Source organism: Sander vitreus, chromosome 11 (genome assembly GCF_031162955.1).
Source record: "Sander vitreus isolate 19-12246 chromosome 11, sanVit1, whole genome shotgun sequence".
Taxonomy (NCBI): Eukaryota; Metazoa; Chordata; class Actinopteri; order Perciformes; family Percidae; genus Sander; species Sander vitreus.
In genome coordinates, this window is record NC_135865.1 from 7721312 (window position 1) to 7985758 (window position 264447).

General features: G+C 40.2%; 6 protein-coding genes across 9 annotated transcripts; 3 read left to right on the forward strand and 3 right to left on the reverse strand.

The window, feature by feature from the left end:
- Positions 1–11880: 11880 nt before the first annotated feature.
- Positions 11881–23830, forward strand: map3k19 (mitogen-activated protein kinase kinase kinase 19). The gene is made up of 12 exons (XM_078262870.1): positions 11881–12126; positions 13073–13133; positions 14144–14231; positions 14871–14996; positions 15289–15443; positions 16149–16183; positions 16342–18564; positions 19426–19530; positions 20341–20579; positions 20680–20932; positions 22133–22341; positions 22543–23830. Exons 1-12 carry the CDS (start codon positions 11956–11958, stop codon positions 22673–22675), a joined length of 3798 nt encoding a protein of 1265 aa, XP_078118996.1. The 5' UTR covers positions 11881–11955; the 3' UTR covers positions 22676–23830.
- A 637-nt stretch (positions 23831–24467) lies between these two features.
- ccnt2a (cyclin T2a) lies at positions 24468–33210 on the reverse strand. 3 transcript variants are annotated; one of them, XM_078263274.1, is made up of 10 exons: positions 33026–33210; positions 32249–32330; positions 32003–32131; positions 31627–31687; positions 31001–31063; positions 30431–30476; positions 27907–28070; positions 27611–27681; positions 25366–26626; positions 24468–25204 (listed from the first exon to the last, which is right to left on the reverse strand). In XM_078263274.1, exons 1-10 carry the CDS (start codon positions 33181–33183, stop codon positions 25131–25133), a joined length of 2109 nt encoding a protein of 702 aa, XP_078119400.1. In that variant the 5' UTR covers positions 33184–33210; the 3' UTR covers positions 24468–25130. The 3 variants fall into 3 exon arrangements, 2 of the variants coding, with proteins under 2 accessions (XP_078119400.1, XP_078119399.1); XM_078263273.1 differs by having other exon boundaries at positions 24468–26626; XR_013502730.1 differs by lacking the exons at positions 24468–25204; positions 25366–26626; positions 27611–27681 and having other exon boundaries at positions 27980–28070; positions 30040–30476.
- A 5518-nt stretch (positions 33211–38728) lies between these two features.
- Positions 38729–44326, reverse strand: acmsd (aminocarboxymuconate semialdehyde decarboxylase). The gene is made up of 10 exons (XM_078262973.1): positions 44270–44326; positions 42805–42849; positions 41886–41982; positions 41744–41793; positions 41189–41425; positions 40936–41029; positions 40382–40477; positions 40030–40202; positions 39110–39208; positions 38729–38791 (listed from the first exon to the last, which is right to left on the reverse strand). Exons 1-10 carry the CDS (start codon positions 44324–44326, stop codon positions 38729–38731), a joined length of 1011 nt encoding a protein of 336 aa, XP_078119099.1.
- A 6044-nt stretch (positions 44327–50370) lies between these two features.
- Positions 50371–124330, forward strand: tmem163a (transmembrane protein 163a). Of its 2 annotated transcripts, none has more exons than XM_078263275.1 (8): positions 50371–50895; positions 57800–57919; positions 101334–101377; positions 102729–102820; positions 106237–106333; positions 115568–115679; positions 119771–119912; positions 120145–124330. In XM_078263275.1, the coding sequence occupies exons 1-8, from the start codon at positions 50694–50696 to the stop codon at positions 120203–120205; spliced, it is 870 nt and encodes a 289-aa protein (XP_078119401.1). In that variant the 5' UTR covers positions 50371–50693; the 3' UTR covers positions 120206–124330. The 2 variants fall into 2 exon arrangements, with proteins under 2 accessions (XP_078119401.1, XP_078119402.1); XM_078263276.1 differs by lacking the exon at positions 50371–50895 and adding an exon at positions 56836–56919.
- A 1697-nt stretch (positions 124331–126027) lies between these two features.
- Positions 126028–155482, reverse strand: LOC144526077 (alpha-1,6-mannosylglycoprotein 6-beta-N-acetylglucosaminyltransferase A-like). Its single transcript, XM_078263277.1, has 20 exons — positions 155425–155482; positions 154163–154293; positions 153905–153995; positions 153296–153361; positions 152825–153040; positions 151498–151713; positions 147880–147956; positions 147575–147664; positions 147353–147409; positions 143229–143405; positions 142367–142536; positions 142030–142158; positions 140640–140773; positions 132875–133008; positions 131908–132051; positions 129943–130089; positions 129602–129715; positions 129411–129485; positions 129172–129329; positions 126028–127206 (listed from the first exon to the last, which is right to left on the reverse strand). The coding sequence occupies exons 2-20, from the start codon at positions 154253–154255 to the stop codon at positions 127005–127007; spliced, it is 2490 nt and encodes an 829-aa protein (XP_078119403.1). The 5' UTR covers positions 154256–154293; positions 155425–155482; the 3' UTR covers positions 126028–127004.
- A 9275-nt stretch (positions 155483–164757) lies between these two features.
- LOC144525806 (polycystin-1-like protein 2) lies at positions 164758–216594 on the forward strand. The gene is made up of 44 exons (XM_078262871.1): positions 164758–165076; positions 168773–168931; positions 169031–169219; positions 172081–172191; positions 173480–173627; positions 175863–176092; positions 176222–176412; positions 178289–178505; positions 178705–178835; positions 178989–179139; positions 179861–180047; positions 180195–180324; positions 180426–180570; positions 181151–181816; positions 181954–182078; positions 182187–182369; positions 183435–183572; positions 183862–184008; positions 184549–184673; positions 186504–186624; positions 188745–188876; positions 191999–192109; positions 192430–192544; positions 192668–192858; positions 192935–193165; positions 193274–193375; positions 196723–196901; positions 197317–197463; positions 198111–198310; positions 198592–198818; positions 199124–199331; positions 200819–201065; positions 202592–202832; positions 203039–203135; positions 203241–203375; positions 203862–204047; positions 205906–206236; positions 206484–206617; positions 206880–207007; positions 208018–208178; positions 208646–208856; positions 209261–209362; positions 209505–209636; positions 215713–216594. The coding sequence occupies exons 1-44, from the start codon at positions 164758–164760 to the stop codon at positions 215917–215919; spliced, it is 7968 nt and encodes a 2655-aa protein (XP_078118997.1). The 3' UTR covers positions 215920–216594.
- Positions 216595–264447: the final 47853 nt, after the last annotated feature.

A 264447-nucleotide genomic window follows, 5' to 3' on the forward strand; every position in this document is an offset into this window, starting at 1 on the left:
AGGAATTCGGAGCGCGCTTTTGAAGTGTGCAGGGCTGGAAATTGTGCTGCGCTGTGCGCAACGGGACGCACCAGCCTGGGACCGGTGGAGCGGAGAGACTGTGTGATGGTTCACTGCTTCTGTCTGCGACGACACGGCTGTGGGTGAGCGGCGGGGATACGGGACAGACCCAAACAGAGCAATTACAGCGCGGGGAGGGGAAGTGAGGGGGATTTGGATGAGGGAGGAGGCACCGGACTCCTAATGGTACTTTTCCATTGGTTAATCGGATACGTACCCGCGGTCAAAGCAGCCTATGACAACAACTTAATAAATACACAAACTTAATACATAAATAAACAAGCAAACAAGCAAAAGTAATTGACTATAGCCTAAACTAAACGTAGGCTATTACCGGAAATTGTCAGACACCATCTGAAATAGAATAAGCTACATGTCTATCACCTTTCTAGAGAGAGACCACACAGACTTTAAATTGTAGGTTGTGGATTATTTTGGAATTACTAAAAGGCATTTAAAAAAAACTGCATTTGTTGTGTGATTACTGATTAGTGGACATGTAGAAAAGTTGTCCACCTGTGGTGTGGATCTGAAGACAGGTGCAATGGTTTAGGATTGGATTCAGAGTTACCCAACACTGCCATCTAGTGGTCATGTGGAGCGTTACAGCACAAGTTCACATACATCTCTACACGTTTTTTATACAAGCCCTAGCCCTCATATAGTCATTATAAAACAAAACACCTAATTACTGGTAAAAAAACAAAAAAAAACAAAGGCTGACGTGTACGAGCCTGAGTGTAGCTTGTAGGGGACCACAGATCTAGAACGAGCTTGATGAAAACTTGAAATTGTTGCATTCTGTCTCCATCTTCAAGAAAAGTCTAAAGGAAAAAATGCTTCTGACATAATGATAGTTGAAAATTCTTTAGTTATGTTTGTACTGGTATCGTCTGTATTCTGTGGTATTTGTCTGTGTTGAGTCTATTGTGAATGGACTTTTTAGTGTCTGTATATTCTCTGGTGTATGTTTATAGTTATTATCGGGCCCCTTTTGAAAAGCTTTTAGTAGCTTATTTGGGGTTCCCTCATTTCACGCGGCCTACATATGATCATTGTACCTTCTGAAATTGTGTTTTAATGATACAATGATGACGTGTGAATAAACCAAGTTAGAACCCAACTTTTTCCAACTTTAATTAAATAATTGTATCGTCTTTAGACAATTTCTCAGTCCGATTTTCCTTCTTTAGTGTAGTAAAACAGGAGAGGTTAAAAAGATGAGTGGTCTTGGCTCACCACATCACACTAAATATATTTAACAGTTCAAAGTGGTTTAAACTTCAGCAGAAATCAATAAACCAAATTCCTCCTGTGACGCACTCTACTGTCTGCCCAGTATGACCCACAGCGATGATGAGAGGGAACACATCAATAGAATAGTATAACACGTCACTGCAGCAAACCAATAGTTTATGTTTGGATCCACATTGCACATGTATTATTCTGATGATTCATACTTGATTCTGTTTTCATTTAGAATCCACGGCTAAACTCGTAAAATCCAGTTTCTCTTCTATACATCCTTATATGTTGTTGAGAAATCCACTTTTTCCGTCTGTCTGACAGCATCACATACTGTGTATTGCAGTGTACCCCCCCCCTTAGTTTATTTGCTTAGTTTTGTTCAATCCCTGGATGCCTATGGGTTCATGCTTTTTAATCCCAGGCCGAGTTAGCCTAATATTGCTGTTTGACATAACTTCAGACTACACATGCCTGTCCTCGGGCATGTATTAGTTTCTGACTCTGGGAAAGTGGGAAAAAAAACGTAAAATCCCCCAAACTACCGTGAACAATCTCTTTAACCAAATCACACACGTTTGGGCTATTCTATGTAATCGTTTTTTTGATAACTAATGTAATAACGTATGTTCTATTTTTTCAATTCCATTCACTAAGCCTCCCTGAAACTGTTTGTAGCCCCCTGGGGAGGCCCAAACCACTGTTGTATTGTGTATCAGCTTTTTCCAACTTTACGCTCAAACTACATGATCTTTACTCTGCATGAACCATGAACATGAAACAAAGTCAAAAGTTATCAAAGTTATGTTCAAAGTTCACACATGCATGAAAAAAATGTATATCACAATTTAATTATAGCTACAGTACAGAAATGTATAGTAAATACATGTTTTGTGTCTCTATTTTGCTGCAGTTTGCTTTGAACCCAGTGTGAAAAGGCACATTCATCTGTATTAAAAGGCCTAAACATGACTCATCTACGTGGGATGATAGGAACTAAACCTTTGTTGTTGTTCTCTGCCAAATACCTTTGTGTGCCTTCGTGATGTTACATGAGAGCAACAGAAGAAGCTTCCAACAACGACTCAGAAAATGAAATGGCTGAATGGAAAAAGGCAGCCTGAGGCAGGTCCTGACGGAGGGTCATATCACGGGTAAGAAGAACGGAATAGAGGATTACACAGAGGCAACAAAAGTACCAGTGGCTGACTTTACAAATAAGGCAACAGGTGCAACTCAGAGAAGTCAGTGCCACTAGAAATGTCTCGACAGGTCCAGAAAAAGGATAGCACAGAACAAATACCTGTCCAGACCAAGACCAAGCACATCGTCCCCATCCAGTGGTCCAGTCGGGACAAAATAGAAACATGTTATGGAAAAAAAACATCACCGAACAAGGTGGATAATTTTAGTAAGGCAAAGAAGAAGATGGCATAAAGAAGAAACTTGAAGAAAATAATAAATGTATGTATTATTTCTGTTGAACAGAGGGTGGGAGGGATAAAGAAAGCAGGAACGGAAGACCCCAACAAATTCTAGGCTGTAAATCTCACTCTCATCTCAAACCAAAATGCTTTTGAGGCAGAATGCAGAACAATTTAAGAGATGAAGCAGAGAGGTTAGTAAAGCACTTCTTACAAGTACAAATTATTCAAGAAGGACATGAAGCAAAAACATGAAGTGAAAACTGATGTAAAGTCAAGGAGGAAAGCTTAGGACTGTGACTCAAAAACAGGAGATGAAATGGTAAACCGTATGACAATTTGAAGTAAAAGTTGTAAAGAACAAGATCAGAATCTACCATCAGGGTTGAGTGATCACACAATGATGTCAATGACTGTCTACCCCATTAGTATTCTATTATCAAGAGGACATCAAGAGCTAATTACAAGAAAAAACTACATCTGGAGACAAATGTGTTTATCTTTAACGAAGGATTAAGGAGCACTTTAATAAAAAGGCTGAAATCAACATGTCTACATTGCCAAAAAGTATGATTATACTGCAATGTGAAGCATTGGAGCATTACACTACATCACAGCTATGGTACAGTTCACACTGGACCACACTGTAGGCTAACTGTACATACATCTTTTAACCCACAGAGGTCAGTACAGCAATGGGTTTTTTTGTCCATGCAAGTGTGGATTTACTCTTTAAACTTCCCTAATGTCTATGAGGAGCTGTGACCATCTGGAAGTATAGTATTACTGAATGGTATTATATCAATTTGCTGCATATGACTGATGTAAGTATGAAACACAACTTTGATATATTTTATTACATGATGATTATAGTTTTTGTGTTCTGTTCAAGATCCCCTGTAGGTTTAATTCAAGCGATGATGTTGGTGTACATCATTAATGGTTCATCACATTATTTTGTTCATGAAGTTCCAGTAAATCTGGGAATTAGCATGAAAAAGTATTTTGTTCCTTTAGAAATCAGTTATGTTTACATGTGCAAAGATTACAAGCAAGCAACGGTATATCAAGTCTAGCTCCATCAAGTTCACTCCACAGTTGACTAAATGATACTTAAAAAAAAAAAATGTTGTCTAACATTAATTTTGCAGGTCTCACTCGGTCTAAAGGTGTCAGGCAGCAAACAGCCTGCTGGCATTTAAACTAAGTCTGTCAGCCTGACCATCTCCAAGGCAACCAAATGTAAACGTACAGCAGGAGGCGTACGGGGAAAAGAAGAAGAAAGGAGAGGAAACAATAGAGTGGAGAGTCTGTTGAAAAGGATCAAAAGGTTTGCTCGTCAAATGTCCACAGAGGGTCCGAGAAGACATATGGCTAGATGAGCTCATGAAGGAATGTGAAGAACGGGAGCTAAAAGAACAACATGACATCACTACAGTAAGTAAACAGTTGTTCATTTCAACATTGTATTCCAAATCATGGTTGTTAGTCTTATTTTAAAGCTGCTGAAAAAAAAATCCTTCATATCTTCTAAAAGACACTTCTGTAATATATCTATAGGGTATAATTGTTTGTATATCAGACATTTCGGCCATCTTGACTGTTGCTCTGTTAGTGTTGTCAAACATTAAACCACAGGGGTAGTCATGTCTCTATTGTGCACACACACACACACACACACACACACACACACACACACACACACACACAGTTACATACACATTTCAGTTATATATATATACCATATTTATTTATATATTTATTCATAAATGCTAAAGAACAATGTTACTCTGAAGTTTGTGAAGTTCATGCAGCACCTGTATCACTTGACACATCACACACACATGCACGAATGCACGCACGCACACACACGCACACACACACACATTGTCATTGGTGGCTCATTTAAAGCATACTGATGTTTATCATGGTGACTTACCAGCAGTGATAATGGGAAGAAATAATTCCTATCACGCCCTCTGTGCTGCCTCTGCTGGGAATAAAGGATCATTAGAGACTTACAGCCCAAGGCAAACATCCCAGTGATGATCACACAAACATACAGACTAGCTAAGACACTGAGCTGATAGAACCACATCGATGCAGGGTTTATAACTATTTATTTCCTGAGTCATTTTGTTCTCTTGTTTGTCTTTTTCCATAACAACAAAAAAAGGTCAAGTGGTGTCTGGCCTCATGCTTAGACTCGGCTCTTCTGTCCGACTGCATTCACACAGATCCGACTGAGATCCTGTGAACTATGGAGAGAAGCGAGAAGAGACGAGAGATAAGGAGTGTTAATGAGATGCTGAAAAGAGAGAAAGAGGAGGAAAATGAAGAAGTCCTGGTTGTGAGCCATGGACAAGAGGTGGAGGGCCGGGAGGATTTGGAGGTCTCCGACTCTGAAGATGAGGAGGAGGAAGGATCCACTCCCCTTATCGTTGCCTGTCACAAAGGCATGCCTGAGGTAAATTGTGTAAATGTGTGTGTGTGTGTGTGTGTGTGTGTGTGTGTGTGTGTGTGTGTGTGTGTGTGTGTGTGTGTGTGAGAGAGAGCGTCTGGTGTTGTGTAATTATGGTTTAGCTTTGGTCACCTATCACTTAGCAGATCTAATATCAGTCCATTGTTCAGTAGTAAACAGGGGTGATTCCAGGATTTTTTAAGTGGGGTGGCACAGGTGGGACCAATTGTAATTCAGCTAAATAGGACATCACATTCATTAGTAATTTCACTTGTTTTCATTTTAAACTAATTGTACATACGAATACAATACACCTTTTCTATACTACAGGCTCAGTCTGCCACTTTTTAAAAAAACAATTCCAGTGCTGGTTCCATGGTATCAGAATTTTGGATAGTCATCATAGAAACAGTAATTGGTCATGTGACAAGGGCTGGGAAAATTGGCAGAACAGGCAGGCAAGTGACAGTGCTCTGATGGATTGGGGAGGGGCACCATGGGGGCCAATCATATTTCAGGTGGGGGGTGGGGGGCTTCTAGCAGGTAAATTCCGACAGGTGAGCATGTGTCTGTGAGACAGGTTGTATTTTTCCTATCAATAACGTAATGTTTTTAATGTTCCACATCACCTGCCTCTTGCTGTTTATATAGCTCCTCTGCACCCTCTCGGGGGGGGGGCATGTTCCAAACAAGCATATGACTTACCGGTAACACAGGGGAGACACAATCCCCCCACTGATGTCCTGTGAAATGAGATGAGTCACATGTTGATGTTTCTTTTGCAGCAGAGTGTTTTGTGAGAGTCAAACAAAAATAAGAGAGTTGAGAACTGAAACCAAGTTTGCTCTTTGTATTTATTGTACTACTTTATTGTCTTTTCACAAGTAAAAAATACAGTTGGTTTATATACACTTCTGAGTGCAAGGTGTACCCATTCTTAGTAAACATGACTCAGCACTCCTAGCAGACAATCTAAAATATATAGAAATAGAAAATATCTGTTGGGCCCATTTCGGCTGACGTCTTCCCCTCAGCACACTATCTCCCCCAAGGTAAAGTTCCTGTTTTATCTCTAACTGCCTGAAGAACAGAATGTTTTTCAGTGAACCTTATACATTTGTTTGGTCACATTCATTTCAGCATGACAGAATCAACTTCAAAAGAGACAAAAAAAAACAAAAGGTCACATTTAAATGTAATTTTCCCATTACACACATTTACTGTAATTACAGCTGATTTTACTGAGAATTTACCAATGTACAAAGCCTTGTTTGTATCAACAAGGAGAAGGTATGTAGCTTCACAAAATCAGCTATTTCCATCTACAGATGTACATGTGATAAACGTGTACTAATCCTGTTTGTGTCATTCATCGTTTTACCTGCTGGTGTTGTAACTGTAACAGGTGGTACAGCGGCTGCTGGGGGCCGGGGCTGATGTCACCTTATGTAATTGCAGCCAGCAGACAGCACTCCACATTAGCCCTCCTGAGCTCCAGGGGAAAGTGTTGGGGTGGATGTTGAGGCCTCATCTGCCTCCCCAGGCACAGCTGCTGCAGGCTGCCTGGCAGGGAGACCTGCACTCTTTACAGCACCTGCTGGTAAGACTCCCACGCAGCTACAGAGTGAGTGGTAGAGGATGTCCCTGATGAGCAAAGGGAACAACTAAGTTTCCATATAACAAAAACACAACTGGGTATTAATGTCTCATGATGTCACTGTGCAACTTTGTGTAACTAAAGGAAAGTTACACAAAGTTGAAGAGAAATAGCATCAGGTGCTTTTCGTTCAAATAATAAGTGTAATCTAAACAGCAGGCATGTGAATAATGTGTATTGTGTGTTTTCTATCTGGCCTCCAACTGTATTTAATGCTGTAGCACACAGATCTTTTAGGTGTTTAAAAGATACATTAAATGATTAAAATGATGTTTTAAAGCTATAGTGCGCAACTATTTTATATGAATGAACGTCAAGCCATCACCAAATGAGTTGATACAAAGCTAATTAAGACTATCAGCTCCACAAAACTCTCTCTGTATTTCTTACTATGGCTGTGTTTACAAAATGGTGTAGTCCATTTCACTATTTTACACTTTCGTCAACATTGCGAGATTTGTGCTGCATTCATGTGATGTCGGTAAAATGAGTTCCAGAAAAATGAGTTCCAGACTGGGAAAATTCACAATGTATTAACATTGTGAAATAGGGCATTCCTTGGCAGAGGTCTGCACTCTCTGATTGCCCTTCTAGTTGATGTTTGTGTCTGTCTGCATGTCTCAGGTTCAGACAGACAAGGTGGATGTGAATGTTCCTAATTGTGATGGCTTGACGGCTGTGATGCTTGCTGTTCGGGACATTGACCTGTTTGAGGCCTTAGCGATACCGTTGCCATGGGAACACCGACCTGTGGAAGTGGTAAAGGAACTGCTGGAACTCTCAGCGTAAGAAAACACACATTTATTCATGCATTAATATACTAAAGAAAAAGAAACACACACACAAACACACAAAAACTTTTCTTTAGAGTCACACCACCAGCAGTCAGAGAAGGTTGCATCTTGAATTAAAATACTCCTATTACTACTAATAACAATAATTCTACTTTGTGCACCAACAAGGGCTCGATATTTCTTTGGCATAAAGTAACAACTTTTTGCTGACATTAACACACCAAATTGAAATGTACAGTAAACGCCAAGGGAACACATTTTTAAATATCAGCCGTTCTGTGTCTACTTAGCAATGTTGTAGTCAAGACCACCTAAACCGAGACCAAGTCTTTACCAAGACCAGAGTGTATCGAGACCAAGATAAGACCAAGACTTTGTGGGGTTGAGACCGAGACAAGACCAAGACCAGACCAATGCCAGACAGCCAGAGCCTCTTCTCCTGTCTCTCGCATTCACTTTTTGGGAGTGTATGTTAAGGGCTCAATGGTGTTTTTTGCCTCCAACGGCGCCTTCCAGGCAGCTAACCCTAACCTTAACCCTAAACATAACCATTGCCGCGCTGCCTGGGAGGAGACGTTGGGGGCAAAAAACACCAAAGACCGTGTTAAGGGGGCGGCGAGAGGGGATTAACAGTAACCAATTTCAAATTAGAAGTGGGTGAAGTTATTGGTTGCATTTGAAGCAGGAAGTTTTACATGCAATCACATTAATGATGTTAACACATAAATCAGACAATGCACAGGCAGTTTGGTGATATCTCTGCAGTTGTGGTCTTGACCGGTCTTGAAATAAAATCAGAGTCCTCTTTATCCGAGACCGAGACCTTCAAAAAGTGGTCTTGAGACCGGTCTTAAGACCAAGACCGATCTTGAGTACCACAACACTGCTACTTAGACTTGTTCCCTCTGTCTTTATACTTGTCCATCAGTGACCTGCGGGTACGAGACCACAGTGGCCAGTCTGCTTCCCACTACGCTGCTAACATCAACAGCCCTCTGAAGGAGGACATCATTCATATGATGGTTGAGGCCCTAAGTCACACAGGTACACACTTACACAAAAACAGCACAGCACATGCCAACACTTGCAAATTCAATCAATCAGTGTTGTGGATGTGGATAGAGTACTAGAACATTGTACTCAAGTAAAAGTACTGTTACTTTAAAGAGATTTTACTTAAATAAAAGTAAAAGTGCTTGTGTACAAATTAACTTAAAAGAAATTTAAAAGGCAACAAGTAGTCATTTACACTTCTCTGCATTACATTTTTAAATGTCAAGTGAATGTGACTTTTGTTTTCACTCTCTACCGATGTGACTTGAAATGTAGCGAAGTACGATACTCGTGATGAAAAGTACTGGTAACACTTTACTTGAAGGTATCTACATAAGAGTGACATGACAGTGTCATGAACAGTCATGACACTGTCATGACACAGTCATGACACATGAACCCTAACCCTAACCCTAACCATAACCATAACTTGTCATGACAAAAACCGAATGACACTTAATGACAGAACCATTATGTCATAAACGTTTATGACTTGTTTATAATGTTTATGACACGTTCATGACAGTGTCATGTCACTCTTATGTAGATACCTTCAAGTAAAGTGTAACCAAAGTACTTAAGTAAAAGTAAAGGTACAGATTTTTTAAAACACTCAAAAAAGTACAAGTACAAAGGCTTTGTTACAGTAAATAGAGTAAATGTAAATTGTTACTTCCAGCCCTGGTTTCCAACTGCAGCGGGTAGCTGTTTCAGAAGAAAAGCTCTGATAAACTGACTGTATGCTACGTGCTCACACAAAACGACAGGCAGACAAAGTTAGCAGCTAGCTAGTGAACATAGTGGAGCATTCAGTAGCTAAAGATCCAAGTATATCCTTTAGGACTTGGTGGAGACCAAACCAAAGCCTAAAAAAGAAAGAATGCATTCATCAGGGGGCCAAAAACACAACATCAAATGAATGCTATTGTTGCTCAGTGTCTGCAAGTAACTGTTAACTGGCAAGTTCCCCATATCAACTCCATATTGTGATAAAATGCCAATGTTGTGTTTACAGCTTTTTCCACTGCCCCAAGTGGCCAAAAAAGTCTACTAATGCTTCTTTAAAAGTTAAGGGGAAATTCAGATCTTAATCCCAACAGTGCATGTGAGCTGCTTTGGGAAAGTACGGATTATTCAGCTATTTGTACATTCTCATGCTTCGTTCAAAAATAAATATAGTCTGATTAGAAATATCCAGTTAACAAAAGTTTTTTTTTAAATGAAAAGGATCAGTGCTCTCTTTTGTGTGCTGTTTCCCCACACAGGATCACATACAACACATGACCTGAAAAAGTAAAACATAGAAACTGAAAAACAGAACGTAACACTTTTGTACTACATGCATTAATTAATGGGTATCCATTTGCAACCTTGAGTAACAAATACGTATAATTCTCTGTTCATATCATGGCCTTCTCATCACATGAAAATGTTGCTCACACTTGCTGACTTCCTCATGCTTTGGGCTTTACGTTGATTACTGATTCATTGATCAGTTACTTATTAAACTGCGTGTTTAGTGCAAAGCATGCATGTACACACCTACCTATTCATGATTATGTGTAAGCATTCACGCACGCACGCACGCACGCACACACACACACACACACACACACACACACACACACACACACTTGTCTCTCTTACACACATATAGGCATCAGGGGCAGTTCTACATTGAATTACACCCAGGGCGAGACCCCCTCCTGCAGAATTGTGTTCATTGTCTTTTGAAAATGTTGGAGGTGGAGATTGTGCAACTTAAAAAGTGTGTTTCCTGTTGTAATTGCAATAGTTAAATAACTGGATTCTCATAAGTGTGTTTTTCAAATGCTCTAATGAAAGATTTGTGCAATTGAGAAATACACTTTTCTCTTTCACTTATGTTGTTATAATAATATATATATATAAATGTGCCAAAAATATATACAATCAGATATATAAAAAATGTAACAAGAGCAGAGAGCAACAATAATATAAAATATTAAGAATAATATGCAAATAAAATATAGAATAAATATTCTAAATAGCACAAATCCTTCATCGCACAAATGTGAAAACGCACTAAAGAGAATCTAATTGTTACACTATAGCACTAAGAACAGAAAACACAAACTAAAACTAAAACCTGACCTTTCTGGCCTTCCTTGATGTAAAATCATCAATGATGTTATCGTATGAAATCTGCTCCCCTATTGAGTGATTGATACTGACGGAAAGGCCAGTGAGCCGTTCCTGGGACATGGTCGACCTCAGGTATGACTTGATCAACTTTAGCTTTGAAAAGCTCCTCTCTGCTTGAGTCACAGTGACTGGCAGAGTAAGTGCAATCCTGAGAGCAGTCCAAAAGTTGGGGTAGATCTCCGATAGATCCTTATCATCCCCCCCCCCTTGTCCGGACCATTTGGGAGACCAAGCAACATAGGCGCAACACCGCGACCAGCTTCGTGTTGTGAGTATTAGCGGAGCACCAACTGTATCGGCGCCTATGCCCAGCAACCCGTTCGACCCAGAGGTGAACTGTCCCCCGCTCCCCTTTCCCCTTCTCACACAGCTTCTCTGTGCAGTGTTTGCACGGCACCTTCTCAGCAAGCAGGGGCGCCAATTTGCCAATTCCCCACACGGTGAAATGATAGATAATACAGTAGAAAAACGCTTCGAGGATTTTTTTTTTTTTTTTTAAGTGCTCGTGCCGCCCCCATGTGTCATGAAAAAACGCCGCCCCGGGCGGCTGCCGGCTTCGCCCGTGCCAAAAACCGCCACTGATAGGCATACACACAAACAGCATACCAAGTTCATTCATGATCCTGTTTTTCAGAGTAAAACCTATGCAGTAGCACTCAAAGCCTGCACTTATGTGGGAGGTTATAAGAAAGGCTTGTTTGTGTATGTTTGAGCCAGCATTCGGCTAAGAGCCTTCATGAGAGTGTGGGAGTCAGAGTTTGTATCGAGGATGGCGATACAGAAACACAGTGACACATAGATGGAGAAACAGAGATCAAAAGCAAACAAAAACATGTTGTTTTCTGACTTTTAGAACACTAACTTCCTCACCTTGTGCAAGGAAATACATTTTCCTTCGTCTTGTGTAAACAGCACAGAGGTGTGGACCCTGTTTACCCAAATGTGGATTTGGAGTATTTTTTTTAAATTCTTGACCTGCTCTTGTTGTAACTGGGAGAAAAAGTTTTCCTTCTTGATGCGTCAATACAGGCAACAAAGGGTTAGAATAATTTCTGATTTTGCGCAGATGCTGCCTCCATGTCACTCCCAGCCCTTGACAAATACCCATGCCAGGATTTGGACTCAGAGTTTGGAGATTCGGACATAGAGTTGGACCTTGAGAGCCTTTGTCCTTATCAGTCGACTGCTGCCTCCCCCACGCAGACACCAACCCATCAGCACAGCTTTCTCCTTTACAGCCACACAGGGGTAAGTAAGTGCTTTGTGAGAGAGGTTGCTTGGATTCAGTAATTGATTGAATTGTCCAGGTTTTAGGGGAACAACATTCGGTTCAAGTGAGACTAACATGACAGCAACAAAACCCGTATGAGCCGCCTTGATTATATCTGTTGTATTCACGCATGCAAGTGCAGAGTGTTGCTCGGTTCACTGATAGCAACAGTCTGGCTGTTGTAGACATGTAGCCACAATTAACAGACACACAGGCAGACTGGCAGTGAGTGGTCACCCAGAAGACAAACACGTGGAAGCAGTAATTTGGCTGTTTAAATAAGTAAGTGTGTGTGTGTGTGTGTGTGTGTGTGTGTGTGTGTGTGTGTGTGTGTGTGTGTGTGTGTGTGTGTGTGTGTGTGTGTAGATGCTATATAGATGCTGCAGACAAGTAGGGCAGCTGGTTAGCTGGAAGAGAAGAGCAGGTGGTATACGAGTCTCAAAGGCCAACTGGCACACTCAGTTGTAATGTATGTGTACATGAAGTGTTAAAACTACAAAAAAAAATACACTTTATTCCAAGGGTTTACTTGGAATAACTGAAAAATGAACAAAAATGTTTAAATTGACTTCCAAACCACCAAGAGAGCTATATCTAAATCTAAAGCTTTACTTCTATACATGTCATCATATTAACAATTGAAAAATGAAATGCATGCCTTTGTGGTTTGTTTTGTTGTAATCTCTTCTAATCTCTTCTTGTTCTGCATTCCGGACAAACTTTGAAAAAGTATTCACCGAATAACTGAGAACACAGGAATTTAAAACATTCATTACAAAATGAAATAAGGGCATTATTTACTCTAATTTGGAAATATATTAAAAGAAAAAACTGAGCTAACATCAGTTCTGCAGGACTTCTACCAGCCTCTGCTTTTTTTAAGACTGGGACATATAATAAATTGCTCACTTTTGTTTCTTCCAGGAAGTGCTGGAGTCTCCAGGGTACCCTCCTCTATCTGACCGTCACAAAGGCCTCCACCAAGGTAAGGACTCTTTCAAGGACTCCTGGAGTTTTAGTGGTTTAAGGTGTGGACTATTGATGTACGAAATGGGAATTAAACTTTTTTTTTTTACTTTGTGGGCTTGTAAGAGAGGGCCAAACTTGTATCATTAGTCCATAGAGGAAAAAAAGGCTGAAGAGAAAACACAAGACGGTGATATGAGTGTCTTTGATGCCAAATAACTACTTTAAACAGGTCAAACTTTTGAACTGTTTCTGGCATTTTAGAGTGACAAAGAAATAGACTGTCAGCTCCCAAATAGGCCATCAGATCACCTTCTATAGGGAGCGGAGAGAGGGAGGCGTGACTAGGTGGGAGGGGTCTCACACACAATACGACCTCTCAGCTGAGAAACCTGCCTGCCGGTCTTGTATCTCAGCCACAACAGCATCGAGGACTGAGCAGATCACTAAAAGACAGTGTTACATGGAGGAAATGACATGTTGAGAATACAGAGAGCAAAAACTAAATAGAGAAAAGAAATAAACAGAGAGGAACTATCTGATTCAATTCTTAAACATATTGTCGATATGGGAGCAGAATGGACCAACAGGCTCAGAAACAGGTAATTTTGTTTTCTTTATGATGAGTATCAATATGTTCTATATGAATATTGGCAGCAGTTTACCTGTGGTTACATGTGTTACGATGGCTTAGGAATGTAGAAATTTGTAGCCTGTCAAGTGATACAGGTGCTGCATGAACTTCACAAACATTCACAGTAACATTGTTCTTTAGCATTTATGAATCCCCAGCCTAATGAACTGCTTCAGAAACACTTTACAGTTAAGGAAATGCAATATGAAATCAGATTTATTAAAATATTACATTCAACAATTATTAAAATAGTTGAATGTAGGAAATATTTGGCTTCTGTCAGGCCAGAAATATGGTATATATAACTTAAATTTGAGTGCAAATTAGTCCTTTGTCGTGTGTGTGTGTGTGTGTGTGTGTGTGTGTGTGTGTGTGTGTGTGTGTGTGTGGAGCAGATAAGGGAATCCCCCTATGTTTCCAAAACGCCATGGAAACACTAAGAGACATCAGGCAAGCCTACCAGGATGCAGGGAGGGGAAGCAGGTGGGCAGGGTGACACACACACACACACACACACACACACACACACACACACACACACACACACACATCAACATCTGTTCATACGTACAGTAACCACAAACAGTTGTGTACGCACAAACATCTAATGTGCGTACAGTTAACACTCCATCACCCCAACACACAGTCACTTGTATAAACACCACACTCCCTGGGCTAGTCAACAACTGCCTCTTACTTTACACCAACAAGTCGAATAGTTTCCTATCTGGTTACACTCCTGTCCTGTACGCAGACACCTGTCACTGTGTCCAGAGGACAACCTGTTCTACCCAAACAGGTTAGAATCACAGGGACAGGGGGAGAAAGGGCTTTGGTGAATCAGCTCATTGTCTCACCACTGAATCAAGTCCAAGCTTTCCAAGGAGAATAAAGGTCTTTGAGCAGGTCTCTAATTTCATAGCATCAGCTTCCAGTATTAGAGCTAGATGGGAGGAAAATGAGGCTTTTGGCATTATGTTCAGCTCAGCACAAGGCAATAAGACTCATCAGCATTTGGAATTGCTGTTAAACCCTAATAAACTCCCGAGCGACCTACACTCTCTCCTTGTCAAAGGCAAAACTAACCCCATATTTTTCTGTGCTCTCTCCTCTTCTGCTCAGCAGAGGAGGTTTGTCTCTGCCGAGCCTGGGCGACAACAGCAGACGCTGGAGCCATCTGGATCCTGCTCCCTCACCTGGTGTACTGAGTACCAGGACCTCCTGCCTGCCAGTACCCCCTAAACACAGGTACATACTGCAGCTGGACTCATTATTTATCGGCATTTGGCATTACTTAAGAAAGACCAATCAATAGCAGATAGTCGATTCATTACCCTGCTTGTCACCATCACATATAAAGAGAGTGGATTGAAAAATACTGCCAGCCTAATGTGACGGGTGGAAATTAAACATTGAATGAAATACTGAACATCTATCTTACTGCCCTTCCATTTTCTAATAATTGCACTTTTTTGTACACAATGAATCTGTGGCATACACACACACCAAAAAAAATCAGATTTCGATTTGTCCCTCACAGGCAGAGAACAAGAAGTGTGGTTGCTGCATCCCCATCCTCCACCGCTCTGCTGTCTGTGGCTGAGCACAGCCAGCTCAGCCAATCAGCCCCCAGCATCATGGAACCACTACTGTGTTCAACCACTATGATGCAGGCCAGAGCACACATTCAAACCCGTATGTAAATGTAGTTATAAAAGCTTTGACTCGTTTAGCAGTATTATATTTAGAACAGAGGAGTTTACATTTATTTCCTTATATGTTATGAATGTCCAAAAGGGTACGGAGCCCCTAAAGAGGCATTGTGATGTTTTTTTTCTACTTGTGCGCACAAGAAACTGTCTTGCAGGCACAAGATACTTTTCCCGTGAGCATGCGAAAGTATCTCGTGCTCACGAGAAACCAGTCTGAGTACCAGTCAGAATTGCTCCCGAGGAGGAGGTAGTCATCTTCTGGAAAACGCTACGAAATTTTCCTGATAGTGTCATCAACACACTTAAAGATGATGAGGTAACTCAAACGATTCCATGCTGTGAATGTGAAATATTAACTTTAGCCACACTTTAGCAGTACTTCGTTAGCATAATTTTGCTAGCCTGAGATTTGTATCTCATGAGCAGGACATAGTTTGGTATGCTCACGACAAAAGTTTCTTGTCCGCACCAGAGAGTAGTTCTTGTGCGCATGAGAAAAAAAGATTCCCCATGTCCCTTTAGGGATTGCGTAAAAAAGGAAGCTGTGTTGTATATAATGTATGAATAGAACTATTGTGGTATTAATTTTGAATAGTGGCCGATTTAAAATCAAATCAGTATTGTAGTTTGCTGATACTGATACTTGTGTGGATGTCGTTTAAAATGTATAATCTCTTCCTGCCTGCAGGACTGGGTTCTCAAGACACTGTAAATCAACAAAAGGTGAATTTCAACCAAGAAAACCCTCCTTATAGCATCTTCACATATTTGAGTTGTCATACTTGCATTCCTTTTTTCTTTTCATGCATCTAATAGATTGTCTACCTCACCAGTCTGAACCATTGAATAACTGTATGTCTGTATGTCTGTATTCTGTGCAGTTCTCGCAGGGTCCCTTGCCGGCTCTGCATCCCAGAACGCCCAAGCTGTTGGCACCACTAGACAGAAGGCCCAGGGACATTGCGGCTCTGCCAGAACTAAAGCCCCACATTCCCCTGAAGCCCATCAGCCGGAGCCCGCTTTGCTCCAGGAGTCGGCTGAGGAGAGAGAGGCTGTACTGGGGCAGCCCACGCACTGGCCCTCTGACCACTAAAGGGGGTAGTGAGGAGAGCGGTTCCAGCAGCAGCATTAGCAGCCAGAGTTCCATCGACCTGGAGGATGAGGAAGATGAGAGGGATATGCGTGAGAGAGCTTCAGGAGAAAGACATCTGAAGTTCGTAGGAGACAAGTTGTTGCCGCATTCAAACGATGTGAGCTCCACCGAGGTTGATTTGGTTGAGGAGACCCGGCAGCATTTTAAAGTTCAGTCAAGGATCAGTCATATTCCACCGATCCACAGATCAGCACATGACCTGGATGGAGAGCCTATCAATCATACAAGTGATCTTCTCAGCACTAAAAAAGCTACAAACTCTCACTGTGAAGGCAAAGCCACCAATGTGAACTATACAAAGGAGCCTGTTGGCAGTCAGTCCTTTATAAAATGTAACTATGCACAACAAGGAGACACTGTGAACAATGAAATAACTATCACATCAAAGTCTAAGGAAGAAAAGAACGATGTGGGTTGCACCCCGGAGCCTGAGATTAGCCATGGGATAACATTTAATATGAATAATGACCAAGGTCATGTTGTTGCATGCTCTGAAGAAACATACAGAAATGACCTGCAGGATATCAAACAGACAGAAAGAACTATAAAGGTTTCCTGTTTTGAAGAAATCAGAGTAGATAACCCAATCCCTCGTAGGGAGGATGGAAAGTTAACTACTAGCACTACTGAGGAGAAAATTCAGTTATTTACTCCAGCTGTAAACCTTCCACAATCAAGCACGGGTCCCAAGAGGGCTGAGAAGATGTTGAAAGCCTTAAAGCCTGTCCGAAACAAAGAGAGAAGAACCAACGTGAACTGTGAACTAAGAGCAAACATTCAAACCAGCCAGCAGTCCTTCAACGTTCTAGCACACAAAGATCGAAGCATCCTAAATCGAAACAAGTCCAAAAACAATCCGAAGTACTCCTCACTTTCCACACAAATTAAAGATAAAACCCGGAAAAGCCCTGAGCTAATAATTGGTGGAGAGACAGTGACAAAAGTAAAGTCAAAGCTTAAATCTGTTAAAGGTGCTCATTGTTACACTGGCACCCCGTCACCACGAAAGAAGCTTATTTATCAGGGCAAAAGAGTAAATCCACCGTTGAGGGAGCTGAAGAGCATCCGTCAGTTGAAGAGACCAGGTCTAGCTGGGACACCGAGGTCTAAATCTGCCGTGGACTTCATCACCTACAAAGACATGTTTCAGGAGATACAGAGTGGGGACGAAGGACCGGCCATCTACGAGATGTTTGCTGGTCCGATCTATGATAACCTACGAGTTTCCAGCTCCAGTGAGAAAGTAAAGGACAGACAAGTGCAGTCTGCTCCGCCGAGGAAGTCACAACAGTGCCATAAAGTCAAACATAGACCATTGAAACAAGCACAGAGGAAAAGTCTGGGGGAGAGTGTAGTGGTTTCAGCTAAAAGCAAACAAAGATTTGTGTCGTCCAGGGTTAAAACTCACAAACCTGTACCAAGGAAAGGCACACACAAAATCAAGGATATGCCTAAAGCAGATGGGTACACAGAGGCTGAGTTAGCTCTATCTAAGGATGTTGACATTTGTCATACAACAGCTCAAGATACTATCTTATCTACCATAGAGGAGGCTCTTTCTAGATATGGGTCTGAAACAATCAAATCTTATGACAAAACACTGACTATGCCAACAGGTTCATCTCATGCTGAAGATTATAGTCACCTGCACATGAATATGCAAGAAATAGGAAACCCAAACCCACCGTTTCCTAAGCCTGTGTTATCTCAAAGCCCCGAACAGCTAAAGGTTAATACATGGGCGTCTTCCAGCAGCAACCACACCACCATGTCACCAGTTTACCGGAAGTTTCTGGATGAGGTGGGGGACGGGCCGCTTACAGATGACCTGCTGCAATGTCTGGCAGAGGAGCTGATCTCATTGGATGAGAGGGATGTATCCATAGGCTCCGAAAACATGGAGTCCAACAGAGAAGACGAGCGTGTGTCAGGAAGAAATAAAATTCCTGAGGTAAACTTTTACGGTCAAAAGTAATAAAACAGAAGCATTGTCATTGTCATGACTTCATATAGCCAAGATTAAGAGTGATTTGGAACTGCACATTTTTAACACTAACTTTACTCATTTTGATTTGATTTTTTATTTATCTCGAACAATCAACATTTTAAAGAAGAAAATGAAAAGAAATCAGATAAAAACATTCAATCATGTTCATAACCCCACAAATATTAGGGACTGTATGAAAAATGATTAGGGGCAGTCTGAAATGGGGGAGGGTATTGTAAGTTTTCTTTTGGCTGAAGGTAGGGTAGTCTGACTTTTTTGGAAGGACAGGGCAGGGTTCTTTTCTAGGTATATCTTTTATTTCAGCCTTCTTTTGCAATATAGTTAGTTACATAAACAGACCTTCACTTGCACCATGGTTGATAAAGGTGGACTTTTCCACATGCACAGGTCCACCGTTCTATCTCTATATCAGGGTTTTATTAATGTATAGATTGCTGGCACACATTAGAAGTTCCATTAAGACATTAAGGGTCTACACAATTAAACATGTACCAATTTAACATATTATTTTGACATGTTGTGGAACAGGTGTTTTTGTAAGTCAAGACATTTAAAAACCTGGAGAGGGCCTTTTTTAACAAAGTAAAACATAAGGTTCAGTCCACCTCACCAACTTAATAATTTCCGTACAGTCCCTTATAAAAAATAAGACACACTAACGTTCACATGTGACCCTCGAATCTATTAAAAAATAGACTTAATATTACAGAGAAACCAAATTATTCTAATTGACTAAAGCTTCAGAGGCCCAGATGTTGGTTGTGAAAAAGAAGATTAAATCTGTGCATTTTGTCGCATATTTAGGGTAATTCAAAAGACAGTGCTGCTCTGCTTGGCTCTGGGTTGGTTGTGGATGACGCCATCACATGGACAAAGGGTGAAGTACTCGGCAGGGGAGCCTATGGGACAGTAAGTATGGGAATTTACAATGGCAAAGAAAGGCTAAGCACACATTTAAGCATGAGAAAAATGTAGATTGTGTCTTTGTATCACTAACTGTGGGTCTGTTGACCATCAGAACTCCAACTTTTTGATGCTCTCATGTTGCTTAAAGTGCTCATATTATGCTTTTTGGCTTTTCCCCTTTCCTTTATTGTGTTATATATCTTTTTTGTGCACGTTATAGGTTTACAAAGTGAAAAAGCCCAAAGTCCATCCCAAAGGGACTTACCATCTCCAACAGAAAACACTGTTCACAAACTGCTCCAAACAGCTCTGTTGTAGTCCAGCCTTTACTTCCGTGATGAACGTGCGTCACTTTGTAACACACGTTTTATAATGCTCGCCTAGCTGCTAGCGCGGCACGCCCTCAAACTCTGCAACTGACAAGCTAGCAGTACTTACTGCGCATGTGCGACTCCCAACAAAGATGGAACAGAAGTGAGATGTCTCACTCTGTAGCTAAAACAGAGAGCTCAACACACAGGGTGAAAAGAGGAGCTGCAGCAATGTGCAGTACAACAAATATATGGTGTTTTCTGAAAATTAAACCACATAAACCTATTCTGATACAACCTCTAAATATAATTATGAACCTGAAAATGAGCATAATATGAGCACTTTAAAAAACACCAACAACGTCCGACCCTAGATATTATTATCTATTTATACAATCATGCTCTCTATAATAATCTTGTAAAAATACTCAAAACATTATTCATACCGTAGCAGACACTGGTGCTCAACTAACCCTGGCGATCACTGCTGCCTTCTTACCAGGTGTACTGTGGCCTGACCAGCCAGGGCCAGCTGATAGCTGTGAAGCAGGTGAGACTGGATGCCTCTGACCCCGACGACGCAAAGAGGGAGTACAGTCGTCTGCAGGGGGAAGTGGAGCTACTCAAAACCCTCAGACACACCAACATTGTGGGCTTCCTGGGTACCTCACTTTATCAGCATGTGGTTTCCATTTTCATGGAATACATCCCAGGAGGATCCATCGCCAGCATCCTTCACAGGTTAGGTTGATTCCAAACAGCTTGACAACTTGCCCAGGAGTAGCTGTTGAGAAATTGGTCTTTACTAATGCCTTTAACACTGTCCCTTTCATGCCCTCAGGTTTGGCCCTCTGCCAGAGCGTGTCCTGGCTCTTTACACCCATCAGATCCTGAAAGGGGTGGCCTTCCTTCACCTGAACAGAGTGATTCATCGGGACTTGAAGGGAAACAATGTCATGCTGATGCCCACTGGCGTCATCAAGCTCATAGACTTTGGCTGTGCGCGCCGTCTCAGCTGCCTGAACCACACTGCCAGCAACAGTGGCGATCTGCTCAAGTCTGTCCACGGCACACCTTACTGGATGGCACCAGAGGTAGATGTAGAGCAATTTTCTTCTCATCTGTAGCTCTTTTTGAATTACGTTCTATTGGTAACACTTTATAATAATGGTACCTGAATTATCATGAATTCATGCCTGACTTTATGCATGAAAAAGCATGAATTCATTCATGTAGTACTTCATTAACTACCAGCAATGTACAAGGATTATTAGTATCTCATGCATGACTTAATGCAGGAACAATATGTAAATGAATGCATCAATTAAGGTATTTGAATCATCATGATTTCTGATTTATTAATGATGTTCATGTCTTCTTCAAATATACCTGCCAGTCACACCAGTGTACATATACTCTTAAACAATTGAAGTGTTGTTATCATTGTTAACTAAACCTTACTTCTTCATTACTTCATCATGTTTATGGCCTGACAATAAAGTGCTGACCTAATCCATCTTTAACATTGATAAATAAGATATAATTTGTGGTGGCATACAATTAAATGTATTAAGATTTAAAGGAGTGGGTTGGCAAAATGATACAAAGGTCACTGCATTGACACAAAATACAGTATACTGCAAATGCATTTTTATATTCGCTTTATTCACAACAACGTAACGCAAACAGCAATACCTGAGAACAATGCTCACCCAAGCAGGATATTTATATATCTTACTTTTAACTAACTTCTAAGAGTCTGAACACAAAAAAAAGTCTTGACATTTTTATTGTATTTGTGGGGTCACAGAGATTGGGGCATATTCCACCATTAATCATATCTTATGTATCAATGTTAACGATGGACCGGGTCAGCACTTTATTTGAAGGGCTACAAACACAATGAAGTAATGAAGAAGTAATGTTTAGTTAATCATGATTACAACACTACAATTCAGTTTATTTAGCTTGTCACTTTAACAACAGATATACCCGTGAAGAAGACATGAACATCATTAATAAATCAGAAATCATGATTCAAATACCTTAATTGATGCATTAATTAACATATTGTTCCTGCATTAAGTCATGAATGAAATACTATTAATCCTTGTACATTGCTGATAGTTCATGAAGTACTACATGAATGACTTCATGCTTTTTCATGCATGAAGTCATGATAATTCCTGTACCATTATTATAAAGTCTTACCGTTCTATTTATTTCATTGTCAGCTTAACGTAAAATTGCCCGTTAAGGCTTGCCTGACTCCTAGCATCTTTTCCACTCCTCAGGTTATCAATGAGACAGGATATGGCAGGAAGTCAGATATATGGAGTGTGGGTTGCACTGTGTTTGAGATGGCCACAGGGAAACCACCACTGGCACACATGGACAAGATGGCTGCCTTGTTCTACATTGGGGCTCAAAGAGGGTTGATGCCCTCCTTACCAGATGGGTTTTCGGATAACGCCAAGAACTTTGTGGCAGTCAGCTTGACAAGGTAAGACCTGTTCCTCCTTCCTTTGAAATTCCTTTCATACACTCACATACCCTCTGAATCTTTCCCTAATGTAATTATAATAAAACATATACTTAAGAGTTTGAAACTAATTGAGTAAGAGACCTAATTCAGAGCATTTTTTTTAATAGTCATGTTTGGGAATAAGTTCCCTTATTTTCATATGTTTTCCCTCAACTCCAGTGACCAGAGACTACGACCATCTGCAGACCAGCTGCTAAAGCATGTATTCATTCCTCAAAGTGAGACTGAAGAGAACTCTTGGGAAACACAGAAAAAGAACTGCTGTGGTCACCCAGAGGGACTGTGTGGCTAAGTTACACAAAGACAGAATGCTTTTGAGTTCAAGGGGACATTTAATGCGTCAGATTGTTGATTCAAAACATCAAGTATTGTTTGGTGACCCTTTAAGGGGCCAGCCATCTATCCCCAGTGATGCACTAGTAGTGAGTTTGGGTGCAAAGGGCTCATGTCCCAGGCCTTTCTGGAAACTACAACAAACAAAGTATATCAAGAAGGACCTGTAGCCATTGCACTCCTAAGTGGAAGTTTATAAAGCTACATTAGAAGCACTTTTATACATTTAACTTTAATATAACCTAAAAAATGTGAACAGATAGTCAGATTTTTGTTACCGACTTCGGATATTTCCTATAGCAATCTTTCAAATGTGCCAATCTTATAAATACCTTAATTTTGTATCTATACAGTGTAACGCTAGTTCTCTGCTGTGTAATATATGTATGTTCCGATAAAATGTGTCTAATCCATATACAGCATAACTTTCATAACCTAAAGTTTTCCATGCTGAGAACGTAAACTACTTCCTGTTAGCTTTCCTCTGAGTTATTGAGGAATCAATGAGTAAAATTATGCTTAAGAGACACGCCACAAATGGCAAACTTGGCATTACTATAAGCAAATATACAAGCTCTGCTCCATTCTACAAATCACCAAGTTTCCTTCCCCCTAGACTCTAGTAACATGTTTATATGCATAATAAAATGACAGCAACAACCATGGTTTATACTGTGTCAGGGTAGTGGCAACTTTGAAGTTTATTCATAATATTGAAATGAAAAAGAAAAAAGGATGTAAAGAGTGGGTTGTGCTTATTTGTCCACAGTTGCTTTCCCTCTGTGTGTCTAACACTAAAGCCCAATAAGTGTACCAACAATCCAGCCTCAGGCTTACCAAGTAATTCGCAAACTCCTATCAAATAAATGAGTAACAATCCCAGTCAAGAACAGAGGGGTCATGTCAAGATTTGAGAACAATATAGCGTTTAATGTATGAAAATCATGTGAAGACGTGTCCGGACAGGTACATGGCTGCAAATGTAAATTCAACCAATTGGATGAGGACATCAGTGACAAAATATCCAGCAGGTCATGTAGCATTTGGACAATTGGTCACTCTTGTGACAACTTTTGCTGGGATTTTTTTTAAATTTTTTTTTTTTTTTTTTAAATACATCCTACAATGTTAATGGCTGATTGAATAATACTTACATGTATCCCCTTTATGGGCTGACATCTAAGGGCCACAGCTTCATGTCATGAAATTATGTCTGATGCACTTCAAAGAAAAAAGGGTTATGTAAATTTTAATAGCACACTACTACCGTTTCTTTTTGAGGCACAACCTTTGGCATCCAGCTTAAGGTTTTCTTATAGGTCCAAAAAAACATTATATTTTTGGTACAAATTGCATCGCTCTGATGTGATAAGTAGTTGTTGGATGTTGCCTGTGTTACTGAGGGCATCAACTGATATTACCTGTGATGGAAAAGAACAGTACAGCACCCCCTGTAGGAAGGTAAGACGCACACACCACTGGAATCATTCACCCGATGATGCCCAATCCATTGATCAACAAAATAAGTCTTTTCTAGGTATAATAGTTATACTTACAAGCAGCTCTAAACCTGAGTAGTCATGGTATAGCTTTTTTTCTTTTCTTTAAACATACAAAAACGTATGTACATGTATCTCCACTTTCTGTAAACAGCAAGTACGCGTTCTCCTTTTAAATCCCATTGATGATTGAAACATGCATATCATATGCACAGTACTTAAGTATAAAAAGAAATCAAGACAAGAAAGAAATTGAGGAGATGAAACTTTACATCTAAAGAAAAATGTTTTGCATCCATCAAGAGTACTAAATGGTACGCCAGCAAACATAACTTGAACTCATCTCCAGCTGGCCACTGGCTTCCTCCATACAACCGCAGAAATGTGATTAAATTAAATTACATGTTTAAAAAAAAAATTAAAAAAAAAAATAATGAAGTAGGTGCACCTTCCATGCCTCTCGTAGTACTTGTAATAATTTTGTTTTCCCATATGGAGATCTGAAATGTGGTAATGACTTTCCCTGCGATGAAAACAAACACACACACACACACACACACACACACACACACACCTTTGCACATTTCTAGACTCATTTGAGGAGGAAGGAGAACCAAGCAGCAATTCAACACACTAACAGAAAGACAGGACTGAGCGTCACAGCCCAGAGATCCGACAGTCAGGAAGCATAATTTCTTTTTCATCTTTCTTATCTCTCAAAAATTGAGAAGTCCAACAATACTGATCTTTTTTTGCAGATAAGTTTTTCTGCCTTTCAGTAAAGGGTTTATCATGACATAATGAGTTATTTTCCTAGGGCACTTAACAGGGAGGTGAGCATAGTCTTCAAAGTCTGAGGTGTGGGTAGTCTGTTGCCATTTCCATGGGGTTGTCCATGGCTGCAGAGCGGTAGACTCAGTGTCTCTGCTCTCCTACTTCATGTGGCGATTCGCTAGGAGGAGGGTACTGCTGAGAGGTCCGCAGCCCACCTGGGTGTGACAGGAGGGGGAGGAGGAGAAACAAGAATAAGGAGGAGGAGGGGGAGGGGGAAGGGAGGGAGGTTAGCCATAGAGCTGCAAGCCAGACGAGACACACTGCAGTACAGGAGAGGAGCAAGGGGGGGAAAAGGGAAGAGAAAAAGATGTAGTACCTGCAGCACCAGTGCCACCCTTGGAGATTTTGCTCACTTTGGAGCATGAAGTGGAGAAGGAGGGTGGTGGGTGGTGGTTGTGGCTTGCCTCGGGGTACGCCCTCTTGCGCGAAGAAGACAAGGAGGTGGATCCGGGAGGAGCGAGCGGAGTCCCTTCCACGCTGACCAGTCCTGGAGGACCACGTAGCAGGCTGCCGCCGCCGTTCCCGCTGTGCGTGTGTGGATGAGGGTGACTGTGCTTGTGGTGGCGATGGAGGTTGTGATCTGCTCCACGATGTTGTTTCTCCTTGCTCGCCAGTGGGCTGGAATGTTTGCTCTTGTTGTTGTTGGCCGCCATGCCTTCGTCCGACGAGCTGTGGCGCTCCGACGATGAGACTTTAATCTTCATCTTGAGCTCATCTTTGCTTGGCTGTCCACTTTTATCCAGCTGGGAGCTGCTACCAGACCCAGGAACGGCCAGGCGGAGTTTAAGCGAGCCTTTGTCCCGTTTGTCACCGTGATGACGTCTATCTTGCCCTGAAGTTGAGGAGGGGACTTTCATTTTCATTGGGGAGGCAGTGGTGCTCCCGACACCACCGTGGGACGTTTGGTGGGGCTGTGAATGTTTTCTATGGTCCGCTTGGCTCGCAGAGGATGGTGCATAGGTAGAAGAGGAGAAAGGTAACATATCGCCCCTCGCATCACAATCCATATTTCCACCATGCGGTTCGTGACCGCGTTTCTGCCCAGAGACAGCCAGCTCTGCAGCTTGTTTCTCTCTGTATTTGTCCAGAGACAGCTTCTGAGCGGGCGACGGCTGTGGTGGAGGAGGCTGAGCTGGTGGCTGATGCTTGCCCACTCCGCTCCCAACAGGTCCTTTTTGTTCCTGTTTGATGACAGGGATGAAGTCTAGTGTTTTCTCAGTCTTGCATACCGGCAGATGCTGAAGCAAAGAGGAAGTGGAGGTCTGCAAGGACAGAGTCGGCTCTTGGATAGGGATGCTGAGGGGTTCCTGTTTTATACAGGTGGAAGGGTACCCTGTTTGGCTCTGGTTGCCCAGGGGCCACTCACTGTGGCTAGCTGGGTTGTACGTGCCAGCCAAGGAGTCCAATGACAGGGGTGCACCTCCGGATTGGCCAGGCATGGGCACGGTAAAGGGAGCTTTGGAAAAACTTGGGTTGGAGGAGGCGTCACCATGATCTTGGAGCATGGAAGGCCCAGCAAAGGAGTTGTCAGCCGACTGAGTGCTGTCACCCTTGGGCTTTTTGGCAGCTTGTGTCGCCTAGGGGATAAAATGAGTTGTGACACTGTTAGGAGTTTGGTTTTAGTTAGCAGTAAGCTCCCTGAAGGGGGTTTAACAGAAGATTTCTGTTCTATTCATATTTGTGATTTTTAAAGCTGGCACCAACCACTGCCGTAAAGTTCTTGGCCAAACTGGGGTGTAAATGTGTAGTTCCCATACTATGGTTATTTAAATTGTTTTCAATTGTTGGGTAGTGTTTGATACTTGGGCCCTGTTCAGACACGGCATTAAAATGTGTCTTGGGTGATCTGATCACAAGTGGAGAGCTCTATGCAAGTCAGTTCACACCTGGCATTAGAATGCATCTCCACATGGGTCTTAAGTGACCACATATGATCGGATCTCACTTCCCCACGCTACATGCAAATGAACATGTAAATCATTTCCGTTAGTAAAGACCACATGCATTGTTGTATAACCAGCAAAGCATTTCCCATGCATAGTCTGCTGGGGAAAAAAAAAAAGATATCAAAAAGATACAGACTGGGTCTCCTTGGCTTGTTCTGAGCAAACCAAAACACCAAAGATGTTTGACCCATGCATAATATCTCTCTGTGGGCTTTTCAAAATGTTCAGACATTGAGGACAAAGCCAGTTTACGCAATTTGAAAACGCTCCGCTTACGCAGAGGATGCCAGTTGACTAATGTGCGCACACACTGCTAAACAACCTTGGAATGTGGTCCAAGTGGTCGAATCTCTATGCGTCCTCAATGTGTCTTGGGTGCATTCACACCTGTACGTAGAGCTGTCCACTTGTAAATAGATCACCCCAGAGGAACGTTAATGCCAGGTTTGAACAGGGCCTTAAGCTTTTTGGTAGTCTGAAAGATCTAAATTATGTGTAATGTAGCCATTTTGGTAACACCATCTACTTTGATACATCCCGCGCTAACACTTTAAAATTAAATTGACAAGCCACACGTCTTTCCAATGCATGTAACAGAGCAGCAGTGCATCCTACCCTCCAGTTTCGTATTCTCTTCAACCGACTGGGTGTTTTCTCCAGAATCTGCAGAAACTCGTGGGTCAACTCTACAAAAAGAAGACATACATGTTGTCACAAAACCACCTAAATTCTGCTACTACACAGACACTCCTTTACACCTCGTGACCTCGTATGTGAATTCTAATCCCCAAGTAAATACAAAAACAGCCATATGGAAAACCTTACTAAATAATAGCAATATATAAGAAATTGCTTCACAGTTATTCACACTAAAATTTTATAGAAAAGCAAAAGGCATTATTCAATCTCACCATCAAGCAGCTCGAGGGTGACAGAGTCGTCCACGTACTCCCACCAGTGTTTCCCATCAGTGGACACTGGGATCTCCCAGTTGGACCACTTACACGCCAGGTGGATGCACACACAGGAGATCACTGTGGGCTTGTACTGGAGGCAGAAGGTAGTGAGGTGTAGACTGCATTGTGTGTGTGTGTGTGTGTGTGTGTGTGTGTGTGTGTGTGTGTGTGTGTGTGAGAGAGAGAGAGAGAGGATATGTGCAAGTGATGAGTGTGTGCAAGAAAGAGTGAATGTTTCGCATATGTGAGGATATAGGAATGTGAGTTGATTCAGGCCAGGCGTTGTCCCGATTGGTCCAACATATGTAGAAAAGAGAGAAAAAACACAAGAGGGAGCGGACAGTTTTAATTTACTGTAGGGATTGGTTGCTAAAAATAAGCCATTATTTGATTGTGTTGATACATTGAACTCTGTCTGATAATGTAACATGTCAAACCCAGGTCACAATACAGGTGATACAATACAGGTCTCTAATAACGTCATGATTCATGTGGACATAATTCCCAGTGTGCTTAAAAAAGTAAGCATCCAATTGTGTCATGCAATAATAATTTATGTTTTAAGGAACCTGGCTGTTTTAAATGCTAAGACACGAAAACCAAAGCGAGGGTAGTGGGGAGGGGCACGTGTAGTAGCTAAGTGCAGTCGGCCCATTGTGAAACCCTGAACCCTGAGGCCAGCCATCTGACAGTTACATCATTGTACAGTTAACTGACGAGGGGCTGCTCCTACAACCCTCTGTATGGGTCTCTGGGACTGTGTTAAAAAAAAAGGATGAACCTAGTGGGCCCTCCACATCAATGGCTACAACGGGGCACTAGCGCTGACAGTATTGCGACGTGAACGCATGGTCTCAACACAGAGCCTTCCTAAATTGAAATATCGTAGCTAATCTGACCTATGACTCAAGGGTAAAAATCATAATTTGATAAGTGCAAAATCGTTCTGCAACAGTAAAACTGCAAGAGTCAACAGTAATGCAAGCAGAACAACGTACTCAAAAATCACATCAACAGTAAATGGCCACCATTTATTTTAAAGCTTAAATGTAGACAAAACCCGCTACTGCACCACTAAAGGCTTTGTTTCTTTGTTAGCTCACTCACGGTGAACCAAGTATTAATATCGCAAAAGCACCAACGGTTGTTTTTTTAGAATGAAAGTAGGTTCCCCACAATCATTTATCGGACACTTAAGCAATGAATATACTATTGTAATCCCACTGCATGAAAAGTAAAGATTCTTAACAAAAACCTAGCCCATGATATAGCTAGATTCAACTGCAATGTCTCAGCCTGAAGCGGTATAAAAAAAAAAAAAAAAAGAACTAGCCATAACTTTGCAGCGCTGCATTTTAAAACACTTTTGGTTAGAGCTGGCTGGTAACCTTCTACTGGGAGACAAGTACAATGTCTGGAGTCTGGTCTGTCAGATTACAGCAGCCTTAAACAAAGCTAGCAGTCACAGCCAACCTTTACAGCCATTAGGCTAATGACATTTAAAACCCCACCTCAGATGGATTTAAACATCTTAAACCCTTAGAAACATTAGGAATGAGTATTCTTGACGGAGTCAATCCGTTTAGTATTGGGCTATTTTAAGAACTGGCATTTGCTACGGCTTGCACTTCAAACACCGTTCACAGTCAGCATCCAGACATTGTCAACTGTTTTGAAGTAACTGAAGTTAATTAGATTAATGTGAATTCCTTTCCAACACCGTTGAATATTAACAAACCCTTTAAGGACCCAGTTTCCCCACTAAAAGAACGTTTTGTCCTTGCTTTAGAAAAAAAAAAAAATCACAATCACCAAATGCATTTTAATTAGTATGAGAGATACTCAAATAATTATACTCATTACCTTAGTTATAGTATTACACATACTCAGGTCCTTAATGGGTCGTAATTATGTTTTTTTGGGCATGTTTTACATGAGCTACATGTACGATAGAATGTTTTAGAAAAGCCAGAGAATATGTGCATTTAAAGACATTTAATAAAAAAAGATAACAAATATTTGAGGAGATGCATTTTGAACAAATGGATATGAAAAAGAACATTTAAAAAGTGTATTTGCGGTACTTACCGGAAAGACCTCTACGAGAAATGTTTACATCTGTGAAATCTTTAGCTGCTATTCAGGCTACCAAAGTGTCTTTCTTTTAGAATTATGCACTTTTCGCAACCGAACAAACATGTGGGTTTCAAGCGCACCACTACACTCCACACCTTGCATTCAACCCATCTGTGCCAACACGTGGTCCCTTGTACAATACACCGCACTGCAACTGGGGCCGGTAACGCTACAAGCCACCCTGTCCCGCTCCCTTTGAACAAGGGAGGGGAGCTGAGGGGAGGCAAGCATCCCAATAACCACCAGCGCAAGTAGGGCCCGTTGGACACTGAAAGGGTACCCTGCATTACAGGACGCTATGGTGTGCAGTCAAAGTGCAACAAAGGAGGGGCAGGATAACAACCTGTTGGTAGCCATGAAATAGGAAGTCTGTGCCAGATCCTTGCTTGCTGTAAGGGAGACAGAAAAATAGAAAAACAGGGATAGGGGGGAAAAAAAGGGTTACCATTTCTGCAAGCCCAAAGCATTTATCATTAGGTCAGTAACTGAATGTTTCAATGCACTGATTAAGCCAAGGCCAAGACTGAAAACAACACTAAGCACAAGCTGTTGCTAAATTTTGGAAACTTTCAGCAAGTTGGATGATGTTTATAGATTAAGCCAAAACCACTTCCTTGACTGCATCAACTGCAACCAATATTTAAAAAGGGGTCAGTGTCTCAGATAAAGACTGTCAAGGCAAACCAACAAAACAAAAATGATTTCAATTCTGTCTTGGACTTGGCCCAATAAGTGTCAGTAAATGTTGTGTATGTTGCCATGTCATATAATGAACTCAAAAGGCGATCAAAAGAGCAAGATGTGTGGCCATGTAACCATTAAAGCGGCAAGGTTTTCACCCCCCTCCCCACCCATGTTTGAGGTGGGACAAATAAGAGCAGAGGGCCCAAAGAGCAAAGAAGGAAGCCTCTACCTCGCACTAGCTGGGAACATTTCACCACATCAGTGTGTGGGTGATCAATAGTAATTTCAAAGCCTGGAACAAAATACATGACAGGTGAGTTCGACACAGAGACAGTTGGGAGGTGACATGTCATTTTATGATCAAACAAATCTAACGCTCCATGTTAAGGCTATCAATTCAGATTCTAGTAGGTATTTATGGACTTCACGGTCAGTGCATATATGTACATTACAAATGATGTGCAATAAAAGCAGCTCTGGCCACTTTCATTCTGGATGAAAGAAGTTTCTCAGTATTGAATGTAATCAATAGGCAAGCACACATTGCTGTAGACCTAACGTGAAATGTTGTGCAGAACTGAAATGGAGACATTTCTAAAAGCCTTATCAATGCCATGTTTCATGACTAATGTCAGCAATGGCAGAATGACATGTCACCTTTACATGATTTCTTGAAAATATGTACAATGACAAGATACCCATACAGCAGCTGATAAAACATTTCACTCAACAGGCTGTGATGAATATATTCAACAGCGATCAACAGCACTTCTGCCTTACTGAAAAAGATAATGATTACGATAAACAGTGCGCTATGTCTCTCTCAAGTCATCCACTCCAGTCACCACTACTTACCCAGGGTCTGCAGCACTATGGATTCAAGTATCACCAGCTCTTGAGCTTGCTGGAGGTATGCCTGAAGTTTGATAGACAGTCATTACATCACAATTGTAATGAGTCTATTAATCTATCCCCCTAACAACTGATTTAATAAGGCCAAACCTCCAAACAGAGAGGCTGACTTTATTATTAATGTAACCTTTGTTAGGTGTATGGTACACACTAACAGCAGACCAGGGCAGTTAAAAAGAAGCCCTTTTTAGAAGGCAATGGAATTTGGCACAGCCAGTTATACATAGGGAAACCATGACCACTGAGAGAACAGAAAAGTCAGATGTAGAAAGGGGAAACTTTCAACCATACAATATGTAGAGCATGAGCCCAAACTTACATTACTCTTTGTGTCTAGAGGTGGTTCTTGGGGATTTAGGCAAGCATGTGCCACTTTGATCACATGTTCGAGTTTCCGAGGTTGCTCTTCCACTTTTGCGGCCAAGAATAAGGTGGTTGGAGATATTATCTACGCAAAAAAAATCAAGACATTTCAATGTATACTCCTACTAACGTTAACAACTGTGGTAACAACACAACACGTGATACTAGGTTGCAGGTCAGTATTATGTAACAGAATACTTACATTCCTATGGAATTTGGTGAAAGAGTGGTGCATATAAAACCTATGCATGTAAACAATGGCTGTATTTATGGTTAATTGAGAGCTGGAGGGTGGGTCAAGGGAAATGTAAGGTTTCACCGTCTGTAAATCACGTTGCCAAGAACAGAGTGAACAATTTAGCTCTACGTCATTATATAAAGCCACGCATCATTGGCCAACGTATAAGCACTACCGTAAACAACGGTTTGAAATAAGTAAAGGCCTGAGTAAAGAAAAGTTAACTGTTGAGCAAGTGACACTGTATAGCAATCTAGTTAGGTGACTTAGCTACGTTAGCTTTACGCTATTATAGCGCTAATTGAGCTACGTCTAAATAACAAGGAATGTCAAATACATTTACACATCCGCTTTCGTATTCTAATGAAAAGTGTCGTTATTTGATCAACAAAGCTCGATTGGGCAGAGGAGTAACAGTTAAGTTAAAGACACCCAGTGCAACAGCTGCAAACTCGGCTAATTGCATTTTGGACGTTAACCCTTAGCTTGGTAACTGTTAGCAGGCTATATTAGCGCATATCTAACGTTAAACATAAAACAGTGACATTCCGATTCCAGGTTAAGACTCATAGCGTAGCAATAGTTTAACAAACACAATAACAAAATATTCATGTCGAAAGTCACGAATCTTGGTCCCTAAAATCAACAGTCTGTTTAACATTAGCTAGCAGTATCGGGCCCGCTGCAGGGGTTAGCGCATGTCTAATACTTCCAGTCTAGTCGTTTGTTTACAAAGGATACACGTTGAGTCTCTGACCCATATCTTGGATCAGATTCGCCGCTTGTTGTCGGTAGGAGAGCTCCCGGTCTGGTTCTACTCCACATCGGCGCGACGGCGTGGTTTCGAGCTGCTCCCGGGTGAAAAACCATTTCGACGAGGATCCCCGGCACGCCGCCATTGCTCTCCAACATTCACTGGCATCGAGAAAGCGGATGTGACGCCGGTGTCGCACAGGAAAACACTTCTTCTTCGATGGTGAGACCGTGGTGCGATTGGTGCGATGCGTTCCGAGCATGGAATCCGAACCTGTGTATGGGTAATTCTTCAACTATGGTACTCTTTGAGCTAGACGAGCTAGATTCAAGAAGCGGGGGGAAAATAATTTAAATTTCACTTAAGCAGCAAGGGGTAGCTATAGCATCAAAGTTGAGTCTTTTCCCCACACTCATTAGCTGGATGAATGATTTTTTTAGTGTTGCAATTAACCTCATTAGGCAAGAAAGATAGTAGAAATTCAGACCGCAGCAGAAAGCTCCGTGCTTGAGCTTCAGAATGCTCCAGGAAATGTAGTGCCAAGCAGGGGCGATTCTAGGATCTGACCTTTAGTATGAGAATGAGAATGTGACACGGATACAGTGCATTGCAAAAACGTTACCCCCCCCTGCTAAATCAGTAATTTCACTGGCTAACAATGAATATATGTATTTATTATTATAACCAGTGTTGGGTGTAACGCGTTACAGTAACGTAACTACTTTTTCGGGTAAAAAGTAGTGTAACGCGCTACTACTGAAAATTTGGTAGTTCCTTTTTCAATTCGGCGCAACGTTATTTGCATATTTTCCCAGGGACAGATTTGACAGCGACACTGCCTTCTCAGCTGCGCGCTCACAAGCTCCACACGGGGACGTGACAGCAGTGTTGGGAAGGATACTTTCAAAACGTATTCCGTTACAGAATACATGCCCAAAATTGTAATTTGTAACGTATTCTGTTACGTTACTCAATCTGAGTAACGTATTCTGAATACTTGGATTACTTCCACATTGAATTGCATTTGTAGGAATGCCGCCATCACATACAGCTTACTAAACAGGCCTATTCTGGTGTGTTCTTCTGTTCCAACTTGCTGAATGTGTACCTGAACAAGCAGATAGCTAGATTTTTGTATTTGTAGTCCCGAACTGCACACTACAAAAATCTAACCGCAGTCTAAGCTACCACTAGCTAATTTTAGCTAACGTTAGCTAGCATGTCAAACGGGGCTAGTCAGTCTTTCAACGGCTCTGGAGCTAGTAAAGCAGCACATAGGAGAACGTAAAGTCGCACGTCAACTATAAAATAACAAGGTGACCAGTAAAACTACAGCAGACGACTACCCTTGGCTAATTAAAAAAAAAAACTTACTTTAAGATGCTTCTTAAGGTTGGAGGTGGAGTAATTTGGACGCTGAAAGGATGTTGGTTGCTGGCAAGCAGAGGTTGCACTGCACAGTTAGCTATATTTCGTTCTCCCTGTTCTTTCTTTAATGTGAAATGCTGTTTGAAATTCCAAGATAGAAACGCATTCCTGCCCTGGCTCTGTTGTGCCGGTTCCGGCTCGAGCTCTATTTCTATCAGTGATCACGCAAATAGCTAATTGTTTCGTTTTCATATTGGGACTTCTAGGAAATGCATGGAGTTGCCTTAATTTATTCAGAGAGTGAACAAACTCTGTAAAGAGAAGTATCGTCATGTAATCCATTGATTTCAACAATGTAACTGTATTCTAAATACCAACTATTTAAATTGTAACTGTAACGGAATACAGTTACTCATAATTTGTATTCTGAATACGTAACGGCGGTACATGTATTCCGTTACTCCCCAACACTGCGTGACAGAGGCTGGTAGCAGAGTAATCATGGCAAGCAAGAAGCAGCCAAAGCTAACTTTTGAGAGCGTTTTAAGCTTCGTGGCTTTTTGCTGGACGGCGCTCTGAGCCAGGCAGACACAAAGCTGACAACCTCACAGATGGATGCAGTGGAGATGGCCTCATGCATACACGCAACGGACCGCTGTGGACTTGTGTCGGTTGCACGGACACGCAAGGATTTCCAGAAAAGAGGCTGCATGTGTCTACGACAATGCACGGACCATCGTGGCTGCGCGACCTGTACAAGTCGATACAGACATTACATAGAATACACTATACACCGTGTAACGCCGATGACCTGCTGATGTGCATTCAACCCGCACTGGACTCGTTCATAATGAATGAGCCGTCACTCTGTGAGTAGAGAATCCAGTCTGCAGTGTAGTTCACACACTTCACTGATAAACGAGAGATTGGCTTTATGGTCAAATATAGTTTTTGTATAATTGACCCTTCGCTAAGCCCCGCCTTCCTTAGTTACTGTTGCCATGCCTGACAAGCATTCGTGTCTGGCACGTCTATTACAGTATGTATGCACCGGTGTCAGACATTCCCAAGGAGATAATTAGTAATTTCTGGCGAACAGGTAAATATCTGAGAGAGCAAGACAAAAGGGACTGCAGTATGCATTCGAGGGCTATATCCACGACATAATATGCAACCGATGAGAGAATAATTTCATCAAAATTGAAGCTAAAGCCTATACTGTAGGTCATGCAATAATGTGAGCCGCCTCATACGCTGACCATTCAAATTGGAAACACACAAATTGAGGAACAGCTATGTTCATGCACAGCAGGGTAAGTGACATTTGAAAATAATCTAATAATTATAAATCAAACAGCTTATCCATAAATCTTGTGTAATAAACACAAGACATTAGCTTGAACACTTTGCAATGATAACATTCTCCTGCTTATATTTTTAGCGATTAACAAAATGCTGAAATATATTTTAAAGTATGTCAGTGAGCCTCCGTCTTGCCTTTAATCATCTTAAGGACAGGTTAATAACAGATGTGTACCCACTCGATCGCTCTCTGGGTCATGTTTTCATGCTAATCTAATGTGTTTGGAGCTGGAAACAAGCTAGCGCAGACCGCTGATTAGCTTACAACGCTAGTATTCGGGGCACAGGGAAAGTAAAAACAAATCCCCATTTATACCACTAAAAAGGCTCAAACTTTCACCACACTTCAACGGTAGCATAACGAGGGTCCCTAAATGTTAACCGAAGCATTGAGAACTAGGGCTGAAACAATTCCTTACGGTGTTTCCCTCGCTCAAAAGCTTGACAGACCTCCCTCGCCTAGTTACGGTTGCTAAGCCACTATTGGCCTGTGGCGGTTTTCGGGCGTGGCTTAACGAAGGGTCAATTAACTTCAGTCTCTGCCAGAGACGCCTGCTTTTAAAAGTAACGATTAAAGTAAAAAGTTACTTTCCATAGGGCGTAACTAAGTAAAGTAACGGATTACTTTTTTAAGAAGTAACGAGTAACGAGCAAACACTACTTTTTAAAAGTAACTTCCCCAACACTAGGATTAAATGCAAAATATTGAACATATGAAAAAAATGGCAAAAGCTCCTTTATGGACTACCAGAATGAAATGATAATGAGGTGTAAACAATAAATATATAAAAAATAAAACTTTCATTGACTGGGTTACATACAGGTGCATAGCATTGACGAGAGCGACACAGGATATTACACTTGTTTCTTTGAACCTGTAATTGTTTGCCTCTGTCACTAACAGACAAGCTCGCAAACTCTAACTTGAAGCTATAAAATTGATTAAAAAAAATAAAATGAATTTGTTTTTTATTATAATTTTTAGGAGGGCTGAGATGAAATTTAGGGAGGCTTGAGCCCCCCTAAAAAGGGTCTAAAATCCCCACTGGTGCCAAGGTACTTATCCCCGCCAGGATTTGTATTCCCTTGCCGCCGAGTTTAACTGCTGCACTTTGAAGTCACCTCTTAAATGGAACAAATATCGACGTGGAAGACGCGACAGGGTTTTCCATAGTAACAAGGGTCTCATTTATCTACATAAATACGTTTATTTGTCTGTTACATTAAGGCGACTTGTGAATTGTTTAATGCGTTGTTTATTATTGTGGATTAATAGACAGTGTTTTCCAAAGTTCCATATTGACATGCACCTTAGCTACATAGGCCGACTGATAGGCCTAGCTATCTATGTGAGTCATGCAGGTTTATGAACAATATTTTTTCCTCGTCTTTGCTAACCCGTCCCTTCCTGCCCTCTAACGTGATTTCTGTTTTAATTTAATTTAGTTTAATATGGCTTTTCAATTAACCGCTTTGTTCACCTGCCTACCATATAAGTTACAGAGGGGATACACATTGTATCAGGCTTTTTTTCACCTGATATAAATGTGTCACACTAACCCTAACCCTTTTTCTTATTCGTATTGCATGCTTATTAAATGTATACTCTGTTTGAGTTCATCTCCCTCAAAAAGTAGTCCCCCTTAGAACTACGGTGAATAACGTTAGCTCAGCTGTAGCTAATTAGTTTCAATAGCAACCACACAACTGACAACAACAAACACACTATCCTCAGTCTATCCTTCTGGTGGCTCTTCCACTCGGTGAAAACCTTGATAGCAAAGGCAGTTGCCTTTTTTTGTGTTTGATTCAAGGGCCCCGTCTTCAATTGTACGCAGCTCCTCATCTGTCAGATCTCAGAAACGGGGACGCTGGGCCTTGTCTTTTTCTTTTGTCATTCCGTCGTCCTCGTCGCTCTTTAACCAGTCCTCAAATGTCTTCCCTCCTCCAAATATATTAAAATTGACAATGAATTCGTCCATTTTTAAAAGACTGTAATGTTTAGAACTACGGCGAATAACGTTAGCTCAACTGTAGCTAACGTTAATTAGTTTCTATAGCAACCACACAAGGCTGCATCTGATCACTAACGTTAGTTTAATAACGTAGTTGCTACGTTGTATCTCGTTTGCGAAAATGTATCGACTGACCCTCCGATAGCTTTCCAACACATTTTAGAAACTTTTTTAAACAAGGTTTATTTTTACAATGGACCTCGTGTTTGAAATTTCTGTGATAGAAAAAAAATACAAGCGGCGTATTGATCTACTATTTGATGACGCTGTGCTCAGTCAGCGGGCAACCTGTTTTTCTGTGTTTACCAGGTCACAAGGACAGGACAGGACAGACCCTTTGCATGTTAGGGGAGGGGATACACATTATATCAGGTGAAAAATGGCCTGATATAATGTGTATCCCCTATGTAACTTTTGCTAGAAAACAGCAGACATCTCCATATTATCTCATGTTGTTTATTGTGACCTGGTAAACACAGAAAATAATATACATGATATATGAATATATATGAGGACAGGACAGATCCTTTGCATGTTAGGGGAGGGGATACACAAAATATCAGGTGAAAAAACGGCCTGATATATAATTGAATACAATATGTCCTTGCTCCATCTCTCTTTCAGCTAAGAGGCTTACAAAACAGTGAAGACCCAGGCTCTAATCAAACTAACAAAAACTAACCCTCTGTTGATGGCTAACCATATATGATGTGTAAGAATAAAGTGTGGATAAATAGTATCAAACAACTAAAGCAATTCACAAAATACTGAGAGCAAAGTGTTGTATTATAACAAACAACAAGTTGTTTTATAAAACATAAAGTTGGTTATATTTATTATACAAGTTAATCCAAAATGGTTTTCATAATCATCCAGATAAGAATATTTGAAGAAAGCCTTTGCACAGAATCACTGGGTATCGCAGTTGTATCTCAGGTTTGCATCTCACTCAAATTCCTCTCGTTTCAGGCCCAAAAATTCCACTGCATTTCCAGCAAGCAATTTATCCTGCAAAACATAAGCACCCACACCACGTATGATTGGACATGCTACTACTTTTAAGATTTTAAAACTTGTTCATTTGTGTATTTACGCAATTCAATTTTAAAAGGTAGCTAAATTAGAGACATTTAATGACATCAATATATTTGCCATAGCTTCTAGATCCTACCAATACCAAATTCTACATTCTACCAAAGAAGCATTGTACTGCATCCTTTGCACTTCTGCTAATAAGCATTTTCTACCTGGGTTGTAGAGGCAATGCATGACAGTAGTATTGACATGACTGCATTGTCTAAATGAAGGAGAGGAAAATATTTATACCTTTAGTGTGTCATCAAATTCATCCATTGACTCAATTAGTGACCCAGGCTGCAGCTCACCCAGTGGGAATGGATAATCTGTTCCCAGCATCACTTTATCCTGGAAGAGGAATACATGCATGTTAAACTATTGGAGTAAATGTGTGCAGATATACAGTATCTCTGTCGAATTGATGAAAGCAAGAATAGTTACTGTCATCAGTAGAACCATTCTAAACACACTCCCCACGTTGAAAACTGGCAACACTCCTCCAGTGTCTTCTAAAGCTTGATTTATGCATCTGCGTAAAATCTACGCCGTCGCTACGTACGTAGGTAAGTGGAGACACGAACCTACGGCGGACCCTACGGCGTAGCCTGACGTGCACCTCTCGAAAAATGTAACTACACGTCGCGGCGACGTACGCCGCTCGGCCGTGGTTTGGTAGCGTTGCATTTCCCCCCCGACTCATTTCCTGGTTCTCTTTCTCCATAAACAAGATGAAATCAAGGGGAGGGTTAACCTTTCCTGCTACAGATTTCCCACCTCAGTCAGAAAGCAGAGGGGAGAGACTTTTTTTTTCTCGCTCTCCGAAGCTAATCGCCATCACTCTCTCACTTTCTCCCTTCTCTATCACCCGCTCCCCCCACACAAGCACACATGCCGGCTCGACGCACACACACACCAACGCACAAATATAAACATCAGGCCACTTACGTAGGCTATGGCAAAAGCTCTGCATGGAGCCTCCCAGAACCATAAATTGTGTGTGTGTGTGTGTGTGTGTGTGTGTGTGTGTGTGTGTGTGTGTGTGTGTGTGTGTGTGTGTGTGTGTGTGTGTGTGTGTGTGTGTGTGTGTGTGTGTGTGTGTGTGTGTGTGCGTGTGTGCGTGCGTGCGTGCGTGTGTGCGTGTGTTGATTGAATGATGAATACAAGCTCACTTTTCCGATCACGTCAATGAGCAGCTTCAGGGAGAGGGGATCGTGAACTAGAGAGTCTGTGTAGAAAGAACCAAGGTATTTCCGTGGACTGATGTTGTTGTCCACTGCACACAGGTCAGGGCGGACTTGGTGGCCATGCTCAATTCTGCCAACGGTGATTGGAAAAGATCCACCTGTATCCAGATAAACAATAAAGGTAATAAAGCAATAAGCAATATACAGTAGGTCAAACAACATCTGTAGTTTAGCATGAAGTAAGAATATGTTGAAGTTGACACCTCAGTGCTTATATTATTCAGCTGTGACTTTAATTTTCTACAATTGAAATGTGTCACCAACATCTGGTCTATACCTCCATGTGCAAAGCACACTTTCAATTTAGGAAATCTCTCGAAGATGCCTCCGAATATCATCGAGCAAATAGCAATGGTTGTCTCTGACGGCATGCCTTTGAGTTGGAAAAGACAAGAAAACATAACCTTTCCTTTTCAAACTGTACTTTTAACATACATAACATCATATATGTCTTGTTATGAAAATACAATATAAGTGGGTGTATATACTACGTGGCAGAAGCTAAATCAAAAAGTAGGGTATCATTGGCTATAATCACAATGCATCAAACATGATGTGAACGCTGCAACACTCAAAGAAAATCAACACCAATGTGGGAGTTTTAACAAATGGGGAAATACATTGATTTGGTTTTGATGGTTTCATCAATCATTTTAGGAAAAAGTGGGTATAATGTCGGTGCTGCGTTTTTGCTATTGGTTTGGTTTTCTATGCACAAATAATTAAACATGGCTCCGTTTTGTCAATGTATTTTCACAAGAAAAGAACATTTTATTTTCTATAGACTAGACCAGGGAGAATATTCAATTTCCCCTCTTGCTACTCCCTCACCCACCAGCCAGGGTAGCCAATACTTAGCCATCCTCCCATCTGTCTGCATGTCCCACGGGTGGACAAATATGGAGCAGCCCAGCTCCTCAGCTGCCTGCATGGAAGACACACCGCAAGTCTTTCTCAATGAGAACTTGACCCGCTTAATAGGGTATGAAATTAGTCAAACCAGTGTAAACATAGGGACATTTGCAACCATTACAGGAACATTATGTCATCATATAAGCATGTACTGCAATTTTCAATGTCTCACAGCATAGAAAGGATAGAGTTCGGTGGCGTTGAGGTCCCAGTCGTTGATATGTGAGCCGATCTGCACCCCAGGGAAGCCCAGCTCCTTCACACAGCGCCTCATCTCCAGCACAGCCAAGTCAGGGGCTTGCATGGGCAGAGTGCCCAGGCCCACAAACCTCTTGGGGTGGCTGCGCACGGTCTGAGCCAAATCGTCATTTAGAAGGACACAGAGATCCAGTGTATCATGAGGTTTGGCCTGTAATCCAAAAAAATGATACAATAGGTAAATATATCTGTGAAAGGTGGAAAGACATTTTAATAACATATTCTTCATCTTAGTGTTGATGCTTCTGTAACTGAAGAAGAGTAAAGACAGTTAAGCAGCTTTGAGAGAAGTATAAAAGCCACTTTGGTATTCCACAAAGAGCCTAGAATTCAATTTGCTCCTTGTTTCGAAAGGAATGGTTAGCTGCAGCTCACAACACTATGATACAGGTCTTTACCACGCAGCAATAAAACATAATAGATGCATTGTTTTTTTCATCCAAGTTGCTCAGACTTAGTGTGCACTTACCCAGTAACTGAACATCACGGGAACAGTTGAAAGGGCTTGAACTGTGACACCTGAAAGATCATAAACAAAAATGTACGTTTTAGGAATCAATAAGATCAAACTCTTGAATACGTGTAGGCGTCTTTTACGTCTGTGCATATACCATGTTGATCCATGTCCCTTATGCGTGCCTTTGCATCCCAGCAGTTCTCTTGAATCACTCGGAACAGCTTCCCGTCCTTCATCATGTTTGCTTCACCCTGAAACACACAGCGGTCACATCCCCTGTTGATGTGACTGCAATCAAAATGTTCCTTGTCTGGACACCTTGGCAGATTCATTGTTCTCGCTCATGGTCATTTCACTCATTCAGTTTTCAATTTTCAAGCTAATGAGACCATGTGACATTTAGATTTCATAACACTTCTAAATACAACCACATGATGGCAGCAGACAGCTAATACACTGTTTCATGGAACGCATACACACGTCATAGGAAAACCTTTCATTTACACCTGGCATTAAAGTGTTATGACATACGAAATGTATTTGTAATGCTAAAAGTATATTTAAAATATATACAAACAACATCTGGACAATGCTTTTCCCCTGTTAATGCCTGTAATTAAAATGCTTACATCTACACCTTCGTTACAATGTGACCTGGATTCCTCATAGATCTTGTTTAAACATTAGCATCAGGACTTAAACAGATGCTCATCACCAGACACGGCTTATGTTTGAATGCATGTGACACAATCCACTATTCGTCCTTATGTGCAGTTTGCTGATGCCAAAAGTTCCAGCAATGTCGGCTGCTAAAAGTTGCTACACAGCTGCCACGCTGCTCTGAATTTTGCTGTGTTGCGGCGCTATTTGAAGTGATGCAGTGGCACCGTGCTGAGTCCTGCAGCTGCTCACACGTTGAGAGCCAGGCTGAAAGGTCCACAGGGTGGGGTGCAGTCGGGACGAACCTGCTGTGTCCCGAGCATTGTGTGCAGTAAGATTGCATAAGGGCTCCAACACCCTGTCTGTATATATGTATGTATGCATAAAAGAAGAAGAAAAAAACTATAACTCACCTTACAGTGATGGTGAAGCTGTACAAACCCATCATATCCATACCTCTGAAACACATGCAAAAGAGTGTCTATGCTTAATAACTGAGTGTTTCTTTTTGAATATCACATACTGAAAAACACTATGTATTAGATTCTGTTGTATTTCATTGAGATGTGAAATCTCTGTGTAAATGTGAACATAGTTTAGTATTCCCCCTCTATTGATTATGTTAGCCAATCTGCGAAGGTTCAATCTTCATCCTAGTGGACTTTCCACTCCAATGCCCTGGATAACTTGAAGCGAGTGCCACCTGAGGCTGTTGACTCTTTTGCATACAGATGAAGCCGCAAGTGATCTACGTGAGCAATACCGCCGGTTAAGCCCCATTTCATATCCCTACAGGTCGGTAGTACTTTGTGCCAAAGAGCAGCTTCAGCTATTCAAAATGTGAGATGGGTTTTACACCCTTCTTTTAAAAGTGGCAATCAATGTCTTCCAAGTTACTATTTTGTTGAAACTTGCTTCAAATAAAATCCATACGTTCCAAATCAACAGTGGAGTTTATAACACGTTAACCCTAATGTTCTGTTCGGGTTCCTGAGTAACCAGGCACTCTTTACGACCCCAAAATGTACATACTATTGTACTATCACCGTCATACTTTTCAGAATCGTATGAGAGTCTGCTACAGAAAATGATGCATTACTTCTGTTTCAGAGGCTCTCAGAGACCCCAGCTGTAAAACATGGTTAAACACAAAGGATTTTCATATGCTCTAGTTTTTATGCAGTACTACCCCCTGCCAAATCCTACAACAATTATACTGTACATTTCTTTGTCTGTGAATAACTGTTTGGCTAACAAATAAGAATCACCCAGTTTGTGCAAAGGGAAAGGTTACCACTTCAACACTTAGCTGTATATTGGGTTTTTATAAAGTTGGAAGGAACATGTTACTGTGGGAACATGTTCATTTTGCAATTATTATAATTATCGTAGTAGGAGAGAAGGTAATTCATAACTCAAAAATATGGTAACATCCACCAAGCATGTAGAAAGAAAGAAAGAAAGAAATATGCATTGTGGAAAGGTGTGGTCATCAGTCTACAGACCACCTCTTCTGTGCAGCACTAAAGGAAAGGAGGCCAGGCCTCCACAATAACAAAGACATGGGAGCAGGAACAGATAACAGATAGGACAGGGAAGAGCAAGGCCAAAGTCGCACATTGATTAAAGTTTAACCATCCGTAGAGAACACACATTTATGGAGTGAGCTGTTAAACTCGCTGCTGACACTCCAATGGGAGAAGTCTGTACATTTTATTTTTTGGGCTTCTAATTGCATTGAATTGAAGGAGATGCTCCGCCTGCTGCAGGACTGATACAAAGATATATATGTTTTTTATAAATCTACTCAACCACCAACATGTGGCTGATATAAAAACCTCTCATATCCCCACTGAGCTTGTGTCTCTCGGTGCCTACCTGCTTCAAGTCTGGCCACTCCTTTGGTAAAATATGATTATGAATATCGACCTTCATCCTTATGATTTTCCCTCAAGAAAACGTGGAGGTCTGCTGCCAAAGATTTCTTGCAGTAACTGAGCTCAAATCCAGCAAATTCACTCTCCACCCTCCCCCAGAAACCAATGACCGACAGGTGAATGACTGCTGCTGCTGCTGGTACACCCTGGTCATTTATTACCTAGTCTGTAAAACAAAAAGTAAGTAATCTTTAGTCTGTGGAGGCTATTTAACGTCATAAATAGTTAATATCCTGAAACATCAAGTTATATTATAGCTTCAAACGTTATTTACACCCAACCCCACTTCAACCACCAACACACAAACACACATAGCCTTATAGCATTTCTGTGCAGGTGGCTGTTTATGAAAGCTTAGATGTTGCAACATGATGCAGTGAGTCACTTTTTTTTTTTTTAATAAACTAACGGAGAACTGACCTTGACAAGTCATTTCTTTTATTTATTTTTTAAATATTTGTTATTGATTCACAGTTGCAGTAAACAATACATCCACAGAGTCACATTTTTCATTTTTCTATCCCACCCATCCCAGAGACCCTTACATCTTAATAACAACAGGTTAATGAACTCCGATTGGTTTTAGATAACAGTCCGTACTTGTGGAAAAATAATGAATAAATAAACAAATAAATAAATAAATAAAATACAATAAATAATAATAATAATAGTAATAAAAATAAATAAGAGGATGTTACATAGGTTATCTGCTGCCCGTGGAAGTCATAAGAGGGGGGGGTCGGTGGACCAGGCAAGGTGTGGGCGTAGAATCAGGGGGACGTTTCCGTAGCGGGAAGTTTATCAACATAATCAAGTGGTGGTTTCCAGTGTGAGTAAAACTTCTCGGGACGGCCTCTGATGCTGAATTTGATTTTCTCCAGTCTTAGTAGGAATAACATATCATGTAGCCAGCACTTAAAGGACGGTGGCTGGGAGGATTTCCATAAGAGGAGAATTTTTCTGCGCGCAATCAAGGACGCAAAAGCTATAACATTTTTCTGCAAAGATATGGTCACATCAAGTTCGTCAGGAGGCACCCCAAAAATAGCTATCTGTGGCGAAGGACTAACAGATATACCTAGGATGTCAGAAATAGATTTAAAAAATGATTGCCAATAGTTATACAATTTAAAGCATGTCCAGAACATGTGTGTCAGATTGTGCCACACATTTTTAATGCTATGGCTCCATTAAATGGGCGTTATCAGCCTCATAGATATGGGTCAGAAGGGGCCTGCTACACAGGTTCATAAGGCCGTATGATTACACCTGGCTTTTGCTTGCAGTAATTTGACTATAGGTTGCTGCACAATAATAATAATAATAATAATAATAATACATGTATTTTATATTGCGCTTTCAAAGGTACTCAGAGGCACTTTACAAGGTAAAAACAAAGAAAACCAATAGTGATCAAGATCAGTATACAGACATCAATAAATAATATAGATAAATATTAAAAAGGTGCAGCAAAACAGCATAAAACAGGATAGAAACAAAAGGAAACAGCTAGGTTGGTTACAGGTTAAAAGCAGATTTAAACAGATGCGGTTTTGAAATTAGCAAGTGGTGTGTATAGTCTGAGGTGTTTGGGGAGAGAGTTCCAGAGGGAGGGGACAACTCACTAACCTACAGAATGTAGAGCAAATCGGTGTCCACCTGACAGTGGGTTCACATCCTCACCTGGCCACAACCCTGCGTTTTGGCGACACCTAGTGGTCAATAGTTGAACCGTAGGAACTCAGTTAGGCCTGGGCGTCTCCGGCTACAGCCCCGAAGGTTTTATGAATATCTCTCTCTCTCTCTCTCTCTTTTTTTTTTTTCTTTTTTTTTTTTACAAAAATAAGTATAATAGAATAATATATGCCAGAATGGCACATGCAAATTAAGAAGAAAAGTATTTTCCAACGCACTCGCAGTTCTTACATTTTTTTGTAGAACTCATGGTAGAACTGTAACATTAGCCTATCCAGTTTATTTTTCCGAGGCGAATAGAACGGGCAGCTACGTGCGGGGTCCGACCATGCTGTATTTGTTGCTATCACTCAAGGGGGTAAGCTTCTCCTCGGACCGCGAACCTCCTATGGCGCCATTTTGATGCTACCAAGCCATCACCCCCCCGTTAGCATCCCATTGACTGCCATTCATTTTGGCGCCACTTTGACAGCGAATAACTTTACATCTGAAGCATTTAAAGACTCTATTTGTCCATTGTTTATTTCTAAAGAAACACGACAATGTATAAAAGGCTCCATTACCTTGTACCTCACGTTATGGCTCCGTAGCAGACGTTTTTGTAAAAATAGGCTAACGATTGTTTATTTTTTTTTTTGTTTATTGACAAAATGCAGTTTACAAAAAAATCAGGTAAGCAACGACAGCACGTGAACACGTGCACAAACTTATGAAAATAAAAAAGTAAATAAATAGAAACATACGAGGCAATACAAACGAGAAATAACGTAAAAATATTAAAAAAAGAAAGAAATAACAGACATTACAAACAAGTACAAGAAGACATAAATTTACAGTCAGTCAGAGGTTTCAGGGATAAAAAAGCTCTACAGTTTCCACAATTTTGATACTTGAAGTCACTAACGTTCTAAGTGACTTCAGTAGAGATTTAAATTCTATGAGAAAAGGTACAAAATTAGGAGATGAGTTAGAATATTTCTGCTTGTGAATATAGAATTTTGCATACAGAATAACAAAATGAATTAGATATTCAAGAGCACCATTACCTGAATTACTGTAGAAACAGATGATATCTTTAAGGTTAAAGGAGTAGATAAAGTTGGTTTTTCACAATCCAAAAAAAAAGTGAGATATTGTTTCAATATTCTGTTTACAAAATGTACAGGAAGAGTCAATGTCGGTAAATCGAGCAACAAGGTGATTAGTAGGGTATATGTTATTTAAATGTTGAGGTGTACTTCCTTAGCTTTATTAGAAACACAGTACTTATACGGCAGAAGCCTTTCTCCAGTTTATCTTCTCAATGTTGGATCTCCACACAAACTTGCCCCTTGGCACAACTGCATTCTTTCTCTGAAAAATTTGGCGAATATGCTTATTATTACACTTTGTGTGCGTTACTTCAGTTCCATCCAATGATAGTAAAGGCTGTGATATATAACGTGTGCATCATAGGTTAAGCAATTTTTTAGTAGAATTAAACCATTTGGGATTGCACGAGTTAAAGAATTAAATTCTCTGAAAGGAATTGGAAAACTGTGTACATTCATAAACTGTTCATAGGATAGCATATCACCAGATTCATCGAAAAGATTAAGAATGTGATTTAAATCTCTTTGGAACCAATTCGGAAAAAAATAAGGATTTGTTCCTAATGACTATGTTACAATTGTTCCAGAGGAAAGTCTTGTGCCTGCGTGAAAAATTGTGGACAAAGGCTAGCTTCCAAGCTAGAAGGGCTTGCTGATGGAATTTTGATAATTTAATTGGCTATTTATTTGGCAGAAAATTACATTTTAAAATAAAGGAAAGACCTCCAATTTTGTTAAAAATGTAACTTGGGATAAAATACCAAATTGACTCAGGGTTTTTAAGACATCTTTTTAACCAATTCACTTTAAAGGTGTTCACAGTGTCACTGAAATCTAGGACTTCAAGACCTCCTTCTGCTTTATTACTGGAAAGTACTTTTTTTTTTAGTTTGTGTGACTTACTTTTCCAAATAAAATTCAGAAAAATTCGATTTACTTCAGTGGTTGTTGAATCTTTTACAAATAAGGATAAAGATGGATACACAAAACGAGATAGGCCCTCTGCTTTAGAGAGGAGAACTCTGCTCAAAATAGACAAATCCCTTTGAAGCCAGATGTTAAAAATATTTTTTATTTTCTTTATAGGCTAACGATTGTGTCATAACCTAAACTTACTGTCGCATAGTAGAGGAATTACCGTACAGTACAGGAGAAGCGCGCAGGCAGTTTCGTCTCACATTAGCTGTTTAAGTGTAATTACTAATGTTAACTAGCATTTTAGTTAGCAATAATTAGCCTGTGCCTATGTTATCTCCTTACATATACCTACGCTCTCCGTCTCTGCAATATTGGGAACGATTGAGATTTCTCTTGGCACAGCTACCAGAAGACTTACAACTTTCAGACAGGTTGCTCACGTCACATTTACGTTGTCTCTCTCAGTTGGAGGCTGCGCAGTAACGCTCAGCTATCACCGGAAAAGTGCTTCTAATATCCTTCACTGGTCTCCGTCCAGAGCAACGGGATCTGTTGGTCCATTCTTACATACTGTCTATGCTATCACCTACCAACCGTCTCTACGTGAGGAAAGCTGTGAAAGGTGTAATTTTCGGAGGAATCATAGCCAGATCAGTCTAATACATTGATGCCATTAACACAAAGTTTAGGAGCACAATACTAATGATTTAGTTTGAAGTTGCTGACGTGACGTTTCCAGTCTATGGTTCAGACTCAAACACACGGAGCTCTGAAGCAGACCTGTGTGTCGCTCAGTGTCCACTCTTTCTGTAAAAAGCTGTGCTTCAGATTTATGGATGCGCTCTGCTGTCGACATGCTGCGGCAGATGTGTCCACCTCCGATGTAGAGCAGCGTACAGCCACTTCCCTAAATTATTTCTCTCATTCAGAGACCAGAGGCTCAAACGGGGATCTGTGTCTGTCAGAAGGTCTGAGATCTAACTTATCAGCAGAGCAATCACGTAATGCACAGCAGACTATGGTGCAGGTATAGACTATTTTCTGAAATATAGTGACTTTATTCTTGTAATAGCCTATTATAACTTTATTTTTCTCAAAATATCACAACTCCTCCAAATCACAGAGAACACAGATGGGATGAGTTCTATTTTGAATGTGTACAAAGTTTTGGACATGAGCAGAAATCTTGCTCAAACACGTCTGAAATATTACAGTCCAGGGGTTTATTAATACATTAAAATGAATGAATGTATCATTGAGGTGAATAATTGTCATAAGCACATTTAAGGAGGTTATACTTCCTCAACAAAAAATGCAAAACAGAAGGGAAGAGTAAATGATGCCTAGGCTACATGTGTGCTGACTCAGATATAATTAGAAAAGTCGATCCAAAGGAGAATAAATATTTAAACAATACAGAATGCCTGAGAGCCTTACTGCAATATATTCCATTATGTTTTTATATTTGGATTGTAATCTGTTTCCCTTAACATAAAGATATTTCCATCATATTGATTCAGAAAAAAGGTAGAAATATGTGCATAAACATTCACCTGAATGCAGGAAATGAAGGGGAGGGGGGTGGACCCCGAGACCCCCCTGCACCACACAAATCTGGAAACAAAACCTTGGCCTTTGGGTTGCCAGGCAAGTTATGATTATGCCAAATGTTGGTGCCATCTAACAAACATCTACAAACTGGAAGCTAAAATGAACATACACCAGCTATTAACAAGCTGTTCAAGTCGATCGCTGTTTTGCATTACATTCAGTTTATTTAAATGGCTGCGGGCTAAGCCCCGAAACTCCTCAAGTCCTAGAAACGCTCCTGGATTCACTCACAAGCTGAGGAAATAGCGAATTACAATGGGTTTTGATAAATCGATCAAAAATGGGTCAATAAAATGATTCTGGGATTAGATGGAAAATCCAGTTCAGCGCGCTTTGGAGGAGGGTCTGGCAAAGCGAGACTAAATAAGCATTAGCCTGATAAAAGAAGCTATGTTAAGTTATTAGGGTAATCCACAGAAACAATATACCTTTTATTCGTTAGGCTACTTTAAATGCTGCTTAAAAACAGCTCTTCAAAACCCATTAAAGTGTTGTTTCATAGCTACGTCAATCAAAGCTAAGTGTAGGAAAAACTTCACAAAATGATAGAAAAAAAAGAAAGAAGTGATTTAGCATAAATGCCAGTGATTATTTCATGTAGTGGCCTGCATGAGAAATAGGTTCTGAGAGGAGGAGGAGGAGGAGAGAAGGAGGAAGGGGAGGAGGGAAAAAAAGAATAGCTGGCACCGCCTGCCAGATTCCCAGCAGATCTCAGCGATTTATCGCATCGACGCATCTAACCCTGAACTGTCTCTAAGTGGCTCCGCCGGACCCGCTGTTTACTCTGACGCTTCAGGGCTGTTCCTCGTTCGCAGGGTGTAGAGTTTAGAGGGAGTTGTCTCGCTGCCGATGCTGGGGAGATCAGTCCGTTATCTCCCATCTTCTCTTATCGCCATATCTCCTCTCCCCCCTCTGCGCATCTGAGTCGACACCGGTGGCATATGGACGCGCTGGATGGCTGGTGCACTTAGCAAACCAGCGTGAACGTTTTTTTCCATATCATCATCTTTCTTTGCCTTTGAGCCTGAAACCAAAAGAGCAACTACAACAATGACGGACCCGGCCAACCAAGAGTCCTACCCTGTCCCAGACCCGACTATAGTGGATCCCAGCTCGGCTGCGTTGCGGAACGGCCAGTGCCCCCCAGATGGCTTCACCAACAACCATCACCAGTCAGCCAAAAGCCCCAGCCAGCCCGATGCGTTCACCACGACCCAGGAGATGAAAATCACAGACAATGTGGAGGGAGAAGGTAACTTCTCTCTATCTATGTTTGGATCTGCTTTTTTTTTTAAGTTATGGATGGGCATGCATGGAGTGTGTGTGTGTGTGTGTGTGTGTGTGTGTGTGTGTGTGTTAACGGGGACCCTGGTGAGATGGCAGGGGTATTTTTTTTTTTATCCATGTGAGGTATTTTTACTCTGCTGTCATTTGAATAATTTATGATAGTCCTACATCAGCAGGATTCAGGTTAGAGTCAAGCAAAAGTTGAATTCAAAGCTTAAAATATTGTTTTAAAAAGCCATTAATTCATTCATTCATTCATTCAATATTAATAATTGATAATACACTTCATGTATAGCACCTTTCAAACAGAGTGTAGCTCAAAGTGCTATACAACAAAGTGAGAAACCACAAAACAAACAAAATCAGGCAAATAAAGACACTTGTGTGATAAAACTGTGCAATCAAATGAGCAACAAACAACAGAGGCAGCAAATATCCACAACAGTTATGCCAACAATAGAATATGTGAAAGATCAAAATAAAACATGGGAAAGCATAGGAACAACAAAACATGTTAACCATGATGAAAACGAACAGAGTGCAAAGAGTGACAATTAGTTAGAAGCACTGCTGAATAAATACGTTTTCAATTGGTCTAAACATTTACACAGGAGGTTGCATCTCTTATAGCCTTGGGAAGGGAGTTCCATCATTTTGGTGCATAGTTAAAAAAAATGACACGGCTCTGAGGACAAAGTTGCCTGTGAGAATTCCATTGATCCTTAAAAACATGCACACATGACGCACACAGACTCTGCCTGCTTTAAAGCTAGATTCTGATACCAGTCACATGCATGCCAAACCCCTAGGAGTGCATTTGCTTAAGCATGTGAGTGTGTGTTTGTGACTTTTAATGTAATCCCATTCATCTTCTAATATGCATACAACCTGTGAAACATTCCACAGTTGATAATACCAGGGCCTCAGTTATACAATAAACCCCAAGCCTGTTTAATGTCATGAATGTTAACTGGATCTGATTTCAAGGGATAATTGACAAATAGCTTTCAGTAGCTTATGACACTAATATATTTAAGCATGTCTTGAATAATTAATTTGGCTATTTTTTTAAGAGCTGGAATCAACCTACAGTATCCACCTTGTATCTACCGTAAGAAAGATGCATTTAACTGTGTGTGTCTTATTGTTAAGAGTGTTCTCATTTCTTAAATGGCTTTAACACGCTGCTCAGTTGGCAGATTTTTAACTCTTATGCTGTGTTTGCACAAGTTTGCACGAGACGCGCTGGAGAGTAGAAAGGGCTCCATGTAGATAGCTTGGTCCTACCAGACTCTGGTACATTTCATTTGTACAGAGAGTCTGGCCTCTCTTCACTGACAAGTGTTAACTTCCTTGAAGGCGGGTACTCTTTTGAAGTTTAAAACTATTGGATCTGCCCAGAGTTACTCTGGATCTGCCATAACCAATAGCTAACGTTTGGTCGTGACGTCGGCTTATCATCGCTGGCGTTCGCCTTAGCTAACTCCTTCACCACTAACGGAGCGAGCTGGAAAATCAAACTTTTCCTGAACCCCGTGGGGAGGAGGGCCACAACATCATGGCCACCAACACAACTCAGCAAAGATTGTTCTTGCTCGAGCTTTAACTTCTGGATATTCGGCAGCGTTGCCACAACAGACCAAATGGCTTCGCTCTCTTCTTTCTCCGCCGCCATTACGGAACTACAACTCAAACTAGCACACAACCTCAACGTCAACGTTCTCAGCCACTCCCTCTGTTCGCTGATTGGACAGGTAAAGATTTGGCCGGAGAAAACCCAAGAATATACCGCAAACCCAGACGGAGTACTGAAGGAAAATGAAAATTGAGCATAAGTACGTAGGAGGGCGGAGCCAGGCTCCCATGTAGATACCAACAATGTTTCTTTTTGCCATTTCTTTCCGTCATCAACCATGGCCGAAATAACATAGCATCATCCGGAGGTGCACACAGCTCGGAGAATTTCGCTGCCCACCGACAGCTACAGTGATTTGCCGACATTTCTGAACAACTTCAGGATGTTAGGAGAATCTCAACACTGATAGGCTTCCGCGATACAGTTTCACGCGAACGATGCATCGCCCGGTGCGAATTTGTGTATATTTGCTTCTTTGCATTGACTTTGTAGCCTATGTAATCGCAACATGCACAGTATTTGCTTTGCATTTGGTGTGAACACAGCATTAGGAGGGAGGGGTACTCCAATGAGTTGCACTTCCATAAAGTCTGGTAACTTGTTAGAAAAATATATTTTTTAAATGGTTGAAAAATCAAAGCAACAGTGTCAGAGATATTCTGACTTCTAGTCCCTCATATGGGTCTAAAACACTGGATCCTTCATTGCCCATAGTGCAACTTATTACCATTTTTAATTAGAGCCCCTCCCCTACCCCCTTGCCTGGTAAAGGTCCTTCTGTCTGATCCCCAGCCAGAGATCATGTGAGCAAAGTGATTCAACCATGCTGTTTCACTTTCCTCCTTTGCCACACACACGTACACACACACACACACACACACACACACACACACACACACACGCACTAGATAGTTTAGCTAAAATAGTTTGAACAAAATGAATGTTCTTTCAGTTGAGTGTTTCTCAGCTTCACATGGCATCTAACGATTTCTCGGCTGGAAACAATACTCCTGTTCATCGAAAATCCCTTTGGCTCCTAGCACCTTAAGGTATTATTATCACAGCATGTCCAGTCAGGGGTTTTTAAGACATTTTCTTTGCAATTAGTCAGCCTGTCACAGCCAATGGATCTCCCAACGTTCAGTTGGCCTTGCATGCTTTTTAAGTCAAAACGTGATAGTCATATAGTCTATATAACCCGTAGCTCTAAATGTTGCTCCATGTGACTGCCTCCTTCACACGTATAGTAAACACCACCATGTAGCCTACAATACATGCATGCACATTTGCAGCTCCCATTCAGCACAAGTTGTTGTTTGTTGTCCTCTTCATGACAACTACAACATGTTGTAATGAATTCAATATGTGAATGACGCTGAATGTAGAAAATTATGGATGCAAGAGAAGAGAGATCAAGTTGAACTGCTCATAAAAGGTTTCTCAGTAAAGCTATAGGAGGCTTACATTAGTTGGCAGATTTCTTAACCAATGACATTCAAACTGGTTATCTTTGTTTCCCGTGTTGGCACACATGTACAGGAGCTGTACATTTTGGCATCCAAAACAATAATATTTCTTTACAGATGCATCTTAACAGGTTCATAAGGGGCCCCAGCACATACCTTTTTACCTTTATATGCCCTTGGATTCAAAGTAGCTTCTGACAGTTATAGATACAAGTTGCCGGAGGGTTCACTGGTGGGAAGCTGGTGAGTGATCATATCCTAGTGGCACTAACTCCCTCTGGACGCTCTGTCTGCAATGTCTCTTTCTGTCTACACCCACACTGTTGATTCTTTTAAAAAGCAGTTGAAGACTTGACTATTCAAACAGGCTTTTAGTTAGACAAGGGCTTTTATGGCTGTCTGATTTTATGTACCTATGTTTTCCTTGTATTCTTATTAGTCTACTAATTATTAACTACTAACTACTATTATTATTAGTCTTTTATTTATCATATTCCAATTTATTGTAAAGCCCTTTGTGATTTTAAATGTGAAAAGTGCTATATAAATGTAATTACTTACTTACTTACTGTTAGACAAACAGGAGTTAACAACAAGGACTGCATGCATGGTGAACTGGCCACCCTAGAGAAATGAAAATAAGAAAAGAAAAATAATAACATATATCAAATAAAGGTATGATTATACCCTTGTCAAAAGGACAATTTTCTCATATGGGATACAAGATTGTATTTCTGAGGGTATAAATGGTAGGGGTACAACATGTACTTAGACAAAGGGTACTGTAATGCACTTGTACCAGGTACTACTCCAGCAATAAGCTTTTCTACAAGGGATTTTTTAAAACTCTACTGATTTTACACATAAAGGTTGAATTCTGAAGTCATGGGGATCACTCCTTAGCACAGTTGTATAATCTCTTCTGTGGTTGTGGGGGAGCTTTGTCATGTCTCAGAAAAAATAATTTCACAATTTAGTGTAACGTCTCTAAACGCAGCTCAGTTTGGGCTTCCTAACAGAAAGCCTGCATTACAAAGCAGACTTGTGGAGTTGAGAGATGTGGGCATGCACAAGACAGGAAGGGCCAAACAAAAAGATGCTATTGATTGCATCATGGGAAATGTAGAATCTTGCATTTTTGGAGCTTGACCCATACTAGGAACTAAAAGTCAGGATCTGTTTTGATTTCTACCATTCTTTCAAATCAGTCTTTTGTGGTTCCCCCACATTTATGGAAGTGTAATACTAAAACACCAGAGTTCTCCTTTAATTATTCAAAGGTTTCCTGTAGATGAAGTGATGTGGCACCCTGACAAATATTTACAATTGAATATTTACATTACATTATTAACAATAATGACCTAGTTTTGTGTCCCATTGGAGACAGAGAGTGGAGGTTTCTGCAATATTCAAGGAGATTCAGTTGTTTTTTCTTTTTCCTTTTTTTTTTTTAAAAGGAGGGAGAGCAGAAGAGGTGGAGGTCTACTTTGTGGAAGCATTTTGGACTTCATGTGCACAATCTTGAAAATGCCCCCAAAGCAGGAGTTTTATGCACCACAAATACCTCAATTTCCAAAAGACAAACAAACTATTTTGCTCAATAGAAATTCCATTTAAACCTTTTCCGTTTAGCCCCAAAGACCTACAAAATATGCAGTTAGCCCTTTGACTGCAGATAGCCTACTCCTGAATGAAAATATTCAGGTAACGTCCACTGCATTGTGTCCAAAACATTTGGTTCAGTGGGTCGAAAAGTTAAAATAGCCTCGTTTTCAACTTAACTGGTTCCAACTATCTGCCTGTTTTGGTGGCCAAACTTGCAGACTGAAAAGGAAACACCCTCTCTATGACTCTATGATCCCTGGGACACATTTCTGGATAGAATAACAATTGATGGCATTTAAAAAGGATGTAAAAGTTCAGGCTTATAAATACTGCATGAATCTGCAGAGCCAGCCTCACGTTTCATGACAACGGAATAGCTTGAGGTAGTTTGGAATCTGAGATGTTTTGTCTGTGGCTTCAGGCAAATACTTCTCACCCAGACACAGAGCTGTGACTGTAAGCCATTCGGAAATGCATGTGGAATATGAGGAGCATTCTGCGTTAACACCTTCTCTGTTTAGAATAGAATAGAATAGAATAGAATAGTCTGTTAGAAGGGAACCGTGCCTTCAAAAAGCTATTACGGTTGGTTCTCAAAGTCAATGGTAGCAAAAGATAGATTTTTTGTTGACTTATTTTGTAAACTTGATATACTTTGATTGGTTTCGTTGGTAATTTTATATTCTAAAGAGGTTATTTCCTAATTGCTTTTTGTATTAGTTTGAGGGACTACTTTACACAGATCATGTACTCTAGCTGGGAGTTCTCAGCAGGGTGGATTGATACAGATGTACGGTGGCTGCTCTTGGAGATCTGTTTAACTCTGTGAAGGTCAGTAAAGAAAGTAGAACTGGACAAGCTGTCCCTGTTTCTCTTAAGACCTGTCATCTGCAGTATAACAAGGGTCCTCAGGCATTACACAATGTCCCTCAGTGCAAATCCCCAATGGTATGTTGCTCTCCTGGAAGGTTTGAAGAATTATCTAACAAGAATGATGCATGGGGTGGAAGAAACGGCTCCATTCATGTTCCAAACAGTAATGATGTTTGTAAAGTCTGTTTCCTGTTTTATTTTGAAGGCTCACTTCTCACGCGTCATGTCTTGTTTTACTTCCTGCATTTGTAATTGCCTGCCCTGCCCTGATTGGTTCCACTTGTGTATTTAGTCTGTGCATTCCTTTGTTTCCTTATCAGTTCATCTTTGCTTTGCTGTTTTTGGAGTTTTGTTACCTGCTCTATGTTTGCCTATTACCTGGCTGCCTGCATGCCTTTGGACTCTACCTGTAAGCCTTTTTTTTTTTCTTTTAATAAATCATTGAGCTGTACCAGTCTGCCTGTCCTCAACTGCGTTTGGGTCCTTCCCCTGCTGCCTGCTCTCCAATCCTGACATGAATAGCCATTGGTGGGTCTATTGGGCCTCTTGCAGTGCATTTATTGTAACTGGTACAACAGCAAAATGTTTCTATGAACACATAGCATTCATCTAGCAGAGCTGGACCTCTGACCTCCCTTTGCATTGAGGAAAATAGAGATACGTCCGTACAGTGTTAAATAGCATGGAGGACTGGGACCAGTCGCTGTCTCCAACAGTGTAAATACCCTTTTGGAAATCTACTTTTAACCACAACCTAAATGTTATGAAATTCAATAACATGGATACATTTTAGGATACTATGGCACGGCCATTGTAATGTGTTTTTTGAGGGGGTCAGTTTTGCGTCTTGTATGTTTTTTTCAAATGATAATATAGCATAGTAGCTGATCCCTCTCACCCTGGACAGAGCACTCTGGTCAACTGCTCTATAAATAAATTTGAATTGAATTGAATAGTAATCGTTAACCTTACACCATTGTTGTGGAATTGATCCAAAATCCAGAATTTTCTGTTTAGAAATGCTGAATTTAAACAACTTTTAGCATACTTAGCAGAAATTGTAGCTCAGCATTTCTTGGGATCCTAGATGAGTACACAAACCTTAACTTTTCTTTTAATGAATTTGATTATTCATGATGTCAAAGTGTTATTCCTATCCCATATAGGTGTTGGAAAAGGTCAAATGACCACTAATGCAACCTCTGGCTGTCTGATATGATCACACAATAAAACATAGACAAAAAGAGGAAAAGATTTGCCCTTGTTACAAAGTTTATGTCTCATTGCAGGTCTCCTGGAGAGCAGCATGCGCCTGAAGCCCCATGAGGCTCAGAGCTACAGGAAGAAGGCACTCTGGGTCTCCTGGATCTCCATTGTGGTCACACTCATACTGGCCGTGGCAGCTTTCAGTAAGCATTTAAAATACTCTTTTATAGGCATGCAACATGTACTAGAGTGCTATACGGTAACTTGTTACCAGTGTTGGTGTAGTAACAAGATTGACTACCGCAGTTTATTTCTCACTTCCCTGTTGACTAAGAGGAGATGTTGTCATCTAAACGTCTGCTCTATAGTAATGGTGCAAACTGCATGTTGTAAGTGCAAAGACTGCCAGTGAACACATCCAGGATGTCATTGACAAATGTGAATGTAACTAATGAAATGACACACGAAAAAACACAGATGAAAAGAACAGAGCTAATTCATTGTACAGCTAACACTGTGTAGTGTTTTTAAAAGAAGCCTGTGTAACAGCATATCATAAATAGACCATGTGTTTTTGTACAGTATGACGACAAAAAAGAGCAGGTGCCTTTTACCCACATGATGGAAGGTCAACTGTCCAGAGAAGCAAATGAATGAATCACTGCAATTTCTTGTGAAAGCAGAGTTTAGACATTTAGGCAAATCAACAGTGCTACTGTTCTCTGCTGGAGTGGGGCTGCACTTTCATACTTTTTATTCAGGACATTTGGTTTGGCCCTTTACATCATGTGATACAAAGAAGCACTCTTGTTTCATTGTTTCATCAGTTGTGTTATGTCAGTTGTGTTTGATGGAGCTTTTGGAAACCATTATAGCACTTTACCATCAAAGTAAAACAGTGGAGCATAAACGACACATTTCTCAGTTTATTGCCCCAGTAAGTTGCTTATGTGGAACTTGCCTTGGCGGGGGGGGTAGAAACTGTTTTCGTGGCGGGAGGACCGCAACCTCCTGCTGGGGGGAGAAAAACCTGCTCTGGTTTATTGGCATTTCTTTAAAACCAATCACAGTTGTCTTGGGCAGCGCCAAGCTCCGCACAGAGCCGCTGCAAAATCCTGCCTCGGGAAGGAACTTGTTTGTGTACGTTCAAAAGTTTTTTTAGTCGTGCAACAGAAAACTCAGATTGGACAGATAGTCTAGCTAGCTGTCTGGATTTACCCTGCAGAGATCTGAGGAGCAGTTAACCATAGTCCATAAAACCATAAAATTCCAACACAAAGAAAGCGGAAGGAAACGGACATTGGCAAAATATTCTTTAAAGGCTCCCTGCCATTAATTTGGCAAGATGACTGATTCCCTAAAGGTATACACTACCGGTCAAAAGTTTGGGGTCACTTAGACATTTCCATTCCACTCCATTACAGACAGAATACCAGCTGAGATCAGTTGCATTGTTTTTTTAACCAGGGCAGCAGTTTTCAGATTACATTATGTGCTTATATAATTGCAAAAGGGTTTTCCAATGTTATCTCAGTTAGCCTTTTAAAATGATATCAGATTAGTAAACAGAATGTGCCTTTGGAACATTGGATGAATGGTTGCTGATAATAGGCAATGTAGATATAGCATTAAAGATCCGCAACTTCTGTCTACAACAGTCGAGAACCCTTTTGCAATTATGTAAGAATATAATGTAATCTGAAAACTGCTGCCCTGATTAAAAAAACAATGCAACTGATCTCAGCTGGTATTCTGTCTGGAATGGAGTGGAATGGAAATGTCTAAGTGACCCCAAACTTTTGACCAGTAGTGTATATAACATAAGAGTTTGTGAGAATTCACCGGAAAAGGGCGATGATATGAGAATACATGCATTACATTTCTCAATATTGCATACGGTTAGAGAAGGGTGCAGAATAGCACATTCCAAATTTTCTATTCATATTCACCCTCACAGTTTTTAAAAGAGGTCTTAGCTGGAAATGTTTTAAATGTACAATCTGATGCCTTTCACCGCTTTGATATCCCCTTACTGTGTGCTAAACATGCCTTTACTGTTCTTTGCAACTGAATTGCACAACCTCAGATCTGTTTGGAGTCTGCCTGGTGATGAATTTTTGGTGTTTTTTAAAACTGCATGCTGTACCTCAGTAACCCCTTAGTTGTGTTGTGAAATGATGCTGCAACAGTTTCATCATACATGTTGTTGTCTTATGATATAGAGGATGTCTACGATGTGCTGCACTGTTGTGAGTGCAACACGGGATGATGCCTTGTCATCCTGACAAAGCATCAGTTTCAGGTCATGATGTGTCCCAGTATATTCAAACTTAACCTTGATGTGCTGACTAAGAACAAACTTGCTTTTTTACGTGATGCAGCTGGGTGGATTCACACTTAGACACTACCACAGAAAGGAACTTAAAGGAAACTACATGAGGGAGGAATGAGTATTTAGAGATTTCAATTATCCAAAAGGTTTATTCAGTCGGCCACACAGGATTCACCATTTAAATATTTACTTTGATTAAAGCTGCTCTAATATATATTTTTATATTCATAATGGATCACATGACTACTTGTATGTGAAATGTTGGCGCTTGTATTGACGAACCCACAGAAAATAATCCCAAAATTCAAATCTAAAGTTCACCTTAGTTTCTGGAGTCTAGTAGCATCTTCCAACTTGTTGTTTTAGAAATTTAATTATTTGACTTCACTCTCAGGGCTCTCATCAGCTGCTTTAAGCAAAGAAGCTAAAAACCCACTGCATGCCATTTGCCAGACAGACCAAGTTAGCAACTGGTAAACAGCTAGTCCACACAGCATTCCGGGATGGGAGAAAAACGTGCTCTGTTTATTGGCCTTTCTTTAAACCAGTCACAATCGTCATGGGTGGTGCTAAGCGCCAGACAGAGCAACAGTGCCTTTGCAAAAATAGCCCCGGGAAGGAACTTGTTTTGGTGGAACATGTGTACGTTTAAAGGTTGTTTTAGTCGTGCAACAGAAAACTCAGATTGGACAGATAGTCTAGCTAGCTAGTCTGGATTTACCCTGCAGAGACCTGAGGAGCAGTTAACCATAGTCCTCATAAATCCACCAGTTTAGAATGCCAACACAAAGAAAGAGGAAGGTAACGGACATCCGCCAAAAAGAGGGACATCCAGCGGAATTTTCGGCGGCACCTGGACAATCCTGAAAAATTAAAAACGTTGTTGATATAGACTACGAAATTGCTAAAGACAGAGTGGAAATTTGACTTATAATGATCTGGTGGCCAGACATACCTGCTGGATGTGTAAATAAGCAACTGTTTGCTAACAAGTTTGCCACTTTAAAAGGTGGAAATATGTCGGTGTGTTATGTTCACAGACTTTTTCCATGGCCTCCAAGTGGTCAATAAATCAGTTATAAATGACTTTTGAACAATATGATAAATGGTAGACTCTGCAAATTAGAAAAATGGAGAATGTTTTGTGTGTGTTTGTGAACATTGTTCGACGGAGACAAATAGTTTGGAACATAGGCTCGAACAGACGATGACCCACAAAAGTGTGAAGCACTAAAAGTGAGGGTGACAGCCCGGCTTCTGGGACACAAAAAGGCAAGAACAAGTGAACGGAGGAAAGTGTAGACATGCTCCCCTCCGCCAGTCATAACAGTAGCCTCTAGAGAATGGGTCAGCGGCACTGGGTAAGGAAATGAATAAATGAATGCAGCGCTTCACTCTTTTGCTACCACCCAGCATGGCGACGGGTAAAAAAAAAAAAAGCAGGGAGGCTGTGCGCTGAAGAGGAGACAACTTAGTGAAAGAGAACAGAGGGAGCAGAAAGAGTGAGAGACAGATGGGTGTGGAGTGAAGCTCTGAAAGGTGTGATGGGACCAGGGGATGAGGCAGGGTGAGTCCTGGCAGGCAGCGTTGGGGATTTAGTGGTTGTGATGGCTCAACTTTAAAGAACACCAGCGTACCGTTTCCTCCCGCCTGTGCCCTAGTTTCTCTTTCTCCCTCGCTCTCGCCGTCCTCCATCTTTTATCTTTTTACATTTTTACATCCCGTCAGCTTCTTCCCTCACCCTCTACTTTCTTTACCTCCCCTTTATGTGCTGTCTCAACATATCCCTCCCTCATTGCCCCCTTTTCTTATGTTTTTCTATATTGGTAGAACTAAATCTTACTAAATTCTATGTGGGCAAAGTCAAAAGATGATTTGATTCTGTCAAGTGTGTAGTGTGTATGTTTTAGTAAAGCAGGGTAAAAGTCCAAGTCATCTTTTTCTACTCATATCTTTCATTCTGTTTCTGCCAACCTTTCTTTCTCTTTTTCCCTTTCTTCTTCTCCCTATATCCCTTATTTATCTCTCTCTCTAAGAAAAAGCACAGTCATCCTCTGCTCTTCTGTGACCTTAGCAGTAGTTTAACATTTAGAAGGGATGAGGGTTCAAGTTTCTGATCCCTTTCTGCTTTCAACTTTCAATTGTATTGACTCTTGAATGGCTCGGTCACAAGTGGCCTCACAGCGTTCGCTCACAACCTTTCTGAGGAGCTGTCTTTTGTGCTGCCTTGGCATGCTATTCACCTATTAAATTGGTAAAAGACTTGGAGGCTTTATCAGACATTTCAAGTTCAGATGGGGAGCAGACACCACACTTCCAGGTGTTATATTGGTGTAAAGATGACATCCCATTGCCTTGATGTATTGGTCAGTAAGGCATGTGAACACAGACACAGATCTGAACTTAGTTCCAAAATAAATACAACAAAATAAAAAATAGACCCACAGTGATGCTGCAGCAGACGCTACCACCCTCCCACGTATGTTTCCTTCTATTTCTTTTCTGTAAATAAGGGTCTGAGACAACAAACACTAGTCCGAGACAATATTTTGTGCAGTTGGTTATTGAGATCCAGCATTTTACTGCATTCATGACAGCATTATATTATGTTATTTATTTAATGGATAATATGTCATTGGCAGTTATAAAAAAATAGTTCCTTTCTTTGTTCCCTTAAAAATCCAAGTGAAATATGTAACAATTTATTCTAATGGACAAGGTGGAAGTCAAAAATAATGCCATTTTTCCTCAGATTGTACTTCTTCACTTGTACCATTGCAAAAAAACGTAATACGACACAAAGAATGTGCTGGGATGTAGAGCATGTCCACGATGGGTGACGTTAGTGATATGAGGACGGATAAGGTTATGTAGGCTACATAACTGATAGACTGGGAAGACAAACGATACCGCTCAAATAGGTAGGCTAGTATCTGGAAATGAAAATGCATCTATAGTCGGGGCCTCAATATCATCTCCCGACAAATGTTTAACTCCCTGCGAAGTAATACAGCTTCTTCATCAACGGGATCGTCGACAAAAGAAAATGCCATGTTTTGAGAATTAAACATTTCATAGTCTGCCTAACACACTTAATAAACCAACACTGTTTTTTTTATTCATGCAGATAAACTGCGCTAAAATGCACCTTAACTGGCTGAATGAATGAATGAGGAAATGAAAGAGTGCTGTGTCAGTGGCTTTTGCGTTAGTGTTGTAGCTTTTGCGTTAGTGTTGTAGCTTTTGCATTTGTCTTGTAGCTTTTGCGTTTGTCTTGTAGCTTTTGCGTTTGTCTTGTAGCTTTTGCGTTAGTGTTGTAGCTTTTGTATTTGTGTTGGACTGTCTCGACCACTGTAAGTTTGTAAGTAAGCGATGTTTCTGTTGCCTGTAACGTCTGTTTTGAAACAACAGAGATCAGCGCAGACATTTAGGTGGCACCGTAATGAGGCACCGAAATCCACGTTGCTATTCCGTCCTGTAGATACCGGGCGCCGTATCTAGCCTGTATCGTTTTACGGCAAACGCGCGTGTGTGGAAAGCGGTCGCACAACAGCAACAAATGTTGTGTTGCGCACGAACGGAGACAACCAAATAAAATATTGACTTCTTTTGAAATAAGATTTTCCAGTTTTGTAAGTTTTGATATGTTTTTATTTATTAGAAAAAAACACAAATATTGAATAGGTGGTTGCCAAAGGGGGAAACCAGAGGCCACGAAATGGTTGCCAATTGACTCAATCTGGTTGCCAAGGGCAACCTATACTGTTGAGTCCTGGCATTGCTCCACAGCGCTACAGTGGTCAAAATCTCCAAAGGCTATAGTTAAATTTGTGTGTATTTTATAACCATTGTGTTAATTGTTAACATAGGGTGAAGCATTGCTATTGTTGCCAGATTACTAAACCTTACAAATGGATAGAACGCTGGTGTAACTGTTGACTGGAATTCCTACAGACACCTTCCAGCTAATCAGAGAAGAGGACTTTTTGTGACCACTGGCCAGGATATAAAATTCAAATGACATACAGGAAAGGTTTTATTTATTGCACTTCAGCTCCTTCAGTGGAAAGCAGAGGCTCATATACATGAAATGGCAGAAATGCATATTTCCTTCAATTTACATTTTGCATTTCACCGGATTGTTTTAGTACTGCAACACTTGCTGAACTATGAGAAGAAATGTTCAATTTCTTGGATGTTTTTTTCCAGCCTTTGATTCTTATTAGAAATCCCAACCCCAAGGCGTGTTAGTAACTGAATGGATATTGTTTCATTATCAGTTATAAGGGGATTTTTTTGAATTGTGTTTTAGTGATGCATTTGGATTGTGCTTGTTAAGCAGCCACAGGAAAAGCTGTTCCATATTCAGAGTGGGGCATGGACTGCACACCAGCATGGATGATTTTCAGATTGCCTTACAGGCCCTCTGGGTGCAGGCCTGTGGACTAAAAGGCTGCCACACGATCAATCAGTGGCCCTGCCAACCACTATTTAATGTTTGAGCAAGGAGATGGGGAGGGACTAAAAGAGGGAGGGAGGGAGGGGGGGAGGAATTGGCAAGATGTAGAGTAAGAGCAGGATGGAAAGTAGGGGAACATAAAAGAGGAAGAACACAAAAGACTGTGGAATATAGAGAAAGTTAGAGTGGGACAGGAGGAGATGGAGATAGAGAGTGAAGAGAAACTACTATCCACTGTAGGGCAAAAAAACACAACAAAAACAATAAAACATTTGGCCAAGACACACAGCTTCTCTATCAATCATCTTTTTCAATTTCTCTTTCTCTGTTTCTTGATTCCGCTCTCATTTTTTTTCTGTCCCTGCAGTAGAGCTGTAATTACTGTGATTTAACCCAGATACATAAAGTAAAAGCCCAACATAGTTATAAATAAACCATCAATTTATGGAGATCTATCTGTGCTGTGCCTTTGTAGATAGGAGCTGCGCTAGAGAATATATTAATTAAACCCTTGTTTGACATCACACTTTAAACCCTGGTCATCTCCATTCACCAAAGACCCAGTTTAGGGACTGTAGCTCCATTCTGTACACATCCCTACACCACAGAATAATATCAGATCTAATAAGAATATTTTAGGAGCAGTAGACGTTCAGGCAATTAAAAGTTGTTATTGTAATGTTTACAGTGGAGACATAATCTATATCTATATTTTAGATTACATTCTGTGTAATTACATTAAGTGTAGCAAGTACCTTGTTGGGGACTTTAAGAGCTTGATAAGATATTTTAGTGTTTCAGTGCTATAGCCTACAGTGGATGAAAATGGTCCCTCAGAAATGCACTATTTACTCCTTATAATTAAGCTACATATGTGTGACTCATTTTAGAAGATTGTCTCCAGAACGAACAAATGAGCTTGAGGCTACGAAAACACTGAGACGACGTGTAATGCATTGTTGGTTTTGGTCTTTTTGTGGATTTAGTAACGATGAGAAAAATATAAAACACCAGCCTTATCCTTTATATAACATGTGACTTGAATTATTTTCAGAGTGATGTGAATTAGATATTTAGCATGTTTGCAACCACAACAAGTCGCATGATAATAATTCTTTATGTCGTGGTTTTCAGCGCTGTGATAACGTGTCATATTATCATGATTCATTTGTGGTCATTAGAGATGCATTTGCTGACTCCTGCTGCTTCCACTGTCTCATTTGCTGAAACATAGCCAGGGCAAAAACAAATGAGGAATCACAAAAGGCAGAGTGTACACAATAGAGATGTTTGCATTTAGCTGTACAGTGGTATCTGCAGGCCGTTCATCATATCTGGGCAGTCACCGCAGAAATGCAGTCAGTACCAATATCTGTCTCTCTCTCTTCCCCTTCCCTCCCTCTCTTGCTCCAATTCTACCTCTCTCTGCGCTTCTCTCCCCTAATATCCAGTCCCACCCACTTTCCCTCCTTTCTTCCTCTCCGCCCAATCCCCCTCCTCCTTTAGCTTCCACTCTCTCCATCTTCCATCTCCTTCCCTCTCTCTGTCCACCTTACTCGTACTCCCAAACCCCACCTACAGTCTGTCTCAGAGTAGAAAACACAATCATTTATTCATTTGTTTTCCCTTCCGTCCCTGAGCAGTCTATTTTTACTGGTAAATACCAAGTTGCCAGTGGGGACGTTGCCATATGGTGTCAGACTTAGAAATCAAAATAATTGACTTGCTGTTGGTTCTCTGCAATCATATTAACTGTGCTTTTAGCTTTGTTTTGCTTTGCCTGTCTACCCATTACCCTATTTATATGTGGCTGTCCAGGTGTGTATGATTACCAGCTGATAGAAGAATCAGAAAAGACTCACAGTAATCTCCTGGTCAGTAGCAGCCTTTACATGCCAAGTCAATTGTATTTATATAGCCCAATATCACAAATTTGCCTCAAGGGGCTCATGTCACTCTGTTGGTAATTTCCAAAAATGTCAGAAATAGTACTAACATTGTGTTAAACGACTGTACAATTCTGGTACTTTGAGGTCAGCTTGGCTGCTGAAGCATGCCTTATTATTTGCATGAATGAGGTTTATGCACATACAGTATGTTCAATCTGCTATTGCAACACAGATGTACATATAGGTAGACATATGAATTAACAAGCCATTTTGGGATTGTGTGTGTGTGTGTGTGTGTGTGTGTGTGTGTGTGTTTTCTAGGTCCATTTACATTCCTGAGGCGCAGAAATCAATATACCAGTGGCATTCATTTGCCAAATGTCAGCATACTGTATATTGGCCAGGTCCTTTTCAGATTTTTTTTTTTTGGTCAATAGCTTTCTAATTCAGACCAACTTTACATTTATCTGGGTCTCCTGCCATAGACACAACCTCTACCTCCAGTTTTTGAAGAAAAATCAACTGAATGCAACACACAAGTTACACCATTAATTGATATGCCTATAAAGGTGTGTAGCAAATGTGATCTACCTTTTTACAAGCTTTTGTACAAATCCATCATACCGGTCATGTTAAAAAGAGAGACAAACTAAATGAAAAGGACCAAATACATCATACTGTATGTCTCAAGTGTTTATATCCTCAATATTACACCTGCGTTTAGCTTATCCAAAGCAGCTTACAATAAGTGCATTCAACCATGTGCATACAACACAAAAATTGCAAGAATCATGCCAGTATCAACTTCAACAAATATGCTAAACTGCTTCAAGTGCTACATTAAGAAACAATACGAGATAGAGAACAAGTATTATTATCTGCCAGCTGCAGAAAGAGAAAGCCATGATTACTTTAAAAGATGTCTATTCAAACTGGATTACTATTATCAAGTGACTTAGGAATTTGCAGTGGGTAATTTGCCCTGAATCCCGACTTTCTAAACAGCAATTACAGACATAAAAAAATATGACAGCTAACCAACTCTTACGATTGTGCTCTAATACTCTACATACCTGCTCAGTGTTCAGTGACTACCCCTGCCATTGACACTTGTACAGCAGCAGACAATGTAGAATAGTGAAGCAGAATGGGGCCACAGACTGGCTGTTGACTGGTATGTTAATCTTTAGTGGTTAAACGTCTCATTCTTTGCCTTAAGTAGTGTGTGCTGTAGAGGATAATGTTGTCTTTTACAACCCATGATTTGACAACATTTGCTGAGACTGTATTTGCCATTTACTAGCAATAATGCATAGTAATTGGTCTGTGTAAAAAATGTACTGGATTCAGCAGCACGGAGCATTACTATATAGTATCTTATTGTTGACAGAATGGGGACAAGGGTACTTTGACTTCTCCGGGATAGAGTGGGGTTACTGAGGTGTTAGCTGCTCTGCATAGCTACCACTCTCCATGATCCCTGCTCTCAGTGACTTGAGAATACATCACGTTCTGCTTTTTAGAAAATTTATTTTGATTGTAAGACCTCTATATTATGAAACGTGAGGTTGCTTTCACACAGCCTCTGGTTTGTTTCGGCTGGTGTGTTAAAGAGCAAGACAGCTTAAAAGAGAGGCTCTTAACCAAGCAAACTCTGGTGCAATTTGTTTCATGGTGATAGTAGATATCGTCGCTGTCGGGTAAAATGTCCAAAACCGTTGTTTTTCAGGAAATGAAAAAGGGCTAATTTAAAAACATTTTATTGAGCTATTTACCTCAAACGAAGTCAGACGAAATTGCCTCATCACTGTTTAAATATTTGTAAAACCCACAGACAGACGTGAAGCGTGACCAGTAGCATTGGTTTATGAAAGAAGAACAAAAGACGAAATATGGAGATAAAAGGTGTCTGCCCGACAGCAGCAATATGCGATTTTTGCATCAATTCAAAAGCTAAACTACTATTAAAGTCAGCTGCTAATTTTGGATTGGTCTTTTAATTGTAATATTCCAGAACAAAATGCAACTTCTTCTTCATCCTAATTCCCTAATTCTATCTGTCCATTGGTTGCAGTCTGGACAAAAAATGCTCATGTCCATTATTTCTTTGTGAGCACTTTGTGACATCAGAGAAGATGAATTAACAGCAAAGATCTGCACGACTTGCTGCCGGTCTCCTAAATTAGATTTCCCTGTGTGGGACCGTGTAACAGTGATCATCAGAATGATCAAATGAATGAGTTACCTTTCTGTTCATATTACATGTTTACTGTTACAGTCTTCTTGGGTCATATGTAATGGGTTATGGTGAAAATGGTCCTGAACTAAGATGTAACTATGGATGTGTTTTTTTTTGTTTTGTTTTTTTTTTCCTTGGTATTGACCAATTGAACCAAACTCCATATGTGAAAGCGACTCAATCATTGTTTTGCTGCGACTATGTTTGTTCCCGTCCTTGTTCTCCTCACTTACTGTAATTACAGATAAATCCACTGCAGCAGAGCGGCTGTAATATGCTAACCAGAAATCCATTTGCCAATTTACATGTCTTTGCAACGATATTGTCATAATAAAAGGCCGCAAACGGCCGCGTGGCCGGGAGGTCGCGGTGGATGGAACACAGGACTTTCACCCAGGAGGCCGCAGTTTGTGTTGGACGTTCATTTTTGATATTAATGAACGTCCGTTTACATTCAAGCCATTGCCAAATGCTACGAAGCTAAATAAGACTATCAGCTCCACACAACTCTCTCTGTATTTCTCAGTATGGCTATGTTCAGAAGATTGTGTCATCCGGCGACTTTCGCACGAAGAAACTCGAGTGAAGATAATTACCTCTTCTGAAGAGTCCATCATGCTTTTTTAATCCTCCGTGTACTTCTTGGCTTAGCATCTGAATGGAGGAGAGGTGGGGGTGGTTTGCGGTCACGGAAGGCTTGTATCATGTGGATGCGCCAACAATTTTATTGTCATATGGGGGTGACAGAAACTACGCACTATAGCTTTAAACCAAAAGTCAGTCAGTGTTGACTCGGGTAACATACTTAACTTACGCTACATAAATTAGTTTACGTAACAAACTTACTTACTTTAACCCAAACCACAATCTTTTTATAAACCTTAGCAAGTAGTTTTGTTTCAATTCACAAAGTTAACCCTGTGTTTAAAATGGCGACTGTGCACTGGTTGCTCTTTCGAAACTGATTGAGAATGCAGTTTTGTTTTATAGGAACGTCATTTTCTAGGAGACAGGGTTGGGGTCCATCAAACTTGTAAGATGTAGTGTGGCTGTAATCTAAACTACCATTATACAGTGCTGTGATACGGCATTATAACTGCATGGTTTTCTGCAGAAGTACCACCCTGTCACAATAAACAGATCCCCTGCTACTCACACTATCTAAAGCTCCTCTGAGAGCAGAAGTGTGGTTGTCTACGGTGTTCTCGCTTTCTCACACCAGATGCTATCAGTCACATCTCCCCTCCTCCTCTTCAGCACCAAGAAGACAGACAAATCCTCACTCTCATCTATAGGCATACGCACATAGATGTCCTCACATGGCAGTGAATTGGCGTAGGTTGAAAATATGAAGACATTTGTTAAAGCAGTACAATCAGAAGTATTGCAAACATTTAGATAGAGTGGTTGTAGTTTCCTGAAGTTAAAAGCTAATAACACATGTAATGTCATCTTTTATACCTACAGCTCTTTTCTTGCTACTGACTCCCCTTTCATGGATTTAATTAATTCAAGACACCCTTGTCTTAATCATTAGTGACTGAAGTGTCCACTGGGTGTTTGCTGTAGCATGTGTGCATGGCTCTATATACAATAACACTGGGCGTGTGTAAGTGTTTGTACTCAGGCCCTTGTTCTGCAGGTCTAGTTATGAAATATTTATAATGCCGAGGATAATGTCAGAGTTATAAATCACAGTCTCAATGTTCCCCGAACACCCATTTTTCTTCCTCTCTATTAGGCTTGGTCATTCCTTTGCATCCATTAGTTGATCATGGCCAGCCCTGGACCTGTACCTTTTTTTTATATAAAATGTGAATTATTTTCAGAGTGATGTGAATTAGATATGTAACAGAGCGCATGAATTGCCTCTTCTGAAGAGTCCATGTTTTTTTAATCCTCCGTGGCTACTAGAAATTGCTTGGAGGAGGGGGGGACGAATTCCTGATGGGGGCGACAGAAACTACGCACATAAATGTAAAGTGTAGTTTTTATTTAAGTTTTTTCTTTTTATTATGTACTTCCCATACACATGCCAGAATGCATTTAAGGCCTGAACTGAGGGAGTTTGAAAATTTCTAACTTTGTGAGATTTATCAATGAGTTCAGCATTTAAATGCATGTTGCAAAGCTGAATCTAGTTCAAGACTACTGTAGTTTTAAGTCTGTGTGTCATTTGAAGGTATATGCTGGTATGTGTTGGGAATTGGTAAGGGTACAGATTCAGTGATTGGCAATTTATCAAAGATGTTTTATCAGTATTAATACAGTTATGAATATGAGTCTTAATAACTTTACCAAATTGACAAACAATTAAAACAGGTCACCACCCTGGAATCAGATACCCCATACCATAGATACACAAATAATCACAAACAACTGCTCTTTAAATAGAATTTATTTAAATTCCAAATTATTAATTGACAATCAATAGTTCTTCAATCAATAAACCTATATACTTGTTTCAAACTACAACAGAAGCAAAACGTCTTGTTTAACTATATTTGTGGGGTCCAAAAACCGGGAATACAGTATACTTGTGGGGTCCGGACAGCTTTGTGAGGCCAATGGGCTGGACCCCACAACTTTAAAGGGCTGTTTGAGGGTTAAGACTTGGTTTTAGGATTAGGGTTAGAATTAGGTCATGGTTAGGGTGAGGGTAAGGGTTAAGGTTAGGCATTTAGTTGTGATGGTTAAGGTTAGGGTAGGGGGCTAGGGAATGCACTATGTCAATGACGGGTTCCCACAAAGATAGTGTGTGTGTGTGTGGTGATGAGACCTCGTGGGTAGCTAAGCCATGCGGTCAAGATGGCGGTCAAGATGGCGGTCGAGACAGCGCAAGATGTGAGGCTCTTTGTAGTTTTAGTACAAAGACCCCAAAATTGGCTACTCCTAGTGCTGCAATGGCGGGGAACACTGCGAGATTTCAACACGTGTTACAGACGAAGGGGGGAACACACCACGGAGCGCTATTATGCTGCCGAAATGGCGGTTGTGAAGCTCTGTTACTTCTCACGTGACTATGGCGGTTGGCGAGACCAGCTGTTCAAATTGGCGTGCATGAGTGTGTAGGTTAGGTTAGTGTAAGAGGAAAACAAAGCCCATTTAGAGAAAGAAGAGAGTTGGGATCTTGATTTCCGAGGTTCTGATAGTAAACACTCCTCTCGTTCATTCAGGACTCTGGCCTAACGTGAAGTTATGGCAGGGGCCTGAGAAGTTTGCTAACGAAGGGATGTTTATTATACAAACTCTGGCGGGCTAACAGCTGATTTTTTTGCGCGGAGATAATAACCGGTCCTTTTTGTCTACACAGAGTGCTGTGGTCTGAATGACAAACATGTTTATTATCTTGCTTAGTACAGTAACTAAGTTCTCCGCGGCGGGAGATAGCAATGTAGCATTACAGTTTAAATAAGCTACATATCAAACACAACAAAAATCAACAATGTACTGCGATCCGGTACGTTCACAGAGATAGATTGGACTCGGTGGTCCCAAAATCAGATTAATAGTCAAGACGTGCACTAGTAGCACCTATCAATCACATTCAATGTCATAACAAAGTTGCAGCATTAGCAGTTACTAACATTTGTCCATAGATTCCATTCGGGTCCTGATACGCTTGTTAGTGATTCCGGAAAACGTGTCTCTTCACAGGCAGTGAGAAAAACTTCAGTCGACTTGAGAAGAAAAACGCTGTTTTTCTCTTCTGCAGATTTAAACACAAATGCGTGTTTCCACAGGATCCAGCGTGCTTCCAGAACACCAACAATAGTCAACTTTTCGGGTAAATTAAACTATTTAGCACAAACGTTTGCACGCTTCCTGTAGCAACTGGCGTTGTAGTGAAGATTATAGAAAATGGGTGACGGGGAGTTTTGTAGTTCACGTCACCTGGTACAGACCCCTGGTGCGTTCAGGTTCCTCCAGCCAATGGGAAGAATCAGAGTTCTCGAAGGTGTGAACTACACATCTGTAGTTTTTAGGCCTCCGGCCATTTTGAACCCCCTTTTGTCATAGAGGTGTGGTTTTTCAGGCTTTTAGAGTTACATGAAGGCCTCCTATTTTTTTGAGAAGGGCTTCAGGCCTGTGGCCTGTGTGTGTCATGTGGCTTCCTTTTATTTAGAGGCCACATGCTCAGAGGCTTTGTCCACAAGACAGTGCCCAACCACACTACGTAGCTGCACAAAAACTTTGCCTAACTAAAGTCTAGAATTGTTGCAATAATGATTTAAACGAGTACTTCTGTGACTAAAGAGTAAGTTAACAATCCTACAAATCTGACAGTTTTCGATATGCCAAATATGTGGGAATTTGATGCGTGTGTGTGTGTGTGTGTGTGTGTGTGTGTGTGTGTGTGTGTGTGTGTGTGTGTGCGTGCGTGCGTGCGTGCGTGCGTGTGTGTGTGTGTGCGTGCGTGTACCTGTGCTGTAAACCCTTGATGTTCGAAGGATACCATGTGGTCATATATGGTTCGTTACACAGCTTCAATCATCAGATGTGATTAAACTGGATAGATTATGAATGCTGGAACAGACACACATAGAAACACATATGTAGGTTGTGCAACATGCCACTAGCTAATGTAGCTAACAGCATGAACACTAAGGATGTCTTCCCTCTGATTCAAGACCTGCTTTTTAAAGCAAAAAAGTCCCCCTGAAATATTGCATCTGGCTTTGTTATTCATATGTAGAACTTGTTTAGTGATACTGAGGACAGATAAAAGTGTAAAAAAACACACTGAAAAACATGGTGGCATTTTGTAATGAGACTGCAGCTTTTTGTTTACATTAGGATTCAGGCGCTTCTGTCCTACTCAGCAGCACTACTCGGCCTTACAAGTATTCACACTGGATGGATTTCTGTTCAGATTTCACACTACATTAACTGTCTGATCCCACCTGTAGTTTGTGACAGGGGTTAGATGTTACAACCATGCTGCTTAGTGGCTTTAATGTGGTTAATGGGCCAGAATGACTCTATGGCAGCCATTCCAGTCAGGTCCAGCTCAGGTTTTAGTTGAGTACATGATTTTACAATATGATTTATTTTTGGTTCGAATCAGGAAGTGAGGCTGATAGAGACAAGCTCATCCATTGTCTGTCACATATTTTGGCCCTATGATTACTAGCTTAAAATCTTTTCTGCACATAGGAAGCTAAAAATCAAAACCCATGCATGGAAATAAAGCAATCCAAACGAGCTCAATGATTGTTTTCTACATCTCCATCCACATATTTCTTTCCTCGAAGGACATTTGGTTTGAAATTTGTTTTTGCAGTTAATTTCATTCGTTGCTACCGTTGGTGCTGCCAACATGCAAAGTCGCCTGCTGCTGCTTTAAATATGAAGCCATCTCACTGCAGTGATGTTACACTATTGATCCCCTTCTCAAGATAAATTGTTTTTAAAACCGTGCAGCACTGATGCAGGGTAAAATAAACTTAATTTTCCAACCAAGATGGACCCAGAACCTTTTTGTTTTATAAAAGAACTTCTCTCTCACACACTTCACCTTGCTGTTGATGTGTAAAGGAACTCTGTGTAGGCATTTTTTATCAGACGCTACAGAGTATTTGCTTGGCTTTCAGAAACTCTCCATCTGCAGAGTAATTATAGGGCAGCCTCTCTGGGCAGCCTCACACCATCTTTTATCAGTCATCAGCACTTGACTATTTTTACTCCTCACTGGTGAGCCAAAGAAGTAAAGGTGTGATCAGATATAAACGTCAGAAGAAGAATGTCTGTTTGTGTGTGTGTGTGTGTGTGTGTGTGTGTGTGTGTGTGTGTGTGTGTGTGTGTGTGTTCCGGTTATTTCTTGTTAGTCACACAGTGGATGCATTTCACAGCTATACTAAACAGCTCTGTGCAGCTCAGATATTCATCGCTGCTGAAACAGAACTGGAAAAAAAAAAGAGATCTTCCTAGTGGGAACTTGACAGTCTGAGACATTGCCTACAATAATGTCTAATTGAAGGACTATCACTGTATCTAAAGAATTGACATTATTTGCTACCTTTACTGTTGCTGTGGTAACTATACAAGTGCAAATGTAGCTCAGACTGTGTAAAGGATTTGGATTTGACTGGGAGACATGATGAATTGTGGGTAGTTATTAGTGTGATCGGACCCTACAGTTTTGATGTTCTCTCCTCCCTGGTCGTTATCTTGTATCGCCGCTCCGGCGCTGTTGCGTGTGCTCTTTACATGAGAGGAACAGCCTTGTGAATGTCATTAAATAGTAATAGCAGCTCAATTAATCACACTGTACAACACAAGTGTGCTGTGCTGTAGTCCACAACATGTGAGGTGGTTAACAGCTGAGGGGAGTCCATTTTAAGGCTGTAGCTGTGCCGCTTTGCTATTTAATGCAACAAAATGAAATTGTAAAAATACGTTGACCATACTAGTATCTGTGAATGCAAAATTAAGGTTGTACACATTATGATAATAATGAAGTATTTAGGGTTACTTCTTTTACATGTTGTCTCATTAAAGTGCACTTGGATACATAATAAAGACTAAGGGGCGTTCCAGTGATTTGGCATTGTACTTGTACTTGAACCACTCCACAACTAGAACTCAATGTGCAGCAGGGTGTCAGGTCAATACTCCATCAAACCAAGACTAATAAAAGAGCCCCAGCCATGATCATATATCTGATTACCTTCTGAAATGCTGTTCAGATCAATTATGTTTTTTTTATTTTCCATCTCACATTATAAGTGTTCCTTAGAGCAGTAAACGGTCAACAACTGTCATAAATGTCTTATGGCCTCGTCTAACAGTTACTTTAGTACTTTAGATTGATGTCCTTTGTTCTGTTTTCTAGCCCTTTGTGACATCTTCTCTTGAACGGTGCTATATAAATAACATAGCATCCCATGTAACTACTCTTGGCTGATGTTTTTGGCGACAGTTTCTCATTGTCACTAGATGTACTAATGTATTATGTTTTTTATACCAGTGGTGTAGTTTAATGTGTTGTAGTGTGTGGGGTCTGGGTGTCCTTCCCCAAGGAAGTTTTGAGCATCAACGACTTCATTTCCTGTATTTGGATACACTGTTATGCATCAATGTATGGTGGAAATACCTTTATTTAGTCTATGTGAAGAAGAAAAACACAGATGACAATTCAAAAATATATCAAAAATATAATGGAAAGTATGTTGTTGCGTGTCATTGTCATTTTTAAGTGGGTATATGGAAATCCTGGAGCTTTCTTAGTGAGTATACTGCGTATACCTGCGTATCACATAGACTACACCACTGTTTTATACCTTAGTCACTGTGCTCACATCTCTGTGCATTACATATCATATCAACAGAGATCCTCCAGATCCACAGGAGACATTGTGCAACTGTTTTCACAGTCTGAGCAGAACAAGCCATGGCTGGTAAATTGATCCTGATGTGTAACATCAGTAGATTTCCCCTTTAATGCGTGCCAGAAGACATTGTCAGTCAAGGCCAATCACGAGTATTGCAACCTGACTGATGGTCTTTTCAGAATTTTAACCTGAATATGACTGTCTGTTGAATCCATATTCTACCTTTACTGTACCTATCATCACTGCAGCAGTTATTCCACTCTAGTCACCCGCAAATGCAAGGGCTCGCTGTAGCTTGTAAAAAAATCTGAGAACAAATCACATGAACCCCATAATCACGTCCTACTGTTCCCATGGTGGATTTATTGTAGAAGAGCATCCTTTTAATGTATGAATGGCCCGAGGATCAAGCTGTTGTAATGGACTCTTATTGAACTATTAGCTTTTCTTGCCTTATGCGGTGGGGGAACTCCAAAGACCAGGCGGTAGAACTCCCAGAGCAGCCAACAGCTTGTTCCACGGTGATCGATGGTAAACTGATGCTTGCAATGGATCCATTACCAAGAAGCCTGGACTTCCTCATACTGCAATTTGTTACCTGGCAATAGATTATATGGTGGTGAGGGTGGCCTCAGGGAAAAGGGACTGGGAAAGCCTAATCTTCTCCTTAATGCATTACTTTTTTTATATTGAACACTATGCTGTTGGGCCAATGGAATGGAAAACGTAAATAGGAAGGGGGGAGGCTATATAGGGGGAGGGGAAGTGAAAGCAAGCAAGAAAGAAAGAAAGGGAAACAGAAGGGCGAGAAAGAAAAATGGACATGTAATTTATCTTCATTCCACAAGGTCATTTCCATCCCTTTATCTTTTTTGGCGAGCAATGAGGTGTAACTGATGTCAGCATCTTCCTTTCTACTCTCCTCATGCTTACACACAGCTTTACACCTTCTGAGGTTTTATTACGAAACTGAGAGTAAGCAAAGAGAGAGACAGATATAGGGAGGGAGCTTGAGAGGAAGATCATGTAGTGATGTCAAATAGAGGGATAAAGAAGAGAAATGAGTGACAGCAGACAGAGAGTGGAAGAGGTACAGGAGCAATTGAGTTCATAGTGGCAAAGGTCAAGCAGAACGTGAACAGAGATCATTCATCTTGCCGCCCATGGAGCAGCTGACCCAGAGCTGCTGAATGGCTGCAGTACGCCGCTCAGCATTTCTATACTAACAGAAAACAAATAAGAGTCAGTATCGTTGTTTCCGTTGGAAAAAATCCAGTTTGCTGTCCACATACTTAAAGCCCCGTTCAAGCCAGTGTAACTTCTTGTTTAACGTTTTTTCTCAAACAGAGAATGGTTGTGTGAATAATAGTTGGACGTAATATATTACCATGGCAACCAGATTGTAGCATCAGCATCTTGGAAAACAATAATATGGCACTCAATTTGATGGATTTACTGTTTACCAGACCACAAATGTGACAAGGATTAACACATCACAGACTCTCTTGTTTTCCATCTCCTCTTGGCGAGGCGGCCATCTGGCTGCTGCAGCTGCACCGAGGAGCCACAGCGCCGCACGCAGGCCATAGAGCACCGCAGCACAGACATGTTGCCGAGAGCCGTCGTTTGTGGTGCACCGTGCACGGCGGGACCATAAAGAAGAGAGCGAGAGAGAGGCAGCCGGTGTGTTGTGCTGTTTCTACCTGTGGGGTTTTGTGTAATCACTGCATTGATAGCAGCCTTTCACAGCACACACAAATAATCATTTTGAAAAAATGACACACTAAACTAAGGTGGAGGAAACTAGAAAAATAAAAGGAAGACCCCCATTAAGTTAATGCTTCTATAGTCTCACGTCATATTCACGTTTTTAGCAACAACCTCCTTTTTTTAATAACTTTGAGCACAAAAATAAGTTATTTGGCAAAGAAAGTGGTTAGTTTTAACATTGTCAGGAAATTATTCAAAATATAGAATTACATAAAAAGATATGTGTAAAATACATTGGACAGTGTTGAACAGTTCTACATCATTCAATAGCCTTGATACACAGTAGGTTTAGATTTGATGTTAAAGTGCCCATATTATGAAAAAAACACTTTTTCTGGGATTTGGGGTGTTCTTTTGTGTCTCTGGTGCTTCCATACGCATACAAACTTTGTAAAAAATCCATCCATGCTGTTTTGAGTGAGATACGGTCTCTGAATGTATCCTGCCTTCAGTCTCCGGGTGAGCTGTTCAAAATCGAAACGAGCTGGCTAACCGCAACCATTAGCTTGTAGCATTAGCATTAGCATGCTAAGCTAATGCGTATGCTAGCATGCTACCTCATTCTCAATAGCAAAGCACTGCTACAACACACACAAGTTCACAAATAATCTACAAAAGAACTACTTACATGTGCGCCCTCATTTAGAAGTCTCCCAGCTAATCCTGCATTGTAACTGACCGAAGTTGGAGAAACAGCCTTTCTTTTACTGTCTATGGAGCTAGCTAGCTGACATGATCTACATTTGAGCTACTGCGCATGTGCAATCAAAGATAGTACAGAAGAAGAAAAAAAAAGGTCTCACTCTGTAGCTAAAACAGAGACCAGCTGAAAAGAGGATCTGCAGCAGTGAGAGAGAGCTGTGCAGTACAATAAAATATGGTGTTTTTTGAAAATGAAACCATGTAACCCTATTCCGGTACAACCTTAAAATACAACTATGAACCTGAAAATGAGCATAATATGGGCACTTTAAGTTGGGCTATCTAACGGTGCACGTATTGTTCTATAACCACTTTCGAATTACAATATGCTTTTGACAGCATTTAATTCAGGAGAAAAGAAACCGCTGAAGCCTTTGATTGAATCAATTTGACCTTTACCTTGCAGGCTATGCATTCATTTCTTAACAATAAAATGTGCTTAAAACAGAAATATTTGTCTATAAATAGATTCTAGTGGAGGTATTGTATGCGGTTCCAGCAGGGAAAACAAAAGGGTAGATGCTTACTGCGCATGCCACCTGCTAAATGCACATCATTCCCTGGAGAATTCATTCACAGTTTACACAAGTTACTTTTGGCAGTTTTGGGATAATTTCTTTTCTCCACTATTGAATCATAGTATCCTCTTGTGAGCACCCACTCATGCTAGGCTTGCATGAAAAGAAGCAAACCCCTCCACTGAACTCAACCCAGTCAAAGCCTTGTCTCATGTCCATCCGTTGATGAAAACTGAGGCAATCAGACAGAGTGAGTAACATGGAAACAGAGGGAATGTGGTTGTCAAACAAAAGATTACGAGTATGCAGCAATTAGTCCACACACACACACACACACACACACACACACACACACACGAGACAAAGGATTCAATTGCACTAAATTTTCAACCACCTCTCTGTGAGACAGCCATGGCTACGATGGTGAGTGCCCGTGTGTGTAAAATGATCCTAGCTGATGAACCAGAAATAGATTTTTCTTTCAGCTTTCTCTTCAATAACAGTGACTCAGGATGTTTTGCTGAATGAACAGCCTGCAGAAAAGATGACCTGCGGCACTCAGACACTGAGCAGATCATGTACTGTAGGTGTGTGTGAAGTCAGAGATATGGTATGAATAGGTTGACATATGCTGACAAGCATTTATTTTAAGTAGCAAACAATAACCATTTGACCTCGGCTACAAAAAAACACCATATCACTGCTTCAGTAGAGGACTGCGTGGGCTTTCTGGCATTGTGACGGCATGTCCTTCCTGGATGCATCTACATGTGGTGCATGTCATATTTTCTAATATTATTATCTGGTTGTGAAGTGACTTAGGCCGGCCACACACTGGCTGCATGGCGTGAGCATGGCGTTTCTGTTGCGTGTCAGCTGCGTGGCGGCTGCGTGGATTTTTCTATGTCTTTACACACCAGAAAGGTGTCTGACGTGGCGCTGCTGCTGCTAGCCTTGTCTGTACACATGTATGTTTCCCATTGATTTACTGCAGTCAAGCAATAGTATACTTCATGTTAAACAACAACGTTGGCAGTATTGACGGCAAAATAAGCTACAGAATATTTCGTTCTGTATTGACAGGTGCAATATTTGAAAATCAATAATTATTTATTATTTTTTAAATTTACATTTATATCTGAATTTCTGTCCAAACCTAGAGACTTTCAAACATCAACATGTCATTTGTTAATATGTATTTGTGTCAAAATGACATATAAACATATTTTCCTATTCTATTTTACCTGGAAACGCTTCCAACATGCTTGCGTGTCGCGTGAAAAATAGGCGTCGGTTCTATTTCTAGCATGTACGAGTTTTCGGACGTGCGTGTCACGCAGGCAGTGTGCAAGCTCTAACTTGTTAACATGGGAGCCGAAAATAAAAACAGACACGCCACGCAGCTGACACGCTCACGCAGCTGACACGCTCACGCAACGCAGCCAGAGTGTGGCCCGCCTTAGCACTGAAGATTTTCATTGTTTTAATCTCTCAGCTCACTTATTGCATGGAAACAAAACAGTAAAACGATCCCAGATGAAATTCAAGCTGTCAATTGTCCCCACCTAGTGCTCGACTCCACTGCCTAAACAGCTGTAGCCCTGAAAGCACATACTGTACAGTAGCAGCCTCTCACTCAGCACAAGCACACACTATATGATATCAAGATCAGAGCAAAAACAGCACATTGGAAGTGTTATTTGCACCTCCATAGTTGCTAAGCTGTTATTGCTTCTCCAGTATGACAGGTACTGCCAGGTTATGTTAACAGTACAAGTTACCAGTATTTGTTGCACACATGGGTTGGTTTTTAATTAAATTCACAGCAATAGTTGTACAGAAATTGTTACTTCCCTCAGCCAACCTGGTGAACAAAGTGCTCATGGTTTTATTGATAGTTAGCAACTGGGAACACATTCCCATCTTCATCTTTTTACTTAAAGTGCTCATATTATGCTTTTTGGCTTTTTCCCCTTTCCTTTATTGTGTTATATAAGTATAAGTCCTCTTGGAGGCCCGAGTTGGCTCATCTTTTATCTGTTCTTAATTTTTTTTTTTATCGTTTTTAACTGCTGTAAAGCACTTTGAATTGCCCTGTTGCTGAAATGTGCTATACAAATAAAGCTGCCTTGCCTTGCCTATATATCTTTTTGTGCACGTTATAGGTTTACAAAGTGAAAAAGCCCAAAATCCACCCCAAAGGGACTTACCATCTCCAACAGAAAACACTGTTCACAAACTGCTCCAAACAGCTCTATTGTAGTCCAGCCTTTACTTCCGGGACGAACGTGCGTCACTTTGTAACACACGTTATAATGCTTGCCTAGCTGCTAGCGTGGCACTCCCTCATACTCTGCAACTAACAAGCTAGCAGTATTTACTTTGCATGTGCGACTCCCAACAAAGATGGAACAGAAGTGAGATGTCTCACTCTGTAGCCAAAACAGAGAGCTCAACACACAGGGTGAAAAGAGGAGCTGCAGCAATGTGCAGTACAACACATATATGGTGTTTTCTGAAAATTCAACCAAATAAACCTATTCTGGTACAACCTCTAAATACAATTATGAACCTGAAAATGAGCATAATATGAGCACTTTAATCTATGTATGTGTTTTCAGTGGGTCAAGGAAAGAGATCATCATCATTGCTGTAACGTTGGAAGATAAATATGGCTGGTTTATTTATTTTTATGAATGCTGTTCCCTCATTGCTATATGTGTATACTTTGTAGTTTGGTTTACAATGTTTGGTGTGCTTGACAAAGTGCAGTGTAAAGGCAAACTAAACCATATGAAAAATGCAACACTGTAACAACTTCACCCCAAATCGCACCAAAGCTACCAAGCTATAGGTGTAAAAGCGTGTCTTAATATTATCTCTGATGAATGATTGCAACATATGGTCATTGCACAGCCTGTGTCTAAAATTTGCTTGCTGTAGCTGACCTACACGTGTACCTTTTTTAAAAGAAGTACAAACAAGATATGCATTTAAAGCTATAGTGCGTAGTTTCTGCCGCCCCCATTAGGAATTCTAAGTAATGACAATAAAACTGTCGGCGCATCCACATGATACAAGCCTTCCGTGATCGCGAACCCCCCCACCCCTCCTCCACACAGTTTTTAGTAGCCAAGGAGGACACGGAGGATTAAAAAAAAACAGACTCTTCAGAAGTCATTATCTTCATTCGAGTTTCTGCGCGGGAAAGTCACCGGACGCCACCATGTTCTAAACATAGCCATACTGACGAATACAAATAGAGTTGTGTGGAGCTGATAGTCTTAATTAGCTTTGTATCAACTTATTTGGCAATGGCTTGAATGTAACGGACGTTCGTTAATATCAAAAAGTTATGCACTAAAGCTTTAAACAAATATAATCTATTTAAAGTAAACATAACATGGATAAAGAATAGGGTGTGGAAGTCAGCAACAATGGCCTCCATGCACTGCTTTCAACAATGAATGCAAAGCCAAAATGGGGTCATTTTGGTGCCTAAATAAATAAAATATGAACAAAAAATGCAGACTGGTTCTATCCAGCATTTCAATAGCACATCCATTTATTGCTTTTAGCAATACAAAGCAACACTTGTATAATGTGAGTTACAGTTGGCCCCATGTGCCAAAATGAGAAGGAGGGGAAATGCAGGGTAGATGCCAGCTAGAAACTGTGTGAGAAAGTGAGATAATGGCCTAGGGTTCATGGCTACATCAGCCATTTACAACTTTCTGTATTCAACCAGGGCAGCCCTTTAGACACAGTGGGAGGGATGTTATAAATGTTCTTGTTAAGATTTTTTTATTAAATTTTTTTAAGCGGTTGAAAATGAGATGAGATATCAACCATTGTCCAAAAAAGTCTGAGCTCTCTCTTTACAAAGTAATAGCATACTATATTTATGCTCATTTCTAAAGACGTTTGTAGATTACATCACCTAGCAACAAAGTGGTGGCAAGTATTCAGAGCATGATTTGTGCTATTAAATATAAATACACACAGATTCATGTTTGCTCCTGTATTAAGTTACTCATAACCACTTACTGTAGTGCTAATTAAATGATTTCAATAAAAGCAAATACACTGGAGCTTAAAACCAACTTTGTTCTTTATATGGATGGGTATGGATTAGTTGGATCAAACAAAATATGGCCAATCCATACAGACCAATATAATCTGTTGCCTATCTTTTGCTCTTACTCTCCCAAGATGCATAGATGCCGGTAATAGAAAGTGACAGCACAGAATCAAAATAGATGGAAATAGTTGCAGGTCCTGACTCAAACCTCATTCATTTTTAAGCAAGATGAACGAAACAGTGTACTGAGTGCAGAGTTATTTGAATGAGTGAAACTGGGCTGCAGCTACTCTGCATGAATGTGGGTTAGCGCGCAGTGAACAAGATTCTTCAAACAGAGTTATACAAATCACTGTTGAGTACATTTCTCAAAGCAAGAGGCTGTTCTGACAAAGTAATATGTAGAGTGTTTCAAAACAGATGTTTTAATGTAAACAGATGCTCAGTAAGGACTGTGATGGGAGATAAATCTGAATCTGCTTCATGAAAAGGGAGCATGGTAGCATTGTAGAAGACTTTTGTCATCACATGGTCATAATGTGACACCTTCCTTGCTATATACTGTAGCTTGATGTCATGTTCTATTTTTGTGTTTTGATTTAACTACAGTTTCACCTCAGTGAATCTCCTCAGCTAGTCCAATAATACATCACAGTGTTTTCAACTAAGAAGCCCATCAGCGCCTTCTGTGCTAGTGTTACCACAGTGAATGATGATTAAACAGGAGGCCCGTTGCCATGACAGGACTGCTTGTCACAGTGTGCATCCAGAAACTCCAGATCTGCCTCTTTTCAAGGATGTATTACCAGAAAAAAACATACATACTGTAAATAGAAACACAAATCATAACTGATTTGGAGAAGCACCTAGAAACACTGTTTACCCCCATATATTATCTACTGAAATAAGTGCTATGTTTTAATATCAGGAGAAGTGGCTTCGGTAACAAGTCTAACAGGCATACTTTGTCAATGATGGTTTACTGGCCTTTACTGGCTTTAAACTAGCTGCAGAATACTATTGTGCTGTAAATGGGAAACAAGTTTTTCCGCTGTGAATGGAATGGTAATTGCTCCGTAGGAATTTTCTCTATGATATTATGTGTGGATTCCTATTAACTCCTACAGTATTATGAGCGGGGGGAATACACCATGACGTCCCACGAAGATTAGAATTTTGATGAAATGTAATGCTCTGATAATCTTCACAGCTGTAGCTTGTTTTTACCTAACAGCATTGTTAACACACTTCTAACGCTGAGTAAATAAACCAGAAAAGTATTTCATCAGAACCTTTTATACTTATTACAATCTTGTGAGCGATCCGCTGAGGTGTTTTCTTGTCTCTTCAACAACCTGTCGCCATGTAACGGGGATAAGCTTGTTGTTTTCAAGTCTGGAAGGATTCAATTAGGTGACAAAAAAGGTAGATACTGTGATATATATATATATATATACACAACTCACTGTGACTCTGAAGTCCCCAATTAGCAGCAATTACCCTAATACTGTATCTGAAGTTTCTTTTATATAGGCCTCAGTGGTCCCCTAATACTGTATTTGAAGTCTCTTTTATATAGGCCTTAGTGGTCCCCTAATACTGTATCTGAAGTCTCTTTTATATAGGCCTCAGTGGTCCCCTAATACTGTATCTGAAGTCTCTTTCCCAAAATTCAGCCTGGGTGCAGAATTACAGCCACTAGAGCCAGTCCCACAATGAGCTACTTAGGATGTGCCATTTCTGTGTCTGTAGCTATTGAAGAGGAGGGGGGGGCAAGGTGGAGAGTGGGGGTGTGGCCTTGACCAACTGCCACTTTGCTCGTTTGAAAGCCATGTCGTCTCTCTCTCATGGGCGGGCCAAATTCTCTGGGTGGGCAAAGCAGAGAAAGGGGAGGTAACCTTTCCCCTTATGACATCATAAGGGGCAGATTCCAGATCGGCCGATCTGAGCTTTAATTTTCTCAAAGGAAGAGCAGGATACCCAGGGCTCGGTTTACACCTATCGCCATTTCTAGCCACTGGGGGACCATAGGCAGGCTGGGGGAACTCATATTAATTTTGAAAAACCTCATAAAGTGAAATGTTCATGCCATGGGACCTTTAACTAAGCAGTTGTGTTGCCTAAACATAACCAAGTACTTTTTGTGCCTAAACCCAACTGAACTTCGACCATTTCACAACGTTAACAGTGTTTTAAATATCGACCGTTACATTTAGGTATGAGGACAGAAAACGCTCCTGTGTCTCGTATTTAAGGGCACTGATTATGAAACGCTCCTATTATAGCGTAGGAACAAACAACCTACGTGGGCGTATGTATGGAGGACGTGTTGAGCCGCTAAGAATTTGCCCATCTGTAGTCACGCATTGCCAGACCTTCCTCTACAGCGCTGCGGAGGAGGGTCTGGCTAGTCTACACAGCATTCCGGGATGGGCGAGAAACGTGCTCTGTTTTATTGGCATTTCTTTAAACCAATCACAATCATCTTGGGGGCGGCGCTAAGTGCCGGACTCAATGACGGTGCCTCTGCAAAATAGCCTCGGGAAGGAACTTGTTTTTGGTGGAACGTGTGTACGTTCAAATGTTGTTTAAGTCATGCAACAGAAAACTCAGATTGGACAGATACTCTAGCTAGCTGTCTGGATTTACCCTGCAGAGATCTGAGGAGCAGTTAACCATAGTCCTCAGAAATCCACCGGAGTTTAGAATGCCAACACAAAGAAAGAGGAAGGAAACGGACATCCGGCTGAAAAAGAGGGACGTCCGACTGACTATAACATTTATTTCAACTCATGCAGTTTTAAAACAAAACATCGGGGTAATTGGTGTTTGACAGCTGAAATAATCCTTGTCCTTCCCACTAATAGTAGCCTAAATTATGTGTATGTGTGTGTACTATTGTCTGCCCAATTATGTATGTGTTTCGGGCACCTCTCTCTGTCTGCGTGACTCAATTTGATTATGCAGAACACAGAGCTTCTCCACAGAGCTCATTATTACACTGGGGGAAATGTGATGTCATTTAGTTATGACTGAAGCTTTCACAAACAAAACACTATCTGCCTCACTCCCTCATCTTTATATACAGTACTTCACAAATATGCATAGACTGTCACATTCATACATACGAGGATGCACAGGCATAACAATGTAAAAATCACAGATGTGTAAATTACGCCTCACAGACAAAGGTGCAGATTGGGTATTTAAACTGTAGAAATGACATTTGAATTGTTTTGTCTAACTAACTGGATACAAGGTAACTGTCCATTTTTAATACTGATGTCTTAACTTGAATGTATGTTAATTGTATGGTTCAGTGTATTCCTGTGGCCCGTGTATTTAATGCCTGTCTGCTAACCAAATTTCCTTTGGGATAAGTTGAAGTTGAAATTGCAGGCTTTAAGAGTTTGTGTCGGAGTATTTCAGAGTATTTCTGTATTTCAGAGAAAAAACTGTCAAGGTGATGTTCTGAAGATAAGGTTGAATGCTTGTTTATGAGTCAGCATGGGAATTCTCCCCATTATTTCACATACTAGCTCCTCGAAATGACAGCAGTATAAGAGAAATAAATATAATCTGAAATAGAAATTGTAAAGTTTGACGTTGCAACAGTGTGTGCTCCATGTAACCTGCCAAACAATGCATTGAATGTAAACCAAGCCCTGTGTGAACATTTTGATGAACTAAAAGTGAGACTAAAACTCTCTTTTGATTGAATTTAGCTTGCTTCACTGAGAGACTGCAGGCAACAAGCATCATTTTACAAGCTAAGAACGTTAACTTTCCTAACAGGAAAAGCTACTAGATAAACAGTATGGCTGCATAACATTTCCCTAAACATGTTTGCTGTATTTCTGTAATACTAAAAGTGATCTAGACTTGCCATTTGCCTTTTTTCGCTGAGTTGGGAACTGTTCAGCCTTTTCATTTTAACAAGGAAATGCATATGTTGTTTCTGCAGCATATAAGAAAAAATGCTCTCAGGCTGAGGTGTTGTGGGAAATTGACAGATAGTGATGCAAAGAGATGCTGCTGAATTACTGTAGCTCTAGTGCATGTATAAGCAGTGGTGGAATGTAAAGAAGTACAAATACTTTGTTACTGTACTTAAGTACATTTTTCATGTACCTGTGCTTTTCTTAAGTACAATCAATAGTGCATACCTTTGACTTTTACTTCGTTACATTTTGCAGCAATTATCTATACTTTCTACTCAACTATATTTCTACAACGTTCCGTTACATTTTCGTTACATTTTCTGATCAGTTTTTCCCCCTGCTAAAACGTCTTCCTGACCGTCACATGTTTACAGTCCGCAGGGAAGCCTTCAGCAGCGGCTATCCAGCTCCCGGTGCCACTCGCGATATTACGAATCCCACTATGGCCACGCCAAGACCCGCCCTTCAATAGCATTTATTGGCCAAGCGCGTACTGCTCCCGGTACTACTGCTGCTCCTGTTACTGCTGCTGCTCCCGATACTCTGCTTGAAGAAGAAGAAGAAGACTTAAGTAGGGTTGTCATTGTTGTACTTTTACTAATGTAAATATATCTCTGGTTATTTGTACTTTTAAGTACTGAGATTCAGTACTTCTTCCACCACTGTATATAAGACAGTAAAAAGACAGAGAAAGAGAGAGGTAGTGTAGTGACTCGGGTGTCTCTCAGATCTCACTGCAGGGCTAAAACAGTCAGTCAGACACAGGAAATCCATTCTGGCATATACTGTAAGCTAAATATTATGTCACGAGTACCAGGACGATTTGTACTGTCTGTGTGTGTGGTCATGTGCCTGTTCATTTGGTCTCCACAGACCTGTGTGGACCTTATGTAATGAAGACTGTGCATCTGTAGTTTGTGTCTCAGTAGCCAATCCGGTGCTGACAGGCCAGAACCTGGGATAATGAATCTGCATGATTTCTGCTAATTATTGCTCACTGTGTTTCAGCCAGTGAGTGCTGGAAGTCTTGAAACGTATCAAAGCACATAAATTAGTTAGGTAAACCGTAAACAGTGGGGAGATTTTTTGTAATGCTTCTGCCAGCTGGGGCTCTGTTGGACCCAGAGGAAGCACTCACAACACTATACTGTGTGCTATACTGCACAATTGTTTGTTTTATGAAATTGGGAAGTGAAGGACTGACAATGTAATAATGTAAAAATGGTTGTATAGGTTTTCATACTTTTTTGAAGTGCTTTAAAAAGGAAAGGGGGGGATAAAAAGGTAAACTGAATTCAGCTGCAGTCATGCAGTCAAGGAAGGATTTTCACCTAATGCATAAATAAGTAGTAAAAGAGAGTATAGTAACACAATTTCTACACTAGACATGTTTCGGCTGCATCGCATGAGTCTGAGGGAACAGAATGGCTTGAGTTTCAATCAATTAATTTGTCTAAACCATAGACTGTTAATATTACTGGACAGAGTGTGTGTGACGTCACCCATTGGTTTGTGGAAATCTGCTATGAGTCGTTGAGTTTGCCGGTACAGGCGCAGCCATCCTGGTTGCTGATGTGACGATTTTAGACGAGACGGAGGAGTGAGGGAGGAGCCATAGACTGTTGGGCTGTATCTGACTGTAACGTTAGCTGAGAGTTGGCAACGCTGCTTACACTCTACGTTACATTACACACTTTCACTGGCAATCTGGATGCAACTGCTGCTGAAAGAGCCTACATAATTCAAGGTTAGATTTAGCTTCGCTATGTTTTAAATATATCTTTGTCCCATAGTTATTACATATAAGACAGGCCGCGAACTGTCAATCACATCATAGCCACGCCCTAAAACACCCCCTGCTTTATCGTCCATTTTAAAATCAACGAGACCATTATTAAAAAAATGAACATCATTCTGTGTTGCAGAAGACTTAAAACTAGCGATTGAGACCATAAAATCATTATGAAAATGTTTACTGAGGTAATAAATCAAGTGAGAAGTGGGTCACTTTCTCATAGACTTCTACAGAAACCAAACTCCTTTTGCAACCGCGTGTCGCCCCCCTGCTGGAATTCAGATAGAATGCAGGTTTAAGGCACTTTGGCATTTGCAGCACTTTGCCGAGCCGGATGTGTTGTCCATTAATATTAACAGTCTATGGTCTAAATCAGAAACGGCTTTCACTTTACTCAACGTGTAGGCACCTAACTGCAACCCCTGTTAAACCTTGTTTTTAATGCTTTAAAGGTCCAATGGCATGAAAATGTCACTTTGAGTGATATGAGTTCGCCCAGCCTGCCTATGGTCCCCCAGTGGCTAGAAATGGCGATAGGTGTAAACTGAGCCCTGGGTATCCTGCTCTGCCTTTGAGAAAATGAAAGCTCAGATTGGCCGATCTGGAATCTGCCCCTTATGATGTCATAAGGGGAAAGGTTACCTCCCCTTTCTCTGCTTTGCCCACCCAGATAATTTGGCCCACCCATGAGAGAGAGAGAGAGAGAGAGAGAGAGAGAGAGACATCATGGCTTTCAAACGAGCAAAGTGGCAGTTGGTCAAGGCCACACCCCCACCCTCCACCTTGCCCCGCCCTCTCTCCTCCTCAATAGTTACAGACACAGAAATGGCACATACTAAGAAAAGCTCATTGTGGGACTGGCTCTAGTGGCTGTAATTCTGCACCAAGGCTAAATTTTGGGAAAGAGACTTCAGATACAGTATTAGGGGACCGTGAAGGTCTATATAAAAGAGACTTCAGATACAGTATTAGGGGACCATGAAGGTCTATATAAAAGCATCCAAAGAGCACCATGTCATGGGACCTTTAACTACAGGGATTGTTTTATTGGGCTGTGAACAGTCCTGAAACATCTCTCGCTGCATGACAGATCCCCTTTAGACACTGATGGAAGACGGCTGATAGTGTGCTGCTGAAGTGCTGCTATACTGTAGATATGAATCCAGTGTAGACAAAAAAGACCAAGTTGTTTTGGGTCTGTTTCAGCTAGTAGTGTGGCCTGCTGCAAAAACAGTGACACAAATTAAGTGCTAGGCTAGTTGACAAAACAATCTTAACTCAAATTCCACTTGTTCTGAAGCTTTAAACGCCATCATCACACAGTCCGAATCAGCAGAATCTGCTCAGTTTTAAGATTAGATGCTCAAACTTTGAGTGATTCTGAGCACCTCTACAGCTTCTCATTCATCCACCTGTCACGTAACTCTTTTTCCAAGGACCAGTTGGTTAGATTTAGGTGGAGTTTCCACAATTGCGCCTGTTTTTGTTTTGAAGTGGACTTCTGCCCTCACGTGGTCCAGCTGCAGCAAAGAATGGCCAAATTGGCATCAAAAACACAAACAATAAGAGAAAAGAACCATTCTGTAAGGTGCAGTTTTGCCATTTGGAAACTAGCTCAGTGTTGGCAGAGGCCTGGGCTCTAACAAGTTCCTTTTAGTGAGAGATTGTATCTTTGAAGCACATTGATACCCTGATTTGGAATGAGTAGAGAAAACATTTTATATGTATTTGAAAGCCTTTTGTCTTGGAATAAAGAGCAATGATTTAAAACAACATTTCAAACAAAACGTCTTGCCGTGATTTATGTAGAAAACTTTCCTCAATGAAATTGCATCATTTAGGATGACTGCTGCAGGTGTTTGAGATCTGAGAGGTCTTAGTATTAAGAATGAGTCTTTGTGTCAGCTTTTCTGTACTACAACTTGGAAGTTACATTTTCCAATTGAATGGCTTCTATACAAATAAAATTGAACCAGCTAATTCTTCTATGATCTTGTTGAAGCCATAACTGCACATTGCATTTGCACATGGAGTAGAATTGGAGTATGATCCACAGGGATTCAATTAGATGTTTGTTATATTGTAACCAGAAGACTTCTATTTTGTGCATTTAAGACGATGCACAGCCCTGCTGAGGGTATTTTAGTGTTATATTTTGGGATTATTTAGACAGAAGATTTATCCTCTTTGGGAAATCTGCTTTTAAATAAGACAAATGTAAAAGTTAGGGCAAGTAGGACAATTAAAACTCTTGATGTATGAAGCCACTGCCTTTCTTTGTTCTGCCATTGAACTAAAAGCCTGGATCCTAGTGTGTGAACTACTACTGAAACCAACAATAAACCATCATTTATTGTAAGACTATCTTTCAGACAAATCATCCGGTCACACGATCCACTCATTTGGCAGGATATTTTGTGTGCCGCTAATGAATTCCCTCGTAATACTGTCACATTCGTTGCCACAAGATGTCCTTCAGCTAACTGCATCCTTCTCCCTGCTGTGAGGACATTAACAGCAAATGAATAGTCAGTGGAAATGTCATTCATGACTCTGTTGGGTTTTGCTGAACTATAATTCTTGCCCAATTGTGAATCATTATGTTGAAAGTCTTGTATCTTATTATCACTTCACCCAACACATACTGTACGTGTCCAGTTTACAATGGAAACAATGACACTGCTCTGTTGATATTGGAGCAGGATAGACAACTCCTTTTTTGGATAATCCTTAAACACCACTGGATGTTTGTTAAGCTGGTAAAACGTTTCCAGAATGAAGCTCTTTAAAACCTGCAGGTGTCTAGGAGGCATTAGTTCAATCAGCTGCATGCTTGTCCTAGCTTAATCTCCGCACAAACCCCAGTGTCAAGCCGCACGCAGATAGCACCTCCCTCGCTGTGCCCATCCGCTGCACTTCTGCCCTGCTACAAATCAATACTGCTGGGCTACTGTGAGGGGAGAGGGAGCCCAGGAGGCAGGTACCACAGCCAGGGAGGGTTAGGAATACATAGGTGTTAATGTAGGAAAGGAGACGAGAGAGGGGCAGAAAATGGAGAAGACGGATAAAAAAGCAAAATGAAAGGGATGGAAATAGATGGGGAGGGGTAGGAAAGAACAAAGAGAGGAAGGATGATTAACAGCAAAACAGAAGTCGGATGAAGGAAGGAGACAGATGGGAGGATGAAGACAACTGCAGCAAAGGGAACAGAAAGATGGAGCTGAAGGGACAGAAAAAAAGGGAATGATTTCTCTTTTAAAAGACACACAGGGACAGAAGGGACCGAGAGGGCCATCCACAGGGGGACGGAGAGGGAAAGGAGGACAGAAAAGAAGGGAGGTTAAAGAGGAGGAAGGAGGAAGAAGAGGGGGAGGAATGGAGAGAGGAAGCATCCCAGTAGGGGTTTCCGCAGGGTGAGCTCAGCCAGAATGTGAGGCGCGGTGTAGTGCTGAGCAGTAGGTCCTGAATTATTAAACACAATATTTTGCAGCAAATGGCCACAGCCATCTCTGATGTGTCTGAGGAGGCAAGGCGTGTGTGTGTGTGTGTGTGTGTGTGTGTGTGTGTGTGTGTGTGTGCGCGCGTGCGCGTGTGTGTGTGTGTTGCCTTAGTATTTGCATGGACAGATGTGTGTTTGTAATATAGTTTGTGCCTTTTGCTTAATGGACTTTTTTATGTGTGTGTGTCAGGGGGAGTGCATGCCCATTTAGAGGCAGTAATTGATGAGGAAGCAACATCCTGAATGCCTTCGTTTTAACGCCCTGCCCCAGTGGAGAGCAACCAGCAATTTAGCACACATGCATTTGGTAATAGGTTTGTCTAGACAATATCTCTATTTACCATTGTCTCCTAGAAATGACATTTAAATATAATGAAATTGTTTTCTTAATTACGTTGTAGTGCAAAAACGTAATGGCTGAACCGCAACAGAGTCACAGTGGGTGGTTCATTGTGGGTGTACAAAGCAGGACTCTCGCCTGTGGTTAGGTTTAGGCAACAAAATCACTTTGGTTAAGGTTTGGTAAAGTTCACGATTTTCATTTAAATGTTAATAAGCACATCACATCTCTTGTTTCAAGTCACTGTGGTGTTTTTTCCAGACCACAATCTTTACTTCAACTTAACCAAAGTGCTTTTGTTTGCCAAACATAATCACAAAAAAGACATTGAATAATGTTGTAGTCGCTATGAGCATTTATGAGCACATCAGATTTTCAGTGTCAATTTTTGCAACTAGCCCGATACGTCCTCATTTTGTTAATAGAAAATGTAATACGGCCGGAATAATGTTTCTTTCAAAATGTATATACTGTTGCGAACCAGTTGTATATGTAGACATTCTAGGAGGCATTTCAAGTTTCTTGTATCCAGATTACATTACATTTATTAAGCTAATGATTGTATCCAAAGTGACTTACAATAGGTGCATACAGGTGATTACAGTAACAGTTTTACATTATGTTGTTTTCATATTCAATATGAGTCACCGATCAAAACGTTTGAAGCTGCATTAGGTTACCTTGCACATTTTCAAACATAGCAGTGAGTCTGGCGGGGTTTCATATAAAGTCTTGTGATGGACCATGTCTACATTTGTGCCAATGGGATGTTCTTTTCCATTCCAACCCTGCTGCACAATTTCAGCCCTGACAGGTGTATTTGCATACAAATCTTGTTTTGTCCTGCTTTAATGATGCATCATTTCTCCTCACTGTCTGCTCTTCCATTTCTGTCCAGCTCTTTTATTCCTCTCCCTGGCCTTTTCCTTACCCTCCTCTACCTACCATTACCCTTCTCATCATTACATTGTGCAAATAACAGCTCTGCCATCACCACAGTGCAAAAACAAAATAATGAACTGCTTTTGCACCACACCACTATACTTCAAACACTTTGAATCGCTTTCTTCATCTCGGGACCGTTAAGTGGTTTTCCTCAACTTCAATAAATGTGTCTATTGGGAGCTTTTTTTCCAGGGCACTAACACAGATGAGTCACCTCGATGAGATTGGAGGCTCAGAGATTCACTGATTGACAGCCAAGAGAGTGGCTGCTGCAGCCTCTCTCTGGTCTTTTTTCTGTCTTTATTTTATTTTTTTTTCTTCTTCTTTCTCTCACTCTTCATCTCTTCCTGTCTTCCTGCTTCCCCTCTCACCCACACTGTCTCCCTGTCTTGCTCTCTGTTTGTCTGTCCATTTGCTGCTCTGTCTGCCTCTTTCTTCACCTCTCCGTCTAATTCCCTGTCTCCCAGATTATTCCTTTGCTCCTTGTGATGTGATGTAATTAAATTTCACAACCCTGAATTGAGCTCTTGCCCTCGAGGAACAGAGAGGAGGACGTAATTACATTTCTGTTTGGCTGCGAATGATTCTACTGATTTGTTATGGTATTATTATTTTTTCTTCATACGGTCAACAGCAGGTGTGTTTTGACGGGTCACTGAATGGAAAGCAGCCAGAGTGGAAATCGTCCGTCTGGACCTACTCTACCTGTCAGGTAGACACAAGCATGAGTTTGTCAGTGTGGATTTTGCCAGCTATCGTTTAAAGCTATAGTGTGTAGTTTCGGCCGCCCCCATGAGGAATTCTATGGCAACAAAACTGTCGGCACGTCCACATGATACAAGCCTTACGTGACCAATGCCCCTTCACACAGTTGCTAGTAGCCAAAACATGATGGGACTCTTCAGAAGAGGTCATTATCTTCACTCGAGTTTCTGCGCGGGAAAGTCACTGGACGCCACAATCTTCTGAACATAGTCATACTGAGAGAGAGAGCGAGAGTGAGAGCGAGAGAGAGAGATATGTTGGCACTATCCCGGTTCTTGCATAACTCACTGATAATTAGGGTTTTAATGCTGCCAAGTCTTAACCATTGCTATGGCTATGCAGATATTGGCAGGACATCTAATTGGACTATATGGGACATAAAATAGAATAAAAATAAATAGAATAGAAAGACAAAATGGCCTCATGTTTGACGACCATAGACTGGCGGGTGTACTCGGCTTATAAGGGTTAGGATTAGTGTTTTATAACATAACAAAGGCAAAGAAGCGCATTATTTAGACACACAGCACACTATATTCCAGTGTTTTTCATTTATTTTTCAATTTAAAGAGCTTTATTGGCATGACAAGACATTGCTTATATTGCCAAAGCAGATAACCTATAAATAAAGGAAATTAACAGTAACTTGCACAACATAATCTATAACATGAACACCCACTTAAACATAAAGTGATAGAGGCACGAAGAGTACAATGGTACAACAAAACGGATGTCCGTTACCTTCTGCTTTCTTTGTGTTGGAATTTTAAACTCCGGTGGATTGATGAGGACTATGGTTAACTGCTCCTCAGGTCTCTGCAGGGTAAATCCAGACAGCTAGCTAGACTATCTGTCCAATCTGAGTTTTCTGTTGCATGACTAAAACAACCTTTGAACGTTTCACCAAAACAAGTTCCTTCCCGAGGCTATTTTGCAGTGACACCGGGGCTCATTGTGGCGCTGACGATTGTGATTGGTTTAAAGAAATGCCAATAAACCAGAGCACGTTTTTCTCTCATCCCTGAATGCTGTGTGGACTAGCCAGACCCTCCTTCGCAGCGCTATGGAGGAAGGTCTGGCAATGCGAGACTATCAGATGGACAACAGTTGCTGACCTCATAACAGAGATTGATTTAGTCAGGCGTTTCAAACTGAGGCCTTCCTGAGACCAAAGGTCATGTTAACGTACCTCAACATCAGCCAGTGTGTCGTAAATGCCTCTTTGATGTTACAACCCAGTTGTTAGCAGACTCTCATCTGACAAACTCACGCACACGATCACAGGCTCCACCAGAATGATTTGACCTTGGAATGATCCTCTTCCATCTTCATTGCCTCCCACTGCCCTCTTCTTCTTTCCTCCTTCTACCACTCCATTTCCACCTCCTCCTCCCCCTCTCCCCCTTCTATCCTGTTTTGCCAGTCTTGTTAGCACTGGTCACGCACACTCGCCTCCCTGATTAACTAACAACCCAAAGGATGTTACACCGAACAGTGTCTGCTCTCCCTGAGAGAGGCATCGATTTGCTGGCAGGCGGTAACCGCACAGACTGGTACATCGAAATGAGCTCGAGAGCAGAAACTAGGAGAAAGAATGACTGCCAGGCAAAGAAAAACACACCATTTTCAAATTAGTAGCCAATATGGAATCAAGAGAAGAATTCTGTCTCCTTGGCCTGATGACCACATACACAAACACTTTTTGAATACTACATGTACAAGTGAGGGCAGACGGACAAGGTAAATGCTTTCACTAATGACTTAGATGACACAGACACAGAGAGAGGATATCTGTTTCTTCGGGAACTAAATACATATTAAACATAGCTGTGTGTGTGTGTGTGTGTGTGTGTGTGTGTGTGTGTGTGCTTCCTCAGTGAAAGTGTTAATTAACATTCCACCTGACTCACTGCGTCGCTGTTGAAGGCACAGGGTCAGATAAGCCATTTATTATACAATGACAAATTCAGAGAAAACGCTCACACTCACGTGGACTGATTGTCCCCGGAGAAGCCATAAAAAAAACATGTATTATAAATAAATATATAACAAATATATAAATAGGTAATTTTCTATTTTCAGCTAGTTTATTCTATATTATTTGCCCTTCTCCAGTGAATACATGCAATTAGTCCTACATGCAGCTTAAAGAGTTGTGTCATTGTTATTTCTGAATATACAACAGTTTCAGCATGAGCTATTTGATTTTTGGCACAAATCACTATATTCCAACTAATATCCTAGTAATGTTGAGTCTGTATGATATTATGATCCATTTTAATTATATACAGTAGCCTATTGTGAGAAGATGTTCAACATGACCTTATAGTCTAAAAAGGATGACATGGTTTTCTTTTCCCTGATCCAAGGCACGCTGTAGTCACAAGTTTAGTCATTTTTGAGCCATGTCAAGATTGGAATTTCTTTCTGTAAGGAAATAAATATTCTACTGACTCAACATTAGAGCCAAATGATATCTGCCCCTAATAAATCTCTTAATTAGGCATAACTTGGAGTTGTATGTGTTGAGGTGTGCATTAACCTGGATGAAAACCGTCAAACTAGGCTAAACCCATGACAGTTTATGGGTCAGTGCTTCTCAGCCAGCAGTTCAATTCTGAACTCTTTATCAGAGACTCTCTTGGAATGTCGACGGTCACACACACAGGCTTTTAGATCCAAGAGCTAATTATCATCGAGGTCATAACCTACCACATCACTGGATGCACACCCGTCATCCTTAAATCTCACAGCGTTCAGAGTTCGGAGAGAGCGAGAAAAGAGAGATCTTTCCCTTTTCCCTACAAATTATGCCTTTTTGAATTTAAGAAAGTTCTAGCTTGACTCCTCTAACAACTAACAAGTAGGGAATTCTGAACATGGCAGGCGATCTAGTGCCCCTGATCAAAGCGCTAAGCATTAAAAGCTACCCACCACAAGTGTGGGATTATGGTTGTCAAAGGCAGATCTCTAGAGCGGAGGGTTTGGGCAAGTACTGTAGTTAGACATTAAGGGCCAGAAAATAGTCTGTACAGCTTTTAGGAACGACTGCATCGACATACTCATTACACACAACAACCCTCGAATCTGTTTGCATGTGACGAGACATATTAAAAAAAACAGCAGATTAACCAAATAGGATTAGCTCAAATCAAAAATCCAGATAATCTTTATTTTATGCGATTAGCTGGTGTTGTAATACCGTCGTTTCTGGATCCTCGGCTGTGTGGCATTGTTGTAAAAAACTGCAGTTGTTTTCAGGACTTTAATTTTGCAAAATGAACTCTGCAAGACACAAATTGTGCAAGACAAGAAGAATATTGGAACTGAATTATTTCAAAAGTACAGTGAAGTTTATTTTCAGAGCTGTCAGGTGTTTCTTTTTCCTTTTTATAGAACTGAAACATACAGTATTTGTTTTTAGAATATAAGAAATATTCTCCTGAAATCATTAGTCCTCCTAAATATTTTAACACTTCTTGTCTGGCCCCGTGGTCTCCATTGGCATATGTGACATATCTCAAATCATATCAGAACCATCTTGAAATACCTTTAACTGATGAAATGATTTCAAGCAGACCAGTTCACTCCGATCCCTTGTATTCTTACAAGGACTGTTCTCTCTTGGTAAAAATTGATCTCCATGTGAATAAAACACGTCGTTAGAGCTTGTTAATGATAATTAGCTCATTAGTTACACATATTACAGTTACACGCCACTAATATCTGCTGCAAATTATCATTCTTCTTCAGGGAGTTGAGTTTAATGAAATGTAAGTGGAGTAATGGCAGGAACCCAGACACCCATGTTAAAGAACAAACAAGTGGAGATGCTTTACAGTCTCGCGGTGCATTGGTGGTATTGATAGACATAATTAATAAGCTGTTTATTAGCATGTGATTTCAGCTCTCGGGTTCACTTTATTGATCAGCTGTCCTAATTTCCTTCACAAAGAAAAGAACAATGTTGCACAACATTGCTTGCTATGATGTTGGTAAGTCTGAGCAGCTAAGATTGACACTGAGCAAAGTGACAAAAGAACATGTGTTCAAGCCTGGTGACAAAGGTGCAGTAAAGTCTCCCAACTGTCCGGTTTACCCTGTATGTGTTTCGTGCAGTAAAGTCTCCCAACTGTCCGGTTTACCCTGTATGTGTTTTTTTTAATTCATTGTCAAAGCAGTCACACTCTCAGTTTGGCTCTGTTTGTGGACTCTCCAGATGGGTCGGTGGCCTAGAGCTCCTGAGATTCCACTCAGCCTGTTTGTGTGTGTGAGAGAGAGAGTTTGTACGTGAGAGAGAAGACAATCAAGAAAGAGGTTGTGTAAGAAAAGCGAGAGAGACTCTGGGTGACAGTCTCCAAGACGGAGCGAGACAGAGGGGACAGCATATGTGTGTGTGTGGGCACGTTACACACCCAGCCTGACTGGTGCCATCTGCCTGGTATCAGAGGTCTGTCTGGGACTGCCCTCTCCTTTTCATTCTTTAATTCCTCCTTTTCACCTTCTCATTATTTCTTTTTTTTTTCTTCCTGTTCAGCCTTCTTCTCTCTATTGTGATTTTTTTCATTGTTTTTATTAGTGATACTGTAAGCAGCAAAGAAATGAAAACGTATTTGTTTAAATATGTATGAGTGCCTGGCAAAACGCAACGTCACTCCCATGTCTGTGGGCAGTCAGCTCTAACCAGAATGAATAAAAGACAAAAAGATGTGACAAGAGACACTAAGATATAGGGAGGAAAGGAAAGAGAGAAAAAGGTGTCAAAGGCAATCAGAAACTGAGAGGCCTGGAGGAAAAGAGAGGCCAGGAGAAAAGAGTGGGAAGGCGACAAAAGACAAAGAATGAAGAGTGGAGAAAAAGAGAAAGATGACGAAAGCTCTGTAGTTCAAACTAACTTCCAGATTAGCTTCAAATCTCCTGTTACCATGGTGATTTAACTGCCGATATGCTGTCCCCCCGAGACTGTCCTGAAAACACGGAGGGTGGGGGAGAGTGTAACACAAGGACAGTTAGAAGGGCAAATAAGCACAGGTGTTCTAGACAAGGGCTTCAATGAATGTACAGTACTGTTATTGGGTTTGTTTCAACATAGTCTATATCCACGACGTTCCACTTCCGGGATTGCTCCGTTCCTGCCGGAAATTCCGCCGGATGTCCCTCTTTTTGGTCGGATGTCCTTTACCTTCTGCTTTCTTTGTGTTGTAATTTTAAACTCCGGTGGATTTATGAGGACTGTGGTTAACTGCTCCTCAGATCTCTGCAGGGTAAATCCAGACAGCTAGCTAGACTATCTGTCCAATCTGAGTTTTCTGTTGCACGACTAAAACAACTTTTGAACGTACACGTTCCACCAAAACAAGTTCCTTCCAGAGGCTATTTTGCAGAGGCACCGTAGCTCAGTCCGCCACTTAGCGCCGCTCATTACGATTGTGATTGGTTTAAAGAAATGCCAATAAACCAGAGCACGTTTTTTTCTCCCGCCCTGGAATGTTGTGTGGACTAGCCAGACCCTCCCCTGCAGCTCTGTGGAGGAAGGTCTGGTAATGCGAGACTAGTTCCAACATGTCCCTCTACAGGCGCATGTTGTGAAACGGTCGCAGTTTTAAACACTTTGTTTCAATTCACAAGGTTAACAATGTTTCCAATGAAGGCTTCTCAGATGGTTCTGTGTAACAAACCATTCGGCGCTTCAGGTTATGAACCTTCATGCATCCAGCCAGGCTTAAATGAAGCCTTCACAAGGTCGTTGTTCAATGAATTTTGTAGCAGAACATTTAATTGTAATGCCACTGTTGTGTTACCAAATGTTATGGGTGAAGATCGTCAACTCTATGACTCTATGTAGAACAAACCTTACTTTGAATGAAAAGCCAAACCTATGCAAAATGTTAAAGGTGCACTCCTATGAACCCAGATACAGTAATTATTACCCCGCGCCACAGTTCCCGTATGCTCTACGGTGTGATTTATTCAGCTAATTGTTTTGGTTTTAGGGCCCGCAACTTTACTGTTTGGGTGTACCGCTCTCATCAACCTTGTTTTAAACTCACAGACCGACAAGATTAGCTAACTAACTAAGATGAACATAGTGGAGCATTTAGCTACTAAAGAGCCGAATATTTCCCTCAGGAGATGGTGGGGACCAAACTAGAGCAGCTAAACACGGAGTAAATATTGGACTTAATGTGTCAGGTGGCCAGAAACACCATTCCAAATAAATACTATGTTTTTTTTTTTTTTTGTAACTGCTGGATGTTTGCTAACATGTTGCCCGTGTCAGCATACAATGATATGTCAATGGTGTGTTTATGGTTTGCTGTGCTTCCTCCAAGTAGCCAAAATCAATGCATGCTGATTCAAAATTATTGTGAATTATGTGTGAAATACAATAAATTAAATTGTTTTAAACCTTTATAAATGGGTTTCACATAGTATTTCAACTGCATAATATCTCACTGATTGTCTATAGAGTACACTTATTGTATGTAGAACACTTGAAAGTATTACTTTCTAGGCAATATAGCATTACGTGAGGTCACTTGCTGATATGAATTATCCACTACTTAGTAGTTTTACACCTCAAAATGTATATATATCTGGCTTGTTTTGTATACACACTGGTGCTGTTACTGTTTTCTCCTGATCTTCTTATTTGATCTATGTTCTAGATTGTTATTCTATCAGAGTGGAGCAATAAAAAACATGAAGTAGAAACACTTAATAATCCTTTAATGTTTGATCATGTAATCATTTGCATTTTGCATTATAACTTTTCACGCGAGACGCATTATGTTTGTTATACATGATGCATTGTATGTGCAGGTAATCATGCAACTGGGAACATGTGACATTAACATAGTACCTTTTATTCAGCTAAAGTATTGAAACCACTAATGTCAGATAACTACAGCATACAGCTGACTACAAAAATACGAACCATTAAATCAGTAATAACTGTGGTCTCTCTCTCTTGCTCTCTCTCCCCCCCCCCCCTCCCCCTCCCCACAGCTGTATCATTCATGAGACACAGCGCGTCAGCCTTTGGATTCGCTGTGAGTTCCTCCTCCCTTCTCCCCTCCATTTGCATTGATCAAATAGTCATAACTTTGGTCTCTTGATTTAATAATGAATCTGGTTACCAAAGTGTTATTGGTCCCTTTGTCTCCAAGGTAACAGGGCAGATAAGAGGGACTGGGCACTGAGCTCAGGTTGAATGCCTGTTTGCTCAACATGTCTGCCAGCTTTCCACCAAAGTAGAGCTCATATTACTACTTATTCTTTAGAGGCAGTGATTGAGTGTAATTAGTTAAAAAAAATAAGATTTATTAAGACTGAAGTGAAAATTAAATCCTCCACACCCTAGGCCAGTGAGTGCAAATGTGATTAGCATAACGTGATTAGAATATTATAAATCATAATCTGCAGCGCTAGCTATCTCGTTATTAAAATTGGGGTTTTAATTAGCAAGTGCTTGGCTATCTATGAGCTTTTTAATAAAGTAAGAATACCAACCCACAGGGGTGAGATCACAGCAGCTGATTGACAGTAGCTTTAGCTGCTATGATGTTGAAAGTTGACTTTTTTTTTTTAGCTTTTACAGGTACATTATGTGCCTTGAACAATGAAATGATAATGATCATGCCATATTTTATGATAAAGCTTCAGGACAGATAAGACTTTCTTTAGTCTTCTTTGAGAGAGTATATCTGATTAACGCAGCACAAAGTCATATATCATGTTGATAATGCTTATTACCGGGATTCCCCTGAGGCAATCAAACATCAACAGGCTCTTGCTCATGCAATAGATTTTGAGATGTCTCGATATATGTTTGCTCTGGTGGGAAACATACAGCAACTGCATGCTTTAATTTATACACAACTAAAGTGGCCAGAATATCAAGTGCCTCTTTATTCTGTTTTGTTCGATTTCAATATATCATGACGTGCTTTTTACGTTATATTATATACAATACAAATATTTTATCACACAGGATTTTAATTTGAGATAATCTTTACCATGCTGGCAAAATTACATGCTGTATTTTTATTTTCAACAACACAGATCAGGATTCTTATGTCACAACCCATTTGATACGTTTGAGTGTGGTGGTTTTCAGAAGCTTTTCAGCAGAATTGATACAGTATCATATAACACAACATATCATATACCATATAATTTAAAAAATATATATATATATATATACAATATTCTGTGTGTATTGTATTAGTGTTAGAATTGTGTAACAAGTTACCAATGTGCTTTTTGAAACATGCTCTTTCTTTCCTTATTCATTACAATGTTGCAACTTTTGCATTAAGTTAAACTTAACCACTGTAATAACTTGCAACTTGCGACCCTTTCCTCTGCTCCTCTGTTGCTGGGTTTCTGTTTCTGCTGCAGTTTGATGCCACGCTGGACGTCCTGTCATCAGTCATTGTCCTCTGGCGCTACAGCAATGCAGCAGCTGTGCACTCTGCACACAGAGAGTATATGTGAGTACCAAACAACCTGCTAAGTATAGTTAATGTTTGATTCATGATGTGGTGTGATGCCATCTGGGTTACTCTTCTCCACCTGCATTAAAGCAAAATAGTTCCTGTATTTCGTTCATTTACAGTTTTCATCCATCTCTCTTTCAGTTTAACTTTCTTACAAATTCCCCCTAAATTGATTTATTTTTGTTTTGAGTGAAAGAGCAGTTTAGTGGCATGTTGGAACTTTGATCTAACTGGATATTTTCTTATTAATTGCACCTTTTGAGGGTGTGAGCCCCTGTCTTATTAGGCTTTCAGTCGTGTTGGACATACCCAGCTGGGCAGATAATGTACTTTTTAGAACCTCCATTTCTTCATTTGAGGGTGATAGGGAGGAGAGCAATATATTCCTAATTGAACAAGGTCACTGTACATCAGGGCTAAACATAAGCCTGTTTATCCATCAGTTTTCAGGGATGCTGCAGCTCAGCTGAGTCCATCAAGTGGACAGGTTGTTGTCAGGTTGCACAGAGCCTTGTTGGTCTTATGTAGGGCTTACAACGGCACCTCTGCTTCGCTCAGAGGATGGAAGACCGAGCTGCCACTCTGCCATCCATTAATACACACACATACACACCTGGATGTACAAAATCATTGGCACACACAAAATAGTTTTTATACAGTAGTCAACAACGAACCAAATATGCATAAAAAAATTACATCCACATACACACCAAGAGTGAGAGCAAGCATTTCATATACACGTCGTATTTGTTGTAAAAGATCAAAACTGGACCATTAGAGTTTAAACACTTTGTGCTCATGCTTAGACAACACATGCTCACTCCCATCGCGTCAAAAAGCAACGCTTGGTCAGGGGCCTTTGACGTTTGTTATTGACGCAAAAAGTCTCCTTTAGCGTCGTATTTAGACGCGCTTGGTCGGGACTCTTGGCGTCCATTACAGACGCTAAAGTTTGATTTTTGCGTCGGTATCTGACACTGAGAGCCACTGACCAAGCGTCAGTATTTTACGAGATGGGAGTGAGGACAGGTTGCCTTAGAGGAGCGCAGAGTTTTAGACTTCCTGTAGCTTGATGTTGCACATGTATGTAAGCATGCATCTTCCGGTAGGGCTGGACGATGTGAACTAAAATCTGTTCTCAAGGATCTCAATTTCAGCTTTGATTACTTTTCGATTAATTGTCCAGCCCTGTCTTTTGGTAATCCATATAGAAAAACAAAATAACATTGTAGGAATGAGACATAATGAGATTTGTAGGTTATTGTGCATGTGACTGAAAGAATGGATACAGGCATAAGAGACACGGGCATAGGGGAATAATAACAGATTTTGAATTAGGTTGGGGAAAATGGATAAAGATTGTCTTGGATGGAGAGTGTATTTAGGCTACATTTGTATTTAAATGCTATTTATAATATTATGCCATCTTTCCCCCCATTATTTTTTTTAACTATGGGATCTGCAGGTACTGTAATTGCTGTAAATTACAGTACTGTAAACTGTAAATCCATGGCAGGCGTGTTGATGTACCAGTTTCTTGTTAATGCATGCATATTTTAACACCTATAATAGCTAAAACTGGAGTCTAAAATGTAGTTGAATTTTCAAGTGTCTTGTAGAGAAGCATTTCTCAAACACATGCATACTTTAAAAGTTACCTTTTCTCAGGGAAATGTTCAGTTTTGTTGTGACCAACCACCATCCAAATCAGTAAAGGATACACACCACATCACTACACCTGTGAGATACTGTGTGTCTGTTCTGGTTTGACATAGATGGGATGCATATATTGTGATTTGGGCCCAGTCACTGTAAATGATCAAGCAATGAAGACGTGTTGAATAACCGTATCTTATTCTGTTGCCGCCAGAGCAAGCATCCTCTAGCCTCACTTCCCAAAAACGTAAACCTCATTATCCCCGATATAAAAAAAAAAAATTAATTAACATGACAAAGTGCCACCCTCAAGTGCTCTGATGAAAGACCACAGTCAGAGGTGTCAAAAGTATTCAAATTCATTACTCAGGTAGAAGTATAGATACTAGGGTTTAAAAAGACTTCTGTAGAAGTTGAATTATCAACTCAAGCTTTTTACTCAAGTAAAAGTGTAAAAGTACTGGTTTCAAAACTACTTAAAGTATAAAAGTAAAAGTAATGTAATGGGAAAAAAATAATATCAATATGCTTTTTCAAATTGGACGGCAAGTTTTGGAAACAATTAGCTTGTGGTACTTGGGTGCGCAGAGCTTGCAGCGCATTCGAAAGGAGTTGTTTTTGCATCCAACCATTTCGAAAAAGTTCTTCCAGGTACAGCCAGGGATGTAGAAGGGTTGGCTGGTCTTCCTGGCTACCAACCTCCTTGCTGGTGCTTGGTTGGGACATTTCGCTTGAGTTCTCTTGAGTCCCTGCCACGGACATCTACGTACATACGTCTGCTATTTCTTTGCTGGAGTGTGACGTGATTTGTGTCATGAGCAGGTGCGATGGATCGGGTACAAACCAATAGGGTGTCGGAATGGTATATTTTTATACTTCTCATCCAACCACAATCAAATTCACTCTATCCGGAATTGCGTGAAAATGTAAGGAGTAGAAGTAAAAAGTCTGCTGTAAAATAATTACTCCAGTAAAGTACAGATACCCAAAATGTCTACTTAAGTAAGGTAACGAAGTATTTGTACTTCGTTACTTACACCTCTGCACACAGTGCCCTAAATACAGTGTAAACCGTCTTCTGAAATCTCCCAAACACTGTGATTGTGTTGAGAAATGTAGTTGAGATTAGATGTATTATCACTCAAATCAGACATAAATGTTCTTTCAGTCTTACAACAGTTTCTGCCGTAACATTATACATCATGCAATTCATTAGCCTCTGAAATTTACTTTAATATTAGGTGTAATTTAAGGGAATTTATGCATCAGTAGGCTTACCACCACAATGCTATATCACTTTTACACACGAACTGACATGTCATTTTTAAAGGTGCACTGGCTGTAATTCAATTCGTTGAACACGAGTTGTTAATGTTAATTTTTGGTTCAAATATTCCTTTAATATTTCATAGAGGTTGGTAAAAACCTTTCCGAGTTTTCCAGACTGCCAGAGGCCACTCCCAGTATCAACTCTTATCTTTTATAACTCTTTATGTGAGGAAACTCCAATGTGTTTGACTTTGTTTAGGTCTTTGCTACAGCAGGAATATTATTTTCATTATTACAAATGATGTTGAGTTAAATTCAAGAACTGAGAGAGATTGTGACTGCCTTCGAGTCAGCTTCTTTAGGTTATTGCTTTGTTTCAACTTTATGTAACGTCCACATGACAGGTTTAGCAAAGAGATCCCACTCACTGAAGCTAACTCCCAATACTCTGCTCTCTGTCTGTCCGTCCATCTGTCCATCTGCAGAGCATGTGTAATCCTTGGGGTTCTGTTCGTTCTCTCCTCCTTGTGCATCCTTGGAAAGGCCATCCATGATCTTGCTACCAGGGTGCCCCCGGAAGTGGTAAGACCCTAAACACACACACACACACACACACACACACACACACACACACACACACACACACACACACACACACACACACACACACACACACACACACACACACACCATCAGGGACCCCCTACTACATATATTGTATAAAATGGAAGTTGCATATTAATCTGGTCCTACAATAACTTTTAGGGCAGCCTAAAGCATTTATAGATACTTTTTTTTGCATAGAATATTAAGCTATATAAATAGCCTAATCATTTTTGGCATGATTTTATAAATCATGTTTTAATGTTAAACATACATGTGGCACAGTGGATCCTTTGGGGATTACCTGTATCTGTGGATGGCTACCTTAGTGACTACATTACCCATAGGCCAGTAAGCCTATCATCAGTGGGGATTTATATTTGCTAATAATATGTTGGAATCATGTAAAGACTTTAATTTTTTTTTAAACTTAAAAAAATTAACAGTAATTTGGAGGCCTCCCTGCAGTGACTCTGAGGATCCCCCCCTGTTGAAGATCCCTGTGTTAGAGAGTTAGTGTTAAAAATGTCACACCTGGAGTTTGTAACACAGGCTTTCTATTATACATTTTAAATATCAAGCCCCAACTCATCAGGGTTATTATTTTAAACTTTCGAAAGCTCATCTAGAGCCAAAGTAGAACCTGTACAACTGTTTTCATGGGCAGTATACTACTTGTGACAAGAAAATTGTGTACAATTGGTAGTGTTACATTAAAATGTTTAAACTGAATATTGGACTGTAAAAACACATTTCTGATCATTTGTTTACAATAATGATGCCATATGGCATTGGAATGCATGGTCATAGTTTTGTGTTTGGCAGTTCTGATCAGGGCTTATTTATTTATTAAGTGCTGTTTAATTCAAAGTTAAAATATTTTTTTTAGGGATTGCAAATGCCATGCCAGTGCAGCAGTTTACACCTTGCATTGGGCTTTGTGATTTTCTACAGTATTTTATTGAAAATGGCAGAACACATTAGCTGCTCCTGGCTATTCCCTCAACAATATAAACATGTTTATGAGAAAAATGGCACGTGTGTTTGTGAGTTTATGGCACACATCACCCCACATACACCTTCTGTGCAAACGTTCACATGCATACTACACACAAGCTGGCACAATGAATACAAATGAACAAGATTCTTGAGTTCCAGATGCTCCCAATTTGAGTCAATACAGACACATGCAGTACAGGTACACACAGAGCAACACAGACATGCGCACACACATCATTCATTGTTGTGAGCGCCGCATCTTTTTATAGCCCTCTGCTGTAGCTGCTCTGACGTCAGTGTTTTTGTCTCCCTCCACCTGACTGTTGTTCCTTTTCTCTCTTTGACACAGACATGCATACACTTTTACTTTTTTAATGTCAACCCCCCCACCCCGCGCACACACCTCTCTCTGGAGGTGTTAAGAATATGAATAAGGTCTCAAAATAGTCTCATCTTTCTGTTGCTGGGGCACGGCCCAACTCTTCCATCATCACACTGTTTGGGGAGTGCCGATCACATCCTTTCCAGTTCTTTGCTTTGAACCCTCCTCTTTGATTTGTAAATGATTTACCTTCACCATCTGTCCATTTCACTAACCAGTGAAGCCAAGAGAGATTTTCACACCCCAAAAAACACTTAGTTCCTCTTTAAGTTTCCTAGTTTCCGGGTTTCAAAGGTCTAAGACGCACCTTTGATTTTGTTATAGAGCCCAGCAGTGCTCCCAAATCCAGAAATGTCTTCCCATTCCACTGTTGATGTTTTTTTAACACAACACAGTTCACACTGGAATTTTAAAACAACCTTGAGCTGAGAGGTACATTTGAGACTTGTTGGACTATTGGGCCCTTAACCTGTGGTGGAGTTTTCTTGTAAACACATGAAAATGTTTCAGGCCTAACACATTTGTTGAAAGCATTTCTTTCCTCATGAACCACATACAAAGCCGAGTATTAAAAAAAATAAAATAAAAAATAAATAAAATATATATATATATATATATATATATATATTGGCTAACTGTCTTCTTCGTCAGGAATGTCGAATCCGTGCCAGTACCAAGGGGTACTGAGCATAGCGTCCACAAAGCATAGCTCCTATGGAGCCATTTTGTTGCTATCAAGCCATCACCCGCCGTTAGCGTTCCATTGACTGCCATTTATTTTGGCGCCACTTTGACAGCAAATAACTTTACATCTGAAGCGTTTAAAGACTTTATTTGTCCATTGTTTATTTCTAAAGAAACACAACAATGTATAAAATGCTCCATTACCTTGTATCTCACGTTATGGCTCCATAGCAAGTGTTTTTGTAAAAATAGGCTAATGATTGTGTCATAACCACCAAATTACCGTATAGTCAGGAGAAGCTCGCAGGTAGTTTCGATTTAAATTAGCTGTTTAAGTTTAATTACTAATGTTAACTAGCATTTTATTTGGGAATGATTGAGATTTCTCTTGGCACAGACAGCTACCAGAAGACTTACAACTTTCAGACAGGTTGCTCACGTCACATCTACGTCTTCAAGCTCAGTTTGAGGCTGCGCAGTAACACTCAGCCCTCACCGGAAAAGTGCTTCTAATAGACTTCACTGGTCTCAGTGGACGTCTACAGCGTGGCTTTGTCCATTTCTTTAACTGTCTATGGCGTACATGTGCTGTGTGTCCTTGTGCGTGTGCACGAGATATACCCGCCAATAAAAACATAGCTTCATAGTGCCACTTTTGGCCCAAACTCTAAAGGGTTCCTTTTAATGATTAAGACAAAGTTTCTTGCTTGTAGTTTATTGTAATGCAAATGTTCTTTATCTGTGCTTATAGTTTAAGTTCTAACGTTCTGTTCAATATATTTCTGACCATGACTCTTTAACGATTGCTATAAAAATATTCACAGAAAGTAAATTTAAGCTCTGTTTACTCCAAAAGCGAAAACAATTTTAGCCGTGCATCATTTGCGCAAATCTTTTCGCTGCGCCATTAATCGCTCCAAACAACCAATGTTCCAACTGTGAATGCAGCATCTGTAGGCAACGGGTCAAAATTTTGGGATTGGAAGCGTTCTGGTTTCCGTTTGTATTCTGTTTGCAACCCCGAGTAGTATTGACCAATCACGTTTGAGCGGGCTTTGGTTGCATGCAGGTAAACAGTCTGTGTGGAGAGGAAAAGAGACAGAATGCATTGGCTGAAATGCAATCTGTGAACCCATCGCCATCTTCTAACGACAATTTAGACTTCATAAGCTTTTTTTTAAAATGAAATGAATGTAGACGTTGTCTCTCCAACTCCAACTCCATTCTCACGTCCAAAGTTGCTAATCAGACTGTAATCAATGACCGGCGCACATAAGAGCACACGGATATCCGCTGGCTACACCGGAAAGCCAGAAATATTGGCCATCGCCCTCACAGGCAGATCGGTTATAACCTAGCCGGCAATGGATGCACCAACCGTTCTACACACGGTCTTTCTCTTATTTTCCTCTTGTCACTGGCAATCATGTGGATATAATAAGATTTAAAAGGAAAGATAAATATGAAGAGTTCTGATGTGAGAATGTATAAATATCTGTACCATACAAACCAAGTGTGTGTCATTTTGATCATTTTTAAGCCAATGTTTGATGTTGTAAAAAATAACTCATTGAGGCTCGCTTTGACCACAAATAAAACGCCAAGAGACTGAAGCTGGCAGAGAAGCATGGTTGAGGGCTGCAGCTATTCTACAGACTGTGTTTGATGCTCCAGTTCCTTTATGTTAATAGAAACTGGGGGTGTTAGGTCTCAGGGGAGCTTCCTGACACCAGCAAGAGCCTATTACCACTGTCTGTCTCTTTGACATAATCTCCCTTTACCTCACTTTCTTTGTACTGCATCTTCTATTTCAATCAGGGCCCCAGACATCTGGGTCTTAACCGACATCTGATTGATTATCCGTTTTTTTTTAGAGCAATCTGTCGTTTTATGCAAAATACTCTCACAGGCTACTTGGCTTAGCAAGATTTGCAACCCGGTCTCACGGCAGTTCGTGTAAATGTCACGTTATTTTTAATCTATTGATACATGTTCACAGGGACGTTTTTTTCGTTTTTTTTCGTGGTGGCCAGCACAAAATACCCTACGGGGAAAGGACGCCTCACATGCCGGGAGACGGCCGAAAAGGACGCCTCATATGTTCGGAGGCGGCCGCTGGGGATGCAACTACGGGGAAAGGATGCCTCACACGCTGGGAGACGGCCGCAGGGGATGGCCGCTGGGCCACAATAAGAGGATGGCGGAGGTTGGGTTTAGGAAAAACACTACAGGGAAAGGACGCCTCACACGCCTGGAGACGGCCACTGGGGACGCACAACAATAACGGGACGGTTGTGATTAGGAGGACTACGGGAAACAAAACACCACACGCGGGACGCGATCCCCTCTCGCGTGGGTGAAAGTCCTGTGTTGTTTCCAAAACTGTGTAGTTGGTCCACTACTCCCTACCATTTTCGTGCTGTGACCACGAAATATGCTTCACATTGAAATACATTACTTCACATTTTCGTGCTGGCCACCACGTAAAAAACGAGAAAAACGTCCCCGTGAACACGTATCAATAGATTAAATAACGTGACCATTTCACGAACTGCCATGAGACTGGGCTGAGATTTCGTAGATGCAGGAGTGTAAAGGATCCATCTCATTCTCTGTCTCATTTGTCCAGGCTCTATCTACTTCCTCATTCATTATTTTTTTTCCGCACTCTCTCTGTCCCCTCCCTCCATACCCCATCTCTTTCATTGTGTCCCTCATCCCCAACTTTACATCTTTCTCTAACCTCGCCTAGTCTGTTGCCCTCCATTACTATGTCTGTCTTCACTGCTTTATGGGTTTCAGACTTGTCATTCATAGCCTCACTTTCTTTGGACTTTTATTTGGTCGAAACAGGCTGTTTCATGGAAGTCTTCATCAAACAGAAGTCAGTGGTGATTTATCAAACTAGCTGTGATCTGTTAATGTGCTCTGTTTGTACATGTCTGCAGGACAGCGTGCATGACAAAGAGCCAGATACTTAATGGGGAAAAAACCCCGGAAATGAAACGGGTCTCGGTGCTATTGACTAAACTTCTCTGGTTTCTTCTTCTGAGAGATTTTACTGTTCACCTTTTAAATATAATAGCCAGAAGATAACAGCAGCAAGCCAGTGTTAATACTGTAAACGTTGCTACCCTGAAGTATTGGGCTGTAAAATCACATTGAGCGCACAGAGGGTGGAGAAAATCAGGAATCCTGATTCGCATCACGTCCCGGCTCGCTGCTCTCATGGCAGGCTGTCTGTGTCTAGTGCCTGATTAAACATAGAGAGCTGAGATTGGCTCTCTCTGACTCTGTGCTAGATGCATGAGAGATACATGTACTGACACACACTCGTTTTTATGGTTTGTTCTCTGATCTTGATCACTGAGACTTCCCCAATAAATACCGCCTAACAGTCTAAATAAAGAATTGCCTAAAGAACTAAAAGGGGTCCTTTTTTATCACTGCTTTCATCCTATTGAAAACAAACAGTGCAAATGATTCATGGATAGAGAGTCCATAAAGCAGAGATCCAAAATCACTAACTACATTGTAGTCAGCAACACTAAAACAATGACCTTGTTTAGCACAAGCTCTTCCTTATTCTGCCTTCATCTAATTCAAGTAAATGGGAGTAAAAAGGGTGCAAGGGATTTGTGTGTGTGTGTGTGTGTGTGTGTGTGTGTGTGTTTCCTGTTTACTATATAGTTCACTGTAATTACCATTAACACTTTTATTTTAGTGTGAAATGTATCTTTGCCCTCAAAATTCCAAGGCATGTACTTTCTGTTAACAATCCCACAATGCAATGCGTCATATCTTATGTGAAAGTTACCATTGTGCAATTTTAGAACTGTCTGTAATGATATGACAGCTGTAGAGTTGATGTCATGATGACGCCAAATGATAAATGTCCTCAATTTCTATTTGCTGCGCACTATAGAGTAAACCATTGGATACATATTATGTGGGGACGTTTATACTTCTCATAGTAGGAAAAGCTGTTGTTTCTAATAACATTACATCCAGTAAGCCGTGACAGTGAGTCAGCAGCATTAACAAACCAGGACTCTAAAACTGACAGCTAAATGGAATTCAGCCATCGTTAGCATTGTCATTATTATTTATATGCTTTTCCTACTCTGACATGTCCATATGTCTTTTGTGAAAAAGACCTATTCCACTCTTAAAGACACTGTGCACCCACACTCAATCACATGCTGGCTGGATCTATGCTGGAATTACACGAGGTCACCATACTTCACGAACCATTAAGAATAAGGTGTAATAAAAATTTGATTTTAGTCAAGCAGTCTTTACAAACAGTCTAATCAGGCAAATTAAGTGAAAGCACATGTGTGGGTGGACCATGAGTGTGTAGTGCCTTGAATAAATACATACTATTATAAGGTCTGATGTTAGTAATTCATGTCTACAACTTCACTATTCTGTCCAACAGATGGAAGCACTATAACATATTGAGAGGGACAAGAAGAATACTGGCAAATTAAGATAGAAATAGCACTCCTGTAAGAACTTTTTGCAAATAGGACGATGCAAGAGATGTTTAGATAAGGAATAAAAAAACGTATCTTGTAACTAACTTTAATGCTTTTCTGATTTATTTCATGTGCATGTAAATCCAAAAGATGTATAGTTGGAGTGGAACTTCTTGATAGATGATAGATCGCACCTGATACACATGTAAACGTCTACATTTGGGCTTTCCTTCCCTTCCCGTCCGTCATTGCAGCTGACTGTCTGTAACGGAGTATAGCGTCACTTTTTACTGTGAGAAATCCCTAATAAAGGCTTCCTTACCAAAAACTACACAGCTAGATACGATCCAAAAGAATGTGTCTGAAATTGGGGAGAAATGAACATCGGCAACCAAGATTACATGTTTCCCTGACGTTAGCATGTAGCTAACGTTACATGATGCAGTGGAATGACTGTTACAGATTATAGCGGCCAAATCAACAATATGGCTTCTAAACCAAACTACACAATCAAACATGTTCCAACATGAAAGACAAAAGTCCAGGGTGCTCAGGAAGTTCAATCAAATGCTTGAAGGTGCTCTTTGGGTTCGGGAATTCAATTGAATGTAGAGAAAAGGAAAAAAATCCAAGGCTCTTCTTCAAAATTACTTAAAAAGCCTTTATTTTACTGGCTATTTCATGATAAACAATTTCAAAGATATTGGGAGAAGCAACCCACGCGTAGCAGCATTGACAGCCTTCAGTGTTCCAACATGAATTTGATCTGAAATTGGTTAGAAATTATTAACAACATTGGCAACCAAGAGTGTATGGGAAACATAAACACCACAGTAACGTCTGTTGACTGGTGTTGAAGCCCAAGTGTTGACAACTGCGCAGTATGCTTGTGTTGACGCTGACACGTGTATCGGATGCTATCTAGCGTCTACCAAACTTCTTGGCAGTGAATGATGGATGAATTATATTTAGCTGGATTACTTTCAGGGTCCTGGTATTGTGCATGCTGACTCATTGTAAGACTGTCATGGCTTACTGTGACACTTGAATAGAACAGAGACATTTAGTATGTTTACATGCACACTAATCAACTTGTATTTCCGAATATAGTCTTGCTTTGCCAGACCTTCGAGGGTCTGGCGAGTCCACACAGCATTCCGGGATGGGAGAAAAACGTGCTCTGCTTTATTGGCATTTCTTTAAACCAATCACAATCGTCATGGGCGGCTCTAAGCACCGGGCAAAACAACGGTGCCGCTACAAAATAGCATCGGAAGGAACTTGTTTTGTCATGTGTATGTTCGAAAGTTGTTTTAGTCGTGCAACAGAAAACTCAGATTGGACAGATAGTCTAGCTAGCTGTCTGGATTTACCCTGCAGAGATCTGAGGAGCAGTTAACCACAGTCCTCATAAATCCACCGGAGTTTAAAATTACAACACAAAGAAAGCGGAAGGTGACGGACATCCGGCTGAAAAGAGGGACATCTGGCGGAATTTCCGACTGAAACGGAGCATTCCCAGAAGTGGAAGGTCGTGGATATAGACTATTCCGAATATGGCATTATTCTGAATTTGATACAGGTCTTCTTTGGGCATGTATACAGCACATTCAGAATCTGCATCTCAATCTGGGTTTTTCTGAAGTTTACGTCCAGTTTACAGCCTCTTGCCTGTTTACAGCTTCAGTTATATGCGTTGCTATGGTTGTTGTACATAAACCAACCAGCCAACAGCTTGCAGGGCTGCGGTAGAGATGCATGCCCCAAAGAAAGGATTAGCACAGCTATACTTTGAAACATTATGAAACACTTGTATACTAACAAACATCGCTATGGCAACCTTTTCAAGAAGGGGGTTGAACGAATGAAAGAGGGACGCTGTGTTCACATAGTCCAACAAGTCCACCACCGGTGGAAAACTTTGAAAAAATCCTATTTTGCACGGCTGCATGTCAACTGGAATATTAGTGTAATATTCACTTTCGTTAGTCACAGCTCAGTCAGAATATTGTCTTTTTCGGAATAAGGACAAAAAACGGAATATTATGTGCATGTAAACATAGTCAATGTTAATAGTAACACCTGTGCTTTTATGAGTATCTGGTATAAATAGCCCTAACAAAAGTCTGGTGAACAAAGGTGAAGTCTGACACAAACAATAGATTTGGATTCCTCTCTCATGTGTCTCTTATTGTCTTAGTTTCTCTCTTTCTTATTTTTCACTCGTCCTCGTCTCGTCTCTCTGGTCTCTGTTGGCCTAATTAAATCTGATAGAGAGACACTCTGGGGTCAAGTGCTGGTTTTTGCTGAGTCTGTTTGAGACTTAAAAACACCAGACCTTCATATCACTGAAAGGCACCATCTAAATGATCTTCGGTTGATGCACCAAGTTGTGTGTGTGTGTATGTGTATATATTATATATATATATATATATATATATATATATATATATATATATATATATATATATACACACACAATATAAATATAAAATGATTAATGGTTGAGCTGAGGAAAGCTGTGTGGGTCATTCTGTCTGACTGATAATGTTCATGTGCTTTTTAGTGTTTGTTTTACAGATACTGTGTGCATATTTCTGGATTCGTTTGCACGCTTTATCTTTAAGCACACATGGTTTACCGCAACCTATCTTCTCTTCCCTGTAGGATGACTTCCTCTACAGTGTGTCTGTAGTGAGCGGGATCACATGTGCTGTGCTGGCTGTGGCCAAGTTCATGCTGGGAAGAGTGCTGACTAGCCGGGCACTTATCACTGACGGTAGGGTACACACACACACACACACACACACAGATAAATAAATGAATAGCACACCAGACTCAGAGGTCTTAACAAAGCTTACGGATGCCTACAGAATGGCAAGAGGATATACCATGCCCAGGAAAATATCTTTTTCCCCATCATTCATTAGTCATTTCTTTAGCCTTTCAGTGTTGATGATCAATGTCTGTGTCTCTCCTGCTAATGACGGGCAACCAGAGCCGTTACAAAACTGACTTTTGTGAAATAGCCTTGTTAGGGTTTAAGGGGATAAATATGGCCTTAAAATGATTTCTGCATGCTCTGAAAAGCGAGAGTTACAGTTGAATAAAATAGTATGTATGTGGTGAAAACAAAGTAAACGGTGGTAGAAGATCATTTACTTAAAGGGGTGATAGAATACAAAACCAATTTTACCTTGTCATAGTTGAATAACAACAGTTTGGTGGGTAAATAGGACATACATACAGTGTTGGGCAAGTTACTTTTAAAAAGTAATTAGTTACAGTGACTAGTTACTTCTTCCAAAAAGTAATTAAATTAGTTATTCAGTTACAAATTATGAAAGTAACTAGTTACTTCAGAAAGTAACTATTGCGTTACTTTCAAGTAAATTTTTAAATGCTCAAATGTGACCCCACCTCCACCTACCCCTCTTTAATGGAACTTAAAATACATGTGCATGTTCAATTATTTATGATAAATCTGAATATTATAATGAAATGGACACTTAATACAATACATTATTAACAGAAATACAAGAAGACAAAGTGAGACTAGCCTCCAATCAAATGCCATGTATGTAGATATTATGTTTATATAGTGGATCGATACAAATAACACAACACCTCAACAGGCCACAACTGGGCAAATTAAATGTGAGAGAATGAAAAGTGAGAGAGTGACGGCGATTAACTTTGGAGCGAGTAGCGACTCTAGAGTCATATAGTGAGAGAAACAAAGTGTCTCCCCTGTTCTTTCTGACCACGGTGGGAAATCTGTAGCAGGAAAAGTTAACCCTCTCCTTGATTTCATAACGCCATACCTGTCTCTGTCTCGTTGACTGACTCGCTTGTATTGTTCTGGCAACATGTCTTGTGTGTCCGACTATGTGTGCTTTCGAACACCCGCCCAACTCTACCTCTGATTGGCTCACCATGACATTTTACTCAACCTCAGCCAATTGTCAGCATTTTTATACTCTCGGCTCAGACTTAGAGATCTAGTTGGTCTGATGAAAAAAACAGCTTCAAATATAGTAACGCGCTGCATTTTTTGGCAGTAACGGTAACGCCGTTATTAAGATGGGAAGAGTAATCAATTAGATTACTCGTTACTGAAAAAAAGTAACGCCGTTAGTAACGCCGTTATTTATAACGCCGTTATTTATAACGCCGTTATTCCCATCATGGATACATTAGAACCTCAAAATCCCATTGACACCTCTTTCCTCTGCAAATCTCACAATTTGAAACTGCATCAAATCTCAACGAACCACAGAGTTGACGTCAACTCGGTGGCTCCTCCTTATTTGGCTTTAGTCTCTACCTTTGTCACGCCCCAACATTTACATAGGCTACACCACTGACCTGAGATCAGGTAGTCTTCTGAATAGGTCGCGCAGATCTCAGAAATTGTATACATTGTTCGTCTGCTATTTGGTCACTAAATTCACTTCTGAGACTTTTCTATGCGAGAAATCAACTATGTAGAGGTCAAATATGGGCCGTTTTACGAAAATGTATGGCTAATTGCAAATTTTGTCCGACTGTGTGTCGGAGTTCAGTAGCTGGGCAGGCTAACGTGACAGCGGTCGGTGCTGCCTGGGTTGCTGCCTCGCCGCCCGGCCTGTCCTCCTTCACAGACCCCGGCCCGCTGTGAGCTAGATGGGGCTCCGTCACGGCCGGCAGCCCGCGGCACTCCATACCCGTGCAAAGTCACCATTTCTGGGTTACTGGACTACCAAATGCCGAGGCCATGATGGGCGGCAACCCAGACAGCACCGGCCGCTGTCACTGAGCTCATGAACTCCGACACACAGTCGGACAAAATTTGCAATTAGCCATCAATTTTCGTAAAACGGCCCATATATGACCTCTACATAGTTGATTTCTCGCATAAAAAAGTCTCAGAAGTGAATTTAGTAATTTAGTAGTAACAAACGATGTATAACATTGCAGTGTCTGAAATATGAGACCTGCTGTCTTGTCTCCACTGTATGTGTATGTGGTTCGCTCAATCAATCAGTGCGCAGCTCATCTAAATATTCATGAAAATACCATATTTGGAAGAAAAGCTCTCGTTCCAAATAGGGCCAAAACACAGGGATGCATTAGGCCCCATAGAATAGCAACCGGGCCATTTTCAGCCTAACCAATGTTACATACCCTCTTAGGAGACCTTAAGGAACAGTGTGAAATACCCTATATCAGTGGTTCCCAACCTGGGGTTTATTATTACTCTTGCATTTAATTGTCAAAGGCATTTCAGAGCTAATTTTCTTGTTGTATATGTTGTTCCGTAGTTTAATTTACCATATAATAAAACATCACATTTTATAGAATAGAGCTACTGTCAAATCATTGTGATGGAGGTAAAAGTACGAGATTTCCCTCTGAAATGTACCTAGTGTTTTAAAGTAGCATAACATTGAAAGACTCTTGCCTAATTCTGAGTGTAAAAGGCCAGGGTTAATGTTAAGGTACTCTAACCCAAGCGTGCAAAAGGTATCAGAATCCCAAGCATTAAAACCAGAGCCACAAAACTGAGTATGTGTTTCTATGTTTGTATGTGAGGGAAAGTTGCTCTCACAGCTGGTTTGGAAGAACTGAAAGGGTTATGACCCACTAGCTGCTCATAGGCACATGCAGCATCACATGCGGCATGTGAAAACTAAAGCACAGTGTATGCACACACACACACACACACACACACACACACACACACACACACACACACACACACAAAGCAACACTGCTAGCCCCAGGTCTCAGAACACACAGGGCATCAATCCAATAAACCTGAGGTTGCTGTTTTCAGAGACTGGATTTATATCCCACAAGACCATACACTAACTGCAGGCGAGACAATAACCCACTGTGCTGGCTTTCACACCAGGAGAAATGTAATTATAAAAAAACATCAGTAACTATACAAGGTAACTCAAATACAGTAGATGTAGTCAACAATGATGTTAGCAGTTATATCCATTCATATTTGAGGGTTTCAAAAAAGACTCATGTGTTTCTCCTCTGCCACCTCTGAGGTCTGTTTGAAGGAATCCCACATCCCAGGAAGTACGCTTATTTGCTTTTTAGACAAAGGCTGAGAGGATATCATTCTAATGTCTGTATGGTAAACATGAACCAATACAGCCAGCAGCCAGTAAGCTTAGCTTAGCACAAAGATTGGAAACAGGGGGAAACAGCTCGCCTGGCTCTGTCCGCACGTCAAATATTCCATCCATCAGTTCAACTAAAGCTGGATGCCTGGCAACTGTTATGGTGACGAATGAACTCCAGGAAGTCACTGAGCAATATTTTTTTTCCTAGGATGGCAAAGGCATGACCCACCATACTGTGCCTCTGATTGGCTTACCCTGATAGTCTTACCCTAACCTTAACTAATCTCACTCCTTATGCCCAAACCTAGCCAATCCTAGGAAAAGAAAATTGCCGTCCGGACCATAACCCCTCCATAAAAACCATATATTGTCATTTTTTACACTTTTGTACAGTTTAAACAGTTGGGCATTAACATGTTAATAAGTCTGCTGTGAAGGTTCTTGTAGGCAGCCAGGCTAGCTGTTTTCCCCTGCCCAGTCTTTATGCTATGAGCTAAGCTAACTGGCTGCCGGCTGTAACTTCATATTTACTGTACAGACACGAGAGTGGCATTAATATTCTCATCTGAATCTCAGTACGAAAGCAAATAGGTGAATCAAACAAAATGTCACACAAGCCTTTAACACCAAAATAGCTTACCCTCAGATAAACCCACTACTTTTGTTCAAACCTATTTAAGTTTGGGCAACTGAAACTACTCCAGTACTCATACAATAATATATAAACAGACTTGTTTGTGTTTTTTAGGGTTCAACTCTCTGGTCGGTTCAATTATGGGATTTTCCATTTTGATCAGCGCCGAAGTCTTCAAGCACCATACTGACGTCTGGTTTCTGGATGGCACCATGGGAGTTGTTATTGGACTCATCATTTTGGCATATGGCATCAAGTAAGATTAACATTTCTCAATGAAGAACATTTCTTTGACCTATTGATTTGTAAATGTCATAATTTTTATAAGGCTGATGCATATTCTATAAATGCCAGCTTCAAATGTCAACTCGACAGCTCTGTACTGGCTACACTGGCTGCTGAGTGCCAAAACAGGCCGAGACACCTTGCAGAAGTAATTTCTGAAATCTCACATACTTTCCAATGAGATCTTGTTTCTGTGTCCGCAGACTCCTGAAGGACATGGTGCCCCGTGTGAGACAGACGAGGAACTACGAACGCTTTGAGTGAGAGAGTGTGTGTTGGCCAGACGAGCAGGTTCAAACACACACACACACACAAACACACACCCACACACCTGGCTGCCTCCGCCCTCTTCTCTCTGTCCTTCCTACACACGTTAATACACATGCAGCACATACAGACTCTACAAGTTCCCATACACACAAATATATACACATATGCTGTATAAACTGTACATAGTACATTCATACATTCAGACAGAAACAAACGCACACGCATACACAAATGCAGCAACTGAGAGACTTTGAGGAAAAAGGACGTGATTGAAGACCACATCCTGGAGAGAAAACGCTTAAAGTTAAATTCTTCTGTTCTGCCCTTCTTTACTTTTTGTCCATTAAAACCACCATTTCAAAAATGACACCTAGAATTAAAAAAATGCCCAAGAGCTGCGACTCCTGTCTACCAGCAGGAGCTTTGGATTTGTTTGACCTGGGGATCCAGCAGTCGCTGTTTAGATAACAGCATTCATCAGTTATAACACAAGAGACAACAGTGTATTGGTCTGTCCTTGTGGGTTTAGCTATTGGCATGGTGGGCATAATGGGGATCAAAATCCCAAAATTACCAAATGGGGTAGATTTTACGTGATGAGGCCTACACAAAACACACAGCACGTTTCCCCATAATTTATTTGAGAAAACATAGAATGAGCTTTGTTGGAATTTCTTTGTCTCCTTATTGTATCTTAAATACAAACTCCAAGTTGAGCTGAGGGCTGCTCACTATAATTTAAGGTTGTTGTTTTGTTTTTCTATTTATTGTTAAGTACAGGTGTTCCTTTCCTAAATCCATTCCTGTCAAAACCTCACCAGCCTCCCCTCTTTAAAGCAGCCACTATACCTCCTAATACGTTGCTCAGAGATGGAGAGAATGTGGAAAGCCGAGAAAAGAGGACTTAGACAGAGAGCATATGAGTAGTTCTGAGTCAGCAAACACTGCTTTGTCCAAAAGGTGAAAAGCATCAGAGAGCATGGTGAGGTCAGTCTTTATCTGGAAACTCTACCGCTAAAAGGAAAAAGCAGTAAAAGAGCACAGGAGACACTGAGGACAAACATTTGCCATATGATGGCTATAAACCTAAAGTGCACATGTAATTTATATACATTGCATAGCCTACTGTACTGTATGTAATGTATCCAAGCACAAATTAGCGAACTTTCATTCATGCGCTAGTGTTTGTTGCTGACAGTTTAGCGCAGTGCCCGTTTTGACACAATGGGTAATTAAAAAACTAACACATGATCTGACTTTGCATATGTTTCATTGCCATATATTGTAAGTATTTTTTGGTTGATCTCCTAAACCCAAATACTGGAGTGAGTTAATTACTGAACTCCATTCAGCATCTTTTGTTTTTTTTACTCGAGACTTACTTTGACAAAGTTTTACCGGGCAATAGCTAGCATCTGAAGAATGGCGAAATATGTTTTTTAAGGGTAAGATGTAAACACATCTTAATGTTTATCTTGTGTTTTTGTTGTAACACCTTGTCACGCTTATAATTAATAGATGTAAAAGCGCTAAACTCTGCAGGAACGTCTCTGGCATTTGCTGTAATCCTATTTATAATTGTCTCTATGTAATGTTGAACTCAATCTAGCTGGGATATTTATTACTTTCATTGACATTAATTTATCCATGTTTTCTTTTTTTCTTCCTTGTTTTGACTGCAAAGTTCATGCGGAAAGTTGGATAAGACAAAGTCTCAAACCTAAGATGAAACAAAGCACAATCACAAAGATGAAGCAGCCTGTGGGAATATCATTTTAATGGCATATCATTTGCAGAGACGGTGCTTTCTTCTTGTGTCGCATATCTGCTTATACCTCATTTGTTCTGCATGGTACCATTGTTATCATCCATTGTTATGTGCAATGAACAGAATGTAAATGCAAACCACACAGTCTGTAAATATGTTTATTACACTGTCCGGGTGCATCAGTAACCAAACGTCACAAATATAGTTGTAGTACTTTATGGCCGACATAAAAGGCTTTTTGGAGTAGACATTTAGTTTAAGTGCAGGAGGATCACTGTTACATATCGTTGCACATGTTTACTCTATAGTACTTATACTGTAAATGTGGTTTTACATATTACTGTAGATTATTGGTGAAATTAAATAAGTCTGTCTGTACATTTTTGCACTAAGTGAAAATCTCAGACTGGATGTAGGTGGGATCTTACAGCGCTGTCCGAGGCTTCTTTATCACTTATTAGTAGCTGTCAAAAGAAGAACTGATTGCCAATCAAAGCATTATATTACATGTTAAAATGGGATAGCTACAACTTACCTGCTGGCACCAATCAGTATTATTTTTTACTGAACTTTAGTGGGTGTCATAAACTCCACTATAAAATCACCCAGAATTTTTCAGAGAAAATTAGATGATAAATACTTTTATTGTCAGGAAGCATCAGAAACTCCACAACCCCAAACGAGCAATTAGATTAAGGAAAGGAGTTCAATTTATGGATTGATTTTGTACAATTGTATTGAGATCAATCCAATTTAGAAATACATTGATATGACTAATTCATAGATGTTGTGTAATGCGCAAACACACACTGACATTAAATGAGCTTGCTACTCATGACCAAAAATACATATTCACTATTTAAAGTGAGGTAAACTGTGTACACTGCATATGACTTTGTGGCCTGGTTTCTTCCGGTAAATGTGGATCCAGAGTGCTTGTGTGCCCCCTTGTGGTAGGAAGCCACATGACAAGAGCTGCGATTAGTATTCAGCGCACTGGATCCAAGAGAACGAGTCTAAATTTATCCCAGGCTGAACACAGCTACAAAGCCTTGGGCAGTGATTCTGAAGGCACCTACATGCACTCTGCACTGTAATTATCAACTCTCTGTTGACATACTGGACAAGGTGCAACTTTCTTGGTATATTATCTTTAGTTTAGTTTCTTTGTGTGAAGAATAAGGTTGAGCTCTAAACTGAAGGTGTGAATCAGCTCACACCACTTCAACTCACCAACAGCACAGTGATTTGTAATGTTCCCCCTCTGATGCATAGAAGACAATCTTTACAATGACTTTTACTAGCAAAGCACAGTGTTTACATGCTAATAACCACCACATGAGGCACAGAACAAAGTCATAATAACTCTTTGAAAAGGTATGCTTTACTTGCTCTATTGCTCATATTGTTAACTATATTGTGTTCAGATTACTTTTTTTGATCTTGGCAACGAAATCCTTTCTACCTCTCTTCTTTGCACTTTGTTTTATTTCCGTGTCACTTTCTCTTGTGCACGTTCACGCTACATAGAATTTAGGCCGGGTGCTGCGATTGTGGCCCTGGACCCCTTACTCTTCTTAGTAATAGGTGATCATTGAAGCTGTTGCACTTACTGTAAATCAGAAGTCAGTGCAGCAGCTGAACACCAAAAGAAATATTTTGAATATAACTGTAACTCCATGATCACCAGAGTTGCGGTTGCATTTCATTCATCTATAATGCCATTTGTTTTTACGGCCCAATGAAATGTTTGAACCCACACACGCACTAAAAGACTGCTAGAGGTTTGTTAGGATATTACCTCTGAACATGTATTTGCACAGACAACAGAACCTCTATTCATTTGACAGGTGATATATATTTGAATCCATTTCATTGTTCTATTGAAATAGCTCAGAAATGTGTCCAATTCTGCAGCTTGATGAACTGTGCCAAATCATCGAAAACATCTGTCCTGTCCTGTCTGACATGTATCATTCAATTAAGCTTGTATGTACAAATAGATGTATTATTACTGCCCCAGAAGATGCATCAACCCATTCATTTGAAATTATGATAGCAATACTAACCACTTTTGTTCCTATAAGCTTCGCATGGGCGTGTAAAAACCCTTCTAGCTTCAGCGGTTACAAGTGCAATGCAACCACAAACATACAAAAAATAACATACATGGAAAGCTGTAACTGAATTTCCAATAAATCTGACTGTAACAGAATTATTATTTGTCTGTTTGTACAGTAATGACATCTGTGGTATTTCAGATGATGTAAACACCATTTATTTATGTAAAATAACTGAGGTATATCTTTGTCAAAGAGCAAAGTTTTATTGATTTAATAAAGTTTTATCCTGCTTAATGTTGAGACATGTTTGATTTATTTTCAACCACACAACTGTCTTGGAAGGCTTTGGGTACATACAATGGGGGTACAATATCAGTGTGCCATGTAGCAGTCACTAGATGACAGTGGGTACTATGTGAACAGGCACCAAATGCCCATGAGCACCAATCCCATCCGTACTAGTGTATTGAGTCAGTTTATTCGAAAGAAAGAAATAAGTTACTGGTCTATATCCACGACGTTCCACTTCCGGGATTGCTCCGGTGCCGCGGAAAATACTGCTGGATGTCCCTCTTTGTGGCCGGATGTCCGTCGCCTTCCGCTTTCTTTGTGTTGTAATTTTAACTCTGGTGGATTGATGAGGACTGTGGTTAACTGCTCCTCAGATCTCTGCAGGGTAAATCCAGACAGCTAGCTAGATTATCTGTCCAATCTGAGTTTTCTGTTGCACGACTAAAACAACCTTTGAACGTACACATGTTCCACCAAAACAAGTTCCTTCCCGAGGCATAGCACCGCCCAATACAATTGTAATTGGTTTAAAGAAATGCCAATAAACCAGAGCACATTTTTCTCCCATCTCCCAATACTGTGTGGACTAGCCAGACCCTCCTTCGCAGTTTTCACATTTGTCCAATCATTTAATTTCTGTCAACCTAAACAATCAGCTGCTGTGTCTATGGGGAAAAACTAAAGTCAAAAAAAAAGTTGGAGGATGAAGAAATACAGAAATATATGAACAAAACAAACGCGCTCAACAGGTTTAAAAAGTCTTCAAGCAGTAAGCATCATTACTTTTAATCATGTAGATGCTTAAAAGTACTACTGTAAATAAAATGCTCTTTGTGCACTAATGGTGCCCATCTCCTTAAAGGAATAGTTTGACATTTTGAGAAATACATGTATTGTTTTTTTTTTTTTTTGCTGAGAGCTAGATGTGGACATTGATTCCACTCTCATGTCTGTGCAGCACATTCTCACTCCTAACTTGACATACGGCAGCTTGATCAGGACTACTGTACTTTGCGTCAATTTTTTGAGAGTATTGTTTGGCGTCATTGTTCAACATGCAGGGTAGACCCATTGTGAATAAAAAAAACAACCTTGGGTTAGGTTTAGGGCGACAAAATGCTTGGTTAGGGTTTAGGAACTAACTACATTAGTTACGTAACTTATGTTTGTGGCGTTAGTTACCAACGTTACGTAAGGAATGTCACATGCAAAAGTTGATTTTTGGTCTTTTACGTTGACTTTTGATTTCACACGGCCGGCCAGTTAGCCTAGCTTAGCACAAAGACTGGAAGCTGGGGAAATCAGCTAGCCTGGTTCTTCCAAAGGTAACAAAATCCGGAAACTCTAAAGCTCAAAAATCAAAATGTTAAAGAACAACACCTTGTGGTTTTATGGGAGTGTATGCACTATAATATTTCTTCGTAACTTCATGGAGTCTCTGCTGGTTGCATAGCAACTTTATGTTGATGACAAAAACTACAGGAAGTTACTGCAGTCGACCAAGAAATAGTCAGGCACATAAATCCCTAGAAAACACAAGATGTCGTTCTTACAGTTCGGTTTTTGGTTTGGATTGAACATGATATAACATTTTAATTAGTGAGCTTCTTATGCAAGATCTGTATAAATACTCTCATTTAACTCTCGGCAAGCAAATAAATGTAATCTCTACAGTATCCTGTTGGTGGAAAGCAAATTGAAGTAGAGTGAGACCTTCCCAGCAGCTCTCCCAGCTTCACTCTCTGTCGCACGGGCATATGCATGCACAGAACAGCTAATAGGAATGCTCTTTCTCTAAGATGACCTGTGATTGGTCAAAGTTTACCGTCATAGGCTAGATTTTCTAAAGCCTAAAAAGCGGAGCCAAGAGAAGGTGCAGAAGTCTAGTGTTTTCGCGGACCACTTGAATTATAATATGCTGGAAGAGTATTATGGATTTGTTTGCCCAACAATGCCAAAAATGATTGCCTACCACAGTTTTAAGAGCACCTCAAAGTGATGACTTGGGAACTGGGAATCCATTCCCTTTGTGTTGTCCTTTTCAGGTTCACAGGGAGACTGAAACACCCTGGACCGTTATCATGATCAGATAGGCGGTGGCTTTTGTGTCTCGATTAGGGCTACTAATGCGCACACATTTTAGGTGGCATGTGAAGTGCTTAGTGGGAGTGAATGACTGCCTAAAAGGCTATACAGACTAAAATATATTGCTTAATTATTGCTGCATCTGAGAAATGGGGATAAAGTGTGATAGAAACATAAATAGTAAAGGTTCACTTTCCTCGTCAGAGGTTAGCTTGTAAATGCAAAGCTGGTTTGTGGCCAACTGTCAAATGGCTGCAAATAACATTATTTTTGCCCATAAATATTACACCAACCATGACAAAATGGCATGTCACAAACTGCATTTGTGCATACAGTTACTGTACTATATCTTCAGTCAAATACTTTCAACTCAATCTGAAACTCTATATAGTCCTCCTGGCCCTTTTGTATGAAACAGTGGTTTTGCCCTATCCAGGTGACGTGTTACCTTTTGCTGTTGTGCCTTTGTCAGGATGCCAAAGTCTATGGAGGTATTCATATGTGAGTTGTGAGTCAGGACCTTCAGATAAAACCCACATAAATAATTTTATTGACATTCATGTACATATTGTTTTCTATCCAGCAGTTAGATACATGCCTGGCATAAGGCTATCTGGTCTTTAATGTAGTCCCTACAGGGGCAGATGCGAATCAAGGACTGGTCTGATCTCACACAGCTGAAGAGCAGGGGGTCGGACTGGAACACGCAGTGTTTACTACTGCTGTTGTAGGCTGGAAACACCAAGTGACTGTCAGAAAGCTCTGATGTTTGACAATCTACACCATATCTGAAAAAAAACAAGAAAAATAATCAGCAGACGTGTATCAAATCATAAAGAATGTAATTCAAATAGTTATGGAGAGTTTCAACTTTACAGATGGAAGTGGATGTGAATTAGAGTTTAGATTCTCAGCCCGAGCCGAGCCGGGCCGTTATTTTCCGCCACTATCCTCGGGCCGGGCCGGGCCTTGATCAAGCATTTGTGTTTTTTTTAATCATTACTTTATTAGCCTAATTGGGTGGGGAGAAAGCTATGCCATAATCAGAAATATTATCTATATAGGCTATATTTAGGCCAAAGTAACAAATGTGTCCAAAAAGTTACACAAGTTGGACTACAGCTACAAAATGCAACACGTGTCATGCGCGGAGTCTCCTCCTCTCGCACACATCACACCGGGGCTGCTGGGCCGTATGGTGGAGCTTAAGTGCAACATGGAGCTTGAGGATGTAAAGAAAAAAAGAAAAACAGGAGAATTACCTTTGAGCAAGTTTGGAGGAAAGTCGGAGGTATGGAACCATTTTAAACAAGTCGTGGGCAGTGACAACATATGTGTCGGCTTTATTGAGTGCATTAGGCTAAGTGCGGCACGCTGCTCGCCTATGACAGCAAATAAAACAGGGACTTGGATGATGAACAAACACATGAAGCAGGCTCGCCGTGGCAGAAAATATGATAGTCAGCCTTCAACGTCCTCTTTTGTTACTTCTCCAAGCATGAGGGCGAAGCAAGCCCTCACAGAGAAATGTGTTGAGTTCAAACAACTCTGAATTGTAGCTGAGAACGTCAGTTATAACGGCCCACGTATTAAAAAAGTGTTGGGTTGAAATCAGGCTCGGGCTCATAATTCCAGTTAATGTGTCGGGCCGGGCCGGTCTCGGACACAACATGCACAGGCTCGGGTTGGGTCGGGCTTGATTTTTTGGGCCAGATCTAGCTCTAATGTGAATGCACTCCATACTACTGGGACTCTTGCTCAGAATCAAGCCTGTAAAGGTGTGTTTCATCTTCAGCAAGCTCCACCATTCAAATTATTATGTTTACAACTCAGGTATGGGTGTTTGGGAATTGGGGTAAATGCTGGGGTTAGATCTGTCAATCCCAGCAATCAGGACTTGTACAAAGCTTTAGAGGAGAAAGGCTTGAATCAGGGGAAAAAAAGCACCATAAAAGCACAGCATAAAATGAGATTTTTTCCAATGTGCTCTGCCCCCTGTTTTTCAACTCTGACACCAGCTGAAATTGCCTTAGATACATTTCACAATAACCTTGAACACAATATTTGTGTTCCCACCAAAAAAGACTCCAAATGATTTAAAAGCAATTTAATTAAAAATAAAAATGTCTGACTGTTTCTAATTTGAAGTTATTGGGTAGAATGTTTCCATAATACTGTATACTGTGCACACCATTGTTATATTACATTTTGCTTGTGGGATTTTTGTATGGTGAAAAAATATCAACTATAATATTTACTACATGTTAATGTTTATACTAAAGTGAATTTTCCAAAAGGGTTAGTAAACTGGGTGGATTTAGGCTTATACTTCTACTACCCCCTTCTAATTGTTATGACTGCATAGTGCATCGAGTAGGTCTCAGATAATTTGCTGTTTAGTTTTATACTGCACAAAAAGCTGACCTTAAAGAGCATGAGTATAGAGCAGATATCATACCGATATCATTATCATAATAAAACAAAAAACAAATGCAGACAAAAAACCACACCACTCTCCGAAGACAAATGTCTATGCAGACATGGTTACTGTAGAATTACCTTCATAAAAAAAATTGACAAAAATAGTTCTACTCAGAACTATATGCATGACATTGCTTAAGTGCATTTCTTTTTATAGGTGGGAGCGTTTCCTCACACTGAATACAGCAAATTTCAAATCATGTTTTATACACAGAAAAAAATGAAAGTAAATTAGGATTCATGTGTATGCAAATTAACATGTGATTACTTACTTGGCATGATTGTCGGCGCTGTTAAGATGTGGAAAGAATGCAGGTTCACAGATCAGTCCCATCTTCTGGCATGCCTGTTTACAGGAAGTCTTCGCCTCTGCCTTCACAACCTGGAGTGCACTCAATGGGGGCCAGCTCCCTGTATTATTGCAGAAGTCCTGAGGTAAAGATGAGAAGAAAATAAAAATGATAATATAATAATTGCAAAATCCCAGCCCATAAACCAACATTCCTCCAACCTGTTTTTCTATCAGGATGTTGACCCTCTGGAGCATCCCTTCACAGGAAAACTCATAGGGAAGGTAGGGCTCAATCTGAAATGTGAATAAACTACAATTAGAGATATATTATAGACAAACTGCAGTTCTGTATTCATCAAGTTGAGCATATTTCCACTGTGCAGTGGGTTAGACACCATATGTAGACTCACAGTCTGATTGAGGATAGCAGTGAGAGCTCTCTCCACATCTGTGGAGTTGTGCATATCTACCATCCATACGTAGGGCTCTCCTATGGCCTCGGCATAAGGATGCTGGGATGTCACCTGCAACACCAACAGTGAAATTGAACCATACGGTGTACCTGCTATTAATTTATATCATCAAAAAAAACAGGCATCATTTTTAATTAGTAAAGACAGTAGCTTGATTTCCATGTTGGGTCAACAGACATTATTTAATTTCTTGATTATTTGGTTGAAGTAAAGAGATTTTTCTAGGCTCTACACATGTAAAAGTATTTGTTTATCAGATCATGGTGAGGGCCTCTCACCTCTCTGATGTTGGGCTTTCCCTTGAAGAACTCGGTGTTCAGGCTACTTTGCGGAGGGTGTAACCTGGGGTTCAGAAAAGCACAGCCATTGGCTAAGGCCTCCAATGGGGCGGGGCCTTCATATGGGAAAGACAATCCGACAAAAACCTTCAACAGACGACAGATAAAAAAACAGTTTAGTATTTCCATGAAGGTGAGGATGTATATGGTAACCACATGCACTGCTTTACTGTCTCCACATGGTGGCAGCCAACTCCAGGACAGCATGCACAGGGAGGGTTTTCTTTACAAACTCATGCTCTGTGGACCCACACTAAGAACAAGTTTGTGAGTTTGACTTATTTTCAATTCACGTCCAAATCCTCAGATTTCAAGTGTCAGTATTTGCAAATATTAACATGACATGCTGAATAACAGGAAAAATGATGCATCCATAATGTTCTTGTACATGTAAAATGTGGACACAAAAATTGACGTGTGATGCTGCTTACATAGTGTTTAAAGCATATACAGAATATGTGCTATTGTTGAACAGTCTGTCCCTCAGGCCCATTATAATAGCTTTAAAAAAAGATTTTTCCTAATTTTATGGGAATTGCTTATAAACATGATTTTTCAGAGTCGTCTTACTTCTATATGGGTTAGGTCTCAGAGACCTCAGTTGATGGTTAGATGCAACATATTTTCATACTGTACAATGAATGAATTAACTACTACGACTACCTTTTTCTAGTCACTGTTCCATTATCTTTATTGTGACTATTATTGCCATTGTTCATCACACCCCCACCCGGCACCTTCAGACACCGCCTACCAAGAGCCTGGCCGAGGTTTCTTCCTAAAAGGGAGTTTTTCCTCACCACTGTCGCACTAAATGCTTGCTCTTGGGGGAATTACTGGAATTGTTGGGACTTTATAAATTATAGAGTGTGGTCTAGACCTACTCTATCTGTAAAGTGTCTCGATATAACTCGTTATGATTTGATACTATAAATAAAATTGAATTGAACTGAATCTATATTTGTGATTGATGTTCACAAGCCTTCCACAGAGAGAGAGAGAGAGAGAGAGAGAGAGAGAGAGAGAGAGAGAGAGAGAGAGAGAGAGAGAGAGAGAGAGAGAGAATCAAGCATTAAAATTCAAACTACAGGACCCTTCCATTTACAGTACTTTTTAGACAACACTCACCTCGTCAAGTGAGCCTATTTGTTTATTTGGATCCTGAGTATTTTTCACCATATTCTGCTCAAGTGCACACACAGACACAGCTTGTGTGACCATGCGATTATTTGTGAGAAAGATTTACATTTTGCTTACGAAATAATTTGTTTTTGTTTGTTTTTGTGATAAGGCTCACTCTCTCTGTGCTGTTTGCTCGTTACATTTCTAAGGCTGGACTAACGTCTTACATTTTTGTTTCAGACCCGGAATTGTCCCTAACTTTTGCAGTACTATGAGAAAGGACACAATAAGCTAGGCTGATAGTTTGCTGTTTTCCCAACGAGGGAAGGGGGGGGGGTCTCAGGGCCAAGGTTTAAGAGTCCCCGTTCACTACTGATACAAATCCTGTGTCAGTCATAAAAAGCACTGATTCTATCTATGACTTTAAAGATGTCTCTTAAGGTAATCTTATTTAGGGATTTTCTCATGAAGAAGGATAAATGATTTTACTGAATAGCCGCCCTGTACAAATAATTTTTCTTCAAACTGTGTTGTGAATCAATTGTCACTGGTCTAGTTTTTCATTAGCGCTTTTGCTTTTTGGTAAAGGGTTGTCTTTTTTTGTCACCTTTATCAAATGAGAAATAGGATACCACTTTATACTACACATTACGGTTAAATAAGTTCAGACGAATAAAACAAAAACAATATCTCAATGAAAAAAAGAAAAGACTATTATTATTTTAACAAGTAGGGCTTGAAATTGAGGAAGAAGCCAAAGTCATCAAAACTCAAGGGAGTCACCTTGCTCTGTCTCAACAGGGCCTGAACCTCGGTGCCTTTGATAATGCCGTGGTTTTTCACATAGCCTGGAATCCCAGCACTTTGATCAACCGTCCCATGGATCTCCAAGTACTTGTGGATAACATCCAGATATGCCTCTTTACCCTGCAGTGTAATAGCAGAGGAAGCAAAGGGTGACTTGCTGGTAAATCAATGGATGCAGCACAAATTACACCTGTCCCTTGACAAGTGTGTATTTTATGGGGGATGTCTAAAGGAAAAAGGGGGAACCAACAGACTACTAAACAGCCACAGACAACGTCCACAAAAGCCACGGACTACGTCCACAAAAGGAAAGGAAAGGAAAGGCAAGTCAAGGCAAGGCAAGGCAAGGCAGCTTTATTTGTATAGCACATTTCAGCAACAGGGCAATTCAAAGTGCTTTACATGAAAACAGATTAAAAAATCAAAAACAGATAAAATACGAGAAAACAAGTTACAGTGCAGTATAAGAAATTAAACATTGAAGAGCAGTTAAAACAGTTAAATATATAAAAGCAGATAAAATAAGAATTTCTCTTTATATGCTTATATAGATTGTTATACAGTATCAACAATGCAGCTTCAGTATAATAAATGAACAGTTATTTAAAGAAAGGCAACATCAAAAAGATAGGACTGGACACTAAACACCAAAAGGTAAAATGAGGCGACAAAAGTAATTTCAAGGCTTATAATGGCAATCAAAAACCTCAGTTCCCAAAAATGCAAAAGTGCCCCCATCATTTCCTCTTGATTTCAAAACCTGTCTGCCAGGTTTAATACTTTACAACTTTCTGTTGTGAACATGATCCATTTTCCTAACTAAAACTGTATACTTCCTTAATACTTTCTGAAATTAATATTGGTGCCTGAAGTAATAAATATATTCTGCATACTTCCAAGAAAAAAGTTTTTCCAGGCTATTACAATGTTTGTCAATTGTTACCTCCCAAAACGTGGCTCTCTTGCCATACACAAGTGCCTGGTTTTGTCTTCTGGTAGACTTTAAGTGCTCAGTTTCTTCAGAGCTCCGCTGGTGCTGCACCACAAAGCCCAGAAAGGTGTTGTCTGGTGTATGAGCTGCTCACAGTAAGAGATTACACATTCATTCAGAGAGGTACAAAAAAAGTAGCCATTTGTGTTCCTCAAGCAAGATCAAGCAACATGTTAAAGGGTAACTACCGTTTTTTTCAACCCTATTTTCCTATGTTTTTGTGTCTAAGTGACTGATGGGAACAACAATCTTTGATATTGGTCCAGTATTAAGCAAGATGGCTGCAGTCGGCAGCTAGCGAAACAAGCTACAATGTTAATAGGGCAATTGTCCAGCTTGTATTTACCTTCACAAAAGTGCTCATTTTGCCACTCTGACAACATTATGGAAAGGATCCCTTCAGAGATAGACCTTTAAAACCTCTTTGAGACCTTTCTGTTTAACCAGAAACAGATCTGAAGTCGCTAGCGCTAAACCCACCAGTCTCCATTTAAAAAAACATATTTTCACATGTAAATCGGTAAACTTTGTGTTTATTTTAACCAAAACTAGAGTTGTGATGGTTGGAAAAGTGGAAAGACTACCCAAAACGGTATTTTTCAATTCAAGCCCAGTTCAATATTCTAAGTGTCTGACAACATTATGGAAAGGATTTCTAAGGAGGTCGACCTTTCTGTTAAAGAGTAAGATCCTTTTTTTAAACATGAAAACATCTGTGAAATATCGTTCGCTAAACCCACCAGACTCCATGTAAATAAACAGTAATTTAGGCAACGTAAAATACACTTCATTCAAAGTCAACAGAAACAAAATAACGCTATGAAAAGCCGTTTTGGGTCGTCTTTCCACTTTTCCAACCATCACAACTCTAGTTTTGGTTAATATAAACACAAAGTTTACCGATTTATATGTGGAAATATGCTTTTTTACATGGAGTCTGGACCGCGGTGAAGATAGTTTGTTTGACATTCATCGGTTTTCGCGGATGTTACCTTCAATAGCTCCGTGTCAATACATCGATTTCCCCCAGTTTCAGGGTATGTTGGCGAGCTTATTTAGACAGACGTTTCACACTTATTTTTTATCTCAAAATCACCAAAAATAACGACACAGTTCAGAGCGCAAAGAACTGAATGTCTGTCCAACGCACCCGTCACAATAGACGTACTTAGGGGCCGTTGTAAAATTGCAACTCCACATATTTTAATCTTTATAAACTTTTTTGTTTTACAACATAGACATCTCAAACCACTTCCATTATAGAGAGGGAGAGCCATTACACATTTCACACTTGTGAATTAGTAAAAATAAATAAAGATAAATAAAGATGTAGGCTATAGTTACCAATAACGATGGTAGTTACAACCATTTTCTGATTAATGAATATATTGACATCAAACCACCTGTAATAGGTCTCAGACATCCTCTTATAACACAGCTGTTATTTTGTGAAAAAGTATTTAGCAAATCCTGTAGTATCCTCATTAGTGACCTATTGCCTCTAAAATGCATATTTAAAGCTTTTCAATTCAATGGCTTGCTCATTTATGAATATAATCACATCAAACCACCTGTAATATGTCTCAGACATCCTTTTACAAATTTCACAGCTGCAATTTTGTGAAAAAGTCTTAGCAAATCCCTTAGCATCCGTCCTAACTGACATGTTGTCTATAAAATGCATATATAAAGGTTATCAATTTAATAGGTTTCTCATTTCTGAATATGTTGGCATCAAACCACCTGTAATATTTCTCAGACATCTTTTTACAACTTTCACAGCTGTTAGTTTGTGTAAAAATACGTTGAAAATACCTTATCAATATCAGTGATCTGTTGGCTATTAAATGCATATTTAAAGGTTATAATTTGAATAGGTTTCTCTTTAATGAATATATTGACATCAAAACATATATAACATGTCTCAGTTATCTCACAACTTTCACAGCTTTTAGCTGTTAGTACTGAGCAAATTCTGCATCATCTTCAGTGACCTATTGTGAAAAAAATACACATTTTGAAGTTATCACTTCAATTCAGCTTCAGGTTTTTCATTCATGAATTTCACATTCAGCCATACAAGTATGCAATGCATCATTAACAATCAATAATAGGTAGGAACTGGAACCGTCCAACCAAATCTCAACTTAACAGCCTTTGCCCCAGCCAACCTTTAAATATGCGGTTTAAATACAATAGGTCACTGATGAGGATGCTCAGGGATTTGCTAAAGACGTTTTCACAAACTAACAGCTGTGAAAGTTGGGAAAAGATGTCTGAGAAATATTACAGGTGGTTTGATGCCAAAATATTCATAAATGAGAAACCTATTACATTGATCACCTTTAAATATGTATTTTATATACAATAGGTCACTGATGAGGATGCTAAGGGATTTTGGGAAAAGATGTCTGAGAAATATTACAGGTGGTTTGATGCCAAAATATTCATAAATGAGAAACCTATTACATTGATCACCTTTAAATATGTATTTTATATACAATAGGTCACTGATGAGGATGCTAAGGGATTTGCTAAAGAGTCTTTCACAAACTAACAGCTGTGAAAGATCTGGGAGGATGCCTGAGACATATTACAGGTGGTTTGATGTCAATATATTCATTAATTAGAAAATGGTTGAAACTACCATATTTATTGGTAACTACAGCCTACATCTTTATTTATATTTACTTATTCATACTAATTCACAAGTGTGAAATGTTTAATGGCTCTCCCTCTCTATAATTGAAGTGGTTTGAGTTTTATATGTTGAACAGCAAAAAAGGTATTAAAGATTGAAATAGTTGGTATTGCAATTTTACGACGGTCCCTAAATACGTCTATTGTGACATGCGCGTTGGACAGACATTCAGTTCTTTGCGCTCTTAACTGCATCGTTATTTTTGGTGATTTTGAGTTAAAAATAACTGTGAAACGTCTGTCTATATTACCTCTCCAACATACCCTGGAACTGAGTAAAATTGAGGCTTTGACAAGGACCTATTGAAGGTAACATCCGTGAAAACCGACAAATGTCAAACATTAAACTAACATCACCCCGGTGGGTCTGGTGGGTTTAGCACTAGCGACTTCAGAGCTGCTTCTGGTTAAAACAGAAAGGTCTCAAAGAGGTTTTAAAGGTCTATCTCTGAAGAGATCCTTTCCATAATGTTGTCAGACAATCTGAGCCTGTCAGTGGCAAATCGAGCACTTGTGAAGGCAAATACAAGCTGGATAATTGCCCTATTAACTTACATTGTAGCTTGTTTCGCCTCCGCCGACTGCAGCAATCTTGTTTAACCCGCAATTTCCACCAACTGCAGAATGGCTGCGGATCGGCTCTGCTCCGTGTTGGCTCCATGCTCCGCCTGTCCTTCAATACCCACCAGGTACGGATTTGTTGCGGAACGGCTGCGGCCATGACTGACAGCTGAAGTCACGAGGACCCACGAGGACCCACGAGATCTCGTGAATTCACGTATGATCGCTCCATATAACAGGATGTAGTTTCTATAAACAGAACCACAAAACCAACAACAGTTTGTTTCCGCCAAGAGGAGTAGAGGGGAAACAACTCTGTGCTGACCTGCTGAAATATGATCCGCCGTGAGCACGGTGTATTTTATTTTGAAAATTAACCAGATGTTTTATTTTGTTTCTGTGCTCGACTTCCTGTCCCGCACAATCTCCCCTGTTCTGAATTGCTGCAGAGCTCTCCGGCATCCGGCAAAAATAGGTCTGCGTTATCTGCTCCGGAGGGCTGCGGATCACCGGAGCTGGGACGGAGTCGGAACGCAGCCATTCCGTAGTCAGTGAAAATACACACATTAGCCGTTTCTCAATGTCAAGGATCCTTCCTTGGTAGGACTAGTCCTTCCAAGTCGGGTCCTTCAGAGGCTAGGCCAGGCTCCACCTTAGCATACGGAGAACATGTACAAGTGCTTGTCATTGCGTGCTTGCGTCATTGAAAATGTTTCCCCGCCTTCACTTCCGCGCTGCATTTCAAAACACTGGACGAAATGGATGTGGAACTGTGAACTGTGCTGTTCAATTTTTTTGTTGAGATGGAGGTGAATCAGCGTCAGTCTGCTTGCAGGAGGAGAATATTCTGTCGGCAACTTTGCCCGCAACGTGCTAAGGTAGGTAACGTTACCGACACTGATAGGCTATAATGTAAGCAATATTCATTTTCTCTTATTTATCCCATGTCAATAAATTAAAAACTTGTGGGAGTTCATGTTTGTAGTTGTCATAACACTTACCGGTAAGGAGAATTGTATTAATTAATCTTAATTATATTGAGCTTACAGTAGCAGTTTACATTAGCTTGTAGTTTACTGCATACATGTAACATTAGCTCATTGTCCAGTAGCTTCTAGCTTTCAAACAAATGCAGTGCAAAATATGATCAGCAACTACAAGGTAAACCATCCATCCATCCATCCATCTTCGTCCACTTATCCGGGGTCGGGTCGCAGGGGTAGCAGCTCCAGCAGGGGACCCCAAACTTCCCTTTCCTGAGCCACATTAACCAGCTCCGACTGGGGGATCCCGAGGCGTTCCCAGGCCAGGTTGGAGATATAATCCCTCCACCTAGTCCTGTGTCTTCCCCGGGGCCTCCTCCTAGCTGGACGTGCCTGGAACACCTCCCTAGGGAGGTGCCCAGGGGGCATCCTTACCTGAAGGATGCCCGAACCACCTCAACTGGCTCCTTTCGACGCGAAGGAGCAGCGGCTCTACTCCGAGCTCCTCACGGATAACTGAGCTTCTCACCCTATCTCTAAGGGAGACGCCAGCTACCCTCCTGAGGAAACCCATTTTGGCCGCTTGTACCCTGGATCTTGTTCTTTCGGTCATGACCCAGCCTTCATGACCATAGGTGAGGGTAGGAACAAAAACTGACCGGTAGATTGAGAGCTTTGCCTTCTGGCTCAGCTCTCTTTTCGTCACAACGGTGCGATAAATTGAATGTAATACTGCACCCACTGTGCCGATTCTCCGACCAATCTCCCACTCCATTGTCCCCTCACTCGCGAACCAGACCCCAAGGTACTTGAACTCCTTCACTTGGGGTAAGGACTCATTCCCTACCTGGAGAAGGCACTCCATCGGTTTCCTGCTGAGAACCATGGCCTCCGATTTAGAGGTGCTGATCCTCATCCCAGCCGCTTCACACTCGGCTGCGAACCGATCCAGTGAGTGCTGAAGGTCACAGGCCGATGATGCCATCAGGACCACATCATCTGCAAAAAGCAGCGATGAGATCCCCAGCCCACCGAACTGCAACCCCTCTCCACCCCGACTACGCCTCGATATCCTGTCCATAAATACTACAAACAGGATTGGTGACAAAGCGCAGCCCTGGCGGAGGCCAACTCTCACCTGAAACGAGTCCGACTTACTGCCGAGAACCCAGACACAGCTCTCGCTTTGGTCGTACAGAGATTGGATGGCCCTGAGAAGGGACCCCCTCACCCCCGTACTCCCGCAGCACCTCCCACAGTATCTCCCGGGGCACCCGGTCATACACCTTCTCCAGATCCACAAAACACATGTAGACCGGTTGGGCATACTCCCAGGCTCCCTCCAGGATCCTTGCGAGAGTAAAGATCTGGTCCGTTGTTCCACGACCAGGACGGAATCCGCATTGTTCCTCTTCAACCTGAGGTTCGACTATCGACCGAACCCTCCTTTCCAGCACCTTGCAGTAGACTTTACCGGGGAGGCTGAGAAGTGTGATACCCCTGTAATTGGCACACACCCTCTGGTCCCCCTTTTTAAAAAGGGGAACCACCAACCCAGTCTGCCACTCCTTAGGCACCGTCCCAGACTTCCACGCAATGTTGAAGAGGCGTGTCAACCAAGACAACCCCTCCACACCCAGAGCCTTAAGCATTTCTGGACGGATCTCATCAATTCCTGGGGCTTTGCCACTGTGGAGTTGTTTAACTACCTCAGCAACCTCCACCAGGGAAATTGACGACAATCCCCCATCATCCTCCAGCTCTGCCTCTACCATAGAGGGCGTATAAGTCGGATTTAGGAGTTCCTCAAAGTGCTCCTTCCACCGCCCTATTAGCTCCTCAGTTGAGGTCAACAGCGTCCCATCCTTATTGTGCACAGCTTGGATGGTTTTCCGCTTCCCCCTCCTGAGGTGGCGAACGGTTTTCCAGAAGCACCTTGGTGCCGACCGAAAGTCCTTCTCCATGTCTTCTCCGAACTTCTCCCACACCCGCTGCTTAGCCTCTTTCACGGTAGAGGCTGCAGCCCTTCGGGCCCTTCGGTACCTTGTAACTGCCTCCGGAGTCCTCTGGGATAACATATCCCGGAAAGACTCCTTCTTCAGTCGGACGGCTTCCCTGACCACCGGTGTCCACCACGGTGTTTGTGGGTTACCGCCCCTTGAGGCACCTAAGACCCTAAGACCACAGCTCCTCACCGCAGCTTCAGCAATGGAAACTTTGAACATTGTCCACTCGGGTTCAATGCCCCCAGCCTCCACAGGGATGCACGAAAAGCTCCGCCGGAGATGTGAGTTGAAAGTCTGTCGGACAGGGGCCTCCTCCAGACGTTCTCAATTTACCCGCACTACCCGTTTGGGCTTACCAGGTCTGTCCAGAGTCTTCCCCCACCCCCTGACCCAACTACGCACCAGTTGGTGATCAACAGTTATATATTATATACACACCCAAAAACGTAATGACACAGACAAACCAGTTAATTTAATGCATTTATTTTCAGAATGCAAATAGGCTATAGCAGATAATCTATTCATCATCTCTCTTTGGCCTCTGTCTCCCTGCTTGTCTTTTGCTTTCCCATCATCAGTGACTGCCTTCGTTTGTCCCTGTTAAAAGACAGCAAACACAAGAAAAAGATGTTTACCGTTATGAATGCTATAACGTAACGTTATATGTAACGTTATACTTTTTACATGGGAAACTACTGATTTAACGTTGCTAGTGAGGTTAACAAGGAGCAGCGTTACCTCCCATCCTGCAGTTACAACTGATAAACACACACATTTCTAAATCTCTGCTAACGTTACGCATATAGCGTAACAACATATAAAAGAGATTAAAATGCCACCGGACCTAGCTAACAGCCTAATGTTAAATGATGGGTTGAGTTAGCTAACGTTAGCTCGGGTTGTATCTACCTAATTACTAGAGCAATTTGTACCAGCATTAAAGCGTTAAGCTTTACATTGATCTAACACATTAACGGTGATAACACATGTACGACAAACACTAAAGATACTTACATTTAAATGATTATTTCGCCTTCAGCGATGCCGCTCCAACTCCTGAAGGATACACATATGCATCCTTTGCTGTCTATGGGAAATTCCCTGAACAAAGGACTCAGTCCTTGGACGAATTCGGAGGATCCTCGACATTGGAACAGTTCTTCGACGGACGTTGATGACGTAGCATCCTTGAAATTCTGGCTTCGGAGGATCCTTCCTTGACATTGAGAAACACCTATTGACTTTAGTGGAAACCTATTGACTCCGCTGCCGTTCCAGAGCGGCTCCGCAGCCATTCCGCAGTTGGTAGAAATTGCGGGTAATACTGGACCAATGTCAGAGATTGTTGTTCCCATCAGTCACTTAGACACAAAAACATAGGAAAATAGGGTCCAGGTTGAAAAAAACCGTAGTTACCCTTTAATCACACGATTGGCTGTTGGAAAAGAAGAAGTAGCAGAAACATACGGAACATGGTGTAGAACTGCATTGGAATCAGATTCAGGCTGCCAAATGGGCTCTTAAGGTTGTGCTCTTTGGCCCAATCTACATGATTGAAGTCTGGCTCAGTGCCGAAAGTATCCAACACACGAATCCTACACCTTATTGACAGACACAGGTACACAATTACACTCACAAAAACATTTAATTTATATACAGATCATACACATATTTCTGATGGAAAATGCAAGGCCAAAAGTATGTAGATACTGGATGCCCGAAAAGTGACTTGATTGAAAGTTGAGTATTAGTATTGGCATATCCAAAATAAATATGACCAAAAAGAAATATCCTCATCTATGTACTTTTGTATTTGTCATAATTCGATGTAAGGAGGATATGTTTGTTGTCATTTTGACATGTAAGGTGGAGACATCTGAACTGTCCCATTTTCCACAATGTTTTAAAAGTTATATTATTCTCCATCCATCCTTCCTTACATCATCTGTCTTTTCTGTTTTAGTTTTGTTAAACTTGACAAATACCTGCTCAATGACCTTTTCCTCCCCTTTTTTTGCCAGATATTTCATTGCCCTCTTTGACATCTTTTTCTCACGACTATCTCCAACCCTCTCCGTCTTTTAAGGTCTCAGACTCTAGCTTGTTGTTATTCATCTTGGTAAAATCATATAATTTCTTATAGGAGCAGAAGGTTTCTTAGAAAACGACAGCTTTGCACAAAGATCCATCTAATTCTTAAATCCAAATCTTTTCCTGAAAATCTTACCGAAAACACTATTCTTTCAATCCGCTTCTCTGCTGGCCTTTTCGCTTGACTTCTTCTCCACTGAATGAGATCTTTATTTCACTCTGCACTATTTTCTGTCTTTTTAACCTCATATTGTTCTCTGGAACATCTAAACTTGTCTGTTGCAAAGGCACATTTTATCTTGGCCTTGAACGATTTTAAAAAGTACACAAAACGGCCAAAAGATTAACAAAACATTATTTATGTATTGCTTCTTATTTGACATATCGCACTATTCTGTCCTATCACATACATGCGCTGTTTGCAACATATTGTACACCAGTAATGGATTTAGGAATATTACATGTCTCAACACGTAAGCTCATAATGGATGGCCAAATAAAGGCTTAATAATTATGCAAATCACTGATTCATTCTGGTCTAAAAACTGGTTGTCAGATAGTGTTGTCGGCTTAATCAAATGGGGCCTTTTACAATTACTGAAACATCAGTGAATGTCATTTAATCCTTCAAAGTATACTTTTGATTCAGCATTTCAATGTCAAAATGACCTACCATGCATACATACAGTGAATGTGTGCATATACTCTCACTCTCATATAACTCAAAAAGACACAATAATATCAGAAACAGAAACCTGATACTCGCCTGTATTTGATCCACGATGCCTGTAGTATTGCCTGAATCTGTCTAAGGCCGATAACATCTGTATAGATCAGGTTTGCCTCCACTTTTTTATGATGAGTTGGGCATCCACCTGTCTTAATCCCTAGAAAACTAGAGAGAGAGAGAGAGAGAGAGAGAGAGAGAGAGAGAGAGAGAGAGAGAGAGATAGAAACACAATAACGGATGTACACAAATAGAGCTATTATAAGAAGGAAAAATGGTTGAATGAGTGGAAATGTATATGCAAGTATGCACTGACACCAGTTACCCTGAAAGAAAGCAGCCTGCAACAAAAGGATATTTTTGTGTGCATACTCACTGCTTGAGGTCGGGTATGGAGGCAGTAAGGTGAAGATGGTGACCCAGGATGTGAAGTGTGGAGATGAGGTCACTCCACTGGACTAGTTCCCCAAGAGGGCCCCCACTGAAGGCAGCCTCTGCTATTCTAACACCCGATTCATCTGTCACTACTCCGGGATGCACCAGAATCTGGGGAGTCCAAGGACAAGATGCAACGACAAATGTTCTCTCTCCTTTGTTTCATAATTTTTTTAATTTAATACAATTGTTTACGTGCTAATACAGTTCAAATGCTGTTTTTTAATCGAGTAAGACCAAGAAAGGGCTAAGAGCACATTATCTGTTGATTTTTTTACCCAACTGTAAAACTTAGATCCAGACAACATCAAGTACCCTATAATGGAAGGGCTGTCTTGTTGAGTTTAACAAAGCATTAGGATTTATTTATTTCACATCTATAAAGTTGTTTTCCTGGTTGAAGTATCACTCGAATACGATTTCTATTTAAGCAGAAAGGGAGGCAGCCAGCTCAAAAAGCATCCTCTAACAAGAAAAAATTAAAATGTGTTCATTCCATGTGTATCATATTGAAATTCACATTGAAATAGGCAGAAATGGAAAAAAGAGTAGGTGTACACACATTCTTCCTATGTTAAATCAGTATATTCCATAGGCTATTACGTTATAGGTCATTAGAGTGGCCTTTGTTTAAAAAATGATTGCATATTTTGAGTGGGAATTCTGCCCCCCCTCATCATTATGAACTCTCTATGTCCCATTGGAGAACAAAAGGCATAGCAACAGTAACTAAGAGGGAGCGGGGTTAATGAATTGTCAATAAGTATTCCAACAAAACAATGGAGAGGTACTGTATACATTACCTGTTTAGCTTTCCTCTCTGTGAGGTTGTATTTGGCTGACAGAGAGCGTCCAGCCTTGACCCAAATGTCTTCCATACTACGAATTCTTTGGTGAATCCAACGGAACTGGACTCTCTTCTCCAGAGATGGATACAGACCTGTTAGACTTTCCCGTACCACTGCATGGTCAGACACCGCCTGAAAAAATTAAGAAAACACAAGGCTTATTCTTTATTATTTACCACTTTGTAGATTTGGGTTGGACATCCGAATCCCTTTCCAACATGATGACTTCTTAAAGATATAACAGATGTATTTTATTTCTTCTCATTGGTACAATGATTAAAATGGCTGAATTTGTTAAAAGGGATACAATGGTACATTGAAAGTGTTGTTGTTGTTACACGGGCGCCGCCATGTTGGAATTCCATAATCGGCTACGTCACTGGCATGATAAGCAGCCATAGAATGTAAACAGTCTGAGACAGTTGGAGGCTAACGGACATGGCTGAGGAAACGGAAACCAACAGGTCTAGGGGGGGGGTTCATACTGCATTGCCCCTGGCTGCAGTAATAAATTGTATAGGGCTAAGGCAGCTGGGGTTACGATACATTTCCACAGGCTGCCTTTGACAAGGAAACCAGTCCTCAACTCATGGCTAGCTGCCTGAAAACTGGCCAGCCCTCCAACAGCCCCTGGATTTCGAGTCTGTAGCGACCATTTTTTAGCGACAGACTATTTAGAGAGCTGTACTTTTGATACAACAGGGTCACTGGTGAGGGTTAAGTCCAACAGACTGAAACCTGAGGCCATTCCGTCAATTATCGATTTTTCAGGCTACAGTACAGGGCAGACCGATAGACCAACGGCAAGTACCAACACCACCGATGCTATCTGCCGCAGAGACAGGGCGCTGAAACACTCACATCAGGCAGAGGACAGAGAGGTTTAGCTGTTATCCAGCATGCTAGCAATCAACTAGGAAAAGAGCTGGATGTAACGTTGTTGTGACATACACAAAACACGTACATATTCACTTACACGCACAAATAATAAAGCCTAACGTGTAGGCTTTATAGTGTTCAACAAAACGGACTGACACACTGGGCATCATTGAAATTGAGTCACAAAACCAAGCTAGATACCAAACGATCCAACCTAGGGAAAGGGCTAGCAGCTAAACACTTATGTCAAACTCCACAAGCTAGCGCTCCGACCATAGACTGTATAAATAAACCATGACTCCGATGATATCACAGATCAATAATAATGCGTTATTAGCTGCTAACTAAACCACAGCGGGTCTGTAAACAGAATCCAATGTCCCTTTCTACTCACCCTGAAGCTAGCTGATGTCTCAGGGCACATTGTTGATGCAGAGGGAGTTCAACTAACCAGCTCCGACTGGGGGATCCCGAGGCGTTCCCAGGCCAGGTTAGAGATATAATCCCTCCACCTAGTCCTGGGTCTCCCCCGAGGCCTCCTCCCAGCTGGACGTGCCTGGAACACCTCCCTAGGGAGTCGCCCAGGGGGCATCCTTACCAGATGCCCGAACCACCTCAACTGGCTCCTTTTGACGCAAAGGAGCAGCGGCTCTACTCCGAGCTCCTCATGGATAACTGAGCTTCTCACCCTATCTCTAAGGGAGACGCCAGCTACCCTCCTGAGGAAACCCATTTCGGCCGATCTTGTTCTTTCGGTCATGACCCAGCCTTCATGACCATAGGTGAGGGTAGGAACAAAAACTGACCGGTAGATTGAGAGCTTTGCCTTCTGGCTCAGCTCTCTTTTCGTCACAACGGTGCGATAATACGTGCAGCTAACTTTATTTATTTCGGTTTTAACATTTTGCGTGCAGCTAACTTAACAAGCGATCCCATTGGATGAATTTGTCCAGTCACATTTTCCATTTATCTGCATTGATTTTCTAAAACGCACAGGACCTTTTCTATTTTCTCTTAATGCACACGATATATAAGCAGTCTCTATTTCCTAAAATACATAATGTGCTTGGATACAATAAATGACTGAAACTGATCGTCCTCCATGTGGTGGTAGTCAGACACTACAGGCCTGTCCCTCACAGGCTCAAATGCGTAACCCATGCCATTAAAATTACTCATTTTCACGTGTATTTAATATGCTGCACTGTAGCCTATATAGCTACCTTCGCAGGTCCTACCATGCCAGTGACGTCATCGAAATTGTCAGCGTTCTAGTACTAACAAACGTAATTTTTGTGTTGCTTAAAAAAAGCTATATTGATTTTTTTTAATTACATTTTTTAGTGTAATTCATTTTTATTTGTCATAACCAACAGGTTATCAACGTTGATTCTTTCAGTTCAGTTCATCTTTAAGGCCTTGACACACCAACGAGACGGGCAGAAAAGGCAGTCGGACTGATCAGTCGGGTCCCTGAGGTCCAAAAAGTGAACTGAATGGACGAACGCGTCACGTGGTTCTTTTTTCTCCGGAAATTCACAGCCAGACTGTCATGGCAACTTGTTCAGAATACGATCTCATATTGTACATTGTGCATGCAGTTTCTGAATCTGTCTTCATTTCAGATCAACAAAGGTCAGTTTAAAAGATTTTCGTCAGATTTTGAGCGGAGTCTCATCCGCTCCCCATTTCCGGACGAGTCTCGACTGCCCTGTCTCCAGACTGAGCATGTCGGGTCGGCCCAAATGAAGGCCGACGGCTCCTCGGACGGCCGACGGCACGGGTCACACCGAACAGACTCGAGTCACCGACCTCGCCAGACGGTCCGACGGCCGATTATCGGGCTGGTGTGGATTATCCATAAGGGCACTTGGGCCAGTGCCCAGGGGCACCAACCATTCACAACCAGTGGGGGGGCACCGCATGACACAAGCTTTAACAATATTTTCCGTAAATTGTTATATTATTCACATGAAATTGTTGAAAGACCATAAATTACTCGTTTATGAACACTAATTTCACAATAATAACAATAAATTATAAGTAAATCAATATTACATGACCACTATCACTCCCCCTTCCCCAATCTGTCAGACTGGAGTTGGTCCACAGGTACGCGCAAATGTACCATTTGGGGAATGGGGGTTAACAATAGTCAAAAGTGGCCAGTTTAAACCCCCCAAAAATGTTATCATAATGATGAATGTAAAATATTAACTGTTATAAACAATGATAAGTGGTTGGCTTTCTTGATTCAATGTAATTGGCAAGCAAAGAAAAACATTTTTTCATTTTTATTTTCTTCGTGAGTTTATTCAGTATGCAGAGAAGTGTAAAAGACCGGTCTGCAGTCTGCGGTTCATTTCGTAGAACTCGTATTTCTTTAAGAGGACTTTGTGCAATAAATCCATATTCTTAGATCTAATATTGATTGTCTTTTGTCCATATCTTATTCATTTTCGGTCCTTTTATTGTCGTTAGCTGTGATGCTAAAGCAGTTTTAGCTTTCCCATGATGCTTTTGAAAGTTTTTGAGCAATCAGAGGAGTTGCTTTCAGGGCCCGTGAAATAAAGTCGGAGAAATACATATTGACCGACCCACAACGCTGCTGTATATATAGTATTGATTTTGGCTTTTTGAATTGATAGACATTTTGAATTGAGACATTTAAATATAGTGCCTACATGTATGTAGTTGGACAAGTTAGTAAATTAAATTTGAGAAATCCCCTTGATTATGTCTGATATTTTTGCCAGGAGGACAGCACGAGTAAAGGGGGTGGTGGACGTGGGGGCCCTTTGAGGTATAGTGCCCAGGGGCACCACACTGTCTTAATACGGGTCTGCTTCTTACCATTTTAGCACTGACAAATTAAATCTTTGCTCTTTCCAACTGAGCTGAACAGTTATGCCACATTCTACTCCCTATCATGATCAGCATTCAGTTTGACAATTAGCTTTTTGGATCATGAATGAGTACTGACTTTTGTGACTTTGTAGCCATCAGGTTATGTTGGCTAAAAGGAACAGTGAAAAAAATGTAAGGACTAGAATTTAGATGTGCAGTTTCAGGGTGTGTTCTGACAGAAACAGAAAGAAACACTACTCTGGTAAAGCGGGTCGGCAAAGGTTATATACACACCTTTTACTTATCACACACACACAAAAGTATCACGCAGTCTTGCATTATTTGGCATTTACCTCTGAGTTTTCCAGTAGAGCTACTTGGCGTGGAAGGACAGGACACCAGGACTCTATCTAAACACAACACAAAGAAAGAGGAGGCAGTTACACCAGCATCAACCATACACTTTTTTCCAACTTTTTGCATTTACAAAAATGAGCAATTTACTGTATGTGATGAGGTCTTCACTGGTAAGTGTTAACACTGTGTGATATGAGAGCTTGAAACCACTTAGGTACCTCACTGAGGTAGATCAGGATGGAGCACAGAGACCCATTCACCCCATAATTGCTGTAGCAAAGGTCAGTCCTCCACATCTCCCCCAGCCACTGAGGGTCACAACACCAAAACAAATGCATTATTATGATCAACACAGTGCTTTGCATGAAGGTAAACACAAAATGAACATGATTAACTGGTTAGTTTAAAAGCATGCTGACAACATGATTGAATAAACAATAACAGTGATAATATGTTCTTAGGAATATTTACCAATGAGGTTTCAATGATAGGTTGCCATTACAATGATGAAGAAATACGTTACCTTCAGTTTCTCCTTACAGTGTGGGTATCCATCCATGGGTGGCAGTGGGCAATTTTCATCCTCTTTGATTTGATCATCTACGGAAAAAGACAACAGCTTGTTTGCTCTTTCAGAAATGCTCCATTCATTAAAATGCATTCATTTGGTCATTAAATTCAGTAAGTTTCAGTTATTCCAAAGTTCAATTAGCCTGTCGGGACGCTAAAATGTCCCAGTTTACACCAGGAGCAGCGTCAGCCGATTTTGCAGGGGCTTCAGCCCCGAATGTTTTGAGTGTAGCCCCGAATGTAACTTTGTCCAGTTTATTTTTCCGAGGCGAATAGAACGGGCAGCTACGTGCGGGGTCCGACCATGCTGTATTTGTTGCTATCACCTAGCAACCGTCTCTACGTGAGGAAAGCTGTGAAAGGTGAAGTTTTCGGAGGAATCATAGCCAAATCACTCTAATACATTGATGCCATTAACACAAAGTTTAGGAGCACAATACTAATGATTTAGTTTGAAGTTGCTGTGACATTTCCAGTATACGGTTCCGACTCTGAAGCAGACCTGTGCGTCGCTTAGTGTCCACTCTCTCTGTAAAATGCAGGGCAGCTTCAGGTTTATGGATGCGCTCTGCTGTCGGCAGATGTGTCGCGTTTGTGCTCCGTGTATTTCTGCAGTAGTTTCGGTTTTCCACCTCCGATGTATAGCAGCGTACAGCCACTTCCCTAGCTAAACTATTTCTCTCACCCAGAGACCAGTGGCGTAACGAGCCAACACCGGGCCCTAAAGCAGGATTATCAAGGCGGACCCCCCCCTACTACAGCACGTGATGACGGCGCAATGTCCACGAGTAGGCTACCATCAATAGGACAGGATAGGATCATAGAGACACAGCATATAGGCTAAGAGATGAGATGACAAAATCAGGAGTAGCCTACGCGCACCACAACAACAACAACAACAACAACAAAAAAACACTGGTGAATGCCCATAACACATGAAAAAACACACAAGGGCAGTCCCTCCAGGATTTTGTGGCCTTTTTTTTTGTTGCGGCCCAAAATGCCTGATTTTGCAATAAAAGTTGCGATGTCTTTTGTATGTTTGTTGCAATGAAGTTGCAGAAGACAGTGAAAGAAAAAAAAGTTTTTTTGTATAGTTCTTTAAAAAAAAAAAAAGGAAACTTGTTTTGGGGAGAATAATAATTATTACTATTAATTAATTACTCTGGGCTGAGATTTCCTAGGAACTTTACCAAAAAGGCTCAGGATGCTGCAAATATTGGTATAATATGAAAATGGCTGGTGGATTTAAGACAAAAAGTAATAATTTATTGAATGAATCAAATAAAAAAATGTAGGTCATCCTGTACGTCTCATCTCCGGTTTTTCCTTGTGTGTGTGTGTGTGTGTGTGTGTGTCAGTCGCGGGGGGAACTCAGCAGCCCCGCCCACTGCAGAGATCAGAAAGGATGTAAACAGCAGCAGCTTTCAGTGACTTTAGAGTGAAAAAAACGTTAGGTTGGCAGGACGGTCTGAAATGTTCTGCACGGTCTTTCGTTGTACGTTTTGTTGGTAAATGTGAGATGTTTGAGTCACACACGTGAAGAGAACGGTCTCTGAAACAAGGAAATTAATTTGACCCGTTCTCACTCTCGCTTGGTCAGTGGCCAAATGCGATAGGGGGCCCCGGCTGTCAATCAATATCTTCCAGTCACGCGGGCCCCTGATTGGTCCGGGCCCGTAAGCACCGCTTACCCTGCTTACCGATAGTTACGCGTCTGCGGGGATCTGTGTCTGTCAGAAGGTCTGAGATCTACCTTATCCGCAGAGCAATCACGTAATGCACAGCAGACTATGGTGCAGGTAGATTACTTTCTGAAATATAGTGTCTTTATTCTTGTAATAGCCTATTATAACTTCATTTTTCTCAAAATATCACGACTCCTCCAAATCACAGAGAACACAGATATACTTTATTTTGAATGTGCACAAAGTTTTGGACATGAGCAGAAATCTTGCTCAAACACATCTGAAATATTACAGTCCAAGGGTTTATTAATACATTAAAATGAATTAATGTATCATTGAGGTGAATAATTGTCATAAGCACATTTAAGGAGGTTATACTTCCTCAACAAAAGACGCAAAACAGAAGGGAAGAGTAAATGATGCCTAGGCTACATGTGTGCTGACTCAGATATAATTAGAAAAGTCGATCCAAAGGAGAATAAATATTTAAACAATACAGAATGCCTGAGAGCCTTACTGCAATATATTCCATTATGTTTTTATATTTTGATTGTAATCTATGTTTCTCTTTACATAAATATATTTGCAGCATACATTGATTCAGAAAAAAGTAGAAATAGGTGCATACAAATTCACTTTCCAATATATCATTTTAATTCTTTTGGTGTTATTGGAATAAATAACAAAAAATCTTTTTTAGAAGAAATCTCAACATAAATCTCACAATAAACTGAAAAAAGCTGTTACTGCAATTTTGTTAATTTTACAGGAAAAAACACTTTTATTATTAGATGAGGAGCCTACAATCAAAATAATGAAGTTACTGTCTGTGTCTATGTCTGATCTGGGCTGGCACAGCGTGTGCGTGCACGAGCACTACGGTCACGGACAAAGTGTCCCGGTTTTATTTCCGGGAAATCTGGTCACCCTAGTTATACAGTAACGCTGCTTTGTCACTTTTTGACCGGTCCGAGCCTGTGATATTTTCTAGTAGGCTAAACTGAACCCGAACCAAAAGAAGGCCTCCTAAAAAAAAAATCATATCAATGGAAGTGTAGGCTACGCTATATTTAGGCTTAGATCATTTTCACTGTTTGACCTGGTCGTCAGACAGAACTTTATCACGGGAAACTGAAGCCGTTAAATATGCTATCTTCAAAGCCACCAGACTCCTATGACAAAAACAGTAATTTTACCTCTCACGGGAGCTGCTGATCTACCGCTCTCTTAATCGATTTGTTTGTCCTATTGTGTGACTCTGGTGTTTAAAGATTTAGTTCGGATTCACCAAAGCCCATTCCTAATAAAATAAAAATGTAAGAACCCCATTGCACAATGTAACCTGTTTCTCTGGGTCTTTAAAGTAGTGAACATTGAGGGTGAGATGGCTGCACTGCAAATGATTCATTCTTATTCACAATCTTTGAAACTCTACCCTGCAGAGCAAGCACAGCCTGGGTGTTTACTATAATGTATTATAAATGAAAGCATCTGTATGGTGTGTGACTTAGCCTGCTACTGTCTTTGTAGCCAGTTCCTCTGCATAAAGCAACACTGTTGTCCATATACTATTAAAAACACACCAGTGAGCCACATCGTGTTCACATGTTCGATGTTCCTTCATCATGGTGAACATGGGCACTGTAGTTTACTTTTACTCAATCCCACATATGCTGTCTTGCTGTCGTAAACTCACCAGAACACCAAAAAAAACTAATTAGCCTCTTTTGAAAAATCTAATTATACCAGTTTGACCCATTTGTAAAGATATAGGCCTACGTCTTCAGTATGGGTAGGGCAATCGCAATGAGAGACAGTTTCTTCATGTTAAACCGGCCACTGTGGGAATACAGTTAGCATTCATGCTCTATTTGTCATTTTACCAGATTTGCCTTGTTGGACATTGTTCTCCTCCTTCTCTGCCTGTAGCTTTAGGTGTTTCTCCATGTGAGCCACTTGTTGCTGCAGGTGGAGTTTATCAGAACGCAGCTCCTTCAGCATCTCATCCCTCAGCTGTCCTTTCTCTTTTTCTGCCTCCATTTTAATCTGGAGTGACTGTAGTTCTTCTTTGTAGTCCTTCAAGGGAGACAGGGGAGAGACTGACAGGGAGAGTTTGTATTGTTAGTTTGAGTAAATAGCCCTCTGCTTTTAACATGTTTTCAAGAAACCTACATCAGAAAACAACTGTTGAAGCAATCAGCCAACTATTACTCATAGAATATTAAATTAAGAAATATTCAGCCATCACTACCAGGCCATTCCTATTTTAATGAGGTAGTACTACTCAGTGAAAATGCATTTTAGAGACAATTAAATCATATTGACTGAGACATAAGTATGTTTTTGCGTGGCAGAAAAAAAACCATGAAAAGACCAAAATGGACAGAGATTTATCCTGCCAACAAGTACTGTCTTTGTAGCTGATCCCTCTGCATAAAACTCAATTGTTGTGCAAAAACTATTAAAAACACACGAGCGAGCAACACAGTGTTCCGTGACATGTTCCTTCATCATGATGAACATGGGAACTGTAGTTTATTTTGATCTCACATACTGTATGCCGTCTTGCTGTCATAAACTCACCAGAGTACCAAACTGTGTATACATCCACAGCTGAAAATAGTCCCTAACAACAGCATCTTTACTCAATTTGGGGTAACATTTGCTAAAAAACTACAGTGCCCTGCTGTTTTGATAAACTACTAAGCCTCTTTTAAAAAAAATCAAATTAGACATTTTTGACACATTTGTTAAGATATATGTCTTGAGTAGGGAGGGGCAAGGCAATCGCAAAGAGAGACAGACTAATGTATTGTTGATTTCGGACTTGTCATTGGATTAGTAGACACTATGACAAAAAGAATGACATTATATCTAGTGAGCTATGTTTTTTTTTTCTTCGATTATTCTGATTTGTGATCATGGGGTGCCGAAATCATAATCACGATTAAATTTTGATTAATTGCACAGCCCTAATTATACCTTATTATTCTTAGTCAATCATGTGCTTCTAGTCAATGTTTTTGTTCAATAAGCCTACATATGTCATATCAACACATCTGAATTCATCACTCCTGTGCTGATATAACTGTAATTGCTTTAGACTATATCTACTGTATCGTCATAGTAGAGTTTCTCCATGTTAAAACAGGCCACTGTGGGAGTACAGTTAGCATTCTGCTTTTAATTTGATCATGAGGGTCATTTTACCAGATTTGCCTTGTTGGACATTGTTCTCCTCCTTCTCTGCCTGTAGCTTTAGGTGTTTCTCCATGTGAGCCACTTGTTGCTGCAGGTGGAGTTTATCAGAACGCAGCTCCTTCAGCATCTCATCCCTCAGCTGTTCTTTCTCTTTTTCTGCCTCCATTTTAATCGGGAGTGACTGTAGTTCTTCTTTGTAGTCCTTCAAGGGAGACAGGGGAGAGACTGACAGGGAGAGTTTGTAGTGTTAATTTGAGTAAGTATCTCTCTGCTTTGAACATGTTTTTAAGAGATTTGCATGTGAAAAGAGCTGTTGAAGCAATCAGCCATATTATACAATTTATACTCAAAGCAAATATTACCAGGGAATTTATATTTTAATTTGATGTGGTGCCACTTCACTGAAATTGATATATTAACTGAGAGCTGTGACATAATAAACGTGTATTTGCATGCAGAAAAAAAAAAAAACTTGCTCACAATCGTCAGAGGATCCCACCATGTTCAGGATTTCTTCCACAAACTTGACAATACTCTCCATTATTTCTAGGAATATAAAGGGGAATTGAAAAAAGGAGAGACAGAGACAAGCAAGAAAGTCGGGGAGAATTAAGAGAGAGAGGGAGCAGAGGTTGTGATGTCTATTGACAAGAAATCTCATTTTCATTTTCAATTCATAAGGATGCAAGAGTTTGTTTCAAGAGGGTAGAAGAAATTCACCGCTTTTTACCCACTATTACTTCAATCTCACTCTCAATTTTACATCCCCAAGATAGCCCTTCTAATAAATAACTCCTATTTGAATGGTCTTTCTTAGCCACCGCTACTGTGACTGAATGATTGAACAGATGTTCCTAATTTCTACAATGTGCAATTAAAAAGATAGCAGCCTAATCATTCTCTATTCACCATTCTCCATCATTATACCAAATTTGCTTCACTGTTCAATGGCTATGTGGAGAAGAGAGAGTGTGTTGCACGTTGAGCTTATTTTCCTACACCCAGAGATAAAGTTTTATGGGTTAGTAAATGAAGTGGTTTTTTCTTCTGCCTGACTCTTCTCATTATCACTGTGCTCTCTCTTATCACCTTCAGGCCTGGCTGTTTTTATCCTCAATGTTCCATGCTGCCTCAGTCTGTTGTGACCGGTCATGCTGATGCCCTCCTGTTCCGAATTGCTCTAAAACCAGTTTAGACAGACAAGACACACTTCAAAAAGCTGGTAAGATAAGGCATTTTGATTGTAAGCAGATGTGTGTGTGTATAAGGCAAACAGTTGTGACCTGAATTTAACTGATGTTTATATTAGGGGAATAAAGGAATGAAGGAAGGAAGGAAGATACAGACCAGGAAGTAATACGTCAAACTTAGACACCAGATGAAACCAATGCCCAGTAGCACAAACATGGTTCTCCACAGTGTGTCTCTCGGTTTTCTCATGATTCCTGATGCAATAGATGGATGTTGGGTGCATGGGCCTTGTTTGAAACAAAACTAGATTATTTTACATTCTACGCAGCATTTCATTAAAGGTGCAATATGTAATACTGACAGTTATTGTTTAAAATGGTTACGGCAGACAGGTTACTAGCTAGATGCTAGTCCCGCATTGCCAGACATTACTCCACAGCTCAGCAGAGTAGCTTGATGCTGGCTATGTTGACAGTCTTAAAACTGTGCTCACGCAAAGCTCTGTACCCGGCTAATGGTCACCTTTTATCGGCTAAACGTAACAACAACAAACGCTAAAAAGACCGGGACCTCGCGATCCTCTGTACCGACTGACAGCCACCCTTTCTCGCCAAATATTACTTTAACAGCCGCTAAAAAAACAGCAACCTCGCTATCCTGTGTACCAGACTGACAGCCACAGTTAAATTGCCAGTTTCCATTATGAGTCAAACTTGCAGTTTCTGTCATATGTCGGTCATGGTTATTGTAAGCAGACGTGGCCCACTTGCCCGATCCTCTGACAACATTAGCAGTTAGCTATGTTAGCATGGCCACCACCAGTCGGGATCACACCGGCTGTGTCTCAATTTCTTTAACGAGTAACTAACTGTAACTATTGATTGAATCCATCTCCCGGAATGGAAATTTCAAAGGAGAAAATACTGGCTTTAGCGTTGTAGTGAGAGAAGATAGTATTTCAACTTAGCATGTTTCCTTAATATCTGATGACATATTGTAGCCATTTTTTGACATAATACAGTAAATATGTTACATGTTGGACCTTTAACATACAATTCTCCATTTGGTGAGACATGAGAGTGTCAGAGAGAGAGGGAAAGAGAATAATTTAGCAACATGATTGTTGTTTTGACATGGTTTTCCAACATCAAATTATGACATAAATATACAAGGAACATAAAATAGGCTATGATGGCGTGATGATGATGAATAGCACAACACCAGATGACTTTTCTCTACTGACTCCACACTTTTAGCGCAACACAATTTGCTGTTCTCATTTTCTGGGTGGCACATATTTCAGCCCATAGGTTTTCCTCAGCATCTTTTTCTTTAATCATTCTAACGCAATGACATTGTTTTACAAGTATACAATAGCTCAAATTTCCACAGAAACGACAAAGAATTTTAACACTTACCTTTAGACCGCTGGGCAATCCTTCCAGAATAACCAAATGAACACAGTTTGACTTTAGACTCTGCTCTGGCATTATATGTCACATGCAAATGATCTACACACAGATCAGATTAGTAGTATTATAATGCACGTAACATGACAGCGGTGGGCGTGGCCAGAAGGGGAATTTTAATATGTTAACCATTGAATTTTATGATGCCTATTGTTAGCTGGAAATTAGCCGTTGAGGCTAAAGCTGCTCCTTTTACTGTATAGTTAATTAAGGGGGTCTGTCCAAGACATTATAAACTAATAAACTAAACTAAACTAGCTAGCGCTAGCTGATTACTTAGCTCCACCCATCTCGTACAAATATGGTCACTTCTAGCTCCAAAAAACAAAAGATAGTGACTCCCAAAATTCCAAATTATAGCCTTCAAACGTCCATTTCTTTTATACAGCCTGTGATTATATGTTAAATGTTTCGAATTTAACAATTGAAATGATCCCATTTCTAAGTAATCAAATTGTGTGGGGTTGCGTTAACATTTTCACCAATGACTGAACCTTGTGTGCATTCAAAGAAAACTGTCACCCATCTTATGACTGGAGTACATATTTATAAATATATAACACAGATAATGTGAAACTACAACAAGATATTATTGTTGACAAGCTTGCTAGCTTTCTCGGCTGCTACATAGTTACTCTGCTATTGTCTGGATGCTCAAAAGAACAGGTAAAACACGTGCAATAGAAAACAAACATGAAGAGAACTCCTTTGAAAAACAAATACAAGGTCTTTAGTGCCCCTGCAGTATTATACACCTACACATACAGTGATTTCTACGTGGCCTTTTTTCAATGTGCAACTGCTTTGATTTCCATACTGCTCAGAGGAGGTAATACATTCAATAACATTTTAACTTGCCAATTCAGCTGTCATTCCTGCTCTTTCATTGCCAAAAACACTATGGAAATGTACTGGTTAATGGCTGCAAGTAGTGATTAATACACAATTAACACAAAAGTTTAAATGTAAAAATTACAACACAAAGTAAAAATAACAGTTTTGTGTACAGTGAGACTAGCCTTCTATGAAATGTTCTTGAAAAGGAATGCCACTCAATTCATGAATGTTACAGTTATGACCTAAGACAGACAAACTATTTCTTCTGTAAACTTTATATTAAAAGAATGTAATTTGTTTCAAGCCAAAGAATGTGTACCAAACATCACTATGAATGCTGTCACATTTAGATTTTATATTTGACATCAAAGATTTAGGGGCCAAACAAGCAATGGCAACAACATCCGCAGTTAGATAATACACACCAATTTGTCCTAAGGCAAAGGCATAGTGAATCCCAAACCTGATGTTCATTGGTATTCCCCGTGTTCTGACAGTCTTTGTGAGGTAGACTGCTTTGTTTCAAGGGGCCAACTTTTATTTCTTTTCTTCATTTCTTTTTTGCTTTAACTTTTTAAAGTACATAAGTTCTACATGTATACAATATGTAGCAAGGAGGTAGAAATGATTATAAAGAATACCAGATATAAAACTACATAAGGATGGAATCAAAATCTTAAGCAGTTCTCAACTAAATGTAATTACAGAAATAGTAACAGTCTTTGAATAAAAGTGATTCAAGTGGCTAAGTTATTGTAAGCAGACGTGGCCCGCTTGTCCGATCCTCTGACAACATTAGCAGTTAGCTATGTTAGCATGGCCACCACCAGTCGGGATCACATCGGCTGTGTCTCAATTTCTTTAACGAGTAACTAACTGTAACTATTGATTGAATCCATCTCCGGTTTGTTTGGTTGCTGCTACGGCTGCAGCACATTGTTTTTGCGTGTTTGCGTTTCTTGTCTCGCAACCTGAGTGTCAAAATGGTTAAGGTGTATGTATATCTTTGATTGTAGTGGGCAATGAATTCCAGTTTTGTAATGGCGTAACAGAAAATGATAATTGGCCAAATGTACTTTTCCTGAATGTAATTAGAAGGTCACCTCGTGCAGTGCTTCTAGTGATCTGACTGCTGTTGTTACGTTGTGTTATGAAAGAGTTCAAAGGAGTAGGAGCAGTGTTATGCAGAATTTTGTACACCAGACAGATGTTTTTGTATTTAATTACATCTTCCCAGCTCAGCAGTTTACGGTTATTTAGGATAATACAGTGATGTGAGCTGTTCGGCTGCTGGTCCAAAACTTTGAGTGTTTTCTTGCAAAGAGTAGCTAGTGGCTTTAATGATGAGCTGTTAGTTTGTCCCCAGCTTGTCAGACAATATGTTAGATGTGACATAATCATGGCATCTGTAAATAATTTGGCAGTATTACAAGTTAGGGCATTACTAATATATTTCAAATTTGCTAGGCTAAACTTGACCCTATTGCACACTTTCTTAATATGCGCTGTAAAAGCAAGATTAGAGTCGATAATAATGCCCAGATACTTAAATTGTGACACAATCATAATGTTTTGCCCTGAGATGGTTATATTTGACACAATGTTACATTTTCTTTTTGTGAAAAAACATTCCTACAGTTTTATTTACATTAAGATGAAGGTAGGAACGATTTAGCCAATCGGTGATCTAAACCATGGCTGTGGTAAGTTTGGCAGCAGCCAGATGTTTTGTCTTGGCATGCACATATACTACGGTGTCGTCCGCATACATTAGTGTTTGGCCTTCAGGGCAAACAAACGGCAAATCATTAATATATAAACTAAACAAAAGCGGTCAAGTATCGATCCTTGTGGTAACCCTATGCATAAGCCAAGAGCTGATTAACGATAACCACTCACAGAAACATATTGTTCTCTACCAGTTAGATACGACGCAATCCATTTTGTTGCTAACGAGGAGACATTAAAATAAGACAGTTTGGCAATAAGGACCTGATGGCTAGCTAGCATGGTTAGCAAGGTGCATATGTAATTCAGGTTAACTGTAATATTAATTGGTTATTAATTTTGGCTAGCGAAAAACAAATTGTACTTACAAGGATAAATGAGCAGCTGTCTCTAGCTGTCTGTTTTTTAGTACAACCGGACGCTCACACACCCCATCCAGGGGGTCAACAGCCAAATTTGTTTACACATGAAAGTGTCCAGCAAAAAAAAAAGTCAAGTCACTCTTCCAATGTCCTTTTGGAAGCTTTAAACATGAAAAGTATGTAGTTACACAAGAAAATTAGACCAATATTAAAAAACCACTTACATTTCTATTATTTGTTACTGCACTTTGTGGTGTTTATTGGTTGAAAACTTCCTTGAAGCCAAAATAAAACCGCTTTCTTTTGAATATGATGATTTGTTTGAATAAGTTGTGAATATCAGTGACCTTAATGCCCCAGTGTGAGCTGTGAATATTTGAAATTGGCGATTTTATAATACTCTCACTGGGCATTGTTAAGTTGCTGTATCACGGTATGTCAAATATTTTCAAGAGATATGTGAGTTTTGTAACACATTTGAAGTTTTTTCAGTTTTATCCTGTTTGAATTTATTCACTAGTAAATATAGAAACATGGCTAATTTGTTTATCTTTAAAAAAAAAAATACAACATAGATAGCTATTAGCAGAAAATGTCACACTGTAATATAATTGTTTCTCCATGATTGCTAATTTTAAGAAGTAGTTATAGTCATTGCAAGGTTTTTGACAAGAAGGCGATAAGAAGCCTTAAGTGCCATTAACAAGTTTAAGACGGCAATTGCTCATGAGTAATGTATGTTAAAAAGGGGAAATGTTCCACTCAAATTAAGTAGTACTTGTAATAACTCCGACAACAACACATCTTGTCACGTATTTGCTCACCAAAGGTGCAATAGAGCACAGTGTAACACAAGGCATATGGATAAGAAGTTCTATTTGGATAAGAAGTTATATTTGTGTCTTTTTTAATTTGCATTACAGCTAGAGAGTGAAACGCCATACAGACAGACCTGATGTAAGGAAAATAAATGACAGATATTCAGATAGGGTGTATATTTCACATGCTTTAGATGTTATAATTAAAAAAGTTATTCGTTATTGAGAGATGTGATGAAAGGTCACAGTCACAACCAACCCATGAGCTGAACCTATGATAAGCACATTGAGTCTCACAGGGATGCCAACTTAGCCACTTGAATCACTTTTATTCAAAGACTGTTACTATTTCTGTAATTACATTTAGTTGAGAACTGCTTAAGATTTTGATTCCATCCTTATTTTATATTTGGTATTCTTTATATCATTTCTACCTCATTGCTACATATTGTACATGTAGTACTTATGTACTTTAAAAAGTTAAAACAAAAAATAAATGAAGAAAAGAAATAAAAGTTGGTCCCTTGAAACAAAGCAGTCTACCTCACAAAGACTGTCAGAACACGGACCCATATACCCTTCAAATCAAGACACCCCCGTGTAGGATGGTTTAACACGTTTAACTAGTTTTTTACACCCTTCAAATCAAGACACAGGCGGGGCTCCGCAGGGAAACTGAAACTGTTTCAAGGCATCCCCAGTGCATGGAAGTGACATTAGTTACATTACATAAGTTATCAATAAAAGATCTTATAGAATAGCCTACAATCTATGAAGAGATAGATCAGAGATTACAGTATTTTTGGTAAAAATCAAATAAGATGAACAGGATGACTAGATGGTTAAAAAACTGTTTGGTCTCAACTAAAGCTAGGACCCCCAAAACTTTGCACTGATGTTTTCAACTTCCCTTTATTACATTAATTATACTACAACCACAATTACTATGGTGCAGCCTATTTGTCAATCAGTGGCCTAGCTGTCAATCAAAATCAGTGGATCAGAACTATAAAAGAAATATGGCAAGTCTTAAAATAATAACTATTGTTCTTAAAATATAAACAAAAACTGCTTTTTTGGCTCCTACAGTAATGTTTCTCCCCATTTTCCCAGAGTCAGAAACGTTTGAGGACAGACCTTTTTTATGTATTTGGTCTAAAGTTACAACATTATTATTAGGCTATAATAGCGCAGATGGTTGAAAACTAATGCTAGGACTCCCAAAACTTTGCACTGATGTTTCCAACTTCCCCTTTATCACATTCATTATACTACAACCACATTACTTGGTGCGGCCGATTTCTCAATCAGTGCCCTAGATGTCAATCAATATCAGTGGATCAGAACTATAACCAAAATAGGTGGTCTTAAAATAATAAATATTGTTCTTAAAATATAAACAAAAACTGCTTTTTGGTTCCTACAGTACTGTTTTTTCCGGCCGCGCCCACCGCCGCCATATTAAGTGCAGTATAATACTACTCAGATTCAACCAGTTTGGCTATGTAAAACTGCAGTGTCTGTGGCAATGAGACTTCCTCTTTTTATTAGAACCGTTTTTAAAATAACGTACATCCATTTGACTTCTTTTTAAACTGCATGCATTAAAAGTTTAATTACTTTTGTAATTAAGTTGATGTTTAATAGATGTTGGTCTAATAAACATTAGTTTATAAAATAGCAACTATGCCAAATATGTAAATTGAAGGTTTGGCATGCAATATGTTCTCAGTTGCAGTATAATGCTAGAATGCATTTTGACCTGTGAAAATCATGCATTTACCGAATATTAGCATAATCCGTGTATCATTCGTTCTTTGCATATTCAATTAGGAATCCAAAAAAATTATTTCGGTTATTTCGGTATTGATTTATGAATAAAAACAAAACAAAACTAATAACAGCTTGTTTTTCTACTTTCAATTGTATGCTTTAATCAAAAATAGGAAATGATAAATGGGCCATGGATGGAATTTGATATTAGATTAACTTTTTTGTCATAGTTCCTTGTATACTTACATATATACACGAACAGCAACTTTCTGGTCACACAAATTGGACACATTATAAATAATCATTATAATTATCAAAATCAAATTTGGTTTGTGGCCCATTTTTTCATTTTCGTGAGCATAAAAATTAGGCATTATTTATTTATTAATTTATTTTTGTTTTGGATTTAGTGCCTAAAATGGGTTGATACCCACTGGTACTGAGTACCGGCACTTCAGATTTTTGTCTGTCCCTTACCTCTTACTGCATGGTGACCCATCCACCAACGGTTGTGTGTGGAACAGAAAAACATTTTGATGTGAGGTTTGTAAAAGTAGAGACCACGTGCTGACTGCTTGAGTAACACACGAGCACTCCCGCCAAACCATGCAAGTTTAACCCCTTCATTTCATCAGGTACATCTGCGGCGTGTTCCGCCTGCGCCACAGCCGCCAGAGCGATCTCCGCCACTCAAGACAATGCTTGTGACTCCACCAGACACAATGCAGTGTGTTTAGAAGCTTCTCTTTGCTCTTGGGTACAAACTGTGTGACTAGCTTGGCATTTCTGGCTCAGTACTAAAGTGGTTTGAGTCTTATTTAAAGAATAGGGACTACTTTGTGTCTATAGGGAATTATACATCTGAGCATACAAATATGACGTGTGGAGTTCCCCAAGGCTCCTTTCTGGGGCCTCTCCTGTTTAACATCTACATGCTTCCACTGGCTCAAATGTGACACACAAATGTATATAACCTTATCACCAGGGGACTATAGTCCAATACAACAACTAAGTGCATTGAACAAATTAACGACTGGATGTGCCAGAACTTTCTTAAATTAAATGAAGAAAAAACTGAGGTGGTTGTTTTTGGAGTAAAAGAGGAACGATTAAAAGTCAGCACTCAAACGACAATGTTAAAAACAGACAAAGCCAGAAATCTTGGTATAGTCATGGACTCAGACCTGAATTTTAACAGCCACATTAAGACAATTACAAAGTCAGGGTCAAATATCAAGGGTTAAAGGACTTATGTCTCAGCAGGATTTGGAAAAACTTGTCCATGCTTTTATCTTCAGTAGACTTGACTACTATAACGGTGTCTTTACAGGTCTCCCTAAAAAATCAATCAGACAGCTGCAGCTGATTCAGAACGCTGCTGCTCGAGTCCTCACTAAGACGAAGAAAGTGAATCACATCACTCCAGTTCTGAAATCTCTACACTGGCTTCCAGTGCCTCAAAGAATTGATTTCAAAATACTTTTGCTGGTTTATAAATCACTAAATGGTTTAGGGCCAAAATACATTTCTGATCTGCTACTACACTATGAACCACCCAGACCTCTCAGGTCTATTGGGACAGGTCTGCTTGTTGTCCCCAGAGTCAGAACTAAATAGGGGGAAGCAGCGTTTAGTTTTTATGCTCCATATATCTGGAACAAACTCCCAGAAAACTGCAGGTCTGCTGCAACTCTCAGTTCTTTTCAATTAAGGCTGAAGACCTATCTTTTTGATGTTGCCTTTCTTTAAATAACTGTTCATTTCCTATACTGAAGTTGCATTGTTGACACTGTATGACAATCTATATAAGCATATAAAGAGAAATTCCTATTTTATCTGCTTTTATATATTTAACTGTTTTAACTGCTCTTCAGTGTTTAATTTCTTATACTGCACTGTAACTTTTATTCTCGTATTTTATCTGTTTTAAATTTTTTAATCTGTTTTCATGTAAAGCACTTTGAATTGCCCTGTTGCTGAAATGTGCTATACAAATAAAGCTGCCTTGCCTTGCCTTGCCTCTTCCCCGCTAAAAATATGTGTATATGACAATCCTCCCCTTAACCTCCGCTCCTCTGACGCAAACCTCCTCTCCCTACCACTCAGGACCAAGCACCGTACCTGGGGACAGAGCTTTCACCATTGCAGCCCCCTCCCTTTGGAACTCCCTACCCATACACATCCGTGACTGTACTGACCTGGACACATTCAAAACACTAATTAAAACACACCTCTTCAGATTAGCTTTCCACATACAATAGTCTTACATTTCTCACCTGATAGTTACTGGTTTTATTGTTTTAATTGCTTTTAATATGCTTGTTTTATGTGTTGGTTTTTATTGTTTATCTGTTTTTAATGGGCTATATGTGCTGGTTTTACTGTAAAGTGTCTTTGAGTACCATTTAAAGTGCTATATCAATAATATGTATTATTATTATTATGTCTATTTTTAATGGGCCTTTGCACAGGCAGGAAGTGGAACGGGTAGAGCATCCGGTCAATTTTCAACATAAACACCCTTACAGACTCCCAATCATATATCACTACACTATTTGAAAACAAGTAATACACAGCCACAAATCAGTGAGCCATACTAAATGGAAGAAACCATTTAAAGCCTGGTAAGTCAGGCAGGCAAAACGCTCTGCTTCTAAATCACTCGCGGTATGGTATGACGCACTGCGAAAGATGGAACAAAACCAGCAGCCGGAATGCGGCACATCTGTGCCTGGTGGAGTCCTGGCATTACAGGTGAATTATTTAATATTATTTCTAACTATGAACCATTAAACTTCCCCAAAATATTGTTTAATTGAAGACAATTACTTTTTTGTATTTATATTGTTTTCTAAAATTGTATGGAACAGAAAAAATTGTATGGATCAGGAATCTGAACATTGGATAAAGTCAGGTTTAAAATGATTTTCATTGTGTCAAAGGTTTTGAGAGAGGACATTTTGGATATCTGTTTTTATGACTCCATATTTTAGAATTGTTTTTCCACCATGTTTTTAGGAATAGAATGTTCCATAAATCATGCAATGAATAATATATATAAACAAACCCTTCCGTGACAACCTTCATAATATAAATAGGAATTGAACTCGAAAGTTGGGTGTATGTAAGTGCTACTGAAGTGAAGATTTGGAGCTCAGAGTATGAGAAAACAAAAACAAAGACTGTATGGAAAAAACAAATTTTTGCCTGCAGAGTATGGCCTTGATATAAAGTAAATGGTGAGTTTTATTTCACAGAAGAGTGGCCGTGGTTTGTTTCTTGAATTAGGAGGCCTTTTTCTGTATTGACATCATTCAGCATCGGCAAAACTAAGTGTAGTGTAACAGCACTTAGAAATTTCAAACAACAAAACAAAAAAATGTTCAATTAGCCATTCTATCATATATCTATTAAATAAATCTATAAATCCTTTTCATTTAATTGTTTAAATTATTGTTAAACCCTCACCTCAAGTTACCTTGCCATCTGCTCTCTTACAGCAGGTTTCCTTTGTTTCAGCTCTGTCTGTGTACAGAGCTAATGCATTTCAGTGGTTATTGAGCGAGATGGCTCTTAGGTAAACAATGTTCCACTGAACCCAGAACAAAGTGTGTTAGAGAGGCTCATGTCAGACCCATTTAAAAGCAGGACGTGACCAGGGGTGTGTATGAAAACGTTAGACGAAAGGGGGAAACCACTGCACTGATAGCACCAAGAAGTTAAAAAGAATGACATTTTGGTTTTTGAAGTAAAAACTAAAAAGGATGGGCTGGACAATTGTGCACCTGCTGATCCTGATGACACTCAGCTGTCTGTCTTGCGCTGAAGATAAGACAAAGGTTCCCGTTTCCTGTCCAGACTTCCAGAAGGCCTTTGGAGGCTCCTGCTACGAGTTTGTGGATCTCCAGCATACTTTTTTCAGTGCGCAGGCTTGGTGTGAGCAGCGTGGTGGACACCTTGCATTTATCCCAGATGAAGAAACTCAATTTTTCCTTAAAAGATTCTTGGATCCCAAGAAGGATGTGTGGCTTGGAATTGCACCCTCTGCCTCTCCAAACCTGCAATATTCTCCAATTGTTGAAGGTAAGAAGGCCGTATCGTGGATTATAGGCAACTGCTGCGCTAAATTGCAAACTGTGAAAATCTTTTTTTGTTTGGAATTGTAAGCCCTCACACATTGATTCAATCCATCATATGCTACAAATTAGCACCCCATTGAAGAGAATGTATACATTGCTGATTAATATTGCTGATCAATAGCAATAGTCTTTAAAATTATAGCAATTTGGTGCAATTGTGTCCAATTTATTCTGAGTTTGGTCTGATGAGCTTTTTCACTCCTTCTTCAAACCTCACCACTAAATTTAACTACACTGCCGCCTTTGGATCCTTGTCTTTTATCTCAAGTCCCTTCCTCTCCGTTCCGCCAATATTGTTCTTTGTTCTCATACCTGCTACTACCCGCCTGGCCCTAATCCCTGTCCCTGATTGTCCCTGCTTTTCCCCACTCTTGATCACAGCATGATTTAATGAGATATGTCCAATCTGGGTAGTATATATGTGCAATACAAGGTGGAGGATGTGAAGTATACTGCTTACTTATATTGCACATATATTGTACCTTTTCCAGAGGTACTTTGTTGTACCTTTTGTTTAAGGTACATTTTTGATCCTCAAATGTATAATAGGTAAATTTGTCCCTTTAGAAGGTACAAACAAGTAAGGTACAATTTTGTTCCTCTGACTAAAGGTACAACAATTTACCTTTGAGGGTATAACCCCAGTGACAAGCTTTTGTTCCTTAAAGGTACTGTTTTGTACTTTTTTTTCTTTTCTGAGAGTGTAGGTTGTCTTTCTTCTGTGCGTGTGGGGGAAGGGAGAGGGGGTTTTGTGTGTGTGTTATTGAATGTTACCTGTTAGTTGCGACAATTGTATGTTTATTGTGTTTTGTGTGCAATGTGTTGCCATTTTTTGTTCTTTCGACTGCCCGAGACAAATTTATCCTATAGGAGACAATAAAGGCGTATCTTATATTATTTTGTTAGTCACTAGCCTCCGTACTGTTGCCATCACTCTCTCCCTGCCCTCCTGTTGTTCTGCAACAGTAGGGAACACAGTGCCAGTGCACAGTATACTGGACCTCTACAGGCCGTCTGCTGATACACCCATACAGTATTTCCCCACTCTGCCTACCCTAAAAAAGCAAACTGTCCAGATAAACTTAATTTCAAAATCCATGCGTTTAACCTGGGATAGAGAAACAAAGACTCCCAACCTAAAAATCAGAAGATAAAGGTGACCATATACAATGGCTGGTCAGACCATTGTTGAATCAAAGGGGTAACACAAAGCCAAACCCTCTCTATGGTGGCCCTGAAGTGCAAATCACAACAGCAAATCATAAAACATAACGGAAAATATGAAAACATTTCAACAAATCCTAAAATACAACGGCAAATAGAAAAACAAAACAGCAAATAGGAAAACATGACAGCAAATAGGAAAACACGATAGCAAATAGGAAAACATGACAGCAAATATGAAAACACGACAGCAAATAGGAAAACACTTCAACAAATCACAAAGCACAACGGCAAATAGGAAAACACGACAGCAAATAGAAAAAAAACGTGTTTTCCTATTTGCTGTCGTGTTTTTCTATTTGCTGTTGTGATTTGCTCTTCAGGGCCACTGTAACTCCCACCTAAACTACAAATTAAACAAAACAGGACAATTATTTTCCAATTAAATAATAAAAACAAAAGGGCCAACAAAGTAATATAGTCCAAAGAAATAAACTAAACCTCCAAACTAGAAATTATGATGATGTTTGTGCAATGTGCATTAGGTCAAAAGGTCGACAAACTCAATGAGGTGAAAATGAACTTTTAAGTGACCTATAGAAGGTGTGTGCAGAAGAAATACCAAAATTGAAATCAGTTGCGTGGCTGCAGGTGCGGCCATCACAGACGGTGTTTGTGGGATTAATCCAAAACAATCTGAAATGCCCATGATTATTGTAAAGAACATGTCACCTAATTCAACAATGTTGCTCATATCCATGTTTTCACAGTTTTTTTCCAACTGCTTACACACGTTTTCAAAACTATGTCTCCTTTTTTCAAAACTCTACACACAATTCCCAAAACTGCACAAACAAAATGCAAAATGCCTCACATCTCCTTCAAAATGAAACACTGCATTCAAAATACTATAAACACATCTCAAAATGAAACATTTGCACCAAATGGCAAACACTTTTTTCATAATAGTACATTTTTGGATATACCATGTACACACTGTTGTTCTGAATCTAAAGCTCTTTTGTCTTTCATAGGCCTATATCTACATTTACAATGTTCTAGAGTGAAAGTAATCTGCTGAGAGGGGTTGAAAAGTGCACTGCAAACAACAACGTTACAGTAAAACAGAAAATATTTATTGGACAAAACATCACGTTTGTAACAGTAGCACAGTGTTGTATACAGTAGCATGAAACAAGAAAACACAACTACAAACATATGTAAACCAAAGCTATTTTTAGACTAAAGAATATGTGTGTGTGTGTGTGTGTGTGTGTGTGTGTGTGTGTGTCGTTGCGGGGGGGTGGGGGGGGGGGAATTGTAAGTGGAAAGTGTCCTGTGATAACTTCTGTTATGATTTGACACTATTAAGGTTGAATTGAATTGATCACCACAGGTAAGTTCAGTGTACTTATGGGCACTTCAGCTCAAACTGTACATATATATATATATATATATATATCCATCCATCCATCTTCGTCCGCTTATCTGGTGTCGGGTCGTGGGGGGAGCAGCTCCAGCAGGGGACCCCAAACTTCCCTTTCCCGAGCCACATTAACCAGCTCCGACTGGCGGATCCCGAGGCATTCCCAGGCCAGGTTGGAGATATAATCCCTCCACCTAGTCCTGGGTCTTCCCCGAGGCCTCCTCCCAGCTGGACGTGCCTGGAACATCCTTACCAGATGCCTGAACCACCTCAACTGGCTCCTTTCGACGCGAAGGAGCAGCGGTTCTACCCCGAGCTCCTCATGGATGACTGAGCTTCTCACCCTATCTGTAAGGGAGATACCAGCCACTCTCCTGAGGAAACCCATTTCGGCCCCTTGTACCCTGGATCTCGTTCTTTCGGTCATGACCCAGCCTACCCAACCATAGGTGAGGGTAGGAACGAAAACTGACCGGTAGATCGATAGCTTTTCCTTCTGGCTCAGCTCTCTTTTCATCACAACGGTGCGATAAATTGAATGTAATACCGCCCCCGCTGCGTCGATTCTCCGACCAATCTCTCGCTCCATTGTCCCCTCACTTGCGAACAAGACCCCAAGGTATTTAAACTCCTTCACTTGGGGTAAGGACTCATTCCCTACCTGGAGTAGGCACTCCATCAGTTTCCTGCTGAGAACCATGGCCTCAGATTTAGAGGTGCTGATCCTCAACCTAGCCGCTTCACACTTGGCTGCGAACTGATCCAGTGAGTGCTGAAGGTCACAGGCCGATGATGCCATCAGGACCACATCATCTGCAAAGAGCAGCGATGAGATCCCCAGCCCACCGAACTGCAACCCCTCCCCACCCCGACTACACTTTGATATCCTGTCCATAATATATATATATATATATATATATATATATATATATATATATATATATATATATATATATATATATATATATATACATACATGTATACACATACATACATACATACATACATACATACACACACATGTTCAGCAATGGTTTGTTCCATTCTCAGGTGCTCTCTCTTGGCTGAATGGTTCACATATCACCTATTCAAACTGGGTGAGCAGCCCGCAGCTAGAAGCAGCCTGTGGACACATACTGAGAGACTCTGGCTTTCAATGGGAAGCCACAAGAGACTGCAACCAAAAACTGAACTTTATCTGCCAGTTTGGTATGTATTCTGCCTCAAACTTTGAAAAACAACAACATACTGAATCACTCTATGATGATGATTAATCACCACTTTGTATTGCTATTGTCTTCTTCCCAGACTCTGGGAGATCCATTGTGTGTGCAGGTCATAACACCACTCTGCAGTGTGGTTCTCATCAAGTCCTAATGATAGATGTCGGCTTCTACGGTCGTGAGAACATCCATTACTGTCGATCCACGCTCTCCCCACCATCAACATCCACAGAACATCAATGCGGCTGGGTGGATGTTGTTGCATCATTAACAGGTACATGGTCAAATAGTTTATTTGTTATATGCAATAAAAACACAATGATAATTGATGATAATTGATGTTTGATATGTTTGATTTGTTATACAATTACCTAATTCAGAGCTTTTAAAGGATCTGATCTCCAAAATAACCTAATTTTATCTGCTGAACTCAATAGGGGAACAAGTCAGAATAGGAAAACAAACAATCATGCCTCATTAAGAAGGTTCTGCATGGATGAAAATTCTGATGAAACCCAATCCACTTTTGAAGAACTGATTGCCAGATATCACAAAGCACACATTGTCTCACAGCAGACCATTGTTTGCCCATGAGGGCATTTATGGAAGGAAAAACACACAATAATAGCTTCAACGCTCAACTGCCTTTTAAGATAAATCAATTATGTCCATCCAAAGAGTAAACATTGACTCATGCATTTAGCTGATGGCAAAAGCAGACTATCTATTCATTCATTTTCCAAGCTTGTTCATCCTGTTATAGGGTCATGGGGCATTGCAACCTTTCCGAGCATGCATAGGAGGTAAGAGAAGTCAGAAGTCTATCACAGTGCTAGACCCACATAGAAAGTCACATTTTAAATTCACCTACCTTTCATGTCCTTGAACAATCAGGAAACCCTCACAGATGTTACAGGTTTGGAATGAAAGCCTCAGTCCAGATTGTCTATGACCACCTCTGAGAGGCCTCTTAGACAGAGCTTCTAATGCTGTTGTTTTACACTTGCTTTTTGGATTACTCTTCACAGAGTGCTCAGCCTCTCTAAAGTCCTATAGATAAAATGAGGAGATGAACACTCACTTAAAATATATCATAAGTGTTTCTTTCTTGTTACATCTTCTAACTGAATGTTTAGCCCTTTGACCATATGTGCATGAAATGCAAGGTAAGTAACAGTGACTTCACGCAGACACTCTGGCTTAGGAGCCCCTGGGCCCAGGAGGCCCATTTGGAAACCCAGCCCTGGGGTTTCCTAGTGACTCACTATCTGTGAGATGAGCGTGCATATGGGGGGTAGAAAACAAAGAAGTAAGTATAAAGAATGTCTGAGAGCTCATGAGAAGATCAACATGTGGAGTTGTTATGTATCTCCAACTGCACGAATACAACATTGTTCATTATCCCAAGAAGGAGACCTCCTGGTTAGCTCAGAGAGTATATACTTTTTTAGCTTAAGTGATCTGGTCCAATTGATTTTATGAAGGCTGTGGATAGTTTTGCACTGCAGGAACAAATGCTGTTGGACATCTCACACTGTTACTGTGTGTCTTTGGTAAATGAAGAGTGCATTTGTCAGGCTCTCTGATCAATACTTAGCTGTTTGACATATATTTGGAGGTGATGAGATGATAGAGGTGAGAGGTAGACTGATGGCTTTGGATGGAAAATGCATCACATTGTAATGCTTCTTTAAACTGATGTTCAGAGTCTCGTTCCAGTGAGGCTAATAAATACTACTTTTTAAAAGTTGAATTTAAGAAGATATGTAAAAATCGAGAAAACTCTCTTAGACCTTAGAGAGTTAAAGCCAAGTAGGCCTATCCGGTATATTCTGAGTAAGCAACTATACATGCTTATGTCATGAATATAATATTCATAACATAAACAGCCGCGGCCTTCTTGTGCAGCAGTCAAATAGCAAGAATTTAATGCTGGTTAAAAGAAAGTTATCGAAATGCAAGGATGTGTGTGACATAGTATTCACCTCCAAACAGTAATTTTACTGAAATAATAATTATCGGTATATACGGTAAGCTCCTGCTGTGCACACATTGTTTGTAAATGGGAAACACGTCTATGGTTCTGCTCTAAACTTGTGATAAAACTTAACTTTATCACAAGTTTACCAAGTACAAAAATCGGAAAATATTTATTCCAGAAAAGTACAAAAGTTAAATTGAACCTATCAAATAATGTACTGTGCATATCTGTATGAGGAAAAGTATGGCTCATACAATTTTCTTATTAACTGTTGTACCGATGTGATATATACAGTTAACACCAATTTCTGACACATCCGTAGAAATAAGATTGTTAAATTTTCTTCGCTGTTTTCTTTGTTTTTGCTCGCAGGTTTCTCTATAGAGCTCCCCCTACAGCTTCGGAATAAACATTTGGCAGCTCCGATGTTTACTTATGTCTGACTCCTCGCTCAGTCAGTCTGCCGTTTCCTCTTTCTCTGTTCCTCCGACAATGCTTTCCTAGCTTTCTGCTTATTTTTAGCCGGCTCAGCCATGACGATAGTGTGAAAAACTGCATCGCTACCTTGTTAGCCGGTTCCTGAATGGGCGTATGTGTGCAGTGCCGTGAAGCAATTTGTTAGATCGCGAGACCTGATATCACGTCATACTTCCTGATGCTGAGGCCGGCGGCTCGCTGGCCGAAAGTTGCAAGGGTGATTTTTCAGCTCACAGGCGCTAGGGGGAAGCGAGACGACCACCATTCAACCTGAAAAAAAGTCATATAACCATTCTAATGACTCCGAAGCTGTTCAGTTAAGGTAAATTAAGCTAAAAAAACTGCATAGTTCTCCTTTAAATACAGGCACATTTTATTACATTGGAGATTGTAGAGCAACTGAACATTAGCAGTCCAGGGGCAGTGTGGGTGTTGTTAAATGTAAAGTGCTTTGTTTTGTGCTCATGTTAGAAGCACCACACAAGTGCATTCTATTTATGATGATAATGTTAATGAGTTGTTATGTGTAGGATCATTAGTTGAGTTGTTGTGAGAGCATAAACCTTTCTTAATGGCCCACTAGTACTAAATATTAAGTGGTAAGTTGTTAAATGTCCCATAATGTCATTTTCATTGGTATTATAGTTAGCTGATTATGTTCTTTGTGTGTTTCCCAGCTTACTGCCACGGCCGTCAGGTCTGCCAGATTGCTGAAGTTGTGGACTCCGTTGATGACCCCTGTCCTCAGCTGGGGAGCTACCTGTCTGTGGACTACCACTGCAAAGATGGTAAGTCACAGTCATTCTAAGTAATCATAAATGTTCCAAGTAAAGGGGAAATCAGGGGCGACCTCTAGCTCACCTAGTAAGAGCATGCGCCCTCTGTAGGCTATTTGCCTTTGCTGCGTGTCATCCCCCATCTCTCTCCCACCTTTCTTGTCTGTCCACTGTCAGTCTGAAATAAAGGGACAAAAGCACCCAAAAAATAATCTTAAAAAAAAGGGGAAATCACACATTCTACATCCAGAAGGCTGTAGCGGCAGGTCTAATTGTTTCTCATCCCACCCTTCATTCACTTTGGATTCAAGTCAAGTGGATCATTATTTTATCAATAAAATATTTTTTTCATCAATACTGTGTGACAAATAATTGATTTATTTAGTAAGTAGCCCTGTAATAGGCAGGATAATGTAGAGCGAGCAGGTCAATATTGTGAATTGAACCCCTTCAGGTGGCTTGGTGCAGCTACCCTGGGTTCTAATTTGCAATAATGACCCGCTAGCTCTACATTATCCCTTACGTATTATTATACACTAGTATTATTGTAGACATACCGTATATAGTGTATAACACACATTTTGCTACTGTTTATCTACTGTTTGAGACACATTTCTACAATTCCAATCCTAAATGACGCAAACACAAAGATTAAACAAATATATACTTTTACTAAATTATTTTGAAAAAACGTTGACAGGAGAGACAAATGCAAAGTCCCATTTTTTTTATTTTGGTTTCTAATGATCACAAAAACAATGTAATCGATAAAATTGATTTTTGTTTTTGCACATTCCATTTTGTCTTGTGTTCAGAATGGGATTTCAAAAAGTTCAACAGGAAAAGTACTAAGTGGAATTTCACAGTTCAAGGTGTTTTCAATGTTGATTTGGTAAACTTCCACTGTTTTTTAAGTTAAAAAAATGCAACATCTTTCCAAAAGTCGATAGGTAATCGTGTAATTGAGCAGTCCTACTGCCCATTAACATGCTTTTGAAGATATTGTTATCCAGTTTTAGTTCTCCAAACATTAATACATGTGCATATTTAGATCAGGTAAATCATGCCCCCAAACCCCCCTAGTAAGCTAAGTTTTTGAACCTCTGTATTTTCTAAAACCCAGCGTACGGCCATGCAAAGAGAATGGTGATTTTACATTTTCTTTTATTAAATCTGTTTATTTCATCATATATTACTGTGCCTCTCTGCTGTTTGCTGAGATGATGAGAATCTGTGCTTGTCTGTTTTGTTGGAAGCCCAGTTCATTAGAGACACTTTGCTTTACATTATCTCCCCCCAGGGCTCACACTGTCAGTGAGCACAGTGGCTGCTGTTTTTGAAATCATCACCATTAGCGTGAAGTGGCTCTTCCATTTGCCACAGGGAAACCTTAGCTGCATGCTGAGTACCGGAGATGGCCATGTTATTTATCTGCATAGTCCAGAGGGGTGAGTAATAATTTTTACAGACTCAACTAAGACTGACTAAGTGGGTTTGAAATAAATTCTACTACTCAGCCTGTGAAAACAGTTGTATAATGCATTCTGTGGCTCTGGAGCAGCATTGCCAAATTTGAGAGAATAACCCTGATGATGTGATGATTTGGCTTGAGACTTCAAATTTATAACAGGTGGAATGTGTTACAAATTGTAGAGGTTGAAAAACATACAGTAGCCATTAACAGTCAAGGAAGGCCTAACAAAAGATACTGAGTTGCATTGTGAGAAATGTAGCGTCCAAAGACTTTGGAGCTCCCAATGCGGGACTAAAAGTTAAGATATAAACCTTGTTAGGATTTTTTTTTTTTTTATCTGACTCCCAAAAGTCCCCCAACTTTATGGTGTATGGAGCAATAATACATTGTTGGGGTACCACTAGTCTCACACTGCCAGACACTCCTCCACAGCGCTGCGAAGGAAGGTCTGGCGAGTCCACACAGCATTCCACGACGTGAGAAAAACGTGCTCTGGTTTATTGGCAATTCTTTAAACCAATCACAATCATCTTGGGCGGCGCTATGCGCCAGACGGAGCAACGGTGTCTCTGCAAAATAGCCTCGGGAAGGTACTTGTATTGTCGGAACGTGTACGTTCAAAAGTTGTTTTAGTCATGCAACAGAAAACTCAGATTGGACAGATGGTCTAGCTAGCTGTCTGGATTTACCCTGCAGAGATCTGAGGAGCAGTTAACCATAGTCCTCATAAATCCACCGGAGTTTAAAATGCCAACACAAAGAAAGCCCAAGGTAACAGACATCCGGCCGAAAAGAGGGACATCTGGCGGAATCTTCTGGCAGCACCGGAGCAATCCCGGAGGTGGAACGTCGTCAATATAGACTAGGGTACCCCTTAAATCGCACACGATCTCGGCCCCTCATAAGGGGACACCAAAAATCACAGGGCTGCCATGAGATTGTTAATATTAGATTTGCAAATATAAACTAAAATCATAATAACACACTTACTGGATAATTGATATAAAAAAAAAGTCTGTATATAAAACATTTTTTAAAAGAAACATTTTTATTAGGGCTGTCAATTGATTAAAAAATGTAATCTAATTAATTACATACTCTGTGATTAATTAATCGAAATTAATCGCATACTTAATTAACGGTGCCTGAACTGATACTTTTTAATAAAGTAAAAAAAGAAAAGAAAAAAAAAAGGGTACTAAACAACAGTTGGTGACATTAAAGAATGGCTTGTTTATTGCTAAGGCCATATGGTCAAAATTAAATGATTTAATAATAATGTATAACAATAACAATTTTAAAACTTAATTCACTAGTAAATTGCTGTTGAACGACAAAAACAACCACCAGATGGGAAATGGACATTTACAATAACTTCAAATGCACCATAAGCTGTAGTTTACCAGTTTCATTGAACGGACCGTCTGTGTTGTTTCTCTGACGGCAGCTGCAGATTGTTACATACCGGTGTTGAATCATCTACAGTAAAACACAGTCAAACTTTACACCGTTTAGCGTTAGCTGTCAGCATTTTAACCGTGTTTAATCCAGCTACTAGCTAGCGGTAGGCTAACGTTAGCTGCTGTCGAGTATAGTGTTAACTAGCGTAACATGCAGCGGTGTTTGTGTTACCTGTATCGTCTTCAGAGCATCAGAGAGAAGTGCAGACATATCAGTGGCACGAGATTTCGGTAGCCAAGGTTGGCAGGAAGAAGATTTTTACAAGTAAATGTTCCAATTAATGATCCAGGCAGCACATTCTCGTCTCCCCCCTTCATTTTACAGTCCAATGGTGGCTAGAACGGTTCCGGGTCAAACGTCAATATGGAATGGATTAATCTGCGTTATTTTTTTTAACACGTTATTTTTTCTCAGATTAATTAATCGAAATTAACGCGTTATTTTGATAGCCCTAATTTTTATCATGAAATTTAACAGATAAAGTTCTATTAAATGATATCAATAAGTGAGAAACAGCATATTATCTTAAAGATGCCCATATCGCCAACCCATACTGCCATGAAATTAGACCAAAGTCTTTAATTATTCATGTGAGTACTGTATATCCCCACTTCTTACGGTAAGAAAATGACTGATTAGACTGATTTGTTTGTGACCTATATAACCTGAATTCCTGTTTTCTCTCCAGGAAGCAATAGGAACATACTGTGATCACTGCTAACTGTTTCTCTGTGTGTTTTTTTCTCAGGCTGGAGAGAAGTGAGGTACACAAATATACTTATCCAAGCACATTTGTTGTGGCAGTTGAATGCACCAGCAGGGACATATACATTAGAGCTCAAAACATAATAACCATTGAAGAGCCCATAACAGTGTTTGGTGCCATCAAGTGCTATGCTGGGAAACAGTCTTTTCATGCAACCAACTGCAAAGCCCTTTACAGGGAGCCATTTCAGATTCAAATGGAGGTAAAAGCAGGTTGGTGCCATCATGACCATAATATACCATGATTTGTGTCCAGGTTTTGGTGTTGTATTTATTTATTTATTCTTCTTTTTTTTTCATCTTTTAAACATATTTCTTTTTTTCTCTCTTTTCTTTCTGCAGGTACAAATGTGACCTACCGTATCCAGAGTGATGACACGTTGTTGTCAAACATATCTGTGTTCAGAGGAAATGTTCCCCAGAATATCACAGTGGCTCCAGAAATGATGAAGCAGCTAAAGCCTGGCTGCCACCAGCTGACCCTTTATGCATCTAACACGGTCACGTTCCCTGAAATGTCCGCAGACCTGCAGGTAAATTAACATCAATCAAGTCAACATATCACAATACCAACGCAATAACAAGTAACATGATGCATCATCCCTTAATTTTTTTGTTTTGGTTGTGACATTTTGATTGATTGATTGAGTTGATTGAAGGCCTCTCTAAATTTGAAATTAAATTCAACCTTTAATTATAGCACCCCATCCCCTAATTAGTGGCATATCTGTAATCAACAGTGGAAGCATCACTCCTCTAAATTTCATCCAAAATCAGCAACCTGTCACATCACCTCTGTTAAAAGAAATTTGATTGCCATTAGGCTTATCAGTCTTATACGTTAAACGCTGGAGCATGGTGTGAATAATCAATCAAAGTTGGTCTTCAGACATGTGTAATGCTGCCCGCGTGCAATGTGAAACAGATTGAATGAGGGGCAAACACCACCCATTTTAATTGTCTTGACTGCCAGGGCTTTTGCTCATGGCAGTGTTGCTATAAAAGGCATCTAAAGTTTTACAGCGTAGTCACAGTTTTAATAGTGATTGGCATTCTTTTTTACCACAAATATTCCTTTTCAGACCTATAGTATCTCAGAAAAAATGAAACCGCCATGATGAGACATTTTCTTTACATGAATACTGAAGATACTACAAAATCAAATGAACATTATATGAACCCCGTAAAGTTACATACTGGAGGGATTGTTATTGTTATTACTCATGAATATATTCTTTATTAATAGGTTACCATTTCATAGTTTATTTTGCATAGACACAAATGTATCTGGGGTTGCCAGGTTGTGAGTCCTCAACCTTCACTACACTGTGATAAAAGATGAAAACTCTAGAGCATCCAATAACCATTTAATAATGACATACTAACGTTTGTAACTGAAGACCTTGATGGTTTATTATAATGTGAGCAACACGTTAGCAGAGCAGCAGCTACAGTGATCCATGCATGTCTAAGATGCATTCAGGCGCAGTATTACAGTTTTCTTCCATTGTTTACACACCTTTTCTGAAAGCATACCTCACATTCTAAGAACTCGCACACAAATCCAGAAACACACAAAAGGCAAAACACCACAAATGTCCTGCAAAATTAAACTCTGCCTTCATAACAATGTGATGTCATTTCAAAATGTAATTTTGTGTTCAAATTACACACACACCATCATATGAATAGACATTTCCAAAGAACAATTGTTCACTAATGTGCTCAGTGTAAAACACTGTTATAAATGGCACATGGCGAATCCAGCCCTAAAAAGCTTCCACAGCTTGCAGAAGATGTATACTGTACATGTACAGTATGGGGATTGCGGTCTTTACTGTGAACCTGCTCAAGTTTGGTTGTACTCTCTGACCAGCCTCTCTCATTGTTTGACCAAAGTGGCCCGAATCTCAGAGATTATGACTCATATTGCTCTTCCTATTTCTCGTCCTCCTTCCTCTTTCTGTACCCACACTTCTCTTGCCTCTCTCTCCTTTCTTGGCTAAAACAGAGTAGCTCACCTGTTATTGCTAAAGCTGTAATTGCTAATTGAATAATTTCATGTGAGGAGTCAAAGTGGATAGTAGGAAATTATTTAATACCAAGTGTAGCATTTTGTGTATTGCATGTGAACACAAGATATTTTAGTTAAGAAGATCATGCCAAATGTGGAGAAGTGTGTGTGTAGTATAAAATTGGTTAAGGGGGTTAGTACATGAGTTTAAGTTTCTGGTCATTGTGTCTCAGGTATAAGTATTAGTGTGTAAACTAAAAAAGAAAAACTGTAAGTTAATATTAGATAATTGTTCACCTGCTTTTTAGCAGCACTCAGAGCCAATGGTAAGTGACGAATAGGAAGTTGATGGGAATGTCATGTTTCTCTGTTTTGTAACTCTTCATATACTGCAGATGTGTGTGTTGGAGAAAGTAGCCAGGCTTCAGGCCTCTGTGTTGACAGAGAGAGACGATTGTCTAGACTCTCCAGATATTACACTTGGTGTTACCCTTGAACGGGGAGCGCCTGTGCTGCTTCTCTTTTCTCTGACTGGAGACAACAGCTCATACTCTGAGACCAGAGAAATGAATACAAGCAAGGACATTTTTCATATCGGACACCAAGTTCAAGGTATGGAAGACATATCAAAAATGAGGACCACATGTGAAGCAAAATGCTACTGTGATTTAATGACTTGTGAAACACTTAACCATCAACAATCTGAATAAAAGATCATTTAATCCCCTCATGTTTCAGCAGTTTATATGTGCAGATTTTATTGAAATTATCGGAATATTCTTTGTTTTCACGAGTGAATGTTTTCCTACAGGATCTGTGCAAGTGAAACTCAGAGCATGGAACGCATTCTCTTCTTTGGAAGTAGATGTGGATACGTTTGATATCTGTGGCAAGGATTCTGCCGTTAAACTAAATGGACAAAATGACCATTTGTTTAGACAGGTAAAATGTTTTTCTCTTTTACCTTCAACAGTTTTATATTTAAGGTGAAGAATACTTACCTCCTGGAGCTCTCCTAATTCTGTTCATAATGTGTATGCTTTTCTTATGTATACTGCATTATTTATAAGTCCTTTTGTTAATTTTCTTTTTCAGAGAAAGAAACATCTTAGAGTTGCCAGGTCTGCAATGACAGCCATTGCAGCACCTTCATATAAAATACTTGCCAAAAATCAAACTATCACTCTTTCAATAAGTGAAGCATCCCATCTAACTGACACCAACAAACGATACGAGTGGACATGCAGTAAGAATTATGCTTTTTCTACTCTTTTTTTAATTGAAAGATTAAGTATTAAATATCTTTGTTAGTTACATATTTATTTGCTAGAAGTTTCATAAAGTAAAATTTTGTCTTAGGCCAGAACATTACATGTAAAGGAGTTGCTAAACCCCACTACCCTAAGTTAGTGTTGCTACGGCTGTCAAGCTCTCCATTCTGACAAGACATATGTTAACGGTGGCAGATTTAAATTCTTAGTCATATTTTAAGGGCAGACACTACAGGTGAATGAGGAACATTTTTTAGATATCACCATGAAACTTCCCCCAGGTTGATTACTTACATTAAGATAGTTATTTTTTTATATTAGTTATATTTTTTAAGTTTTCTGAAATTAAGGCATTGTCTAATTAAATATCCGCTACTTTGAATGCATTTACAAAACAGAAATGTGAACATTGTATGAAGCCAGGTTCAAAACTCTTGTTTCATTCAGTTTACATATTAGAGTCAGGGTTTAACAGAGAGAATATAGGATATCTGTTTTTATTACTCCATACATTTGAAGTTTGCCTGTGGTGTCTAGCTTTAAAAGCTTCCCAGTTCTATACGGCCTCTGTTGATTTTGCCAGCTTAAATGAAAGCTGTAGTTTGCAGAAGTAGTTACAGAAGTAATTATTCTTAAATGTTTTGTATCAGCATGTCAATTGTCATTGCAGCAAAATCAGTCCTTGTTGATTCACAGATCCCTGTGGATGTCAAGGACCTTTTGAGGGACTGACGTACACTATTAAAGGAACCTGTCTACCCGATCCACTTCAATTTAATAAGTATTATTTTAATGTGATACAAAAAAACAATGATAAAGTGGAAAAAACCACATCCATATGCATCACCTTTACCCCTAAGATGTATGCGCCAACTTGGCTCAGGTAATTGAAACTGATCATACTCTAGCATAAATTATCTTACCAAGCAGAGACGTAAAATCAAATTGTTTTACACCTATATGGTTTCACAAGACAGCATTCGTTTTTACATGTGTTAACCAAATTATCTATGTATTTGTTGTACCATAGTCTCAATTGTACTATAGGCTGTAACCCGATAAAGAAAGACACAGATGCAAAAATTCAAATGGATTGTCAAGGACAAGCACAGTGTCCAGAAATTGTGTGGAACATTGAGGACCCAAGTAACGACTGGCCAGTAAGTCTGATAAATGAATTCTAAATTGTTTGGGACTAAAAGATCAGATACTGTTAAATATTACTGTTAAAGTTAATGATTACATGTTAAATCATTTACAGTCCGAGACAGAAGACTGTTACAAAGACAAAAAGACAAGGCCACTTGTAAAGAAACAGAATGGTGGGACTGTATACACTGTGGCATATAACACTCTTGAATCTGCCAAATCGAATGGTCGTAATGTCACCGTGGTGATAACTTTTGGTACGTTAATGTCTGGTCAGTAACATATAAAAGCTGATATGTGAATTATCTTGCCATTTCTGGTTCAGACCAATTATACATTTATGTTACAGACGTAGTAGTTTTCTCATGAATATCCTTGGTTAACTTAGTCAACATTTAGTTCATGCAAGAAAATTAACTCACACCATGTCAGAACCACCAGTACTATTGTATTTTGCTGATTTAAATCCAGTTCTGTGTCATAGCACTGTGTATAAACGAATAGTGTTTGGCTTCCCTCTGGGGTGCCAGTGCACGGAGCTCCCTGCAGAACCGAGCAGTAGAGGGCTGCGAAGATCCGCCAGATGATGAGAAATGCCGCACGGAGGTCTGTCGAAATCCGTCGGATCTCGACAGACCTTACACTGCCTACACAATGATGACACGGAGCTGGATAAAAATTGGCAAAGTATCCCCAAAAGGATTTAAATGCTGTTGATCTTCTGTTTTTTTTTCAATTATTTATTCAATATGAACAAACTTGTTTTTGCAAAAAAAGTACTTTTATTTCTTGGAAATAATATGCTACACATTGTTTTTTTTTCCTTTTATACCAAAGCGGATGTCACAACGTATTACAAAACATACACCATAAATACATCACCGTCTACAGAGACATCAGCTCCTGAGACTGAAAACCCAGTTACCATCGGTACGACAGCAAAAGACAAAACAGACTTCGACACTAGTCCTGCCTCTACATCACCTGGTGCTGCTAGTTACATCCCTATCACCTCTACCACTGCTGGTCCTGCATCTACATCACCTGGCACTGCTAGTTACATCCCTATCACCTCTACCACCGCTGGTCCTGCATCTACATCACCTGGCACTGCTAGTTACACCCCTACCACTGCTGGTCCTGCATCGACATCACCTGGCACTGCTAGTTACACCCCTATCACCCCTACCACTGCTGGTCCTGCCTCTACATCACCTGGCACTGTTAGTGACATCAGTAACACCCCTACCACCGCTGGTCCTGTCTCTACATCACCTGGCACTGTTAGTGACATCAGTAACACCCCTACCTCCGCTGGTACTGCCTCTACATCACCTGATATTAGTGACACAACTACCTCCCCACCAGCAACCACCAACAATTTTGATAACCTCAAGTGTAGCATATCACCGCGCAGTGGAACAATCCTGGATGCTTTCAATATAACATGCAATACGGAAATTCCTTGTTTTAACTGTCAGTATTGTTTTAAGACTGATAAGGGTAAGTTATCCAGGTTAGCAAACATTTCTGTGATAGGAGGACTACTTTATCTTAACTTTCAGTTATCACATAACTCTTAAGAGTACTCTCCCAGAAATCCATTAATCTAACTTGTTTTCTTGTTTGGAAATTGTCAGGTAAGCACCTGCGTTGCAGTAATAACAATGAAGTGAAGTCTGTCTTCCTTCCACTTGGAGACAATCTGATTATCACAGCAACTGCAAAAAACAGCTTTGTAGCTAGCACCACTCTAACGGCAAAGGTTTGTTAAAAATATGATGATTAAAAAATGTGGGTACTACTAACAGAACAAGACCTATGAAAATGCTCTAAACCTCCTTTATGATACAGTATGGCTTTTTCTCCACAGGTGCAGGATTTCACAACTGCCTCAGGCTCTTCAGATGATCTTAAGGCTACAGTGGAGAATTCTGTGTCTCAGCTAAAGAAACAAGGTCTACTGTCAGCTGAAACTGTGGGACAATTGTTCACGTCTGTGTCCAACAAACTGAACGGTCAATCAGATGGATCGGAAAAATCTGATAGGCAAAAGGTAAATGCACTCTCAGACTGTGGATACTAAATATAAATCTATTATATGTTTCAGAGGCTTGATTTTCAAGACTGCAATTGCAGGACCCCTGTTTAAGTTTAATTTATTTAAGCTTATTATTAGGTAAAATAAAGATTGAATTATTTGTTATGGCTTTTGTTGCAAGACCTCAACAGGATATTTGAAAGTTTGGAGAGAAGCAAGACACAAGGAAGTCTCAGGGGGCAGATAGATGAAAATATATTATAGAATAGATTTAATAAGTTACATTTATTGCAAAATTGCCTGAAGACAGTGATACAGTGGGATAACCCAGTGGGAAATGCCATTGACCTTCATGCGGGAGGCTGGAGTTCAGATCCCTGCCCTGCCCTCCCTTTCCCAACGGCCAGTCATGGTTACATTTAAATGCCTTCTTGCTCAAGTGAAATCCTCTCACACATACTACTGAAAAACTCTCATAAAAATTATTGAAATTCTCTCACTCACACTACTAAAACACTATTGAAATGCTATCACTCATGTACACAATTAAAAGTGAAATCTTACCATTTCAGTAGTGTATATGATAGTGTTTAAGTAGTGTAAATGATAGTGTTTAAGTGGCGTAAATGACAGTGTTTCAGTAGTGTATATGATAGTGTTTCAGTAGTGCATTTGAGAGAGTTTCAGTATAGTATGTGAGGGTATATTTTTTCAGTAGTGTATGTAAAAGCAAATTTTAGTCGTGTGTGTGAGAGCATTTCACTTGTATGTTTGTGAGGTATTTGTGAATAATGTCCCTGATGGCCACTCATATTTCTTTCTCAGTTAACTACAAATGTCTACTGTAAAACAACTGTGCATAGGCACTGGTAGGATTCTATTTCATATTACCACCCGCTACGTTAACTTAATGTGCCAGTGAAAGAGAGAGAGAGAGAGAGTGAGAGAGAGAGAGAGAGAGAGAGAGAGAGAGAGAGATTGATTCATGTTTACAGATATAACATAAAACTAGGATTAGCCCACCATGTACATTTCAAATAGTATTAATCCTAAATGCTTTAATGCTTTTGTCTGTTGAAGCTTCGTGAGAAGATGCTGAACATAATGATTGACACAGTAAAAGAAACTCCCCCCAACACTCCAGGAGAAGTTCAGGTGATAGCCAGAGGACTTGCTGCTGTCGTCATAAAAGGCACTGAACTCAGCTCCTCTGCTCAGGTACTGTACAGTGAACCCCACACAGAATAAAAAAATTACATCATAATAGAAAGGAAAAATCAGTCTACGTAGTGCTGCTTTCACTATACAGTTCACTGCTTTTTGTTAATGAATATTGGAATGACAAGGCTGCCTTAGCTAAGCCTTGTAATTTTTATGTGTAAGGATATTAGAAGTCAGATATAAAAAGAGTGGTATAATGTCCTTGATAACACAATAAATTGTTACTTCTGGTATATAACCTCACAAAAATATGTCTTTGATTGTGAGAATTGATTATCACCTCCAGGAAGAGGCTTCATTATTGTTTGCAAAGCTCAGCTCATCTCTTCTCCTCATGGATGTGAACGGAAGTGAAGAAAAAAAAAATGAAATACATGCTGCAGCCAGCACCATTGTGGAAGGAGCAAGCAATATCCTGGATTATTCTTCAACTGTGAGTGTTAAACCTTAAGGCCCATTCTGATGGGATTAACTTCCCTTAAATCCTTTTCGCCTTTAAGTCCTGTGAGCTTTATTCCGTGTTAATCTACCATGTATGTAAAAATCGCTACCATATTTTGCCAAACACAGAGGCTGTGTGATAATATTATCACATGAAAGTTGATGAAAGATTTGACAGAGCCATGACATTTTATGTGGGGGATAATGTCATTAAATCCAAGTAATACAGACTTTGCTTTTCCTGTGTGAATGCACCGCACAAATGTGTGTGTGTGTGTGTGTGTGTGTGTGTGTGTGTGTGTGTGTGTGTGTGTGTTCGGGGGGGGGGGTCCTCTGGTAGTACTAGTCCCGTGCAAATTTGCCTTTTACCAACACTTGGTGTTACAATGTTGTCAGGAACAATCAGTTTAGGGACCAGGAGCATGGCCAGTGATTCATTCCCCAGAATATCCATTTTGTTTTATTTGCAGATGACTGACACAAATTAATCAACCTCTCCCTTGTCTTGAATGCTTTGTATTATCCTTTGCAGAAAAATATCTCTGATGCCCTTCTTCTTGCTATGAGCAATACACAGAGTGCACTGTTAGCATTTAAACAGGTTAATGGTGGGCCAACTATCATCCAAGAGGCTCACATTGCTGTGTTTGTTAATAGGTAAGTTCCTCCTCAGCCACACGCTGTGACGTAGACAGACTTGAAGCGAAAATTCCAAATTTGGGGAAAATGTATTTCCCTATATTGGGAGATTTTGAAACATTTTAGAATTTTGGGGTGCTCTTGCTTTAAATGTAGTCTTTTACCAAAAAAAATTTAGGCCATTAGTTTTTATAATAATTCATTACATTTATATAGCGCTTTATCATAGACACTCAGGGCCAGATGTACGTACATTTGCAAACGTGGCGTTATCAGCGCCATGGCCAACCCGCAGAAAGCGCACGCTGTGATACTTCAGCTTACGTCGTATTCACCAAACCTGCAGTTCATCGGGTAATCAGCGCCTTTCTCCGCTCACTATACCGTAAATTGTGCTGTAGCAAAGCGTTAAGTACTGGTGCTATGATACGGCTGAGTCCAGACTGCGATATTCCCACTGCTGATGCTATGACTGTTTGAAATGATCCTGATACCAATATTTGTAATGTAGCGAGGAGTTTAACAACTGCTGGAATGGAATGTGAACGCTGAGTGTGAGATTCAGCGTGAGAGTGAGAGTCAGTCATCTTTGATTTCTTCCACTAACTGTAATATTGCATGGCTGCTTAATCTGTAAATCTTAAAATCTTGTGTTCACTCAACTGAAAAAGTGTGATCCTTGTGGCAAAAATCTTTTCAGCTCGTCTCCTTGGCCTATGTCTTTGTCTTGCTTGGATTACTGCTGCCATTTCACCAGAAGGCATATCCGAGGAAACTCGTGCCCTGGTTTACACCTGCTTTTAAGAGGCAGAGAATTTTCACCACAAAATAGAGGCGCGCTTTCACGGGGGTGGTTTTTGCACATACCACGAAATACATAATTAGGCACACTTTACGCTTCCCCTCCCATCTCTTTATGGAAAACTCCCACTTTCCCCTTCACCCTCCCGTGAATGCATATCCATGACACGGAAAAGCGCAATTTGCCATTTTCAGTTCCTGCGACAGTCAGTCTGCGCTTTTACCTCAGTGCGGCCTGTTTGTACATACATTGCGAAACAAATACGCCTGAAGTGGGCGTAAAAGCGTTAGTACATCTGGTCCTCTCTAACACCACCAATGTGTTGCACCCACCTGGGTGATGCACTGCAGCCTTACGACGCCAGATGCTCACCACACATTGCTCACCACACATCAGTTTATATGGATAATGCTACCATGAACCTTACTTTTGTGTGTGTGTGTGTGTGTGTGTGTGTGTGTAGAATTTCTGGTCCAAAAGCTTAGTACAGTTTTCAGTCGTGCAGTTCATCAATAGAGGATTGAATAGCATCAGGCAAAGAGCTTCAGCGATGAAAAGAAAAAGAAGGGATGAAATTGAGTGTATTAAAAGGAAACAAAACTGACTCAGCTCTATTGACTTAAAGACAAACACTGACGTCAAAGAAAGGTGTGTGTGTGTGTGTGTGTGTGTGTGTGTGTGTGTGTGTGTGTGTGTGTGTGTGTGAGTGTGTAGTTTGTCTCTTTGCATATTCCTTTATCATGACTCATAGTTCAACAAATCTGCTATGTTTTCAGTTAGAAACTGTTAACAGTCATAACTAACTGTTAGAATATATAAAACAACGCTATATCTATGAGACACTCTACTGTAGAGTAATACTTCTATCCTGCACATCCACTATACTGATCATTTGGGTCTGTGCTGAAATCATTTAGGGGCATGAGCCCCAAAAATTGATGCAAACACACCAGTAGTCAAAGTGAAGAACACAAGCAAACTGAAATTGACATCAAAACAAATTGAACTAACTAACTTATATGAGTCTTTTTATGTCTTTTCCTCAGAGTGACACCAGGACGTTTGCACACAGAGTCTATATATATTCCCAACAGTTCCAGCCCCACATTTTCTCTCCCAATACTACTCTCTAAAATGTTACCTTCAGATGAACCCGTGGATGTAAGAGTAAGTCAGGAGTGTGTGTGTGTGTGTGTGTGTGTGTGTGTGTGTGTGTGTGTGTGTGTGTGTGTGTGTGCGCTTGGTGTGTGTGTGTGTTTGTGTGTGTGCGCTTGGTGCGTTATTGTGTGTTGTGTGTGCTACGGCTGTCCCCAAAACAGGAGTCAGCACAGTCAGAAACGATGCATCGACTCGGGTGAGAGGGTATTGATGGTCTTCGGTATATTAGTATATTAATTTGTCATGTGCTCACAGTAAAGTCAATTTTATTTATATAGCCCAATATCACAATCTTATTAGTTATTAGTTCATGCTTTTTCTTATCTATATTTTTCGGTTTTTGTAAACACTGATGTCTTTCTTTCTACGTACAGTTATGAGAAATATAATATTTACTCCCTGCCCAGTCAGCCCTTTCTCCTAAAAACTACACTCCCATACAACTGAACTGCATTCTCAATAACATTTGAGGGAACCTTTTGTGTTTACTTTTTATTTTTTTTATTTTCACAAATACATTTCTAATCAACGTCTGCATAGGTGGACAGGGTAGATGGATGGGTCAAACAAACACAGGACTTTCACCCAGGAGACTGCTGTTTGTGTCCCGTGGGAAACCAAAAGCCAATGTTAACTTATTGTAATATACCATACATAATTTACGTCACATAGCCTACGCAACATACAGTACTTAACTTATGTGTTTAACTAAAGTTAGGTAACATCTGTAGGCTACTAATTTTAACCCAAACAAAATCTCTTCCTAAACCTAACCAAGTAGTTTTGTTTTAATTCACAACATTAACCATGTATTTAAAACTGCAACTGTTTCACAATGTGCGCCTGTTGCTAGTACAAGGAAATGTTGAAACAAATGTAATTCAGGTGAAAATACATTTTCCTCAAAATGTAATGAAGAATGCAGTTTAGGGCGCTGACACACTAACCCGATTATTGGCCGTCGGCCAGTCTGGCGAGGTCAGTGACTCGAGTCTGTTCGGTGTGTTCCGTGCTGTCGTCTGTTGGAGGAGTTGTCGGCCTTTTTGGCCGACCCGACATGCTCAGTCGGAGACAGGGCAGTCGGGACTCACCCGGAAATGGCGAGCGGATGAGCCTCTCAAAATCTGACGAAAATCTTTTAAACTGACCTTTGTCGATCTGAAATGAAAACAGATTCAGCAACCGTATGACCTATTTCTCGCTTAAAATGTTTTCAGAAACATGTTTCGGTGAACTATTTTAGTACAATATGAGATCGTATTCCGTCGCCTCAGTGTGTTTTGAGGCATTTTTTGGGACTTTGAGGACCCGACTGATCAGTCCGACTGCCTTTTCTGCCGACGGTCGGCCGTCTGGTTGGTGTGTAACAGCTCAGTTATATGGGGGTTAGATCCCATTTTTTCTCAATTTTCAAGTGTCTGACCTGCTAATGGAGTTTAAACAGACCATCATCAACCAGAAAACGGCCATATATGTCGATTGTGAAAGCAGCTCATAATGCCCCATAGTTACGTTCTTTGTTAGGCGGCGTCCTCTCGTGGCTGAAGCAATTATCGCACGAGGTCAGGTTGGGGTGCTGGATGGATCAAATAAAACAACAGACTTTAACTCAGGAGACCAGTATTCGTGTCCTGAGGAAACCAAAGTCAACTGTCTTTTTTTTTTAACAGATTTTAACGGACCTCAGTCTGTGACGCGATGACATCTGTTACATCATATTACATACTTATTTTAGTAGTTTTATGTGACTCATTTTAAGCCCATCCCTGTTGTTTTACAAACCTTAACTAAGTATTTTTGTTATCTAAACTTAACTAGTTCCGTTTCACAACAGTAACTACTTTTTTTAAACTGTGCCCGTTTGTTAAATGGAACGCTCACATGATTAAAAATTCCACAACTGTCACGTTTTAGGGTCAGATGTTTGAAATAGCCACCGTGGGGCCTCGTTTGCTCTCGCAATAAATATTTCAGCAACAAGAGGTCACCACCTAACCTATTATTGGTCGTTATGAGCTGCTTGCATAACGATCATATGTGTCTTTTTGGAAGACTGTTGACCTATTCTGTCGTTTAGGTATGCGGGGTGTTGGGTTTAAACCTACTTTGCTCTTTGAATACATTTACAGATGCTGAGTCTAAACAAAAATCCATTCTCCTGGAATGACAGAGGGAACATCAGTGGTCAAATAGGTGCTCTATCCCTTACAACAAAAGATGGCTCCAGTATCCCTGTGGAGAACTTCAGTGAGGATATTAAGGTCAGTCCAATATCTCAGAATTGTTCTATACTGTGCTCTCCTGTTGAGAACATATTTACTGTGGGGACAAATCTATACCTTCTTTTAATAAAAACAGACTTCAAAGCATCAAATTGTATTTAAAGTGCCGAAAGAAAGAAATACTCAGCTTGCATATATGTGTTCATAAATGGGAATATTACTAAGCACTTTACGTGTTCTTAATGTGAAACCTTTTGTATGTGAAACACATTTGGTGAAGAATTACTTTAAAGGGGTGATAGAATGCAAAACCAATTTTACCTTGTCATAGTTGAATAATGACAGTTTAGTGGGTAACTAGGACATACATAGAACCTCAAAATCCCATTGACACCTCTTTCCTCTGGCTCTAGTGTCTATCTTTGTCACGCCCCAACATTTACATAGGCTACACCACTGACCTGAGATCAGGTAGTCTTCTGAATAGGTCGCACAGATCTCAGAAATTGTATACATTGTTCATCTGCTATTTTATCACTAAATTCACTTCTGATAGAGCCTGCGGCTGGATGGAGCTCTATCAGTGAGAGCTAGCTAGCCTACTCTTAGAATTCCTCTGAAATTCACAAAAATGCATTAAATTGAAATCGGACACCATTGTTAGCTTTATAAGACCTTGAGGTAGATGTTATATAAGTGGCGTGACGAAATTCAAACTGTAAATATACTCTAATTACGCTGAAAATTAAGCTAACTAGCTGCGATCTGTACACATAGGATTGAAGGGACAGTCGCAGCTAACGAAACCCCTAATGTTCACAAAAAATCATTAAATTGAAATCGGACACGATTGTTAGCTTCATAAGACCTTGGGGTAGATGTTATATAAGTGGCGTGACTAAATTCAAACTGTAAATATAGCTACTCTAGTTATGCCGGCAGCTGGCAGCCAGCCAGCGCCATGGAGCCCCGAGTATTCCAGTAGTCCAGTACCCAGGGAAACGGTGACTTTCACTGGGTATGGAGGTTTCCGCTTTCTCGTCAGACTGTGTGGAGCTCCTAGCTAAAGTCCGACAAATCTTACCAAATTTGCAATTAGCCATCAATTTTCGTAAAACGGCCCATATTTGAGCTTTATAGAGTTGATTTCTCGCTTAAAAAAGTCTCAGAAGTGAATTTAATAACGAAATAGCCCGACAAACAATGTATAACTTTGCAGTGTCTGAAATATGAGACCTGCTGTCTCGTCTCCAATATGTTTCTATGTGGTACGCTCAAACCAATCAGCGCGCAGCTCATCTAAGTATTCATCAGCATATCATATTTGGAAGAAAAGCTCTTGTTCCAAATAGAGCCATATTCACAGGGTAGTTAAGGGCCTAATAAAATAGCATTCGGGCAATTTGTAAAATACCCTATATAATCATTCTATCAACCCTTTTAAAGCCGCATGTATGATTAAGTAGCATTAATACATCAGGCAGTGTGTCAAAAGTGCAAAATGTAAATGTCCTAACTTAATTATATATGTACCTGGTACCATGGCAACAGCTCTGTACGCTATGCTCATTTACATAGCAACAGAAGTACCATGTTTTTTTAACTTCACAAGAGATACTTGTGGCTGCAAAGGCCAAAGTCATAAGTTGAGGCAGGATCATAAGAGCAGACTGAAAATAGTCGTTCTCCAGGACTCTCCATTACTAATAAACTAATTGCTCCATCGCCACGAGGAGAGCACTTAGGTTAAAAAAGGATGTGAGGAGTCTATGCTTTCAGCTGTGCTTCTCAGCAGTCCATAGCACACCTGCCTGTATATAGATTTTTTTCTCACCCTACTTTGTATCCCGTGCACCCCTAATACAAACAGATATTTGCATATAAATGCAGTATCTATAGGCAACGGAAAACAGTTTTGGTATCAGAAGCGTTCTAGTTTACGTTTGTAGTCCGAGTAGAATTGATCAATCACGTTCTAATCGTTTTTTTTTTTTTTTAAATGTATCTGCAGATTTTTGTTTAGTCAAAGTCAAGGTATCTTTATTAGTCTCCCTAAGGAGAAATTAGTTTTGGACACAGAGAGAAATTGCTGCAAGAGTTACAACAGAGATACACAACAAACACAGGGTTAAAACAGTTAGAAGACAAATGTACATTGAACATCTAGGCTACTCAAAGAGCTGTGCAAATTACAAATTACCATTTTCTATAGGCTACTTGTGCAAAACAAATTAAAATAAAAGCCATCCTTCCTACATTCTACATTTATAGAGATAAGCTGAAATGTCGCCTGGACCTACAAAAAAGTATTGACTCAGACTGTGATATACTGTAACCCCAAAAATATTGGCACTTGACCCCAGAGGCTAAATAGTCATAGCCGATGGGTTCCGAGATTGGTGCACCTCAGGTGTTCAGCATAAAAATGCTTCAGGGCATTTTGTGTCCTCCACCTTCATTCACAAGAATTGTACCCCAGGTATACTGTTTGGACACCATGAGTCACTGAATTTACATGAGATAGACCAATAAAAAAACACTGCAAGGTGATAACTATTACGGACAGACAGAAAGTCTAGTTTGTTCATCTTAGCAGTGTGGATGTGTTGTTTATAAGTACATAACCTATTACATTTATTAACACATTAAAATAAAAATAAAAATAAATGTAAAATTGTACTTTTCCTTGTCTATAATTTTATGATTAATACAATGAAATTAATATCATGAAAATCACAGTATTAAATAAACAAATGCAATTATGTTACACCTGTTGATATGATGCATAATAAACTACACTTCACTATTTTTTGTTCTTCAGCTATTGGGGGTCCAACACAATTAAATGATTGTGAATTAACAAACCCATACAACTATTTATACCTTTTTTATTTCTCTTATTTGTGCGATGCATGGACAAATATATATAATATAAATGATGACCCTGGAAGTCACACTCCGTTTATTTTATATATATATATATATATATATATATATATATATATATATATATATATATATATATATATATATATATATATGTGTATATATATATAGGTCTTATTAGATTACAAACTGCTGATGGTAAGGAGAATCGTTTTACACTTGTATGCAAAATATTTTATTTGGATGTATTTTCTGGCATTTTGCCTGGTCCACAGATTCTGTTGCCGAGGCCTGTTGGAGAGCAGGTAAACACCTCTGTGTTGGACCTGGGGAACTTCAGCACAACGTCCATAAACATTCCTGCTGACACTACGCTGGTGTTAAAGGTCCCGTAAGATGTTTTTATCTCCACTTCTGAGATGTGTAATACGCACTTTAAAAAACATATTTTTATGTGAGCTTTGGTCTACTTTGTCACGATGGACAGTTTTATCAGATTGGCTGTATTAATAGCAAGACACTCTTAGTACAGCCACTACAATTGCTAACGTCATAATCTCCTCTAGTGTTACCAATTATATTTTTGCTAATTGTTCCATTTTTTTCTTCAATCTTGATATCATGAGGCTTAAAAAAATCTGTTCTACTGTGTTTAAAATATTGCTTTGAGATTTTTGCTGCAACTATGTCGGTATAACTTTTAAAGATGGTGCCTTCAAATGATCCTCTACCCTTCAAACTGCTCCTTGGTTATATGGACTACCCCACTGAAACAAACAATCTAGCTATGACAGAAATGCCTCACCAGGGAACAACACAAGGTAATACATTTCTGCTTAGTGGTTGAGACTTACGTATTTAAATCTAATGCCTTTTAAATTTGATTTTGTATTCATTACTTGCCACACTGTGTGTGTGTGTGTGTGTGTGTGTGTCCTATACAGACGAGAGATACACTTGGCTACTAGACTCTAAGGATTTAAAGGGAAAGACTGGAATGCACTATCTTGTAGTGAGGCCCATTGTAGGTCCGGGTATAAAATCCATCAATGCCACTTTATCAATAACCTCCATCACTACCGCATGCAAATTTTGGGATGAATCAAAATTGGAGTGGAGCACTTATGGATGCAGGGTAAGTACAAGTAATTCCATCTGCATGTGTAAAATGTTGTCAAACTTTAATGCTTTAAATGTTGTTGTCTTCCAAGGTTGGTGTTCAGACCACACATTTAGTCACCCAGTGCTTCTGCAACCACCTCACCGCCTTTGGAAGCTCTTTCTTCGTCACTCCCAACCTGGTCGACACATCACGCACTGCCGAGCTTTTTGGGACTTTTGCTGAGAATCCTGTTGTTGTCTGCTTTGTGGGGTCACTCTTTCTGGCATATCTCTTGGTGCTTGTGTGGGCACGACGGAAAGACATTCAAGACACAGCTAAGGTACGGTACATCTCAAGTATAATTCAGGAATAAAGTAACATTACCCAAGGTGTAATTTACAAAAAGGCATCTTCAAACAAATGTTTTATGTTGTTGGCTGGTTGGCAGGTGAAGGTGACTGTGTTGGAGGACAACGACCCCATGGACGAGTACCGCTACTTGTTGAGTGTCAACACTGGGCATCGGAGAGGAGCCTCCACTTCCTCTCAGGTAAATATGCTATCAGTTCATAGTTAAAATGGTTAGATTTGGCAGAAAAGGCTCTGCTCTGGGAGCCCCAAAATAATCTGCACAGCAACAAGGATTCTGCTGATATAGGCATAGTATACATAAACATAAATCTTAGGATTTCCCCCTTTCTGGTCAACATATCCCTGCCCCTGCTGAATAATTGTTATCCCCTTGGGGACAAAATGTTTCCCCCCCTCAAAGTGATCAATGCTACTTTACCAATATACCATTATATACCTAAAATAGAAGTACTTTAAACTAAGTAAAGTGCTGTAACGTGAACAGTTTATAGTGTGATAGAATGATAAAATCAGAATGGCAGTTGTTTGTATTTAGCTGCTACAGAGCTCCGGGACGCCAGCTACCAGCAGCAGTTGTTTGGCCGCCAATAGGTGACTGTGAGCCGGGTACAGGCACCGCCAGATAATGGTCCTTTCAGGGGCCATGGTGATGACAGTTAAATTTGGGCACCAAAACGACTATGTTTAGGATGAAAACACTCCAGAAGAATGAACAAGCGTTTCCTAGGTGAAATTAGGCTATTTAGTTTTCGCTGGGAGGTGAACTCTGCTCCCTGGCTTGAAAACGCTGTGTTTTATGTCGACACCACGTTTTGCTATTTCATTTGAAATTATTTTCCTTGAGATTAAGTTCATAAATAAGTGTTTTGGCATGGCTGGCCGAGTGGCACTATATCTATGGTATTGCATTTCATTCTTGCATGTTTTGTTGTGTATGATCAAAAAATGTCCTCAACTTTGCTTTTTTCACGAATCGCACCCTGTAGACGGCTTTTATTGCTCTCAAATCCATTTTACACTCTAGCCCGTAGCTTTTGTTATATAAAATGCAGGCCACCCACTTGTTGTTTTATTAAGCTACCCTTTAATTAATGTCGAGTGGCTCATAACATGGTGAACATAGTGGAGCATGTAACAGCTAATGAGCCAGATATTTCCATCAGGAACAAAAATAGAGCAAAAAGGAGAGGGATTGGCCTTCGTAAGAAAAGAAGACTCCAAATGATGCCAATGTTGCTACCACGTTATGCTAACAGTGTTGGGTTTTCCTCCTGTTTTGATGCCATGTGGCCAAAAAAAAAACCATTCTTACAGCTTCATTTTATATTTTAGTTTTAACGCAGAGGGTTGTTTTTACAGGTGACTGGGGCTGTTTTTAGTTATGAACCTTTTAGAAGGGTTTCTGTCAGCAGATCATTTGAGCTTTCTTTCATATTATTAAAGCTAACTCCATATTTTGCTTTGGTTTTGCATCGGTTGTCTAATAATCAATATTTTCCATAGTCCAAACCCTGATCAGGGGTTACTTTGCTGGGTGTTTGTATCTGGCTTTTGAATGTCATTGATTACATTTTGAGAAAATGTTCTGTAACAATGTGTGCTGTATCATTATGATATTTTAACAATTACACTGAACGGCCTATGAAGGGGCAGCTGAACATTGATTTGTCTGTACATCACACAAAGTCTCTTGAACTTTGCTGATGACATTCCATGTGACTTAATTAAGTTATTATCCTTATTTGTCAGTTCCGCCATTTTTTATTTAATTGCACTAAATAGCCACCGGTCTGTGTTACAATATTTGTTAAGGCTTTTAGTTGTTTATTAATCAAAGTGGAGGTCTTGCTGGTTGCAGCCGGAGGTTCCACTCCTACCCTCCATTACCCTGTATCAGGGATCGACCAATACTGTTTTTTAAGGCCAATACCGATTATTAGTAGTTAATGAAACCGATAACCGATATTTGGAACCGATATGCATTTACAGTGAAAATTCAAATCTTTAAGTCAAAATTGAGATTTTGGAATGTTACAAACTCCAACACAAAACTTAGTTTAGATGCTTCAAGCAATTATTTAAAGGTGCCCTGCCACGCGTATTTCATTACTTTGTGGTAATGTCTGAAGTTCTACCATGGACTCTGTAAAAAAATCTTGTGAAAAAAAATGCATTGCTTACCTTGTTTCAAGCCATTCTAGCTTGGTATAGAAAGCCTGCAGGAAGACTAAGCTCGAGCTGTGCCAGTTCTCAATAATATTCAATGAGCTAAGCTGCTTGACTCTGATTGGCTAACAGCTAGCCAATGAGAGCCTGGTTATCAGCATCCTTTACCCAGCGCAACTGAGCGAGATCATAAATAGTAATGAGCTCAGGCAACATGATGTCAGACTGACCAGCTTTTGTAATTGGCCTGATTTCTCCTCTTATTTCTTTTCAGTGGCTAGAGCTGACAGAGGAGGTAGCAGTTCATTTTCACATTCCCTTCCCATATGGCCCTAATATATTTCAAAAAATTAAAGTAAAAATGGTTTTGTGTGGCAGGACACCTTTACAGTTTTTTCCAACTGCTTACAGACAAAATCTTTTCATGTCACATGATTTTTGAAACCTCTCACTCACAGTGCAAAACTACACAGCAAATCTCTAAAACCATAAGCTATTTCTCAGCCTTTCACTCAGTTTTCAATTGCATAAAACACTTTTTTCAAAACATTACACACAATTCTCTACCTAAGACACGAAAATCAATCAAAATGCTACATTTATTTACCAGGGCACACACACACTCCTCACATTTGCAAACACATTATGTCATAACTGAACACTAACCAATCACTGCCTTAGTATATGCCTATACAGAGGACAAAGGTCAGATTACCTGTATTGAACAATGGATGCCAACAATAGACAGAGTGCAAGGGGGGGAGGAGGAGGGACAGACAGGGGACAACAACGAGGAGGAGGAGGAGGAGGAGGAGGAGGAGGAGGAGGAGGGAAGAAGAGAAAGGAGAGCCATCTCTGATGAGATCAGGGCCACACTTATTCATCATGTGATCAACCACGGATTGACCAACGAGAGAAGCCCATCTTGAGTAGCTTTACAGTGGTGTCCATACTGCATGCAACTATCTAATGACTATTTCAGCATTACAAATCAGACTTTGTTTTGCACAAAGTGCATCTGTAATACAGTAAATTAGAAACGTTCAACATAAAACACAGTAAAAGATAGTCAGATAGTGTTGTGGGTGGGACATTAAGTCAGTCTCAGTGGTCAGTAATGACTGACACAGAACTGTAGCGCAGCCAAAGTAGCGCACTTTTTAATTAATTAACTTTATCAGTTATCAGGCAAATAAAACGCCGAAACAGATAATCTGCAAACTGCCAAAAAAACGTCCTGATAATCAGCCAGGGCTGATAATCGGTCTATAACTACCCTGTATACATGTAAATAAAGTGGTTGTATTACAGTTTTGGACTTTTCAGTTTTAAAATATTAAACCTACTGAACTGTTTTAGGTGACAATCACTCTGCTGGGTGCAGAGGGAAACAGTGAACCACATCACCTGACAGATACAAAGAAATGTGTGTTTGAGAGAGGTGCGGTGGATCTGTTCCTGCTAACTACACCCTTCTCCCTGGGAGAACTGCAGGGCATCAGACTGTGGCACAACAACTCAGGGAGCCATCCTGCCTGGTAGGCAAAGACAGAAATGTCAGAGCCACTCAAAAAAAATATATATGCATTTTCTACCTCATTAGAAGTTATTATAATAGCCACATAGGCATTTATTTGAACGTTGTAGTTACTTTCAGGACCTAGAACACTGTGAACATGGAACATAATGTGAGTGCAATATATCTTAGCTCACAATTATCCTGACGTTGCAGATGATTACTTGCTCTTCTTTGCAAAGAGAACACAGTCATGAAATATAATTCAGTTGTCATTTTAATGCTCCTATAGATTAACAACATATTTTTGCCCTCTTTAAGGTCTGTTTAGCAAACAGTTGTGTCATTTAGGTGTACTTTCTCAAAGCTGGCTTTTTTGTAGTTTAAAAAATTATACATTCTTTACATTTGCACTAGTTTCTTTTCTTTTTTTCCAGGTATGTAAGCAATGTAATGGTGCAGGATTTACAGACTGAGCAGAAATGGCATTTTCTATGCAACTCCTGGCTGGCCATAGACATGGGTGATTGTTCCCTCGATAAGATTCTTCCTGTTTCGACAGAGATGGATTTGAAGAGGTTTAGGTAAGGTAAAAGCATTGGTACCGGCCAGCAAAATTATTTTACTATTATTTTAAATTACACACAAGCACACTATTAAAGTCCAAAGGATGAATGTACCCAAACAGTGAATTTTCATTCATCAAATAAAATTACATTAGTTTATCTTCAATAGTTTACGGCAAGCTCGCTTTTTGAAATATGACAATCTCATATGAAAACCAGCAAGCAGGATGTAGCTTTCAATTAAGCTCTCACTCTCCTTCTCCAACGTGCATTATCTTTCATGAACGCAAAGATGAGAATCAAATCCTGACATTTATTTGTTTAAGTTTTTTGTTACAATTGTTGCTAAGGACAAAATCTATTTATGAATGCAAAAACTGTAAATGAGCAAAGAAGGCTATTTATATTTACCCTGGTCTGTCTAGATTGTCATCAGATTTGCCAGCAGACAGATTAATAATTAATTTGAATTACTTTATTAAAACTAAATTTAAGTTGAAAGAAAATGGAAGAATTATGCTGAGATTTAAGCAGCAATTTAATGACTTTTGAATTCTGTTTTAAATGCGATGCTAATCCATCACTAATTGGTAGTTCATGAAGGTTTGAAGTGTTTTTATGTTTTATTTCACAGTGTTACCCCTTGTTGCTTTTTTATTTTCCAGCAACTTGTTCTTTATGAAGACTACAAAGGATTTCAGTGACGGACACCTCTGGTACTCTGTGATCAGCCGCCCACCGAGCAGCACCTTCACTTGTGTTCAGAGAGTTTCCTGCTGTTTCACCCTGCTGCTCTGTACCATGCTGACCAGCATCATGTTTTATGGCATCCCAAAAGATCCCTCTGAGCAGACCATGGACCTGGGTACAACACATTTTCCTCACAGTTCAAAATACTGTCAAAAAACAAAAAACAAACGTGTTTTCAGATCTCTGAAGTCTTCTTTATAACCTGTAAAGTTGCTGGTTGTTTGCTGTACTCCTGTGTTCATAAAACCAACCATACATGATTACTAATTACATAAGAAGCCCAAAAACTGATTTAAGACTAAATACATATTTATGAATTTGTGGATGACAAAAACATTGAAAAATTGATGTGCACTAGTCTAGTACAATGTCTTTTATCCCTCTCTTTTTTTTCAGGTCACTTTGAGTTTACCTGGCAACAGTTCAAGATTGGAGTTCAGAGTTCCCTCATTATGTTTCCCATCAATATCCTTATTGTTAGCATCTTCAGAAACACACGTCCTCGGGAGACATCTTGCTACAAGCGCAAAACAGAAAAACCATATGCACTTGAACAGACCTTTTTCTCACAAACAGCTACCACCAACATGAATGTCAATGTCACTTTAGACACTGTCATCAAGGTAGGTGCTTCATGTTTTTTCATGTGGTGAGTAACTCTTTAATGTGTTGGCCCTCAGTATTGCAGGGCAGCCTAATTAACTGCATCCAAATGATGTAATAAACCTTTTATGACACCCCCGAAAAGTGATGGATACGTAAATATTCTCAAATCTGTATGATTATAAATAGTGCAGTGCCCATTCAAAATGTGCCTGTTTAGAACGGCCGATTGCTTGGCCTATGGTATTGCTGCTTGTAGCTTTCTCCAGAACCATTTTATCCCATTCTAGAAAAAAAACCTTTGTATTTGAACATTTTCTCTCAGGATATTACAAGAATTGCCCATTCACTGTCTAAGACCGTGAAAAGCAACATACCATGCACAGAGTCCGAGTTTGGGCCTGGACAGCCAGTTGATATCAACGCTGTCCTTTCTGTGGTGGAGGACTTCATCAAACAGAATCACAAAGCCAGCGACACGGCCCAGCCCAGAACTCCGAGCTCTGGCAACCTCGTTCAGCCTCAGCTACCAGGTGTGTGTGGGATGGGGGATACTGTGATATTTAATACAATTCTGTCTTTATTGTTCTTATAGTATAGGCTGAGGTGAATTTAACCCTTGTGTTGACCATGAACTTGTTGTCCTTCCGGGTCAAAATTCAAAATTACCTTTTTTTGGCGCTTTTCCCCACGTTTTTGTTGCTTTCTTTTTTTAAATTCATGGTCAATAAACCTGATTTAAATGACATTATATCTATTTTTTTAGTTAGAAAAGCAGAAAATATTAAGATCAGAGGATGTTGAGTGAATCACAGACTGGTTTATGTCAAAGTTTAGTCAGGATACTGTATTAAAAACATTTAAAAGATTTTTTCAAATGCTATGAATTCAATAAAACAACCAAAATTCAATGGAAGTGATCATTACTTTTAACTGCGAGGAATGTTGTATTGGTTCCATACAGCGTACATCCATGCATCCAAGTTATTTTGGGGCAATTTGGTTAAAAAGAAACCCATATTTCTGATAAAAAACTTTGAAAATGTGTCAAATCTGACCCAAGGACCACACAAGGGTTAATAGAGAGCTGAAGCCCTGTCCCCTTTCCAAGCAAATGTCTGTTCTCCTCAGCTTAGCCTGATACTTTTCACAGATTTCTTTCAATATTTCTTTTAAGAAGCTTGATATTGAGGGTTTCCACCCATTCTAAAATATAAATGTCAGTAAATGTAATTCTATCCAGTTCACTTCATCTCATCTCCAGATCGTACTTTAATTATTTTTTATGTAAAAATTTGAGAACACACACTTCTTTAAAAAGTCAATAGTCATAGTGTGCAAAATGTGCCATTTTCTTATGTAATATTGTGTAGAATTTGAGAACAAAGCCAAAAATGTATTATATTATCAGAAAGAAAATAAGAAGCACAAATCTTACTTCCCAGAACAGAAGTACGTATCTGTTTTATCTTAGAATGTAAACAGAAGCATCACATACGGTTTGGTACAGTTCACTGTGTTCAGAAAGAGCACAAGGCAATTTTTAGAGGAGTCAAGATTACATACCAAGTTCATGGAAAAACACAATAGGACGCAGTCGGAGTGAGTTCAAAAGGCTTCAACTTGTGTGAAATGCTCATGAATCTGCTTCATAAAAGTACTGTGAGTAGAGAAAAAAAGAAGAGAAGAGATTAAAGGAAAAGAACCGAAAAACCAAAGTTTCTGGTGACTTCAGAAACTTCCTTCAGAGGTTTAGCTGAACACAAACATAGTCATACACAGGGTCAGTGCATCCGTTGCTAGCTAGCATGTAGCTAAGATACAGTTGCTACAATGACTGTTTGAGACGATCAAACGCAAACTGCACAAATGGTCCAGCAGTCAAATTTGCAGGAATGGTGTCATGCAAAAAGGTTACTTCACTTTCTTATACATACAACATGTGCCTAAATTCTTAATAACTGCCACCAGTAACAAGGTAGACACAGTTTACCAAGTCAGAAATGATGTGCATTTTCAGAAGGCAGTGCTAATATGCATCCTGGGTCAACAGAGGAGGGGATTCAAAAGCAAAGCAACAAAGCCAAGTATCTCTACCGGCAGCTGTGTCACATTGACAAAGAGCTGATCCTGCTGGGACCCTCCGGCTTCCCCGCCCCACACAGCTACAGCCAGGCTATGCAGCAGGTCCAGGACATGAAGGGACATCTCCAAGATCAGCTCTTCACATTCAGCTGTGTTAACCCGGATGAACTCACCCAGAAGAAGTACAGAAGTCACTCATTAAAAATACCACAATGGTGGATTTGCATGTGCTAGCTCCTTATATACAAACTGTGTATATTTATTTCTCCTTTCCAGGATATGTCAGAGCCTGAAAGTCACTTGATAGCCCTTAAAGTGAAGAAGGAATTGCCTTCATGTTCATTTATGTTTATTTGTCTTTCTCATTCTATCATAGTAATTTTTCACACAGGATAATGCAGTTGCTTATGGTTACCACTTTGGAAACTGTTTTTAGTTGTGCTTTTTAAGAACTCTTTTGACTTCCAAGATAAGAAAGTAGCTGCTGATAAGCATTGTGTTTACGGGTTATGGTCCCAGCCCTGTGCCCACAACTTTAATACCATTTGTCATTAAATAGAACTTCACTGTCAACTGTCACACATTTTTCAGGTCGGGCGGCCAATTTTTTTCTTTTCTTTGTATGTTGAAAACGAATGGAATTCCATTGCAGATTGGACAGCAGTTCTGAAAATCACAGGGTTGCACAACAAGATGCAAGGTACAGTCCCTTTATGATAATTGGAAAAAAAATGCAGGTGGAGTACGAGTCTCCCAGCTTGATGAAAGAAGCTGGTGGTACAACCAGTCTAATTTGCTTGCCAGACTGCAGCAGGGTGAACAGGCTGTTGTTGGGATGGGTGTTGTCTTTTAGTATCCTTTGGGCTCTGTGCAGGCACCTCACCTCACCGGTTTCACTGAGAACTCGGTACATGGATACCAGTGATGTTCTGGGTGGTTTCAGTCACCCGGTGCAGAGCCCTGGGCCATGCACATCCCATGCCAATTTGTAATGTTTCCAGTCAGGATGCTTTCCACTGCCCCTCTGTTTCTTAAATTCCTTTAAGAATGACCGATTATAGAAATTACTAATTAGTTTGTAAAACAAATTGTACAAATTCAACATTTTGGGAAATATGCTTATTGACTTTCTGGCCAAGACTTAGATGAGAAGATTCATACCACTCTGATTGCTTTTAAAGTGAAGCTAGAGTTACAGTAGCTTAGCACAAAGCCTGGAAGCAGGGGAAAACAACTAGCCTGGCTCTGTCCAAAGTTTTTAAAAAATCAACAACCTACCAACGCCTCTATATCTTGTTTGTTCCATTGGTACACAAACATATGTAACACCAATGAGTTGGGGTTCTATGAGCTTTATTTGGTGGAACTATAACTATTACTATAATAACAAATTGTTACAGAGTGAAACCCTCCGTAAAACCACAACCGCTTCCAGTCTTTATGCTATGCTAAGCTAAGCTAAGATAGCTGTAGCTTCATATGCAAACAAACATGAGAGTGGTGTTGATTTTCTCATCTGTTCCAATCTTGAACTATTCATTAAGGAATACACAACGTGGATAATGGGCTAGAACTTACAAAACCATAATTTCGTGTGGTATCTTTTTAAGATGTATGTATCAGTTACTCAAGTGAACTGCAGTAATAACACTTCATAGATGAGCTGTATTTAAGGAAATGCTTTTTTTTTCACTGCTTTCATTTGCAGGTTGAGCCCTGCAGACAGCACTGAGGGTGATGGTAGTCTGAAGAAAAGGGGGTGCTGTCATGGAGGGCTACCCTGGTGGTTTGTTTTTGTCGGCTGGCTGCTCATGATCTCGAGCAGTTTTGTAGCAGGATATTTCACGATGCTTTATGGATTGAAATTTGGGAAGGAACGCTCTGTGAGCTGGTTGGTGTCCATGATTGTCTCCTTTTTTCAGAGTATCCTCGTCATTCAGCCATTGAAGGTAATAAGTAACTGCCGTTCCCTCTTCATACCTCACTAGTAGCTCAGTATTTAAAATACTATGAATTTTGTTGTTTAAGAAAGCTTAATGTCATAGTTTTCTCATAGTTTAAACTTACCTACAGAAATCATTTTTCATCAGGACATGCTAAAAATTCAATTTGAAAAACGTCATGTATTTACTTATGGTCATGCCTTTTACCACAGGTGCTATTTCTTGCAGTCTTCTTTGCACTTGTAACAAAGAAAATTGATGAGGAAGATTTTCAAAATGTGGCGGTTGAAGAAAATTATAGAAATCTAGGTGAACACCAACAAAATACACTTTATTGATCTCAAATTTTGACGTCTGCATCATTAGAAATATGCAGGTGTTACAGCAAACAGGCAATTAACTCTTTGTCCACAGGTGATTGTAAGGACCAAAAACTAGTCAGATGGGAGAGAAGTCTCTATGAGCCGCCTCCTCCTGCAGATATTGAGAAGATGAGAAGGAACATGATTATGGAACAGAAAGCCTTTGTCCTCCTCAAGAAGATTTTGAGTAAGTAGAAACACTGTTCTTTGGCCAACAGTCAAAGTATATGTATCATTTTTATCAATAAGATACAACTAAAAACATACAACTTTATTTTAATTTTACACTGAAATTAATTTTGCGATCAAATAATGCAATGCAATTAAAAAGTCTGCCAATTACAGGCTGCAGTTTATTTAAAAGCAAACACAGATTTCAGACACTAAAATTTCTGCCATGACAAAGGCCTACGTTGCGGTCATAAATAATGCTAACAAGCTGAAAAATAATGAATATAAATTAGGAAAGGTCATCAGTCATGTATTTTCATGAAATTATTTTTAATCTTTAAATTATGCGTTGTTCTCTGGCCGTAGACATCAAATATTTCCCAGCTCCCAGTTTCCTCAAATATTGCAGCATCTGCTTTAAATTAATTTTAACTGACTCAAATCCCCAGCTCTGTTATTGCATGGTAAATTTGGAAACCTCTAAACTACCCATTTGTTGCAGCTTACATGGGGTTTATGTGGATGTTGCTGCTGGTGGCGTACGGCCAAAGAGATCCCAATGCCTTCTTCCTGAAGCAGCACATCCAGGATAGCTTCAGTGGAGGCATCTCAGACAGCATGAGTCTTGGGGATGTGTTCACTTGGACCAACACATCGCTACTAAGTAACCTTTTTGGAGTTTATCCAGGTAATAATGCATCCCTCATGCAGAGGTAAAACAAGTGATCATAGTAATCATTTTGTGTCCGAGCTACAAGAAAGGTTTGTGGTTTCTGCAGTGTTTTTCTGAATTCCTATAATACACAAGCAGTTAATTAATATGTTTCATTGCCTTGTGTCAAAGCAGCTTTTTTTTTTGCTTCTTTTGTAAGACCAAAGTCATGTGCCAAAAGTTTGTTGCTGTGAAAGCTGTTAAAAACCTTGGTTGCTCTCCAGAAAACCAGACTTTTCGCTTTCATGCTGTGGAGTAAAGCAACAATCAACTCCACAGCTGGGGAAACTGTATTTCTTTAAAGATACTACAGCATGACTGTATTTGCCCCCACACATAATTAATTCATTCGTGGGTTAACTTTACCCAGTACCAAATGGGTAGAAAAACACCCAAGATAATGGCTTGTTATGACTCAGTGTTTTTGTATTAATGTTGGGTTATGGGGTTATGGTACTGTATGTTTTTTGAACAGTTACAATCTACTCCGGCTCTTTCATACTTAAATGCCACGGTTTGTTACAGATTGTTAACAATATGTGCATCCTTTGCGTTTTTAAAACTAAAACTGCACAGACAATGTATGGGTTAAGCCTGATTTCAGCCCCAAATTGGTGGCTCCCATCTGATTTACGATTTGTAAATGTTTAACAGGGGGAATCGGCCCATAAACGACTTAGAGGAAAGGTCGCAATTACAAATCAGCCTGCTGCTTCAGCACCACAGACAGCACCATGGATTTATCAATACACAGTAAAGCTACTGTGATATTTCAGAGCCATGGTGGGGGCCATTTATTCTAACTTGCATAAAACCTCAGTCAGATAGAGGATCAATGAGTCAGGCAGACTAAACTAAACATATTATGTCTTGCCGTTTGGGCAGTTCCACTGTCCAATTTCCCTCATGGCAAAAGACCTCATGGTTATAAACTGTAGTGAGGTTGTTGTAATATTACTGGAGCAGTCATTTCCATGTTGTGGCCAAATGTTCTCGTGAGACTGCTGTGACATAAAAACAAGAACAGACAGACCATATTGTCTGACTGCATCTTCCAGCAATTTACATATATTTTTTTTTTTTCATTCTTATGTTTGTTCATTTGCACAAAGTAACACAGCCTTTCTCTCTTTTTGTAAAAATTGTACAGGATGCAACAACTTGTTTGAAAAATTGTCAATTGGACAAAAAAAACGTACTGGGGTTCCATGCTTACGCTCAGTCTGGGCACCATCATCTTTAGCAGTTGACTGATTGGTACAGTGTGTGAGCAAAGAAGTTGCAGGTTCTAATGAAAAAAAGGCAATTTAAGGAATTAAAACGCGAAGCATGAGTCTTCCAAGTTAACATACAGGATTAATAAAAATGCCCAGCTTAATATGCACATCAATTTGTACAACTAATAATACATTTGTGACAGTTTTAAGGAGGAGGACTTGAGCTTGGCTAAATAACCCAACAGTGATATAAAAACAATAACACCTGCTCAGAACATTGGTCAACCCATTGGTACTGGGTTAAGTTAGCCCAGTATTGCACAAGATTTTTAGCATGTTCTGAATGGCAATCATTCACAATATTGAAGTACAATCGCAAGTGACAAGTTGGGAGTTATGAAAATGTTATACACAAATGCAAACAGACCCTAGTTCAGAAGAATTATCTGGGTGAAATACCCCTGAAATGATCCAAAGATCATTTCAGGGGTGTTTCACCCAGCTAACTGGCCAAAGAGGTTAAATGTTTAACATACAGAGACCCCACACCTAAACCCCTGCTTTCATTCAGCACTGCCTGAGTTACAACAAACAAACTGTAAAATGCTGTGTTCCAGGATTTATCACAGATGGAAACTCCAAGCTAGTGGGTAATGCCCGTCTTCGTCAAGTGAGAGTGCAGAAGAACTCCTGTCAGATTGCAGGCCCCATGCTCCAGTTCGTACCAGACTGTCACGCTCCATACTCGTGGGAGGTGGAGGACATGGGCTCCTATGGCCCTGGCTGGAGCCAGTCTGCCAAGGATAATATCTCTACGAGCACCTCCAGCCCGTGGACGTACCAGACACAGGCTCAGCTCAGAGCTTATGCTGTCTGGGGCAAACTGGTGCTCTACAGGGGCGGTGGCTTTGTAACGGAGCTCGGCCCGGATTCACAAAATGCCCGCAGGTACCTACATCAGCAAAATGAAATGCTTATAAAGGCAAAGATAATCTTTTGTTTTTTGAATGGGCTGTGAGTTTAAATTATTCTCAGTGGGCTAAATAGATTCAATGACCCTCAGATTTATCAATCAATATATTAACATTGAAAATGTGAGAGATGTAAATATTTGATATAATAATTTTTAACAAAGCTGATGTAAGAAACAGAAGGGCTTCATTAAAGAAAATATTCTTGAATATTTCATTTACAGCACTCTTGAGTATCTGTTCAGGAACACATGGCTGGATATTTACACAAGGGCAATCTTTGTCGAGTTCACCGTTTATAATGCTAATGTGAACCTCTTCTGCATCGTCACACTCTTCCTGGAGACCACAGCTGTAGGTAAGGTTGAGTGTTTCATTTGAAAAGCACAAACATGCAATCACTGCTTTGTCTAAGATGCAGATGTGATGCATGTATGCTAGAGGTTTGTGCATCTTACACAATACTGTTTGATTGTGTTGCTTCTTACAATCGGACTGCAATTTCAGTTTGGGATTTTATTCACTTTTCCTACCTTCACATCGATATACAGGACACTATATGAATGAGATCATGCTAGCCTGCATGTGTTTGAACAAAATTGTTCCTCTTGTTTTCATAGGAGCGTTTCAGTTCACCAGTGAGCTGCATAGTGTTCGTCTTTACCAATCACCTGATGGTCTTTACTTCCTCGTTATGGTGGCTGAGATCGTGTACCTGCTTTTCATTGTCTACTACATGTTCTTGCAGGTACACACTAACACGACTACCACATATGTGCTCACAGCCGCATTCATTGCTTGGTTGTTATCCATGTACCTATTTGGTTTCCCTGGACACACCACTGTTTGTTACAGATGTTGGAGAGATTAATGTGAGGCTGAATTGCTGATGAAGCCACTGTGTTAAAACTGCATTTGGTTAACTCATCAAACGTTCAGTAACTGATTTGCATGTACATCCAAAAGCAATTTACAGCTGATTTAGAGCAAGCACCTTATTACGCCCCACCCATGATTCCTTTGAATCTTTCACCCAGATAAATGAAACAGGACACTAGATTGCCCCCTTTGAGTATACACCTATTAAATTATTACATAAAGGAGAAATATCTGTAGACATTAAAGGTAATGCGTTGTTGATGTTGTTGCTGTTGTTGCCGTTGTTGTGAGGATGTAATAGCACTAATATCCTCTGTAATTTTCTTCCATATAACAGCTCTTTGGGTCATAACCACTGCTCCATGTTCTTCTACAGTACAGTTTTTAGTTCAGCACTGAGTCATATCTCAATTATACTTTTCTGTCTTCAGGGCCATTTTGGTTACACATTTACAATTCACAATTTCTGAGACAATAAGGTCACACTGTTTGTCCTTCCTGTGCTGTTTGACTAGTAAGCACCCAGCCTTTTAATTATGCTTAAATGATATGCTTAAATATTCTAAAAATTAATATTTTTTTCTGAAAACATATATTTCAGGATTATATTATTTAAAGTGCCTATACAGAAAGTGAGTGTTTAGTGGAACCTGTTAAGCCCTCATTATATTATTACATTATTATTACAACATTAATGTTTCGGCAACAGACACAAATCACTATTTTTGGTTTATTTGTGCACATTTCCAAACATGGTTCCAAACATATTTCTTACTTATGTTACTGTTTTCCTATGCAACTAACAGCACAAACCCATGGTCATGCACACAAACTAGCTGCTGTTACATATGACAACCCTCTCTTTTGTTTTAATGGCAGGGCAAATTAATTAAGCAGCAGCGGTGGGCTTACTTCAGGAGTAGATGGAACCTTCTTGAACTGACTATTATCTTTTTGAGCTGGAGCGCCATGGCTGTCTTCATCAAGAGGACCCTGCTTGGGAACCGTGATATGACCTACTACCAAAACCACAAAGACAAGTGAGACTTGCATACACTGTACTAAACCTTAGGTTTGCTCCTTAGTTTGTAGGGCATGCAAAAAATAAAATTGTTGATGTGCTGTGGGCTTTATATTGTGGTTAGATGTTGGCTTTCTAATGCTTTTTAGCCATGCTAGCAGCTTTGGGAGGGTCGGTTTTTTGACTAACAGTTGTTTATCTTTTAATAACCCACAAAACACACATCTTGCAACATGAACACATCCCCCATCTAGTGTCATCATCAGGCCAACCTTTTAATTTGTCCAATTGACATTCCCCATCAGCCTGTACTTTGTGTTTAGTGCTAATTAGCTAGCATGCCTAGCTAAGATGGTGAACATGGAAATATTAATAGGCTCCAGAACTTTAGCAATTTATAATGCTAATGTTAGCATTTAGCTCAAAGCAACACTATGCCTAAGCTGCTTTTTCTCCTATTTGTGATCATCTTCACTGTGTATGTAGATTTGCCAGTTTTTACGACACAGCTAAAGCAGACTCAACGCTCCAGTATCTGATCGCCTTCCTGGTCCTGCTCGCCAGCTTCAAACTGTGGCACCTGCTCCAACTGAACCCCAAGATGAACATGATCACGGCTGCACTGCAGCGGGCCTGGAGCGATATAACCTGTTACCTTGTGCTCATTGTGATCATGCTCCTGGCGTATTCCATTACGGTGAGTATCTTCCCCCTTTAACAAGACTTTCACTTTCACAAAGATCAAAATCTTTCCAGCTTTTATTCAGTACACGGGTGAGAATATTATGTCACTGCTATTGTCTGAGTCATTGGTGTTTAGAGTTCCCCTCAAAATATAACTTTTATTATATTTTATCTTGAAGTTGTCCTGTAAATGCCAGGATACGTACTGTAAGTAAGTAAAGTTTAAAATTAAACTTTAAATTCAATTACATTTTTAGGGAAAGAGTAGCAGGGAGAAAAAAATAGGTTAACCTCCCAATGGCCGAGTCCATTATCTCCAAAATGGTCTATTTAATTAAAATTGAAACCCCTAGTAAACTTAAAACCCCTAGATAGACCGAAATGATTTTAGTGGTTCCTCTGTTCATCTCTTTCTAGTGCAACGTGATGTATGGCTGGCAGCTGTCCTCTTACAGAACTTGGTTGGACGCTCTCGTGACCATCGTCAGTTTGCAGATAGGCATTTTTAACTATGACGAGGTACGTGAGATCCCCTATGTAAATACTTATATATAATTGTTTTTCTGGAGTAACAATAAGGGCATACTGCAGAATCTCTAACCAATAAAGGATTTTTCAGCTCAATGTGATATTGATGTCTCACTGATGCATTGTTCGCCAGGTCATTGACTGCAGCCCCGTGTTCAGTGGACTAATCTTTGGTTCCTGTATTGTGTTCATGACGTTCGTGGTGCTCAATCTCTTCGTCTCAGTGATCATCATAGCATTCAAGCAGGAGCAAATATATCACAAGGTAACATTTATCACAAGTCATTATTTTAAAGCAACTAATCAAGGTTTAATAAAAATAAGTAAGTCTAATCTTTTCTCTAAATTGTTTTGATACAGATCATACTGTTAAAGGGAATACAGTACTGTACAAACAAATATGCCAGTTAGGGGTTCCCCAACCCTGTCTGCAAGATACAGTGGGGAGAAGTATTTGATACACTGCCGATTTTGTAGGTTTTCCTACTTACAAAGCATGTAGAAGTCTGTAATTTTTATCATAGGTACTCTTCAAATGTGAGTGATGGAATCTAAAACAAAAAACCAGAAAATCACATTGTATGATTTTTAAGTAATTAATTTGCATTTTATTGCATGACATAAGTATTTGATACATCAGAAAAGCAGAACTTAATATTTTGTACAGAAACCTTTGTTTGCATTTACAGAGATCATACATTTACTGTAGTTCTTGACCAGGTTTGCACACACTGCAGCAGGGATTTTGGCCCACTCCTCCATACAGACCTCCAGATCCTTCAGGTTTCGGGGCTGTTGCTGGGCAATACGGACTTTCAGCTCCCTCCAAAGATTTTCTATTGGGTTCAGGTCTGGAGACTGGCTAGGCCACTCCATGACCTTGAGATACTTCTTACGGAGCCACTCCTTAGTTGCCCTGGCTGTGTGTTTCGGGTCGTTGTCATGCTGGAAGACCCAGCCACTACCCATCTTCAATGTTCTTACTGAGGGAAGGAGGTTGTTGGCCAAGATCTCGCGATACATGGCCCCATCCATCCTCCCCTCAATACGGTGCAGTCGTCCTGTCCCCTTTACAGAAAAGCATCCCCAAAGAATGATGTTTCCACCTCCATGCTTCACGGTTGGGATGGTGTTCTTGGGTTTGTACTCATTCTTCTTCTTCCTCCAAACACGGCGAGTGGAGTTTAGACCAAAAAGCTCTATTTTTGTCTCATCAGAACACATGACCTTCTCCCATTCCTCCTCTGGATCATCCAGATGGTCATTGGCAAACTTCAGACAGGCCTGGACATGCGCTGGCTTGTGCAGGGGGACCTTGCGTGCGCTGCAGGATTTTAATCCATGACGGCGTAGTGTGTTACTAATGGTTTTCTTTGAGACTGTGGTCCCAGCTCTCCTCAGGTCATTGACCAGGTCCTGTCATGTAGTTCTGGGCTGATCCCTCACTTTCCTCATGATCATTGATGCCCCACGAGGTGAGATCTTGCATGGAGCCCCAGACCGAGGGAGCTTGACCGTCATCTTGAACTTCTTCCATTTTCTAATAATTGCGCCAACAGTTGTTGCCTTCTCACCAAGCTGCTTGCCTATTGTCCTGTAGCCCATTCCAGCCTTGTGCAGGTCTACAATTTTATCCCTGATGTCCTTACACAGCTCTCTGGTCTTGGCCATTGTGGAGAGGTTGGAGTCTGTTTGATTGAGTGTGTGGACAGGTGTCTTTTATACAGGTAACAAGTTCAAACAGGTGCAGTTAATACAGGTAATGAGTGGAGAACAGGAGAGCTTCTTAAAGAAAAACTAACAGGTCTGTGAGAGCTGGAATTCGTATTGGTTGGTAGGTGATCAAATACTTATGTCATGCAATAAAATGCAAATTAATTATTTAAAAATCATACAATGTGATTTTCTGGATTTTTGTTTTAGATTCCGTCTCTCACAGTTGAAGTGTACCTATGATAAAACTTACAGACCTCTACATGCTTTGTAAGTAGGAAAACCTCAAAATCGGTAGTGTATCAAATACTTGTTCTCCCCACTGTATATATCAGGGTTGATCAAATCATTTTAGTTGTAGCAAAATTTACTAATATTCTACAAAGCTAGAGCTCTCAGTTCAGAGTGTATCATGAAATCTAGCTAGAAGTCTGGTGTAAAACTATTTCATGCACGTTTTTCCGAGCATAGCAAAAAAACAACTTAACAAGCAAGGCTTTCTACAAAGACAACTGCAAATCACACGTATAGGTGCTTGACTACATACAAAATCCATATGAAAGTATTGAAAATTCCAACAAATAGCCAGCTGCCTCATTATGCCCTCTAAATGCTGCTGCTGTCCAAGCTATGCGGCTGAAATTCCAGATTTCATCAGAGACGCCAAGGAAACTCAGATTGTACCTGTACCTGCTTCTTCACGCTACAGCTGCTGCCAAGTCCAGACCCTCATCACTCCTGGCACACTGAAAAAGCTTGAACAACTGATCCGGTTCACATCGCCAGCCTGTCCTTGGCATAATTGCTCCTTTAAATATTTAGTTTCTCACCTCTTTTTTATTATTCTGTGGCAGCTGCAGTTTTCTTTGGAGTGTGTGCCAACCATCACATATTGTCACTTAACTGCTGAAATTGTAAATATATGAGTATGTGTGATGTTTTTGTAATTAATTAAAAACTATAGAAGGGCAATAATTACTTTATTAATCCCTAGGGGTAAATTAATTTGTTTCACTCAATGTTATTTCTTCTTTGTATTGTGTTTTTTTTAATTCACAATCAAAAAGACACATCATATTCAAGACAATAAACCACCAAGCGAGCAATATCAACAAAGAACAAAGGAAATTACAAAACAGAAATAAATAATAGTGAAACAAAAAAAGAAGAAAACACAATTGGTCAGTCAGGAATTAGGGTACATAGATAACTCCGTTGGTATTTACACATACGCAGTTAGGGGTTGGTTAACTATTTAAACTCACAAAAACCTTAAAAGATAAGGATGGTGCATGGTGAAGACCTCAACACAAGCTATATCTACAGATCCTTCCCTCTATGCTAAACAGCCTCGTCCTGCATTAGAAAAGTCCGCCGTTAAAACAACCAAAGAGCATAGAACCATGGCCAAGGGAGTAGAAATCACTACATTTGGCATAAAAAAAAAACCTAAAGTATGATTGTTTAAAAAATAAAATGCATAATACAGAGTATTGTATTTAAAAATCCTAAAGAATTACAGGAAAACTAATCTGTGATTCAAGATTCAAAATCCTTTATTAATCCCACAATGGGGAAATTCACACTGTTGCAGCAGCAAGGGATACGAGGAAAAGTAAAAGACAGATAAACAAACAATAATAAATATAATTAAAGAGAGTAAATATTAAATAGTAAAATGTATTTTACAGTAATTGCACAGTCACATGTTTTATTGCACGTTTTATCAGCCCTGGTGTGTGCGTTTTGTCCATGTGGTCTACTGGGAGCAGTGCTGATTGTAGAGTCTGACAGCAGCAGGCAGCAAAGACCTGCGGTATCTCTCTGTGATGCAGTGCAGGTGCAGCAGCCTGTCACTGAAGGAGCTGTTCAGTGCTGACAGAGTGTCCTGCATGGGGTGGGAGGAGTCGTCCATCATGGAGGATAATTTGGCCACTATCCTCCTGTCTTCCACCACCTCCACGGCATCAAGGGGGCAACCAAGAACAGAGCTGGCCTTCTTAGTCAGCCTGTCCAGTCTTTTCCTGTCTGCCACTGCAATGGCACTGCCCCAGCAGACCACTGATTCAATATTGCCAGGAAATAATCTGCTAAAAAATCATCCAAATTGCTTGTTTTACACAAAGTTCCTGCAGTTATTGTCACTATTTGGGTTTAATTGTACAGTAAGTAAAGTCAGGAGTTGTCATTTTACTCAATGATAGAAAAGGGGTCCCTCAAGGAAAAAGGTTGGGAACCACTCAGCTAGAGCACAAGGACAGCGTAGTTCCAAATCGACCGACTTGTTGTTGCTGTAAGAACAAGCTTTGCTTATATTTAGCTTAACACTGACAGAGGCTGGTGGCCTGTGACTGGCTGAGGAGCGAGAAGACGTTTGTTATGCGTGCAGTGAGTCTGCTGATGTCATGTGTTCTGTAATTAGCCAGATCAACTCAAGAGACTTTGAGGGCTTTCAGGGATTTCTAATAACATTCACAGGTGACAATAAGGAGAGATAACACAACAATAACACTTCCCGGTGCGGTTGCATAGTAACTGCAACTGGAACAGGATTTTGAAAACCTCTCTTCATTCTCAGCATAAAATAAAAAATAAAAAAACGTTTTTACAAAAGCAATGGTACATCTGCAAGATGCCACTGGAATAAAGGAAACTGTCGATTCATTGTTATTCTCTGGGGGGGGGGGGCTCAAAAGAAAACTAGAAAATGGATTTCCTGCAGTCAAATAAATTGACTAAAAAGGCTAAAAGTATAAATACTTTGTATTATTATCAGACATATCCATTGCATAGAACAAAAAAGCATGACCCTAAAGAGCTGAGAGATGAATATATTGCCTGAAAAGAAGCGGGATATATACATGGATGAAATCACAAATCACAAATTACACTAGAGGGAGGGAGGGAGGGAGAGAGAGAGAGACAGTGAGAAACAGAAACAGACAGACAGAGACAAGGAGAAACAGAAACAGACAGACAGACAGACAGACAGACAGAGACAAGGAGAAACAGAAACAGACAGACAGACAGAGACAGACAAACAAACAGACAGACAGACAGGAAGAAAGAAATGGACAGACAGAGACAAGGAGAAACAGAAACAGACAGACAGACAAACAAACAGAGACAGACAGACCGAGACAGAGAGAAACAAAGAGAGAGACAGAGACAGACAGACAGAGACAGAGAGAAACAAACAGACAGACAGAGAGAGACAAACAGAGAGACAGAGACAGACAGACAGAGACAGATACAAACAAACAGAGACAGAGAGACAGAGACAGACAGACAGAGACAAACAAACAGAGACAGACAGACCAAGACAGAGAGAAACAAACAGAGAAACAGAGACAGAGAGAAACAAACAGACAGACAGACAGAGAGAGACAGAGACAGACAGACAGACAGACAGACAGAGACAGACAGACCGAGACAGAGAGACAGAGAGACAGAGACAGGGTGTATATCTGACAGAGACAGAGACAGACAGACAAACAGAAGTGGAACGCAAAAGATATAGACTAATGTTCATATTACTGCCAGTAGTATTCAATTCAATTGTCTGTGAAAGTGTTGTCATGGTAACGTATGACCAGTGAAAACATCCTTTGATCTCTGTGATGAGATCTCTTTCATCTTTAATCAGTTAACGATTGTGTCACCTGCTGAAACTGTCAGCTGTGCCCCACTGGAGCTATTCAAAGACACAGAGCAAGCTCTCAAATAAAGGCTCAGACTGCTAAAACGATAAGGGGTATCAGTCAAATAATGTAATCGTGACCACCACAAGGCCTTTGTGAACATATGCATATAAAATTTATGTTGATAAACTTAAAAATGTGGGCATATCAGCGATTTAAAAAAAGTGGTTCGCTCTGCGTTTCGCTCAGAAATGTGGAGAATGTTAAACAGGGCAGCGAATGGAGGAAGATGTGGAACTCTTGTCATTTGGAAGCTCACCGAGCCAAAAGTATAAGTCATATCACATAACTGAGTCAATTTGCCTGAAACTAGACAAAAATACCTACGTTTTGATGTATAAATTGTGTATGACAAGTAAAAATTGTGAGTGTGAGAGCAATTTATAGAGAAATAATAACTCTAGCTCACGCAATACACACTCTGTTTAATAAATAAAATTTCCTGAAATGAACACTAAACTTTAACAGCTTTTTCACAAAAACTGTAAAAGATATCAAAACACTGAGCACACCCCTAACACCTGAATATTTTGTGAACAGTTTAAAGTTTGAATCACGTCTGTAGGTGAAAGAATGTAGGAGGAGATACATTTTGAAGCAGAAGAGGATTTGAAGGATTTGAAGGATTTGAAGCACGCTCTCATTGACTTCAATGTTAAAAAATAGTGTTAAAAAGCTTATTATTTAAAAAAGTATAAATAGTAGAAAAAAAGTTGAAGAAGTCCCATCATTAGCTGAAAGAGCTGAACATTTGGCCAAAACAGAATAACAATAGTTGGAATGCTGCTGAATCAGCATTCCCACTAAATATCCAAATCAAAGCCCATAATATGCCATTAGCAGTGAGTAGGAGAGCAAGAGATTTTAGTCCAACATTTCTTATCACTCTAAAAAAAATGATTTTGTCATCTCTCCTCTCTTACCCAGCCTTCTGACGAGGAGGAGATTGTCGACCTGATGCTGAAGAAAATCTACGGTCTTTTTGGGATCAGATATAACGATCCAAAAGACACCGTGGGGCTTGATGTGAACAGGGGCAGAGACGTGGGCCTTAATAACAGCAGAAATAACCTGAACAATTCCACAATTGATGCAAACGTGTTTCAGAAATCTGGAAACCTAGTAAACACCTAGCAATTTGTTGTATTTCATATGTGAGTGTTTTGAATATCTTGTATGCCGTAAGATCCACATGCTCATTTGATCATTTGTTATTATTTGCCTGTTCTCTACTGGGCGGTTATATGATGCTGTTCTGCTCTGTGATTAGGGTGTGATAGATTATTACCACATACAGATCATACTGAACATTGTTTGTGTATATTCAGACAAAGTTTACTTTATTCACAGCAATGATTTGCTCCCATTGACCTAACTCCGGATGAATTACTATAAGTGAACTAAGGAGGTTCAATATATATTCATGAAATCACTTAAATAATAATGAGTCATCAAGAGGTGAGACAACTGGTGTGACACAGTGAAGTGGGATAGGGATTACATTTCCTCAATATTAGATAACAACAGAGATCATCTTACATACACAAAAGGCATATACATGTAATAAAGCTACAATAGAAGAAAAACAAAGCTCTAAAACAGTGGTTCCCAACCTCTTTTCCTTTACGCCCCCCCTACTTATGTCTAAGAAAAGCTAAGCCCCCCCCCTCAACTGCCAGAACACACACAGACACACACACACACACACACACACACACACACACACACACACACACACACACACACACACACACACACACACACACACACACACACACACACACACACACACACACACACACACACAAATTAAGTAATTACTTCCAAATCTTCCAAGTCAACTTTGTTTAATAAAAACAAAAAAACAATTATGATTGTTTCCATTCTTAGGCCCTTAACCTTTGGTAAATATCTCCTTTTTAATTTCTATCTTTTAACAACTCAACACAGGATGCCTTTTCACACACATCCTTACCAAAATAATAATAATAAGTCATTATCAGAATAGTGGCTAAGTGATTAATCAGCACACCTGTCCAAGATCTCCCTCAGAACATATAACTGAAACAGGGGCAGTTTCGAAATGCACATGCACTTCATGTGGTTTTGACAAAGCTATTAAGAATGAATTTGGCTCAGTAACAATAACAATCAGTCTTTCTTATGTTTTTATGCAAATGTACATCATGATAAACCTGTTTTAACACAGCTACAGCACACTATGTGTTAATTTGGCTCTAATGTAACACTAATAATCAATAACTTATTAAACTCTTATGAACATGTTTTACTCTGTGTCATCCTGTTCATTCATGAACTAATGGCCACCTTGGGCTTGCATACCTCTGACTAGGGATGGAATGTCCGGTGTGAGGTTAGTGACAGCCAGCCTAAAGTACTGGTGTACATCGAGCCTGTTACGGGCCTTTGTTTTCATTGTTACAAGGGCTCTGACGGCCGTCTCAGACAGATAAGTGGTGCTGAATGGGAGAATAATCCTTGTAATTGCGTGTTTGGCCAGTCTTGGTGCAACAGCGTGTCCTTTGACGATCCAAAACTTTTTGTATCCGTTCTCCTGGAAATATTTTTTTGACGCAGAATCAGCTTGAAGTTCAGCAAGCTCATCTTCACAGCCGATATATTCCACTTTCCATGCTGGAAATGTAGGGGTCCATCACCCACGACTCATTTGATAAGTACTCGTCAACATCAGCAAAACGGGACTTAATTTCCTCCTGGAGCAAGTTCATGTGTCGGATAAACTCAGTGCGTAAAGACGCACGCACAGTGCCACCAGACTGTTTCATCAGCAGTGGAAATTGCTGCAGCTCTCCTTTTGACATTTTCCCAACTCTGTATTCGATTTTGCGCACAAAAGCGCTGAGAGCGTCTTTGCACTGCATGACGTTTGATTCGGGGCCTTGCATCCGCTTGTTTGTCTCATTATAGAGAGCAAATACGTCTGCTAGGTATGCCGATCCAGAATGCATCAGTCAGCTGTTAGCACAGTTGTCGATTGTGATCTTGCAAGAATTTCTTTATTTTTTCCTGCAGTTCCATAAAACGCACAAGCACTTGTCCACGCAACAACCAACGTACCTCTGTGTGTAACAGCAGTGTTTGATGCGCTTCATCTTCACACAGCTGGGCAAACAGTCTCTTGTTCGTAGGGTGAGCTTTGATGAAGTTTACAACTTTAACAACACTTGCCAGGGTGTCACTGAGGTCTTCTGAAAGTTTTTTACTGGCTAAGGCTTGGCGATGTAACATACAGTGAAAAATTGCGCATCCCGCGGCTTTTTCCTTCAATCGGCTGTTAAATCCCTTGTTTTTTCCCATCATCGCTGCAGCGCCATCAGTGCGGCATGCAACAAGATTCTCGTAGGGCAAGTTGTTTGATGAGAGGTAAGAGTCAACAGCCATAAAAATATCTTGTCCTGTTGTTGTTGTGGTTAGATTGGTAGACATAAGAATGTCTTGTTTCAAGTCCTCACCGTGAATATATTGCACATAAACGATGAGCACGGACTCATCTGACACTGATGTCGTTTCATCCAACTGAATGGCAAAGGGAACATTTCTAAGTGTCTTGTGCAGCTGGTTTTGACAATCTCCAGCCATTTTATCAATTATGTCTTTGACAGTGTTGTCAATTAGTGGGACGGTTTTCACTTCATCCACCACCTGTGGGCCACACAGTCTCTCTACAATTTTCACCCCCTGAGGGGTGCGCGGACCCCAGGTTGGGAACCACTGCTCTAAAAGATACTGTCAACAGACATTGTTTAAATTCTATTAAAAATTCTACTAAAATTAAAACTTTTCAGTACACAATAATCGGTAACACTTTACTTGAAGTTTTCTACATAAGAGTGACATGGCACTGTCATGAACACATGACACTGTCATGACACAGTCATGAAACATGAACCCTAACTCTAACCCTAACCATAACCCTAACTTGTCATGACAAAAACCGAATGACAATTACTAAAAGAAGCGTTATTTCATAAACGTTTATGACTTGTTTATAATGTTTTATGACACGTTCATGACAGTGTCATGTCACTCTTATGTAGAAAACTTCAAGTAAAGTGTAACCCAATAATCACTACATATCTACAAGTAGATGTGACAATTTGTTTGGTGTTATACAGTTCATAAAATAATTTCAAAAATAAAATTACAAATCAATATGAATTTAAAGCAGGCTTCACTTTGTAAAATAAAAGCATATTGTATCACATCATCCTGAATTAAACCATACAAATATTTAATAGAATACAAGGGAATTAAAGGAAATACTTAACAATAGGTTTGTTTTAATGCATTATATAATGTATAAGTAATATTAGTTGTGTTACATGTATGTATTTATTAAATACATGTTTGCGACCATTGTATAATTTAATGGGTTTGGTCAATTAAAGAACCCCAATGGCAATATGGCTCATGGCTTAATTCATTGTACATTGTTTTGTTGTACAGTTCTGACTGTTTTGGAGTCACCCTTGGTTACTGTGGTAACAGCAAGTGTGGTTTAATACTACAGAAAACACTCTTTAAGCAGCTTTTAAAAAGTCAGTGACTTGAAGAAAGGGAAACTCCCGTACACTGCTCTTGCTGCAGCATCAACATATTATTAATATTTTTGGTCCCTCTGGTCCTTCGTCAAGAGTATTTCAATCAAGAACACAACAATGCTCTTAAATACATTCTGCTCCTCCCATTCTGTGTCCCCAGATGTGGGATAATAGACAATCACTGCGCAAACATTTCAATAAAAATAACGCAATATGATGTGCTGCGCACAGCATGGTTAGTAACAGTAGGGAACAGTAAAGTCTTTCAGCTGGTTTGGAAGTTGGAGGTGTTTGCATGCAGCTCTTTATCTTCATTAAGCTCTCCTGTGGAACCAGCTCCCAGTTTTGGCTCAGGAGGCAGACGCCCTCTCCACATTTAAGAGTAAGCTTACAGCACCTTCAATTCATAAGTAAATTGTTCTGATTGACAGTTTTATACATCGTTGATTTATTCTGCAGCGGGGCACCGCCCTGAGTCCATTCAGTGGTTAGTTCACATGCCTGTAATAACAGCAGGGCAGTCAAGTGTCGGTTACCTGCCAAATCCCACTTTGACCCCTGGTTATGCTGCTATAGACTTAGACTGCCAGGGCCTTCTCAATGCAGACTGTCCTCACTTAGAAAACAACCATATAGGTCCTTTGTGAAGCCAGCTTGTTACGACCCATATTTACGTACGTATTTACGTGCAGTATGTTTAATGTATGAGGTTACTGTTCAGGCTGCCACCTAATTAATGGTTCACAAACATTGGGATGCTGTCAGCAGCCAACTCACCGCAGGACGTGATAGTACTTGAATGTTCATCAATGTCCTTTACAGATTTTCTTTACAGTATCTCATCAAAGCAGTATTGCAGTGTCTTTGAAAGAAAAAAAAGAAAAAAGCCTTTTTTTGTTTCAGGAAATATTGGCTTAATTAATTACCTTCCAATGACCTGGGAAAGTGTGTATGAGTGACAACTCACCAGTGTTGACCAGGGTCATAAGCTTTAAACTTTACTTCTGTGGAGAACATCTACTTAGAACTGCTTAATCATAGTAAAACATTATAGTAAGGGACTGTTCGGTATTTATGGAATGGACCACCGGAGGAAAATAGGGGAGGGTCATGTCTTTATTTTTTGCTAAGGGGAGGGTCATCCAACATTTTTTAGTCTGGGTGTGGGGAGGTCACCCAACTTTTTTATTCATGAAAAGAGCAAAATTTCAAAGTGGCTTGTTTGGTGCATATTTATCCATGTTGCTCTCAGTCTCGGCCCCCTAGCAGATGGGTCTGACCGCATACGCGGAGTTTGCTGGGGGGGCGCTGCCCCCCTGGTGGCTCAAACAGGTAATTGCATTGTTTAAAAAATTAGTGGAATAATTCCATCTGGCATGACCAGATATTTTATAAATATCTTAAATAACACAAAACAACTAAATGGTGATAGGTAATACATCTGATTTCATATACTGCTTTAGTAAAAAAAAGTATTTCCTGGCTGACAATGGGAGCAGCAGGACGCAAAAAACGAAAGTTACTGTTGCACTAGTCTGGACATCTTGCCGTACCAACCTTGCAATAAAGGTTTCCTAAATGCCATGTATATACATGTGATGTCAGCTTACTAATTGATTGCGGGTTTTGAAGCAGAGAGGCCTCGTTCACCTGTTTGGAGCTGGCTGGTGAATGTGACGCTCGTATAGGCCTTGCTGGATACACCGTATCATTTACCTTTTTGTGGATCTACTGATCGCTGTGGATTACTTTTTTTCCTGTGTCATTGGATTACGGTAAAATACGGATCTTTTTTCTTAACGTGACTTAACTTTTATGGTGTGACTGCGCTTCATTTCTGCGTTTGGAGAGGCATCTCAACAGACTGTAGGTCCAACACTGATTGTTCACTGTTACATTTTAGTTGAATTTAAGCGTCTATTGCGTTCCAAAACAGCCGTGCCGCGATTGGATTTTATAAGGGCGAATTGTTAAATTGTTACAATATAACTTAAAATCTGCTTTAAAAATAAACATATGTGTTTTGGAATATAGCCTAATGTTCAGCTTCGGCAGCTTTACCTATGTGCTAAAATATACAATGACGAAGCCTAGTGACAAGTCCATAGCAACCAGTGTTGAATTGGTTATATCCCAGTGTCCTTTGCTGAATGGTCTCAATGTTTTATTGTTTTATTTCATGTGAATACTAGTTTACTAGAGGAGTAACTTAGTATTTGAAGTAATGCAGTAATGCATGAAGTTTGCATTTAGTTTCATCATTTAGTTTCATCAAGTTTCATGCTTATTGTGTTTCCACAACAATGTTAGTGAGTAAATCTACTGAAGTGGCCACCACACCATAACAGAGGAGTGGGATGTATAAGATGAAAATGCAGAGGTTAACACCTGTACGTCAGAGCTGTAAAAATCAAATGGTATCTGTACTTCTTTGCTAAGTGCAAAATTGCATGCAAGGGGAGGGTCATAGGAAAATTATTACTGATGAGGGGAGGGTCAAGTCTTTTTAGGTTAGAGGAGTGAGGTTCAGGAGGGATCTGTGAGGAGCTGTGAGCGAGGATACACAAGAGCAGCCTTCCCGGAAGCCATGCAGCTGAAAGCTGTTGCTAACTCCACCCATACAGCTAGTACTCATGTGATGCTTAATTTCCTCCTTTCCCTCTCCTCACATGATTTCCTCGCATCTCTCCCATGCTTCCTCGGTGGGATGGACAGACGCGAGGAAGGGAAGCAAGTGAAGGAAACTTGGATGCAGTTTAAGGACCTGGGACATACTCATGGTGCCTCCATGGTCACTTAACATGGTATCCTGACACAGTTTAAAAAATGGGAAGGGGGGCTTATTTGCCACTGATGTTTCATATACTCTATAAATCCAAGTATGTGGACACCACAACAGTACACCGGTGTGTGATTGTTGGATGTCAGTCCAAAACCATGGGTATTAATAGGCTGCTATAACAGCCTCCACTCTTCTGGAAAGGCTTTTCACAAGATTCTAGAACCTGGTTGCGGTGATTTGCATTTGCCGTGTGTTGGATTGAGTTGAAGTCAGGGCTCTGTGCAGCCCAGCCCCATCCCAGCATACCGAACTCTAAAAAAAACATTTATTTACAGTTTGGACCACACTTTGTGCGTTGAAGTATTGTCATGTTTAAACAGAAAAAACCTTCCCTAAACTGTTGCCACAAAGTTGAAAGCCCACCAATGTGTAAAATAGATCCTCCTCCACAAAATACTACTCGTCCAAACCCAGAGATTGCAGATGGTTAATCCCTCCAGAGAAAATGTCTCCACTCCAAGAACAGTTCAAGGCTTTTTGGAATGTTGAAACCACGAACGAAACTATTGTCATTCATTTTGTCCATCAGCATTGCGCAACCATTTTCTGTGTGTGGCCTACCTTTCAGGCTTACCTGTTGTTGCTCCTAGAGGTTTCCGCTTCACTTACAGCTGACCGGAACAAATCTTGCACGTTGGAAATTTGAAACTTAATTAGAAAGATCATGTATGTCCTATGTCCCGCTGGAAGTCACTGCGATCTCATTTAAATTCAAATGTATGTCTAAAGGAGTCTTGTACATCCATGGCTTTTTGCTTGATTTTATGCACTTGTTAGCAATTAGTGTGGCTGATGCACCTGAGCCCACTAATTATAAGAGGCATAGGCATATTTATAGAAAAATAGATCAGCACATTCTGTCTCTTTCTGTTTTTAATGTGTAGGAAAGGAGGGGCTGAGGCTGTCAAAGGCACTTCATAGGTAATTGAGTCAGCAGTCTCTAATTAAAACAGCATTTTACTCTTAAGATCAGTGAGCATAAGAATTAAGAGAAATGAAAGGTCATATTTGTCACTTAATGAAACTGGTGCTAGTAGCTCCGTGGCTCTTTCATATCTGTTGTGGTGGCACAGCAGAGGTAGAAACATTGTGACAGCCCTTGAAAGTGTACAGGTACCAGAAAAAGTTACACAGGCTGCATTAAGCTATCATTATTATCACTGGATGGAATGGATGCCTTCTGTTAAATAATAGCACTCTGACTGAGGAAAGGCAGGCACTGTCTATTTCCAGTTCACCTGGTAAAAATGTGGCCCCCTCCCTCTTCAACAGCTCATTTCCCCTCTTCTTCCTCCAAGCTACGTCCGTGGACAGGTCCCTCCGATGATGGCATCACCCCTCCTGTTCTAAGGAACCCCCCCCCCTATGTGTAATGAAAACGCCAGACTAGTGTACCAGTGGACTATTTTAGATGTTCTCTGTGAGGCTGTGTATAGTATTGTCATTTACCTCATGCACAATCTCACATTCATTGCTATTGCTGTCTGGATTATAATAATAGAAATATTTAATTGTTTGTACGGGCGCCTTTCATTTCACTCAAGGCCAATGTACAACAGTAAAACAGTAATTAAAAACAAGAACACAGACAGCTACATAAAAACAAAACAAAGAACAAAAACAGCAATAGTGAGAATGGCATAGTCAGACGGAATATGCTAATCTATAAAAATGTGTTTTGAGGTTGGATTTGAAGGTGGGAGGGGATGGTTTATGGGAGAGAGTTCCAAAGACGGCGGGGCTGTACAGCTGAAGGCTCTACCCATACCCATGGTTGCTAAGCAGGTAGGAGGTGTGGTGAGGAGCATGCAGGAGGAAGATGGGAGGGCCCGGGAAGGGGTCTACAGTAGGTGTGACGTATAGGGTCAGAAAGGTACAGAGGTGCGAGGTTGTGGAGAGCCTTGAAAGTGAGAAGGAGAATCTTATAGTCAAAGTGATAATGATTATGTTCACTGGCAACATTGTTTTTCTAATCCAAGAGTATGTGACATTCTTAGACTGCCCAGAAGTTACCGGGAGGAGGATGCAGATGGTTGAGTGAAAAAACACAGGTCAAAAGTCCTGTGGATGATATTTGCATATGTGAAAGAGTTGGTATAATGATAGTCTTACATTGCCAGACCTTCCTCTGCGGAGGAGGGTCTGGCTAGTCCACACAGCATTCCGGGATGGGAGAAAAACATGTTCAGGTTTATTGGCATTTCTTTAAACCAATCACAATCGTCTTGGGCGGTGCTAAACTCCGGACGGAGCCACAGTGCCTCTGCAAAATAGCCTCAGGAAGGAACTTGTTTTGGTGGAACGTGTACGTTCAAAAGTTGTTTAAGTCGTGCAACAGAAAACTCAGATAGGACAGGTAGTCTAGCTAGCTGTCTGGATTTACCCTGCAGAGATCTGGGGAGCAGTTAACCGTAGTCCTCATCAATCCACCGGAAAATGCCAACACAAAGAAAGCGGAAGGAAACAGACATTCGGCCGAAAAGAAGTACATCCAGCAGCATCGGAGCAATCCCAGAAGTGGAACATCGTGGATATAGATTAGTATAATGATAATGTGTTTCATGTTTATGTTTGCATTTGAGCAGTATAATTGACATGTATTTAAGAATGTGTTGTGGTCAAAGTTTATTTCTTAGATGGTTAAGACAAATGTCTAAAATTGTTTAAAATATTGTATTTATTATTGGTCCTTTGATCAATGGTAATCAATAACCTATTGCACTATTATGTTTGAGTAGCCTAATAATGGCATTATTGATATTTTTACTATACAAGATTCAACTACAAACCATTATGGCTTATTCAATAATCAAAATGTAAAATGGTATTGACACAGTAGGCTACTAAAGATTAACAAAAAAGACCTTCAAACAAGATATTGTTTTGTAAATGAGTGAGAGTCCTTGGCGGCATACACAAGTCCAATAACAAAAATAGTTAGGATGTTTCTTTCCTTCGTGCATTGAAGAGATCAACTGCAAACAACTTAAGTTCATTCATCAATATCATTGTTGATATAGGGCTTGACCTTTAAATATTGACCCCTATTAATAAAGCATTTACCCAACACAATCAAGTTGTTTGTCAGAAATTCCAGGCTTTTCATCCTTCATTCTCCAGCTTTAATCAAGATCACATTCAGAGGGTGTAGCAATACTGAGGCTATATATCGTTAGGTTGAAGCCACGATCACTGGACAGGTTCACAATGGAATACATATGTTCTACAGTCTCAACATCCCTATCATCACATGATCCACAATGAGTTGTTATTCCAATTAAACAGTTCATGTATGTAAGTGATTGGATGGATAAATGTCATTTAACATTTTAAATGTAATTATTTCCCTTGCCTCTTTGTCACTGTATTCTTTAAGAAAATATTTTCTTTCAGCTGATTAGGGTGGTATTGTCTTAATGAAATATTTCTACAATAATAGTGTGAACTTGGCAAAATTATGAAATGTCACACAAGAGGGCAGCGCTGACCTGAAGAGTTCACGTGAGGTGAGGGTTCAGTGAAAGCATTAACTCACGCTTCCGGGTCATTCAGGTGGGGGGAATGCCAACTTTGGTTGAATTTTATCCAAGCCGGTGTTTCTTTGTGAGACAAAGTAGATATTCCCGCAGGAAAAAGAAAACCGAAAACTGCATAACACAGGGTTTGCGTCAGCGGGTAGAAGACTTCAGAGACGCCATTGGTATGTACATGATTTACCTTGTTTGAGTGCCTTTGCTTTCCTCTGATGATTTAAAAACTACCTGCCATAAAAACGCTAATTATGGAAAGTTTAAGAATGATATAAGTGCGCACTTTACGATCATTAATGTGTGCCCTTTGACGTTTGATGGTGCTGTGCGCTTGGTTTGTTGTATACCCTAACAACGTGGCGATTGTGTCTGCCTGTCAAGGCCGGGGCATCATTATAGTGTTTGTTACTATTTGTCAGTATTCTTATGGTGTTTAATGGATGATATTCTCATGGGGTATTTGACGGAGTTGGTATAATGTTATGTGTTATGATGTTTATGTAGGGCTTTGACCACTATATCATTTACATTTATGCATTTGACAGTTCATTATGGTCAAGGTTAATTATGTCTTCATTTTAGGCCTAGTGATGATTTCTCTGATTTATTTGAACGTGATTAATGACTATTGGTGAATCACTGTTGGGGAGAACAAACTGTTTGTGCATCCAATATAAATATAACAAGTGTTGTAGTATTGTACCCTGGTAGCCTATAGGTAATATTAAATAAAAATTGCATCTATCTTAATTAATCACTGGTTTAATGCACCACCCTACTTCTGCATTCACGGAGGATTTTTTACCTTCAGTGAGGTGTGTGTGAGGCCATTTTGCTGTTTTTGACAATAATGCCTGATGTGTTCTTAATATCTTGATTTGACCGCAGAGCCTTTTTTCAGCTCAAAATGTTTGAAAACTTTGAGGCGTGCTGTGGGACAGAGAGACTGAGTGGTTACATCATCCACTCATATTAAACGAGCTGAGAAGTTGAACCTGGGGTAGATGGGGGAGGACATCTCATGTCGCTCAAATTGTATCCCCGACTTTACTTCACGGGAGGTACGGGAGAGACTCGGGGAAATCAAGGGAGGAGAGAGGCAATGAGCAAATGTGTTTTTCTTTCCTCTTTCCTCTTAAGAGTCACATGAATATGTCAGCTGTATGGAGTTGGCAACTCCTTCAGCTGCATGGCTTCCGGGAAGGCTGCCCTCGTGTATCCTCGCCTATAGCTCCTTGGGTTATTTTATTTGTGTTGTTTAAAAATGCTTGTTGCACCCGCCGCAGTGTGTCGCTTTTTTGTGTTGCAGTTGGCATGGGAACAGTGCAGAAGTAATGAGTGTTTCTTACGGCTTTGATAAGCTAACAAGAAAAGCCTGCTTTGAGTCACACTGTAAGAAATAATGAATATTAAAGCAATAGGATGAGTACCAAACTTCTAGATTAGAAAATGATGAAGCTGGTCGCAGCGAGGACTTCGTTTAACCTGCTTAATGATTTTGAGCTCCACTAAGGAAGTTCCATTCACCTCCATTCTTGGCAGCTTTTATCTCAAAATCAGATGCAAGACAAAGATTTTCAACATGCACACATTTTTCCAAAAGCCAAGTACTACACTAACACTAATGCCAGAGTTGCTGTGCTGCTCACATCATAAGACATAGTTTTTTTTATCACAGACTTCTGTCATGCTGATGTGAGGGTACACAAACTACACAACTGATCTGAGTTGTACTGATTGCAAGACTATTCTACTTGGATAAATCTTGCAGGGTGTCCGCAGGGTTTTAAAAAGTATTAAATTAAATTTATTAGTTTGCTACTAATCTTGAAATTTCTGTAAACTTAGCTGCTGCTGGAGACAAACCAGCCCCTCCCCCCCAGCATGGCTACTTAATATGCACGTGAATGACGTCATCGGACCATGCCGGTGATGTCTGCATTCTTTATTCCTTCTCCTCACTCAGTATTAGCCTTCTTAAAATGTGTCCCCCTAAACAGTGTGGTTGAATAGCCCTGCTGTAAGGTTTGTACTGTCACATTTACCCTGGGCTTAGTGAACAGCTCTTTTGCATATCCAGTGCAAAGAGCCAGAGGCATGAAGGGGAAGGGGGCGAAAAAGATTTACATTTGGGCCACCAAAAATGTACTGAATAAGGGGCTTGGTGGCCCATGTGGCCCGTGCTTAAAAATATTAGCATATATCTCTGTTATTGTATACAATTTAGGCAATAAAAAAGGTAGCTTTTTCCAAAAAAGGAAACTTCTCTTTTGTATATTTGCTATTGCTGTTTACTGTAAAGCAAAAGTATTTCTTATCCAATTAATCGATGAAATAATTGGTTGAATACTTAGTTTTAAGTGGTTATAATGGCATCAGTGAATGCTTGTTTCTTTGAACTGCTTTAATTTATCATTTTATTTCATCTATTAATTTTATTCTAAAGGTGGAAGAAATGCAAGATGTTTCCAAAGTCAGTGAGTCTCAATATTTTCTGTTGACTTTCCCTATCTGCATTGTTCTATTGGCCTAGAGGGTGTAGTTTTATAAATCTCAAACTCAGTTTAATGGTTAGAAACGTGTTGCTGTATAAACGTGCAACTCAATGGCGTGTTGGTTTTAAAAAATATTGAGAAGGTATTAAAAGGTATTGAATTTACCTCCAGGATTTCTGTATATACCCTGTCTTGGAATGACTAGATCCATTGAAAAACACTCAAGAAGACACTGGCTGCTTCTCATGTCTCTTAAAGAGACAGGACTGAACGCAACCCGCGTGTCACGTAGCCTCGCGATAAGACATAGCCTCGCGATAACACGCCACGTGGCTTTAGAAAGTGCCACGTATATTTTAACAAACTCTTACGTTATAAGTTATATTTTAACATCATAAGTCCTCCTCGACTCCCTCACTTGCCTCAAATCATTGGAGCAGAGAGCTTATTCAAAAAAGTGGAATGCGATCCCTACTATTATTAGTGTATTAGTTTAAGTCAGTTGAAATGAAAAAATAAGTAGGCATATGCACTGGTGTGTCCTATGTGTCCCTATTAGTGTTATGTGGTATTATCATTTCTATATTGTTGTAGTGCACTGTAGGCTATATGCCCAGGGACAACAGATGGAAATTAGCAATTCAAATTATAAAGGTTGGTGTCTCCCCTTTAGTCTACAAAACATGTCATAGCATGTTACCACTTTATGTACAACTGTTCATTTATCATACAGACTGAAACTCAACTTCTAAATCAGAAAACAAATACACCAAAAAAAGATGAACTAAATACTAAATCTAATGCTAAATGCTAAATACTAATCTAATCTAAATTTAAACAAGTCTCCCGAAGAGGTGTGTGTGTGTGTGTGTGTGTGTGTGTGTGTGTGTGTGTGTGTGTGTGTGTGTGTGTGTGTGTGTGTGTGTGTGTGTGTGAGAGAGATTCCGAAAAGGCAGTTAACCACAGGTTCCCGTTAATCCTATGATGGACATGTGTTGTGATATTTAAACAAACGATCAGTCAACGGCGAAATAAAAGTCTCTTATTTACGAGACCGGGCTGAGAGACCTCCAGCTTACAGTAGGGTCTCCGAGCGTGACAGTCCGAGCGACGAGCTAGTGGCCCCGGCAGGCGCAAGCTGGCTGCTTTATGGAGCTTCTCAACTCCGAAAACTTTGGAGCAAATTGTCAATTCGGCAAAGTTTTTCATTTTTGGTCAGTCTATGTACCGGAACCCTGACCCTCACTGAATGTTGAGATACGGGTGATGCCAAGTTCATACAAGTTACCAACCAATGCATCCTCGGTAAAATGGGCGTGTCAAGAACATTTCCAGGAATCTTAACTGTTCTTGGTGAAATGGGAACTTGTGAATTGGGACAGTACTTTGGCAACACAAGATGACGTTTCACAGGGACACAAGAACACAAGTCAATAGAAGAACACAGATTGAGAAACGCCCCTGGACTGTTTTCATGTGATGTGAGGTAATTGCTCGCATGTTTCCAATTTGCTATTCCTGCACTTGTTAAATTAAAGTTCCTCTTGGAAAACAATTTGCAGCATAAGCAAAAGAGGCTGTTCTTCATTGAATAAATCAGCCAACTTCTTGCCATTTTTTCATCACTTACTAATGTCTTCTTAAAATATAGGTGGTGGCAACTTCTCCCATCACTCTCATTCCTACGGAAAACAAAGCCATGTGGCACCTTACTTGGTCCTCTGCGAACCAGCTCAGTCCAAATCCTTTCAGTCAGATGTGAGGGCCAGCTAGCAAGGTCGGTTGACAGAAGCTCAGCCTCAGCAGTGGGGCTCAGTGGGGGTTCAGCTCCAGGCATTTCTATCAGACAGCATATGGGCACATTACTCAAAGCACATAGCAGTGGAACATAACACATAGGCCTACTCAGAAATTATCAGAAATATTAAAATTACATTAAAGTCCAGTTGTCTTGTAGGCACACACACACACACACACACACACACACACACACACACACACACACACACACACACACAGATATTATGCAAAAACCCGCCACCTGAAGGCTCATGCTGGGGAGAAGTAGAGGCAAAGAGGTCTTCATCCTCAGTATCTGATATTTGTGGAGACATACATTTTTATTTTTTCATATATCATATTCTGTGGTTGCAGTTCTTTAGTGGTAGAGTTTTTCTGCCACACCTGAACCCAATAATTATTACAACATTCATTTAATGGTAGCCTAGCCTAGGACATAGATGGTAGCTCATCCTGAAGGGTCGAGACCATTCCAGAAGAGGCCTGTGTAGCTGATGAGGTAGATGGCAGCTCCTCATCCTGAGGCACTGAGACTATTCCAGCAGAGTCCTGTGTAGCAGGGGAGGTGGTTGGCTCATCCTGACCAGTGGCATAGTTCTGAACAGAAATCTTGGAATGACTAGATCCATTGAAAAACACTCAAGACGCTGGCTGCTTCTCATGTCTCTTAAATTTCCTCCTCGACTCCCTCACTTGCCTCCCTGCCCCGCATCTTAGTCCCTCCCACCGAGGAGGTACGGGAGAGACGTGAGAGGCAACGAGCAAATGTGTTTTAGAGGGATGAGACGTCCTTTCCTCTGAAGCGTCACATTAATTCGTCAGCTGTATGGGCGGAGTTAGCAACTCCTTCAGCTGCACGGCCTCCAGGAAGGCTGCTCTCGCGTATCCTCGCCTATAGCTCCTCGGTGATTGATTATCGCTCCTCTGTTCTCGGGGCAGAAATAAGAGCTTTGAGATGGCCTTCACCGAGGAGGGACATTGCAGTTGTGGGCATGTTCTGTAAATTAAATGATGCAAATCCTCAAACAATCCATGTTGATTCCAGGTTGTGAGGCAACAAAACAAAAAAAAATGCCAAGGGGGGTGAATACTTTTGCAAGGCACTGTAAAAAATGTAACAAGAGCAGAGAGCAACAATAATATAAAATATTAAGAATAATATACAAATAAAATATAGAATAAATATTCAAAATAACACAAATCCTTCATCACACAAATGTGAAAACACACTAAAGAGAATCTAATTATTACACTATTGTACTAAGAACAGAAAACACAAACTAAAACTAAAACCTGACCTTTCTGGCCTTCCTTGATGCAAAATCATCAATGGTGTCATCGTATAAAATCTGCTCCCCTATTGAGCGATTGATAGTGATGATGGCAAGGCCAATGAGCTGTTCCTGGGACATGGTTGACCTCAGGTATGACTGCACGCTGAAGAATCCAACCTCCAACTTCCTAAGTGCATCACTGAAAGGCTCATGTGATTCATATGAGAAGTGGCACTTTGTGGACCTCAGCCTTTTTTGTTTTAAAACAGCCTCCACATTAATTTCTTCACAAATATCCTTGGCACAAAGCCACTTGCCCTGTAGCTCTGGAGACCTCGCTCAGTCTTCTTCAAAAGACTCACAGCTAGGTCCACATGCATATTAGGAGACTGCATGAGTTTGCTGGCATGCTGTATTGCAGATAGCATGTCATACCAAACAACCGTGCAGATGCGGTATGACCCCACCTCCTCAGACAAAGACTGGGCCTCAGCCTTTATAGCAGGGTCTTTGGTATGGTCTCTCACCTCAATTAAAGTTTGTTTCTGCCCACATCTTTAAGGTGATGCTCACATGGTTCTTCAGTTTTCACTAAACCTGCTTTCTGAAACAGACCCCTGATGGCTTTGACCTTTTCCTGTCCATCTCTGTGTATATTTGGCACTTGACAATCAACAGATTTCCCATCTCCCCGAACACTGTCACTCACGACCAGAAGTCAAGACTAAACCAATTCACCTTGGTGACCACATAATCATTTTGTATTACCTATTTTTATTAGCCGTTTCACACAATTCAGAAAAACAAAAATGTGCAGGAACTATAGGCCTGTATTTATAATATTATGAATGAAATGTGTTATTTGGAAGAAAGTCGAGGTGTGACTGACTGTAGCCCATTAATTCCATTAGCGTATTGCTCTATATAGTGGCTCCCCCGTTCCCCCTCTTATCCGTTCCATTTGGGAGACCCAGAGGTGAACTGTCCCCTGCGCCCCCCTCCCCTTTTATGGGATTATTTTTGTGACTTTAATTGCAAGCAAAACTTCTCAAGTATCAAACAAAAAATACTAACTCAAGCAAAAAAATTGTCACCTCAAAGGTAAAACTTAAAACAAAACATTTGTGTAGTTGTAAACTATTGGTATTTTATTTGTTTGATATTATGTCCTTTTGTTTACAGTTCCCTCTTTCTCAATGATCAGTCTTTTGCTCTCTCCAGCACGTTTGCAGTTTTGCTCCAGTAGGAGTTAGATTTTTAAGTGGCATGTGGCAGCCGGAAGTGGCATGTCCTGGCATGTGCCACGGGAAGTGGCATGTTCTTCACCGTAGACGTAAAATATAATTTATGATGTTAAAATATAACTTATAACGTAAGAGTTTGTTAAAATATACGTGGCACTTTCTAAAGCCACGTGGCGTGTTATCGCGAGGCTATGTCTTATCGCGAGGCTACGTGACACGCGGGTTGCGTTCAGGAAAAGAAGAAACGGTTGGGATTAGGAAAAGAAGAACAGGGTTAGGGTTCAGAAAAAGAACAACTGGTTGGGTTTAGGAAAAGAATAGAAAAGGAAATATTGATCGTGGCACACAAAGTCAGACACGGGACTCAATCCCTGCTCTCCTGGATGAAAGTCCTGTGTTTTACCCATCCTCCACCCCAACCAACATACCTAAATGGATTTTCGCCATTTGATACAACTTTCTACGGCGTCAATTCACACGCAGTCGCAATTGGTATACGGAAGTACCGGAAGTACATGCCACTGGCACGTGCCACATGCCACTTAAAAATCTAACTCCCTCTCTTTTGCTCCCAGCTTTCGCGTTTGCGCTTCCAGAGTCTTTGTTTGCGATTCTGACACTCGTTTTCAGTTAGTTTGAGTGACAGCTCAGTGCCTGGCGGCCCCCTGACGTTTCAGTGCAGCTATAACGTTTGACTTTGGAGGACACAATCCACTCCACAGCGGATTCCTACAAGATTAATAAAGTGTAAGTATTGATCATCTGTGATCTACGTTGCAAGCATGGTTACTAGACGTTTGTTGCTTCGTTATGTTAAGTTACTAGCTAGCTAGTAAAACTGTTTAGGTTAGCATTTAACGTTAGCTAACTGCTAACGTTATGGTTAAGTTGTACAATGGTGGTATTGGTTTAAGTTGTACAATGTAGAAGCTGTGAATATAATGTATCTAAGATTGACACATATATTAGATAATGTTCAATCTGTATACACTGCTTCTTTTATTGCACTGCTGCAAGATGGCAGAATTTTTATATTTTAACGCTGTAAATTTAAACAATATTTAGAATTAATGCATATTGTTACTACTATCCAAACTATGTACTTTAACTAACTCACCAGGCCCTTGACAAATACTTTGCTTAGTGATCATTATTGTTTTTTAGTGATGTGCATGGCTGATGAAGCACAGGTCCTGCTGGCTGCCCTGGACCACCTTGGCAGATTACCCAAGGGAAAAGCACATGGATAATTTGAGTAAATTCAACATGAAGCCATATTGTACTTTACACATACACATATAGTCAACATGGAGGTAGGAATCTATAGTGTGTCAGTAGTGATTATGAAAGCTAGAAAAATGTTAGAGTGCAAAGGCTTTATTAAAATTATTTATTATTGAGCTAAATTCAAACCCTTTTTTATCATCTAATACAGTACTTCAAGCTTTACAATAAGAAGTGAAGGAAGTGAAGGACTACAGCCACATCCCAGCGCTCCAAAGAGCTGTCCTGCAGAAAAGGCTGTTGTCCAGATTGGAGCGGTGGGCCATAAGTGAGCTCAGGAGACCAGATGATCCCAGGCGTCCAGGAGTTGTGTGTGATATTCCTGCACCACCCTCAGAAGTGTTGTTGCAGACACAAGTCAGCACAGAAATACAGCTTGCCTTAGGTGAAACTGAATATGTGACATCTATATAGTACATAACCCAATTAATCAGTATGTTTGTGTATTGTTGGTGATGAAAAACTGATCCTGACCTGTGATGTACTGCAAATAATGACTGACACTGAGTTGCAGCTTCTTCTACCACCGGGGCCACAGCAAAATACGTTCAAACATCCATTATGTATGTGAAGTTTTATATTGGACTAAAAATAAAGCATTATAATAGTCTCAACCTTATGTCATGTATCATATAATGAACCAAACAGACAACGGTGAATGTAAAAAAAGTGTTTTAATATATTATGTGCATTTTAAAATATAATTACAGTAAAACAATGTAAACACAAATTAAATTACAGGACAGTATACTGTAGTAGGATATATTGACATACAATGGACTTAGAAACTATAAGTAAACAAATGAAATAAACGTATTACTTATACTAAAAAAAGTTATTGTAAGTGGTAATTGAGTATCTCTGCAAAATATGATCAATACATACTTTATTGGTCTATATCCTGGCCGTTAGAAGCCTTAGCAAACCTAGTGTTTCCTCCACAGAGAGACTGAAGGCTCCTCTCCCTCTGCTGCTACCACGTCCTCTTGTTGGTCTGCCTGCTGCTAGATGTGAGCTGTGATAGAAAAGTATGACAAAGTTCCTTACACAAATCAAATGGTAGCAAAGTTGTTATTGATAACTGCGGCTTCTAAGCTTGGGTGATTTACAATTAAAATAACTTGCTTTTAAGTAGCCATTAGCAAATGTGTAGGCTTAAAAAACACTATCAATGCTTTCATTATGCTGACCTGCTTGCAAATGCAAAAGAATACATGTAATTAGAGTTAGGATAGCCAGTCTTTGTCATAACTAGGAAAGATGGACATTCTGTCATTCTTGTTCTTGTCTTGTAATGTCATCCTCTTGGCTGTAAATGTAGCTATCATTACTAGTTTGTTTTCATGCTATGCTATAATAATGCACATAACTATAAAGAAGAACCAGCATTAGCAGTGCTAATGCTGCATATCTACTGTATGTGTCAACCTCTAGATAAAATACATTATATTCACTTCTTCTACATTGTACAACTTAACCAATACCACCAATTACCACCATTGTACAACTTAACCATAACGTTAGCAGTTAGCTAACGTTAAATGCTAACTTAAACAGCTTTACTAGCTAGCTAGTAACTTAACTAGGGCTGTCATCGTTAACGCGTTAATCGCGATGCGATTAAGGGCCGATTTTATTATTTTTTTTTAATCGCATGCTGGCATTTATTAATTTATTTTACACTTCACTCGGCTTTGCGTCGTGCCTAACTGGCTACTATTTTTACCCTTTGCAGCACTGTTACTTATCATCAAGCTGCCACTTCCTCGTAACACATCCTGCTGCTGCAGGCTGCAGGCATGATGGAGAAAGACGGCAGCAATGAAATCCTGAATGGCGCTTTTTATTTTCCAAAACTCCCGGACGGCTCGTAGACAAGTCGAAAGCCATATGCACATTGTGTAAAGCCGAATTAAAATATCACCGATGCACGTCAAGCTTGAGCTACCACCTACGGAGCTAAGCATAGTAGTAGGCTACAGTTAACATGATGCTACACCACCGGCCCTTGGGGGGCAGGGGAGAGATGAATGTTCGGAAATAAGAGGTTGCTGTGGCCCGCCGTACAGGTTAGTTTGACCAGCGGGCAGCAGCGGTGGCCGGAGCGCCCGGAGCGGGCAGCAGCGGTGGCCGGAGCGGTGGCCGGAGCGGGCAGCAGCGGTGGCCGGAGCAGTGGCCGGAGCGGGCAGCTGCGGTGGCCGGAGCAGGCGCCGGAGCAGGCAGCTGCAGCTGCAGCTGCGGTGGCCGGAGCAAGCAGCAGCAGCTGTGGCGGCCGGAGCGAGCGGCTGTAGCAGACAGCAGGGGCTGGAGTATGACCTAGCTAGGTGGAAAGCTAACGCTAGCCGGCTACCTGTTCCATCAATCCTGCTTGCAAGTGTCCGCTCATTAGACAAAAACTGGACTACATCCAACTTCAACGAAACTCCCAACGTGAGTTCAGAGACTGCTGTGTTTTTGTTGTTGTGGAAACAAACTATAAAGTGTACCGGACTATCCAGCCTGTTTCTCTGTCGCCGGGTAAGAGTGGAGATGGGCTGTGTTAACACGGACTTGTGCTGAAATGAGCTGCTCATTAACCGGTGATCACTGGACGTCAGTGAGTAGCCTAATCAACATTATTTAGGAGTTACTAAACACTATATTGACTCTGGTAAGGATAAGGATTTTTAGTTTTTTAGTTAGGTACTCGGAGGAATTGTGCAATAATGACAGATTCACACATTTTTCTTTTGTTTACAGTAAATAAATAATTACAAATCTTAAAATCAAGTTCATAAAGTAACTTTCTTTGCATTCATTTGATTCCCAATCAAGATACATTGGTAAAAATTGCTTTCGATTGTTAATATGTACTTAAAAACTGTTCTGAAATGCAAAATAATAGAATTTTAATCATGTGATAAAACTATAGAACTTCAGCAATTAATCGAGATTAAACAACAAATGTCTAGTAACCATGCTTGCAACGTAGATCACAGACAATATATATGATCAATACTTACGCTTTATTACAGTTTTTCTTGATTGCTTTGACCTGCTTAAAGAAACTGGGATCCACTTGGTTTTCATCATCACTGTCTGTGTTAACCCGTTCTCATTGGATTGACACATTTCCCCCACCCTTTTGCAGAACAGTTAACATGGATGTCATTCAAGCAGTCCATACTCCACTGTTTTAGCTATGATTACCAAACAGAAAGCATCTGTTACCTACCTATTAGAAAATACCTACCATCAGTATGAAATCACTGAAGCATCTGTTTGACGCTCCTTCACACAAATCTTAAATTAGCAATCAGTCTGTAGGCCTTAAAGGTGCAGCGTCTGTGTTGTTCTTTGCCAACTGATTATGGTTAAGGTTAGGGTTAAGGTTATGGTTAGGTGCCTTGGAGGCAGCGGTCGCAGCGCTGCCTGGAAGAAGCCATTGGGGGCAAAAAACACCATCGAGCGTCTAAGACAGAAGAGACGGAGTATCAGTAGTGGCTATTTCCTATACTCTACAGTAATAGATGTTTATACTTTACTCTAATAGATTTTATTTTGGTTTACATGTATTTTGTGTAATATTTACAGTATTTTAGTTTTCAGCCACAGTTTCAAAATAAGGATCAATGGAATCAATAAAATTTGCATCAAAACATTTCTGATTCTGGATCCAATTCTTTGCAAGAAGGCAAATTTGTCAACAAATGTCACTGGCATGAAAGCTACGTACAGTAATAGGCTACAATGACAAGCAATGGTGCACTGATTTGCTTGTTGTTTGTTGCATATTTTAAATGTTTTGGCACGGTTAGAGCCTTTTGCAAACAAAATGTGTCATTTTCACCATGAGTGCCACTGTTTAGGCCTGTGTGTTAACTGTTTTGAAAATATGGAGTTTGAGTTGACTGCTGCATCAAAGCAATCAAGAAAAACTGTAATCTTGTAGGAATCCGCTGTGGAGTGGTTTGTGTCCTCCAAAGTCTAACGTTATAGCTGCACTGAAATGTCAGGGGGCCGGCAGGCACTGAGCTGTCACTCAAACTAACTGTAAATGAATTAACCAATGGGGACGCACCCCTGTAAGACCCGCCCACGCAAAATGTTTGTGTCAAAATCGCAAACAAAGACTCTGGAAGCGCAAACGCGAAAGCTGGTAGCAAAACTGCAAACGTGCTGGAGAGAGCAAAAGACTGATCATTGAGAAAGAAGCAGCCATAGCGGCGCTATGCAGTTTTGGCCATTTCTTCGCTTTTTGCTCGCAGGTTTCTCTATAGAGCTCCCCCTACAGTTTCAGAATAGACATTTGGCAGCTCCGATGTTTACTTGTGTCTGACTCCTCGCTCAGTCAGTCTTCCGTTTCCTCTTTCTCTGTTCCTCCGACAATGATTTCCTAGCTTTCTGCTTCTTCAGTCCCTCCAGGATTTCGCGATGTCGCGATCGCGCCAATTCACGCGAATTCAACCAATCACCGCGAATTTGGTGCGACTCGCAATTTTGACCAATCACCGCAGTTTTTCCGCACATTTGACCAATAACCTGAAGTTTCAACCAATCACAGCAGTCCCACGTGCACTCTGAGAGCCAATGACCAATGGCTCACCAACGATCATTTCCTTGTTTTTGATATGAAGACGAGACGTGTGTCATTTACCAACAAAACGTACAGCGAAAGACCGTGCAAAATATTTCAGACCGTCCGATACATTTTAACATCAATGTAGACTGTAACGATTTAAAAGTCGCTGCCTTTTCCATCCTGGCTGTCGGCTCTCTGCAGCGGGTGGGGCTACTGCTCCGTACACCCCGCGACTGATGCTTGCACACACACAAACACACACACAGATACACACACAAACAACACACACACGGTAGATGCAGGAGAAAAAGGAGATGAGATGACACGATGACCTAACTTGAGAACAGCTGCGCTCGTTATCGTATGTGCAATGATAACTTAAAGTCAGTACTTTATCAAACCGTATGAATGTGTCCCAGCCCAGGCCAGGATAGGAAAATAACTAACAATGTAAAGATCAATAAGCCACTGACAGATATGTTCAAATTTGATTCATTAAATAAATTATTTTTTTAAATCCACCAGCCGTTTTCATATTATATACATATATATATATATATATATATATATATATATATATATATATATATATATATATATATGTATATAATATACATTTACAGCATCCTGAGCCTTTTTATTAAGTTTACTGGGAAATCTCATCCCAGAGTAGTTTTATTCTCCCCAAAACATGTTTCCTTTTTATTTTGAAAGAACTATACAGAAAAAATCACAACTTTTTTGCAACTTTCACTGTCTCCCGCAACTTCATTGCTACAAACATACAAAAGACATCGCAGCTTTTATCGCAATTTTTTATAAAAGCTCCTGCAAAATTAGGCATTTTGGGCCGCAACAATCTCAAAAAAAGGCTGCGAAATCCTGGAGGGACTGCTTCTCTTTAGCCAGCTCAGCCATGACGATAGCGTGAAATACTCCATCACTACCTTGTTAGCCGGTTCCTGAATGGGCGTATGCGTGCAGTGCCATGAAGCAATTCGTTACATCGCGAGACCTGATATCACGTGATACTTTCAAGCGAGACGACCAACATTCAACTCGAAAAAAGTCATATAACCATTCCAATGACTCCGAAGCTGTTCAGTTAAGGTAAATTAAGCAAAAAAAACTGCATAGTTCCCCTTTTAAGTTTTAGTCTTGTCATTTTTAGGTACTTTTTGGTTTTAGTGATTGTGGTACAGCTTCAGTTACGGCTCCAAATACAGCCTCATTCTATGAAGTTTCTGACATGCGGGGTACAAAGTATCTAAAGGGAAATCAGCACAACCAAATGATTTGCAGTAGATTTGCCACTTGACTGATTGTTGTCATGTTTGACTTTATATCAAAAGCCTGATGGAGTTTAATTGGGAAGAAAAGCTTAGTGCAGTTTTCAGTCGTGCAGTTCATCAATAGAGGATTGAATAGCATCAGGCAAAGAGCTTCAGAGATGAAAAGAAAAAGAAGGGATGAAATTGAGCGTATTAAAAGGAAACAAAACTGACTCATAGCTCTATTGACTTAAAGCCAAACTGACGTCAAAGAGAGGACAGTGACAAAGTGCGTGTGTGTGAGTGTGTGAGAGAGTGCCAAAACTCCCACCGTAACTTGCTGGCACTCAAGTTGTTGCAGCCCGCGGAGAGAAAGATGAAGAATGATTAAATTCCTGGTAAGCCTTCCTGGGCAGCTGTTGTCATGGAGTTCGGGGTTGTCTCTTCCTATTTGTCAGTCCATGGTTGATGCAGAGATACTCCTATTGTAAATCACTTTTACTTAGCCAGTGGGCATGAATGACAATGGCTCTCTGCAGGTCCAGAAATGTTTTCTTATCCCTGCTTCTCAAAAATCTCAAAAAGAATACCCATGTGCTGATCTCCTCTGTTGCTGATGTTCCCTGGACACACCAGCCTGACACAGCTAACTATTGCTTCACTAGTTCAAACATAGACTTTGTACAATACACAACACTCTCGTAGGCAAGCAATGTAAATATAGACCTTGAAAACTATGAAACAATCTGATCACGATTGTTTTGTGGTTTGTATCCAATCCTCTACTGCCTTGACCTCTGTGAGTTGATCCTGAAAGCATTTGGGAATAGGAAAGGATGATTGCTTCAAGATAGGTTCCCGTGGATTAATCTTTAGAAATTTATGATACAAATGTATACCAATTAAGATGAGAGAAGGCTTTGTTCAGAGTTCTTTCAGAATGGAATGGAATGCATTCACAACAGGACCCATGTTCAAAATGTTCCTTTTCCACACATAAACTCAAAGAAATATGGAGAAAAGTAGACACAGTACAAAGCCAAAATAGTGGTAGATGGTATTTGCTCCGTGGGAAGGATTAGCATTGTAATGTATTATTGTAGCTAACCTTTATTTGAGCTATGAACTAACTGGATCCTAATTCATCGTCTTCCTTTCCCAGATGGTTACAGAGTCACATTAGTAAGAGGTACTGTAGCCAACAACAGGTAACTCTCTGCTGAATTTCGTCATTACTGCTCTGAAGAGAAGCCCCCTCCAGTGTTTTCACATTTTTATATTTCATTTTTCTTCAGAGTAATTTCCTGACAAAGTTGACTAACAACACTTCACTGAATATGTTTTGACAAATGACTTAATTATGTGTCAAAGATGAAAAGGAGGTTGTTGCTAAAATGGGAATATGACGAGTGACTAATGAATCTGCAGGTCATGTCATTCTCCAGGCTTGCGCAGTTACATTACATTATATGTCATTTAGCAAAACGACTTAAGTTGCTGTATACGTATATGTCAGAGGTTGCATGTGATGGTGGCATGTCCACTGCGTCATCACCACCCATTAAGCTTATTAAGTAAGCTAGCTTAATTTATTAAATTAGCTTACCACCTTAGTTTAGTGTGTTGTTGTTTTCATAATTGCATTTGTGTGTGCTGTGAACAGATGCAATCAAAACAGTGGATTTCACAAATCCCATAAAAAATATAAAAATTTAAAACATTGAAATGATTAAGGGTGTCACCAAAATTAAAGGACAATTCCGGCGCAAAGCGAACCTAGGGGTTATTAACAGATGTGTACCCACTCTGACGTTCTCTGGGACATGTTTTCATGCTAATTGAATGTGTTTGTAGCTTGAAAGACGCTAGCGCGGGCCGCTGATTAGCTTACAACGCTAGTATACGGGGCACAGGGAAAGTCAAAACAAATCGCTATTTATACCACTAAAAAGGCTCAAAATATCACCACACTTCAACGGTAGCATAATGAGGGTCCCTAAATGTTAACCAAAGCATTGAGAACATTTTAAGTGTACAGACAGTTTATTGAACGAAGAGCTGCGGGAGCTCCGTGAAAGGGCTACGAGAGAGAGAGAGCTCGTACTTCGGGAAACTGGTGGTGTCCCTGCGGACATTGTGAAGCTATGGCCACCGAACAGGAGTGTCTGTGTTGCACGAAGTGGGACCTGTTGCGTCGCAACACCCAAGAGACGCAGTGTTATGTATAGTCTGAAGATTTCCCCTCTCTGATGAACAGGGCTGTACTTTACTTTAACTGTAACTTTTTTCCCATGTCCCGAAAATAAATTGTGGACAGCGACACAGACCAGAGGGACCAGATGGACAGTTATCCACTGAGTAAGTACACTAGACAAGTTATGTTTAACATCGGTATACGTACCGTATAGTACAGGAGAAGCTCGCAGGCAGTTTCGACTCACATTAGCTGTTTAAGTTTATTACTAATGTTAACTAGCATTTTAGTTAGCAATAATTAGCCTGTGTCCATGTTATCTCCTTACATATACCTACGCTCTCCGTCTCTGCAAGATTGGGAATGATTGAGATTTCTCTTGGCACAGCTACCAGAAGACTTACAACTTTCAGACAGGTTGCTCACGTCACATTTACATTGTCTCTCTCAATTGGAGGCTGCGCAGTAACGCTCAGCTATCACCGGAAAAGTGCTTCTAATATCCTTCACTGGTCTCCGTCCAGAGCAACGGGATCTGTTGGTCCATTCTTATATACTGTCTATGCTTCAAACTCCGTGTGCTGCGAAGCGTCTGCCCAGGTCAGATATTATATTGCATAAAAGTCAAGTCTAAAAATGGCATAGCAACCTGTGCCTTTTAAAAAAAAAAGAAGTAAAAATCGAGAATCGAATCGAACTGTGACTTTAGAGTCAAAAATGTAATTGAATCGAGAATTTGGAGGATCGTGACACCCCTAGAAATGATTGTGATTTATGCGAGGATCTGTATCAAACAAATATTTTTTCTTTAGTCTGTAGGATACGATTTGTTGGCCTGGACGTCCCTCCATTTTAGTTTAGTTTTTATTAGTTTTAGTGTTAGTTTTAGTCTTTTTTCGTAATATGAGTTATTTGTCAGGGGCAAGATTCAAAAAGGTCAGAAAAAGTATTGTGTAATAATAACTCTAAGTATTGAGTATTGTGTAAATAATACAATTTTAGAAATATGTATTCACAATGTATTCAACAATAACACCAGTACATACAATGTACATATGATGAGCACAAATATGTAAACAGTCTACACAAGACACCGCAGTAAGTGCAAAATGTGTTGTGTTCCAGGAAAAAACCTAAATAGCCAACAGACTAAAGAAGACATGAACTGGTGTTTTGAACTCTGGTTGAGTAAAGTGGCGAACTTTTTGAAGTCAGTTGACTCACACAGCTGTGTAGACATCCAGTATCAATACACATACCAGTATTAACCCACGCCTTCTCCCGCTTGTGGTGTTCCTGCGTATTTACTAACCAGCAGCAATCGAGTCGCCGGTGAAAGCACGCCTGTAGTGTTCTCTGTCCTGCTGTTGTCTCCGTCATACTGCCTGGCCCTGTACCCATACATCCATGCCCTGTACCCATACATCCATGCCCTGTACCGGGGATAGCTTCTGTTTTGGGGAAAGGGGGCTTTGCGTTCTCCTTTACCTTGTTAAGGTAAGCTAGGTTAGCTTCCTTGTGTGCGCTTCTCAAATGTACTTTCAAATTTGTGGGATTTTTCCCTTTAATAAATTGTCCACATATTTTAACACCTTCCACTGCAAGGCACTTTTATCTGACACAGTCATAATCAAATAGGTCTCTGCTGCTTTCTTCCGACTTTGGTACCGCTATGATGCCAGGCGAGGCTTATGGACTAGGTTGTGTTCAATTTGACATGGAATGTCGGAATTTCTGGGCTCCCAGTCGGAAACTATACATGTCTACTTCATAGACTGTATAAAACAGGTCGATGGTGGGAAATGTCAACTCTGAAAGCTATAACGTTATTTGCTCTGTGAAAGACATTGACAAAGATGAAAACAAAGGACATTTATTCGATCATTTTATTTTATTTTAGTTAGTTTTGCAAACAGACATTACAGTTTTAGTTATCGTTTTTTCGTTTATTTTTATTTCAGTTTACGACAATGTTTTTTCCACACCTAGTTTTTGTTATTTCGTTCATTTTCGTTAACAATTATAACCTTGGTGCACGGTTCACTTCCCGAAGCTGCATTTCAAACTGCAGACCTTGGCAACATTTCTATCTGTCCTGTGGTGCTCTATAGCTGGTCTATGATGGTTCTCTCTGATAACTGTAATAACAGCCCAGGACACAGAGGACTGAAGGCTGTAGAAGTTTTTAGACAGCAGATATTACACCTACAACGTTGGAGTGTGTTTACAAAGTAATCCTTTAACTTTGTTAAAATCATGAAGGTTTGGTTTTAATAAGTGCTGGCTGCTAAATTTGTCTTAGAAGATGGAAAGTACACCCCAGGAACATGCTTCATTTCTAAAGAGACTGCTGAAAGAAATGTTGAATGAGAGATTGCATTGAGTAACAGAAGCTAGTGGAACAGAGGCTAGCCCAGACGTTATGTCATGATGTCTGCTCTTTATGTTGGGTGAAACCGCCTGCAGCTAAATTGTTAAAGTCCATTGCACCCACAAAATTCATCTTGACGGTCCTCATTGATGGATGGTTCACTGCTGAATTCTCACCATTGTCATGTTCCCCTTCTTTTCTCAGTCTATCTATTTATTTAAGCTATAACTATATCCTTCCCTTAAAATATTCTTGACAGCATCTAACAGCAACTGTTTTTTCCCTCTGTTTCTTATCTCTTCCATTTTCTGGCTACCCTCTATCGTAGTGAGCAGGGTTTATTGTGGAGCTCCCCTGGTGTTTCCTATTCTCCCATCTCTGAGGTTGTTTACAAGAATTTACCAACTCCAAGAACTGATCGACATGCTGTTAATCAACTATTTGTTACCCTATCTGGCCAATGGCCTGATCTTGCCTGGAGGCACGTGTTCACTTTTTATGTAATTATCCTGAAGATGTTTGACACCTGGCTCAAAAGCCACAATGACTGATGTGAGCAAAAGGAATGATGGTAGAATATCAATTCTCTGTTCCTGATGGTTTTTTTTTACTTTAATCAATGGGCAATGTTTGAATCCAGATGCTCCAAACTGTTCATGTAAAGTATCCCAGGGGTTTTTAAAAGAAAAAGAAACAAAAGTGACTTAAATTCTTTTTTTCCTTTTCAGTGTTTGGGTGCTTCATATTTATTTAACCAATCTATGTCTGTGTCACATTCACTCGTAGGGTACCTATAAAAATGTCTCTCACTGGAACTTGATTCTGGAAATCAGAACTGCTTTGTTCTCACATTTCATCACCACATTTACAGTCCCATCCCAAGAAAGAAATTAATGCAGTATACTGTGGGCTCCGTGATGTCCTGTTAGGTCCAGATAGATAGATAGATACATACATACGTACATACGTACATACATACATTCATTCATTCATACATACATACATGGATACATACATGCATACATACATACATGGATACATACATTCATTCATTCATACATACATACATGGATACATACATGCATACATACATACATGGATACATACATTCATACATTCATTCATTCATTCATTCATTCATTCCGAGGGAAATTGTAGGCATCCTGTAGCTTGGACAACCATAACACAACAAACGCACATACACACATACTGTATATCTCACATACATAAAAATCATTCACAGAAATGTTTACATCATACAATTAGATAAATGTAATGTTATTGGTGCTGCTTTCTTCAGTTTTGTTTGGCTCACAATGGCAGAACCACATGAACTAAATGGACTACATTCCAGCAGTGCAATCTGTTATTGTATTCTGACATATTTACTTGTCAGTAGGTTATATGAAGCACAGTGTAAATAAAGTAAACTTTGATTAATGGATACCAAACATGGATCACTTGGTAATGGTCGTTAGATGAAAAGTTCATTGTTCAGAAATCTAACTTGGAACTCAATTAGAACAACTTACCATTAACTCAACACAATTCTCTCCAAAACTACAAACGAGACAGCTATAAAACAAGACAGTCTTTGGAAGACCTGTGACTTGCATATCTTCGCAGGATAGCAGGCTATTCAATTATTTTAACAAGAACACTGTTGGCACAATGAGGTGCAAAGTAGATGATTTATGTAGCTGTGTGGCTTTTTGGACTGTTGAGTAAGAGAAAACACTCCCTGTACGGGGAAATGAGGTATTTGATTGAGGTCAGGGTTACCTATTATATTCAAATAATTGACTGCTGAAACAAACTAATCTCTTATACAGGTTATTGTATAAAGGTTTGTGAGAATACTGGTGGAAAATGGTTATATTTGTACCGTGGTGAGTCAGTGATTTCTGCTTTAAAGTATTTTCCACATAAATCTCCCAGTGGGACATTTATACCTTCACTTAAATCAAAACAATAATGAAGCAAAAGTAACGGTCCTTGCAGCAATTAGGAGGTTCTAATTGGAGGCCTTCCAACAATGTGGCAATTAAAGCTATTAAAGGGCTTGTTTTTTGTTGGAAACCAGACATAACATGCCAATATAATAATTATGTTTCTTATACTGCCACTTTAGGCTCCCATTTCATAGTGTTTGTCTTTTTTACACACTGTGCCATGTGCCGCTCTCGGTTTTCTTTTTTTTTCTTTTTGTCTTATGGAAGATTTATTTCAAATTTGAATTGCTAAGCCCCTGTACAGGCATACAGGATGTCATCAAACTGCCACTGTTTTAAAACAGAGGATTTTAGAACTGTGCTCTGCAAGCTGTATACTTTGAGAGGCTGCCTCAGAGTAATTGTGGGACCCTCATCAAAGACCAACGTGTCTAACCAGCACTTAATCAAACTGTTAGCTTGAGTTGCAGCCGTGCAATTGTTGATTTCTTTGTGAATTCTGCATACTGTAATGCACAGTAACTCCTTGCCTACACCGGTCATAGCTAAAGCAGCACATCAGCAGCCATAGTTCTGCTGTGCACCAAGGAGTGTGTTAATGCTCAAGGTGCCGTGCACTACCAATGAAGTTACCTGTAAAAGTCAGAAGAAAATACACATACAGTCGCAGGTATGCTGATAAAACATCAGAGTAACGCTTAGGGCTGGGCAATATATCGATATTATATCGATAATGTGATATGAGACTAGATATCGTCTTAGATTTTGCATATTGTAATACAACGTGTTGTTTTTTCCTGGTTTAACAGGCTACATTACAGTAAAGTGAGGTCATTTTCTTCAATTGTCAACGCTACAGTATCGTTGCAATATCGATATCAAGGTATTTGATAAAGAATATCAAGATATTTGATTTTCTTCATATCGCCCAGCCCTAGTAGTGTGGACTTATACTAGTTGAATCCCATTTCAGTCCTTCCAGAAAAATGCGGAGTTATTTTGTGATTGTTGCGGGCAAAAATCCTTGATTATGCGGCACGTTTTCTTAGAAAATGCGATGGAATATGCGGGATATTTATGCAATTTTATGCGATGAAATTGCGGGAACTTGCAAAAATTGCGGGAACTTGCAAAAACTGCGGTTTCATCATGGCTTCATCACGGGGTTTGCAGCTTTTCAATGATGTTCACATCGGGTAATTACGTCACTTCATAATGTTCCCATGGCAACAGGGGAAAATGGCTGCTCTTGTGTGAAGTAAAGGCAACATTTTTCAACTTTCTGCTAAGATATATGTGACTTTTTTGCAACGAAAATGTGGTTATTATGAAATAAATAATGCGGACTTTGGCTGATTATGCATTGAATTATGCAATCGCATAATCGTGTTTTTCTGGAGGGACTGCCATTTACTCAAAGCCTCATTCTTCTCTATAACTCACTTATATACTGAAATACAAATAACTGCTGATTATCGGGTCTTTCACTTACACTTAATTCATGAATTAATTCCCCCTCCACCCTCAGCTCTCTGCTATAGACTTTTTTCACTGCAGACATATTGGCATGTCACAGCTAGGGTTGGGTACCAAAATCTGTACTTTGTTGGGTACTGACCGAATTACGTCAGTACTACTGAGGACTGATTCACGTTAACTCAAACGGTGCCAAATATCGATACCTGAGAGCCCATGAGGGCGAGCTTATCTGTCCTTCCTGCAAGTTGACAGAGAGCGGGGCTCGGATCCGACACACGCAGAGCTGCGGTGCAGACGGAGCAAAACTACCCAGACTCGGCAGTTTGTTAAAGTCCGAGAGTCACAGCAATGCCGGTTAAGCGGTTGCAAGTGTCGTTACACTTTTCAAAACTCCATGCAGACACCATTCGCTGCAATATAATTAATGGCGAGCTGAAAGCGGTCACGGTGCAGTTGCACTTCATCTGGGCCATGCAGGCACACCTGTGTTCTCTATGCCCTAATGACTGACTGGCAGGCTGGAGGTTGTAAGGCAGTTTCCAACAATGTTTTTTCCACACCTAGTTTTTGTTATTTCGTTCATTTTCGTTAACAATTATAACCTTGGTGCACGGTTCACTTCCCGAAGCTGCATTTCAAACTGCAGACCTTGGCAACATTTCTATCTGTCCTGTGGTGCTCTATAGCTGGTCTATGATGGTTCTCTCTGATAACTGTAATAACAGCCCAGGACACAGAGGACTGAAGGCTGTAGAAGTTTTTAGACAGCAGATATTACACCTACAACGTTGGAGTGTGTTTACAAAGTAATCCTTTAACTTTGTTAAAATCATGAAGGTTTGGTTTTAATAAGTGCTGGCTGCTAAATTTGTCTTAGAAGATGGAAAGTACACCCCAGGAACATGCTTCATTTCTAAAGAGACTGCTGAAAGAAATGTTGAATGAGAGATTGCATTGAGTAACAGAAGCTAGTGGAACAGAGGCTAGCCCAGACGTTATGTCATGATGTCTGCTCTTTATGTTGGGTGAAACCGCCTGCAGCTAAATTGTTAAAGTCCATTGCACCCACAAAATTCATCTTGACGGTCCTCATTGATGGATGGTTCACTGCTGAATTCTCACCATTGTCATGTTCCCCTTCTTTTCTCAGTCTATCTATTTATTTAAGCTATAACTATATCCTTCCCTTAAAATATTCTTGACAGCATCTAACAGCAACTGTTTTTTCCCTCTGTTTCTTATCTCTTCCATTTTCTGGCTACCCTCTATCGTAGTGAGCAGGGTTTATTGTGGAGCTCCCCTGGTGTTTCCTATTCTCCCATCTCTGAGGTTGTTTACAAGAATTTACCAACTCCAAGAACTGATCGACATGCTGTTAATCAACTATTTGTTACCCTATCTGGCCAATGGCCTGATCTTGCCTGGAGAGTACGTGTTCACTTTTTATGTAATTATCCTGAAGATGTTTGACACCTGGCTCAAAAAGCCACAATGACTGATGTGAGCAAAAGGAATGATGGTAGAATATCAATTCTCTGTTCCTGATGGTTTTTTTTTACTTTAATCAATGGGCAATGTTTGAATCCAGATGCTCCAAACTGTTCATGTAAAGTATCCCAGGGGTTTTTAAAAGAAAAAGAAACAAAAGTGACTTAAATTCTTTTTTTCCTTTTCAGTGTTTGGGTGCTTCGTATTTATTTAACCAATCTATGTCTGTGTCACGTTCACTCGTAGGGTACCTATAAAAATGTCTCTCACTGGAACTTGATTCTGGAAATCAGAACTGCTTTGTTCTCACATTTCATCACCACATTTACAGTCCCATCCCAAGAAAGAAATTAATGCAGTATACTGTGGGCTCCAGTGATGTCCTGTTAGGTCCAGATAGATAGATACATACATACATACATACATACATGGATACATACATTCATTCATACATACATACATACATGGATACATACATGCATACATACATACATACATCATTCATTCATTCATTCATTCCGAGGAAATTGTAGGCATCCTGTAGCTTGGACAACCATAACACAACAACGCACATACACACATACTGTATATCTCACATACATAAAAAATCACTCACAGAAATGTTTACATCATACAATTAGATAAATGTAATGTTATTGGTGCTAGCTTTCTTCAGTTTTGTTTGGCTCACAATGGCAGAACCACATGAACTAAATGGACTACATTCCAGCAGTGCAATCTGTTATTGTATTCTGACATATTTACTTGTCAGTAGGTTATATGAAGCACAGTGTAAATAAAGTAAACTTTGATTAATGGATACCAAACATGGATCACTTGGTAATGGTCGTTAGATGAAAAGTTCATTGTTCAGAAATCTAACTTGGAACTCAATTAGAACAACTTACCATTAACTCAACACAATTCTCTCCAAAACTACAAACGAGACAGCTATAAAACAAGACAGTCTTTGGAAGACCTGTGACTTGCATATCTTCGCAGGATAGCAGGCTATTCAATTATTTTAACAAGAACACTGTTGGCACAATGAGGTGCAAAGTAGATGATTTATGTAGCTGTGTGGCTTTTTGGACTGTTGAGTAAGGAAAACACTCCCTGTACGGGGAAATGAGGTATTTGATTGAGGTCAGGGTTACCTATTATATTCAAATAATTGACTGCTGAAACAAACTAATCTCTTATACAGGTTATTGTATAAAGGTTTGTGAGAATACTGGTGGAAAATGGTTATATTTGTACCGTGGTGAGTCAGTGATTTCTGCTTTAAAGTATTTTCCACATAAATCTCCCAGTGGGACATTTATACACTTCACTTAAATCAAAACAATAATGAAGCAAAAGTAACGGTCCTTGCAGCAATTAGGAGGTTCTAATTGGAGGCCTTTCCAACAATGTGGCAATTAAAGCTATTAAAGGGCTTGTTTTTTGTTGGAAACCAGACATAACATGCCAATAGCAGCAGGCTGGAGGTTGTAAGGCAAGGTAACTTTATTTCTATAGCACATTTCAGCACCAAGGCAATTCAAGGTATATTACAGAAAACATTAAAGAGCAGTTTCAAAAGAGATGGGAAATAAAAAACAAGCTAAAAAAGAATAAGATACAAAGAGAAGAATAAAAGTTCCAGTGCAGTGTGAGAAATTAATAATTATTTGATTTAATAGGTTATAGGGATGGGTTTGGGAGGGAAAAGGGAGGTGTTTTGTGTGGTGTGTAAATCTTCTAAATGATGAAAGTAAATAGGATAAATAGGTTTGGAATTATTTTTACACCTGAAATGTTGTTTTTATTTCAGAGGGAAAGTACCAAAAAAAGGTACCGTTTGGTACCGGAACCGAATTTCAGGTACCAGTATCGGTACCTGTAGCGGAAAAAATGTGACCGGTGCCCAACCCGTCATAGCACGAAGAGCACAGGTGTAAATGACAACACTAACTATGACAGCTCCCCTCACTTTAAACATCTACTCTCTGCTATAATATAACTTGTATGTCTGCTTATTTGTTTCTGGATTTAACCATTTGTACAAGGAGGAGATGGAAGAACAAAGAGGAGAACAAAGAAAACTAGGGCTGTCATCGTTAACGCGTTAATCATGATGCGATTAAGGGCCGACACGAATAATTGTTTTTTAATCGCATGCTGGCATTTATTAATTTATTTTACACTTCACTCAGCTTTGCGTCATGACTAACCGGCTACTATTTTTGACCCTTTGCAGCACCGTTACTTATCATCAAGCTGCCACTTCCTCGTAACACATCCTGCTGCTGCAGGCTGCAGGCATGATGGAGAAAGACAGCAGCAACACAATCCTGAATGGCGCTTTTTATTTTCCTAAACTCCCGGACGGCTCGTAGACAAGTCGAAAGCCATATGCACATTGTGTAAAGCCGAATAAAAATATCACGAAGCACGTCAAGCTTGAGCTACCACCTACGGAGCTAAGCATAGTAGTACAGTTAACGTGATGCTACTTGCCGACCTGTGGATGAAACCAAATCCCAAAAAATTACTACAGCTCTTGCGAAACGGGTGGCAACTAACTGCAGACCTGTCAGCATCGTATAGGACTCGGGTCTTAAAGACGTACTACGGTTGACCTGTCTCGTTGCCGTCGAGGGGGACAGTAGTTTTCACGGACACACAGCCTGTACGACACGGAGAAAGCAGCCCAACTGGAACTGCTGCAAGGTGCTGCAAACGTTGTCTCATTAACCGGTGATCACTGGACGTCAGTGAGTAATCAACATTATTTAAGAGTTACTAAACACTATATTGACTCTAGTAAGGATAGGGATTTTTAGTTTTTTAGTTAGGTACTTGGAGGAATTGTGCAATAATGACAGATTCACACATTTTTCTTTTGTTTACAGTAAATAAATAATTACAAATCTTAAAATCAAGTTCATAAAGTAACTTTCTTTGCATTCATTTCATTCCCAATCAAGATACACTGGTAAAAATTGCTTTTGATTGTTAATAGGCTATGTACTTAAAAACTGTTCTGAAATGCAAAATAATAGAATTTTAATCATGTGATAAAATATGCGATTAATCGCGATTAACTATAGAACTTCAGCGATTAATCGCGATTTAAAAAAAATGTATCGTTTGACAGCCCTAAAGAAAATACATGAGCACCAGTCAAACATGGATGGGTTCCCAAAGGTGGAAAATGTAATTTTTTGGAAAAACTATACAATGGCTTGTCTTTATTTGAGGTGGTTATTAATTGTGGTTGGTGGGGGCTTCATTGGAGAAATGGTTGGGGCAGTTACTGCCTCTGAGAGTCAATTAGGTCTTAAATCTTCCTCTGGGATTGTTAATTTGTTTGGCAGGGTGTCACTCCTAAATCAAACAATGAGATGTAGAAGAATACATGCCACACCAGAAAATAAAAATGACGGTGGAGGCGGTGGAGCACTGCGCCAGACTCCTTTTTTATAAAAAAAAAAAAAAAAGAAAGAAGCTGTTTAAATGCTACACGGTCAGCATTTGGGAGGCAATTTGGCCTGGTGTGCTCTGATTAATTTGACATGCAGTTAAAACACCAGTCATTATTTTGTTTTTAATGTAAAATCAACTACCTACGTAAATCCCTGACTACAACCTTTCAAAAGACGTGCATTCCAGAGAAACCTCAAAGACTGCTTTAATAACCGTTAAGATGCAGTGCATGCAGGGAGCTTTTATGTGTTTAAAAAGTGATGCCCACACAGGTTCACTATGTCCACTGAAATTAGCAGGCAATAACGAGGATGGATATTTTACCTAAATAACACAAATTGTCTTCGCCACAGCGTTCTACTGCTTAGTTTTCAAATAAAGCACGGCAGACAGTACTGGCTAATTGGTCACCACTGCGCTGAGCTGTGGTTGTTTATGTGTGAATGCCTTATTTGTATAACTGTGTGTTTGTTTGTGAGTGTGGATGCTCTGCTTTTCTTTTCCATGGCTGGAACCGCAAGGGCGTATGACTTTGAAATGAAGTAGACAACACGATGGGGGGAGAAGGGTTAGTCACAATTCCACACAGCATAACCTGTAGGTAGCATTTAACAAACCGAGCAAATACAGATCAGTTAGATCTCACACAGCTCTGCACACAGTTAGTTCTGTCAGTTATTTATAGCAAACATACAACTAGGCCACTCAAAAATGTTTCTCCTCACCCGCCCATTATGTAGTAGCATCTCTAATACTGAGCAATGCTAATGAAACATGGAGAGAAGAGCAATGAGTAATAAAATAGTTAGAGGTCAGACCATATAGTATTCTATTAAAGGGATACTTCACCGATTTAGCATTAAGCTTTGTATCAGCAGAAACACGGTAGTATTTTTGAATGACCGTGCTTCCCTCCCTCATGTCCCCCTGAGAGGAGAGATCTCTGTATTGTGGGTCTGGAAAACTTTATACCGATCACTCAAAAATCGTTGTTTTTACGTCATCGGTATACATTTTTCCAGAGGTAAAGGACTACAGCCAGTACTTCCGCATAGCCCATAGGGGGTTGGACTGTCGGCTTTTTCCGGAGATTGCCGAGGTAAAAACGAGTGTCAGCCATCTTGAATCATCGCTTAGCTTCTCAGCAGAAACAGATTTATTCATCCCGAAGGAAATTTTAGAACAACAATCATGTGCATTCAAGCTACCGCACACATGTACCACCGGGATACATTGCTATCTGGTAAGGGGACATCCTCAGCGGTGTGCGGAAAGAGGGACGAGGGTAGGAGTAAGAGCTAGGTGGAAAGCTAACGCTAGCCAGCCACCTGTGCCAGGCTTCACCTGCTACGGAGCACCTCAGCCTGCGGTGCCGCCAGCCGGAATACTTGACAGGCTTCGCCTGCTACGGAGAGCAGCACATCAGCCTGTGGTGTTGCTCGATGACGCTAACTAGTAAGGGGGTTTCCTCAGCGGTGAAACGTGGAGGATGTCCCTAGCTCATACTCCTAGCTCATACGCAGGAGAATGAGCTAGGTGGAAAGCTAACGCTAGCCGGCCACCTGTCCCATCAATCCTGCTTGCAAATGTCTCTTTGGACAACAAACTGGACTACATCCAAATTCAATGAAACTCCCAACGCGAGTTCAGAGATTGCTGTGTTTTTGTTGTGAAACATGGCTGAACAACAGTGCTGCTCTGTCACCGGGTAAGACTAGCTAGTGGAGGTGGGCTTTTTTAACACGGACTGTTGCAGAAATGGGGTGCTTGTATCCAACTAACTGCTAACCGCTGGTGGAGTTTGTGACTGTTAGATGAGACCATTCTACATTCCACGCAAATTTACGGCTGTGTTTATACTCTGTTTACAGCCTACCAAGCGCTAGTGCTAGTATGTGTTAGCTGAACTTTACGGAGCACATAATGTGTTTCGTATGTTGTTTTTATATATTTGAATTGTGTAACCAGTTGAGCCACGGTGAAACGTTGTTTCGTGTATATGGTGGAAATGACACAGTTGAATTGAGTTGACCGTCTCACTGTCTGTCTGTAACGGTAGGCATGGCTTGGGAGTGGACTCAGAGCAGCGAAGCAAGTGCATTCTGGGATTTGGTGTATTTCATCCACATGAGCCAAAAACACATTTCCTGGCTTTTCTCGGCCTAGAAGGCACCAATTTCATTTTTTTTTCACATTTATACTACATAAGTGACCTGAGATGCAGCAGTAAAAACCATAGCATTAGCTTTCCTTAAAAGAATATGGACGCATCTCAACACATGCATTATTTAAGACGGGGGATGCTTTAAGTCCTATTGCTAAAATGTTGATGATTTGACTTCCAGTGTATGGAATTACAAATTGATACAATTAGTCATTGGTGTGCTAACAGTGCTTCAAGTGCCCAGCGAAGCCCATGTCCTCTGCACAAGCTGGGAACATAAGCCATAAAATCAGGGATAATTGTAACCTTTTGGCAGATTGGAGGGTCTGTAGTGGCCTTAAAAACAAGGCATCTTATCAGGGTTGTTAAGGGCACGTTACCTTGCTAAGTGGTGGGTGTCGTTAAATGTTGTGAAAGTGTTTTTTTTCCCCAAATAGTATATGTGCAATTCTGTCCGTGATCCTGTTGTTTGACCTTGGATAATGACACATCTAAACAGAGACCAGGAGTGATCATTACTTTCCATTACTCAGCCCAGCTCCAATAAAGGCTCTGCTCAACAATTCCAAAGCCACCACACTCAAATGCTGCATATAAAATGAGACATTGTGGTTTAACAAGTGGGCAGCCTTCGCATCAGTGTGGATACCAGAACTCTAGCCCAGATGACTGCACACAGTACTGCAGAAGTCCCTTTCTCACAGGGAAGCCACCAGCTCACACTCTGTAACTCTGGTAATCAACACACCCTGCTGATTACCACTGGCTAACAATACTATAGCTATCCAGCTATCTATAATGAAATACCAATGCGCAGTAAAATGTGCTTAACGTTGGGTGACCATTACTATGGAAGCCTGGCCTTCATGTTAAATGACGTTTTGAACAGTCAGCCCTGCAGCTGTTGTCAGGCTCTTGTCATAAATCTACTGGGCCTTCTGACAGGCGGCACTATTCTCTAGCCCTGACCTAACTTTTGCTGCCTTTAAATCCTACTCTCACCAAGTTAAACTTCTGTCTCCCCACGGGCTTGATAGGCTGCGTCATCTTAATGCAATGGCCTCCTTGGTTTTTTTCAACCATCAACTCTGATTACCTCGCTCCACTAGTCTTACAATCGTCTGACCTACTGCGCCTTTAAAGTGTCCTTGAATCCTTTCCTCACCCAAACAAAGAGCTGATTCTTGGTGGCATGACTCAGCCTTATTCTATGATGTATCTGCTTAGGCTGAAGTACACTGGTCTAACAGGCATGAATGGCAACATCAAGTGAATGACATGGCCCACTCAGTTGTCTAACTACCATTAATGCATACCTGATTCCAGTAAACTTACCTATAGCCATTAGGTCGCAACCCCTAATCTTTCCTGAATTATGGCCCTTGACCTGTCTTGAGTCTTGTGTTTTAAATATGAATTCCTCCACGCTCTTTATCTGCACCCACACACAAAACACGACCCTCTCTAGCAAGTTATATTCAACATCACCAGCTAACATCAGCTATTAGCACGCTAGCTTACAACAACCAGCTAACAACATTTGGTTACACTTTACTTGAAAGTATCTACATAAGAGTGACATGACACTGTCATGAACGTGTCATAAACATTATAAACAAGTCATAAACGTTTATGACATAACGTTTCTTTTAGTATGTGTCATTCGGTTTTTGTTATGACAAGTTATGGTTAGGGTTAGAGTTAGGGTTCATGTGTCATGACTGACAGTGTCATGTGTTCATGACAGTGTCATGTCACTCTTATGTAGATACCTTCAAGTAAAGTGTTACCCAACATTTTAAGCTACAGTAAGTACGTTAAACCAACCAGAATGCTAGACCACAAAAACAATATTTTATGCTAATTAGAATGTCTTATGCTGTGTTCACATTTAGAGCAACAATGCAACAGGCTACAAGTCATCACAGAGGTCACTTTGAATCAAGTATTATTCTTGCTACAATGCCATACTGTGTGTGGTAATTATTTTTCAGGTGAATCGTAAAAAAACTAACTTTTTAATTGACAGCTGGAATATCAAAGAGAAGCTCAACAGGTAGTTGTTGAGAACTTTAAACATTTATCATCAGTTAACACGGTAGTGGGGAGAGAAGAAATATGGAGGAAGAAAGGGAAATAAAGTGGAAGGCACAAACATCACAGGGAAATGCATTTAGCACAAATAGAAAAGATTGAAAAGAATCTGTCACTTTTTTTAAAGCTTCTGCTGGAGAAGGGAGAGGCACGTGTAAAGATCCTATTATTGTGATGAGCATCAAGTCAAATGCACTGACAAACATGCATGCACAAGGCAGACCCAAAACCTTTAAGCAGCCACCAACTGTAGCCCTTCACATTCAGCACAATAGTTGATTGTCAAAAATACGAACAAAACAGGATTTAAATGCTGTCTTAACCCCTATTTTCTACTGGGCACATCTGCTCCCCTCCCCTCCGCTAGAGATATGCGCCAGGTCTATTTTCACACGAACTGTGGGCCGTTCGGACAGCCAGGCAGGAAGACACACTCCCCAATATTGTATCATCTCCTCTAACACCACAGACAACGACCGATCTTGGAGGTTGAAAAACATAATATGATATCACAAATCTTTTTTTATAAAGACAACACCAAGAAAGAAGGCATGGAGTTTAATTGCAGGAGTGCTTGGAGTGGAAGGTAGATATAACTTAGTAAACACGTGATTGTTCTGTAAAGTACTTGTAGAGAAAATAAAATCTGTGAGTCGAGCAGCAAACCGGAATGCAGCACAGACGTGCCCAGTGGAAAATCGGGGTTGATGTCACATTTGATCCACCATAAAAACTGTTTGTGCTACTGACTGACAATTGTTGTGGCCTTGCTTAGAAGCAGTAAACATAGCAAGTGAATCAGATGTCAGCAGTTCAAGGTAATACAAATCACAAATAAAATTCCACATACATTCCATTTAGTTTTATTAGCAGCTGTAGCTATCAAGTTTCTCTTCACAAAATGGGCTGACTGTACAAACAAGCACATATGTTCATAGGGGTGGGGAAAAATGGATACAGCATAGTATCGTGATATTTTCCGTGGCAATAATGTATCAATACACAGACGCCAAATATAGATCTATTATAGCGTATATGTGTTGGTCAGATTGGCCCAATCCCAAAGTGAGCCCTGAGAACTAAGGACTAAAGACTCACAGACGTAATTGATCTCAGGTGCTAAGTGAGTGAGTGTGTGAGGCCACATGGGCTCAGATAGGTATAAATGGGATTGGGACAGCACTTCACAAGATCAAATGTTACCTTGGCGATGTTTAACAACAAAGATGTTGCTGACACTTGCCGGTTTGCTGTTGAATGCTATTGAATGCTATTGAATTTTAATTTTAAGTTTGTTGCTTTCCACACGTTCAAGGCACAGGAGACGGCTGCCTGATTCCAAATTTTTTTCAAACTCTTGTTTTACAAGCTGGACAAAAGGTCTGTTCTGTTCCGTGGTCATTTGTTGTGCTGTTGTCTATGCTGTTGTTTAGCTTTTGTAATTTCCGGATTTCCCTTTGGTCTCCGCGGTAAACATCACAACGCTTTGAGCTGTGGGTAATTCCCTTTGGTGAAGTCTGCATCGATGCAGACTCACGGAAAGGGCTCGGTAAGTGTGTACTTTGAAATTCGACATTGGGACAACCCTAAGCCCTTACGAATTTTCCCGAGAACGCACACCAAATTCCATGAGTCTGAGTCCGGACTTTGGGATTGTGCCTTTGTTCCATTACATTACATTACATGTCATTTAGCTGACGCTTTTATCCAAAGCGACTTACAATTAAGTGCGTTCATGCGTGCTTTGTCTGCTTGACAATCCCATTTTGCAGCAATACAATTGAGAATTATGTTTCCTTTTGGGGACATAATTTCAAATTGGGAAAATCTGAAGTTGGAAAAAAGGAAATAAATTGCAATATCCATCCATCCATCTTCATCCGCTTATCCGGGGTCAGGTCGCGGGGGTAGCAGCTCCAGCAGGGGACCCCAAACTTCCCTTTCCCGGGCCACATTAACCAGCTCCGACTGGGGGATCCCGAGGCGTTCCCAGGCCAGGTTAGAGATATAATCCCTCCACCTAGTCCTGGGTCTCCCCCGAGGCCTCCTCCCAGCTGGACTTGCCTGGAACACCTCCCTAGGGAGGCGCCCAGGGGGCATCCTTACCAGATGCCCGAACCACCTCAACTGGCTCCTTTCGACGCAAAGGAGCAGCGGCTCTACTCCGAGCTCCTCACAGATAACTGAGCTTCTCACCCTATCTCTAAGGGAGACGCCAGCTACCCTCCTGAGGAAACCCAAATCGGCCGCTTGTACCCTGGATCTTGTTCTTTCGGTCATGACCCAGCCTTCATGACCATAGGTGAGGGTAGGAACAAAAACTGACCGGTAGATTGAGAGCTTTGCCTTCTGGCTCAGCTCTCTTTTCGTCACAACGGTGCGATAAATTGAATGTAATACCGCACCTGCTGTGCCGATTCTCCGACCAATCTCCTGCTCCATTGTCCCCTCACTCGCGAACAAGACCCCAAGGTACTTGAACTCCTTCACTTGGGGTAAGGACTAAATTGCAATATATCGCAGAATATTGCAAAATGTTTCAAATCGCAATAATATCATAAGTATCGTGATATCGTATTGTGAGGCCTCTGGTGATTCCCACCCCTAATTAGTTCATGACACTGAATTTGTCCATAACAAGGATGCATCAGGACGCGTTATCCTCTTGCATGACAGATAATCAACTTGGGACAGATGTATAAACGATGCATACCCACAAAAAAAACATGCGTACTGTATGCCTTTTTTTTCCACAAACTAGAATTTATTAAAAGAATGTGCGGTGAGAATGTACGCACCTCACGCAGACTTCAGACCAGCGTACACGGTTTTTATCAGAGATAGCAGCTAGTGAAATGATGAGATTGACTATAGGTTCAGAGAGTGGTAACATTGTTTTTAGATTGTTTGCCAATTTCACTGATTGTGTTATTATTTTTGCAGGTTCTGTAAAATATCAAAGGTTCATTTATAAACTTAATTTGAAATTATGAATTAATAATTCCATCACTGTATTTACATTTAGGCATCATCTCCCTGTTAATGATTGTTAACTTTCATCCTGAATTGTGAAGCACTTTAAAGCTTTAGTGTGTAATTTTTAGATATTGATGAACTTTCGTTACATTGAAGCCATTGCCAAATGAGTTGCTACAAAGGTAATTAAGACTATCAGCTCCACACAACTCTTTCTGTATTTCTCAGAATGGCTGTGTTCAGAAGGTTGTGTCGTCCGCGCTGTTGGGAATCGGTAAGGGTACAGATTCAATTATTGGCAATTTATCAAAGATGTTTATCAATATTAATAAAGTTATGAATATGTGTATTCATAACTTTACCAAATTGACAAACCATCAAAATGGGGCCCTACCCTGGAATCAGGGTCCAATAACTGAGCTGTGAAAATGGTCTCTAAATTAATTTGATTAATTTATCTGGTATCTTTGAAAGGAACAAAAGAAGGGTGAAATTCGAGCACAGACCTGTTTAACTAGCTGTTATTACCATAGATACACAAATAATCACAAACAACTGCTCTTTAAAGTATCATAGAATTTATTTAACTTCCAAATGATTGTCAATCAATAGTTCAATCAATAAACCTATATACGTGTTACAAACTACAACAAACGCAAAACAGACCTGTAGCGTGTGCGTGTGTGTGTGTGTGTGTGTGTGTAAAAAGTGGGAGGTGACGAGACCACGTGGGTAGCTAAACCACGTGATATTATGGTGGCGGATGAGACACCGCGAGATTTGAGCTATTTGTAGTTCAGTACAAAGACTACAGAAATGGTGGTTGGGGGACCACGTGGCTATGGGTTAGCCGTTAGTTTATGTGTTCGGTTAGCATGTAAGAAGAAAGAAAGCACACTTAGAGAGAGAGAAAAAGCACTTGGAGTCTTGGAGAACTCGAGGTTCTGATAATAAACACCCTCGTTCACTCAGGACTCTGTGCCTAACGTGATGTTATGGCCAGAGTCTGAGAAGCTTGGCTATTGAGGGGATGTTTGTATGTTTAGCCTCTCTGGTAAGCTAAAAGCTGATCTGTTCACTGAAAGAATAACCGGTCCCTTTGTTTGCACAGGGCCGCGAGGCAACAGTCTTGTTGCACCGTGGGGCTGTGGTCCGAATGACGGATTATTCTCTCGCTCAGTACGGTAACTTAGCTCCGCGGTGGGAGCTAGTAATGTAGTATTTACAGTTTCACACAAGCTACACTATTCAACATATCAACAATGTCCCGTGATCTAGGACTTTCACAAAAATAGATCGGACTCGGTGATCCCAAAGTCAGATTAATAATCAAGGCGTGCAACAGTAGCACTTATTAATCAAATCACATTCAATGTCGTAACCAGTTGCAGCATTAGCATTGCTGACATTAATAAACACTATATTTCTCTGCCCAGAAACCTCTTGTCTATAGATGCTTCCATGGTAAACAACACATTTTCCGGCTCGCTCGTCAGTGGTGCGCGGAAAAGTTTGTTGATCCCAAGGGCAGCGGGGAACAAGCTAGGTACATTTAGGGTCCCGCTGGCCAATCAGAATTCAGAACTTCCTGGCTCCACAGCCATTTTGTGAACTCTTTCCCTGTAGGAGTTTGGTGCACAGGCTGTAGCTTTTAGTGTAGACCACAAATCCTTTGTCTGTGGCTACATGTGTTTCTTTGTCTCTCAGAGGTCAGTTTAACAGTCAGGTTACTTTCCTTGGTCCCAACAGCGCGCAGAAACTCGAGTGAAAATAATGACCTCTTCTGAAGAGAACAGAGAGAGATGTTTTTTTATCCTCCTTGTCCTCTTTGACTTCTAGCAACTGTGTAGAGGGGGGCTGTGCGCGATTACGGAAGGCTTGTATCATGTGGATGCGCCGACAGTTTTGTTGTCATTACTTAGAATTCCTCATGGGGGCGACAGAAACTACGCACTATAGCTTTAAAGTCCATTTCAACATTAGCGCCTTGAATGATTCTAATGTAATGTATGATAATAATAGTGATCTAGATTTGTTCAGGTATATGTGATGAATTTGCGCTTTGGATGCTACAAACAGCCACAGCCGTGCGTATTGACAACTGTTCTGGCACCGTTGGAGAACCTCGCCCATGCGACACTCTATGAAATTGTACTTTCTTTGTGGTTATTCTCATTGAGTACGTTTACATGCACACCAATATTCCACTATTATTATGAATATGACAATATTCCAAATTTGATACAGGTCATGTAAACAGCATATTCCAGTTGAATATTCCGAATAAGGCCTTTTTCCGAATATAGCATTTTCCGATTAAGACGTGAGATATTCCGGTATTATTCAAGTTTTAGAAGCATTCTTTGGACATGTATACAGCGCATTCTGAATATGCGTCTCAATCTGGGTTTTTACAGCAGTTTACGGCCTCTTGCCTATTTACGGCTTATGGTCAGCTCTGTGCGTTGCTATGGTTGCTGTACACAAACCAATCAGCCAACAGTTTCCAAGGCTGCAGACCCGATAAGAAGGAGAAACAGCTACTTTTAAACATTATCAAAGACTTGGATATCAACAGGTTTTGGGATATGCGCACACATTGCTACGCCGACCTTTTCAAAAAGCTGGTTGAAAGAATGAAAGAGTGAGGCTGTGTTCACACGGTCCAACAAGTCTGCCACCACTGGTAAACTTTGAATAAATCGTATTTTGCACGGCTACATGTAAACGGGAATATTAGTGGAATACTCACTTTTCATTAGCCATGTAAACAGCTTAGTCGGAATATCGTCTTTTTTCGGAATAAGGGTAAACACCGGAATATTATGTGCTTGTAGACATAGTTAGTGACAGGTCTAATGAATGGTGGAGCAGGCACAAGTATCGATATGCAAACAGGTGTTTAAAGGCGTTTCTACATCTATTTATACCTGTGGGAGTGGAAATGAGGTACATGCATGTGCGCCCAGCTCCACAATGATTGATATTTATAAAACAAATCGGGCGTAACTACGGCTTTATAAATCTGATGAAATTAATGCATATTTCTGTTGTTGTGCATACACACAGTTTTAGTCTTCAGTCTACACTTTTTTCTGCATCTGGGGCCTCCCAATTTCAATTACTATAAGACAACAAGAGGGATAGAAACTCCTGTAAATGGCTGTAAATTACATTTTATATGTAGCTTTCTAATATGTGAAGAAAATTACACTAATCTACAGTATATTCAAATTCAACATTTGTTGGCAAGAACAAAGGTTCATCACATCTACACCTTCCAGGAGATGAGTTTTCTTCTACTTCTTTCTGCTGCTACCTTTATTTTAGTTAAAAAAAAACAACAAAACATCAACCTTTTTTCTTTCCACCCATTTCCCCCAGCTTATACAATTTCTAAACTTGGCACAAAAGTAAGGAAATGTGTGTTTGGTAGATTATTTCTCCGTGGTAACAATGCTTTTTGTAAATAAATCTTATACTGTTGGAAAGCCTGTTTAGTTCTCTTTCAAATGGTGCCCAATTTGTAAGGAACATGCATTTGTGGGATGAGCAGCAGCGCTGAGTATGTGGGTTGCGCCCATGAAAAATTTGCCAAATCTTCCCTGCCAATGCCAAACAGCTTATTCTGCCATTGACTTGTTTGTTGTTTGGTGGATTGGATGATTGAAGTTTGAAGAAACAAGACATATTGGCAATTGAACAATTCATTCATTTCACAAACAGGACCCTCAGTAACGTGTGGAAGAACCATACACAGCCACAACAGCCTGGCACCTCCTCCTCATGCTGGTCACCAGCCTGGTCACACACTGCTGTGGGATGGCATTCCATTTTTCAACCAGCAGTCCTGACCTCAACCCCATTGAACACTTGTGCAATCGGCTTGGGCGTGCTAATCGTGCCAGAGTGACCAACACAACCACGTTGGCTGACTTGCGACAAATGCCCACCAAACACCAAACGAGTCAATGGCAGAATGAGCTGTTTGGCATTGGCAGAGAAGATTCGGCAAATCCTTCATGGGCGTAACCCACACACTCAGCGCTGCTGCTCATCCCACAAATGCATGCTCCTTAGGGAACTAAACAGGCTTTCCAACGGTATAAGATTTATTGACAAAAAGCATTGTTACCACGGAGAAATAATCTACCAAACACAAATTTCCTTACTTTTTCTGCTAAGTTTATGTATATTTCTCAAGTGTTTCTTTGTGCTTTTCACCTACTGTGGCTTATCACTATCCTAAGATGTGGTACTTAAGTCACAGCGGGAAATGCTGCAATAAATATCCATAAAGTCAGACCACCACAGTCCATGCAACATCATAATTTATATTATTGACAACAGAGAGCACTATGGCTTAGCACTCCCTGAGAGCTTCTGAAAGGTTGTAAACCATCGCCTTCAGTGAGAGCGTCGGTGCAGCAGCCAAGCTCCCTCAAAGTACCAACACTGGCACATCATATTAGATTTTTTTTGTTAGTTGAACGAGTTGCATCTCCATCAGCGATCAACAACATCCAACACCAAAGCTAAAAAATGTTGACACAGCGAGTGAAAAGTGTAGCTGTGGAATTTATAAGTCA

Excerpts from the sequence above, each read along its gene's own strand:
- map3k19 (XM_078262870.1), top strand. The coding sequence starts at position 11,956 with ATGTCACTCCCAGCCCTTGACAAATACCCATGCCAGGATTTGGACTCA. Across the intron at positions 14,997-15,288 it reads CCAGTACCCCCTAAACACAG|GCAGAGAACAAGAAGTGTGG; the intron begins GTACATACTGCA and ends TGTCCCTCACAG. Across the intron at positions 16,184-16,341 it reads ACACTGTAAATCAACAAAAG|TTCTCGCAGGGTCCCTTGCC; the intron begins GTGAATTTCAAC and ends TATTCTGTGCAG.
- ccnt2a (XM_078263273.1), bottom strand. The coding sequence starts at position 33,183 with ATGGCGGCGTGCCGGGGATCCTCGTCGAAATGGTTTTTCACCCGGGAG. Across the intron at positions 32,331-33,025 it reads ATGGGTCAGAGACTCAACGT|CTCTCAATTAACCATAAATA; the intron begins GTATCCTTTGTA and ends CCCACCCTCCAG. Across the intron at positions 31,688-32,002 it reads CTCTAGACACAAAGAGTAAT|GCATACCTCCAGCAAGCTCA; the intron begins GTAAGTTTGGGC and ends ATCAAACTTCAG.
- acmsd (XM_078262973.1), bottom strand. The coding sequence starts at position 44,326 with ATGAAGGTCGATATTCATAATCATATTTTACCAAAGGAGTGGCCAGAC. Across the intron at positions 41,426-41,743 it reads CCGTGATGTTCAGTTACTGG|GCCAAACCTCATGATACACT; the intron begins GTAAGTGCACAC and ends TTTGGATTACAG. Across the intron at positions 41,030-41,188 it reads AACTCTATCCTTTCTATGCT|GCAGCTGAGGAGCTGGGCTG; the intron begins GTGAGACATTGA and ends TCTTCCATGCAG.
- tmem163a (XM_078263275.1), top strand. The coding sequence starts at position 50,694 with ATGACGGACCCGGCCAACCAAGAGTCCTACCCTGTCCCAGACCCGACT. Across the intron at positions 50,896-57,799 it reads AGACAATGTGGAGGGAGAAG|GTCTCCTGGAGAGCAGCATG; the intron begins GTAACTTCTCTC and ends GTCTCATTGCAG. Across the intron at positions 102,821-106,236 it reads TCTGCACACAGAGAGTATAT|AGCATGTGTAATCCTTGGGG; the intron begins GTGAGTACCAAA and ends GTCCATCTGCAG.
- LOC144526077 (XM_078263277.1), bottom strand. The coding sequence starts at position 154,255 with ATGAGAAAACCGAGAGACACACTGTGGAGAACCATGTTTGTGCTACTG. Across the intron at positions 153,041-153,295 it reads GGTGGGATCCTCTGACGATT|TCTCTCCCCTGTCTCCCTTG; the intron begins GTGAGCAAGTTT and ends TCTCCCTGTCAG. Across the intron at positions 133,009-140,639 it reads GCAGTTCTACACCATGTTCC|CTCATACACCAGACAACACC; the intron begins GTATGTTTCTGC and ends TACTGTGAGCAG.
- LOC144525806 (XM_078262871.1), top strand. The coding sequence starts at position 164,758 with ATGGGCTGGACAATTGTGCACCTGCTGATCCTGATGACACTCAGCTGT. Across the intron at positions 172,192-173,479 it reads GGACTACCACTGCAAAGATG|GGCTCACACTGTCAGTGAGC; the intron begins GTAAGTCACAGT and ends ATCTCCCCCCAG. Across the intron at positions 196,902-197,316 it reads TCAGGGAGCCATCCTGCCTG|GTATGTAAGCAATGTAATGG; the intron begins GTAGGCAAAGAC and ends CTTTTTTTCCAG.